Source organism: Panicum virgatum, chromosome 6N, assembly GCF_016808335.1.
Source record: "Panicum virgatum strain AP13 chromosome 6N, P.virgatum_v5, whole genome shotgun sequence".
Classification (NCBI taxonomy): Eukaryota; Viridiplantae; Streptophyta; class Magnoliopsida; order Poales; family Poaceae; genus Panicum; species Panicum virgatum.
Genome location: NC_053150.1, coordinates 9,049,610 through 9,329,657, shown reverse-complemented (window position 1 = coordinate 9,329,657; position 280,048 = coordinate 9,049,610). Strand labels below are relative to the sequence as shown.

At 48.2% G+C, this 280,048-nt stretch overlaps 19 protein-coding genes, 5 long non-coding RNA genes, 2 other non-coding genes and 1 pseudogene across 55 annotated transcripts; 13 read left to right on the top strand and 14 right to left on the bottom strand.

Moving 5' to 3' along the window:
• The first annotated feature begins 12,586 nt into the window (after positions 1–12,586).
• On the top strand, positions 12,587–14,736 carry LOC120677411. Its single transcript, XM_039958570.1, has 3 exons — positions 12,587–13,522; positions 13,629–13,714; positions 14,369–14,736. The coding sequence occupies exons 1-3, from the start codon at positions 13,269–13,271 to the stop codon at positions 14,392–14,394; spliced, it is 366 nt and encodes a 121-aa protein (XP_039814504.1). The 5' UTR covers positions 12,587–13,268; the 3' UTR covers positions 14,395–14,736.
• Positions 14,737–16,587: 1,851 nt separating this feature from the next.
• On the bottom strand, positions 16,588–19,601 carry LOC120677410. 2 transcript variants are annotated; one of them, XR_005676317.1, is made up of 4 exons: positions 19,355–19,601; positions 17,660–17,738; positions 17,181–17,293; positions 16,588–17,098 (listed from the first exon to the last, which is right to left on the bottom strand). It is a non-coding gene; the product is annotated as an uncharacterized LOC120677410 (long non-coding RNA). The 2 variants fall into 2 exon arrangements; XR_005676316.1 differs by lacking the exons at positions 17,660–17,738; positions 19,355–19,601 and having other exon boundaries at positions 17,181–17,594.
• A 2,228-nt stretch (positions 19,602–21,829) lies between these two features.
• On the top strand, positions 21,830–22,997 carry LOC120677409. 3 transcript variants are annotated; one of them, XM_039958568.1, is made up of 3 exons: positions 21,830–21,920; positions 22,128–22,525; positions 22,624–22,997. In XM_039958568.1, exon 2 carries the CDS (start codon positions 22,151–22,153, stop codon positions 22,520–22,522), a length of 372 nt encoding a protein of 123 aa, XP_039814502.1. In that variant the 5' UTR covers positions 21,830–21,920; positions 22,128–22,150; the 3' UTR covers positions 22,523–22,525; positions 22,624–22,997. The 3 variants fall into 3 exon arrangements, with proteins under 3 accessions (XP_039814502.1, XP_039814501.1, XP_039814500.1); XM_039958567.1 differs by having other exon boundaries at positions 22,118–22,525; XM_039958566.1 differs by having other exon boundaries at positions 21,836–22,525.
• Positions 22,998–58,031: 35,034 nt separating this feature from the next.
• On the bottom strand, positions 58,032–58,166 carry LOC120680340. The gene has a single exon (XR_005677610.1). It is a non-coding gene; the product is annotated as a small nucleolar RNA Z247 (small nucleolar RNA).
• A 14,991-nt stretch (positions 58,167–73,157) lies between these two features.
• LOC120677408 lies at positions 73,158–74,065 on the top strand. The gene has a single exon (XM_039958565.1). It carries the CDS (start codon positions 73,413–73,415, stop codon positions 73,764–73,766), a length of 354 nt encoding a protein of 117 aa, XP_039814499.1. The 5' UTR covers positions 73,158–73,412; the 3' UTR covers positions 73,767–74,065.
• A 2,540-nt stretch (positions 74,066–76,605) lies between these two features.
• Positions 76,606–78,946, bottom strand: LOC120677407 (glutathione S-transferase T3-like). The gene is made up of 3 exons (XM_039958564.1): positions 78,806–78,946; positions 77,525–77,970; positions 76,606–77,440 (listed from the first exon to the last, which is right to left on the bottom strand). The coding sequence occupies exons 2-3, from the start codon at positions 77,960–77,962 to the stop codon at positions 76,931–76,933; spliced, it is 948 nt and encodes a 315-aa protein (XP_039814498.1). The 5' UTR covers positions 77,963–77,970; positions 78,806–78,946; the 3' UTR covers positions 76,606–76,930.
• Positions 78,947–88,620: 9,674 nt separating this feature from the next.
• On the top strand, positions 88,621–89,149 carry LOC120677687. Its single transcript, XM_039958859.1, has one exon. It carries the CDS (start codon positions 88,664–88,666, stop codon positions 89,063–89,065), a length of 402 nt encoding a protein of 133 aa, XP_039814793.1. The 5' UTR covers positions 88,621–88,663; the 3' UTR covers positions 89,066–89,149.
• A 921-nt stretch (positions 89,150–90,070) lies between these two features.
• Positions 90,071–93,689, top strand: LOC120679029 (cinnamoyl-CoA reductase 1-like). 3 transcript variants are annotated; one of them, XR_005676931.1, is made up of 7 exons: positions 90,114–90,412; positions 90,546–90,895; positions 91,131–91,183; positions 91,385–91,570; positions 91,978–92,140; positions 92,597–92,786; positions 93,230–93,650. XR_005676931.1 is itself a non-coding variant. In XM_039960519.1 (6 exons), the coding sequence occupies exons 1-6, from the start codon at positions 90,155–90,157 to the stop codon at positions 93,360–93,362; spliced, it is 1,002 nt and encodes a 333-aa protein (XP_039816453.1). In that variant the 5' UTR covers positions 90,071–90,154; the 3' UTR covers positions 93,363–93,689. The 3 variants fall into 3 exon arrangements, 2 of the variants coding, with proteins under 2 accessions (XP_039816453.1, XP_039816452.1); XM_039960519.1 differs by lacking the exon at positions 91,131–91,183 and having other exon boundaries at positions 90,071–90,314; positions 90,726–90,895; positions 93,230–93,689; XM_039960518.1 differs by lacking the exons at positions 91,131–91,183; positions 92,597–92,786; positions 93,230–93,650 and adding an exon at positions 92,252–92,590 and having other exon boundaries at positions 90,096–90,314; positions 90,726–90,895.
• Positions 93,690–94,003: 314 nt separating this feature from the next.
• LOC120679031 lies at positions 94,004–98,057 on the top strand. The gene is made up of 2 exons (XR_005676932.1): positions 94,004–94,313; positions 97,635–98,057. It is a non-coding gene; the product is annotated as an uncharacterized LOC120679031 (long non-coding RNA).
• LOC120679030 lies at positions 94,308–98,046 on the top strand (annotated as a pseudogene).
• Positions 98,058–110,767: 12,710 nt separating the features above from the next.
• On the bottom strand, positions 110,768–113,630 carry LOC120677543. The gene is made up of 2 exons (XR_005676357.1): positions 112,550–113,630; positions 110,768–111,047 (listed from the first exon to the last, which is right to left on the bottom strand). It is a non-coding gene; the product is annotated as an uncharacterized LOC120677543 (long non-coding RNA).
• Positions 113,631–115,417: 1,787 nt separating this feature from the next.
• On the bottom strand, positions 115,418–119,776 carry LOC120679422 (zinc finger BED domain-containing protein RICESLEEPER 2-like). Its single transcript, XM_039961006.1, has 3 exons — positions 119,584–119,776; positions 116,708–118,836; positions 115,418–116,074 (listed from the first exon to the last, which is right to left on the bottom strand). The coding sequence occupies exon 2, from the start codon at positions 118,746–118,748 to the stop codon at positions 116,712–116,714; it is 2,037 nt and encodes a 678-aa protein (XP_039816940.1). The 5' UTR covers positions 118,749–118,836; positions 119,584–119,776; the 3' UTR covers positions 115,418–116,074; positions 116,708–116,711.
• A 456-nt stretch (positions 119,777–120,232) lies between these two features.
• LOC120678432 (zinc finger BED domain-containing protein RICESLEEPER 1-like) lies at positions 120,233–124,906 on the bottom strand. Its single transcript, XM_039959618.1, has 4 exons — positions 124,717–124,906; positions 124,007–124,303; positions 121,184–123,292; positions 120,233–120,595 (listed from the first exon to the last, which is right to left on the bottom strand). The coding sequence occupies exons 2-3, from the start codon at positions 124,299–124,301 to the stop codon at positions 121,188–121,190; spliced, it is 2,400 nt and encodes a 799-aa protein (XP_039815552.1). The 5' UTR covers positions 124,302–124,303; positions 124,717–124,906; the 3' UTR covers positions 120,233–120,595; positions 121,184–121,187.
• An 811-nt stretch (positions 124,907–125,717) lies between these two features.
• On the bottom strand, positions 125,718–134,206 carry LOC120680212 (serine/arginine repetitive matrix protein 1-like). Of its 2 annotated transcripts, XM_039961822.1 has the most exons (7): positions 133,752–134,206; positions 133,540–133,635; positions 133,369–133,417; positions 133,125–133,258; positions 126,236–126,289; positions 125,914–126,079; positions 125,718–125,872 (listed from the first exon to the last, which is right to left on the bottom strand). In XM_039961822.1, exons 1-4 carry the CDS (start codon positions 134,154–134,156, stop codon positions 133,164–133,166), a joined length of 645 nt encoding a protein of 214 aa, XP_039817756.1. In that variant the 5' UTR covers positions 134,157–134,206; the 3' UTR covers positions 125,718–125,872; positions 125,914–126,079; positions 126,236–126,289; positions 133,125–133,163. The 2 variants fall into 2 exon arrangements, with proteins under 2 accessions (XP_039817756.1, XP_039817755.1); XM_039961821.1 differs by having other exon boundaries at positions 125,718–126,079.
• Positions 134,207–135,011: 805 nt separating this feature from the next.
• LOC120678662 (histone-lysine N-methyltransferase ATXR3-like) lies at positions 135,012–146,358 on the bottom strand. 3 transcript variants are annotated; one of them, XR_005676689.1, is made up of 21 exons: positions 146,052–146,358; positions 143,915–145,925; positions 143,106–143,162; positions 141,614–142,795; positions 141,041–141,411; positions 140,406–140,951; positions 140,211–140,311; positions 139,326–140,124; positions 139,029–139,232; positions 138,852–138,923; positions 138,655–138,765; positions 138,449–138,549; positions 137,659–137,699; positions 137,399–137,494; positions 137,112–137,279; positions 136,897–137,022; positions 136,724–136,777; positions 136,372–136,619; positions 136,168–136,276; positions 135,775–136,074; positions 135,012–135,527 (listed from the first exon to the last, which is right to left on the bottom strand). XR_005676689.1 is itself a non-coding variant. In XM_039959924.1 (21 exons), exons 2-21 carry the CDS (start codon positions 145,803–145,805, stop codon positions 135,363–135,365), a joined length of 6,801 nt encoding a protein of 2,266 aa, XP_039815858.1. In that variant the 5' UTR covers positions 145,806–145,925; positions 146,052–146,358; the 3' UTR covers positions 135,012–135,362. The 3 variants fall into 3 exon arrangements, 2 of the variants coding, with proteins under 2 accessions (XP_039815858.1, XP_039815857.1); XM_039959924.1 differs by having other exon boundaries at positions 137,659–137,758; XM_039959923.1 differs by having other exon boundaries at positions 137,659–137,758; positions 141,041–141,408; positions 146,052–146,303.
• A 4,379-nt stretch (positions 146,359–150,737) lies between these two features.
• On the top strand, positions 150,738–154,417 carry LOC120677534 (mRNA cap guanine-N7 methyltransferase 1). The gene is made up of 13 exons (XM_039958686.1): positions 150,738–150,982; positions 151,113–151,258; positions 151,380–151,448; positions 151,529–151,600; positions 151,913–152,011; positions 152,451–152,507; positions 152,883–153,021; positions 153,127–153,191; positions 153,277–153,327; positions 153,588–153,650; positions 153,766–153,889; positions 153,973–154,034; positions 154,116–154,417. The coding sequence occupies exons 1-13, from the start codon at positions 150,913–150,915 to the stop codon at positions 154,206–154,208; spliced, it is 1,110 nt and encodes a 369-aa protein (XP_039814620.1). The 5' UTR covers positions 150,738–150,912; the 3' UTR covers positions 154,209–154,417.
• Positions 154,418–154,818: 401 nt separating this feature from the next.
• Positions 154,819–155,039, top strand: LOC120680355. The gene has a single exon (XR_005677624.1). It is a non-coding gene; the product is annotated as a small nucleolar RNA U3 (small nucleolar RNA).
• Positions 155,040–155,280: 241 nt separating this feature from the next.
• On the bottom strand, positions 155,281–157,565 carry LOC120677535. Its single transcript, XM_039958689.1, has 4 exons — positions 157,129–157,565; positions 156,390–156,534; positions 155,875–155,968; positions 155,281–155,779 (listed from the first exon to the last, which is right to left on the bottom strand). The coding sequence occupies exons 1-4, from the start codon at positions 157,485–157,487 to the stop codon at positions 155,466–155,468; spliced, it is 912 nt and encodes a 303-aa protein (XP_039814623.1). The 5' UTR covers positions 157,488–157,565; the 3' UTR covers positions 155,281–155,465.
• A 7,558-nt stretch (positions 157,566–165,123) lies between these two features.
• Positions 165,124–167,882, top strand: LOC120677533 (transcription factor bHLH112-like). Of its 2 annotated transcripts, XM_039958684.1 has the most exons (7): positions 165,126–165,760; positions 165,894–166,320; positions 166,522–166,641; positions 166,828–166,893; positions 167,078–167,143; positions 167,264–167,314; positions 167,440–167,882. In XM_039958684.1, the coding sequence occupies exons 1-7, from the start codon at positions 165,417–165,419 to the stop codon at positions 167,584–167,586; spliced, it is 1,221 nt and encodes a 406-aa protein (XP_039814618.1). In that variant the 5' UTR covers positions 165,126–165,416; the 3' UTR covers positions 167,587–167,882. The 2 variants fall into 2 exon arrangements, with proteins under 2 accessions (XP_039814619.1, XP_039814618.1); XM_039958685.1 differs by lacking the exons at positions 167,078–167,143; positions 167,264–167,314 and having other exon boundaries at positions 165,124–165,760.
• A 3,200-nt stretch (positions 167,883–171,082) lies between these two features.
• On the bottom strand, positions 171,083–176,411 carry LOC120679634 (G-type lectin S-receptor-like serine/threonine-protein kinase At4g27290). Of its 6 annotated transcripts, none has more exons than XM_039961270.1 (9): positions 176,215–176,411; positions 173,393–176,140; positions 173,063–173,164; positions 172,757–172,938; positions 172,457–172,664; positions 172,125–172,362; positions 171,864–172,014; positions 171,516–171,770; positions 171,083–171,340 (listed from the first exon to the last, which is right to left on the bottom strand). In XM_039961270.1, exons 2-9 carry the CDS (start codon positions 174,741–174,743, stop codon positions 171,311–171,313), a joined length of 2,517 nt encoding a protein of 838 aa, XP_039817204.1. In that variant the 5' UTR covers positions 174,744–176,140; positions 176,215–176,411; the 3' UTR covers positions 171,083–171,310. The 6 variants fall into 6 exon arrangements, 5 of the variants coding, with proteins under 5 accessions (XP_039817204.1, XP_039817203.1, XP_039817205.1 ...); XM_039961269.1 differs by having other exon boundaries at positions 171,083–171,770; positions 173,393–175,121; positions 175,871–176,140; XM_039961271.1 differs by having other exon boundaries at positions 171,083–171,770; positions 173,393–174,636; positions 175,871–176,140.
• Positions 176,412–189,283: 12,872 nt separating this feature from the next.
• Positions 189,284–191,584, top strand: LOC120679911. The gene is made up of 3 exons (XM_039961568.1): positions 189,284–190,005; positions 190,188–190,414; positions 191,198–191,584. The coding sequence occupies exons 1-3, from the start codon at positions 189,472–189,474 to the stop codon at positions 191,205–191,207; spliced, it is 771 nt and encodes a 256-aa protein (XP_039817502.1). The 5' UTR covers positions 189,284–189,471; the 3' UTR covers positions 191,208–191,584.
• Positions 191,585–196,206: 4,622 nt separating this feature from the next.
• LOC120680098 lies at positions 196,207–203,408 on the bottom strand. Its single transcript, XR_005677465.1, has 2 exons — positions 203,075–203,408; positions 196,207–196,538 (listed from the first exon to the last, which is right to left on the bottom strand). It is a non-coding gene; the product is annotated as an uncharacterized LOC120680098 (long non-coding RNA).
• Positions 203,409–216,766: 13,358 nt separating this feature from the next.
• LOC120677891 lies at positions 216,767–217,898 on the bottom strand. Its single transcript, XM_039959083.1, has 2 exons — positions 217,777–217,898; positions 216,767–217,677 (listed from the first exon to the last, which is right to left on the bottom strand). The coding sequence occupies exon 2, from the start codon at positions 217,667–217,669 to the stop codon at positions 216,767–216,769; it is 903 nt and encodes a 300-aa protein (XP_039815017.1). The 5' UTR covers positions 217,670–217,677; positions 217,777–217,898.
• Positions 217,899–229,351: 11,453 nt separating this feature from the next.
• On the top strand, positions 229,352–239,619 carry LOC120679481 (zinc finger BED domain-containing protein RICESLEEPER 2-like). Of its 8 annotated transcripts, none has more exons than XM_039961079.1 (7): positions 229,352–229,528; positions 230,032–230,136; positions 230,269–232,396; positions 232,751–232,812; positions 237,035–237,320; positions 238,276–238,469; positions 238,846–239,619. In XM_039961079.1, exon 3 carries the CDS (start codon positions 231,469–231,471, stop codon positions 232,390–232,392), a length of 924 nt encoding a protein of 307 aa, XP_039817013.1. In that variant the 5' UTR covers positions 229,352–229,528; positions 230,032–230,136; positions 230,269–231,468; the 3' UTR covers positions 232,393–232,396; positions 232,751–232,812; positions 237,035–237,320; positions 238,276–238,469; positions 238,846–239,619. The 8 variants fall into 8 exon arrangements, with proteins under 8 accessions (XP_039817013.1, XP_039817015.1, XP_039817016.1 ...); XM_039961081.1 differs by having other exon boundaries at positions 230,032–230,159; XM_039961082.1 differs by lacking the exon at positions 230,032–230,136 and having other exon boundaries at positions 237,095–237,320.
• Positions 239,620–243,728: 4,109 nt separating this feature from the next.
• On the top strand, positions 243,729–254,684 carry LOC120678337 (diacylglycerol kinase 5-like). 7 transcript variants are annotated; one of them, XM_039959462.1, is made up of 13 exons: positions 243,729–243,925; positions 250,554–250,776; positions 250,888–251,010; positions 251,112–251,240; positions 251,571–251,656; positions 252,032–252,155; positions 252,302–252,350; positions 252,686–252,768; positions 252,906–252,973; positions 253,357–253,434; positions 253,613–253,700; positions 253,793–253,909; positions 254,061–254,684. In XM_039959462.1, exons 2-13 carry the CDS (start codon positions 250,555–250,557, stop codon positions 254,394–254,396), a joined length of 1,503 nt encoding a protein of 500 aa, XP_039815396.1. In that variant the 5' UTR covers positions 243,729–243,925; position 250,554; the 3' UTR covers positions 254,397–254,684. The 7 variants fall into 7 exon arrangements, with proteins under 7 accessions (XP_039815396.1, XP_039815394.1, XP_039815395.1 ...); XM_039959460.1 differs by lacking the exon at positions 243,729–243,925 and adding an exon at positions 249,754–249,992; XM_039959461.1 differs by lacking the exon at positions 243,729–243,925 and adding an exon at positions 249,754–249,992 and having other exon boundaries at positions 250,540–250,776.
• LOC120678338 lies at positions 244,596–249,243 on the bottom strand. Of its 2 annotated transcripts, XR_005676478.1 has the most exons (4): positions 248,602–249,183; positions 248,435–248,481; positions 245,761–246,093; positions 244,596–245,645 (listed from the first exon to the last, which is right to left on the bottom strand). It is a non-coding gene; the product is annotated as an uncharacterized LOC120678338 (long non-coding RNA). The 2 variants fall into 2 exon arrangements; XR_005676477.1 differs by having other exon boundaries at positions 244,596–246,093; positions 248,602–249,243.
• Positions 254,685–257,133: 2,449 nt separating the features above from the next.
• Positions 257,134–276,373, bottom strand: LOC120679353. 2 transcript variants are annotated; one of them, XM_039960923.1, is made up of 5 exons: positions 275,980–276,373; positions 274,915–275,361; positions 273,147–274,713; positions 259,851–260,012; positions 257,134–257,469 (listed from the first exon to the last, which is right to left on the bottom strand). In XM_039960923.1, the coding sequence occupies exons 2-5, from the start codon at positions 275,284–275,286 to the stop codon at positions 257,318–257,320; spliced, it is 2,253 nt and encodes a 750-aa protein (XP_039816857.1). In that variant the 5' UTR covers positions 275,287–275,361; positions 275,980–276,373; the 3' UTR covers positions 257,134–257,317. The 2 variants fall into 2 exon arrangements, with proteins under 2 accessions (XP_039816857.1, XP_039816856.1); XM_039960922.1 differs by having other exon boundaries at positions 274,915–276,373.
• Positions 276,374–280,048: the final 3,675 nt, after the last annotated feature.

The following is a 280,048-nucleotide window of genomic DNA, read 5'->3' as shown; positions in this document are numbered from 1 at the left end:
CGCTCATGAAATGGGTATCCTTGGTATGTCCGAAGAGCCAACAACAAGCAAGTCAATTGCTCTCAAAACCAAGGCCAACAAATCCCGCAAGCTCAAGATGGTCAAGCAAGAATCTAGCTCAAGCAATGAAGAAGAAGATCATCATGAGAGCTCATCCGATAATGAAGAAGATGGGGAACTTGCTCTCATGATGAGAAAGTTCACACGCTTGAGCGACAAGATAAACAAGAAGGGTTACAACTTTGACCCCAAAAGAAGGATGTTCCGGTATAGGGAAGATGTCAAGTACAAAACATGCTATAATTGTGGGGAAAAAGGACACATCTCTCCCAATTGCCCCAAGCCGGACAAGAGAAAGAAGGACAACAAAGGCAAACATCGCCATGATTCAAGCGATGATGAAGAGGATGAGAATAAAAACAAGAACAAGAAGCTTGGGAAGAAGAAGAGCCATGACAAAAAGACCAAGCTCTTCCCAAAGAAGAAAGGGTACACCAAGAGAAGCTTCTTGGTGGAAAAACAACAGTGGGTGACCGATGTCTCATCAAGCGAAGATTCAAGTGATGAAGAAGACATAGTCATCATCGCCCTCACAAATGAAGAACCATCGCTACCTCCACCTCCAATGTGCCTCATGGCCAAAGGTAACTCTAAGGTATGTGAGAGTGAAGATGATAGTGATGATGAGCTTGATCCTAATGAGTTTGCTAACCTCATTAATGAGTATACATCCGTTATCAAGAGGGAAAAGGGCAAAGTCAAGGTTCTTGAGAGCACTCATGCCAAGTTAGAGCTTGCCCACTCCGATTTGCTTGGCAAGTACAATGACTTGCTCAAAAAGCACAATGAGTCACTTGTACTTGCTAAGCAAGTTGAAGAAAGCCACAAAAAGCTTAAACAAGAGCATAGGGAGTTGGCTCACAAGTATCAAGAACTTGAATTTGCCTATGAAGCAATTGACCCAAGTCTTGAGAACTTTGCTCATGAAACTATTGAGAATGTCAATGCTTCTACTTCATGTGATGACCTACTCATTAATGCAAATGCCACTAATATTTTGCCCGAGCTTGCACCTTCTAGGGAAAAGGAATTGATGGATCAAGTGGCAAGCCTCAAGAGTAGTGTGGAGAAGCTCTCAAGAGGAGAATACATCCATAAGGAGATTATTTTCAACAATGCCCGTGACTATGGCAAGAGAGGTCTTGGTTCATTTCCGGAGCCAAACATAGCTACTACTCCTTCTCCGGAGATCAAGATTAGCTTCATCAAGGAAGTTGGTTCATATTGCCAACATTGCCAAGTCACCGGGCACCACACTAGGGAGTGCACTTTACCATCACGTCCTCTTCCTAATTTTCCCAAGAATTACTCATCAATGTTTCAAAATAACCATTTTCTCTTGAGTAAAGTGAAGGGCAAGGTGAAGGCCAAATTCATTGGCAAACTCACTAAGGAGTCAAAGAAGAAGCTCTCCAATCAACTTTGGGTCCCAAAAGCTCTTGTCACACATGTGCAAGGCCCAAAGCTTGTTTGGGTTCCTAAAACTCAAAAGTGAATTCTCATGTGTGTAGGTGAACTACAAAGCCGGTGGAAAACATTGGGTACTTGATAGCGGTTGCTCTCAACACATGACCGGCAATGATAGCATGTTCACCTCTCTTGAAGACCCCGGCGATCATGAACATGTCACCTATGGTGAGAACTCAAGGGGAAAAGTTTTAGGTTTGGGTAGAATAGCAATTTCTAAAGATTTATCTATTTCTAATGTTTTGTTTGTAGAAGCACTTAGTTTTAATCTTATTTCAATTGCTCAATTGTGTGATCTTGGACTAACGTGTGCCTTTGACAAGAATGGTGTTGTAGTAACTCATGAAAAAAACAAGTCATTGGTATTCACGGGGTTTAGGCATGGCAACATTTACTTGGTGGATTTCTCTTCAAAGCAAACAAGCACCATGACATGCCTCTTCACCAAGTCTTCTCTTGGATGGCTTTGGCATAGAAGAATTGCTCATATTGGCATGAGCAACCTCAAGAAAGCCCACAAGAGAGGGATGATCACCGGCTTGAAGGATGTCACATTTGACAAGAACAAATTATGCAAAGCATGTCAAGCCGGGAAGCAAGTAGCAACACATCATCCCATCAAGACGATGTTGTCTACCTCCAAGCCGCTCGAGCTTCTACACATGGATCTCTTTGGTCCAACTACATACAAGAGCCTTGGTGGTAACCTCTATTGCCTAGTAATTGTTGATGATTTTTCACGTTACACTTGGGTTATGTTTCTAGGCGATAAGGGTGAAACTCCGGAAATCTTCAAGACATTTGCAAGAAGAGCTCAAAGGGAGTACAACTCCCCAATTGTGAAGATCCGGAGTGACAACGGCACCGAGTTCAAAAATATGAAGATTGAAGAATGGTGCGATGAAGAGGGCATTAAGCATGAGTTCTCCGCTACCTACACGCCTCAACAAAATGGAGTGGTGGAAACAAAGAACAAGACACTCATCACCCTAGCAAGAGCAATGTTGGATGATTATGGCACGTCCGAGAAGTTTTGGGCGGAAGCAATCAACACGGCGTGTCATGCATCCAACCGAGTGTATCCTCACCGACTCCTCAAGAAAACTCCATATGAGCTCATCACCGGGAGGAAATCAAATATATCATACTTTCGAGTCTTTGGTTGCAAATGCTTCATCTGTAAGAAGACAAGGCTCGGTAAGTTTGAGAGTAGATGTGATGAAGGTTTCTTTCTTGGTTATGCATCAAACTCCAAAGCATATAGAGTATTCAATCAAACCTCCGGGTTAGTTGAAGAAACATGTGATGTGGAGTTTGATGAATCTAATGGCTCCCAAGAGGAGGTTGTTGGCTATGAAAATGTAGGTGATGAAGAGATTGATGAAGCTTTGAAAAATATGTCCATTGGGGATATCAAGCCGGAAGAGGAGCATGAAGGCAATGATCAAGGGGGAGAACCTTTCTCATCTACACCAAGCACCTCCACGGCACCGCAAGCGGATAAAGATCAAGAAAAAGATGATCCACTACCTCAAGAAGATGTGCCAACGCCAACACCCCAAGTCCAAGAATAAGAAGAGCAAAGTGTTCCACCACAAGCACAAGTCACCCATGATCCACCCCAACAAGCATCCACGCAAATACCGCTAGTGAAGCATGGTCGCATCTCCAAGGATCATCCAATTGGTCAAATCATTGGTAGTCCTTCAAAGGGAGTAAGAACTCGCTCTAAGCATGCTTCATTTTGCGAATATCACTCGTTTGTTTCTTGTATTGAACCCACTAGAATAGAGGAAGCGCTTGAGGACTCGGATTGGGTGATGGCCATGCAAGAAGAATTGAACAACTTCACCCGCAATGAAGTTTGGGTCCTCGAAGCTCCTCCAAAAGACAAGAACATCATCGGCACCAAGTGGGTCTTTCGAAACAAGCAAGATGAACATGGGGTGGTGATACGCAACAAAGCAAGACTTGTGGCAAAAGGGTTTTCTCAAGTCGAAGGTTTAGATTTTGGTGAAACTTTTGCTTCGGTCGCAAGACTTGAAGCTATCCGTATCCTTCTTGCTTACTCTTCACATCATAACATTAAGTTATATCAAATGGATGTGAAAAGTGCATTCTTAAATGGCGTTATTAACGAACTTGTTTATGTTGAGCAACCTCCCGGGTTTGAAGATCCGAGGAATCCTAACCATGTTTATAGGTTGCACAAGGCACTCTATGGGCTCAAACAAGCTCCAAGGGCTTGGTATGAGAGGCTTCGTGACTTCCTAATCATGCAAGGCTTCAAGATCGGGAGGGTGGACACCACGTTGTTCACAAAAGACGTCAACGGGGATCTTTTCATTTGTCAAATTTATGTTGACGATATTATCTTTGGCTCAACTAATGATTTACTAAGCCATGAGTTTGCTACCATGATGTCTAGGGAATTCGAGATGTCCATGATTGGCGAATTGACCTTCTTCCTTGGTTTTCAAGTCAAACAAATGAAGGAAGGGACATTCATCCATCAAGAAAAGTATACTAAAGATATCTTGAAGAAGTTCAAGATGGATGAGTGCAAGCCAATCAAGACACCCATGGCAACTAATGGGCATCTCGACTTGGATGTGGACGGTAAACCGATTGATCAATCCCTCTATCGTTCTATGATAGGGTCTTTGCTTTATCTTACCGCATCTAGACCCGATATAATGTTTAGTGTGTGCTTGTGTGCCCGCTTTCAAGCTAATCCAAAGGAATCACACCTTTCGGCTGTGAATAGGATCCTTCGGTATCTCAAGCACACCCCTAGCATAGGCTTGTGGTACCCCAAAGGCGCTAGCTTAGATCTCTTGGGATACTCGGATTCGGATTTTGCCGGAAGCCGTGTGGATCGCAAGAGTACCTCCGGGGGTTGCCACTTGCTTGGGCGTTCTCTAGTTTCTTGGTCAAGTAAGAAGCAAAATTCCGTGGCTTTGTCCACCGCGGAAGCGGAATATATAGCGGCCGGTGCATGTTGTGCCCAAATCCTATATATGAAGCAAACCCTTTTGGACTTTGGTGTGAAACTAAATAGGATCCCACTCCTTTGTGACAATGAAAGTGCCGTAAAAATTGCCAAGAATCTGGTTCAACACTCTCGCACAAAGCACATTGATATTCGCCATCACTTCTTGCGTGATCACGAAGCCAAGGGGGACATTTCCCTTCAAGGTGTGAGATCCGAGGAGCAATTGGCGGATATATTCACAAAACCTTTAGACGAGAGTACCTTTGTTAGGCTAAGGAATGAGCTTAATGTGTTAGATGCGGCAAACGTCATGTAAGTTGCCATGACATATAGAAAAATGCATACATATAGGACACTTGTCTAACCATGGTAAGATAGTGATGAGCAAGGGTTTAGCTAGAGGTGGTGGTCCACTTGTTTTCCTCTAGACTTGTAGAAAGGCTCATCATGAAGAAGCTTCCCGTGGGTTCAAACTTGACAAGTAGAATTTAAATTCTTGCTATGCATTACTTGTCATATAGATGTGCACTTCATGTTTACCTTACTTTCGCATGTGGTTGTAGCTTGCATTATCATTGCATGCGTAAGGGTCACAAAGGAGATCACTTGATGAAAATGAGACTTGTTTCATATACAAGATCTTAATTCATGAAAAGTGAAAAGAGCAAAGTGTTAGGTGCGTTATTGCCTAGTGAGCAATGTCATGATGAGTTTGAAGCTTTCTATCTTCAATATTCCTATGACATGGCTCATACATTTTATTTGGCGCTTTGTCTCTCTTGCGGCTTTTCCTTGTGTTTGAAAAAAAAATTATTTAAGCTAGTGTGCTATCCTATTTATTTTGAGGGGTAAAGTCGCCTATGCAAGTCCATTAACTTGAGTTTATTTGAATCTTATAAGTTTATTGGACTAGGCATAGAAGAGTGAGCTGAGTGAGGGGTTTTCGGCTTCACCGGTTAAACCGACGCTCAATGGATTTATACCCATCGGTTTAACCGGCGTTACTAAAGTTGGGTCTCAGCTCAGGTAGTTTCAGGCGTTTAACCGACGTATACAAAAGTCAGAGCATCGGATCAACCGGTGATCATAAACACATATCAGACCAAGCAATCAACCGGTGTTAGCAGCGTTCAACCGATGAGTACAAAATTTAAATCATCGGTTCAACCGGCGTTCAGTTTCAGATCTGCAGGAGTCTCGGGTGAACTGCACCGACGCAATCAACCGGCGCTCAAACCCTAGGCGTCGGATCGACCGGCGTTAAGAAAATCCGCGGGGTCCACCTGTCGTATATCTATCTTGCCCCCGCGCCGCCGGCTTCACTTCTTCTTGTTTCTTTCCCGACTCCACACCGCCGCCGCCTGATCCGCCTCTCCCTCGCCGCCGCCTCGCACCCGAGTCAAGCCGCTGCCACTCATCCACGCCACCGCAGCCGCCCGTTCCACGCCGCCGCCATCGCCCGCTCCACTTGCCGCCGGCCCGAGCCACCGCCGTGCGCCCTCATCGCAGCACCGCCCGCGTGCGCCGCCCACCTGCGCCGCCCGCGCGCGCCGCCCCCCACGCGCTCAGAGCCGCAGCTCCCACATGTCGAGCAACCTACGCAGCCGCGCCGCCTTCGCTTTCTCACGCCGCAGCCACCACCGCTTCACGCACGCAAACTGTTCGAGGGTTTGCCCGCGCCGCTTTTCGCACCGCTCGCGCGCCTCGTTCTTGCCTTCGCCAGTAGAGATGGGTCGCGAGAAGAGGAAGGGAAAGGAAGTTGTGGTCGAGAAGCCCGCTCGCAAACGGACTCGTGCAGAGAAGGAGGCCGAGAGGGCCGAGATGGTGGCCAAGGCCGCCGAGGAGCAGGCGTCAGGCCGTGCTCGCCCGTTCGCGATCAGGGATCCGCCAGCCAGGGGCAGGGCCAGAGGCCGAGGTATGGGCAGAGTCAGAGGTGCCAGGGCCACCAGAGCCGCGACAGCAGCAGCAGCGACAGATTTAGATGGTTCTGACTCAGAGGCAGCACAGTCAGAGGGGCAGAGTTCTCCACAGCAGTCGTCTGAGGGAGGTTCCCCGCCAGCGATAGAGCGTCGCACTGGACCGAGGACTCGGGGAGGACACCAGCCACAGGAGCCCCGCAGGTCCGCAGCAGCAGCAGCAGCAGCTCGCAGAGCCGAGGCCCTAGAGGCCGAGCGCACAGTGTTCCGTATGGACACTGTTGTGCGTCTGGAGCCAGGTGTGATGCTCCAGAACTTGACCCGAGCCAATGCGGCCAAGGTCAAGAGGCTCAGGTGGAGTGTTGAGGAGGAGGTCTGGTTCCCAGTGACCCGAGACAGCAGAGTCGACAGGAGGTTCTGGACTCTGCTACAGGCCAGCTTCTACGAGACTTTCCAGCGGAGGGGCCACCGGATCTTCCCGCACAGGGTTCTTGACTGGGTCTCACTAAGGACAGCCGCAGGGGGAGCAGACGTGAGAGCACACTTCGCTCACTTCAGAGGACTGCCCAGGCTGCTAGGGATGGAGCAGAACCGTTATATCGAGGACTGGGTCAGAGTGTTCTATGCCACAGCTTGGATAGCACCCGAGCGCAGAGCCGTGCACTTCATGTTTGGAGGGCAGGTTTTTGGTTTGTCGAGGGCGACCATTGCTGGTATACTTGGAGTTGACCTGGTCGACGTCTCGCTGTACGAGAGGGTTTACGGGGACTCAGATCCACCCCGCAGGGCGATGGTTGGCGGGATTGCTCCTTCTCACGAGGCGATCTCTTAGTGCTTCCGCCAGCCGTTCCCAGCCTCTTACGCCAGAGTGCCAAGCCTGCTGACTCCAGAGGCATACGCTGTTCACATGGCACTCCGGAGGACTCTGTTACCGAGGAGTGGCTACCCAGAGGGGTTCACAGGTTTGCAGCAGCTCTTGCTCCTACACATCCTCACTCACGAGCCATTTGATATAGTTGACTTTATTCTGGCTGAGATCGAGGATGTGATCACTGATGGGATGGGTGTGGTGCGACAGTTTCCTTATGGGCACTTGATCAGTTACATATGCTCTATGATAGTGCCAGCAGAGTCACCCATCAGCGCCCCTTACCGTCACGACGAGGCTCCCAGGTTCCCTGTCTACCGACCCACAGCTCCACAGGACAGGAGGAGGGGCAGACACGCAGATAGAGCTGCGATGGCTCGACTGTCACCAGAGGTACAGGCACGAGTGGCAGAGGAGGATGAGGCACTCCTGGCAGCGGAGGCACAGCTTCCCGGGGGAGATTATGAGATTCACTGGTCTGAGCTTGAGTCAGACTCCTCTGAGGACGTAGAGTACTTTCCTCCAGCTGCCCCAGCCAGTCACGACCAGGAGGCAGGAGGTTCCGGAGAGCCAGCTCCTCCGACTTCAGCAGCTGCTACAATCTCTGAGTCCCAGGTAACTCAGCCGTCCGAGCTCACTGCACTACTATAGCAGCTTGTGACTCAGCAGAGGGAGGACCGACTTGCTCAGGAGGAGGCCAGGAGAGCCCATGAGGCTCAGATTGCGGCTATTCAGAGAGAGGCAGCCCGAGAGCGTGCAGCGACAGAGGAGCGTTTTGTCGGCCTCATTGACAGAGTTTCACAGAGGACAGACGCTCAGTTCCAGCAGATCCAGCAGGGCATGATGGCGATGTTCGGGATGATCTCCCAGCTTTACTCTCACACCGGACTCGCCCCACAGCAGCAGCAGCCCGGACTTCAGGGTGTTGGAGCACCTCAGCTTGCAGTCACACCAGCTCCTCCTCCTCCAGCCCCTACTGCAGCTCCAGCTACTACAGCGACACAGGAGACCACGTTCTCGATGTCCGCACTCTTTGGGTCTGCCGGTCGTCCGCTCTTTTCACCACTGCCCGCGACCACACTCTTTCAGGACTCACCGTCAGCGGTTCAGTCGGTCGCCCTCCCTACCTCACCTCAGGCAGCACCTTCAGGGGGAGGAGCAGTAGAGGAGTCCCTGCTTCCACAGTCGACGCAGCCGGCAGCCTCAGCGGTCACTTCTTCAGATGTTGATACTTCTTCTGCTGGCCCGGTTACGACTTCTACGGATCCTCTACCAGGCAGTGCCAGCACGAGAGCCTCCACGACAGTCACTCCCCCAGTGAGCTCAGACCCAGACCAGCAGCTTCTGTCTGTCACCGAGGGTGAGGGTTCTCCGTCCGACGACGACGACGACGACGACCCGGACCGCTTCCTCGCCGTACCACGACAGCACGACCCGTAGCTCGCCTTTTTGGTGCTTTGATGCCAAAGGGGGAGAGGTATTAGGGGGAGCCTCAGAGTTAGGGGGAGGGTAGAGCTAGAGAGAGCTCGTAGTTATCAGGATTTTGATTCTTTATATCTCATTTGGTGTTAGTTCATGGATATGTGCATTTGTCGCTTGAGTATGCCGTGCTTTGAGACATATCTATGGATTTCGTTTGAGCCGTTGAGCTCTTTGGTCCTTCTTCGAGTTTGCTTGTGTTTATCCTATTTTTATCTTTCTCGCTCTCTCGTTTTTTTTATGTTTGTGTTGTCATCAATCACCAAAAAGGGGGAGATTGTAAGCATCTAGGCCCTCAAGGTATGTTTCGGTGATTAATGACAACCATTATTGTGACTAATGAGTTTGTGCAGCTTAATAGATCATTATCGCTCATTTGGTCATATGTCAAAAGAGGCCCCTCAATTTCATTATTCAAAAAGGCGATCTCGGTATTCAACTCAATTATATGTCAAGACTAAGGATCTTTCTAGTCCTAAGTGTCATAAGGTTGAGAAGGACACTTAGGTTAGTATAGGTTTTATAGTTTTGTAGTGATCGCACTATTAAGAGGGGTTAAGGCTAAGTAACTTGAGCATGGACATGGTCATTTGAAAATGGATGCACACTATGGTCACTCAGGTTTCTAGAAGTTCAAATAAGTGGTTCTCAACTTATATCTCAAGAATATTTGAATTTCATTCAAGACTCAAATCAGAAAAGACAAAATCAGAAAAAGTCTATACACCGATTTAACCGACGATCTCAATTTTCTATACGTCGGTTAAACAAAGTCAGCAGAGTCTGGACAATTCAATACACCGGTTAAACCGACGTGTTTGAAATTAACGTCGGTGCATTAGTCCAGAGTTGGTTTTTCCGGGGCATTTCAAGTTCTATACACCGGTTAAACCGACGACATTTAATCAAGACGTCGGTGCAATTGACCAGTGAGATGGTTTTTTCCAAGGACTTCAGAAGTTGTACTCACCGGTTAAACCGACGATAGGTTTGAGTTAACGTCGGTGCAGTTGTCCAGAGACTTGGTTTTTCAGTTGATCAGTGGACAACTACACTCACCGGTTAAACCGATGATACGTCGGTTAATCTGCCCAAGTTGTAACGGCTAGTTTTCAGAAGGGGCAGTTTACATTCATCGGTTAAACCGACGATGACTATTGGAGGTACGTCGGATTAACCGGCGCTACGCAGTTTTCTGGCAGCTTTTCTCCAACGGCTCTATTCGTGTGAGCTGCCTATATATACCCCTCCAATGGGTCATTTTGCAACTCTTGATACCAGGCAACATCCATTCACTCAATACTATAGTCAAGAGCCACCTTGAGCTTCATCATTCATATATTTGTTCATTCAATCAATCAAGAAGCAAGATTAAGGACTTGAGTAGAGAGAAGCTTGTGTGCATCCGTTCTTGGTGATCGGTTCTTGCTCAAGTGAAGGCCTTAGCTTGTTACTCTTGGTGATTGGCATCACCTAGGCGATCTTGGTGATCGAGGTGTTTCTCGCGGAGCTTGCCAAGGATTGTGGGAGCCCGGAGAAGAAGATTGTACGTGGCTTGAGCTCCACCACGTCGGGATGGTGAACGAAGACTCTTAGTGAGCGCCCAAGTCTCGGTGACATGGGAGGTGACAAGACTCTTAGTGAGTGTCACAACGTGGATTAGGGGCGTGTGCCAACACATCGACACCACGGGAAAAAATCCGGTTGTCTCTTGCACTCTCTTTCATTTCAAGCACTTACTTTCATGCATTCTTTCATGTGCTTGACCTTAGAGATCATAGCTTAGCTCTACCTTGCTTAGTTTCATATCTTTGATAGCTTGTGTAGTTTGCTTTGTTTAGCCGGTTGGTGAATTGAGCCTTACTAGCATTGCATAGGTTAAGGTTGTTTTATCTATCTTAGAAATTTGAAAAAGGCCCAATTCACCCCCCCTCTTGGTCCATCGATCCTTACACCGACCGTGCTGGCGGATCTGCTCGGTGCACCATCTCTCCATCTCCACGCGGCTCTGCTCCACGGCACGGCCAGCCTTCCCAGCGTCTGGCTCAACTGGCGGCGCGTCTTGCCTCTTCCTCTCCCCACCAATAATTTGGACTGCCACTAAATGCTATTATTATGATGCATGCATCCAACTTGAAAATCACATTGTCTTCAGTCACCGTGTTCGGCTGGTGGGTAGGCCTCCAGCGCTACAGTAATTCCCTCTCACACTACTCCAGCTCCAGCCTCCAGCCACCAGCCAGGTAACAGTGTTTTTCTCTCACACCACTCCAGCTCCAGCCTCCAGCTCCAGCCTCCAGCTCCAGCCTGCCGAACGCGGTGAGTGTTGTCGAGCATGTAAAAACCTTTTTCGCTCATGCACCATGTATTGATGTGCCAAACAAAGCATCCAAATTGCGAACCAATGATTGCAGATATTATTTCTTATGTATAATAGAATGGTTTTCATATTGTCTTCTCTTCTAATTGGCACAGTGGTAGAGTGCTGCCTGTAACTCCACACAGGTGCTCAGCCTACGAAATGCAAGGGGATTTTCATATTATTTTGGTACGTTTTCATATACACCACATACTTATCTCTGAACCAAGTCAACAATGATCCTGCCTGCATACCACATACTTATCTCTGTTCTCTGAACCAAGTAACAATTGCTATATAAATGTTGTCTTTAGTAACAGCTATTTTTGCCTTTCCTATGATTGGATGCTACTTATTTGTTGGTGCTATATTTCCGTACTTCTACAATGGAAGCTGTTATGAAAAATATCCTATTTTAGCTTCTAACTGTACGATATTACTTTGTTTTTCATTTATATTTTTAGAGTGCAGTGAAACTTTTTAGTTGACGAAGTAACTGTATGTGCCCTTCATTCTGAATTTTTATGATCTCTATTCCATACATACATTTATTATTTTCAAACTGAACTCAATTCTAAACATGCGAAACAGACCATCTTGATTGGCCGAGTCATTATTCTGGGTTCTGACATGCTCAACTTCACATAGCCCTTCTTTGACACTGAAGTTTGTATTTTGGATGTAAAGTTACGATGTAAAGTAATATGTATTCCTGCAATATTAGAATTCATCTACAATTATTACATATATATATAGTCCTGGGCTCATCAGGGAGCTCTAGCCACACGTGCTAGACAGTTCAACCGCACCGGCTCCCCGAACCAAACCTCTGCCACCAATCTGCCATTGGGCCCAGGCCCAGCCCATTTGCCGGCCCACCAGCCCACATGATATAAGCACACCCCCACCACCTAAACCCTAGCGCCCTCCCCCCCCCCCCCCCCCCCTGCCGCTCCAGGCCCGGCGGCCGCGACGAGGCGCCCCACCGCCCCTCGCGGCGGAGGCGAGTCCCATGGCGGCAGCGCTCCCCATCCTCGACGACATCCCTCCCGAGGCGGCGATCCCGGTGGCCCCCTTCCCGGCAGCGTGCTGCGAGCCCGTGGCGAAGGCGGACCCGCGGCGCGGACGGCGGACCCGTGACGGCGGCGGTGGGAGTGGGTGGCGGCGGCAGCATCCCCGACGCCGTGGGGGGGACGGCTTCATCCGCGACATCGAAAGCATCAGCGGCCCCCGGCGACGACGGGTGCGCGAAGGCCCCCGGCGACGACGGGAGCGCGGAGGCCCCCGGCGAGCGCGCGGGCGGCGAAGGCCTGGGAGTGGCCTAGGAGCGGCGGGCCCCCGCCTCCCTCCCCCCTCCCACGGTGCGGCGGCGCGCTAGCCACGGCGGGCGCGTGCGGCGGCCCCTGCCTCCCTCCCCCCTCCCACGGCGCAGCGCCCCGGCTCCCACATCCCGGCGGCGGCGGCGCTTCCCTCCACGGCAGCGGCACGGCGGCCCCCGGCTCCCGGATCTCGGCTGCAGTGGTGCTCCCCTCTGCGACGTCAGCGCACTCCTCGCGGTGGCTGCGGCCCAGCGAGGAGGCTCCGGATCTCGCAGCGGCGGCGGGCCCTGGATCCAGCGGCGTGGCAGTTCCCTTCCCGGCAGTGTCGGATGCAGGATTGGAGGCAATGGGGCTGAAACAATAGAGATGTTGAGTGTGAAGATTTAATGGTGATTTGGAGGTCTTGCTATAGTGTTTTACGTGTAATTAGGGGAGCTTAGGGGGGCTTGAGCCCCCCTAGCCCCCCTCCTGTATCCGCCCCTGCTTCCCGGGCAGCGTGCAGCTGTCCGGCCACCCTCACTCGGCGGCGTGGCGTCCCCCACCCCGGTGGTGCGCCTCCCATCCGGTGACCGGCGGCATCCGAGCGCGAGGATGGCGGAGCAGGGCCAGCGACGCCGAGCCGCCACCCCGAGGCGGCGGGCTGGACAGGGCGCGGCCTTCGCGGCGGCTCGGGGAGCTCCTGTGTGCAGCGAGGGCAGACACCGGCGGCGGGGTGTTGGGTGGTCGAGGATCTCGGGGTGGGCGACCCTGCTCTGCCCTTGGTGACTCGGAGACACAAGCGCCCGCCTTCAGAACAAATTCAAGAATGGGGGCCTCCAACTCCCGTTGTCACCAACTGGGACCGCTGCACAAGCGCCCGCGGCATCCGGCGACTGCTCTGACGATGACGATTTCATCCAACCAATCAAGAAGCGCAAAGTCCCGCAGGAATTCGAAGCATCTCACGCGGCTCGACCATCCTCGGCGCAGAGGTCGCGCTCCTCGGCGCGATTTGCAGCTCGGCATCAACCTCGACGCACTACTGCCGTCAGGAAAGCGCATGCAGCGAAGAAACCTGAGGTAAGAGTATACGACAACTATCTATCAAATATTCAATTTTCTTTTGTCCCAATCCGAGGAGCATCAATCGTTTTGCACGCAATCTGAGTGCATGACATTCTTGCAGTTGCCCAAGGAAGCAGAGCAGTGCCGTCCAGTGGAGAAGGCCTCCCCAGCGCCAAATAAGGCCGAGAGAAAGATCAGCAAAAGACCGTGAGTCGTTCTGGCTTTCCAGTCTAACCGATAGCACCTAAGATTATTATATACGACGATGTGTCAAAACGGCTATATGATATATGTTGATATGTAGTGTAGGCCCTCATATCAATGTTTTATACGAGTTATATGACATTTTTTTTTAGATGTGTTTTAATCTAGGGTTAATTTATTTTAGACCATTTTGCGTCAGATAGATCAATTTTCACCACCTTTTTTTTTTGACATGCTACAAAGTGTGAACTTTTTTGCACTGAAGTTGGGTTCTATGATCCAACCTATACTCAAATATGCCACTCTGAAGTTGGTTCTCACTGAATATGTGTACTTTTAGTCTTCTGAACATTCTCACTGCTCCCTCAATTAGGGTACCCCTATATTATGTGTGCTATATGATATATAGGATGCTGTCATATGATATTGTTGATATATGATGGTGATATATGATGTTAATATATGATGTTTCTACCTTTTTTTTACCCTCATTATGCAAAATGCTATATGATGTTGATATATGTTCTATAGCATAGGTTTTTTGATAGATTAAGTTTCTACCTTTTACCCTTACTATGCAAAACCCTAATGTTTTGTTATAGATATTCGGTACGGGCAATTTGCTGCACTGATAGACCAATTTGCTGACATCAACAGGAGCGGCGATGGCGGCGCGGTGCTGAACGGTCCCCGGTCTAGCGCAGTGGCGAGGGGTCCCGGGCTGTGCGTGGCGGTGACGGGCCCTCGGTCGGGACTGGCTGCGCAATGGGAGCTCGCGGTCTAGCACGGCGGCACGCGGCCTTCCTGCCGGACACAGAGGCGCGTGCGAGGGGTTCTCGGCGTTCGCCCCCCCCCCCCCCCCCCCCCCCCCCCGCGACGGCGGAGTCCGACTCTGCATCCGGCTGGCACCGATGTTTTCAAGTCTTATGCGTTCTATGTTTAGATGTACAGGATTCTATGCTATGATTTGTACGTGCTACATTCAAATTTCTGAGAAGAAAAATGTGAACCTATGACTTGCATCACTTCCTTATATGACCTACAGGGCTGCCATATATGACCTGCCTCATATGATCTGTATAGCCACCTATGACATATATTGCTGCTTTTTGTGACCTGCATTTTTATGACTTTTCTATGATCTACCATGGCTATTATATGACAGAGTACATAATGCTCTATGATTACTTCTAGAGTTAGCAAGAGAGGCTACGTAAAATTGAACCCATAAAATTATTTGTGGATGTAAAGTCTATGAATATAGAGTTCTATGACTATAAATATGTGGTTCTATGATGCCTAGATTCAAATTTAGAGGTTTTTAAAAAAAAATTAGCACTGCCATTGTATATGCTGTCAGCACTCAGGAGTGGAGCTCAGTAAAGGCGAAACTGGGCTCCAGCCCCTGCTTGTCCAAAGTAATTTTTCTAATGTCCCATTAACGCATAGCCTCTTGTGTATTATTGTCCATTCAAAATCCACAGCCACGTGCTGCAATTTGCGCCCCCCCCCCCCCCCCCCCCCCCCCCCCCCCCCCCCCCCCCCGCTGTTGGGTCCACGTTCCACCACTGTCAGCACTGCTGTTTGATCTATATGGTTGCCTTCTATGACATGTTTTATATGACCTATATTGCTACCTCCTATGACATGTGCATTATTGCTATATATCCACCCCGTTCGGCTGGTGGACAGCCTCCAGCCTCTACAGTATTTCCCTCTCACACAACTCCAGCCTCCAGCCACCAGCCAGGCAACAGTATTTTTCTCTCACACAACTCCAGCTCCAGCCTCCAGCTCCAGCCTGCCGAACAGGGTGTATCATAGCGCTATATATGATGTGTTTCACCGCTATATATGACCTGCGCCAATAAGATTCAAATTTTAAATTTGTAGCAAAAGGTGCACGGGTCGTCGTTTTTACGATATGTATCACTGCCTTCTATGACCTATATTACGGCCTCCTATGATATGTATATCGTATAAAACTGCCCTTTATGACCTATACCGTTGTCTCCAGGACACGATGCTGAAATTTTACATGACTATAACTATGGGATTATATGATGTCTAAATTCAAAATTCAAATTTTTTTCAAAAAAATATTCAAAAATGGATCTCATATGATGCAAAAAAAACGCCAGTAATATAGTGGTGAAATCCGTTTACGAATTGGATATCCTAGTGAAAAATTATTGCGGAAAACTGTGCGGAAAAAATCACCTTCTCTCTTCCTCCTCTCACCTGACAGCAGGCAGGGGTTTGGGCTGGGGCTACTGGTGGGGGCACGGGGCTAGCGCAGCGCTTAGGGGTGGGCGCGCGGGCTGACGCGCGCGGGGTGGGGAGGGGCTGGCTGGGACTTCCTGGTGAGCCCAGGGCTCTCTTTAGCTTTATATATATATATATATATATATATATATATATATATATATATATATATATATATATATATATATATATATATATAAAATGCATTAGAGTGTATTTTGTATAGAGAATGTATCCACCCTCTCAGTTGCAACTACTGTGACTATTCTAGTTGCAGCTGGATTGTGTCCAATTGCAACGGTTTACGTCCAGTTGCAAACCGGGTTAGTCCGAGTTGCAACTAAATCTGTCCGAGTTACAACCGGTTTGTGTCCAGTTGTAATTAGTTCCGTCTAGTTGCAGTTGGTCTATTTTTTATGTTGCAATTGATGTAGTCTCTCAGTTGCAATTGCAGGATATAAATGCATTTTGTATACAGAATACATCTTGTTGCAGCGTTCACTAACTAGACTAGTAAGCAGCCTGTGCTAACGCCACGGATAAATTTTAAATATACAAAAAAAACAATGATCCATAGTCCAAAATGAGAAATATATGTTTCACACAAAAAATATGTAACATAGTTATTATGTTGAGGGTAAAGTCCATTTTTCTAAGGATATGTAACATTTGGCAAGACATATCTATAGTTGACTTCAGTCACAGTGCTACATAATTCTTATATATAACAACAAAGTATGAATATATAATTTACGGTTCAAGGCAATATCTGGATAAGTAATAACAGCAGGCTTATCATGGTCAAACAGCAAGATCTACTCACTTCTCGGCAAGCTCTGAAAATGTCAAACAGGTTAGCAAAGAGAATAAATAGCAAGGACAGAAGGGGGAACAAATACCTAGCATCGTTCAATCAGTTTCTGAAACAAACTACTTCTCTGGACATGAACACCAAAAATGTATATGCATTACCTGGACTTAACTGCATCAATCAGATCCAATTATCTGGCCGCACAGCTGGTTCTTGATCCAAACTATAAAGAAAGCATTGTGGATTACCAGAATTTGCCCCTGAGTAACCCCATGCATCACTTGATTCACCTGCGTAGGATCCTCCGACTGCTGCGGATCCAACATACCGAAAATCACCCGTAAAATCCAGAACAAAAAGGATCCCTGTGTCTGTAAACCAAAGGAAATTTACCTAATCAACTGTAGGATTTAAGACAAAAATTCCCATCAATTCTCCCAACACACATTGGCAGCCATCACATCTGGATCTTGCTTTGCATCTGATGGAAGAACATTTACCATGATCTAAAGAAGCAGGCTGAGATTTAGTAAATAAGATGAGTTAAGTAGAAAGTAATGGCAAATAAGAGGAAATGATGCACCTGGATCTTAAATTAAAGAAAAATAAATTTCACTATATTATTCTAACTCCATTATTTAATATTGCAGGTCACCATTTAACAAATCAGAGGAAGAACCGAAATGACCATAGCTATATCATAACATGTTCATTGATTGCAGAAAGAACAAGATATCTAGATCAGTCATTTTTTTCAGATAAGATCAGTCATGATCATGCATTCTTAGAGTAGCACTTTAAACCTGCAAGTTTCTGCTGCTTAACCAATTTATTTTCAGATCATTTTAGCATATGAGAAATGATGCCATAACTTGTTTCCATCTTCATCCAACACAATCTTGAATGAGTCAGACGCCATTTGCAACTCACCCTTGGCCACACAGAGTTGACCTGCAGAGTAACATCAATAAATCAGGATTCTGAAATAATTTGTAATCATCCAAAATGAAGTAGTATGCTGAAAAATGCATTGAAGGTACTTCTAATCATGGTGCTGGGCATACATGCTCAAAGGTAAATACATTTAACCAAATTAATTACACTCTCCGATCCAAAATAAAATACATGAAATTTTAGAGTTGTGCGCAAGGATTATTAGAGTGAATCAAATGGCCCTGCTGCTCTCGCTCAGACTCCAATCCCTGAATCTTGTACAGAACGAAAGGAGAAAGAAGAAATAATTGATTGAAAAAAAATCGAATAGAGAAAGGAGAAGGGATCTCCACTCTCAGTCAGCTTACATCTGACGATTCCAAGACCTCGAATGCTTCTCACGCAAATCACAAGTCAGTACCAGTAATCCCACATGGAAATCATGGTGTACATTGCACTCACGGGCAATGTACATTTCAGGTTTCAGAGGCCTGACCACCTACGCCACAGCGACGGGCTGCAGGGTTGGCCACGGCGGAGGCCTGAGCGTCCGCGCCCAAGGAGCCAACCAGGGGGGCCGCGGGGCCGGCCGCGGCTGCGACTCCGGCCGCTAAGGAAGGAGCGCCGCGGACGCTCCCTGCGCCGCCATCAAAAGCTGGCGAGACAATCCAACCATAGGAAGAACTTTTCCCATGGATAAGGAAGAAGAAGGGGGCGGGAGAGGTAGAGGGGAACCGGATCCACCAAATCCGACCATCTCCGGCGAGCTGGAGGTGGGCGCCAGAGCTAGGGAGCTTGCCAATGTAGGGACTGGTGGGGCCCCCTGCTCATCGTCGTGTTGCCAGTGGCCCCGCCCGGAGGCAGATCTGCGCATCGGCGGTCGCGTCGTAGCAACGCCGCCGGCCCCCGGAACCGGCCGCCGCCCGCCGTGCTCTCGCCTCGTCGGTCGCCGGATTCGGAGGGGAGAGAGAGGGGGAGACGCGAGAGGAGAGGGATGGAGAGAGGAGTGGAGACAGAGAGAGGAGAGGGAGGAGAAGGCACGGCTGGGAGACCCGCCTCGCCACCGTGCGCCCCTCTCCGGCCGCCTCCTCGCCGCCGTACGCCCCTCTCCGGCCACCGACCCACGACCTCCGCCAGCCGTGCCGACAGCTCCCCGGCGCGTGCGGGAGGCACGCGTTTGGGCCGCCGGCAGGGCTCCCCAGGCCGCGCGCGCGACCTCCCGACGCGTGCGTGCGAGAGGCGGGGCGCGGCCGAGCAGAGCGAGGCGGGCGTCCCGGCGGGCGCAAGCGGAGCGGAGCGAGCTGAGCGGGCGGTGGAAGTGGCTGTGCGCCGCCCGCGCCTCCTCGAGCCGCGCCGCCACTCGCTGACCCGCTCGAGGGAGAGGGGGGCAAGGAACGCCCGCCAGGGGTCCCGAGCGAGAACGCAGGCCGCCCATGGGCGAGCGGCAGCACCCCCAAACGGGAGCGGCCAGATCCGGCCCGAGCCACCCCGGATCCGGCGAGAGCGAGGCCGGATCCGGCGAGGGCGAGCCCGGAGCCAGCCCCGGCGGCCGGCAGCGAACGCCGTCAAGCAAGTCAAGATTTGGGGGTCGGGGAAGGAAGCGAGGGAAGAAGAAAGCGTTGGAGTCCGGCCACCTGCATTGCGCCGCGTCGCTCAGCCGCCGCGTCGGGACGCGCCGGTGCCGGCTCCCCGCCTCGCGCGGAGCCGGGGCGTGCAGCCGCGTCGGCGCTGCTTTCCCCGTCTCCGCCGCGCCGGGCCGCGCCGCTTCCCCCGCCTCCGCCGTGCCAGGAAGCGCTGCCCCGCTCGCCGGAGCGGCGACCCGTGCCGCGGCCGTCGCGTCGTCAGACCCGCCTCCGGCGCCAGCAGGAGAGAGAGACAGAGGCGGGGTCCGCGTTAGCCGCGCGGGAGGCGGGGGTTTCGCGTCCGCCGCGCGGGGGCGGATGTGAGATGCGAGTGAACCAAAGTGGAATGAAAATTCGGGTCCGTTGAGTCTGGCGGATCCTTACATTTCCGACCGTTGATCGCGTTGAAGCCTCCCTGGAAGACATCTGAGCCTTTGATTTTGATGGCGTTGGAATTCTGGGTGGATAATTTGGGGTGTACCAGGCAAAACTCATCTCTGTGGGGGGCAAAATCGTGGGTGGCCCTAGCTAAATTCAATCCATCCCTTATAGGATGGACTTGCAACTAGGTTGTAACTAGTTGAAACCAGTAGCAATTGTGCAAAAACAAAGTTCTAAGTGGTCGCAACTAGTGCTAACTACGCTACAGCTAAGTTGCAATTGTAATGTAGCTATGATAGCAACTCATAGTATCGTGATGTTGCAATTACATACTTGAAAAAAAAGTTCATGAAATATAGTCTTCATATATTTCGTTTTGTTAAGCACATTTATTCCAACGACTTAATGCAAATAGATCTAAAATCGGAGCTACGGTTCAAGAGATATTGTATTTTTTTATCCAAATCAATAAAAAATTCTCTGCATGTCGCTTCCTGGTGGGTGGAGGGATTGAGCTGTGGTTGGTTGGCGAGTCCGGCGAAGGGTCTCTGCATTTGTTATATATATATATATAGACACACACGGTAGCGCTATTCTACACCCTAGGTGTACAACAACCCAACCAGCTAACCCAAAGCAATCCGGCTCCGCCCCTCGACCTGACCTATCCCTCACATGTCCAGCTTCTGTTTCGCGAGCACAACGCTCGTGGCGAGTGCGAGGCTTCTCTGGTTTGGCGGCGGGTGGGCCAGCGAGGGCCGAGGCTGCGGCGGCGCTAGCGGTGTCGGGGGCGGGAACCGACGCGAGCGCGAGATGTGAGCTGCGCGGAGCGCGGCGAGCGGCGAGTGCGAACAGTCGAGGCGCGCTGGGAGTTGCGGGGCGGCTTGCACAGGGAGTAGCGGCACGGGCTCGCGAGGAGTGGCGGCGCGGCCTGCATAGGGAGCAGCGGCGCGGGCTCGGGAGGAGCGGCGGCGGCGTGGGAGCAGCCGCGGCTGCCTCGCCTGCAGGGGTGCTGCAGCGCAGAGGAGGCGGCCACACTGGTCGGCGCAGGCGTGCGGCATGGGGAGCGAGCACGCACAGCACAAGGGTGCGGCGGCGGCGGGGTGCATGGGCCAGCTATGGAGGCCGCGCGCGGCGAGCTGCGGTGGCCAACACGCGTTGACTGCGGGGCAAGTGAAGAACGGATGTTTTTCGCGTCCAGCAAACGAGTCTGGCGTTGACCTCTCCTTTTTTTGACGCCTCTCATCGAGTACAGCTATAGTATCTGTTCATATATGCACGTACGCACCATTCTACACACGTACACCATACTCACACCATACGTGTACAATCAGATCTATAACTACACACAGATACGAAGACCGCGTCCTTCTAGAGATCACCAGAAACCTCCAAAGCTCTATAGGCGACGGGCATATCACAGTCCCTTTGTAGCTCCACGCGTGAGAGACAACTGAGATTATTTAAGATACTGTACACTATATGGCACGCGAGTCGCGATTACATGAATCGAACCCGCGCCCGGCCGCTCGCACACCTGGCGAGCGGGGGCTGCTAGTTGGGCCCCGCGTGTCTCTCTCTGTCTAATCACCGCGGAGACTGCTCGCATGGCCCATCGGTAGGCAGCCCATGGGCCCCGGATAGCTATGATATGCTACGACCACCCGCCACTGGCCACGTGCCCGAGTTGAGTTGCCGCGGTTCTGTACTCATTCACAAAGAGGAAATCTAACACACCCCAGGTCGTTTCCCGCTGCTCCGGATGCAGACTGCTGCCTGACGCAAGGCTCGCCTGGGTGCTCTCCTCTTTTGGTTCACAAAGAGGAAATCTAACACACCCCAGGTCGTTTCCCGCTGCTCCGGATGCAGACTGCTGCCTGACGCAAGGCTCGCCTGGGTGCTCTCCTCTTTTGGTTCACAAAGAGGAAATCTAACACACCCCAGGTCGTTTCCCGCTGCTCCGGATGCAGACTGCTGCCTGACGCAAGGCTCGCCTGGGTGCTCTCTTTTGGTTCAAAACAGGGGTAGAAACGCTTTCGCCCCACTATAAATACCTCCGGCCCTCATCCATCCCCGGCATCTCTATTCGCTGCAGATCCAGCTAGGCAGCTATACAGAGCTTCTGCCTCCTCTCGCTGCAACGCTTCCGTCAGTCCTTCTCTGCTGAGGACCTAAGCATCACACCGCCGAGAGATCGGTAATGTTCCTTAATCCTTCCCCGATTCCATTCCAGCCCTGCTCTAATTTTTGGCCGGAAATTAACTGGGTTTTTCTGCGGCAAAAATCCTTTCATAACACTACTGTATTAATATTACTCTGTGCATGACATCCTCGTTCTCTGATCCTCGCCCACTTGAAGAATTGTGCTTTTGCCTTATGCTGATATGCCCCCAGAAAAAAACAGGGGACGTCGCCGCCGAGAGCACCATGAGCATCAGGGCGATGGCCACCACCGGCCTCACCGTCGCGCTGTTCGCTGCCAGCGTCGGCATCACCTCCGGCGGCGCATTCGGCTCGCTCCTCAGCTTCGCGGGGGTGCTCGCCGGCGCCAGCATCATCACCGCCGGCGTCGTGATGGCCAACGACGGCCCAGCCGCACCAGCCGGCCCCGCGACATGCGACGGCGCGCGCTCTCTCGCGGCGTTCGTGCGTCGCCACCTCGCCGTCGTGGGGCTCGCCGTGGCTTCCTCTGCGGTCACGGCGATCTCCGGCGAGGCAGGCCCGGCGCTCTGCTCCGGCATGTTCGCTCTGCTCCTGCTCGCGCTCTCCCTCATCACCTACGGAGTTCTCGGCGATTAGCTGGTTCGATATTAATTTCTTGGAATCTTTGGTGCACCACGCCGTTGCCACCGACTCCGCTGCCAGTGCTTTTCTTCCTGACTGAATCCTGATTTCTGCAGGTAAATATCACCAAGTAAAGAACCATGCACCACATCATTCCTCTCTATTGTTGCCGAATCAAGCTTGTTCATGAGTCCTAGTTTCAGGTTTCTTTTGTTTTTCTGCATGTTAGTTTTGTGCACGAGCCCGTGGTGTGTACGTGTGCCATGCATCTTTGTTTGTAGTCCAGTCCCGAGCTTATCTCGCGCTGGTTCAGTTGTTGGAGTCGTGGGCTCGCTCCCGTCGCGCACTGGACGCGTTCCGTGGTCAAGGCAGGCGTGGGATGGCGCGTCTGTTGCGGGTCGTGGCGAGGCCGGCGGGAGCGTCGCCCGCTCGTTGTAAGCTCTGAATAAATGGATCAATAGAGTCAGAAAAACGCTGCAACATTTTGGCAGCCCAACTTCTAGGTCTTCGCGTGTGTTCCGGTGTGCATTCGAGTGTATGTCGCCGGTGATCGCCGGAGTTTCGGCTAACAATTGGCATCAGAGCCCAGTAGGTCGGGACCTGCTGCGCCGTGATGTCGTCCCCGAAGCCCCAAGGCCGCTCGCTGGCGGCGGCGGGCAAGATCAGTTCGTCGGGGAGCGGCAAGATGCCGCCGCGCTCGCCGAAAGGGACGTCACTGCGGCGCTCTCCTCCGCCAAGCCGTTCGCCACCACGCCGCTCGCGCACCTGTGACGCACGTCCGCGACGGGAGGTTGTCGTCGAGCGCGTAATCCGCGAGACTGGCGGCGCGGGCAACTGGCCGCAGCTGACCAAGACGAACTACGATTCGTGGTCACTGCTTATGAAGTTGAAGCTGCAGGCGTGCCATCTCTGGGAAGTTGTCGAGGTCGGCGGCGCCGAGTTCCACGACGACCGCACCGCACTGGAGGCAATCTGCGGCGCCGTCTCGCCGGAGATGGTGCCCACGCTCGCGACCAAGGCGACGGCCAAGGCTGCGTGGGAGTCGATCCGAACGATGCAGATCGGGGATGAACGTGTGCGGAAGTCTATGGCCCAGAACCTGCGCGCGGAGTACGAACAAATTGCCTTCCACGACAGTGAGTCGATGAAGGATTTTGCTCTTCGCTTGACAAACATGGTGCAGCGGCCGCCACGGATATACATCGCGCAGGCTACGATATACTGATCCATCGACGAAGCATGCGCGTGGGCCGAAATAAACAATTAGCCCACTAATTAATTTAGTGCATGCAGCGGCAGCCTGCAGCTTTTAGCCCACGGTTGAAAAATGTGCGCATGCAAGTTTGCCCGATGTGGTGGGTGGAAACCGACAAGTCTATAGTATATTTTCTCTTGTCATTTCTCTTCCTTGCTAATGCTAAGTTGAATATTTTCCATCTTATTTCTATTTCTCTATTTTTCTTTCCTTCCAATTGTTATTTTTCTTTCTTTTTTTTATTCATTGTATTTATATTTTTTTATTATTCCTCTATTGCTTTCTATTCTTAAACCTTATATATAAAATTGTTCGACCTTGTTAACTTATTTGTTCGTGATATTTATTTTTTATTATTTACCATATACAATTAGATGTTCGCGATGTTTAATATTTTTGTTCGTTGTACATAATTATTTGTTCGTTATGTTTGATTTTTTGTTCGTAAAAATGAGTACTTGTTCATGCTGTTAAAATATTTGTTCCTAATAGATGAAACTAATTATTTAATATTATTAAAAAATAATTTTATAAAATAGCATGTAAACATAGGCAAGTGTGGTTTTATTTTGAAGATCTTGTCATAAGAAAAATAGTGATGCAATTTAAATTTAATTTAGATGCTCAATTTAATAGTTATAACTTTTTTAGTTTCGAATTTACATGCATGTGGATGATGTCAGCTGTCTATTCCTGCATGCATGCACGAATTCTCTTTTCTATTTAACTGGCAACATGCATGCTAACAGGCCTACTATAGGCCCAAAATCACATGCGCGCTCGCATGAATTCAAAATAGTACCCCTTTCTTCGGGTGATGGTTGGCCAAACCATCACCTTAAGCGATGCCTAATCGCTCCCGTGCAGCGGCTGTCCATTCTCGGCGACCCGGAGCCGGAGGCCAGGTTGTGGCCAAGTATATGCGTGTCGCACGACCGAGATACAGGCAGCTCGTCGTTTACATCGAGAGGCTCCTCGACATCGGCACACTCTCCATCGAGAAGGTGACTGGGCGCCTCAAGGCGGTGACCGACGATGAGCCGGCACCGGTGCGTGCGGACAGGAAGCTCTTTACCTCACAGAGGAGCAGTGGATGGCGCGTCTGCGGGAGCAGGACGGCAGCGCCTCAAGGCGGTGACCGACCATGCGCGCGCAGGCGCCACAGCAGCGGCGCAAGCAAGAAGGAGGGCAGGCGCAAACATCGGGACGGACCAGTGCCGGCGGTGCGGCAAAACTGGGCAATGGGCCCGAGATTTCCCGACGAAGCCCAAACGAGAAGAAGCCCAAACTCCTCGCTCCTCATCTTCGCGGGGGTGCTCGCCGGCGCCAGCATCATCGCCGCCGGCGTCGTGGTGGCCGACGACGGCCTAGACACACCCGCCGGCCCGGCAACGTGCGACGGCGTGCGCGCTTTCGCGGCGTTCCTGCGTCGCCACCTCGCCGTCGTGGGGCTCGTCGTAGCTTCGTCTGCGGTCACGGCGGTCTCCGGCGAGGCAGGCCCGGCGCTCTGCTTCGGCATGTTTGCTCTGCTCCTGCTCGCGCTCTCCATCATCACCATCGGAGTTCTTGGCCAATAGCTGGTTCGGTATCTCTTAAACCTAGTACAATTGCTTGATGTAGTGTATCTCTCAATTCTCTTGTGCGATTGCTGGAGAGTCTTTAATTATGTGGGAAAAATTCAATTTTCACCATCGAACTATCGTAAAAATCTGATTTTCAACCTTCAACTATAAAATCGAACAATATAAGCCATCCAACTGTCAAAACCTGATAAATTTGGCCCATAGGGTGATTTTGAAGGTGGTTTTGTATTTTATAAAAAAATTAAATAAATCTAATTAGATCTAAAAAATAAAAAAATAATTCACTTTAAATCAGAAAAATATGAAACTAGTACCAAATTTTTTCTAAAAATATAACCTATCTATTATTGCTTCATTTGAATCTTAATTATTAAAAATAATAGACATAACTGCAAGCAACCAAATATTAGGAACATTAAAAAATTAGATATGAATAGCTCACAAGTCATATTGATAGGTTTCATTTTTAGAAAATTTTTGATACCTATTTCATAATTTTTAATTTAAAAAGAATTACTTATAATTTTTTATGTAAAATTGAATATTTTTAATTCTCACAAAATGGAAAACGACCTACAAAACCACCTCAGGAGCCAAATTTGCCCCGTTTTGACAGTTGGATGGCCTATGTTGTCCGGTTTCGTAGTTGAAGATTGAAAATCGGACTTTTTACGATAGTTGGAGGGTATAAACCGGACTTTTTCCTAATTATTTCATGTGTCGTGTGAGCTCACTTGTCACTATTGCTTGCTGCATGCTACTTACTAGATAATGCAAGAGTGTAATCAGTGTTTGTCCTTTGCTCTGGCTACATGCCCGCATCTGTCATACATTGGGCTTGGCCCAAAATCGGATAGTATGTATAAATAATGAAACTCTACTGTGTAGTGATTGTTACATGGGTTTGGTCCCTAAATAATTGGGGTACAAAATGTTGGTGAAAAAAAATTCAATAATAAACGTGCTTTCCATGTTTTTCTAATCGAAAGTGGGGCGGGGCGTTGGTGCGTCCGTGATCTAGAACGCTTACAAAAGGTGCCAGCGCGTGTTCCCTATAAAACCGAGGGCCCCAACCCGGAAGTCCGAACAAGTATTTGCCTTCTCACGGAGAGAAATGAAAGACGGTAAGCTAGCTAAATGATAAGGTAGAGGAGAGAGAAAAAAAGTAGATTGTAAGCTTAGACCATTCCCAACTCTTCTACTGGGATGATTTTCATAGCATTAATGAGAATATTACATAAGCAATTTGGTGACATGACAAATGAGCTAATGAAGAAAAAGATAGACATAATTTCTCATGCAAGACATCATATCCACACAAGAATCAAGAAAGGGAGAAGAGTGATTGGATGAGGCAAGAAGAAAGAAGAGAGAGAGGATTGGATGTGATTTATTTTCTTCATTTAATATGGAAACTATGCATTGGAGAGGTAGTGTCTATGAATAGTTTATTACTCTTTTTTTTAGACACCATCTATAGACATTATGGATTGGGGATGACCTTATACACCGCAGGCTGGAGCTGGAGTGGTGTGAGAGAAAAACATTGTTACCTGGTTGGTGGCTGGAGGCTAGTGCTGGAGCAATCTGAGAGAGAATTACTGTAAGGCTGGAGGCTCTATCCACCAGCCGAACACGGTGATAGCAAGCTCAGGCACAGGAATTGAGAAATTTTGTGAGAGAGACAAATGAATCATGTATTAATAGTGGAGAGCTAAATCATTATATAAATAAGCTAAGAGATGAGCTGCAAAGATTTTTGCGGTCAACAATAGGCTAAATCATTAGCTTTGCTCTGAGTAAAGAATATCATCGAAATCCACTCCATGTGTCCATGCCAGTTGTCCACCAAGCATCCGCGTCACGTTCTTGCGGTAGCAATTGCGTTATTCTGGCACAGGGCACAACTAATTCTTGCCATAGATTTGTTATAAATCGGTCACGTTGTTATGGACATCGCTGGGATGTAAGCCAGGGAATAAATTAAATCCATCTGGGATGTAATCAACACATTCAAATTTTTATACTTTTTAGCCCGGCTCAGTAGCGTCGCCCCCACGAGGTCGCAAGTTCGAATCCCAGGTGGGACGAATTTCCGCCTCGTGGGTAAAAAAATCTCCTCGCTGTGCTCGCCGCAAGGTTTGGCCCTCTCGGGCATGGGCCGGGGTTCGGGGGGGTTTTCCGCGGCCGGAAGAAGTCATGTTGCTTCCTCCTAATGAAAAACGGTGGGGGTCCGTTCACCCCCGGCCGTGTTTTTTTTATCAGTCCGTATTTGGAGTGGAGTTTTGAAAATGGTGTAGCTATATATATACATTTGCCTTGAAAGTAGTTTCAAAGTACTCTAGTTTTGTGTCACGTTTTAGATATATTTCGCTAATTTCCTCGCAAAAAATTATGTTTCACTGATGATTGTTCTTTATGACTGGCGGGTGTAATTGATTCTAAGTAATTTAGTATAGCTAGTCCACATGAATTTGGCGGCAACATTACTTGCTTCTAAGAGTAGAATTTGCACCACACACAAAAGAGTTTGTTAACTAACAAGATTACGTCGTACAATATGTCTGGGAATTGATTATGACAAGTTGATCGACGCTGGTGATTCAACCACTCCGTAGCAGTACGTTCTCCACCAAGCAACAGCGACCAATATATCCTTTTGGCAGGAATTGCATTCGTCAGACGCAGACAGCAACAGACGTGGGCGAACTCAAATTCTTGCGGTGGAATACGTGGGCAGCATCAGGCATGGGCGAACGCCGGCTGAAAAGTTTCTTGCTGTGGAACCTAGACAACAACAGATATGGGCGAACGTCATATGGAGAAGTGTGTGTGCGTGTTTGTGAATATCTGCATGTGTATTGTTTTTTTTAAAAAAAACTTTATTAACCAATGTTCAAGATTAGTCCTCGATCGAAACTTCCTATGGATATGGATCTATCCGTTCCCTAAGCTAGATTACATGTCACAAAACAGATAGTCTAGCTTCTTGAACCACGGAGGAAGAAAGGTCTAACTGCTGTCGTCGCAGAACGGAACGAGACACCACCACCACCACCACCACCACCACCATCACCACTTCACAGTGGTCAATGGACCCTGCACGCCATAGACGAGAGACGAGAGAACGAGTGTTCCTTCCTGTTCCCTATAAAACCAAGGCCCAACGGCAAGGCAAACCCACCCGCGGCCATCGCCTGGCGTTCCCGGCCGGCTCTCTCCCGCTCCAGCTGCTGCCCATCCCAGCTTCCCGCGGTCTTCTCCGCCCCCTTCATCGCTCGCTCATCTCTCTGCTGCAGGATCCAGGCGCCCCATTCCGCAAGCGCCGATAATGAGCGCTCGCGGCGGCAGCAGGGCGATGGACACCGGCCTGATCATCGTACTGCTCGCCGTCAGCGCCGGCTTCAACTTCGGCGGCGGCAGCGCCGGCGGCCTCGGCCTGCTCCTCAGCTTCGCGGGGGTTCTCGCCAGCGCCAACATCATCGCCGCCGGCGTCCGATGGCCGACGACGACGACCCAGCCGCACCCGTCGGCCCCGCGGCGTTCGACGGTGCGCGTGCTCCCGCGGCGTTCCAGCGTCGCCACCTCGCCGTCGTGGGGCTCGTCGTAGCTTCCTCTGCGGTCACGGCGGTCTCTGGCGAGGCAGGCCCGGCGCTCTGTTTCGGCATGTGTTGCTCTGCTCCTGCTTGCGCTCTCCCTGATCACCGTCGGAGTTCTTGGCGAATAGCTGGCTCGACATTAATTTCTTGGTGCACCACATCGTACGTGCCTCTCTTAGACCTAGTACTATTTGCTTGATGCCTCTCTCCACTCCACTGTGTCTCTGTGCTTGCCGGAGATCGTGTGAGCTCACTACTGCTGCCTAAGGATGCTAGACCGGTTGGTCAAAGCACTCCGGCGGCACCCCCGCAGCCCGGGTTTGAGCCCTCGTAGGCGCACCCGTGGCGGAGTTTTCCGGAATTTCCTGTGCAGGGTAAAAAAACCCCTCGCTGTGCTCGGCCCGCAAGGGTCATGACCCAAGTGGGCATGAGCGGGGGTTCAGGTGGTTTTCTTGGTCGGGCGCCAAAAGGCTTCCTCTTAACGAAGAACGGGTGTGGACTGTTCCCCCTCCCGGCCGAGTTTTTGTGAGATCACTATTGCTTGCTGTATATGCTACTAGATAATGCAGGACTGTAAGTCATCGTCGTCGTCGTCTTCTTCTTCTTTTTGATACTCGGACTGTAAGTGTTTGTGTTTTCGCTGGCCATGTAAGCATACACTCCGTTTTTCTTTTTTGGAATAATGATGCAAGGCAATACTGTCTATGAGGATTTCAACTAATGCAATCATGTGTACAATTTTATGAAGCTTCCTCTTAATGAAATAGGTGGGGGCGTCTTCCCTCTCCGGTCGCGTTTTTTTTTTTTTTTTTTTTTTTGTAAACATCGTGTTTCGAGTATCTGTTTGTGTCGACCAGGGACACACCAGAAGGAGAAGGTGTACTTTTCTTAGCGGAGTGTCAAATCAGCGTCGCCCATCGAGTATCTGTGTTGGCTTTTGCTACGGTACACCAATTACCTCATAGGAGGTAAGAATTCAAATAAATCTAAACCGTTGATTATTAGGAGAGATGAAAATAATTAACTAACGAAAAAATAGAAACAAACCGGATATTCTAATTAACACCATCCTTGTCCGTGGATTTAGCACGGACCTGCATGCATGTGTGCATGTATACATGCATGATAAAATCTAACTCCCCCATTTATAGTTAGGATTATTGCTAGTTTGTTACATGTTGATAGCTGCGTAGTATGAGTAGGAAAATTAGTTACTCGCCTCGATCGTGCATGGGACAAGCCAACGTTCATATATATGCATGCAGCCGCGCGCCATGGAAATTTAGCCGAGATTTTATTTTTATTTTTTTGCAAGTTTACACATGCCACGTTAGATCATGTTACGGAAATTATAGCAGGTTAGGGTTACATATATATTTTTTCAAAGATATCACGTGTATAGAAGGTTAGGAAAATTTCCATGGCACATTGATCACGTCTTAATCCCTCCCATATGCATGTTACGTCTGGTATGTATTCATGTCATATTTCAAAAATAAAACGTTGCACATGTCAGGATCCTACACGTGTGCATGTAAGGATCTATCAGTTAGGCATTATTAATGTACGCATCCACGTTTTGGCTAATTGCAAAATATTTTGACTAGCTAATAGATCTAATTGCAAGATATTTTGACTCACACGAGAATTATTTGTTGTATGAATCATTCCTAGGATAATGAATTCAAAAATTACGAAATAAATGTTACAGCTCATATATGTCACGTTATGAAAAACATGTTACAACTCGCCCATGTCATGTTAGGAAAAAAAAGATGTTACAACTGACCCATCTCATATGTATTATAAGATCTACTAGATATTTAGATGACAAGACATGTCATTTTTTTTCTAACAAATCCATGTCACAAGATATATTGGCAAATGTCCCGTGACGAGATGGCAAAAGAATTACATGGGTATGTGATGACGTGCATAGAGGGATATATAAAAAATTCTTTCTTGTCTCAATTTAATGGCCGGCACATCATGCAGAAAAAAACAGAAATTTGATTGGCAAATATCACCTAATGGCAAAAAAAAACGTTACATGCAATTTGCTGGGTATGTCACGTGTTTGGAGCGGATAAATAATGTTTCTTGGCTCAATTTAATGGCCGGTACAGCACATGGAAAAAAACAGAAATTTGAGATCTCAACTAATCATGCATGCAACTTAGATCTAATCCTCTATTTTGTGATCTAAAATATATAAAATAAACATTAAAACTATTACCTCTTAAGAGGTAATATGTCATTAGATCAACGGTCCACAGTTATTTCGGAGTACCGTAGCAAAGCCCATCTGTGTTTGGCCATCCAGTTCTATCCATCTGCAGTGACTAAATTGTGAGTACCATTCGAAGCGATATCCAAGTTCAGTGCTGTAGACTTCGAGGTACGTGATTGAAATAGAAATGAATGAAAAGTAAAAAAGTAAAAGAAATCACCTGCCAACTCAGGTTCATGCTAGGATGACCGTATGCATCGGTTGATGCATGAGGTTGCAAAGGCTTTCGTTTGTCTTTATGAAAAAATTTCATGTTAGGATCTCCAAAAATCCAAATCAAATCCAACTTTTAATTTGCCATTTTGGCGAAGGCCAGATTGCTATTAGTCCTATCATGTAGTATGCTAAACTAGCCGTCAAAAATTCATAATCACACCTTCCAAAAGATTCTTTTTCGTCCCGTTGAGGAGGAGATTGAGAAAAATTACCAGAGAGGAGGGCCCAAGAAGAAAAAGGTCCCACAGGTCACATCACAACCCGCCAAACCCCCCGTCCCGATCTCTCCCTCCGCCGTTGACCGCCCACCACGGCGCCAAAACGGCAGCGAAGTTAATGCGGTGAGAAAACTCATTTTCTGTTAAAAACCAATAATTTAAAAAAATTATTTAGCTAATACTCCCTCTGTTCCACAAAAAGTGTACTTTTAGCATTCAAATTTTGTCCCACAAAAAGTGTAGTTTTAGATTGTAACGAGACTTATCTAATTAAAGTAATACTAAGTACTAATAAAGCATTGTATAGTAAAACATATAGAACCAATCAAATATTTAGTAGATATTACTTTTCTAGTTCCAATGCATATGCATTCATTGAGGATCCAGAAAATGAAATAAATAACACGGTTTTCAATCACAATTGGTAGAAGTAGTTAGGGTTAACAAATTTATTTCTTTGGATGAGTAATGTGTTTCAAATTTTTTTAAACTACACTCTTTATGGGACGGAGGGAGTATGTATTTGCTTGGTCAAAATGGAAAATAAAATGTTTACCAAGTTATACATTTCATGCACCAAAGTCCAAAACACATGAATAAAAATGAAATATTTTCCTTGTGTATATCAGATCTAAATAAAACCCAGAAACTTTATTTGGCATTTTTTGGACCCATAAATTATTTTTTACATAATTAAAAACAGAGCATCTCCAAGAGTTTCTAATATTTTCTCCTCAAAATTTATTGTTTGCCAACTCCTCAAATAGGTATGGGTAGATAAAAAAAGAGTCCATCTCCAATAGTTTTTTTATTTTTACTCCAAAAAAATGAGAAGTTGTGGCACCACAAGGATAATTTCATGAGAAACTTTCATGGCTGGCGGACAGGAGCTCCTTGCATGTCAGATTGCTGATGATTTAAGGCACGAGAGGGCTTAGAATTTGGGAGAAAAGAAAGAGGACGACGAGGGGATTCTATTTTACCTCTAACTTGCGCCAGTGATGCATTATGTATTAAAAAAAAGCAACAGCCGCATGAGGCCTTCCATGGCCTACGGTGGGTGCTGTGGTGAAAAAAAGGGCAGGCTGCAGCAGGACGCAGCAAGGCCAGTGCGGCAGCTGTGCGCGGCCTCCTCCGCATTAATGGGTATCTGGCCGGCGGTGGGTGCCCTGGCGGCCCGGAAGAAGACGGGGTGACGAAAAAGGCCGCTGGGAAGGACCCATCGGGAGGTCGGAGGGGTGCCTATTTTTAGGCACAAGAGAGGTTGATTTGTCAATTGTTAGAAGATGGAGAAATTAGAATGAAGAATTATTGGAGAGTTATTTTTTTCTAAAAAAATAATGATGGAGAAAAAAAATTGGGAATTCTTGGAGATACTCAACAGCCCATTTATAAAAGAGAAATAAAAGAAATAAATAAAAATAGCCGAAGAAACGGCGGGGCTCGCATCGCATCGCATCGCTTCACGGCTTCATGCATTCACGTGTTTCTTCCGGGCCCACACCACAATGCCACCGGCGTGGGGCCCACCACAACTCCGGATTGCTTTCGGTTCCGCCGCGTCAACAAGTGAAGAGGACCAAGTGCGACGTCACGCAAACAGAGCCTCCAGGTAGGCGCGGCAGGTGTTCGGCCGGGGTGGCCATGGTCGACGTGCACTGTGCCGGCCGCCGTGGTCATCAGCCATCGTGCCCGAGCTGCCTCGGCGTGCCTGGCGGGCCATGTTGCCGGAACTGTCGTGCACCGGGCCGAGGCCGCCGCGGGCCACGCCGCCGACGAGCAAGCTCCTCACCGCGCGGGCCGGCCACGCTTTTCCGGCTGATTTTATCCTGACCGGATCGACCGAGGCTGGCATTCAAGGTGCAAAAAATCTGTGCCAGTCTGGAACTGCTGCTGCATGCCACCAGTGGCGAAGTCAGAAATCACGGCAGGAGGGGTTGCTTCTCCTTCTTCCTCCTCTAGCCCCTCCCTTCCTTCTTCCTTCTCAAATTTGTAGGAGGAGTTTATGAGAAGCTTCATGGAAATCACAGCGGTAGGGGGCTTGAGCCCCTCCCGCCCCACCGCTGCCTCCGCCGCTGCATGCCACAATGAGATGATTGAACACACATGGCAGGCACATCCTTTTGTTCTCTTTCGTTTTCCAGGTAACCGGGAGCTGGAAGCGCTGTCAAGACCCGTAGCTAGCCACAGTATACCAGCGATCGGTGAACCTGCAGATTGCTGCTGCGTGTCCAGTGTGATTTGCTGCACGAAGCACCAGCACGCCTGTGTTCCTTTTTCAGCACAAGTACTGCTCCGAGTACAAGGAATGCGCAGGGGGGCAGTGGCCAGGGGCGCAGGGCTGACCTGAGCTGCTAGTTTGGCTTGGGCTTGGACCAGAGAGAGAGAGAACGCCTGTGCACGGCCCGGCCCGACAGCAGCTAATTCACAGGGCCGTCTCGCAGTTCCTGGATGGCCCGTTTTCCGTAAGAGGCAGGCTAGTGAGCATACGGCGGTTTTTTCTTTTTTATATTTAAAAAAAATTAGAATTTCAAAAATATATGTCTGTTTTGGAAAATTTCAAAAATATACCCCGTCGCCCTCCCATAGGGCGACAGGCCCAAAGTGTAATTTTTTTTTCAAATTCGCAATGAGGTCCCTGGAAAAAAAAAAGCCCTGTCGCCCCCCCAACGGGCGACAGGGGCCTGTCACCCGTTGGGGGGGCGACAGGCCCCCCCCCCCGCCGTATGCCACCATTCCCTTTGTGATTTGAGCCTAAAAATTCAAAAAAAAAAAAACCAGCCCTAGCCGCCATTATGAAAAAAAACTGGAGTGGTTGCCGTGTTTTCACATCTTTTTGAAATTGTGGAAGTGCACTGCTATTGGGTCACATATGTCTGGGCAAAGAATGCGATATTTGGGAATTCCGTGATCGCCGTGCTGAGCAGTGGCAACTTGTGATCTCGTACTCGCAGCTAGATACACTATAGTTCCTATTTTGAGCTATTCGAACGTGTAGTCGTCCTCATCGTCGGCGGGATCTCGGCCGCTAACTCCTACCGCACCTAACTTGTCCTTCATTAAATCACGGAAAAAAATCGCAAGAACTTCTCTTATTTAACGAGCATTATGGAACCCCCAAACATAACAAGTTCACATCAATAGTATCTATAGAAACAAATGACAAGTAAACTAGCACAATCATAAACATCGGATACAAATAAGAGGTCCATAACTATCTCATTACAAATAAATATCAGATATATCTAACCACCCCTAGGGCGTCGGACCCTCTTAGCCCTCTGCTGGGCACGGGCATGGCCCTCGGAGTAGGTGAGAACATCCGGAGACCTCACCTGTCGCTCAGGACGCGCAAGGGGCTGCGGTGTCTGCTGCTGAGAGATCCCAAGTGGTGCTCCTCCTAGCTGTGAATACCCCAAGACATCGGGGTCACCTTGCGCGGCAGGCTCTTCTGGAGACAAGCTGTCGAAGTCGTCTAAGGTGAAGGTCTCGTTATCTGGTCGAAAGGAGGAAGAAGAAGGTCCGGCGCCCGCATCGGGATAGAATCCTGCGCAAAAAATGTGGATGTTAGCGTACGCTCGTATATTTTGTCATGACATGTAGAAACCGAAATACGAAACATAAACTAACCTGTGTAGGCCGGTATCTGTGGCCCCGGTACCATCCCTGGATACGGTCCGCCAACTGGTGCTGTCCCTCTAAACATTCCAGTATGGCCGAACGCAGTAGCTGGATCGTATCCTGTATGTGATATTAGTAAATATGTAAGAACACTTGATGTAATTTTAAAGAGATATGTACGTTACCTGCACTTGGGAAGAACTGCGACGTCGGCCCGTGCACGGTCGACGGACACGGGAACGACGACGAGGCCTGAGACGACCCGTGGCTGTCTTTGTACTGCACACGGGTTCCGAAGTTGTGCGCTACCTGACGCAACTGATCACGCTGCCTCGACCATGCCTCTGTCTGCTCAAACTGGGTCATTGGGGATCCGGCACGTACCCTCGTCAAGTAAGTCGAGCAGTCCGTCTCCATCATGTTGCAAAGACGAAGCTGCATCAATTCAGTAAAGGTACAGTTAGAAACACATGAATTATCTTATGAATATGATTATATATATATATATATATATATATATATATATATATATATATATATGATCAAGAGACTCACCGCGCCAGCTAGTGCCTCCACGTGGTGCCGGGCATAGCCATCCTGAGGCCTCGCCTGGTGTGGCTGAGGGTGAGTGTCAACAAAAACCAGACGAGCCCGAGTCCGGGGTAAGTACCAGGTGAGGTAAGGCCTAAAAGAGCTATCTGTGTGTGGTCCTGTTGGATGGACCAAGTGCTCGTCTGCCTGTTCCCATTGGTCCACCCACGGCTGGATCTTGGTGAGCCAATCATCAGAGCACGACAAGCCACTCCTTGACAACCTACAAAGTGGACCACGAAGAATCGTTAGATTCGACACGAATGTATGAGCCAAGTTCATTCATAATTACCTGTGGTCCTAGCGACTGACACGCTCCAACGCGGTGGGCACCAGAAACTCCTGGCGCTGCCCAAACTGTCTCCTGACTCTCCAGGGGCAATATGCCTCAACCGCGATGTCATAAACCAGGACGGCGGAAGTAAGCCACAGGCTCGCATTCGCGGAGCAGTGCGAAGACAGGCCTGCTGGTGCACGGGTAGCCACAGCCTCTGGGCTGTAAGGCTCCCAGACAACGTCCTCGGGCATCAGCATGTCGAGCTCCGAAACAAACTCAGGATATGCGCGTCTAACCCGCGCATGTGCCCAGGACCTCTGCATTCCGAATAAGTAAAATTTAAAGTACGCTAATACATCATGTAACAATGAATAACAAAATTAGGTTTGTTGCGAACATACCTGACGCCAGATCCAGATAGTTCCCATAGTGGGCCTCTCGTCCTCCTCGTCGCCGTACATGCCCCCGTGGTAAGGCTCGTGGCTGACCAAGGGGCGACCAACGGCTAGCCTCTCGTACGACCAAAGCTGTAGCAGTAGTGGGCACCCTGACAGGATAGCGTTCCCATGTGTCTTCATGCACCCATCGCAGAGTCCACGGTAAGTGGCTGCAAGTACCGCCTCACCCCAGCTGTAGGGCGGTACGTCCTCGTCCCCATCCGCAATCTCCCGTGCATACGGAAGGAGAATCCTATCGACCGAGTTGCCATGAGTGTTGTTGAACATGATGTAACCAAACAACCAAAGTAGGTACGCCTCCAGCGATCTGGTCACACTGTACTCGTCGGCATCCGCAGCCAACAAGGCAGGCTGCATAAACAATTAAGATTAATGGTTTCAACTGGCAATGGAACATGTGAATTGTAACAATTAAATTTATATATGCAATGAATACGTACTGTAAACTGTAGGAACCAGATCTTCGAAGGACCAGATGCTCGCGGGTGCGGGTTGATCGGACCTGCTTCGTCCACGCGATCAACCAGGGCAAAACGGGCCTCCAGCTCATCCTTCCACGAGGCCGCCACCACACGCGGACCTACAGCCTCCCCGACGATAGGGAGGCCGAGGAGGTAGGCCACGTCCTGCAGCGTAGGAGTCATCTCCCCACACGGGAGGTGGAACGTGTGTGTCTCCGGCCTCCATCTGTCAACGAGCGCCGTCAGGAGGGATCGGTCGAGCTGAATAGGCCCAACCTCGACAAGACGGCTCAGAGTCAGTAGGCCGGCCTCACGTAACCTGCAAAAAAACAAAAAATGTCGAAACAAAGGAATACCGACGAATACAAAAGTGATAAATAATAATATTTCATTACATACCGGTCACACCAATCGTGGTGTATAGAGATCGCCTCGCCGGGTGGACGAGGACGTAGCACCTCTAGGGCTCGGTGCTCAACAGCTGCAAAGTAAGACCTGTGGCTCGAGTCGATCACTGGGTCTAGCAAGGAGTCCATCTCCATACCTGCATTCAAAAATATATGAGAACACATAGGTAAATATATTTTTCATACAAATTGGACACATAAATACAATAATACTTCATTACATACCTGCCATATTTCATTACTACATATTACAAATAATGAAATACAATTGTGGATCATGACACCGAATGCCTTCCACGAGCAATTCTCGCCGATGCTCGTCTGAACGTAGGAGGTGCTCCATCTCTGGGATTTCCGGAAGGACCGACGTCAGCACCATCGTGAAGTGCATTCTGAGGACACTTCTTGTAGTTGTGACTCAATGCTCCACATTGGCTGCAACGCTTTTGTGCCTTGCTTGCTTCCGACTCGTCCATACCATTCCGAATACGACGTGTCTGACGGCGGCCTTTGCCTTTCTTAGTGGCTGGATCAGGAATAAACATCTTATTCTCATTATCCTGAGTGAAAGGCCCCACAATTCCAATCCCGTATACCTCATGTCCCCATGTGGATACAGCTGCTTCCTTGCTAAAGTACGGTGAAACAAATAGTCCTGGCTCTAACGCAGACTCTGCACATGCCACAATGAGATGGGAGCATGGCATATGCAATAACTTAGGCTTCATGCAGGAGCAGAAGGCTTTGCCATCAACTGTAATCAAACTCTCCTGTACCACCCTATCTCTACGGATACCACGGCCACTTCTATCCTTGCATAGAACCTCAAATCTATGCTACATTGTACCTGTGGATATGACGCGGTGCAGTTTGGCCTTTTCAATCTTCTCTTGCATATATTGTGTCACTCTTTTGCAAAACTGAATTTGGGGGTTGTTGATGTTTATGCTTGCAGCCGTGTAACGCTCTCTGAAATACTTCATGCACCCATACATGATGAACTCAACAATTCCCACAAGTGGAAAGGCACGACAAAAACGCATAACCATATTGAAACACTCTGCATTGTTCGTTGTCTGAATACCATACCGTATTCCATTGGTATCATAAAGGAATGACCATTTCTCCTTAGGTGCACCTCGAATCCAGTGTGAAAATGGCTTCTCAATTGAATCCCTAGCCTCTGCAGCCTGACTCGTGCCTGCTCCTGATGCCCTTACCTTCACTAGCTCTGCAGTCAACTGATCAAGCATCTGCCATAATGCATTGAATTTTCTCTGTTGATTTTGGGTGCACAACCTCTTAAACAGGTTCTTAAGATCCTTGTTCTTGAAGTGTTCATAGAAGTTTGCACCCATATGCCTAATGCACCACCTGTTTTGGACATCAAGCCATAATGGAGGCGTTGTCGCAGTTCCACATTGCAATTTCAGTATTGATTGCAGGATACCTGCATGCCTATCACTAATAAGGCACACATCTGGACGTGCAGCAACAACATGAATCTTCACTCGTTCAAGGAACCAATACCAACTGTCTATGTTCTCATTCTCAACAAATGCAAATGCGAGCAGAACAATTTGGTTGTTGCAATCTACACCGATTGCGGTGAGTATCTGACCTTTATACCTTCCAGTCAAAAATGTGCCATCAATGCAGATCACCGGAAGACAAAACTGAAATGCTCTAACACAAGCACCTATGCAAAAGAAGGCTCGTTGCATAATTCTTTGTCCCCTAGTCACAGCTGGTACAAGGTATGTGTCATAAAAGCTTCCAGGATTTCTAGCAGCAACCTGGGATAACATACGAGGTACGTTATCATATGATGCCTCGTATGTGCCGAACCGCATCTTGAACACCCTTTGTTTAGCCCGCCATGCCTTCAAATAACTGATGGTGTACTGGTAAGTTTGCTCAATGTGTCGAACAATCATTTTTGCCTCATAATTTAGGTTGTCCATAATAAACCCATACATTTGCTTTGCAACAAAGTCGCATGATATATTGCGATGCGAGGGAAGAACTTCTGACAGCAAACAAGTGTGCTCTGTGACAATGGAACATTTCCAGTTTGACTTCCATTTTCCCTTGAATGCATGTACTCGCCATGGACATCCAGCATTCACACACTTCACCTCATATTCTTTACTGCCAGACTTTACGACTCTGAATTCTCGTTTCAATGAGATTGCCCATAGTCTCACAGCATCTTTTACGGCTTCAATGTTTGGATATGTTGCACCTTGCACTACCTCGTTCCCTCTGTACTCCCACTCCTGATTTCGTATATCTTCTGCGACATGACTGCCAAAACCATGCTCTTTCCACTCTTTTGGCAATGAGTACTGCTCGTCATCAGATGAGTCCTCATATTCTTCCATTTCTATTGCGGTTTGGTCTTCTGCCTCCATCTCGTCCACAATGCTATGTATCCTCTCTCCCTCATCAGCAAGGCCCTGTGGTCCCATGTTTTGGTTCTCTGTCTCTTCTGACTCATCTTGCTCAACATAATTGGTCTCTCTTTGAATACTCGGAGTTCCTTGATCTGCACAATGTTGAATTTCATTTTCTGTCTTCTCCCGGATTTGAACAAGAATGGCCAGAGGCCACCAACGCTCTAGAGCTGCTTGCATGTACTTCTGCCAGTCATCAATGCTGTGTATCATCATCAATTCCCATAATTCACTTTCTACCTCCCAATTAACAAGAGACTGGACAGTGATCACATGTGTCAACGGATCAACATGGAACCCACGCTGCAGCCACTTACATATGGAACCAAAACTCCTTTCCAGAGGTTTATTTATGCCGCTAGATGTGCGCTTAAAGGCAGAAAGATCTACTCCATTTGGCCCATACATAACATTGTATTCACCATAAAATACTTGAAACTGCATCTTGCTCGACATATCTGTATATCACATAATACTTATCGAGTTATACTCTTTACTTCACTACCTTATTCAATAATCCGTAAAAACTAAGTATGAAATTCAACTACAACGTATAAGTATTCATAACTACGTGATTACACTCAAATTTTATACTGCATATGCCAAATTCTATTCTAAATCATAATTAATTTATAAACACATTTCTAATAGTACTGCAATTGTAATAATAAATGCGTGAACTAATTTTCTAAACTAATTTACTACTACGTAACTACAAACTAAAGTATCATTGAACTCCTACTTAAATGGTTCTACTATAGCACTAATTAAATTAAATTACTTACCCCTACTTAAATTACTCATATTTAAATACGTAGTACTTAAATGAAAAAATATATAATCTAAATGTACTAACCTGCAGATAACAAGTGCTGAATCCGACAGGGCTTCGCCGCTTTCCTTCTCCTCACTCCTCTCGTTTTTTCTGGATTTTTGGTGGAATTTTCGGGCTCAAATGAGGAGGGAAGGGGAGGGCTGGAGCTTTTATAGGGGGGATACCCCGGCCGCCCGCGGGGGGGGGGGGGGGGGGGGCGACAGGCCTCCTGCCGCGCCGTTGGCTGGGCCCAGCGGCGGTCGCCCGTGGGCTGGGCGACAGGCCCCTGTCGCCCGTTGGGGGGGCGATAGGGCCTTTTTTTTCCCAGGGACCTCATTGCGAATTTGAAAAAAAAATTTACACTTTGGGCCTGTCGCCCTATGGGAGGGCGACCGGGGTATATTTTTGAAATTTTCCAAAACGGACATATATTTTTGAAATTCTAATTTTTTTTAAATATAAAAAAGAAAAAACCGCGAGCATACGTAGGGAGAGGCAGGCGCCCGTTTTCCGTGGGTCGGCTCGTGAGGTGGAAGCGCGCGTGTGCCCGTTGCCAGTTCCTGCGCGCCGGGACTCAGATTTCCGATGATCGTTTTCGAAATTTTATCGACTTTTAAAGTTAAACAAAAATAAAAATAATTATTGAAAAAATAAAAACAAAAATGATAAAAAAATATAAAAATAAAAGCAAAAGTGATTTGAGCATCTTCCGATCATTTTCGAGAAATATCGTATTTTTGCGGTATTCTATCGTATTTTACCGATAAAAATACCATATTCACGTACAATACCAGCACACCCTGCTATCTATATTTTTAGAATGTCATATCTATATTTTTAGAGAGTCATGACTTATTTATCCTAACCCTAAATCACAACCTAACGATGTGAATTCATGGGACTATGGATAGTTTCATGGATGATGGGATTAATGTCTAAAATTTTAATATTATGAAATGAGATACATGTCATGGATGGACTGGACTGACACTTGGACTAATATCTTAATAGTACTTGTGTATGAAGTATGTCAAATCATATAGTTAATGTTGTGCTCTATGGTTTGACATATTTATGGTTTTTCAAAATATCGTTTCGATGGGTTTCGATCATTTTCGATGTGTCCTCGACCGTATATTTCTGTTTCCGAAATTATCGCATTACCGACGCCATTTTCATTTCCGATAATATCATATCGTTTTCATTTTTGATAAAAAAAAATGAAAGTAAAAGTGGTGTAACCTTTTACCAATCATTTCCGACCGTTTTCATCCAGGCTAGCAGGCGATGTTCGCTACTGGGTGCTGCCTAAGGATGGATCTAGACATCCGAATTTTTAGAACAAATTTGATATTTTAAAATAGATATGCTTAAAATTTTATGCTAATGTTTTTTTTATATTATCAAGCATATTATTACACATAAGAATAAAATTTTGTATAGATTTTTTTATGTATTATTTGCTCCCTACAATTAAAAAGGTGAAAAAATATTCGAATCCGTATCCGATCCGTATTCAAATTTTTATATCTATTATTTGAGAATATATATGATAAATTTAAGATTTAGTTTTTATGAATCTTTATAAGATCAATGTTAAATAAAGGCTATGAATTTACATAGTAAATTCTATATCTTATTTGTCCATAATCGAAGAAAAATGACCAAAAATCTGACATTCGAATAAACATCTGAATCCATCCGCGTGCGTGCTATACGGACTCGCAGGTGACGACTGCGTTTCTACCTTTTATGGCACGCCAAGCAGCCGGCTTAAAATTTCACCATCATTTCCGGAAACTTTATTTTTTTTTGCGAGAAAGAATGTAGCATATATTAAAAGAAATGCAGAACAGTACATCCTTCTTTTACAACAGGGACCCTGAGGAAGTAAAAAATTACAACCAAGACCCTACTGGTCATCTTCCTTCTCTGGACATGGATACGAAGCTCCTCCGGTCGCCGATCTGCACAAACGACGCGACGAACCACCAACCTTGCCCATCCAGATTGATAATCGGACTCCAGACATTGGAAAGTTGCAAGAGATGCTCGGGTAGAGAACTCAGCTGTCGGATTCATCGATCTTGTCCTTCCTCTCGCCGGTACGCCCCCAATCGCATCCAAATACAGCACCAGCAACTCCGTCAAGGAGAACCACCGCAACATCCAAATCAGAGAAGATGAAGGAAGGAGAGGACAACCGAATAGTCGGAATCTCCAACGGATCCTCACCACCACGGAATCGCCCACAGCAACAAGCAGCGGTAGGAAAAGAAACCGCACAAGATTTGTGGTTGCCTCTTTCAATCGACCCAAGCCAACCGAAAGAAACAACAACAACTCGCCGGCAAGCCAAAAGAACGGGTCCACAGACCTCAGGGAAACTTCACCGAGGAAGGAAGAAGCACCACCTTGAATCCCCGGGAAGAGCTTTATTTTCCACCGGAGCCGCGCTGACGCCGCCGCTCCAGGAACCCCAAGCTCCGCCGCCGTCGCCGACGACGAGCACACAGTAGAGCTAGATACTAACCTACCTACTCTATACAGATCCGCGCGTCGAGTTCCCGGGTCCCTTCCATCTCCAGAGCTAAAGGGGCCACCGGAGGCGGAAGGGCCCGGCGAACTCGCCGCCGGAAACATGTGTCGCCTTCCTTTCGCCCTGGTGAACTGTAGACGCGAGAGGATAAGGACGCAAGCTTTGCAGGCACTTATCATTTCCGGAAACTTTAGAACTCAAGTATTACCAACTTTTATGCTATATGTACAAAACTTTTAAATTGATTTAAAAAAACTTTTGACTCATATGTCCAAAACTGCCTACATTTCTAACTTTCATTTCACATATTCAAATTTCACATATTGAAAATTGAGAAACTTACTAGCCCTGTATACAAAAATTTCCTACGTCCCCAACTTTCAATTGACATATCCAAAACTTAACACTCAAATTTCTAATACTTAAAACCCACTTATACAAAACTTTGAAATCGTATACACAAAACTTTCTATTCAAAACTTTGTACATCAAATTCATAAACTTTTGCATCATTAGTAAAAAAAATTTATAAAAAATAAACTCTGAAAGTTGCCCTTTTAAGCATTTGGTACCTATATCGTCCCTCCATTCGCCAGGCTGCAGCCCACTGCGTCCTTGGCCGGCCGGAACCAAATCCAGTTGCGTGGCTCATAAAAATAACCCAACGTGCGTTCGCCCAATAAAGAATTTTTGCTTGTCGAACAGGCACCGAGAAGGCAGAAAACGACTTCGATCGTCTTGCGGGACGCGACGCGTCCAATAAAAACGAGCCTGGCGTTGACTTCACCTGGGTGCTCCTCTCTCCTTTTTCTTTTCCTTTTTGAAAACTGAAACAAACAAACAACCTCCTGCTATTCTATAAATACTTCCATCCCCGGCATCTCTCTTCGCTGCAGATCCAGCTACACATACATAGCTTCTTCCTCCTCTCGCTGCAACGCTTCCGTGCCTCGCTGCTCACTTCCGTCAGTCCTCCGTGCCCCTGCCGCATCGACCTCGCTGCTGAGAGATCGGTAATGTTCCTTCCCCGATTCCATTCCAGGCCGGCTCTAATTTTGGCCGCAAATTAACCGGGTTTTTCTGCGGAAAAATCTTAATTGTATGTAGTTGGATATTAGGTGACGATCTATTCCGCACTAACCTAAGGGCTCGTTCGGAAGCATGAAACCCGGTCGGGTTCTCTGTCCTTTCCACAGGGAGGATGCCCACGTGGTGTATTTCCACGGACCAACTAATATGCGCATTTATGTGCTCAAAAAAAAAACTAATATGCGCATTTGCAAACCAGTTTCAAACAGCTTCAAACAGCCCCAGGGATTTACTTGCCCTCGTGGGATTGGCGCCCAGGGAACTGAGCGGACAGAAAAATCCCCGCCTGAGGCTATCCGCACCGCGCCCCTGTATCCGCGCCTGAACTGGAAATACCACGGTCGAACTGCTGCATCGCGCCCCTGTATCCGCACCTCAAAAGCACCGTTCGCTACAGTGCACCTCCAATCCTAGCGGTGGCCAGACGGAACGCTATCCCGCCACACCCCGCTGCCGTGTGGGCCGCTTCCCGCCGCTACGAGCTGCCAGCCCCGCTCAGCTGTTGATTTGGGGATGCAAATAAAAGCCAGCGGGGGCAGCGTTTCCTTCTTACCGATCTGTATATCTACCCAGACATGTGGGCCATACCCCCTTTACAGGTTGATTTAGCATTGGAGCGGTGCGCCTGAGGTTGCCTTCCCTGGGCCCATGGTCGAGAGGCCCACCACGTCGCTCTCGTCGTCTGACCACGCTACCTGCAATTGGCTGAGCAGCGCTCGCGCGCCCGATATAGACCCTGTTTGTTTCCGCTTTTTTGAACCTCGCTTTTCTGAACCTCGCTTTTCTGAGAAGCAAGATTCTGAGATAATCCAGCTGTCTGGAGAATCGGCTGTCTGGATAAGCTGGGTGTTTGACAATCCTGATTATTTTCAGTCGATTCTCTGAGTTGAATGGTAAAATATCTGAAATACCCCTGAAACTGATGATATCTTATTTTTTACTACAGACTAGCAGAATTCAATAATTCTTATATTTTTTAAGTATCTTGACAACATAATTATATTACAATTAGATCAAATATAGGTTAATGTCAAAAAATTATCAAAAGATAGACCAGCACTAATTTCTAAATTCCAAATACATTATTCCGGATACAATAATATCAAATTACTTGAGGAAAAAAGATAGAAAAAACAATGCCTAAGACCAACAAAAATCGCGCACAGAAGGGAGAGGCAGGCGGCGTTGCATGGGGGGCAGGGGCGTCGGCTCAGATCCGGTGGCGTCAGAGGGTAGGGGTGTCGGCGGCGTCGACGGTTGGAGATGTGGCAGGGGCGTCGACGTTGGCGGCGGGAAGGGGAAGAGGCGGCGGCGTCGGCGGTTGGAGAGGACAGGGGCGAGCACGGCGCGGGCAGGCTGGCCTCCGGTGGCCTGTCTTGTTGATGTACTACTGGTATTTGCGATCTGGACAACATCACCTCCCTTCTCCCTTTCTCCCCAGTTTGCGTTCCAACCACTTGTCTGTTTCCAATCTAAAAATCGTGCTAGTAGTAGTGCCCAAGAAACTTATCCCGGCAATAGGTGACACGATCGATGAGACGATGACCCAGTTCAACCAACGCTTCCAGTGATCTTGATTTGGACTATACCATCATTGGTTGTTTGCTTCCCAGTGCCTCTGTTTTGTTGCATTCCCCAACTGCTGGCGCGCCGCCCATCATCTAGTAAACAACGCGTAAGCACTGTTCTTTGTTTTTAAGGGTGTTACTCAGAGGAATAGCTGTGAATCTTTAATCCGTCAACTGAGTAACTATCAACAACTTGTATTAATCCGCGCGTGAACTGTGGAATTCAGAACCGTGCCGTCGTTGTTTTTTTAGATAAGGAGGCGGCTAAAATACGGCCAGCATAAAAACAAATATCCGTACGGCTTGTCTATTTTTAGTAAAAAACTCGAACCGTCAGCTTTCCCACCCCACATCTAGGGCCCACCATTAATGACCTCCCCCACCGATCGCCCAGCACACTGCCTACAGAAAATTGCCCAGACGTTGACGTTGGCCAACACCCCGCCATCGCCCACCGCCATAGACCCAAAGAAAAACATAAAAGAAAAAAGTAGAACTGCTCCTCTGAAGAGGAGACGATGGCCACATCAACAGGATATTGTGTCAGGCAAAAAAGTGTGCAGAAAAAAGACTTTGGAGATGGGATGATAGCCGAAGAACAAACAAAAGAGATGTGTGCGCATCTACAAAAGAGATGTGTGCGCATCTATACAGGCCAAATTTTTTTACAAAACCTGCTACAAATTTAGGGTTCCCTGACTTGTAGAAATAGATCTAGAACACATTATTGCTGTATCTACGAGAGATAAACTGCAGTTGCCATCTTGTGAGCTATACATATTGAAGAATGATCTGCTTGATCCTGTACAAAAAAATCTTTGCCTTCCACGTTGCTTGTCTCCCCATCCCCCCTCCTCCCCTTTTATCAAGATCTAGAAAAAAAAGTGTTGATCAGATGCAGCAAGTCAGTTTTTATTCAGGCAGTAATGTTGAGAAAATTGCTTAGACAAAATGCTCAGTTATGCTTTCCTGTGAACACATTATTGCCATTGCCCCAAGTTAGTGGTATTCTAGTAGCAATATTTAGAAATTGCGTAGACAAAGAACTCTACTGTGCCTTTTATGTGAACACATTATTGCCCAATAAAAAATGCCAAAGTTAATTTTTATTCGGGCAGTAATGTTGAGAAATTGCTTAGACAAGGTGCTCAGTTATGCTTTCCTGTGAACGCAAGCATTGCCCAAGTTAAATTGTATTCTGGTAGTAATGTTTAAAAATTGCTTAGACAAAGTACTCTAATATGCCTTTATGTGCACACATTATTGCCCGATAAAAAATGCCAAGTTGGTTTTATTCTAGAAGTCATGTTTACAAAATACTCAGGCAAAAATTGTTTGTTATGCCTTTATTTAAACACATCATAGGCTCACCACACAAAAATCTGCTTAAAAAACAATGTTCCTTAAACTGAAAACATCATCACTCTGATTCACCTGATTTTGTTTATGAAGGAAGCACACATTACTACATGGCATATTTTGATTATGAAAAGATTGTGTGGCTTGCAGGAACAATGGATTTGAATGAGCTGCCCCCTGAATTTGATTATGATTTCCCAGATAAAATTGGTACAAATCCTTCCTATTGCACTCAGCTTGCCTTTGGTGTTGCATGGTCACGATGCGATGAGCGGGGCCAGAGCCACCAAAGCCATAATGATGTTGGTGCCACACTGGATGCTAGTAGTAGCACCCAAAACACAAATGTTTATTCTGTTAACAATCAAGAACCTAGTGTTGTGGCTGGTGATACTGTGCAAGATGTCGTAGAAGAGGGGCTAGCAGATATTGTAGAAGATGCAGTGCAAGATAAGATTTGGTTAACACCTCCAGTACTGTACATGGGGCAGATCTTTGGCACCATATAGGAGGCTCGAGAGTTCTACATTCCTATGCAAAAAGGGTTGGGTTTTATATCCGTACAAGCACTACATGCTATTGTTCCTATTACTAGACCTAAATAAAATGAGTTCAGTATCCTATTGCAAATACATATTAAACGAAATGTTGTTGTTCCTGTTACTAGCGGTATGCAGAATCCGCATGTAACCTTCCGCAGAAAAAATACTTATTGTAACATTTATTATTGCCTATCTGAAACAATATTATTGTCTATTTCCTATATATTATTGCCTAATAAAGAACCAGTGATATCATAAAAAATATAAGATCTAGCACAAATATTGCCACAATAAGAGGAAAAGAAAGCCTATAATTGAGGGTGGAAACACAATGTATCATTTTGGTTAAATATATGTGCTTCTAGATCAAAATCATATAACGAGTGCAGATCTCAGCTTAGTATATCCAGTTCAGATTAAGATTAGCACAAAACATTAGAAACACATTTGCCAAATCAGTGACCCATTCAAGTAACATATGCTTTTGCTTCACCTAACTAAAATTTTTTTCTAAAAAAAGCAATTATGTAACTAAAATGGAACAATAGCTTTGCTCAGCAGAAATTGTACTTTACCTCAACATGCTTGACTTAGTGTACTTGCAGAAATTAAAATTGATTCAATAAGCAAAATGGAGAACCCTGAAAAACATAGAAAATGCATATCAAATTGAATTAATTGCTTGTTGATTTAGCACAGGTTGCCTACGAAAAAATTCATAGGGTCACCACTATGACCTTGAGTGTACGAGGACAATGCTTTTCCCAATTCAGAACAGAGCCTTTGATCCTAATTTAGATAGTACTTTGCTTAAGTAGTAATAGCTAATGTCTTTTACTTGATAGTGTTTTTACCAAATTGAGATAGTACTTTGCCTAATTAATAGTAGATTATTGCCTATGTAAGATAAGATTATTGCCTATATACAACAAAAAGTATTGTTTAGTATAATGGTGTGGTTAGAAATTGTGCAACCAATCCCCAGCCCTTTGAATGCTTGTTTATATCATAAAAAACAGTCATAAGCATTTCGATTAATGTTCAGTAGGCATTTTTACCATATCAGTTAAGTATTTAAGAAGTATAATATCCTCTATTTCCATGCGTTAGTCAATCTGAACACAGAAGTATGAAGCCAACACCATGTGAAAATTCTATTATAGTGGACCTAAACAAGCGGCATAATAATAATAGACACACATTACGATAAGACCTTCTGAATGCACGAAATGAGCTAATCGCATTAAAGGGGAGCATAACCTCACCGTGAAGCTTCATGTTGAGGACGCGCTGCCACGGCGGTGCCACTAGCATATGGAGTTTCACACCGAGCTGGGTCCCCACCTAAGCTCCTCGACCTCGAACCCCGACGCAGTGTGGGTGGCGGCTCCTGGGCCTCACCGCGGCAGGGGACGGCTCCTGCTCCTTCGTGGGCACGGGGGTGGACTCAAAGGTGCGGATTGGTACACGGAGCGGTGGCGGTAGGATCGATGCGGCGCGCAGCGGAGGGGGAAGAATAGTGGAAGCAGGCAAAGCGGCGTTGTTGGGAGGGGAGAGCACGAGGAGGGTGGTGGCGCAGAGGTTGGAGGAGTGGCACTACGACGCCGTCCCGGAGCACGAGAAGCCTTGCATTGCTAGGCACGAGAGGCCTACTCCATGGCCCCTTCCCCTTCCCCTAGCCCCGCCCCCATCCCCTGACCCCCACCCCGGACCAATTCGGCCGCGTGGCGTGCGACGGCGGCGGATGCGAGGAGGACCCGCATGGGCGGCAGAATCGTCCCGCGCCAGCGGTGAACAGCCCGCCCCCAGCTGGATCTGGGCGCGCTGGAGGTCGCGGTGAGGGTGGAGGGAGGCCGATGCCGGGATGCGCTAACGAGATGCGAGATGGGGAACAAAGTGAGAGAAGGAGGGGGAAAGGAGGACGGGCGGCGGAGCAGTGGGTTTGTAGATGGAGGCGGCTGTGCAGACAGACTAACGTACGGCCAGCTAGATTAAAGTCATTACCTTTAGATAAAGGATGAAACATCCGGCCTCTATGTCCAAAGACGTACACAGCCCAATTATTACAGAGAGTTCCAATCACAAAAGAGCAAAACTAGTCTAGCAAGCTCCAAAGCAATCATCTCTATGTTCTTGCTCAACGAGGATAGCGTGGTCTTAGCTTGCTCATCACGCTGCAGCTGCGACAAGAAACGTAACCAGTACGTTCCCCTGAAGATGACATGCAAAATCGAGTTAACTTTGATTTTGTTAAAAATAATATCATTTCTACAGCGCCAAAAAGCCCAGCAGACAGTAGCGACCCCAACCCAAATCAAATTTCTAATATTTTTATTCTGATTAAAAAGCTAGGAACCAAACATATGGCGAATAGAAATAGGTTGAGATAAACTAGTAGCAAAAAAGATGACCCTCCAAACCATTCTCGCATAGGTACAATTCAGAAAGAGATGTTTGATAGTCTCATTACTGTTACATCCACAACACTTTTTGACTCCTTTTCCAATTTTTCTTAGCGAGATTATCCTTTATTAAAACCACACCCCTTTATAAATACCAAAGAAATATCTTAATCTTAAGAGGAATCATTAGTTTCCGGATCATCTTGTGCCGACGTTGTTGGTTTCTCCAAACCAACAAGTCACGATTTGTGGAATGATGGAATCGGATTCGCGCGTCACCGTTCCGGTTTCTCCCTATTTAAGCCCTTGCCAACCCACCGAGACAACCGCAAGCGAATCCAGATCCCAAACAAAGTTCGCTCAAAGCAGGCTGAAAGCGATCGGGTGCTCTAGACTAAGAGGGGGAGGAGATGAATTAAGCACTCTAAAACCCTTAACCTATGGCTCCAACTAGTTTGCGCAAAACTTAAACTAAAACAAGCTATCTAGATGTGCAACTACAGTTCATCTTAGTGTAAAACCCTCATTCTAAAAGAGTTTTGCAACCTATAGCCAATCCTAACAAGATACTACACTAAGAAAGTATAGGCACACAAGTTGCAATATGAAATGCGGAAGCTTAAAGGGAGGGATGAGAGGAAGCGAACTCTCGACACGAGGATTTATCCCATGGTTCGGATTGCCACAAAGGCGCCCCTACGTCCACGTTGTTGAAGCACTCACGAAGAGTATCGCTTCATGGCAATCAAGTCTCTTCCGTAAACACAATCACGGTCACCTTGATCCCGATCTTCACTAAGGGAGATTGCCCACGAAGGAGGGGTCTCCGTCCCCCCGCACAAAGTTGTCGACGCCGCTCCACACCAAGCCGGAGGGTCGTTGACGTGCCGGCGAGCCACCAATGCTCCAAGGAGGCCGGCGCACCGAGATACAAGTTTGGTTCACTCTAGAACCGCAGCACAAGGATTTTAACCTTGCTTGATCACTCACTCAAGAGCTAACCTAGCACTAACATTTACAAAGCTTGTGCTAAGGATTAAGGATTTGATCTCTATGCTCTTTGATTGCTTGGAGGTGTTCTTGGATGTGTGTGTGACGTCTTGGGACTCTAGCAAACTCAAAATAGCCGGGGTGAGGCGTATATATAGGCCACCAAGTCTTGTAGCCGTTACTCCAACGGTCAGCAGAAAACAACATACCATCAGATGAACCGATGCCTCTGCATGGGGTGGCGTCGGTTCATCCGGTCTCTCTCAGACCTGAAGTAGCCATTGAGCTTCTGATGCACAGTCTGCAGCACCATCGATTTAACCGATGACTGTGTGTCGGTTAAACCGGTCACTTACAACACTCAACTAACCATTGGACCACTTTCTCTTCTGCTGACGTCATTACACCGGTGCTATGATTCGATGCACCACCGGTTCAACCGGTGCTGAAGGCGTGGCTCCTGCGCGCTTGACATCGTCTCTGGAACATAGTACATTGAATGCACCGATGCCTATCTTGGTGCCATCGGTTCAACCGGTAACCTAGCTATCTTGACTTGGTCTTCGCTTGATCTTCATTTGGTGCTCCGACTTGCACCAACGCCAAGGCGTCGGATCTTCCGATAACCATCGGATGCACCGATGCTATAGGCATCGGTTATTCTGGTGCTACTGATTTCAGTAGAACTCGTCCAATTCATCGTTTCTTTGAGTTCTTTTTTCATGTTTTGCTTTGTATGGCCTTTTTACTTCATCCCTGAGATCTAGAAATGTTCACTTAACAAAAACATTAGTCTCATTGATTGCGTTGTCATTCGATCACCAAAATCACTCGAAATGACATAAATAATGCCATATTCGTTACACAGACCCTGAGGATCGAAGCTGCCGTGCTGCAACAAGAGATGGCTTCCGAGCTCGCCCTTCCTAGCGAGGCTGCCGCGGCAGCAGCCGAGCCCACGACCGTTGGCATCGTGCGCTGGGCGACCGACCTTGGGTTCCTCGCCGCCGTGGTCGCAGTCGCCGCGGCGCTCACCTGCATCCCGGGAGCGGGAGGCTCCAGCGTCCTCGGGGCCACGCTCCTCCTCCTGTTTGTCCTCGCCGTTGCCGGGGTGAGTCTGATCACGGCAGGCCTCTGCCCGACGGCCAGCGCGGCCGCGGCCCGGGCCCTGCTCGCCGCGGCGCAGTCCGCGCTCGCTGGAACTGCCGCCTTCGCTCGTCGGAACGTCCACGTCCTCGCAGTCTCCGCCACGTCCTCGGCCGGCGCAGGGATCCTCGCCAGCGCTGCGCAACCGGTGCTCTGCTTCGTCTGCTTTGCCCTGTTCCTCCTCAGCATCTTCCTCGCCACGGCCGGCCTGGCGAGCGGCACCGGCTGATCGACGACGGCGCTGTGTGGGTGTGGCCATTGACGCTTTCCGCCGTCGACCTCAACTGGTTATTTTCATGAATGTAATTATATAAATAAATCAGCCCGGGAAGAACCTCACGCGTGATGCGTCTCGCCATGATCATCGTCCTGCCTCTTGGACTTCGAAGTTGAGCTGCTCAAGCGTCGAGGATTACTGCTTCTGTGTAATTTGGTCGTCGGCTATGGGTTGTTTGATTTGACAGAGTGTCAGAGTGGATTTCTTTGGGAAAAAAAGGTTTAGGGAGTCACTTCAATTTCAATTCTGGGCTTTCTAGCCCAAACTTCAGGAACTTTTTTTTTCAAAACTAACCTAACCCTACTCAAATTAGCCATGAGTAAAGTATTTGTAATCGTTTGGCTGAATACTCGCAATTGTTTTCAACATGAGTAAAGTGCTTGCCTCGACTCAACAAGCACCAAGTGCAGGCAGAAGACGCCGTGCTTCACACAAATCACAGTTACCAACACAAGTAGTACAGAACAGAACCCGCCATTTCTTTACGATCTTCACGTGATAGAGACATCCAATCCATTTCTTTAGCGACCGATGGATGATGTGCCACTGGTTGTCGCTGCTGCGGTTTGGTCTTTCTTCTTCTTCTTCTGCTTCTAGAAACACTGTTACAGAGTTGTGGCAGTGGCAGCTTGAAATGGTATAGTTCTTTCAACATTCTTTTTCGGAGAAGAGAATTTTTAGCAACACCCTGGATGTTTAGAGAGGACAAAATGGATGGTGGTTTCTACCCGATCGTAGTCAAGAACTAAACGGCGAACAAGTGGACCATCGCGACAAATTGATAAAACCATCGAGAGCATCTTTTATTCTCTTTGCTCACTGGTAGACTTTTGAGACGACAATTCCAAGCAACCCTGACACCGGAACACCACTGACGAACAACACGAAAACAGAACAAGCAGCGACTCCAGAACACATGCCGGATTATTCTCCACCGATCAGCATCGCTCTCTCTCCGCTTCGGCTACGCACGGAGCACGTGCAGGGTAACCAGACACAGGCCGCCCAACAGGCAACCGCCGGGGAGTCCGGGCCGCCGGCGAGCCCGGTGACAGCCGCGGAGGCGGCGCCGATCCCGACGAGCGGGAGGAGGCGCCCGGCCAGCGTGCCAGGATTCTCGCTCACCGCACCGACGCCGTCGCTGAGGCGGAGCAGGCCGGTAACAAGCACCTCCCCGCGCCGGCCGACGAACGTGCCGGTGCCGGTGCGGACCTCGGCTCCCAGCTGGCCCGCGCCAGCAGCCACGGCGCCATCGGTGGACGTGGGTCCCGGCGCCGCCGGCTTCGCCTCCGTGATCCATGCTCGCTCACCGTCTACCATTCGGACAATGCGGCCAGTCACCGGAGCGAGCGGAGGGGCTCCCGACCGGCTCCAGTTGCTCAGAGCTGTGCTTGGGGAGCGAATGGATTGCCCCGCCGCGCCAGGGCAAGGTTAGCGACCGAAGGAAGCAAGCAAGTGATGGCGAACGTGCAGGTTGAAAGATTTGTTGGAAACGTGGTTGCTAAACTCAGCACACCACGGGTTGCATGTTAATATAGGAAGGGGCGGCAAGACTCCCGAGATTACAAGAGAAGTTGTATTCGGTTTGGCCAGGATACATCTTGAACCAAGCTAACTCTGTCTATAACTAACCGAAACAACTCTTCAGTTTACATAAGACATAATATCTCTTATTCTAACACCCTCTCTCAATCTAAGCCTTCTACTCTCTTGAGATTTAGATTGCAAATAAAGTCTTCAAACTTCTTAACAGGAAGAGCCTTCGTGAAACCATCTGCAAGCTGATCATGAGTGGAGACAAGCCTAACTTGAAGTTGCTTGTTGACAACCCTCTCTCTTACAAAATGGAAATCAATCTCTATGTGTTTAGCTCTTGCATGAAACACTGGATTGGCTGACAAATAAGTAGCTCCCAAGTTATCACACCACAAACAGGGAGGTTGTTGCAGCTTAATATCAAGCTCGGCCATTAAGGATGCTAACCATATCAGCTCAGCAGTAGCATTTGCCATAGATTTGTATTCAGCTTCAGTACTAGATCTCGATACTGTAGCCTGCTTTCTAGCACTCCAGGAAATCAGATTGGCACCAAGAAAAATTGCAAAGCCACCTGTAGACCTACGGTCATCTACACTACCAGCCCAATCAGCATCAGAAAATCCACTTAGTGTCATAGAATAAGACTTCTGTATATGCAAGCCTAAACCAGCCGAATACTTGACATATCTAAGAATCCTTTTGACAGCTGTCCAATATGTAGTAGTAGGTGCATGAAGGAATTGGCAAACCTTGTTTACAGCGTAAGAAATATCAGGACGAGTGAGAATCAAGTACTGTCAAGCCCCAACTATGCTTCTGTAGCGTGTGCTATCTTCAGTACTTAAGGCTTCTCCTTCATAGCAAGATAGCTTTTCAGAAGATGACAACGGAGTAGATGAAGGTTTGCACGTTGTCATGCCTACTCTGGCCAATATATCTTGCGCATACTTTTCTTGGGATAGAATAATGCCATCATTGCACTTCGTAACTCCAATGCCTAGAAAATAATGAAGATCACCAAGATCCTTAAGTGCAAACTCCTTCTTGAGATCCCGAAGTAGTGTCGTTATTGCTTCTGGAGAGGAACTCGTGACAATAATATCATCAACATAAATAAGCATAAATATTGTCACATGACCCTTTGTGTAGATGAAGAGAGATGCATCAGACTTAGCAGTCTTGAAGCCAAGATCAATTAACTTTGAGCTTAACCTTGAGTACCATGCACGAGGAGCTTGTTTGAGACCATAAATAGCCTTATCCAACTTACAAACAAAGCTGGGTGATTTAGTGTTTTCAAACCCAGGTGGTTGTCTCATGTAAACCTCTTCTTCCAGAACACCATGTAAAAATGCATTCTGTACATCTAGTTGCCTCAAACACCAGCCTCTTGACACTGCAATAGATAACACAAGTCGTATAGTAGCAATTTTCACCACAGCACTGAAGGTGTCCTCATAATCAATTCCATACTGTTGTTTAAATCCCTTTGCTACCAACCTTGCTTTGTATCTATCTATACTTCCATCTGCCTTCTTTTTGATCTTGTAAACCCACTTGCAGTCAATGATATTTGTTCCTTGCTTTTGTGGGACAAGACGCCAAGTTCCATTACGGAGTAAAGCATCGTACTCATCTTGCATAGCCTTTTTCCACGTAGGATCTTCTAGTGCCTCTTGCAACGAATCAGGTTCTCCAGTGGAGCTAAACATCCCGTATCTTATGATGCCATCAAAGAATTTCTTGGGTTTTGTGATTCCACTTTGGAGTCTTGTACGATGCCGTGCAGGAACACTTGGTTCAGGAGAGTTTGATGCGGACACATCTGACTCAACATTGGACTCGTGCCCAGCAGCTTCCGGTGAGGCTGCCGGAGCCGTCGACGAGGTCGCCGGCAAGGATGCTGTCGGCGTTGCCGGCGCTGGCGCTGCCGCTGTTAACTCGCTCGGCCCGGTCGCTGTTTCCCCACGCGGTGAGCTAGGAGTGTCCGATCTGCCTGCGCCAGAATTCACCCAGAACTCATCTGCAGCAACTGGATCTCCGTGTGGCAGACTGTTTTTGGGAAGGCAAGACAGCATGTGGATCCAAATTTTCTGCAGATTCCTGTGAAGCACCACTAGAGCCAGACCCATTAGCAGCATCGATAATATTTGGACGCACACAACTTACATCCCCAGAAGTTTTAATAAGATGATCAGGAAGAAGAACAATTTCTTTCCTTAATTGTGCTCCGGCATTTTTATGAAGATGAGCAAAAGGAAAACAAGTTTCATCAAAGATTACATCCCTAGAGATATAAATTCTACCAGTAGAAATATCAAGGCACTTAAAACCTTTATGTAGAGCACTATAGCCAAGAAAAGCACAGCGAATAGATCGATAGGAAAGTTTGCGGGCATTGTAGGGGCGCAAGTTTGGCCAACATGGACACCCAAAAATTCGAAGAGAGCTATAGTTTGGTTCTTCATGGAGGAGCCGAGCTACTGGAGTTTCATAAGCAATCACCTTACTAGGTAAGATGTTTATGAGATAGGTTGCCGTGAGAAAAGCTTGGTCCCAATATTTGAGAGGCATTGAGGCGTTGGCAAGGAGAGCAAGGCCAACTTCAACAATGTGTCGATGCTTCCTTTCAGCCGCACCATTTTGTTGATGGGCATGAGGACATGACACTCGGTGAGCAATGCCAATACGTTGGAAAAAGGAATTTAGTTTTTCGTACTCGCCACCCCAATCGCTTTGAATAGCAACAATTTTCTTGTTGAATTTTCTTTCTACCAGATTTTGGACGTCCTGAAAAACCTGAAAGACATCAGATTTCTTGCGTAGGAGATATATCTAGGTATATTTGCTATAGTTATCTATGAAACTGACATAGTAGGTATGCCGACCAATAGAAAGAGGGGCGGGTCCCCAAACATAAGAAAAAATTAATTCAAGAGGAGAATTTGATATACTATTGGACTTGGCATAAGGAAGTTGATGGCTCTTGGCCAACTGACATGAATCACAAACAGACTCTGGATTTGAATCACTAACACAAGGTAAATTATTTTTACTAAGGACTCTTTCTACGATAGGGATGGCTGGATGACCTATCCGACTATGCCACCTAGATGTAGATGGCTTGTGGACTCCATAGACTTGCTTGCCCGTGGCTCCTTCATCAGAAGAACTCGGCACTAGAGGATAAAGACCGCCCTTGCATCTACCTCGATGAAGGGTTTTCTTCGTTTCCTGATCCTTGATAAGAAAGAAATTTGGATGAAATTCAAGGAAGACATCATTATCACGAGCTAGTTTATGAACTGATACAAGATTCTTACTAGCACTAGGGACATGAAGAATGTTTTTCAGATGCAAATCTTTAAGAGGGGTATGTAAAGTTGTATGCCCAATATTACTGATTTTCATACCTGCTCCACTTGCTGTATGAACTTGGTCACCGCCGGTGTATTTGTCACGAACTAAGAGCTTCTCTAGTTCACTAGTCACATGATCTGAAGCTCCACTGTCCGCATACCAGTTTGTGTTGTAGCCATGTCCTGCAGTAGCAGCTCCTGCTGTCCTGTTGTTTGGCTGATCATCTTCATCATCATCATAACGGTACCAACAACTAGGAGCTTCATGGCCAACCTTCTTACAGATCTGGCACTTGATTTTTGTGTTCTTCTTTGGTGGAGCAGTACTGTTGCTGGTGCTCTGACCTGCACGACCTCCACGTCCTCGACCGCGATTGCCACGGCCACGATTTCCACTGCCACGTCCACGAGCAGCAGCATTTGCAGAGGACTGGTATTGGCCACCATCTTGGTACATCTCCATCCGGAGATCATAGGACAGAAGTTGCGAGTAGAGATCGTTCAACGAGATTGGCTCAACACGACCAAGCATAGATGATACAAATGGGTTGTAATCATAATCAAGGCCGTTTAGAATATGAGAGACTACCTCATCATCATTTTTTTCTCGAAAACACAAGAGAGCTGCGCCTCAATATATTAAGAAGAAGAAAGGAGGAAAAAAGAGCCTCCAGTACACCAAGCTACAGATTGGAGGGTCTGTAGCCACCCTTAACAAAGCTAGCTAAAACTCGCTCTAAGATAAAAGCTAAAAGCTTGACCAGCTTGACCAAACCCTGACCAGCAACACATCCAACTAAGAAACAGGAGGGGCAAGAGCGAGAAGATGGGACACTCCTCGAGCCCCTGCCAAGGCCCACTGCCGCACTTCTTCTTTGAAGGCTGAGACGATGGTAGCCAAGTTGGGGGTGCCGCCATCAAAAACACAGTGGTTGCGATGGATCCATAGTGAGCAAGCTCCTAGAATAATGATGGAATTGAGCCCTTTTTTAACTTGGCCTGTTACCTTGTCACTTGAGTTAGCTCACCAATCATCAAAACATGAATCATTCGGCTGAGGAGCAAGGACGTCTAAGCCAAAGAGTTGCAGAATGTTGAACCAGAATTGTCTTGATAAAACACAAGAGATCATTAGGTGGTCAATTGTTTCCTAAGCCTGATCACAAAGAGGACAAGTTGCAGGGTGAGGGAGACCTCTTCTTGCAAGGCGGTCTACGGTCCAGCACCTATTATGAGCCACTATCCACATGAAAAATTTACATTTTCCAGGGGCCCAACTCCTCCAGATTCTTTCCCAAGGTCTAAACCCAGTGGCCCCAATGAAAAGTGCTTCATATTCTGATTTTGTCGAGTATTGGCCTGAAGCTGAAAATTGCCAAATGTGTACGTCCTCTACATCCGGCTGTAGTTGAAAGTTTGAAAGGAGATCCCACAGCTGTAAGTATTCAGTCAAGACCTGTAGAGTTAGTGCCACTTTTATATCAGTAATCCAACTTCTGTCAGAGAGCGCTGCATGAACTGTTCTCTTTCTTGCTCTCGGTGCAACTGAACTTAATAAGTGTGGCAATGCTTGCGCAAGGCTTTGGCCCAGCAGCCATCTATCAGTCCAGAAAGAGGTGTTTTTGCCATTTCCAACTTCTGTTACAATGGCTATAGAGAGGAATGCTTTGACCTGCGATGGAGCTTGGATGGAGAAAAATGCCCATGGCTTCCCCGGCTCAGTTTTTTGCAGCCACAACCATCTTATTCTCAATGCCCAACTCAAGTTCTGAAGATTTGAAATGCCAAGTCCCCCCAGATTGGGAGGTCTGGTGACTTTTGGCCATGCAAGTAGGCAATGTCCCCCCTAGCATCCTTTCTTCCTCTCCACAAGAACCCTCTTCTAATTTTATCGATTGCCTTTAAGGCCCATTGGGGAAGGTCCAGTGCCATTACTAAGTAAATCAGCATGGAGGTGAGTACAGATTGCACCAACACTTTTCTTCCAGCTTTCGTAAGCAGATCAGCTTTCCAGCCTGGCAGCCGGTCTCCAATTTTTTCAATGATGGGCTGAATTTGTGCCTTAGTTAGCTTGAGGGGAGAGAGGGGTACCCCAAGATACTTGCAAGGGAATTCTGAAATCTGACAAGGTAGGTGTTCTTGCAACACCAATTTATCCTCCTCGGTGCACTGTATAGGCAAAACATTGCTTTTTTGTACATTGGTTTTGAGTCCAGAAGCCTCTCCAAAAAGCTGCAAAATATCCAAGGTGATTTCAATATCGCCGGCAGAGGGTCGTAGAAAGATGACCACATCATCCGCATATAGTGAGATCCAGTGCTGCAAGGCTCTTCTCGCAAGAGGCTGTAGTAGCTGTTCATCCGAAGCTTTTGTTATCAAGTGGCTCAAAACATCCATAACCAGGATGAAGAGCATAGGGGACAAAGGATCGCCTTGCCGTAGACCCCGCTGATGTACAATTCTTTCTCCTGGTGAACCATTCAGCAAAATTTGGGTGGAGGAGGAGGCGAGCAGTCCACTGATCATATCACACCAGATGGGTCCAAAACCCAAATTTCTCATAACTTCCAAGAGAAAAGGCCACGACACGGAGTCGAAAGCTTTGGTGATGTCCAGTTTCATAAGAATTCGAGCTTGTTTTTGCTGATGTAGGAACTTGGTGGTGTGCTGCACCAACATAAAGTTATCTAGGATGAACCACCCTTTTATGAAAGCACTCTGATTGGAAGAAACCAGCTTGTCCAGTTTACTAGCTAATCTATTAGCGAGAATTTTGGTGACAAGTTTGGCGAAGGAATGTACCAGACTTATGGGTCTATAATCCTTAATGCAAGAGGCGTCCTCTTTCTTTGGCAGTAACGTGATATAAGCTGAATTGACTGCCTCAAAATGGGCGAACTTTCTGCTCCAAACTGCTGAGACGGCTGCCATAATCTCCACTTTAATTATCTGCCAGCACTCTTTATAGAATTTTCCTGTAAATCCGTCGGGACCTGGCGCTTTATCGGAAGGTAAGGCTTTGATAGTCCTCCACACTTCTTCTTCATGAAAAGGTGCATCCAGTTCCGATAAATCAATATTCGGCCTGCTCATTTCAGCCAAATTCACAGTCACCTCTCGCTCAGGGCTTTCCCCAGCAGATTACTGTAGAAATCAAATATATTTTGCTCTTTCTCTTCATGTTTGGTGAGAACTGTCCCATCATCCTTCAGGAGTTTACTAATAAAATTCTTCCGTTTCCGATGACGAGCATGTGAGTGAAAGAGGGCTGTGTTAGCATCGCCTTCGCTGAGCCAAGTGATACGAGAGCGACTTCGGGCTATGGTGCGCTGCAACGATGAGAGAGCCAGACAATGATGTTTGAGTTTGTTCTGCAACCAAAGTTCAAGTCTGGAGAGAGATCGGTGGTCCTGTGCAATTTCCAGTTGGTGGAGTACTTCCCTTGCTAGTGCAAGCCGTGAGTTAACATGTCCAACTGTTTTCTGACTCCAACTCTGAAGATGCCTCACTGTTGCTCTGAGTTTCCTTGCTAATGTATCAAAAGGACAATGAGAAGTTGGTTCAGAGGCCCAAGCCGACGCCACCACCTCTTGGAAGCCCTCAAGTTTGGTCCAAAAAGATTCAAAGTGAAATCTAGCCTTACCAAGCTGTATGTCATGCAGTCCTAGCAAGAGAGGGCAGTGATCTGAACCATCTGTGGCACAGCTCTGGAGGAGACAGTTGGGGAAGAGCTGCTCCCAATCCAACGAACAGAGAACTCTGTCCAATCTTACAAGGGTTGGAGAGTCTTGCTGGTTGGACCACGTGTATTTTCGACCAGCCAGAGGTAAATCTTTCAACTCTAGGTCATTGATCCAGCGACGAAACCTTCCCATCATTGCATTGTTGATAATCCTAGTATTTTTATCCTCTGAACTTTTTATAAGGTTAAAATCCCCTAGTACCAGCCATGGCCCGGGGCATGCAGCTTTCACTTCTCTGAGTTCTTGCAAAAAAACTGATTTTATTATTATCTCCCTGAGGGCCATATACACAAGTGAGCCACCAGTTCTGCAGATTAGGGGAGGAAAACTGGATGGAGACACTATGATCATCAAAACGAGTGGCATTGGCGGGGCCAAGCCCATGGTGCCAAGCAACTAGAATTCCACCACTTGCACCAATAGCTGGCAGTTCAACCCAAAAGGAAAAATCCGAGCCCAGCATGGATAGCATGGTACCACGCGGGATATCTGACATTTTCGTGTCTTGTATACAGATTATATCCGCTCGACACGATGTTGTCAATGTTCTTACTGCATCCTGCCTTGCTCTTGAGTTCAAACCCCGGACGTTCCAGCAAATGATGTTGGATGGGTACATCTTGCACAGGGGTAAATCGACCGCAGTTGTGAACTTCAGCAAGCAGCAGCTCCTGAGGTTTCCTCCCCCTCAGGTGTTGTCCAACCAAACAATGCACACATGGCTCGGACTTGTGCATCAGGAAGTGACGACGCTTGGGTGAACAGCAAGCCGTACTTCTCTAAACTTTCTCGATCGATGCCGCCAGTATCACTGATTAGGCCCAAAGCTCTCATCACCTTCTTCTTGGTTCTTGTGGGCGTGCTTCCCCCCGGTGTTTCTGGCGCCATACCAGCGATGAGGCGGCTTCGCCGTGGGGCAGTCGACGCGCAAGCACGGGGGTGCAGCTTTGCAGTCCGCGGAGTGGGAAGGATCATTGTCGTCTTTTTCGAGATTTTAGCCATGAAACGCTTCCTCTGACTTGAGTTCGGCAAGCTGCATAAACTAGGAGTAGCTTCAACCTGACCAGCTTCAGGATCAGCAGTAGCAGAAGGTCGTTGTTGCTGGCGCCGGGAATAAGTCTTGGAGAGACCAGGGACCAAAGCAGAAGGGCGCTGCAACATCAGCCTCCGTGTGGTTGGTTCAGGTTCAGGTTCCACCAGTTCGGTCTCATCCATCCCAGCACCAGGCGCCGGAGTGGCATGCTCAGGCGGCGAGCTGTGCGTCAGGGGCCAAGCCGCCTCCATGCTCGGCGACCAGGCGTTGGATTCAGAGTTCGGCAACTCAATTGGAACCGGTGGTGGGCTGGTTGGGGGAAAGGCCTCCACATTAGGAAGTCCCGTAAGACACCTAGGCCCATTTGTTTCAGCAGTAACCAGACCCAGCCCAGGAATGGTAGAGGCCCCCAGAGTGTCCTCGAGTGGGCTGTCCTCCGGGAGACAGGGGCCCACTACCAGCGCACGCTCGTGCTCCACACAGGCGGGGGTGGTGTTAAGCTGAGCGTGCGTGAGAATTTTTTAAATTTTTATATTATTTTTTTCCGATTTATCAAAAATATATACCAAAATTTTTTTTTGCAAAAATGTCATCCTGCCGCCAGTTCATCCAGCGGAAAGGCAGGTACCGCCGGATGAACCGGCGGTATGGTTACAGTGCCGCTGGAAGTCGCTACAGTAACCATACCGCCGGTTCATCCGGCGGTACCTGCCTTCCGCCGGATGAATAATATATAAATTTAAAAAACTCTAGCATTGGGCTGCCATCAACCGTGTCCACGACGATCGAGGGAGCCGATCCGCCATCAACCACCGTCTCCTCGGTGCTCACGAACAGCACAGCGCCATCAAAGGCCTCCATAGCGCCGTCATCCGGGGCCAACTCCTCGGTGCTCACGCGCAGCGCAGCTGATTTTTCCTCGGCAATCGTATCAGCCGCACCACCATCAAAGACCTCCACCACGGTGCCTGCGTCGGGCGCGGCACGATCAAGATCAGACTCCTCGATGCCCGATTGCGCATTGACCACGGCCCCAAACGCGGTGGGCGCCACGTGGTTGGCTGCTGCAGGTAGTGGACCAAGCCGCTCATGCACGGGAACGCGAGGAGGGGCGCGGAAGTCAGCGGCGAACGGTGCAGCCCAGCCGCCGGAGGGATGGAGCGGGAACGAGACTGGTGGCTCCGCCGTCTTCTGCGACCCGGGCGATCATCGTCGGCCGGCGGGGGAGGCGGAGCCCCTTGTCCAGCCGGCTGGTCGTACGGCGTGACAGAGATGGAGATAGGGTAGCGCAGGGTACGCTTCGCCGCCGGACCACCAGACGCCACCGGGGGCTCGATGATCTCCAATTCCATAGACGGAGGGAACTGGGCAGGATCAGAGCACCACGCCGCCACCCGAAATGTGTCGCGACTTGTCACAGTGTCCGGGTGGGAGCCACTGATCCAGCAGAACTCGTCGAGCAGGAGTTTCGCCGTCGAGAGCTCCCAGGCAATGGGCGGGGATCCCTTGAATGTCCACCTCCACCACCACCGGGAGAGTCGCCACCGAGGAGTTGAAGAAACGAGTCCACTTCATGATATGTAGACGTAGAGATGAAGTGACCATAGCCCGGCCGTCGTTGTAGTTCCTCTCCACCAGCTCAGAACTCGGCAAGATCAAGAGAAAACGCGCTGGCCCGAAGGGACGTAGGTCCAGCACCGATTCCTCGACCTCAAACCGGTGAGCAATGGTGGCAACAATGGAGTCGGCCGCACCGTCAAGCACAAAGACGATCAGCGCGTGAGCAAGATCATCCTCACGCTGAGAAATGCCGGCCGACCAGTCCAGAATGCACCGTGGTAATGGACGTGGCACGGTCTCGAGCGGTGCACTGTCGATGGTTGCGACCTGGGGATCAGGAGAGCCGTCCGACTCCCCGCCGGCTGTCCCATGGGACGTCGCCTTCCCACCGACACCATGGCCGCGCCCAGCGTGGGTGCGACGCCGCCGCTTCCTTCCGCCAGCTGCCGCGGCAGTGGGACCAGCCTGCATGCTGGCCAGAGCCGTCATCGGTGTGGACCGAGCAACAGGCCTCCACACCTGAGGTCGAGGACGAGGCGCTGCTGCCGATGTAGCCTGGGAGATCGTAGCTGGTGCAGACCCGGAGGGCGCAGCAGCCGGCTTGGTCTGGGGGGGTGCAGTAGCCGGCGAGGGTGTGGTAGAGACCGAGCGCCAGACCAGATTGGAGCTCGTCGAAGGGGCCGCGTGCCGTTCTGGGCAGATGTAACTCCGGTGACCGACAGCCCGGCACCGGAAACACCGAACACCGGATCGGCAATCAGCCGCGCGATGTTGTGCCGAGAAGCAATTGAAGCATCTTCCCCGTAGGTCCGCCGGAACACACCGCCCAAGACGCCTCTGCTGGCGTAGCAGCTCCTTCCGCGTGCGACGGCTCACCACCGGGTGCCATCCGTCAGCGTCAGGACCAGGTAGACGCCGGGGGGAGGGGCATGCAGGCGAACTCCCAGACTAGGAGCCGCGCCGACGGAAGATGCCGGGATAGAGGTGGGGGGAAGTGTCGCCTCCGGTTCCGGTTGCGTACCCTGTGCAGCGAGGCTTGCTAGCAGCACGTCCTTGAAGGAAGGCGGAGAAACACCACCGCCAGATTTGCCTGTCGGTGGGGTGTCCCGGGACCACCGCAGTCCCTTGCCGCGGCCGGGTGGGCCGCCGGAGTCGGGGTGATCACCGGCGGGGAGCTGGTAGAAGGGGTGGCCGCCGGAGTCGGGAAGATCACCGGCGGGAGGCTGGTGGAAGGGGAGGGGGTGCCGGGGAGAGGAGGTGGTGAGGTGGGAGCGGGAGGCAAGAGGGTTGCCATTTTTCCATTAAGGTCAGTCTCAATTGAAGTTTTTTTTTACTACCTCATCATCATGAACCGGCTTCCCAGCAGCAGCAAGTTCATCCTTGATTTTGCGCATCTTGTTGAAGTAGGCTTCGGTGGACATGCCACCCTTCTTGATGTTGGCGAGCTGCATGCGTAGATTGGTCACACGCGCCCTGGATTGTGCTGAGAATATTGTCTCTAGCGACTCCCATGCTTCAGCAGATGAAGTCACGGTTGCTACAGATGCGAGAACTTCCTTGGTAATGGAGTTCAGCAAGTAGCTAAGAAGCTGTTGGTCCTTGACGATCCAAGAGTCATACTCAGGGTTTGGAACCTGCTGCTTCTTGTCGTCCTCCACGGTCTTTGGTGGTTGAGGAATTTTTCCATCAAGAATCCCCATGAGCTGAGCACCACGAACGGCGGGGAGGAACTGAGCTTTCCATAGGACGAAGTTATCTCGAGTTAGCTTCTCGGAGACAGTTGAGCCGAGTTGAATCGACGACGACGTTGACGAGGAAGCCATGGTCGAGTTGTAGATGTATCTAGGAAGAAGATGCTCTGATTACCATGAAAGATTTGTTGGAAACGTGGTTGCTAAACTCAGCACACCACGGGTTGCATATTAATATAGGAAGGGGCAGCAAGACTCCCGAGATTACAAGAGAAGTTGTATTGGTTTGGTCAGGATACATCTTGAACCAAGCTAACTCTATAACTAACCGAAACAACTCTTCAGTTTACATAAGACATAATATCTCTTATTCTAACACAGGTCTCGCTGGAAGTCAGGAAGGTGACAGGACGGCGCCAAGCCCGGCCCGACCCGGAGGCCGCCGGACCGCGGGCGCTGCCGCCGAGCCTTCTTTGTTGACCCTCATGCACCCCGGGCCGGTCCTGTGGAGCCCGACCCAGCGACCCGGCGAGCGTATATCCTAGGCGTTTCAGCCTTTCAGGTCATCCTTGTCGCTGTCGCTCTGGCCTCACAACGAAGCAACCGACCAATGCTAGCTGCCCATGGGATCTTGTAATAAAGTAGTACATGGAATATGTAACAAACAATAAGTCCGTCCTGTGCTTGTATGGATAAGTACTACTAGAATCCTGCAACTGCAAGTGCTTGAGGCCTTGAATAAACTCTGCTGGTGCCTCGATCAGTTTCCCTCTTTTAAAACATGAATGTATGTTTTTATTTTAGAAAACAGGCTTTGTTGTGTTGCGCCAGGCCTCTGAATTCGACACAACACCACGGACTTGAAGTCCTACTCCACTAACCAAACAAGGCTAACAAAAAGGCCATGTTCGGAGTCGAGTATTCCAGCTTGTGTTTCACCTCGGCCATTCTTCACGCCGGCCATTGTTTCTTCGGGAACTGCCATATTTTTTGAAATAAATATATTTTTTTTGAAATAACAAACTAGCATTCTGTATTCGAATATTCTCTGCTCATCTCATCCGGCTCCAGCAGTCCATGCCGTACTCTTGAATCTTGATTGCAGCAACCATTCCCTCGGTGGCTCTATCCCCTGGATCCACGGCGGCGGCGACATCAGGGAGTGACGGCGCCGGATGAGACGACCGCGGCTCCTACGGCTGTTTGAACAGTTTGCTCACTGACCGATGTGCCCCTTGTCTGGCGGTGGAGGGAGCGACGCCACAGGCCGGTCCAAGAGTCCAGGCGACCGGTCGTCCCCCGCTGGTGACGCATCGCCCGCCGACGTTTGATTGGTTGCTTTTAATCTGACGCCCACGAGAGTAGTAATTAATTGTATGTATGAGTACTTGTACCTAGAGAACCCATTATCAATTTTAATTTGCACACGTACTCGTCGAACAAACAAATCTGTGCCCCAAGAAGTAACATTCCCTTGCCTGTCTATTCTACAGTACATTGGAGGCCCGCTGCTGCATATCGGACCCACCGCCACCGGGGCTCGCAGCGCTTCACGGCTTCGTCATGCATTCACGTGTTTCTTCTGGGCCCACACCACAAAGCCACCGGCGTGGACTGGAGCCCACCACAACTCCGGATTGCTTTCGGTTCCGCCGCGTCAACAAGTAAAGAGGAACAATTACCGAAAAAAAAAATGTAAAGAGGAACAAGTGCGCCGTGACGCAAACGTAGCCTCCAGGTAGGCGTGGGGGTGGAGACAGGGGTCTGGCCCCGTCCCCAAATTTATATTAGAAATTTAAATTTCAATTAAATTTTTATATAAATTTATATGGTTGGCTCCCTCTAATAATGAAAAAATCAACTTTCTGACTCCGCCCCTGGTAGGCGCCGCAGGTGTTCGGCCGGGGTGGCCATGGTCGACGTGCACTGTGCCGCCCGACGTGGTCAGCCATCATGCCCGAGCTGCGTACTCCCTTGGCGTGCCTGGCGGGCCATGTCGCCGGAGCTGTCGTGCACCGGGCGTACTCCAAAAAAATCATTTTCAAGAGAAATTGTCGTCAATCCATTGAGCCTTTCTTGTTTCATAGTACTGCGTGTGTAGGACTTTAGCAATTTCAAAAGTATAGAACAAAGCTATTAAACTAAATTAGTAAAGAGAATCACGAACTACATCTACATCAGTACATCACCAACGTTATGTTCGAAGGGCAGGGGCGTCGCAACCAACCAGCTGCTCGCCAGCACCTCCGTCTGACCGTCTCTGTGTTACCTCGCCGGCTGGCACCGCAAAGGGATGCGCGATCGACCGTCGACGGCAACTCGCGGCAGGCGGCACGACAGGAGGCAGCAGCGATTTGCGGCCGGCGCGGCGTCGAGGGAAGACAAATCGTCGCGGCGTCCGTTGATTTGCTTCTTACGTTACTGCCTTCCTGGCCTTGGCTTTTTGGGCTATGGGCTTTAGGTAAATTAGCATGTTGACTAGTGATTACTGGGCTTAATTTTGGTGGCCCCTCAAAATGGGCGGCCCGGTGCTGGTGCGCCGGTTGCACCGCCCATTCGACGGGCCTGGTATGGCAGGTGGGGGGCATCTACGTATCGCGCGCGAGGGTGGGAGCTGAACTGTCGCAGAAGGGGGTGCGGCTGCCGGCGAGCTAGGGGAGAACAAAGGGAAGGTGGTGGAGCGGAAGCCGACGAGCTAGGGGTGGCCGGCGAGGGGTGGGTGGTGGGCGGGCGGCGCGGCGAGGGGTGGCTTGCGAAGGGTGGTTGACGAGGGGTGGCCGGCGAGGGGTGGGTGCTGGGCGGGCGGCGTGGCAAGGGGTGGCCGGCGAGGGGTGGGTGGTGGGCGGACGGCGCGGCATGGCGGCGAGAGGACCAGGGTTGGAGGACGAGGAGGCGGTGCAGAGGATGCGGGCGCGGGTTGGACCGCCGGAGAAGATGAACAGAGCTTCTGCGATAGGATCCGAGAAAATCGCGCGCGTTAAGAATCGATGCCCCCGGTGACGATTGCGTTTTCACCTTCTATGGCACGCGAACCAAGCAACCGGCTTAAAATTTCATCATTTCCGGAAACTTTAGAACTCAAATATTACCAACTTTTAAGATACAGAATTCCTAAATGTTACTCGGGTAACTGTCCAATGTCTTCTACACCCAACCCGACGCAGCGCACTCTGTTCGGCTGCAATCAGACAACAGTGTTTTTCTCTTACACCAAACCAGCACCAGCCACCAGCCAACCAAAAATACTTTTTTCTCATAACAAATCAGCACCAGCCACCAACCACAGCCAACCGAACAGAGCCTAGTCCGAATACAGCCCAACAGGACTTCTCCCCGGTCAGTCCCGTCGCTGTTTTGTTTGTCCATTATCTCGTTCTGGGGTCTGATTAGGATTACACTACCTGCCCTCGTTCGATAGCAAATACACGGCGTCTGGATTACCAGTCAGTTTGCGCGCATTTGGGAGTGGGAGAATAATTAAGTTGCGCGCAACTTCGTGTTTGTGGGATCAGGGATGCACACGACCAGGTACAGCGACGGTCCAGCTGGTATGACACTTGCCTCGACTAGCTGCTCATGCATGCCTTGCCTGCAAGTAACGCCCTCCAAGTGCGAGTATGTGTCATGTTATTGTTTATGTCGTTTTGGCTCTAAATGTGTATTGTTATTTTCTGAATTGGTGTTGTTCTGGATGGTGGTGTGATGAGAAGCTCCCCTTTGTTAAGTCAATTATTACGACCTTCGATTCAGTTTTGTACTTTTAATTTGTGCTGTACTTTTGTGCATGTTCAATTTGATATTCTGCTGCAAGAGAACCCATTTAAATGTCATTGATTAGTATGAGATTGGTCATCTGTATCTTGTTTTTTATAAGGATTATCTTAATCACTGTTATTTGTTTTTGTTCAAATAGATGGGCATGAAAAGAAATTTTCATGTGGTTAATGGATCAGTTGCCGCATACATTGCTAATCCCATTGGCACCTAGATATCTTTCAATTTTCTGAGCCCCTGGATGTAATGGTGGTTTTCAATCTTTAATTTGTTCCTTTTAAAATTCTTATATCTTTAAATTTCTGATAAGTTTTGTCTTTGTAGGATGTAATTTTTTTAGATCAGATCAAACTAATTGAATATTTGTACTGTTTTGTAAGACTAAAGTATGTTTTATTTTTTTCATATCTATCCCCATGTGTTTGTCATCCCCGTCAGGTTATTTTCAGAACATGACAGCAACGAACAGAGCCGTGTCAATTTTTCTTTTCCCCTATCAACTTTTTTTGATTGATGCAACGTAGGTTTTCACTCAATTTTTCTGTTCCTCATCCACACACAAAAAAACCGACTGCTTTTAGCTGTCCTACTACCCAAATCCTGACATCCTACTACTACTACGTGGCAACAAATCATTGCTTTAGAAAATTGAGTGAGACAAAACAAAAAATCACTCGAATGTTACGGAGTCAGTCCTAAGATATATGTACAAAACTTTTCAGTCAGTTTTAAGTTGAATGATAAAATTAAACCATATTTTCACTAGCCATATTTCACTAGTAAAAAGAGAGTAAGATAAGGAGATCCTTTATCTCCCATCCTGTTTAATTTTGTTAGTGATTGCTGGGTAAGAATGGTCACACAAGCTCAAAAAGATGATTTGATAGTAGGTCTGGCTGATAACCTCGTACCTAAAGGGGTAGCTATTTTGCAATACGGACGATACCATTATCCGTTTGAATGATGATATAGAAATTGCTAGAACCATGAAATTTCCGTGGGCTCGTTGCTTGTATGTCCCCGCGTCGCCCCCGCGTTGGGCGACTCGGGCGGACACCCCGCCCCCCCTCGCCGCCGCCCCCATCCCCATCCCCCCTTCGTCGCGCTGCCGCCGGAGCTGGCTGCCGGAAGCCTGCGTGGCCGGCGGCGGAGCAGTCTTCCCCTTCCCTTTGCCTGGCGGGTGCGGCCGCTGCAGATGCTGGGGGAGGCCGCCGTCGGGCGGGCGGTGGCAGTGCCGGCAGCCCCGGCGAGGCCAGTTCCGGTGCCCACGGTGCCGGATCCGGTGGCCGCGGAGCCGGATTTGCCGGCGGAGGCGCAGCAGGCGTCGGCTCCGGCAAGCCAGCGTGGAGCGCGAGGAGGTCGGCTGGGGCTGTGCTGGCGCAGGGGCGGCCCTGGAAGGTGCTGCGCAGCGTGGGTGCAGGCCTAGGCTGCGTCGCCGACGGTGCGGGCACGGGCGCGTGCGGGCGGTGCCGGCTAGGTGGGGGGCCTGCGCTAGAGCAGGGGCGCAGGGGGTTCGTGCTGCGGCCGCGTACAGAGTCGGTCGCCGTAGACGAGGTGGCAGCGCACGCGCCTGGCGAGACGCCGCAGCGGGGGGGGGGGGGCTCCCTGCTTTGCTTGGTCGGGAGTTGGGCAAGCTCAGGCGAAAGCCATATCGGATCTGCCAGCAAGATGATGGCGACGCCCTTGAGCGCCGTTTACCTTCTTGAAGGCGTTGTCATGGTGTCTTCCCACTCCGGCTAGCTGTAGGGGTGCGTCGGCTACGCCGTGGTGGTGTGGCTAGTGGCAGTTTGCTTCGATAATTGCCGACGATGTCATGGTGGCTTGGCCTGCAGTAACCAAGTAGGGCGGCCGTGGCGCCATGGTGGCTTGCCTGCTGGCTCCCGCCTGCTTCCTATGCTGCTGGTTGTTGAGTTTGGCTGGAGGCATTGACCACAATAGGAGAGCTCATGTCGAGGACCCAATCCAACCGAGCGGAGTTTTTCTGTTGAGGCTCGTGTCGATGCCCCAATCCGACCGGGAGGTGATAGCCCAACGCCGAGATGTGGCGTTGGTTGTGATGGCTCGTGTCGACGTCTCAATTCGACCGGTCAGTTTTCGTGGAGGCTCGGATCGATATCCCAATCCGACCGGGCGGAGTCGTTGTGGCTCGTATCGATGTCCCAATCCGACCAGCCAAAGTTGAGTTGAGTATGTGTTGAGGTCCCAATCCAATCTGCTCATGGTGTTTTTTTCTATTTGTTGTTTTGTCCGATCCAAACTTTATCTTCTTTTTTAATATAATCGGCAGCTCTTCTGTCTTATTCGTTAAAAAAAATTCCGTGGCCCGGTTCGATCGTGAAGTGGAAACGCGGGTGTGCCCGTTGCCCGTCCGTACGCGCAGCAGGTTGCGGTGGCGGCGTACTTGAGCATTCATCACCGCCTTCCCAAGTTGAGCATTCAGGCCACTTTGCTGACGCAACCCCAGCAGATTCCGACGGGCACGGCAGTGGCTAGTGGCAGGCAACGAGCCTGGCGTCAGCAGAAAGTCGTTTTGCTGCTCCTGATGCAGACTGCTGCTGACGCCAGTTGAGCATTCAGGTCGTTTCCCGCTGCTCCGGATGCAGACTGCTGCCTGACGCAAGGCTCGCCTGGGTGCTCCCCTCTCTACTATAAATACCTCCGGCCCTCTTCCATCCCCGGCATCTCTCTTCGCTGCAGATCCAACTATACAGTGCTTCTGCCTCCTCTCGCTGCAACGCTTCCGTCAGTCCTTCGCTGCTGAGGACCTAAGCATCACACCGCCGAGAGATCGGTAATGTTCCTTCCCCGATTCCAGCCCGGCTCTAATTTTGGCCGCCAATTAAGCGGGTTTTTCTGTGCGGAAAGATCGAATTTTTTGAGTGTGTGACCCAAAGCTGTGCCGGCCGGTTGGTCTATGTTGCGACTTGCGATCCAGAGCGCCGGTAATATTACTCTGTTCGGCTAGCCTGCTTTCATGTTATTTTGACTTATTCTCTTTCACAGAACACTATTGAATCTCGGTGCTGCTAGCGTCCGGACGTCCGATCTATTGGACGCTCCGACGAAACATTGAAAATTAACATGTGCAACATTAGAGATTACTATTTGTAACATGAAAAACATGATATGTAAAAATGGCTGTGTCATTCGACTCATGACAGAAAATTCCCGCTGCAATATGAACACTATGTTTCATGCAACATTTTTTTTAGAAAAAGGATTACAAATCCAGCCTCTATGTCCAGGGGCATACACACCCATTATTACAACGTTTGCAAAAACAGAAAATGGCATACTAGTCTCTAGAAAGACAAAGAACTACTGCAAGTGATAGACATACTTTCACCATCCTTTAACTAAATCAAGAGCTACTACCTCAATTAGTCTGCTCAAGCCGGAGAGTGCGTTCTTAGCGTGCTTCTCGCGCTGCAACTGCGCCCAAAAACGTAACCAGTACGTTCCTCTTAAGATGACCTGCAAAATCGAGTTAACTTTGATTTTGTTAAAAATAATATCATTGCGACATCTCCAAATCGCCCAGTATACAGCAGCAACCCCCACCCAGATGAAATTCCTAATCTTTTTAGATTGATTAGACAACCAAGAATTAAACATATAACGAATTGATCTAGGTGGCGTTAAACCTGTAGCCTAAAAGATAATCCTCCAAACCATTTTTGCATAAGGACAGTCCAGAAAAAGATATTTTATAGTCTCATTACTATTACATCCGCAATATTTTTAACTTTCTGTCCAGTTCTTCTTAGCAAGATTATTCTTAACAACATGCATTGTGGAATATGTAGAAACAATAGTTGCAACATTGATCTTTAACTATTGCAACATATGTCGGAGTGTTTTATTTTTTCAAAATTCCGGACTTCCGTAGGGTAGCATTACCGATTGAATCTTTTCGTAACACTACTGTATTACTCTGCACGTGACATCCTCGTTCTCCGATTCTCGCAACTTGAAAAATTGTGATTTTGCCTTATGCTCCGAGAAAAAACAGGGGACGTCGCCGCCAAGAGCGAGCATCATCAGGGCGATGGCCACCGGCTTCATCGTCGCGTTGTTCGCTGCCAGCGTCGGCATCATTTCCGGCGGCACGTTCGGCTCGCTCCTCAGCCTCGCGGGGGTGCTCGCCGGCGCCAGCATCATCGCGGCCGGCGTCGTGATGGCCGACGACGACCGAGCCACACCCGCCGGCCCCGCGGCGGTCGACGGTGCGCGCGCCCTCGCAGCGTTCCTGCGTCGCCACCTCGCCGTCGTGGGGCTCGCCATGGCCTCCGCTGCCGTGACGGCGGTCTCCGGCGAGGCAGGCCCGGCGCTCTGCTTCGGCATGTTTGCTCTGCTCCTGCTCGCGCTCTCCCTGATCACCATCGGAGTTCTTGGCCAATAGCTGGTTCGGTATTTCTTGGTGCACGTGCACCACGCCGCCTCCGCTGCGCTGCCACTGCCCTTGCCTGCGTGCCTTACTTCCTGGACTGGGCAGGCAAATTAAATATCATCAAAGTAAAGAACACCACATCATTCCTCTCTTAAACCTAGTACAATTGCTTGATGTACTGTATCTCTCAATTCCCCTGTGTGCTTGCTGTCTGCTACTAACAAGATAATGCGAGAGTATAATAAGTGTTTGTCTTTCCTCTGGCCATGTAAGCATACTCTCTCCTTTTCTTTTTCTGAATGATGGTTCAAGACAACACTGTGTATGAGCAATTGAGCAATTGATCAAATGCAGTCATGTGTATAACTAGATGAGCATCGTGATGGATCGAGTATCTGTTTGCAGATACAATAGATTTATTTGTTCGAGGAAATGCTACTGAACTGAACACTATTACACGTTGTTATAGGGCCGCTAGGAGTACTTCGTGTTACACTGTATAGTGTGGCTTGCTGCAGAGAGCAATTGCGAAATTTCAGTGATTCGGTCCCAGCTCAGGGCCGCTGCATGTGTGCTGCTCCGCCTCCGTCCAGCCAAGCAAATTGCAAAATGCTCGTAGCAGTTTCATGTTTCCCAAGAGCAACTCCAGTGGAGTGACTAAATTTGAGTGACCAAAACTCATTTTAGTCACCCACTTTCCAAATTTAGTCACTCAAAATATAATCTCTACTCCAGCAGCACCGACTAAATAGACTAAAAAATAGTAGACCTTACTTTTGATAGCCTAAGAACATCTCCAACCAAACTCTTATTTTTGGCCCCCTATTTCTCCCATATGAGGACCTCTCATCCAGTTTCTCTCTCCTACTTCAAAATGTACTCCAACAAACCCCTCATATTTGCCCCCTTACTTTCAACTCTCTCATATTTTATTGACATGGACCAACTACCATGAGTATAGTTTTACATAAACATTTTTTGATCATATTTTGCAGGAAATAGTATTTTGCAACAGTTATATTTTCAGCGGTCGGATTTGTTGCAACGGTCATATTTCGAATGGTTATATTTGAAACGGATTTTTTTGCAACGGTCATATTTACAACGGCTATTTTGCAACGGTCATATTTCAAACGGTCATAATTCCAACGGCTATATTTTTCAGCTCGCTATATATATGCATGTCCACCCTTCTGGTTCCCACACCAAGTCATTCTTCCCTCCCCTACTGAAATGAGTTCTTTGTCTCGCTTGGACTCCTCCTCCTCGTCGTCAGATGACGATGACGAACTCATCCTTTCAGCATTACACATAGCACACACAATACAAAGCTAGAAATGTTCCAAGATGGGGCGGTTCTGTGGTTGGTCGAGAGTATATTCATCGCGACAGAGTAGGCGGCGCATGGAGGTTGTACAATGACTATTTTTCAGAGAATCCGACCTATGGTCCGAATTTCTTTCGCCGCAGGTTTGCATTCAATCCTCCAATTTGGTTTCGAAATTCTCAGTTTATTCTTTTCTTGTGTTTTCTTATTCGTATTTCTTTCCTCAGGTTTAGAATGGGTCGTTATCTCTTTATGCGCATAGTGCAAGCTGTAGAGCAACATGATGACTATTTTGTTCAAAAAAGAGAGGGGAATGGACGCCTTGGGTTATCATGTTTGCAGAAGATTTGTGCAGCATACATGATGATAAGTTATGGAGTACCTGCAGATTTTATGGATCAATATATTCGCATTGGTGAAAGCACTGTCGTAGAGAGTCTTAGAAGGTTTGTTAGATCTATTATCGAGGTCTTCGGAGATGAGTACTTGAGATCTCCAAACGAGCATGACACAGCTAGATTACTTGCAATCGGTGAGAGTAGAGGCTTTCCCGGAATGCTTGGGAGCATAGATTGCATGCATTGGGAGTGGAAAAATTGCCCAACAGCATGGCAAGGGCAATATACAGGTCATGTTCATAAGCCCACCATCATTCTCGAAGCCGTTGCTTCTCAAGATTTATGGATTTGGCATGCTTTCTTTGGTTTGCCAGGGTCCCACAATGATATCAATGTTCTTCACCGTTCACATCTTTTTGCAAAGCTAGCTGAGGGTGAAGCCCCACAAGTTAACTATACAATCAATTGTCATAGTTATACAATGGGTTATTATCTTGCAGATGGCATCTATCCTAAATGGGCAACATTTGTGAAGAGCATGAAGTCTCCACTTGGGAATAAGAAGAAATATTTTTGTCAAGCACAAGAAGCCGTTAGAAAGGACGTAGAACGGGCTTTTGGAGTTCTACAATCTCGTTTTGCTATTGTTCGTGGACCAGCTCGTTTTTGGGATAAAGAAACCCTTAGAGAGATCATGACAGCTTGTATCATAATGCATAACATGATCGTTGAAGATGAGCGAGATGGAAATGAAGACTTCCGCTATGATGGTGTTGGGCAGCTTGTTAGACCTTCACTGAGTGAAGAACGTAATCGCACACATGAATTCCATGAGTTCATGCAAGCTCATCATGCTATACGAAATGTGCAAACTCACTCTCAACTTCGAGAAGATCTAATCGAACACCTCTGGCAACGTCATGGAGACATGTATTAATTATTTATTACATATGGTTGTATCTCCCTTATGTATGTAACTATATCTCCCTTATGTATGTAACTCGTGTATTTGGTACTATCTTATGATATGTACTCAGTTTATGTACTCAATTTTGGTACTCTCGCATGATAGTCCACACATGACAGAAATAACACTACTTAGTCTAGATAGTCCATACACGACCAGCATAAGATAGACTAATAGTTCATACATGACATAGTCTAGATAGTCCATACACGACCAGCATAAGATAGACTAATAGTTCATACATGACATAGTCTAGATAGTCCATACACGACCAGCATAAGATAGACTAATAGTTCATACATGACAGGAATAACACTACTTCAACTAGATAGTCCATATCATCTTGCAGTCTGACATATTGCATGACAATCTCAATTGGAGCCACCGCCACCAAAGCGTTGAGCAATGATCAAATCCTGCATTTTTTCATAGTAGAGGCGCTGTCGGTCACTCATACCAGTAAGGTCCATTTTCATTATTTTATCATCTTCTATCCTTTTTTTTAGTTCTAGCTCTTTTCGCTGCAAATCACTCCTTTCCTTCTCTACTTCCATTTTTTTTCTTCTATCCTTTTCCTTAGTTCTAGCTCTTCTCGCTGCAGATCACACCTTTCCTTCTCTGCATCCATTTTAACTTGAAGCCTTTTCATCTCTATTGCAATTCTGTCATCATTGCGCTCCTTTTTTTTCAACTCTTTCAGCTCTTCAACCTCTTTCTTCTTAACCCACAAATTCTCCATTGCATCCATGTAAAGATTTTCTCCAGGAGACATGGGATTTTTACCTTTGCGTTGCCGCTCTTTCTCCTTCTTTCTACCATCTGGCCTTGCATTGGTAGCATCTGTAGACTGACTGGCACCCTCCTCTTGAGCAGCAACACCACTCGCATTGGCTGCAGGAGTAGAGGTTCTAGGACTTGAATTGGAGGATGTCTTTTGTTTCTTATTAGCACATGCCTCATGCCATTTCTGTTCATGCTTCAAGATATTCCAACAATGCAGCAAAGTGAATGATTTCTCTTCCTCTTTTTTGAATACATCACAAGCTTGCAGTACCTACACAAGTGGTACATGTGTTAGAAATTATACAGAGCCCATATTTATTTTCAGCCAATCGAAAGATTCTAAACAAATTTATACCTTATCTTGCTCTGTCGTTCCGCTTTGGGCCCTTCTTTGAACTTGACCATACCATCCACAGAATTTGTTGACCATCTCTAGGATAATACCCCAACGGTGAGTGAGAGAATTGCAGTTGCGGTCACTATCAAATTCCTTGTGCAAATGATAGTAGTCATGAATTCTTTCCCAATAGGTGGCACGAGGCTGGTCAATGCCTTGAACTGCATCCATGCTAATTTCTAGCCATGCTGCCACTAACAAATTGTCCTCTTGAACACTAAAATTTCTGGTTCTCTTCTTGTTACCTTTCAACACAGGACTAGCTTCCACCTCAACAACTGCTTCCTCCACCACCATCTGGTCCTCTTGTGGACTTGGAAATTGGGTTCCATCCCACTCTAGATCAGCACTGCTGCCCACTCCATTTTGGTCCAACAGGTTCGAGAAGAAATCCATGTCCCTTCCTGCATTGCAAACACATGATGCATTAATCAAGTTGGAAGACCATCCTTTTCAGCATTGCAAACACATCATGTACGAATCAAATTACAAGAGCACATCCATCTAAATTTAATAATGCCCAATCGGTTGGATGGATAGCTGCATGCTGGTCCGATTAATTAATTTGGGTCCCAGCCCAGCACTAGAATCCAAATGCATAATTATGGAGAAGCTCAAAAACACTAGAATCCAGCTGCATGGTCGCCTCTCCATGCTCTCAGCGGAGTCCAGGGCAGCGCAGCCTGCATCCAAGTTATGGCGGCAGAGGCCAGAGGGAGCAGCAGCTCAGGCCTCAAGCAATGGCGCAAGGGGCAAATAGAAGAATTAGGCAGGCCGGCCGTCAAAAGGAATTCGGCAGCCACGCCCCGCGCCACCCAGACCCTCCACACTCTCTGTCCCGTCTTTTCTAAAGAAAAAAGCAAGCAATAACAGCGTGGGGAGAGAGTAGGCGGCGCTTGAATTCCGTTCGCAGCGCACCCATGCCGCATCTCGCGGAACCGGCCGGCAACGAACCCAATCAAGAAGCACGGCAATCAGGAAACCGCGCACGGCCCTCCCCCATCTCGATTTCACCGAGGGCGAGCAGATCTGCGCGTGGGGCAACACAGACGTGCAGATCTGCGCGTGCCGTGCACATACGAGCTCTTGGCCCTCTCGTCCAGCGCGGGAATGGCCCCCAGTGGCGCCGGCGGAGGTCCGCCCCCTCTGTCCCTCTCCCTAAAATCTACATCCATGGCCTGATGCTACGGCGCCAAAGCAGCAAGATGGGGGCACACGAGGAAGGGGGAGAACTCGTACCTGGCGGGAGAGCTCCGCGCCGGCGCGGGAGGCGGAGCTGTTGCGGAAGTTGCCGGATGAGAGAGCTCCTTTCTCTTTCCTATATCTGGGAGGACGTCGGGGGAAATGAGGGCTCTCTCATCCGTCGGGGGTCGGATGAGAGTTTCGTTGGAGCCGTTTTTTTGCTTTGGACCCTCAAAAGTAGAATGAGAGAGCATATGAGGTCTTGGTTGGAGATGCTCTAAGTAGAGGGTGACCAAATTGAGGGGGTGGGAGAGGAAATTTAGTCACCCCCTCATTTTAGTCACCCAAATAGAGGCCCTGCTGGAGATGGAAATTTGAGAAAAATGACTAAAAATATGGGTTTAGTCACCCAAATAAAGGCCCTGCTGGAGTTGCTCTAACGCAGATAGATTCAGAATAACTGTTGCTTCTTTTTTCGATCACTAATTTAGGCATGGAACGGAACCCACCATAAACATACAGAAAGCGCTCTAACGAACTGCCTCTCCGGGCTTTATGTGCTATAAAAAAGATGGGCTGCTAATTCGGCCACATCTTTCATACATATGGTCTGGCCCAAAATCGGATAGTATATATGCATATAATGAAACTGTATTGTGTACCCATTGTCACATGGGTTTGTTCCCTAAATAATTGGGGTTCAAAATGTCGGAGAAAAACAATAGACTTGATAAAAATGGGCTAGGCCCAACAGAAATCGGCCCCCATGAATACGTTTACTTGGCCAGGCCGCAAATCTCTACGCACGAATCCCACGCTCAAAACCCGGCGATTCCGATTCCGATTATATCATGTCGCCTCGTTAAGGCCTTGATCGGTTGTTTTGGAATGGACCCCGGCCGGAAAGGATATGTAGAACAAAGATTTATGATAGATACACCGCGGGCCGTGCGGCAGGTAGCGGCGGCGGGCGACAGCGCAGATGGGATCGGTGGGCCTGTTCCTTTTTTGTTTTTTTTTTCAGTTCGATTTTCAAGGATGGGCGGGCAATCGTCTCTAAAAATGCTTCACTTTCAGAGGCAGTTGCTCAGAGACGATTGTCTCTGCCCGCCTCTGAAAATGGTTTTCAACTGCCTCTGAAAAGAATATCGTAGTAGTGTGTTTGCCATTGTATTTCAGCAGCATTTCAATACGAATATGAACACAAATGGACAGAATTTGGATAGTATCATGACACATAAAATTAAGTTTTTTTTTGCGCAAATGATGTCTGTATTATACGGTAAGAAAAACATCCATGAAGACGTACAAATACAGACGCCTCCGTAGAGGATATGCAGGATACAAAGGCTGCAACCAAACTACACAGAGGACCCTAGAAAAACAACAAAACACAAGTAGGTCCCTTGGATCCCCTGTGCTCACCGGAAGTGCCGCCGCCTTCACCAAACCGTCGACCAGTCGATCGCCGGAGCACGAAGGTGGAAGCACAGAACCCAAGCCGAAGAAGCTTCCCTCGCGCAAAGGCTTCAAATGGAACCGATACCTGATAGTCGTTGTGGTTCGCAGTCGGGGATGAACCCCGCGCTTCTCCGGCACCGGAGCCGACTAGTCAGCTCCGGCCCGCCTATCTTCCTGCTGCTCTGCATCCAGTCCTCCCCATCCCCCACAGTGTGGGGGGGTGCAGACCTGCGAAAGGCAGGTCCCACGGCCCCAAAACCGTCGCCGCCGTCGAGCCATCGACGACCCATGTCCGGCCGCAAACGGTAGAGGAACCTCCACGCCGGAAAGCCGACGACGCTGCCACCGCCGCCGCCCCAGATCCGGCATGGAGGTAAGGATTTGGTCCACCTCCAATCTTCACAAGTGACTCCAAAGCTTGGTGACTCCACAAAATCTAGCCATCGGCCGCCAGCTTGTGAAAGAGAGGAGAGGACAACGGATCTGCCGCCGCCGGCCAAACGGCCAACGACCGGAAGAAGTACCTCATGCTGTCATCACCCATGGAGACGGGGAAGCCGCCATCGTTGAACGAGGAAGGAACGCCGCCCTCACCACAACCATGGCGTCACACACCGGAGATGAAGCAACAGAGGAGCACCTGGCTTATACTGCCGCCGACGAAGCAGGGGAAGAAGAAGGCGAAGAAGACCGTCGCGAAGGACCCATCACCTTCACTTTCAACCCCCGATCTACCGCAGCACAAGAGCAAAAGACGCCACCATGGAGACAGGAGCGCCGTCACCGTCACCGCGACCGGCCAGAGGCGACGCCGCCCGCACCACTGGAACACCGAAGCACCTGACTACCTAGAACTACTAGCCTAGCAAGGGCTAACTGTACAGCACGCGGGCGGATCCGGCTTCCCCGCCCTCTCCGGTGCCGTTGAGGCTGCCAGAGAGGGGGGGAGCGGGCAGATCGAGGCCGGGCCGAGGGAGCGCTCCTTTCGCCGCTCTCTCCTGTAGCAGGGAAAGGGGAAAGAAACGCAAAGCCTGCATATATACAGATATATAGATAGATAGCATCCCATCGTACATATCCAAAAATTTTACCCTGCATCCATATTTTTGGTCTCCCATCAGGCAAATTGAAGAAGGATCGAACCCTAACAACAACATTCAAACTCATCTGATTTGACCTACAAATTAGAGCAATTGAAATTAAATTAGCATTATTATCTAAATCTTGAGGTTAATTCAACCCATAATTGACCAATACATTGTCAAAACTCACAATTTCGTATCTGGTCACCAAATCCATGGATCTGGATTCCGGCTCCATGGCTCGCCTCCCCTGCATAGCGACCCCTATATGGGCGCTTCTAGTTGCCGCCGCCCCTCCGAGCGCCTCTCCTGTGCGCACCCCCAGCCGTGCCCGCCCTCCATGTGCCTCCAGTCGCCGCCCCTCCGGGCGCCTCCCCTGCGCGCAAAGTAAGCACCCCCACCTCCAATCCTCTCCCCTCTTTCCCTCTCACTCAAGAAAACATCAACTCGCACGTGTGGATTGACACGGCGGCTGTCCATGAGTCCCGACTTGCTCGCTGACTGACCCGGACGCGACAACGACGTGCAGGGCGTAGGCCATAGGGTGGCCGCCACTGTGCGCATACTGGCGCAACATGCTGCGTGACGAGGCCAAGCTCGTCAAGGTGGCCGTGGACGGTGTGCCGTACCTGCACAAGGTGGACTTGGCGGCGCACAACGGCTACGCGGCGCTACTCCACGCGCTGCGCAGCATGTGTCGCCTCCTGCCTCGGTACCTGCGCCACTTGGAGGCTCGTCGACGCTAGTCGCGCCCGCCCCTCCACGCGGCTCCAGCCGTCGTCGCCCCTCTGGGCGCCTCCCTTGCGCGCGTGGGTCGCCGCCACCACCACCCCTCCACACGCCTCCAGCCGCCGCACACGTGTGGTCACCGCTGCTAGTCGTGCCCACCCCTGCGCGCTCCCTGCCGCGCGCCCTCCTGCACGCCCGCTCCTACGTGGCTGGGGGCCTCGCTAGGGTTCAAGATTGAGCAAGGCTTCGGAATGGGAGGGCGAGGTAAGGGGATTGAAGAGATAAGGGTTAGTTTTCTCTTTTCACCCTATTATGAAGTGTTTTCTTATTCTTTAAGTTCATGAAATCTTGGCTGCAGCTAACATAGTGAATTCTAGGGGTAAACAGAGGCTTCGTGGTGAAATAATAGTGGTAAAAACGCAATGTGAAAGAAAGTGGGGGTAAAATTACAATTGGGGTCTAAAACAGGAGCAAGAATGCAATAATCCCGAAAATATGTGCCTTTGCCAAAAGACAGTCAACCATTGTAATTTGCCACAGAACACTGAAGCCTATTGTTTATTCAGATTAAATGTAAAGGAGCGCGAAATGAACAAATTACCCCCGCTGCCAACAGCCGAATCGGCAATCCATCCCCATCGAATCCCTTCGCTAGACCGCATCACGCATCCACGCCTGCTAGCGAGGGACCAACGGCGGCAATCCTGCCAGTGTCCTGCTCCGGCGCACATGGGCACCTGCCAGCCACCCGCCCGCCTGCTGCTGCACCGTCTTGTTCCGCCCCGCACCGCCTACTGCTCCGCACCGCCTGCTTGCTGCTACGCCTTGGTCGTGGGTATGGCTGGGCAAAATACCCGAAACCCGAAGTCCGAACCCGAAAAACCCGAGCCCGAACCCGAAAAACCCGAACCCGAAAAACCCGAACCCCAATTCGGGTTCTAACCCACGGTACCCGAAATTATTACGGGTAGTTCGGGTATTGGGCTACGGTACCCGAATTACCCGAACTACCCGAAATCAGCCCAGCCCATAGATGTGTTTTTACTCATTGTATGAAATCAGCCCAGCCCAGCCCAGCCCATCAATCCTCTCAACCCTAACCCCCACCTCGGCGCCGCCCCGCCCCCACCCCCTAGTACGCCCGCGCCGCCGCCGCCCCCAGGCCTCCAGTACGCCCCACCCCGCCTCCATCCACCGGCCCCGCCTCCGTCGAGCTCCGTCGGCCCCGCGCCCCCGCCGGCGACCTCGTCTGTTGGCTCCGCCTTGCCCCCGTCGCGCTGCCCTGCTTGCGGACCGCGAGCTCCGCCAACCCCGCGCCTCGCCGGCGACCTCACCCGTCGGCTCCTCCTCAGCCCCGCCGCGCTCCCTTGCCCACGGATTGCGAGCTCCGCTGGCCCCGCGCCCCCACCGGCGACCTCGTCCGCTGGCTCCGCCTCGCCCCCGCCGCGTTCTCCTGCTCGCGGACCGCGAGCTCCGCCGGTCCCGCGCCCCGCCGTGTTCCCCTGCTCGCGGACCTCGAGCTTCGCCGGACTTGCGCCCCGCCGGTGATCTCGTCCGCCGGTTCCGCCTCGCTGTTCCCTGCTCGCCGGTCAAGAGGCGGGACGGCAGCGGCGGCGCGGGGGGAGGTGGCCGTGCGCCTCCCTGCTCGGGCTGCCGGAGGGAGATGGGTGGGGGAGGGCCCAGTGGTCAGCGGGAGGACCTCGGGTATATCGGGTATACCCGAACCCGAACCCGAAATTGCGGGTACCCGAATTGTCGGGTAGTGATTTTTCAGAGTTAAAATCGGGTAGCATTTTCTACTACCCGAATTTTGTATTACCCGAATTACCCGACCCGAAAAATTCGGGTAACCCGAATGCCCAGTCATAGTCGTGGGCGGCCAGCGCGGCATGCGGGGCGCCTTGCGGTGCGTGAGCTTGAGCGCGTGGAGGCCGCTCGCGGTGCGACCTAGCAGCCTCTCAAGAATGCAATCGATGGCCAGCTCGCGCAGGTCGATCATCGACTGCTCACCAAAGGCAGCTGCACTCTGCTCCAAGAAGCGATTGGCAAGCTTATCGAGGATTAGCTTGGTGTCGGGATTTATGGAGCTTTAGTGGCACTGGAACCAAGTGAAGTGATTGTGGATGGATTGGTGCTCAAGGATCGGACGAATCCCCACAAATTGAGCCGGTCAGGACTGCAATTACAAGGAATTGAGTCTCTCCAAAGAAAAACTCCAGAACAAACCAAATCTGATGCGAGCTAGCGTCTATTCATCGCACGTGCGACTAGAAACCATATTAGTGCACAGGTCCGTCGGAGATAAAAAAATATTCTAGAGACATAAATTGTTTTAGAACAATTTCTGAATGTAAGATCTCCTGTAACTCTGTTTTGTTCGATGTAAGTAAATAGTGTGCATAAGAAAACACTTGATAAAGCCGGGCCGCCGGAACTAGCATTCTGTATTTTAATATTCGGAAATGCTACCGTCCGGCCGTCCGAAAAATCAAACGCTGCTCTTGATCCCACCGTCCAGGCTTCCACCATCGAGACATCCTCATCCATTTTGCTGCTGTTTTGGGCCCACCATTGACCGCTTAGAAAAATCATAATCGGATGACCGCTCCTAGCCTCTCACCATCCTTTGCGCAGCCGGCGGCCCGCTGCCGTCCGCTCCCCCGCACCGGCTGCCGGAGGAGCTCTGTAACACCTTTGGTGTTTAAAAACATTTAGCAAAGTCACTAACTATGTCGTCCTGCATACTAACCAATTTAAATTAAAAACCATGCATTCTTGTATGTATACATGCATGTATGTATGAGTATGTGGGCAAGAGTAGAATAGTTCTATAAACTTTCATAATCAAATATACAAGTTTAGCCAAATGCATCCACACGTTCATGTTGATCTGGTCTGGAAAAAAAATGAATCAAAGGTTTTGATCAAAAATTAAATTTAAACATAAAATGATAAATAGTTCAAGTTTGAGTGGTTTTAAAATAAATAGAGCTCAAATTAACTTTTGCCTAAAACAAAAGTTGTAGTCTTTGCAATTTCCTACAACTTTCGTGTTGAAAGTTTTTCGAGTTTCCGCACAAAATTTTGAGAAAATCGTGAGTAAAAAACGTTGACCTCTCTTCTCTCTCTACCTCTCCCTTTCTCTCTCCCTCTCTTTCCCCTGCTCCTGGCCACGGCCTGCAGAGCAGAGCAGCTATGCTGCCGCTGCCGCTGCTGCACCGTCGCTGCGCCACCACCTCCTGCCACCACACTGAGACCCCAGCCCGGCCATGAGTGCCTCTGCACCGCCGCGCACGCGCCTAAGTCCCGACGGCCGCTTGGCGACAACCACGCAGCGCCGCCCGCCATTGACCCAAGAGTGGAGCAGAGTGGCACAACGGCCGCTCGCTCGCTGCGCTCCAGTCATGGCCTTCCATGATGAGCACGCAACTCGCCCCGTCCCGTCGCCGCTGCGGCGCCCCAACCCTCCTCGCTACGCCCCTGACCCGGCCATTACAAAATTATTTGACTTGCAGGTGTATGGACATATTGATGTTGCTAGGCGGAAAGGGCTACTATGCTGCTATGTTGACAACCAAGTGCAATTTTGAATTCTGATAGACCCAATATGTATCGTCTTTTGGATAGTTCACTGCAGATTTAAGTTATGTCATTAATGTACTCTATTTATAAATTGTGTTTGTGTTTTGTCTCAAATCCTGTGGCCATGATAGGACTCATTTTTTAATATTACGGGGGATAACTACATAATGGTCCGTAGTGGGAAAAATATAAGTTGCTTGTTTGCACCACTTTAATTTATGAGTTTGAATATGGGTTAGTGCTTTAAACCATATCGGTTAAATGAAAACCGTAACCTGCTTGGTATGGACTCGTGATGAATGTTTACTGTTCTAACCTTCATTTTTTTTATATTCTCCTACATTTCCTAACTTGCATTTTGGATCATGATTGCGTAGAATATTAGGAGTTTCACTAATATTAAATTGCAATGCCTATAAGCAGGCCAATTTGTCTTGGTTGAGCCCAATTTGTCTGCAAATTGTATCACATATCAATACATGACCATGGTGTGCAAGCCCAGCTGACATGTGCAGCTACCTTTAATACGTCCTCCGCCTGGAAAAAGGGGCAAACTGAGGAGATACCTGCGCTGACTCGCTTGCGAATGATGTGAGTTGCGGAACATAGGATTATAGAAATTCCTCCATCAAACATCTAGACCTGAACATGATTAAAAATGCCGGTGACTTCCTTGCTGATGCACGGGCAGGAAGAAAGGTCGGATCGCTGCCGTCACAGAAAGAGACACACTGCACATTGACCTTGCACGCCACAGACATACGAGAGAGCTCATGGCCCTTCGTGTTCCCTATAAAACCAAGGCCCAAACCCCCCTCAATGGCAACCCCACCAATGGCCATCGCCGGCCTGCTCTCCCTGATCCGCTCCAGCTCCTGCCCCGGCCTCGATTCCAGCTGCTTCCCCGTTGTCTGGTCGGCCCTCTTCGCTCATCTCCTGCTGCAGGATACAGCGCCAGGCACGTGCGTAATAAACTAATAATAACCTTGCATTGGGGTTTCCCATCAGTGTCTAGTGAAATTGTCCAGTTCTTGCCAGCATGCGTGCGCTGATACGCGTCGTGCCCGTTGCTGCATGCTCTGATTCACAGGGACGGGACGGGCGCCGCGACAACGCCGATGAGCGCTCGGGGCGGCGGCAAGGCGACGGCCACCGGCCGGATCGTCCTATTGCTCGCTGTCAGCGCTGGCATCAACTTCAGCGGTGGTGGCGGCGGCGGATTTGGCCTGCTCCTCAGCTTCGCGGGGGTTCTCGCCGGCGCCAACATCATCGCCGGCGGCGTCCGGATGGCCGACGACCCAGCACCACCCACCGGCCCCGCGGTGTTCGCCGGCGCACGTGCGCCCGCGCGACGCAAGCTCGCCGTGCTGGGGATGATCCTGGCATCGTCTGCCGCCATGGCGGTCGCGGGCGAGGCACGCCCGGCGCTCTGCTTCGGCACGCTTGCTCTGCTTCTGCTTGCGCTCTCCCTGACCACCATCGAGGTTCTTGGCGAATAGCTGGATCGATACTAAGTTCTTGGAATCTTGGTGCACCACGTCGTTGCCACAGACTCCGCTGCCAGTGCCTTACTTCCTGATTTCTCCAGGTAAATGTCACCAAGTGAAAAAACACCACATCATTCCTCTCTTAAACCTGGTAATATTGCTTGATGTATCTATCTATCCACCATACTGTGTGCTTCAGCGCTTGCCGCAGATCGTGTGAGCTAACTGTTGCTTGCTGCATATGCTACTAGATAATGCAAGACTGCAAGTGTTTCTGTTTTCTTTTTTTTGGTGCTTAAATTGTAAGTGGACTGTAAGTGTTCTGTTTTTTTTGGTACTTAAATTGTAAGTGTTTGATTTTTCTTTGGCCATGTTGTTGGAAATTTGTGATCTCAGAATAACAACCTAGATCTGCATGACAAATAAATTCCACAAATTAGAGATAACATACCAAATATATTCATGTACCTAAGATCCTGTTTATAATTAATTAATTCTATCACATGTAAGCATACTCTCTTTTTCCTTTTTGAATGATGATGCAAGAAAGCATTTGATCAAATGCAATCATGCGTATAACTTGATGAACATCGTGGTTCGAGTATCTGTTTGCACATGCAATAGATTTGTTTGAGGAAATAAACTGAACATCTATAAGACTGTTACCTGGCAGGTCCAGCGTCGACCAAGAACACACTACAAGAAAATATTGTTAATTAACATCTATCATATATATATATATATATATTTCAGTGTTAGAAAAAGTCACCATATTCATCGAGAGGGTCTAGATTTTTTTCACGCTAATCTTAAAAAGAGGAGAATTTGCACCATTAGATTTTATGAAGATCTAATTGCCTAGGTTAACCTAGAGAGTTCACGTCCGACAAAAGAAGTAAGAAATTGCAAGGTTAATTAGAGAAAGATCTAACTGTCTAGGGTAGTCTAAAGAGTCCACGTTTGATCAGCAGCGATTAATCGCAATTCCAAATCGTGCAAAATGCCACTAAAAAGAATCGATCGCGGAGAAAGACACGGGCGCCAAGTCGGGCGATTCGGCGGCCTTTACGTCCCCGTCGTATCTACTACGGGAGTACAGAGACGTTCGTATACAAAGCTTTTCCCTTCTAGTAATCTAGTAGTATGCACATGGAGATCCTAGGGTTTCAGAGGTGACAGCCAGTTCCCCCCAGTGCTTGGAGGCCGTAGCATACGAGCTGCCGGGTCAAGGCCTCAACAAGAAAGCCATGTGACAACTAGATCTGGTCGTACCAGGTCAGACTGCTCTCCGACCAATCAGGAGCCGCCAGGTACCCACCCGTTCACCGGCAACTGCCTGGACACGCACGACTGGTGCCGGTAACAAAGTAGCACGGACACCTGGCGCCCTCCGGTTGGCCGGAACCTACTCCCTCCTCGGTTATAAAAGAGACCGGGCAACGGCCGCTCTTGCTCATCGGCTGCTGATCGCTCTCCACTCCAGCCTTCGCGACTGATAAAGCGCGCCATGCTCGTTGCTTTCCTGCTCTGATTACCAGGGTCGGGATCTGAGCCGCGCAGCGCAAGCTCCGATAATGAGCGCTCGTGGCGGAGGCGGCGGCGGCAGCATGGCGATGACCGCCGGCCTGATCATCGTACTGCTCGCTGTCAGCGCTGCTGGCTTCAACTTCGGCGGCGGCGGCTTTGGCCTGCTCCTCAGCTTCGCGGGGGTTCTCGCCGGCGCCAGCATCATCGCCGCCGGCGTCCGGATGGCCGACGACGACCCAGCCGCACCCGTCGGCCCCGCGGCGTTCGACGGTACTGCACGTGCTCTCGCGGCGTTCCTGCGTCGCCACCTCGCCGTCGTGGGGCTCGTTGTAGCTTCCTCCGCGGTCACGGCGGTCTCCGGCGAGGCAGGCGCCGTGCTCTGCTTCGGCATGTTTGCTCTGCTCCTGCTTGCGCTCTCCATCATCGCCATCGGCGTTCTTGGCGAATAGCTGGCTCGATATCAATTTCTTGGTGCAGCACGGCGTTTGCCACCACCTCCGCTGCTCAATGTTATACCAGTTCATGTTAGTTGATGATGGAGTCGTGTTTCCGATTGCAACTTGATGGTTGATTCTCTCTCTGTTGTGCTGTATCAGTCAGATGCATGGACTTGTGTTCATCTGACATCACACGCGCATACAGTATAATTCCTAACTAGGGAAAGGCAAAGGACCGAGAACTTGCCCCCCTTTCGTGTTTGAACGACAGAACGAGTGCTTGGCCATCCAGTTCTATCCATGTCATGTGCACTGACTAAGGTTCTGCTTGGATCAAGTGCTAACAGGTGAAAATTCTAAACTTCAGCACTAATATATCCAAAAAAGAGTGCTAATAGGGTGAGCTAAAGCTTAACAAAGAGCTAAAAACTTTAGCAAAGATATAAGTGCTAATAGGCGCTAAAGTTTAGCACTCAACTTTAGCTTCTCTAAATAGGTCACTGACTTAGAAATTGAGGAGGAAAGAACAAAATAAACAAGTAACCAACTCAGGTTCATATTTCGTTCTTTTTTTTTTGTTGCGTATACACTTAGGTTCATGCTAGGATAGCCGTATGTATCGGTTCATGCAAGAGATTTTGGAACGCTTTCGTTTGTCTTTAGGAAAAAGTTTCATGTTAGGATCTCCAATCATCCAAATCAAATCCAACTTTTAATTTTCCATTATGGCGAAGGCTAAATTGTTATTAGTCCTATGATTCTCTACATAACCAAATCTGCCCCATGGACTCGATCACCTCATTCGTCCATGTCATCTTTCTTCGATCATCGTTGGATTTCAATCTGGCGTCCAAATAAGCAAAAACAGTAACTACGGCAGCCATAAAAAATTTAGAATTACATCTTCCGTATTTTTTTTCATCCCGTTGAAGAGGAGGAGAGGAGACAGATAAAAAAATTACCAGAAGCGGGCCCGACAAGAAAAAGGTCTCACAAGTCACAATCTCTCCCTCTGCCGTTGAGTCGTTGACCGACGGATAAGCTACTGAGCCAACGAGCCAAGCAATGAGCTGAGTTGAGCAGGGGAAACCGAGCGCGAGCATGGAGGCGACGGCGGCTGCGGCGGCGGCACCAGCAGCGGCGGCGGAGGAGAGGAGCACGGTGTGCGTGACCGGGGCGGGGGGCTTCGTGGCCTCGTGGCTCGTCAAGCTCCTCCTCTCCACCGCCCGCTACGCCGTCCGCGGCACCGTGCGCGATCCCAGTATGTCCAGCGATCCCCGCTAGCCTCTTGCTCCGATTCCCCGCCTCCCAGAGCCTGAAGCTGCCACGCGATCGAATCGAAGCGGCTAAATAGGAGATGTAATTTTCATTTTCTCGGGTTCCTTCCTCGTGCCCCCAACCCTGAACTTCTCTGAATATTCAGATCCTGCCTCTGATGCTCCAAAAGTGATCTTGATCACCGTTAACAAGGAATGCGTTTTTTTGTTTTCAGATATTCAATAGATCTCCACGAAATTCGTCTCTACTGCATCACAGGAACTAGTGCATGATCCTCTTGCCATTGCAGTTCACGAGAAAGTTCTTGGTGCATACCTGAATGCTTGTTAGGATAGGAGCAAGAGGATCGTAACAGATTATAATGGTGATGACGTCTGGTGCTACTGCACTTTAGGTGACGGCAAAAATGCTCATCTCTTGGCGCTGGAAGGTGCCGGCGAGAGGCTGCAGTTGGTCAAGGCTGACATGCTGGACTATAGCAGCGTCGCATCGGCGGTCGTTGGTTGTGAGGGTGTATTCCATGTTGCCAGCCCTGTTCCCTCTGGCCAATCCTCCAACCCTGAGGTGATTTTGCTCAAAAGAATCGGTCACTTTTTTTCTTAATTTTTCAGGTTACTAAATGGGCTGTCTATTGCTACTTTTGTTCACTTTTAGAACAAGGGGCACAAGTAGTTGAACACATTGATTCAATAGGATGGAAAAAGGACGCTATTGATGATATCTGCATACTACTCTATGCATCTGCATATTCATGTCCTCATGGATGATATTTTCTCAAATATTTCTTTTTTTACTGTAGGAGATTTGCTGGGTTCATTAGTTGTCAGCACATAAATTTGACATATAGCACTGGTGATCATTCTCTCAATGTTTCCAAGTTTTTGTTACTTTCTGATAACAGAGGACATTATCTGACTTTTCCTCTTTGCAACTGTAGCATCGCTGAAGACATTATCTGATTTTTTTTTTACCTTTTTACAATTACAAACAGTGCTTATCATGTTCTATACTTCTATTCCTTTAGAGTTGATTTACCGCAATCATCTTGTGCAGGCAGATGTTATAGCTCCTGCTGTAACTGGCACACTGAATGTGCTGAAAGCTTGCAAGGAGGCAGAAGTGAAGCGAGTCGTCGTGGTGTCTTCAGTTTCTGCTGTATTCAATAATCCAAACTGGCCTAAGGACAAGGCCTTTACTGAGGACAGCTGGTCCAATGAGGAGTATTGCAGAAAGAATGAGGTATATATCATAGCAAATCCTTTAAATTGCAAAGCATTTTAGGTGCTAATGTTCCTAGGGCAGAGCATGTTTTCTGTTCAGGTCTGAAACAACATAATGAATAGGAAATACAGACACCTGTTGCAGTTAACGTTTTACTTGAAAATTACAATATACTGGCCAACTAATATATTATCACAGGACCATCCATTATGCCCTTTGTTAGTGTTGACATTCGGCCTTCATGCATTTCATATTTCATTTGGAGTTTTCTTTTCCAAAATATGAAGCTATCGTCATTGTTTTGTTTAGCATTTTGATAATGTAAAGTTCTTTGTTAAACCACATGGACTATTGCTTTTAATGGGATAGGTAATATTCATGTCCTCAATCACGCATAATAAATCATCTGTGTTTTGTGCTTGCAGGAATGGTATTTCCTTTCTAAAACACTGGCAGAGCATGAGGCTTTTGCTTATGCAGCAAAAACTGGGCTGGACATTGTCACTATTTGCCCATCATTGGTAATTGGACCGTTGATGCAACATACAGTAAATACAAGTGTTAAAGTCTTCCTCAGTTATATCAAAGGTGAAGAGCATTAATTTATTACCAGTCGAGTCTCTTTTATTTGCATTGAGCAGTATAATGATAATGATGGTTAAGCTCACTCACATTTTTCTTTCCTTTTGGAAATGCTAGGTAGAAGCATTGCCTTTCACCTAAATACAAAGATATGTCTTTTTTATTTCATCTACAGCGTTTCAAGATTTATTGGCATCCTAGGATGGGGACAAAGGAAACCAGTCCACAGTAACAATACCATTACTGAGCATATAGATTTTCTATTTGAGCAGGAGTGCAGAAAAAATAATACTAATGTATGTCTCTGTTGCTTGTTTCCACTAGAAAGCAATAGTGCATATCAAGCTATCCCCATATCTTTACCACAATTTCCCCCCAAGATCAAGCACCCTTATTTAGTGTATATATTTGTGTACGAGTTGAAGTGTTCTGTCTTTGTAAGTTGACGCTGGTTTTATGCAGGAGACCAGGAGACAGTTCAAAATGGATTCAAGAATCTAGTGGATGTTCGTGATGTCGCTGACGCCCTTCTGTTGGCTTATGAAAACCCGCTGGCATCTGGACGGTACCTCTGCAATTCATCGCCAATAAGAGTCTCTGATATTGTAAATATATTAAAGACCTCATTTCCAACATATATTTATCCCAAAAAGTAAGCCCCTTCCTCAGCAAACAATTTTTTTTCTCTGGCATGATGTGTGATTTCTGATTTTACTCTCTGCACCGATGGAATTATCTAAGACACAAAACGTGAATATCTAGAGTTAAGTTGGTGAAAAATGAAATTGTCCCCAGCTTTTTCTCTTAAAACTTCAGCACTGTTCTAATTGGCCACGTAATAGTGCTATAAGTCTACCATTACTTCATGGAAACGTTACTAGTGCATCATCCACGCTGTTTAGCAGGTATTATGCAGTTTGAAACTTTGCAAAAGTGTCGAGTTTTCCACCAGATTACTGAATGCATGTTCACCATGTTCTTCCTTCCCTAATTCCCTTCTTTTTTGCTCACTGAAACTTTTCTTTGGATCTGAAAGAAAGTTGCTGAAATTTTGGTACAAATTATCCTTCACCATTGCAATACAATGGCTTGCAGGTTCGTGGAAATTGAAGGCGGCAACACATATGACACTGAGAAGCTCCAGAAGCTAGGGTGGACCTACAGGCCTATGGAGGAAACCCTCCGGGACAGCATCGAATGCTACCAACGTTTGGGCATCCTTAACTGAACATCCATCCAGCTGGGTCACCTTTGCCAGGTTTGGCTGCTGGTACTAGCAAACTGTTTGTCTGAACATGTAAAAAGTGAAGCAGCATAAGCATGCGACGGAACCGAACCAGTTAGGGCACCATGTGAGGTAGTACGGAGGTTAAGATTAAGATTCAGAGCACCATCGTTTCAATGTTGTCTCTTGGCTTTTGGGCTGACGAACATGTATTATACTACAGGTATCCCTTGTTATGTGTTGTAAATTGAACTGCCAATTCAGAGTTTTCAGGAACAAATTCAAGTGGCAGATCTGTTTCTTGCCCAAAATATACATGCACTTCCTGATTGCTGAGTAGGGATGGCAACGGGGCCCGATCCCCAATCCCCGATGGGGATTTCATCCATTAGGGGATAGGGTGCTTTGTTCCCCGCGGGGGGCTTAACGGTCCAAAAGTGATCCCCGTCGGGTGGAGCGGGGGCGGGAACGTTCCCCGGCTCCCCATCAAGACCCGTTAAAAGTCTGAGACAATGTCGAGAATACCAGTCTGGTCCAGTTTGGCCCATGGAGCAGCCCACTTCCACCCTTATCCATTCACAACCACAGGACGTGCTTGCTGTCTGGCTCCCGTTGCCTCATCCTCTCTCCCCCGTTGCCTTATCGTCTATCTGAGACTCGGACTCTCCCAGCATCTCGTCTCTCTCCCTGTGTTGGTCGCCGAGCCATCCTCTCTATCCCGGCACCGGTTGCCAACGCCTCGCGCCTGCTCCCGCGAGGCCGCGACGCACAACACGTTGACTCCGTGGCCTCTTCCTCTCTCCCAGTCCTAGCATCGGCCGCCGCCGCTGCGAATCTCACCCTCTCCAAGTTGCCGGACGGCCGGACGCCAATGTTGTGCGCCTACGCCGCGTGCTGACGCGCGCCAGCGCCGCTTGCCGACGCCGCGCCCCGCACGCCCGTCGCCGCTCCACGGTGAGATGGCAGCTGCGGGACCCGCCGTGATGCCCTTTCTTCCTCCTCAATCCTCTGTGGTTCTTCGTGGTTTTATCGGGCACATAATCCCTCGTCGGGTACATAATTCCCGCTCGGGGACGTGGACGGGGGCAAATCCTTCCCCGCGAGCGGAGACGGGGATGGGAACGGGAAGATTTTCCTCCACCGGGGAGTAGAATGTTCTGTAGATCCCCGGCGGGGATGGCCCCGTTGCCATCCCTGTTGCTGACATGGGCTGTATCTGTATGATCAGCGATCAGCCACAATATAGTTGATGATACTTATGTGCCCACAAACTTGCCATCTGAAAGAGCCTTCACTTGAGAGCGGCGGAATGTTGTTCTCTTTTGTTTTTTGAACTGACGAGTTTCTTTTTCTTTCCTTGGAGAATGTGAAAATAATTTTTGGTGTTCAAAGCTTCCATGACTTAAGGCTGCCTCACTAAATGATATGCGTACATGAAAATAAGAAAATAGCCGAAATACTCAAATCGGACGGAAGGAACCTGGCTACGGACAAAAACCCTCAACTGTATGTGTCAGGGATTTGCTCTTTCCTGCTTTCCCTCAACTGGGCATTGCCTCGTGTGGATCTGCTGTTTGGTAGAGCGGAGCGGGATGTCATCGAGGCACCTGAATCGCCCAGCCGCCTCGGCTGCGTGCAGCAGCTCGCGCCGGCGGCGGAAGATCGCTGATGCCGCCGCCCAGGATTCATCTCCGTGGGCGTCTCTTCACGAGGATTTGGTCAGCCTAATCGGGTGGCGAGTGCTCGCCGGCGATCTGCGGGACTACGTCCGCTTCCGCGCGGCGTGCCCCCACTGGCGGTCCAGCACCGCCTGCCCGCGGGGCCGCGGCATCGCCGACCCGCGCTTCCACCCGCGGCGGTGGATGCTGTTCCCCGAGGGCCACGGCCTCCACCCGGGCCACGGCAAGCTCCGCGGGCACGTCCGCTTCTTCAACCTCTCGACCGGCGCCTTCGTCCGCGCCCGGCTCCCGCTCTTCAGCGACCACTGCATCCTCGACTCCGTCGACGGCGTCCTCCTGCTGCAGAGGGACCACGACACCGCCATCCGTCTCCTCCACCCTTTCACCGGCGACGTCGCGGAGTTCCCGCCGCTGGAGACCCTCCTGCCGCATGTGGAACCATGGTTGCTGGGAAACAAGTGGGGTTATCTCAGAGATATCCATGCTGCCTGCATCAGCGTGGGTGCAGATGGAGTCGTCAAGGTGATGATGTCCCTAGTCCCTACCCGGCATGAAGAACTTCAGCTTTGCTACCTCTGGGGATCGGCAATGAGGATCTCAAGCATAGTCACAGGATTCGGGGTCGATGTCTCGTCCCACGACCCGGGAACACCGTTCCGATTCGTGGGTCAGGATCGAAGAGGGTCAGTGTTCCATTCAAGGTTGGATCATGTCCCGATTTGAAAGGGATCGTAGCCCCATTGCTAGCAGATTTAATTGGGATAAGGAGGTTAAGGACAGTGGATTCGTGTGGCTTTTGTTAAAGAATGAGTTGAGTACATGTAGCATGGTCTAATTGTACTCTTCTATACGTTTCTTATATGCTTGTGCAGATTAGTTTCTTCATTAGCAGCACATATATAGTTTTTGTTTTTATAAAGACACATCGACCCAAATATATCGATCCCGATGAATCAGGGTCTCGTTCCACATAATAATTTATCGTTCCATAGAGGTATACCCCCTTCGTACCACAATTTTATAAAGTGACGACCCTCGACCCGTTCCTCAACCCGGTCGACCCAGGAACTTTGTGACTATGATCTCAAGCTGGTGGCGCGACACGTCCTGGTGTGCTCCATTGCCGTTCCAAGGAAAGATCTACATGTTGCATCGTCCTGAATGTAGCCGTGATGAACCAGAGGTCTTACAGGTCGACCCACCCCAGCAGGAAGATATGACATCGTTGCCGCAACCCAAGTTGATTGCCAAATGCCCAGCAAGAACAGAATTTGCTCCCCCTTTGTATGATCTGGTAGAATGCAACTCTGAGATTTTGGTGATCGCCTCAAGACTTGTCGAGGATGAGGAGCAATATTCAGGTTACAGATTGCAATATTCAGTTTACAGATTAGCTGATCTGATGCTGGAAAGGACTGTCCCGCTGGCATGCATCGGTGGCAGCACCCTCTTCCTTTCTAGGAGGAGGAGTCTGCATGTCAGCTCTGAGGCGTTTCCTACCATTGTGGCTGACACCATTGTTTTTTACCATCCAAGGAAAAATTGTCTTGCTCAATACCATCTCAATAGTGGCACATTATCGGCAGCAGATGGATGTACACCAGGGATTGCTTTTCTAAGTCCTTGCAGCATCATTTAACCATATCTTCACTTGCTGCTTTCGTAATTACTGGAACAAAGGACAGATAATCCGCCATGGGAACGGGAATCAGTGGAGGGTGAAGAGAAAGTGGCGAAAGGGGGCGTAAACAGCTCATGTACCTTAACTTGGTGGATTGGTGGTGGTGCCTGCTACAGCTTTGTTTTTATAATATGGGATTCTTATTTTTTTGACATAAGTATGTTTTTACCCTTGCGCAAGAACATAGCTGCTACCTGGATGGTGTTTTATATTTAGCCAGGCAATAATTTCCATTCAAAAAGCTAATTCAACTTCTCTAGTTGCCCTGTTATCACGAGTTTAGGTTTTAATCCAAGGCCACAAACCGTAGCCGCTGTCTGCTTCCGCCCCATGTGCCCCTGGGGAGATCTATCTCTATGATCTCTGACGTGGGCTGCGCTGCCCGTACCTAGGGTTCACGCTGCTGGTTGAGTTGATCGGGCTCCCTAGAGTCTTTTTCTTGATCCTTGATCAATTTTTTTTTCTCTCGCTGGTCAATTGATCAGCATCTCTATTTTGTTTTTCCGATCTAAGATAATGGTTTGTGATTTCTGATTTTACTCTCTACACATATGGAATTAGCAAAGACATAAAACGTGAATATCTAGAGTTAACTTGGTGAAAAATGAAACTGTCCCCAGTTTTTTTCCCTTAAAACTTCAGCACTATTCTAATCGGCCACATAATAGTGCTATAAGTCTTACCATTACTTCATGGAAACTTTACTAGTGCATCATCCACGCTGTTTAGCAGGTATTATGCAGTTTGGAACTTTGCCAAACTACCGAATTTTCCACCAGATCACGGAATGCATGTTCACCATGTTCTTCCTTCCCTTCTGTTTTACTCACTGAACCTTTTCTTTTGATCTGAAAGAAAGTTAGTCACTAAAATTTGGGTGCAAATTATCCGCCATTGCAATGCAATGGCTTGCAGCTTCCTGGAACTTGAAGGCGGCAACACATATGACAATGACACGGAGAAGCTTCGGAAGCTACAGGCCTACGGAGGAAACCCTCCGGAACAGCATCGAATGCCACCGACGTTTGGGCATCCTGAACTGAGCATCCATCCAGCTGGGTCACCTTGCTAGGTTTGGCTGCTGGTACTAGCAAACTGTTTGTCTGAACATGTAAAAGGTGAAGCAGAATAAGCTTGTGACGGTACCGAACCAGTTAGGGCACCATGTGAGGTAGTAGAGTTTAAGATTCAGAGCACCATCGTTTCAGAGTTGTGCGTGGGCTTTCGGGCTGCAAGGCATGCATTATTCTACGGGGTGTTACTTGTTACGTGTTGTAAATTTGCGAGTGCAGAATTGAAATTCCGATTCAGAGTTTTCGAGAACAAATTCAAGTGTCAGATCAGTTTCTTGCCCAAGTATACATGCACTTCCTGATTGCTGACATGGGCTGTATGGTCAGCAGTCAGCCACAATATAGTTGATGATACTTATTTTTTTTCGAGAATACGCAGGAGGGCTGCGTATCATTTCACTAAGAAGAAAAGATTGTTCAAAGTTTACAACACGGGCCAAAAAGGGGCGCACGCACACCTCAACCGAAACTAGAAGAGGACTATACGGCCGTAGATTACAACCGAGAGCACCCTGTGCTAAGAGACCTAGCTACCGTTGACATTTGTACCCGTGAGCGACCGATGTGGCTAGCCGATAGCAGCGAGCTTAGTCGCCCCAGCCCGAATCCAGCTACCTCCCTCGGCGAGAATGTCGTTCAGCAGCTAGCCTGGTGTTCGCTCAAGATTGTTGAACACCCTAGCGTTCCGCTCCTTCCACACCAGCCAAGAGACGAGCATTACAGCTGTGTCTTGCCCCTTCTTTTGATCATGTGACAAGTCTTGGCGTAGCAGGAGCCACCATTGTAGGAGGCTTAGATCGGCAGAAGGCGGAGGGCTCTGGTAGTCGATCACAAGCAGCAGGGCATACCAAACTTGCCTGGTGAAGCTGCAATTGCAGAGTAGATGGTCGGCTGTCTCGTCTTCCTGATCGCATAGACGGCAAGTTGTGTCCGTAGTTAGCCCCCGGTGACGCCTGCGGTCTGCTGTCCAGATGCGGCCTTTGACTGCCAGCCAAGTAAAAAATTTTACTTTCAATGGCGCCCAAGCCTTCCAAATTGGCCTAGCTCCCTCAAACTGAGCGCTTCCGAGGAAGAAAGCTTGGTAAGCTGACCGTGCAGAATAGGTGGCATCTGAGGTCCATTTCCATTTGATAGTATCCTCAATGCCCTGCCTTAGCTGCACACCCTCAGCAGCTTCCCAGAGGATTAAGTATTCATAGAGAGCTTGGACAGTCAACGTGCCTGTGATGTCCTGAATCCATCTCTTGTCTAGCAGTGCAGCGGCAACCGTTCTAGTGTTCCGCATCCTCGGTTTGATCAGCTTGCAGAGTTCCGGTGCGATTAGGCAAGGTGAGTTGTGTCCGAGCCAATGATCCGACCAAAATAAACTCAAGTTGCCATCCCCCAGCTCGATCACAATGGAGGCGTTGAACATCGCCTGTAGCACAGAATCCTTTCCAAAGTCCACTTCCAAATTCTTCCAAGGTCTGTTAGCATCCGTGCGCCTAAGCCACATCCACCTTAGGCGCAAAGCAAATGCTGCTAAACGAAGGTCCACCACTCCCAACCCTCCGACCTCTGTCGGCTGACAAACAAAGGACCAAGCCACCAAGCATTGACCCCATTAGCTTTCTCTTTGCCAGACCAAAGAAAGCCACGCCTCCTCTTGTCAATTTCCTGGAACACCCAGTCAGGCACCTTGAGGGAGACTAGGGTGTGCACACAAGCAGCAGACATTGTGACTTTCACCAAGGTTAACCTTCCGGCTTTATTCAACAGTGAGGCCTTCCAAGTTGGAATGTAGGAAGCCACACGGTCGACCAGAGGCTGTAGGTGTGCTTTGCGCAGACATCTTACCGTAAGCGGTAGCCCGAGGTATTTAACTGGGAAATCAGAGATCTCAGCTAGAAACAGCTGTGCGGCGAGCGTGATCTCACTGTCGCTGCAGGCGATTGGCGCGATGAGGCTTTTCTGCAGATTTGTGTGCAGACCAGAAGCATCACCAAACAACGCCAGGATCTCTTTGGTGGTGATCATGTCCTGGGCCGCTGGATTCACGAAGAGGACAACATCGTTGGCGTACAGAGAGCACTGATGCTGGATGACCTGGCTAGCTGGTGGTGACAGAACGCCGAGTGAAGCAGCCCGTTGAAAGAGACGTTGGAGCATTTCCATCACAAGTATGAATAACATCGGCGACAACGGGTCCCCTTGACGAAGGCCTCTCGCATTGCAGATCAGGTTACCTGGATCGCCGTTAAGGAGTACCCTAGTTGATGCCGTGGAAACAAGTGAGGCGATCCAATCTCTCCACCGTATGCCAAAGCCCAAAGCTTCTAGGACTTGTAGTAGGAACGGCCAAGATACAGTATCGAATGCCTTGGAGATGTCTAGCTTAAGTAGTGCTGGTTTTCTCTTCCTGTGCAGCAGCCTCACAGCTTGTTCTACGAACTTGAAATTGTCATGAATTGAGCGCTTCTTGATGAATGCACTTTGGTTCACCCCTACCAGATTATCCAGCTCCGGTCCTAGGCGGTTAGCCAAGCATTTGGCGACCAATTTGCCAAAACTGTGTATCAGGCTGATGGGCCGGTAATCCCCTGGTCTTTTCGGATCCTGGCATTTGGGTAAAAGCGTGATAAGCGCTCCATTCAGGTGCTGCAGCTGTGTACGGTTGGTGAGGTAGAAGGCTCCAAATGCAGCTAGGATATCCGTTTTGATGATCGGCCAAGCTGATTTGTAGAATTCGGCCGTGAAGCCATCCGGTCCCGGCGACTTGTCAGCCGGCAGAGCTTTGATCGTAGCCTAGACCTCCTCATCCGAGAAAGGATACTCCAGGTGTTGGAGGTAGGCTGCCTGAACACCGAGTGCTTGGAGGTCGATGGTCGAGCTCCGTTCTGGCGCCGCGCCAAGAATTGCAGAGAAGTGCTGATGCAGCAAGTTTGCTTTTTCATCATGGGCCAGAGCCAAGCTGGTGCCGTCTTCAAGCTTGGAAATGAATTTCCTCTTTGTTCTGTAGCCCGAATGCAGGTGAAAGAACTTAGTGTTTGCGTCCCCCTCCCTGAGGTAAGTGATCCTAGATCGCAGTCTCGCGATAGTCTGTTCGAGAGAGGCGAGACCAAGGCACTTGCATTTCATCTCCTTCCGAAGTTGGTGCTCCTCAGGAGAAAGCTGCCGCCGGTCCTGCGCACGGTCAAACTGGAACACCACTTCTTTGGCGACGAGTAATTGGAGTTTGATTTGCCCAATGCGTCGTTGACTCCAGCTTTGGAGTTCCCGGGCTGTGTTCTTCAGTAGTTCGTCAACCCTGTGGAAGGGGTCTGTGATGCTGTCGGGGCACCTCCAGCCACGCTCAACCGCCTCCAAATACCCCGGGATCTTGAGCCAGAAATTCTCGAAATGAAATCGGCGCTTGTTGTTGAAGGCGGCATTCAACGTGAGGTGGAGCGGACAATGATCGGACATGTCCGAGGAAAGCGCCTGCAGGAAGCACGCCGGGTACAGTAGTTCCCAGTCCACCGTCACCAAAACACGGTCCAGCTTCTCAAGTGTCGCGTTCTCTCTCTCGTTACTCCACGTGAAGTAACGGCCGTGAAGTGGCACGTCTTTCAGCTCCATCTCGTCGACGAACCTATGGAACCGGCCCATGTTGCGGCGATTAAGGTTCAAATTGCTATCTGAATGAAATTTCAGGTTAACCTTCAGTTCAGCGCGGCAGAATGTTGTTCCCTTTTGTTTTTTGAACTGAAGAGCTTTTTTTTCCCTTTCCTTGGAGAAGGCTAGCTGAAAAGAATTTTTGATCTTCAAAACTTCCATGACTTAAGGGTGCCTCACTAAATGATAGTTGATACACGTGCGTACATGAAAATAAGAAAATAGCCGAAATACTCACACTTGCAAGATGCCCGATACAGCAAGACAAACCTTTGTTGGTTTCATGTACTAGGTGGCTGGTCATATGTATGCAGACGCAGGACTTTGGTTGCCTACAGTTTAGTGGCCAATAGGTTAAGAGAACTGGGACTTACTGTGCAAATTTTTTTTACAGTGTCGTCCCAATTCCCACATTGACTTGGAGAGCCCACTTGTAACTTTCATCCACGGAGATAACAGAACAGGTAACATTCCCATAGGCTGGCAAAATGCTACCAGTACAAAACACAGATTAATAACATCGACAAATAGACCAGCGAAATAACTTCAGACCAGGTTAAGACTGGATCATTGGCAAGGCGCATGTCGGAACCAGAGTCCATGTCCTAATTCAGGAAATGCATGTAAATACGAAACACCTAGAACGAAGGGTGCCTGACTAATACATACACATATGGCGAAATAGCAGAAATATTCAGACATGCTAGCACCTGCAAGTTGTCTAACGCCACAAAACAAATGGGCAACGTGGCCCCTCCAGCATCACCCAGTACTTGTAGGTTAGAAGCACCATGAGTATCTACTTCCTGAGTGCTTGTAATCTTCTACTGATAATGAAGCACGGTTAGTGTTGGTAGTTGACCGCAGCATGACAAGTAGCCTGCAAAGTTATTCATGGGAACTGACCCCCAAGAGAGCCCAGGCACGCTGGTGAACATATCTCAATCAATGCAATGCAATACAAAAGAGTTGCTTTATTTTACTCTCCATATTTTCACTATAGCCATAATCCGAAGATGTCATAACACAATGTTTCTTGAATAAACAAAAACATTGGAAATTATTTCATTTGTGTACAGCATAAAATAAATCATGAATACACCATGATGCATATAATATAATCATTCATATCTATCATGATAGAAAACAGTTCCAATCATTATTGGTATCGGAGAGCAAACCGTTTGGATATGAGTTACTGCAAATCCTATTGATCCACTCCTGTTTGCTTTCAGAAACTATTGACAAAGAAAGAATGAATGCTATGACTCTCTAATCACTACTAGTCATCTAGCTAATAAATATAAACCAGTCATGAGAGGTGGCAATCCAATTGTTAACCTTGCAGTTTTCATCGAGAATCAAAATACACATGCTTACTTTTAGGAATTGGTATAAGCAACTAAGTAAACAAGAGAACAATGCAAGTGAAGTTTTACCATTCTACTTAATCCAACCCCAGATACATACAAGAGCCTCAGTTGCTTTGATATTCAATTTGATCCATTGCTTATTAATCACTGGTCCCTCACTGCTTAATGCTGCCTCACATTGAACAGCAGAACCAGGCTTTGCCAGGATGTCACGTGCCATAACAGAGAGGATTGTATACTTTGTAGCATTACTCATCCACCAGTTCAAAATATCAAAATCATCATCCCTCGGAACAAGACCATCATCAAGGTAGTTGGTAAGTTCTGTCGATACCTGGCTCCTTATCTGCGCATTAATATGCTCATCCCAATCTTCTAATGAATAACTGTAAAATCCACCCACTTGAACATCAGGAGTTTCACAATTTGATGTGTTGACACTTGGCTTACTTAGAGAACTGCAATACTCAAGAAAAAACTATGGATCGTACATGATATGGCAGATACATACTTTGCTGCTTTGCTCCCGAAAGCTCGTTTCAGACGGAACTCGATAAAAGCAAATTTGAATCTGGGATAAAAAACAACAGGTACTGACAACCACACATATGAATTTTGCCAGAACACATCAAAAGGTTTCTGCATCTCCCAGACCATGCTAGAAAGTTCAGTATAATCAGTAGATGCTTGTTCTTCCAAAGTTGCCCTAACCATCCATAGCTCATTGAAGTACATATTTGCTGTCGGACAAACAGTACCATATGTTACTTCAACAGCTTGATAAAAAGTCCTCAGTATCTTGCAAATAGACTCAACAGTGTTAGTGTCTTCTGCAGGTAACAACTCTTTTAGAGGGAAAAGCCTTCTTGAAATCCAAAAGAACTTCAAGCCCAAAATAAATTTTGTGCCACCATTTTGCATCTTCCCCGAGGCACTTCAATTTCATATTTGCAACAACTATAAGTTGCTGCTTAGCCAGCGATGAGGACATATGTGCCTGGATAAACCTCTCTAGTATATCACCAGCAAGATTAAGCATGGGCTGCCCTTTCGAAACAATGCTGTTAAGCACATCATCCAGACAAGCCGTATTGTATAGCTCACCACCAATAGGAAGGCATTTCCTTTGGATCAAAAAGCCCTTCAGCTCTGAGGTACGCACATCGTCTCTAATTTCAGCGACAGATGTCAAGCTCAAAAGCTTCTGATCAAGATTCCAATCTCTTATAGCTTCCCACTTTCTTTGGAAGGGGAAGGAACAAGCTAATGGTGGATGTTGCCTAGTTTCTTGGGAAAAGGTCATGCAGCCTCTTGGCCTTGGAAGTTTAGGGATTGTTAACCTGGAAATCATGGCATGGGCATTACAAGCAAGATGGCAGTGGCAAAAGAAAACTCGAGTTAACCGACCTTGGAATGATCTTGAACTCCCCTCGCATCCTAACTCTCTGGCTTTGTTTGCTATGGCTGTCAAGACAGAGCTAGGGAATGGAAATAATACTCTCTTTTGGATAGATAAATGGATACATGGCTGTTCTGTAGAGAATCTAGCCCCTGAGAGCAATATGGCTAGGGAATAATAGATTGATTAGGGTGCAAAGCACAGGTATGAGTACATATAGGCAATGATGCCACGATATATGGAAGTAACCGATCAGGGGAATCCTTGCCTATCCTAATCAACACTAGGGGGGCGCACCTGGACAGTGCGGCGCCCCAACCCTAAAGGCCACAAGGGCCGGCTAACCAAAGGCCCATGGCCTAGCTATACATGTCTCGCTAACACGCCCCCGCAGTCTGATCGTCGGCAGCACGAACGTTCAGACTGAACCTGAACTCGGTGAACACGGAAGACGGAAGCCCCTTGGTGAAGATGTCGGCGTACTGTGACGAAGTAGGAACATGCATGACGCAGACATCACCAACAGCAACACGCTCCCGCACGAAGTGAAGATCGATCTCAATATGCTTGGTGCTTTGATGCTGGACATGGTTGGAGGACATGTAGACAGTGCTGATGTTGTCACAATAAACCAACGAGGCGCGCTGAGGAGCAGCATGGAGCTCAAGGAGAAGCTGACGCAACCAAGTGGCTTCGGCGACACCATTGGCCACTGCACGATACTCAGCTTCAGCACTGGATCTGGAGACCGTATTCTGTCGCTTCGACGACCAAGAAACCAGGTTGTCCCCCAGAAAAACCGCATAACCCGATGTGGATTTGCGTGTATCCGGACAACCTGCCCAATCAGCATCACAGTATACTGTTAACTCACTCTGCGAAGACGGACGAAGAAGAAGCCCCAGGTGTAGAGTCCCCTTGACATAGCGAAGGATACGCTTCAAGGAAGCAAGGTGTGGCTCGCGAGGATCATCCATGTGCAAGCAAACCTGCTGAACTGCATAGGCGATATCCGGCCTGGTGAAGGTAAGGTACTGAAGAGCACCAGCGAGACTCCAGAAATTTGAGGCATCCTGAACAGGTGGACCATCAGCCGCCAGCTTGGGGTTGGTGTCCACTGGGGTAGAGCACGGCTTGCAGTCAGCCATACCAGCACGATCCAGAATGTCCAACATGTACTGCCGCTGGGAGAGGAGAAAGCCGGAGCCAGAACGCTGAACATGCATCCCCAGAAAATGATGAAGCTCACCGAGATCCTTCATGCTGAACTCCTGCTGCAGAGCCTGAATAGTCCGCTGAAGGAGAGCTGGTGAAGAGGCGGTGAGGACGATGTCATCAACATAGAGAAGCAAGTATATGGTGTCAGGACCACGGTGGTAGACAAACAGCAAGGTATCTGACTTGGCTTCAATGAATCCCAGACTGAGCAGATATATGGCGAAGCGACTATACCACGCGCGAGGAGCCTGCTTCAACCCATATAGTGATCTGTTGAGCCGACAGACGAAGTCAGGGTGAGCAGAGTCCTCAAACCCAGCTGGCTGCGCACAGTATACTGTCTCGGACAGGGTGCCATGGAGGAATGCATTCTTGACGTCGAGCTAATGAATGGGCCAACGTCGAGAGAGCGCCAGAGATAGCACAGTACGGACAGTAGCAGGCTTGACCACAAGACTGAAAGTCTCATCAAATCCCACGCCGGGATGCTGAGTGAACCCGCGAAGAACCCAGCGGGCCTATCTCTCCAAAGAACCATCAGCCTGGAGTTTATGCTTGAAGATCCACTTGCCGGTGACCACATTGGCCCGCGGCGGCCGGGGAACCAGATCCCACGTGTGGTTCCTCAGAAGCGCAGCATGTTCCTCCTCCATTGCAGCCCGCCAATTAGGATCGGCGAGGGCGCTACGGAAGGTCTTCGGGATCGGTGACAAGGGGGCTGCAGTGAATAGTGCAGGCTGTCGGAAGCCGAGCTTCGCACGAGTGACCATGCGATGCTCGTTGACGACGGGGCCACCGGCACGGCTCCCTTAGGCAGGGGAGGAGCGCCGACGGCAGGCGGTGGTGGTGGCGCAGCCCTGGCACGGCGTGTGTAAACACGGGCATAGGGTTGCACCGGCGCCAGGGGACGAGTGCCCTGGGCACCGCCCGAAGGCCCGGTGGAGCCGGGCGCTGGAGAGACGACAACAGGAGCTGGGCTTCGGGGGGCGAAGCCGGGCGGGACTGTCGGGGCCGCACATGGCAGTGCGGGAGAAGAAGCTCCAGGGGCCGCACGTGGCAGTGCGGGAGAGGGCGCCTGGAAGTCGTCCGCACATGGATGTGCGGGAGGGGGGCCGCTGGTACCTGCAGGCAGAAGGCGCTGAGACGGTCCAATGGGAACCGGCGCAGCATTAGTGAACTCATCCAAAAACTCAAAGTCTGCCGCGGTAGGAGAAGGGGTCTCCCGAGAGAAAGGAAATGTGGCCTCGTCAAATGTGACGTGACGGGAGATGATAACCCGATTGGAAACAGTGTCAAGGCAGCGGTATCCTTTATGGTGGGGAGAGTAGCCAAGAAAGACGCACAAGGTGGAGCGGGGTGCGAGCTTATGGTTAGCGGTGGCGGGCAGGTTTGGATAGCAAACGCACCCAAAGACGCGAAGGTGGTCGTAGGACGGCAGTTTGCCATGGAGAGCAAAGTGCGGTGTAACGTAACGAACTGAAGCGTCTTGGTGGGTAGGATGTTGAGAAGATATGTAGCAGTGGCGAGAGCTTCGACCCAGTAGGAAGGAGGCATGCTGGCCTGGAACAAAAGAGAGCGTATAATATTGTTGGTGGAACGAATTATGCGCTCAGCTTTACCATTTTGGGCCGAAGTGTATGAGCATGACATGCGAAGGTGAACGCTGTGGGTAAGGAAGAAAGTTCGGGCGCTGGAGTTATCAAACTCCTGGCCGTTGTCGCACTGAACAGCCTTGATGTGTGCGCCGAATTGGGTTGCTACATAGACAAAGAAGTTAGCAAGTGTAGGGAATGTGTCAGATTTCATACGTAGGGGAAACGTCCACAAATGATGCGAACAATCATCCAATATGACCAAGTAATACTTGTAACCAGAGACACTAATGACAGGTGATGTCCAAAGATCACAATGTATAAGGTCAAAATTGCTAGATGCACGAGAGGATGACGTATGAAAAGGAAGACGAACATGTCGTCCTAACTGACAGGCATGACACAATGAGTTGCTACTGTCTTTATTACAAAAAGGTAGGATAGATGTAAGCTTGGACAAAGCTTGATGACCAGGATGCCCGAGACGCCGATGCCAAAGCAAGGAGGTGGGGCTGCCGAGAAGAGCTGTGGCTGCAGGACGACACAACGGATAGAGGGGCCCCGAGCTATTGCACCTGGCGAGAATTCTCCGGGTTTGAAGGTCCTTCACAGAGCAACCAGTGGGATCAAACTCAATAGAACAATTATTGTCAGAGGTAAACTGGCGCACAGATATAAGGTTCTTAATAAGGTTCGGAGAAACAAGAACATTATTAAGTAAAAACGAACCAGGAAGCTGTGTGGAGCCAGTGGCAGTGACGGGTAAAAGGGAACCGTTACCGACAATAATGGACGAAGGAGAAGGATACCGCGAGAAGGAAGTATGTGAAAGAGCACTGGGATCAGAAGTCATATGAGATGTGGCACCTGAGTCGAAGTACCAATCGGTGGCAGGAGGCTGCTGAAGGCTCACGGTGCTGAAGGAGGACGCCAAGGACTGCTGATCCCAGGAGGAGGGGGCGCCCGAGGGGTACTGAAACCCTGGAGGTGCCCAGGCCTGCTGGGCCTGCGCCTGCTGGGCCTGGAGCGGTGCCTGCGCCTGAGCCTGCTGCTGGGCGTGCTGCTGCATGGCGTATGCCTACGCCTGGGCATGCGCCTGGGCCAGCAGCGCCTGCTGCTGTGGTGCACCGGCGGGGAGAGGCAGAGGGGCCAGAGGGGGGGCGCGGGCCGGGCCACATCTGAATGGACCCGGCCCACGGGTTGTGCAGCGAAGGCCAGGGTGCGGTGGAAGCACCCGAGCCGGCGCCCTTTGCTGTCCCGGAAGGAGTGGTCGTGCCGCCCGTGGCGGGCGGTTTGCCGGAAGACTTGCCGCCACGTTGCTTGCCGCGCCGCTGCTTCGACTTGGAGGAGGCGCCCCCGGAGCCAGACCCGCCCCCCGAGGGAGGGCGCTGGTCAGATGCCCGACCGCCACCCGAGGAGGGGGTGGTGCTGGAAGGTCTCGCTGCGGTCGCGAGGAGGGCGGTGGGGGGCGCCGCTGCCTTGTGCGCCATGGTCATCTCCTCGAGGGTCAGCTCGGTGACAACGTCCTTGAACAGCGGGAACGGCCGACCGCGGTGAAGATGACGACCGATGTCGCTGAACCGGTCGTTGAGGCCGTGGATGACGTTCAAGACCAACGTGCGATCGGAGACGGACTCGCCAAGGGCGGCGAGGCCATCCGCCATGGTCTTGAAGTGACGGCAGTAGTCGGTGATGGAGAGCTCCCCCTGGACGAAGTTCCGGAACTGGTAGTCGAGGTGGAGGGCGCGCGTCTCCCGGTTCCCCAGGAATTGGGTTTCCAGGGCGAGCCAGACGTCGCGAGCCGTGGCGTCACGCTCCGTCACGGTCTCGGCGAGATCGGTGGAGATGGTGCCGGAGATCCACGACTTGACGACGCAGTCCATGCGCACCCAGTCGGGGAAGTTCGGTGCCGGCATGTCATGGAGCACATGGTCCTCGAGGGAGTACTTCCCGACGGCGAGGAGGAACTGATCCCTCCAGCGGTTGTAGTTGCCGGTGGCGAGGTCGAGGACGGAGTGGACGAGGCTATGGATGTTCTGGACACCCACAGCCTGGGCGTGCAGATTAATCACGGCGGCGGCTTCGTGTTGAAGTATGGCGCTGTGGAGATCGTTGCCGCCGGTGCTGGAGGCAGTGGACTGCCCGTCCGGCTCCTGGGCGTCGTCATCGTCGGCGGCGGCGGCTTTGCGGGCCGTAGCGGCGCGGTGCAGAGCCGCGCGTTGACGCGTGGCTAGGGCATCGATCTCCTTGGCGGCGTTGGCCGCCTCTTTCTCGGCCGCGGTGGCCTGGCCAGGGCCTCGTCGCGAGCGGCCTGGCGCTTCTTGCGCTCGGCCTCGGCGGCGGCGGCGGCCTTGGGGGAGAAGGGAGGAGTCCCAGCCATGAGATTGACGGCGCAGGCGAGGCAGGGGATGCCGCGTGGCGGAGGAGTCTGCACGTGCCGGGGGTGGCGGCGCGGCAGGGGAGTCTGCACGCGCCGGGAAGGGGCGGCGCAGCAGGGTAGGTTGCGCGCGCCGGGTAGGGGCGCCGCCGGGGAAAGGCGGCGCTAGGGAGCGGAAGCAAATTCAGGTGAAACCTGAACTCTTGATACCATGAGAGCAATATGGCTAGGGAATAATAGATTGATTAGGATGCAAAGCACAGGTATGAGTACATATAGGCAAGGATGCCACGATATATGGAAGTAACCGATCAGGGGAATCCTTGCCTATCCTAATCAACACTAGGGGACACACCTGGACAGTGCGGCGCCCCAACCCTAAAGGCCACAAGGGCCAGCTAACCAAAGGCCCATGGCCTAGCTATACATGTCTCGCTAACAGCCCCATTGGTCTTTGCAGGTGTACCACTGAGAGTCCGTAAAAGGCAAACGGTGGCTGAAGCATTGACCAACAATGGATGGGTTTCGGTAATTCGTGGAGGCCTCTCTTGGATTGGCATCAGGCAATTTCTGTATTTATGGGACTGTGTTCAGGGCTTCGAACTAACCGAGCATGAAGATAGGCATATTTGGAACTTGGAGGCTGGGGGATGCTATTCCTCTAAGTCTGCATATCGGGCCTTTTTCGTGGGATCAGTTACGTTTGAGCCTTGGAGAAGGCTGTGGAAATCCTGGGCTCCAAATAAATGCAAGGTTTTTCTTTGGTTGGCCATTCGCAATAGGTGTTGGACAGCGGACAGGCTTGCCAGAAGAGGACTGCCTCATCCAGATCGGTGGCCTTTATGTGATCAGGAGGATGAGACAATCCAGCATCTGTTAGTCTCATGTGTGGTTGCAAGACAGGTCTGGTTCAATCTCTTAGGACCTCTAAATCTTGGTGATTGTGTACCCAATCAGAGCGAACGCAACTTCGCTAATTGGTGGCGCAAAGTGCTGAAGAAGGTGAAAAAAGAATTCAAGAAAGGAGTTAACTCTCTAATAATCTTGGGTGCTTGGCTGATTTGGAAGCACAGGAATGCCTGCGTTTTTGAGGGAGTGACTCCGTCAGTTATTTCCATCATGAGAGATCTCAGAGATGAACACAGCCTCTGGTGCTTGGCCGGTGCTAATAAGCTGCAAGGCCTAGGATTGGCCGGTGTCATCTAATGGTCTTTATAGAGGCTTTTGGGTCATGCTATTTTTCTGTTTCTTAGGCTAGTTGTTTGTGAGATGTTGATACCCCACTCTCATAATTAGTCCCCGTATGGGAGATGGGTTTTGTATGGGGACTTTTTTCTTCTCTCTAATGCAATGAAGCGCAGTTCTGCTTTTTCGAAAAAAAAATTTATATAGCTTCCCACATGACATTAAATGGCCCACTATCAGAATCTAGGGCACAATCCTCCTTAAAATGTATCATTCTATCTAAATTAGTACGTGATGATTGAAATATACCAAATTTGATTATTCTCTTTTCAATTTTACAGCCAGAATCAATAAAATGCACTGCCAAACAGAGATACTTCACTGAGGCCTCAGATCCATGAGGAGTCCACAAACATGCTGATAGCGAAACCCGATGGGATGAAAGAGCAATTTTCTTCTTAAGGTCAGCCTTTCTTTCCTGAAACAAAATAGTTGAAAACTCCTCAATATCAGTGCATGAAGCCATGTTAAATCCTGGATTGAGGCTCTTTACAAAACATCTCATTTCTTCATGCTCAACAATTGACAGGGGATATCCATGTAAAATAATCATTCTAGTTAGCTCCTGATATGATTATTCTTGTTCAAATTTCGTGTTAACATCCGGAGTAGCCTGAGCTGTTGAGGCATTTTGTTCTGTAGGGTCCATTCGCTTTGCTGTGAAGCTAGAATGTCTTGGTCCACAGGGGTCCTATCACCAGAGCTTGCCTTGTGGAACTTGCTAACCTTTCCATTGGCCAAGGAGACCTCATTTTGGAGCCTAGACTTTGAGGTTCTTACGCTGGACAGGAATAACACACTAGGCTCTTCCTGACTCCTTCGTGAATTGGACGAAGGATTTGCGGAATTATTCTTGCGCTCCCTTGCCTTATGATTACTTACGCTAGTTCCACCTCTTTTCATACAAGACTCAGTATGCCGTCTCAAATGGCTTCTACCTTTATCTGCACTTAGTTGCTTGTGGCAATGGACACAGTCTGCCGATTGGATTTTCCATTCAACATAGACTGGTGTAAAATTCTTCCATACCTCTGAAACTAACTTTTTGCTCTCACTATGAGTCTTGGATACTAAGTCTATATCATCAAGTGAATCTGGAGAAATACTGTCCAGCGGATGCGGATCTATTTCATTCAGAACTATGCATACAGTTTGAATAACTCAGTCAGAGTATGCACAAAACACACAGTTTATGTAAAGAAAATGTCAGCTACTCAGATTACACCTAAATTTACAAATACAAACCGGCTAGAGCTGTATTTTCTTATCTAAATGTGGGATTAGAAGTACTTTTGATCAACCAGATACCTAAGATTCCTATTATTAGATTGTATGAATGAGATACTATCATAATTTATAAACTTAAGGAGAATTGCTTTTGTCAAGATAATGGGAGCTATCACGCTCATGATGTTACATAATTGACCTTCTTAAATGAATGTTCACAAAGTTATGAAAAAAAAAGGAAAGAATGGTTATCTTATCTCAATTAGTAAAACTAAATATGCATAGGAAAACTTGTAAAATGTTTAAGCATATTTAATGTCTTTATACTCCCTTATGTATCTACACATGATACTCAAAGGGCCTAATAATATGGAATGGAGGGAGTATGAAATTATTGATGAGTATTCCTCCAATATGTAGTTCATATTTTAATGAGAAAATGATGGAGCCAATGGAATGTTAGAAACCTCTAATAAAAATTCTGTGCAAAATTTGTAATGAATAGATGCACACAAATGCCAAATCTAATGCAAATTTTAATACAGGGAATGAGAACACGCACAACCCTTTGATGAAAGAAAGTACCAATGGTGTGGCCAATTCTACTGGAGGGAATGGTAAAACAGGTGTGAGCACCCAAGGTGGATCATGTCCCAAAGTTCAGGTGTCTACAATAATGAATGTAGAACTTACCTCAATAAGTGGGGAGAAAACATGCAGCCCTCTAGTCAAAGAACCTGGCCTCCAGGTGTCTAGAGTAATGGATGTACTACATCCAAACGTGGGGAGGAGATAGATACTGCTGGTGGTCTGTTGTCATCCATTGTAAACACATCCTCACGAATAGCTAAGTCAACAAAAGTTTAGATATTCTGCAGAAGAAAATGTTTTGTTAGGAGTCCTTTTTCTTTTCTAATATGAATGACCATGAAGATTTAATGTTTCCTTATAAATTTACTCTGAAATTTACACCTCATTTTACATATCACAGGTAAACACCCCCGAAGCAAAGATGAACCCAACATTGTTAAGAATCCAACGATTATTAAAGAAATCAAATGACACTTGCCAACAAAAAAGTTATGGCTATAGTTCCAGCTACTCTATAATTTTTATAAATGATAAAACTTAGGTACTTACATGACACAAATATTAGTCTTAGAGAAAGGTACACCTCGACTCCAGATTCTCAAGTACACAACTGAATCATGGCTCTACACCTGAAAGCCAAGTCCATATAGTGGCATGATAAAGAGAGCATATATCAATGATGAAGGGCAAAGGCATGCAAGGCGTAAACTCAACCTAGATGAAGAAATTGACGATTCAAAAATAACAACGAGTGCCCATATTTTGAGGGCCCTCACTAGGGTGAAGCATACTAACATGGATGAGGATACAAGTTCAAAAACACAAATAGATGCCCATATTTTGAGGGCCCTCATTATGGTGAAATATACTAACATGGATGAGAATACAATAACACTTATCCTTTGATAGACAAAGTTCATCACTTCATGAAGAATGTGCGCTCTATTATTGCTAAGGAGAAGGAGAATGTGCAGTCTATTACTGGTAAGGATGTCATCTTTATGTCCACAAACAGAATAATCCATTTGCTTAATTTATTACTTCTATATGGTGAGTAGATAACCAGTTGTCTAGGATGAAGATAGCGTTTAGGATGAATATGCGAACCATTCAGGGTTATTCTAGACTACAGGTTAACTACTCACCATAGAGAAGGAATAAATTAAGGAGATGGATTATTCTGTTTGTGAAAATAAAGATGGCATCCTTACCAGTAATAGGCTGCACATTCTCCTTCTCCTTAGCAATAATAAAGCAAACTTTGTCTATCAAAAAATTAAATGTTATTGTATCCTTATCCATGTTAGTATATTTCACCCTATTGAGGACCCTCAAAGTATAGGCATCCATTGGTGTTTCTGAACTTGTATCCTCATCCATGTTAGTATGTTTCACCCTACTGAAGGCCCTCAAAGTGTGAGCACCCGTTGGTGTTTTTGAACCGTCGGGTTCTTCATCTACGTTGAGTTTACACTTTGCATGCTTTTGCCCTCCATCATTGATACATGATCTCTTTATCATGCCACTATATGGACTTGGCTTCCAGGTGTAGAGCCATAGTTCAGTTGTGTCCTTGAGAACTTAGAGTCGATGTGTATCCTTCTCTAAGCCTGATATTTGTGTTATGTAAGTACCTAAATATTACCATTTATAAAAATTATAGAGTAGGTGAAACTATAGTTATAACTTTTTTGTTGGCGGATGTCATTTTGCTTGTGTCACCAGGTGGCGGCCATAAACTAGCTGCCATACGACATGGAAAAGCAGAGGTAGAAGCAGTGTGAAACCAGGTGGAGGTTCAGGCCTATGGAGGAAACACTCCGTGCCACTGGCCGTGTTTGGTTAAATTTCATGGAATTTTTTTTCATATTTGACCAATAATTTAGAGTATTAAATGAAGTCTAATTACAAAACCATCTTCACAACCCCCGTGTAAATCGCGAGACGAATCTAATGAGGCCTTTGACCGCGCGATTAGAGGATGGTTACTGTAGCATCACTGTAGCAAGTCATCAATTAATTGCCGCCGTTAGATTCGCCTCGAAAAGTTACACCCATCCCTGAAAAGGTTTTGCAAATAGACTTTATTTAGTACTTCATGCATACGAGATTCTCGAAAAACGTGCGCGAAAAATTTTCTCTAGTAACCAAACACAGCCAGTATGCTATGCTGCCGAGCATTGGGCATCCTGTAATTGAGCATCCATCCAGCAGGTACACCTTTTCTTTCATATAAACAGTGAAAAATAATAAGCTGTTGACTGAACCGGTTAGTGAATCATGTGAGGTATGAGGTTGAGCACAATGGAAAATTGAGCCACCGTGTCAGCTCAGAGCTCCTGAAAACAATTGAAGTGGTAGATGAGTGCAATGTTGTGTTGTACTGACTAGACTATCACCTTGATTAGAAAAAAAAAAAGTACGGTCAAAGAAACACATTGGACACCATAAACACAAGTCCAAAAGAATTAAGTTAGTACTTCTGTATCCACAAACTTGTCAACTAATCTTTCAGGTTATCCTTCATACAAAGGGAGTGGTGTTGATCGTCTTTTGTTGGACACAGAATGAATCCTGTTTCATCAGGAAAGAACATTCCTTTGTTTCTTCTCTAATTTCATCTTAATAGAATGCTCTTCTACTGCTACTAATAAGAAATTAAATTGGAGCATGACTCAATGTTTTGCAGTGGCATTTTGGTCCCTTGGATCAACAAGGCCGCCTTCAGTTAGCTGCATATTGGTTCAACCAGGCCCCTTTCTTGATCACCATCTTGACTATGTTTCAGCAATCAGTTTATATGGTTTTGATTTATTGAGAAACCAAAACAAGTAAGTAAAATAAGGAAAGAGAACCTAAATAACCGAAATGTTGAAAACCGATATAATATAGGCTAACATAATACCTCAATTTTAAGAACAAAATAATAATGGATAACCAGTACAACGAAAAAAGTTGGCTAAATCAGTATGTTGTAGGTTTCAGTTTTTGATTTTTGCATAATGGTTAACCGGTATAATGGTTAACCTATGACAATAGTACTCTTCAGCAAGGGTAACAGCAGCAAAGAGACAAGATGACAAAATTCCAAAAACAGCCCAAACTCCATCAGTTCCCTCCTCTCTCTCCACATTTTTTTCCCAATTTGGACTGGGATTGCACTTGACGTGGACCTGCTTTAATGGTGGGCCGAATGGAGTTCCACCAATATGACGGTTTCAAGTACCAATACCATCCCATCCACCACAATAGGCAGACCAAATGAGGCAGCAGGCATCATCAACAGATAGACCAGCAAATGCCTTTCTATGACCTTCACAAAGAACTTACTACCAGGTTAGGACAGTGCATCATTGGCACTGTGCACACAATCTGCAACTGAGGCTGAAATCCTAATATTAGAGATGCATAGGCACGCATTTACATACAATCCATCGCTGGCATGGTGCCTTGGCTAATCATACACATCTAGATATTCAGACATACATGCAGCAGCAAGATGTCGGATACAGAAAGCAAAATGGGTGATGTAGTCCTTGCAATATATAGCATCCTGAATTCCTAGTTTAGAAGCACCGTGGATGCAACTACTGCTTGTAAGCTTTGGCTGATCAAAACACAATTAGCCTGCAAAATTATTGACAACAACCTCCCATATCAGAACATCACCCCCAGAGAGTGCTGACTAAACATTACTCCCAAAATTGAATGAAGCCAGAATATTTCAATCCAATACAGCACAAAACAAAAAATCATCTTTTTATTACTCATATTTGCAGTCTAGCCCTGATGCAACCATGTTGTAATGCAAAAATCCTCAATTAACATGAAGAATACATATTACCTCATGGATGTACAACTGAAACATGTCATGGGTAAAATTCATCAAGGTAACAAAAACCTCCCTTGCAAGTAAACTATGTGCATATTACTTATACCTCATCAAAGTACAAGATACTAAATGCATGCGCATTAGAGTTAATACATATCCTATTCATACATTGCTGTTTATTTTCTGCAACTGTGTACAACGAAAGAATGGATGCTTTGGACCAATGACAGTCCAATTGTCACGAGTCACAAACAACATGTAACAATGCACGTGTCAGAGATAGCATTCAAATTGTGTGCTGTCAAATCATATTGAGAATTAAGATGCACAATATAAGCACTCATCCAGTAACAATAAAATATTCATCCTTAAAAATATGAAATAAGCTACTAAGGAAACCAATAAAACAACCAAAATGAAGGTATTACCATTCTATTTAATCCAATCTCGGATGCATACGAGAGCCTCGATCGTATTGATATTTAATGTGCTCCATTGCTTATGAATCACAGGTCCCTCATTGCTTAACGCTGCCTCGCAATGAACAGCAGAAGCAGGGATTGCCAGGATGTCACGTGCCATAATCGAGAGGATTGGATACTTTGTAGAATTACTCATCCACCAGTTGAGAATATCAAAATCATCTTTCCTCGGAACAACACCATCTTCGAGGTAGTTGTTAAGTTCTGTGAAAACTTGGCCCCTTCTCTGTGCACTAACATAATCATCCCAAACTTTCAATGAATCCTTGTAAAATCCACCCACCTGAACATCACAAGAGTCACAATTTGAATGGACGGCACTTGGCTCATCTACAGCAGTGCAGTATTCCAGAAACAGCTCACGTATGATAGATACATGCTTTGCTGCATCAGTGCCAAAAGCTTGTTTCAGGCGGAATTCGATAAAAGCAAGTTTGAATCTGGGATCAAGTACAGCAGGTGCTGACAACCATACATATGAATTCTGCCAATACTCGTCGAATGCTTCTTGCATCTTCCAAACCATGCTAGCAAGTTCAGTATGACCAGTAGATGCTTCTTCTTCCAAAGTTGTCCTAATTATCCATAGTTCATTGAAGTAAATATTTGCCGTGGGACAAACAGGACCAGAAAGTACTTCAACAGCATGGCAAAAAGCCCTCAAAATGTTGCAAACTGATTCAACAGTTTTAGTATCTTTTGCAGATAACAATTCTTCAGAGGGAAAAGCCTTCTTGAAATGCACAAGAACTTCAAGCCCAAAGTAAATTTTGTGCCACCGTTTCACATCTTCATGGGGACATTTCAATGTCATACTTGTCATAACTTCCATCAGTTGCTGCTGACTCGGAGATGAGGACATATGTGCCTGAATAAATTTCTCTAGGATGTCACTAACAACATGCAGCAATGGTTGTTCTTCTGAAACAATACTGTTGAGCACATCATCAACACAAGCAATATTATACAGTTTAACTCCAATAGGAAGGCATCTCCTTTGGTTAAGAAAGTCCTTCAGCTTTGAAAATCGCTCATTGCTTCTAATGTCACCAACAGATGTCAAGCTTAAAAGCTTCTGATCAAGATTCCAATCTCTTATAGCTTCCGATATGAGATCAAATGGCCCGCTTTCAGAATCTAGTACAGGAGCCTCCTTAAAATGTATCATCTGATCCAAATTAGTGGTTGAGGTCCGAAACGCACCAAATTTGATGATTCTCCTTTGAAGTTTCCAGTCTGAATCAACAAAATGCACTGACAAGCAGAGATACTTCACTGAGGACTCAGATCCATGAGGAGTACACAAACTTGCTGATAAGGAAACCCGATGGGATTGAGTGATCTTTTGATGTAGATCAGCCTTTAATTTCTGGAACAAAATAGCTGAATATTCTTCTACATCAATGCTTGAAGCCATGTTAAATTCTGGATTGAGGCTCTTTGCAAAACTTCTCATTTCTTCATGCTCGACAATGGACAGCGGATGGCCATGCAAAATAATCATTTTAGAAAGCTCTTGAAAAGATGCTTCTTGGTCAAATTTTCTGCTCATACTGTGCAGAGTCTGAGCTGATGACGTATTCCTGTCCTTCTTGGGGTCCATTCTTTTTTGTGCTGGTGAAGCTGAAACGCATCGGTCCATAGGGGTTCTATCACCAGAACTGCACTTGAGGAACTTACTGTTGCTGCCATATTCTGAAAACTGAACCTCAACATTAATCAACACAGGTGATAGCTCATCTTGATTTATACGGGTTCTACTTCTACCTCGTGCTGAACAAGTCCGAATATGCCGTTTCAAGTAACTTAATTTTCTATGTGCATTGAATCGCACATGGCAATTGACACATTCAGCAGCCATGATTTTCGTTCTCCCATCAGCCCCATCAGCATATAGTGGTATAAAATTCTTCCATACCTCTGATGACGGTCTCTGAATCACTCCATTTACAAAAAGAGGCTTGCACTTGTCCCACTTACATGCCATTGATTCTTTTTTTCTGAATCTGAAGGAACCATAAGAAGCTACCCCTGCTTGTATATCGTCACTGTCTTGTCATCCATGTGATCCATAACTGCAGACAACAATACGTGAATATGACACAATAAACTTTCCTAGATGAGGCGTGGCTTAACTGCAATCCAACTGTACAAACACCAATCTAAACAAATGAGCAAGAACAACCTTTTACAGAAAGCTGGACATACCAGGCAACCTCACATGCAGATAGAAACCCCAACAAGAAGAGAAAGGAGCAGAATTTACACAAGCAAACAATAGGCGGAGACGTTGAGCATACGAACAAGAACCTTCTAAGTGAAGCGCAGACTGCGGTAAGTCCTGATCCAACCTTGCCTTTTTCTTTTCTGAAATTGGTGGGTTTTCACCCACCCAGGTTTGCCCAAGATTCAATTTTCGAAAATTCCTTTCAGAGTTCAGACCTCCTGGATTTGTAAAAGACTAGCTTTTCTACAAAATTCCTCCGCCGTGCTGGTCCAGGGAATCAATGCCGTTACCTCTTGGAGTCTTGGTCACCAACTAAACCTATAATGCTAACTCGGCGTGCTTCGGTTTCTTGCAACCCCACTAGTTGAGACAACTGAAGGCAGCTAAACTCTCGCATTCCCCGCGGTGTTTCAGCTCTCTAAGCTCCCAGCTCACTAAAAGACACAAACTTTCCGAACAAAAAGAAATTCCGAACCACTAAAAAGATTTCGGTTCTTGAACACGAGCAATGCTCGATCAGCCGAGGAGCTCGTTCTCCTGAAACTTCAGAAAAGGATATCAAAACAAGCGCACTGTGAAGAATCGCATCGCTTACCGATTACTGCTCCTCGGAAACTCGAAGCGAAGAGAAAATCATCGGGGAATGGACGCCGGGGTAGCTGCAGCACTCGAAGTAGTCGAAGGAGTGGGAACCTGTCGGCTGACTGTAGTCAGTGTTGGGTAGAGGAGTGGGGAGATCGATTGAGTTAGGTCATGGGGAGGTGGTCTGGTCGGCTGACTAGGAGCCCGACCCAGTTCTTGATCTTTTTTTTTTTTGAGGGAGAAACCCAGTTCTTGATCTGGGCGCGAGTGACCTCTGTTGGGCTATGGTCTGTGGGCCATTACGTGTGTGGTGTGGGAAATGGATCCTATCCAGACTGGTTGAGGTCCAGAGGAGCCCGACGACCCAGTTTGTGATCTGGGCTTAGATGGGCTCGGGATGCGTTACCAGGCCTTCAGCGCAGGAAAAATGGCTTAGACGGTTCGGATCAACACATTTTCTAGTTTCTACCTGATTCTATTCACGATTAATCCAATGTTATACGATCCACATTGATTATGATCAGAAGACAGGAATTATTTACATGATCCAAACTTCTCAGCCTGAGCATTGGTAGGCAGAGGAAGCAGGCATGCAGCAACATGACTGCCTCAAATTCAGATTTTTTTTTTGGCAAGGAAAAAACACAACCAGAACACTGTGATAACATGAACAGAATATCAAATGAGTTGCCAGGTTAAAACAGCAGCACATCATTCGCATTTTACAAATAATCTGTACCAGAATCCTGCCAGCAATGCGTAATACATGTGAACACACCCAGATTGTCAGAAGCTCTTGTTTTGTAGCTTCTGCATTACACACAAATATACAAGTATACCAGTATCTGCAAGATGTCCCAATGTCCGATACAGCAGGGCAATGGCCAGTGCACTCTTTTGCGATGTCATCCTAGGTTATGAACTGCTTGTAATTTCTTCTGATAACAAAAAAAGGAAGCATGATTATCAGCTTATTGGTAGTTAGCAGTAGATGATACATGGGCTGTACAAGGAACCGCTACCCCCTGGAGAGAGTTCCACGTCAATAAACTGTCAAATATTTCTATTCAGCAATACAAGAAATTTATTTTTTCCCCTCTATTACTCATATTTGCATTATTGGCATGATGCTAAGTTCAAAATACAAAGTTGTTAGGGGTACTTGTATATTTTCTAAGGTCAGAGAGTGCATTCTCATCAAAACAGAAATTTAGTATCCGTACTTTTAGATGAGATTTGAGAGCAAACCATTTTTCTGCAAGCTACTGCAGATCTTACTGATGTACTGGTGTTTATGTTTCTGTAATTATCTAGTGATGCAGTTTCAATATTGTTAGTTTAGAGCAAAACATTTTTTTAGTTAAGGCAGATCCTATTGATTTACTGATGTTTTTCTAGTACTATCTAGTAAGAAAAAAATGGATGTTGTGATGGTCCTATACTTGTGTTGCTAATAAAACATAATAAAGTGGGTGTAAATTGGAATGCTCCAACAGTACGCTATGAAAATTTATCGAGAATTAACATGCCAAATATAAACAAAATTCCAATAAAAAGGTACTTAGAAAACTGAAATAAGGAAACTAACAGAACAACAAAAGCGAAAATCTTACCTTCCTATTTAATCCAATCTCGAGTACATACAAGTGCCTCAATTGTGTTGATATTTAATGTGCTCCATTGCTTATGAATCGTATCTCCCTCACCGTTCAATGCAGCCTCGCAATTAACAGCAGAAGCTGGCACTGCCAGGACATCACGAGCCATTATTGAGAGGGTTGGGTACTTTGTAGAATTATTCATCCACCAGTTTAGAATATCGAAATCATCCTTCCTCGGAACAAGACCATCTTCAAGGTAGTTGTCAAGTTCTGTCAATAGTTGCCTCCTTGTCTGTGCATTAAGATGCTCATCCCAATCTTCCAATGAATCACTATCAAATCCATCAAATTCAACAATACGAGCTTCATGAGTTGATGTGTCAGCCCCTGACTTTTCTAGAGGACCACAATATTCATGGAACAGCTCTCTTATTGCATCACGCACGACAGATACATACTTCTCTGCATCAGTACCAAAAGCTCGCTTTAGACGGAACTCAATAAAAGTAATTTTGAATCTCGGATCAAGAACAATGGGTATTGACAGCCACACATATGAATTTTGCCAATACTCATTGAACGCTTCTTGCATCACCCAAACCATGTTAGCAAGTTCAGTGTGATCAGCAGATGCTTCTTCTTGCAAAGTTGTTCTAACTTTCCATAGTTCATTGAAGTATATATTTGCTGTGGGGCAAACAGGACCAGAAATTACTTCAACTGCACGATAAAAAGCCCTCAGTATCCTGCAAACAGATTCCATAGTTTTATTATCTTCTGCATATAACAATTCTTCTGAGGGAAATGCCTTCTTGAAATGCAGAAAAACTTCAAGCCTGAAGTAAATTTTATGCCACCATTTTGCATCCTCTTGTGGGCACTTCAATCCCATATGTGCAACAACTTCTAAAAGTTGCTGCCGAGTCAGCGACGAGGACATATGTGCCTGAATAAATTTCTCTAGTATGTTACCAACATGATGAAGCACTGGTTGCCCTTTCGAAACAATGCTGTTAAGAGCATCATCCACACAAGCAACATTGTACAGCTCACCTCTAATAGGAAGGCATTTCCTTTGGATGAGCAACTCGATCAGCTTTGAGGTACCCTCATCGCCTCTAATTGCACTGACAGAGGTCAAGCTGAAATGCTTCTGCTCAAGATTCCAATCTCTTATAGCTTCCTGTATGACATTAAATGGTCCACTATCTGAATCCAGTACGCAGGCCTCCTTAAAATGTATCATCCTTTCTAAACTAGTAGGTGATGACCAAAACACACCAAATTTGATGATTTTCCTTTTAAGTTTCCATTCAGAATCAATAAAATGTGCTGCCAAACAGAGATACTTCACTGAGGCCTCAGCTCCATCAGGAGCCCACACACTTGCTGATAAGGAAACCCGATGAGATAAAAGAGCAATTTTTTCCTTTAGATCAGTCTTTTCTTTCTGAAATAAAAGAGTTAAATACTCTTCTATATCAATGCTTGAAGCCATGTTAAATGCAGGGTTCAGGCTCTTTGCAAACCTTCTCATTTCTTCATGTTCCACAATTGACAAGGGATAGCCATGTGAAATAATCAATTTAGTTAGCTCTTGATACGATGCTTCTTGGTCAAATTTCCTGCGTATACCTGCAGCAGTCTGACCTGATGTGGTATTGTGTTCTGTGGAATTCATCTCATCCATTGCTGGCAAAGCTAGAACATGACGTTCCACTGGGCTTCTATCACCAGGACTGCCCTTGAGGAACTTACTAGCATACTCTGCAATCTGAACCTTACCATTTGTCAAGGCTGGAGAAAGCTCATCTTGAAGCCTAGATTTAAAACTTGGTACACTGGACTGGAACAACACACCCTTCTGATGATTTATGCTGTTTCCACTTCTTGCTGGACAAGTCTGAGTATGTCGGTTCAAATGACTTCTACCTTTATCTGCACTGAGTCGCTTGTGGCAATGGACACAGTCAGCACCCTGGACTCTCCCTTCAACATAGAATGGTATAAAATCCTTCCATACCTTTGACCTGAATTTGCTATTCTCACTACGGGTCACCAAGTTTATCTCATCAAGTGAATCTGGAAGAATTTTGTCCAGTGGATCTACTTCATTCACCACTATAGGTATAGAGTATGAACAGTTCAGTCAAAATATGCACAAAATATGACAACAACAACAACAACAACAAAGCCTTTTTTCCCAAGCAAGTTGGGGTAGCCTTTTTTCCCATGCACAAAATATGAAAGACATACAATTTTCTAGAAACTGGAGCATAGCTTCATACAGCATACAAACTAGCAAGCAACGAAATTTATGAGAAAGCAAAATAACAGATCAACGAGCTGTACAGAATCTATTGTATGCGCCTCCGTTTCGCAATGTTTCTTTTTTAAGTCCACCATGCAAACAGACTAGGGAGACATACACTAACCAAATACCCTTAACAACACTAATGTAGGGGGTAGAGAATTAAATGTCAAAAAATGTAACAAAATTCTTGATCCGTCAAATGGTAATCATCAACGAAATGACAGTTCCCATGATGAACGAACAAACATTGTAAAACAAACAAGTGCAGAGAGTAATACAAACTAATGATAAAGGCCTAAAAGCTCCCACACTAGTTAAAAAATGCTGAGAAAAGTACTATAAACTTCCACAAAAATGATAACATCTGACTCTCAATCTGGCACATCTTACCAAATACATAAATGCAGCTTACAAAATACATAAGAATACAGAAAACTGTTATGAAGAGTCAACAGTTGTATTAGTTGCATGGGATAAAATTTGGCGTCTCCCTTAAGAGCTAGTCAGTAGCTAAAGCATACCGTAAGGCAAGTTGGCATCCTGTTGCAGCAGGCTCGGACCGAACCCATCTTTTGCTCGGCAAATTTTCTGGTGTCGCCACAAATGGCTTGTTCCGTTGGACTGCCCATCAGCACCTCTGCAACTCATGTGAATATGGCAGTATAGGCATTCGGCGCTCTGAATCGCTCCATCAACAACGATGGGCCTGTACTCATCCCAGATCTTAGACCTCTTCTTTCTCAATCTGGTGCCGGTGCCATCAGAGGCCGCCCCTACTTTTGTTTCATCACTGTCATGCTCATCCAAGTGATCCATTTCTGCAGATAACAACGAAACATTATTCACTTTGTTGATGGCACGTGGTTAAGCTGCAGAATGGATAAACACCCAGAAAGGTTCTTAACAACACGCAGCGATGACAAAAAAAAAAACATCTACAGGAAGGCATAGTTGAAATTGCCGCAACTCAGACAGACATATACTACAAAAGGTAACACACGGTGTCCTCTAAGTGACCAAGTCACTCCAACTCTCCAACCTCCCAACTTCTTCAAAGACTGAAAGCCTTACAACAGAGCCGGCGCGCATGAACTCGAAGCACCGATCTCCTGAGCTACAAACAACAAAGCAGTGATCCTCCTCGGGTGCTAGCAACAGCACCCCGGCGGCCGGCGACGCATTTGTTCTCCGGAGCTGCGCCGAATGAAACAGCAGGTATTCGATCACTTACTGCTGCTGCTGCGGGAAGGTCGAAAAATCCCCGGCGAAATGGGCGCCGGAACCGACTGTGGTCGTCGAATTGGAGTGGATTCGGCGGATCGAGGCGCGCGATCCGGCGGGGACGGCGAGCAGGGAGAGGAGGTGGGGATTCGGGTAGGGCTAGGGTTGGACCTGGATGGTGGGTTGGTGGGTGGGTGGGTAATGAGCTCGTTGGGAGCCCGACCCAGTTCAACATCTGGGCTCAAGTGAGATCTGGATGGGCTCTGGGCCTTCTCAGGACGTAGAGAGAAAAGCAACATGGGCCATATCCGTTTCTACTTTCTAGCCCACCTTTGTTCGTTTGGTCGTATCGAAGCCAGTGGGCCGGGAAGAAAGAAATGTCGTGGCCACACATTGCGGTCCAAAATTGTTAAACTGTTTGGGATATTTGAAGTTTGCAACCCCTAAAAAATGAAGATTGCAGCACTTAATTTTTTTGGTTAAATTTAAAAAACTTATTTTTGTGGGAAGATGATGTCCTTCCATAGTTTTCATCATTCACCAAAAGAAGAGAAGTGTTTGCAAGAAATAAATAAATAAATAAATTGGCTGGTATTCAACTTCAGGCAACTTCATTGGAAGGCAGCGGCACCTGACAGATGTAGAGAACCCAGAACATCAGAGCAGAATGATAACCCCGTCCCAGCTGAGAACAGGCGATTCTTTTTTTAAAAAAAATAAAATAAAAGCAGGGGCACTGCTAATTCATTTGAGGACAGGCGATTCAGACAACTGAGTGCAAATCAACTGACAGGCACAAATTGAAATTACTCCTGCATAGAACAGACAAGAGCCGCGTTTTAGGTGTGAATCTTGTGATACGATCCTTCAGGCAATCAGGCGTCAATGCAGAAGAATCCATATTTCAGGTCTTAGATGTTCTGATCCTGGAAGTGGAAGCTACACACGCAGTACCACCTATCCTTCCAGGGATCAGCATACCGATTGTTGATTTTTCGACATATCCGAAAATGAAGATGCAGCAAACAATTATTTGATGTACAAGCAAAGAATTGTTAGATGTTACAATGGGAACTCAAACATCTTAGCAGAAGGTGGTCTCGTCCCTACTGAGAACAGCGATTCATGAACATTCTTCAGACGACATCTGACCCAACCCTTCAAGCCTTCGAGGTTCACATCCTAGGAGCTACACCGACAATAGAACCTTACAGGATGCACAAGACACGTAGCAAATCAGAAGCAAGTTCCAGGGATCGGAAGCCCGAGTATCGATTTTTTGACATATCTAAAACTGAGACCGTAGCATAAGAACTATCTGCGTCATGCAAGTATGCTACTGTTATGTACAGATGTGCGTGTCCCTTCTGTAAGGCTGTCCACAATGGCAAGAGCAATAGCAAATTTGCTCTTACCTCGTTTCCCACGCCCTCTCTGTCTACAGTGCCAAACAGTGCCAAACAGTACATCTACAGTGCCAAACAGTAGATTTACTCCTCCATTTCCTCCTATCGCTGTGGACGGTCTAATGCCGAAGAATTCAACAGCTGAGCCCAGTTGATGCAGATAACGGCGCCCCGTGCCTGATCAAGAAAAAAACAGACAAGAATCAGCTAGGTAAGGACTGACTACTATGTATAACTAATGACGGGAATTGTTGATGTATTCCTCCAACCCTAGATGGGTGGGTATATATAGAACTTATACATGGGCCTCTAGATGGGCCACTATACACATGGGCTCAATATACTCCAACACCCCCCGCAGTCTGAACTACCGGCACAGCGGTGTTCAAGACTGGACAACAAGAAAGCTAACACCCCCCACAGTCTGAACAACCGACGCAGCGGTGTTCAAGACTGGACAACATGAGAGTACAAGTAGAGCACAAAAGGGCTAAGACCCCCCCCCCCCCCCCCCCGCAACCACAACTAGCCACCGGCTACGTTGAGGCTGGATCGAAACTCCGAGAAGGTCGACGAGGGCAGCCCCTTCGTGAAGATGTCAGCAAACTGGGAGGTAGTCGGGACATGGAGTACCCGAACATCGCCGATGGCGACTCTGTCGCGCACGAAGTGTAGGTCGATCTCCACATGCTTCGTCCGCTGATGCTGGACAGGGTTGGTGGAGAGATACACGGCACTGACGTTGTCGCAGTAGACGAGCGTGCTCTTGGCGAGCGGGCTGTGGAGCTCCGCCAAGAGCTGTCGCAGTCAGGACGCCTCTGCCACGCCGTTAGCGACAGCCCGGTACTCCGCCTCGGCACTGGAGCGGGAGACAACCGGCTGCCGCTTGGACGACCAGGAGACCAGGTTGCCGCCCAGGAAGACGGCGTAGCCAGAGGTGGAGCGACGAGTGTCCGGGCAGCCAGCCCAGTCAGCGTCGGTGTAGACCACCAGCTCAGCAGTGGACGAGCGGTGAAGTACCAGGCCGAGGTCCACAGTGCCACGGACGTACCGGAGGAGACGCTTCAGCGCAGCAAGGTGTGACTCCCGGGGATCATGCATGTGGAGACAGATCTGCTGAACAGCGTAGGTGAGGTCCGGCCTGGTGAAGGTGAGGTACTGCAAAGCGCCGGCCAGACTCCGGTAGGCTGTAGGGTCAGCCACCGGATCACCCAGATCAGCAGACAGCTTCGCCTGAGTGTCGACTGGAGTGGAGCAGGGCTTGCAATCAGTCATCCCAGCCCGCTCCAGAATATCGAGGGCGTACTGCCGCTGGTGCAGAAGAAGACCAGACGAGCGAGGCTCAACAGTGACGCCCAAGAAGTGGTGGAGCTGACCAAGATCCTTCATAGCGAACTCCTGCTGCAAAGAGGAAATGACACTCTGAAGCAACTGCTGACTGGAAGCTGTGAGCACAATGTCATCGACATATAGCAGCAGATATGCCGTCTCATCCCCACGGCGGTAGATGAAGAGAGACGTGTCAGACTTGGCCTCGGTGAATCCCAATGTCATCAAGAACGTGGCGAACCGAGAGTACCAAACCCGAGGAGCCTGCTTCAGTCCATAGAGAGACTTGTTGAGTCGGCAGACCATATCCGGACGACTCGAGTCCACAAATCCCGCTGGCTGAGAGCAGTAAACAGTCTCTGACAAGGTGCCGTGAAGAAATGCATTCTTCACGTCCAACTGGTGCACAGGCCAAGTGCGCGAGAGCGCAAGTGAGAGGACTGTGCGCACCGTAGCGGGCTTCACGACCGGGCTGAAAGTCTCATCATAGTCCACACCAGGCCGCTGAGTGAACCCCCGGAGAACCCAGCGAGCCTTGTAGCGCTCCAGTGTGCCGTCAGCCCGACGCTTATGCGTCCAGATCCACTTGCCAGTCACCACATTGCAACCAGACAGACGCGGCACGAGATCCCACGTCTGGTTGGCAAGAAGAGCCGCATATTCCTCTTCCATCGCGCGACGCCAGTGAGGATCCGCCAAGGCGTCGCGGACCGAGGAGGGTACCGGAGAGACCCGCGGCTCTCCCTCGGTGGCGGAGAGAGTCGCGGCCTGGGACGCCATCCGCCGAGTCACCATGGGATGGATATGCCGAGAATCCCGATGGATGACCGGTGGGTGGTACACCTCCGGCTCGGCTCGAGAGGAAGCCGGAGCTGGCGGCGGCGGCGACGGCTCTGGTGTCGGCGTCGCAGGAGCCTCCGGAGCAGGAGGCGGCGCCGGTGTCGACGCCGAACGACGCTGGTACACCTGCACCGGCTCAGCGTACCGCTGTGGCGCCGGGTTCGGCGCCGGACGACGCCGGTACACCTGCACCGGCTGAGCGTACCGCTCAGGTGTAGTGGAAGGCACCGGGGCCGCGCGTGGCGCAGCGGGAGACACCGGGTCCGTGCGCGGCACGACCGTAGGTCCGGGGGCCGTGCGTGGCGCGACCGCGGGCACCGGGGCCGCACGCGGCGCAGCAGGGATCACCGGAAGTGGTGTCGGTGCGCCGGGAAAACCTGCAGGAAAAGGACAGACAGGTAACGGTGGCTGAACCACCGGGTCAGTCGGAAACAGAGACGCGAGCTCAGGATCAGAAGAAGGTGTGGAGGAGGTGGAATAGGGGAAATCCGACTCGTCGAAGACGACGTGTCGGGAGATCAGAACGCGGCGAGAGGTGAGGTCAAAGCATCGGTACCCCTTGTGGTCAGGGGAGTACCCAAGAAACACACAACGAGTCGAGCGGGGCGCTAGCTTGTGAGAAGCGGTGGCGGAGGTGTTAGGGTAACATGCACACCCGAAGACCCGAAGGTGGTCGTAGCGAGGAGGGGTACCGAAGAGAGCGTGGTGTGGAGTGGGAGCAGGAGAAGCAGTGGACGGAAGGCGGTTGAGCAGGTAGGTGGCGGTGTGGAGGCTCTCAGCCCAGAAGCGCGGGGGGAGAGAAGCCTGGATCAGAAGGGTGCGCACGACGTCGTTCGTCGTGCGAATCATCCGCTCAGCCTTGCCGTTCTGAGGAGAGATATACGGACAAGACTTACGCAGCTGAACACCCCGAGATAGGAAGAAAGACCGGGAGGTGGAGTTATCGAACTCCTGCCCGTTGTCACACTGGACGGCCTTAACGGTGAGGCCGAACTGAGTGGACACCCAGGCAACGAAGTGGAGGAGGGTGGGGAAGGTCTCAAACTTAGCGCGCAAAGGGAAAGTCCAAGAGTAATGAGAGAAATCATCAACAATGACCAGATAATATCTATAGCCAGACATGCTGAGAACAGGATATGTCCACAGGTCACAGTGAATGAGATCAAAAGCATGCGCAGCATGCGAAGAAGAAACAGAAAATGGAAGTCTCACATGACGACCTAACTGGCACGCATGACAGAGGTGCTCAACAGGAGCCCTAGTACATGGAACATCGGTACTACGGCGGAGCTGAGCCAAAACGTCGCGGCCGGGGTGACCAAGCCGGCGGTGCCAGGTGGTGGAAGAAGGCGTCACGGCAAAAGCAGAAGACGAAGAAGCCGAAGGCGAGGCAGCGGAAGCAGGAAGCCGAAGAGTGTAAAGGGGCCCCGGGCTGTCACATCGGAGAAGTGGACGCCGGGAAGCCGAATCCTTCACTGTAAGACCAGAAGAGTCAAATTCGATAGAACAGGAGTTGTCAGCAGTAAACTGGCGAATAGAAAGAAGGTTGTGAACCATTTGAGGAGCAACAAGAACATGAGGAAGACGAGGAGCAGAACCCACGGCGGTGACAGGAAGGCAAGACCCATCACCAACCATGATAGAAGAAGGACAAGAAGGATGTGGGGGTCGGACAGAAGAGAGGATACCAGCATCGGGAGTGGTGTGGAACGAGGCGCCCGAGTCGGCGATCCACTCGGTGTTGGTCGGCGGCGTCAGTCCCATGGTGCTGAAGGACTGCGCCAGAGCGGCCTGGTCCCACCCCCCAGGCCAGGTCGGCTGCTGGCTGGGCTGAGCGGGCGGGGTCCAGGAAGGCGCGAAGAGTGGAGCAGCGCCAGTGAACATGGCCGCCGGCTGGAGCTGAGGACGAGGCCCCCCTCCCGGACCCTGAAATGGCCAGGGCGTACCTCCAGCAGCAGGGGCGGGAGCGGGAGCCGGAGCCGGTGTCGGCGCGCCGCCCCGACGGCCCCCACCGGTACCGATGTTGCCAGAAGCAGGGCCACCAGTACCACCACCACCACCCCGTCGCCGGCGACGTCCACGCCCCCCCCCCCTCCTCCGGTCTGCCCAACGGGAGGAGGAACAGTGGAGGAGGTCGGTGGAGTAGCAACAAGCGCGGCGGGGGTGGGCGAGGACGATCCGGGCGCGAGACCCCTGGTGATCTCCTCGAGGGCGAGGTCGTCCCGGACCTGCAGGAAGGTGGGGAAGGGCCTCTGGCGGGCGATCCAGCCCTTCAGGTGGTCGTAGGTGCTGCTCAGTCCCCGTAGGACATTGAGCACCAAGACCTGATCGGACACCGGATCCCCGAGGTCGTGAAGAGCATCGGCCATGCTCTTCATCCGCCGGCAGTACTCACCGACGGAGAGGTCCCCCTGCACGAAGGTGCGGAAGGTGGCGTCGAGCTGAAGAGCGCGGTACTCGGCGTTGCCGAGGAACTGCCCCTCGAGCGCCACCCAGGCCTGCCGCGCGGTGCCGCCGTGTGTCCTGACGAGGTCCTGAAGATCCAGGGAGATGGTCCCGAAGATCCAGGACAGGGCGACGCTGTCGAGGCGCAGCCACATCATGTCCCACGCCTCGATCGGCGAGTCGACGAGGACGTGGTCGTCGAGGGCGTAGCGGCGGAGGGTGAGGAGGACCTGGTCCCGCCAGCGGCCGTAGGAGGAGGACGCGGGGTCGAGGAGGACGGAGACCAAAGCCCTGATGTTCTGGACGCCGGCGGCCTGGAGGTGGAGCTGGGCGACCATGGGGTCGGTCGTGTCGTACCGGGCTCCAGATCCAGCAGGCGGGGCACGGCGGGAGGAGGAGCTGCCGGGCTCGGGGTCGACGGGCAACTGGCCGGAGGAGATGTGGAGAAAGCGCTCCGCCTCGGCGATTCGGAGGGCGAGGGCGTCGGCCGTGGCACGCTCGCGCTCCCAGGCGAGGGCAGCCACGCGGACCCGCTCCTGGGCCGCCGAAGCCTCTGACTTGGTAGCTAGGAGGGCCGCGGCGAGAGCGGCGTCGGCCTGCTGCCCACGAAGTGCGGCGGCGGCGAGCGGCGCATCCTCGGGCGGCATACCGAGCCCGGGCCACGCGGGGGAAGCCTCAGGAAGGACGGCGTCGACGGCGAGCTGCTTGCCGGCCGCGACAGTGGCGCGATGGGCGGCGGCGGTGGCTGCTGCAACGGCCGCGGCGGCCCCAGCGGGCGCCAGCATCCCAGGGGGCGCTGGCAGAGGCCCAGGCAGCAGCCCAGGTGGCTCCAGCAGCTGCGGTAGCTGCCCGGGCGGCGCCTGGGGCAGGGTCCCAGGAGGGTGCGCGCCTCCCGCGCCCTCCGCATCCTCGACGCCTGCTCCTGCAGCCCCCACGCCCACACCACCAGCAGCGGCGGCGGCGGGGTCGAGCAGGGGCGCAGGGGCCACCAGGGCGGCGGCGGCCACAGCAGGAGTCCCGCCGGCGGCGAATCCAGGCGGAGGAGACGTCCTGGCGGCGGATCCGGGTGGAGCAGAGGCGCTGGCGGCGGATCCGGGTGGAGCAGAGTACCAGGTGGCGACGGATCGGGTCGCGGCGGCACCTGCAGAGGACGGAGCGATCGGCCATGCGCTTGCAGAGGACGGAGCGCCAGCAGTAGAGGACGAGGAGGTGAGGGGAGGGAAGGAGAAGAGAGGAGGGGGAGGAGGAGCCGGCGGCCGGCGGCCGGCCATGCTGGCCGGCGGCGGCGGCGCAACAGGGAGTCGGCTCCCTGGCGGCTGGAACAGAGGAGTGGTGGGAAACCTAATCTACTGATACCATAATGACGGGAATTGTTGATGTATTCCTCCAACCCTAGATAGGTGGGTATATATAGAACTTATACATGGGCCTCTAGATGGGCCACTATACACATGGGCTCAATATACTCCAACAATAACAAGAAAGTCGACGAGAAGCTGACTAGGGAACTGCAACAGTGAAAGGCATTTCCATAATTGTTCAGTTCTGATAAAATTGGCAATGAGGGGGGACAAGGTACATAGCAACATTTCTCATACCCATTTGTTAGAAAATTTGATTTGGAAAACAGAACTTCCCAACCAAAACAGTTCCACCATCATTAGCATAATGATATCTCCAAGAAATTTTAGATGGGGAAATTGTATTCATAAGTACAGTTACAACATTAGTAGTTCAGGGCTCAGGACAAGGCTTCTGGCTTTATACAGTATTACTATGTTGAAATAATTCACAGTACAACATTTTTTTTTGCAGGTACACAGTACAACTAATATATTCAGTAAAAGACATTGCTCTGATTTATGAAATTACAGCACAGGAGTTCAGATTCAGAAAAAAAATGAACATGCCTCAAACTAAAATATAGAAAATTCTCCCTGTCCACATGGATACTAAGTTCCTCACCTCCCACTTGACCAAATTCTTACTGGAAGATTAAGTCAGAGAACTTCTATTTGAGAGACTAGCTAGTAGTAGTTATTTTTCCTGAACCGAAATTCTTATTGGTGTTCAAGCCAACATCATACTCTGTTTTGGATCATAAACCGTTACAGCGCATGGTATGTGAACCAGCAGCGCTTACTGCATATAAGTAGCTATAGATAGTTGGTAACCGATATTGATTCCTCAAGCATACAAACAACAAAATTATAGTGTCAGGACATCACAACAGTATCCCAGAAAGACAATCTAGCACCAGACATGCTCAAAAGGAGGCGAATGCAATTATGCAAATAGTAACCATGTATCCCTTCTACATACTGTTCCTTTCGACACTCGACAGTCATGGAAATATCAGATGTATGGAAGTGTAACAACATGTGGACAAATGATTTACCTACTCAGTGAGCGTATGACCACAAGCATGAACTGCCGACTAAGCGAGTGTAGCCGGGATGTTGTAGCGACTGCGCAAGCCATCAATAGCCCTCTCCGCTGACTTTGCCATCTCAGCGACGGTCACCTTGCACACTTGCCATGCACCATCAACAAAATCAGAACTCAACAGGTCGATGAGAAACACACGTAATAGAATCAACATTCAGAGAGAGAGAGAGTTTTTTTTTCTGTCTCCAAAGTACCACGAGACGTAGATGCCTGCACCTCAGCCACGAACTTCTTGTACGAGTTCTGCGGTTCACAGAAAACATCAGAAATTCAGAATTGGGACCAGCAAGTGACCGATGGTGGCGGTGCTACTGCTAACTACGACTACGACAAACAGTAGATGAAGCGGACGAGATCGGAGGTACCTTCACCACCTCGGAGCGCTCGGCGATCTTGTCGGCCACCTTCTTGTGCTCCTTGTCCGCCTCCTCCGCCAGCTGCAGGCAGCCATGCGTCTGCATCTGAACACGCAGGCAGCAGCAGGTGAAATTGAAACCGCATCATGCATCTGACAAACTCAATGGTAATTGGTAAGCGACGAGGGGGGAGTGCGAACGGGGAGCCGGGGGCCACCCACCTTGACGCGCTTGGAGAGGCGGGAGTGGGATGCCTCGAGGTCCCGGACGGATTCGCCGTGGAGCGCGTCGAGGCGGCGCTTGAGGGAGTCGAGGTGGGAAGCGGCGAGGCTCCGCAGGTCGGCGATCGTGGACAGGGCAGCGTGGGCGGCGAGCGGGGAGGCCGCCGCGGGGGAGGCGAGCGGGGAGCCCCTGGTCCTGGGCTTCGGCGGCGAGCGCGAGGGCGAGAGGAAGCTGAGGTCGGCGGCGGGCGACGGCGGCGTGCCGCCGGCGGACGGCGAGGAGCCGCCGGAGAGCAGGGAGGCGGGGCTGGGCGTCGCCTTGGGCTTCGGTGCGGCCCTGGCCCTGGCCCTGGGCCTCGGCCTCGGCTTCGGCTTGGGGGCGGCCGCCGCTCTCGCCTTCCTCATGGCTGCCGCTGCCGGCGTCGGCGTGGGTGGGAGAAGGAATTTGAAATTTGAACTGGCTGTGGTGGAAGAGAAGAGAGAGGGGCCCGGCTTTATTATATATGTTAAAAATACACAAGCGGCCACGGGAGCACGTCACTGACTCGTGGGGCCCGGAAAACAGAGAGAGCCACCCGAGGAGGTCTAAATGGAACCGGTTCCTCTGCAGTACTACAAAAGGACTCGGTGCCACTGACCTGCGGGCCCATGGTTTAAGGGGGCCACATGTCAGTGGGAGAGTCTCTTTGCAGTACTGCAGAGAGGAGACTCATCCGGTCTAAATAGGGAGCAAGGGCGAGAGCTCGGACGAGCGTCGCAGGACGAGAAGTTAGGTTTTCCGTCCGTCGAGGGGAGAGAGATGGAGGGGACGACGGATCTCGCGTCACGGTTTGCTCGGCTGCTGGGACAGCTAGCTGTTCATGAGGTTTTCATGAAATTTGTGGCAGCAGCTTTGATAATCTGGAGCTTTTAAGGAAAATTTGTGTGCGAAATACTGTATATATGCGTCCAAGAGGCCACTCGGCTTCTTCGACTTCCAATCAAACATGAAACAACAACGTTCTATTCCCCAAAGTGGGAGCACAAATGAGAAGTTAGGATCTAGGAGTACAATTTTATTTGACACTGCCGATCTATATGTTTGCACTCTCACTTTCTGCACAACACAAAGTGGGAGCAAATCCCATCACCATCTGTATAAAATGATAAGACAACTGACACCTGCAACAGAACTCATCAACAGTTTCATCCGCATATATCATTTCTTGTAAAACCCCTAAGCCCCTAAAATTTAGTTGACTAAAACAGAAACAGCCCAACTGATCCGCAGAAATGCTCCACACTAGCTACATTCTGTAGTACATTACTAAATTCAAGATTGCAATTGTTCTGCATTTACATGAAACAAAGGAGGGACCAATCCTATGGGGGAAAATTCACTACATTAATCAATGACGGTTCTATCAGTTACTAACAGAATACATCTCTACAAGGAAGCTAGGGGGAGGGGAATGTACAGATGGGGGTGGTGAGGTTGTTACCCTGCTATCTAAAGCTAAACTCCCCATGATCAGGTAGGAAGGTGTGAGTTGGAAAAAGAATCCTGTAGACTAAAATCTCCAAAAGGGAGAAACAACCAAATGACATCTTCTCTGCCTACATTCCTTTTTACTAGCCTAGGAAAACGTTTGGTCTCGTCTTGAGCCAATGCACCATCTCCTTATCGAGCGGGGAATTATTCAACACGGCGTCCATCATAGGACTACCAAAGAATCTCGGGTCACTCTTGAACACCCATATTCTGTCCTTCGGCCATGGTCTCTGAGCCTGCTTTTCCTGTAACCAACCGTCCAAATTTTCATTATACACAAGATAAAATGAAACTACAACAGTCAAAGGAAAACTTTTCCTAATTCCTAGAATGATGTCACTTTTCACATTTCACACTTTTGAGAGAATGGGATCAATGTGATGCAATGAAATGAAATGAAATACGCATGCTATATCATAGATGAGATAAATTTTTTAATCCATGTGCGTAACTGTCACCCAGAGTACCCATAATGTGCCAAGTAGTACTTACCATACGTGATAACATGAATCTCACAGTCCTGTTGCCATAAACTCGCTCTTGTCCTGGCTTTGCAGACTTCACATAGAAGGACGAGACATCTGGTAAAGACAAGCAACCTTTTCTAGCTCTTGTCAATCTAGATTCAGGTTCTGAATTCTGGCTATACCAATAGATAAGCTGGGCTAGGCAGTAATCTTCTGGGTATGTCTTGCAGTACTCCTGGAAGCCTGGTCCCAGTTTATCAGCATATTTGGGACCTAAGTCAAGCGGACTGATATGAACTGGTGGAGATTTTACAGTCTTGTATTCCTGCAAGCAATCATACTTGAGTCAGCTCTAAAGAATAGTGCAAAATCACAACTATCGTTTTCACAATATAGAAAGGTGTAAGCTTTCACTTACCCGTACTCTGAAAAAACACTTAGTATAAGCATACATGTGAATCATATCTGCGGCAGCATCATGACGGCACTTGTAAGTGCATGAAAGAGTACGCAACTCATCACGCAACCTGTAAAAGTAGGATCAGATTCCATAAGAAATTGAAGGGGGGAGGGGGTAGTCATAGTGCAAATACAAGGAACACTGGTCAGGTTCCAAATTTACCATAGGAGAGAATTCCGGATGCCTCCCTCGACATCTTCAGAGTCTGAAGGGTCATGAGCACGAATTTTGGCCTTGAGATCACTAAGTACCTCCTCTTCAACATGAGGTTCCATCGACTGAAGGAGTTCAGCAACTATTGAACAGTCCCCTTTCCAGATGGCAGATACTAGATTTTTTCCAGTCAACCTTACTAGAGGAGGAGGAGCATTCTTTGGGTCCCCAAATATGCATCTCATAACATATCTCACCTGAGGATTTAGTAGATAAGTCAATAAGGATACAGCGAATGATACAATATGAATGCCAGTTAGTTATCACCGAACAAGCTCAAGATAAAACAAAAAATATTCACCTTGTCAAGTGTATGCACTATTTGCTGTAATCTTGAATTTAAAACTCCCTCTGCCTGAGAGTAACAATAGAATTAGGTTAAACTCACTCAAGTCAACAACAACAAAGCAACTCACTCAAGTCAGAAAGGGGAAAAACAATTAGGAGGCCTGACCAAGCCATCAGCTAATTTACCTGAACCTCAGCATCATTCTTTTCAGAATCCATGTTTATCTCTATGAGGAATTGGCGCTTCTCCTCCACATTGTGCTTCAAGATCTCATCAGGAAGTTTCTGTCTCTCAAGGTATATAAACCGCACCTTTTACAACAAAACATGATATGAGGACCAAGCTAAAATGATTGCAATATCAGAACAGAAACTGAACAAAAGACAGCTATTCCAATTACCAGGTGAGCCGTGTAAGCAACAAGCCATCCAGGTAAACCAGCAAGCAAACAGGTACCAAGACCAGCTCTACCCAAGTCGAATAAGTCTTGTTGGGAGACAGAATTTGCTTCACAAGCCTGTAGCAGCAGGCTATGCCGATCGAGCACACCATGGAATTCCATTAACACCTGATTCATGATGACATCAGCAGATGTGAGGATGTCAAAATGATGCAAATGATCCATTAGTATTGGCACTACAAGCATTCCTTCCAAAACTATCCACCAGAATGGTTCCAAAAGTTTACCTTCTCAAAAGCTCCTTCACCAGAAAAATTTAAATAGCTGCCCCGGCATACTTGACTTCCACAAAGGCAGATCGAAGCTTCGTGTTCTTCTTTGCTCTAGCAAAATAAGTATGTAAACATAAGACACTGCAGTTTAAGACATAATTTCATAAAGGAATCATTCCTTCTTAATGCTATGAGTGTAAAGATATAAAGGAACCAGAAACAGTTCTACTGCATGTTTGAGAAAAAAGATATAAAGGAACCAGAAATGTGCTCACCTCAGTTACAGAGTTGTAATCAAATGTGATTTCCTCGCCTTCTGCAATTGGTCGAAGAGTGTAAACTCCAATCATATATTTACCATCGACAGCTGTCACTCTGGGTTTTTTTTTATTTAGAAACATAAATCGGTGCATATTAGTCTAAGAGAAAGAAAAAAGGTCCAAACATTGCGGACATGTAAACATGCTAGCACATACATGTATTCAAATTATCAACTGTACGAGTATCGGTTTGATTAGCATAGAAATAACGAAGCAACAGGTTACTGAACTTGTCTAAGTAACTTGATAAACTGAAACTCAGAATAGCACTGCGATCCATCAAATAGAATGAAGCTGGATATGCGAGAACTGGGACATTATATTGCTCAATGCTCTAATTCCAGGTCCATGTATAACAAAATATTAAATATTATTATCGAATGCAAAGAATATTGAAAAGAGTATCGAATAATCTAACAGCCCACAGCAGAAATCTACAAAAAAGATATAGAGTAACAACAGAGCAATAGCATACAACATTATATGGCAAGAACATTTCAAGTGCAAATTTGTAGGTGAAGTTGAATGCTACATTTATCAACATTGTTGACTTAACAGGCACACTTGCATAGCCTTCATGTCAACTTTCGCATTATCAAATATATCAAAAGCAGAACAATCAAAGAATATTATATAACCACAGAAGCAGGGAAACAGGTAATATTCACAAGTTACAGATCTTAAGCTTAAGTGGGAAACAGGTAATATTCACAAGTTACAGATCTTAAGCTTAAGAGGAGCTCACTTTGCTTCACAGTTCGGGTTGCAGGAGTGGCAGATCCTACTTGCATAGTTGGCCTTGTGCATTGCATCAACAAAAACCAAGTCATATCCATCTCGGTCTCCCTTTCATCACATCAAAAGTAGATGGTTAATAAGATGGAAAACCCATGAATTGGAATAATGTAGGATATGGGATAGATCTCATTATAACCAGAGGCTGAGCATTACCTTTGGCCTTTCTAACATAATGTTGTAAAACTCAGGAGCTTGATCTTCACTGTTGTTTTGTATATGCTTGATACCATCTTGCTTTTCATACCATCTCCAAGAAGGGTAAACCTGCAATGTTTACAAATTGACATATCCATGGCTATAATATTGCCTCTCGTTAGGTGGAACAGATTAATATAAAAAATAAAGCATACCTCCCCAAAGAACTCAACAACAAAATCATCTTCACCAAATCCACCTTTTTTGTTACAAACAACACCAAGACCCTGGAAAAGATGCAGCAAACATGTCGAAAAGACTAGAACATTAGTAAAGGCCTTAGGCAAGAAAATGACACTGCATTTATGGGTAAACTATTGCTGAAGGCGTACCTTTCTATAAGCAACACAGTTCTGATCAGGACGATTCCTCATGGCCTTCAGCATTCCCAAGCACATCTTCGAAGTTCGTCTGTCACCACGTTCCTCTGCAGACCTTTGGATTTCTTCGATGACAGGCCTGAGATTGTAAGTCATAGGGGTATTTCCCGAACCAGTGAAATGCCTAACTTGCTTATTCAACGTGTTCAGAAGCAACTGCATTCAGAATATTTTGGATAAGTTAAAGGCTTGAGATAAGAGATAGGAACAGAAGGAAAGGGGGAGGAACTGTAATCTAGCGCCAATTACCTCCTCAATAAAGATATGCTTGTCAATAGGTGACAAGTCAAGATCAGCAGGCATAATGTCACACAGTAGATTGTGTGTGTATGGGTCTATGCCATATACTTCTTGCTCAAGAATTTCATCTCCTGGTACTTTTCTAGGCTGATAATCCTTAACCTCTGGAAGCTCCAAGTTTTCAGTGCCATTCTTCTGCGAGAGCAACTTCTCAGAATAGTCATCAGGTAAAGCAACCCGCATTTTTCGTCGTACTTCCTCCTCATCTGCTACGATAAGGTACTCCTCGGTAACTTCATACTTCCTAGTAACTGGAGGAACAAGGCTGGCTTTTGTCATGCGACCACCCAATATACGATCATCAGACACAGATTCGCTGGGTTCAAGTAACTTTAGACTATTTCCCTTTAAATCCCATGCTCCGGAATGTACATCAACGTCACTCTCGGTATCAGAAACAGTAGTTTCGCTCTCGGTTTCATCACCTTCAGAGTAGCCATCATCATCGTCAGATGTTTCACTACCAGAGTCGACATTCTTTTTCTTTAATTTAGATAGGCTTCTTTTGATTTCACGGTCAAATGCACGAGATGGATCTGCTCCAACAGCTACCGAATTTGCTCCCCTCATTTTGTTTTGTTTCTTTTTGAGTTTTGTGTCAGACAAATACTGACTAATATCCAGGCTGTCCTGGGCTGCTGCTCCATTTCTCTCAGAAATGAACCTTGGGTTCCCTAGCCTCTTGGCTAGCTGTATGAAGGAGACGACAATTTGCTTTATATCTCCCGAATCATTCCCATCTTTGTATCTGGGGTAGGATAGGAAATGTTAGAAAATGCAACGATTTCATAACCTTCTAGAGATCCTTAATTAGGTTAGACCAAGTCATTTTACCTCAATGCATCTTGGCACATAGAACGGATGTCATGCTTGATGGTATGAAAGCCATGGCGAGCATAATACCCATTTTTCAGCCTAACTTCGATCTTAGCAACCTGTAAAATAAAACAGGTATGGGTGAGGAGTATTAGTACATCTTATTAGACTGTCAGAAGACTCATTCAAATAATTAAAAAATGGACATGGTACCTTTGGAATAAAAAATTCAAATCTGTTACTCTTCATGATTTCTCTGAGTCTGTTTATGACAAATTCTTGCATCTTCCTGTAGCTGTTCTCAGCCTGCCTCTGCATCAAACGCCTCATTTGTGCATCTCTTGACAAAACGGCAGAGGACTTTCTAGCATCGAGCAATTTTGATCGCTTGTAGAAACCTTGTCCAAATGAAAGATTAGCATTCCCTCTATTTGAAATATCAGCAAAATAACCATCAAGCTCATCAGAACCGTCCAGCTGATTAGTAAAGTTCCTTGAAACTTTCGATGGGTAGTTGTTCCCATCACTTATCTGCTTCATGGTTTTCATTTTCTGGTGTGACTCCTCAGAACTCAATGAGCTCCTGATCCATTTTACATGCTGAAATTTATTTTTTAGATCCCATAGGTGACTGCAACCTTGGATGTGCACAAAAGATATGTGCGGAAGCTGCTCAAGTACTTTGCCAAGGGCATGGGAGCTAAGATTCGAACACCCAGTTAAAACAAGAGTCCTAATATTTTGCTTCTCATAACCAGCCTGAAATGGAGAGAAATGATTTTGAGTCCAAGGTTAGAAGATGACAGAAGTAATTTCTCAGAGGTCAAACAGATGGCCGAAATACATACCATAATATCACAAAAGACAGAATCAGTGCAAAGAGCGCCAACAGAAGACAGATCAATGAATCTACACATGTTCCTGTAATACTTGGCAGCAGCATTCCAGCTCCTGCAGGTAGCTGCAGAAGAAATAAGTGACTTCACATCTGCCCTCATAAAATGGAAGATTCTTGCTAACACACGGCCATTTAGGAGACCCCAACTTCCATTTTCTGTGCTAGGATTCACAGAATCATCATCAACAGAAGTAGATCCAGCACATAACTCTTCAAAACAAATATCCTCCTTCCGACTGGCAAGAATGTCATCCGACAAGTGAATATCTTCATCACTTTGGTCAGGCAGCAACTTTGCCCTTTTTGCAGACCCACCATCTTCTGCAACGCCCCGAAAGAAAAAGAAAGGTTATGGATGTCCATAAAAGATGTTCAGTGTTTAACTTGAAGGATTAAATCAGCATGCAATAGTGGACAATATTTAAGGTTCAAGACTCCAAATTCATTAACATAAGCTGAAAGTCAAAATTGAAGGGCAGAAAGTAATTTACAAGATATGTTGTCTAAGACATGACCACAATACCTGGCAGGAAATTCCTAGATGCTGAATTGTGAGAAAAATATGCTTCAAACTCCTTTTTGGGCTGCTTTGCTGAAATCCAAGGATCCAAGACCTCGTTTATAGCTAAAGTAAGTTCCCTGCTCTTGAAATATTTCATGACTAGTTCATGCAATTTACCACGTGTGTAACCCACAAACTGGGGGTGCAACTCATGGAAGCAACCTGATCCTTGATTCACACCAACATTATATTGATCTGACTGCATATGAGCAGCGGCAGTATTTGAACTTTGTGCCACGCTAGGAACAGAGCAGAGAGGTTTTAAATCCTTAAGTACAGGAAACCATGTGTTATCAATCTTACGGAATACACTGCTCCGTTCAACAATAGTGCCCTTTTTAGCTAATTCTTGCAATTCGGAGTAAGAAAATGGACCATGCTCATGCCCAGTGCCATCAAGGTAGTACCAGTCACCCCGATTAACTGACAATTCATCAGCAGTACATACACGGTCCTTTGGAATGTTTGGAACAGACTTGGATTTGTGCAAACCTTGGGAATGGTCATGATGCTTCTTGAAATGCGATGAACCTTCATGGACAGAACTTCTCTCAGTCCCAATTGAATGGGAGCGTGAAGATCTAGACAGTGGCCGATCAGCTCCTCTGGGTTTTGTACGGGGTTCAACAGACGATTGGTCTTTAACAACACGAGAATTTATCCTAACCACTGGAAGCATCATCCCCTTCACTCCCCTAGGAGGTTGTCTGCTCTGACCTGGCCTCCCAGACACAGCACTTTTACAGGTGTCACTGGCACTGTCAGTTTCCTCTTCTGTCGATGAGAATGCCCACAATGGTAGGTCGTGCTTTTTAGCACGTACAGGGTAGTATAGCTCATCCTTGCAGTGCCAGCGAGGATCCTCATGGCTACCTTTTGGCATTTGACACAGAGGATAGCCCTCATTGAGAACAAGTTTTTTCCTGAATGGATTATCTTGGCTCAATTCATCATTTCTCTTCCAGTCACCACCTTTGCACGACCATCTCCCAGAAAACCATTCACTAGATTCAACATGATGGTGAAAGTTGTTCTTCTCCACAGAAACCAGGCCGTAAGTGTCTGTTGGTCTGTTGTCTAGGAATTCTGTGCCTCTATTGATCCCATCATCTCCTTCAGGATGTATTTGGAATCTTCTAAAATCTGACATTATAATAAAAAATCAAACATGTCAGCAATAATAGAACAAAGGTCATCAAAGAACTATATGGTCGACTGGTGGTATCATGACAAAACTACAAGGGAATAATTTCCGTAGTTTTTTGGGGAATGGTTTTCAATAAATTGGCAGAAGAAATACTAGGTTCAACAGCAAATGATTAAACATGACCAGAGTTAGCATCTTAAAGTTGGACACAATCTAAAGTTATGTTAAACATATAGCCATTTCCAGAAATTAGATGAGAAAAAGTGCAGATGCTAAGGCCAAATGAAAATTAAACTGATTCTGTACCTTCAGGTCGACTCCATCTTTCCCAATCAGCAGGTTTAAAATTTGCACCTAAAAGCTCTGCAATTTCCAAATGGCAAAAAGCACCAGCATCAGTATAACCATGAGGTGCTCCAGGGATTTAGTAGCTGGGGGAGAACAATACCAAAATCCAGAAAGGTACAGTGCAATTTACTCAAATCAACCAAGTACAAAAACAATAGAACTTGTTATTTGCATTTAAACCCTCTAAAAAGTGTGAATTGTGCAATCAAACATACAAACCAACTTTTTTTTAGTAAAGGCCAGATCAAAAATCTCTTCAAAACATGAATAGATCTGGTACAAGTATACAAAAATTCAAATATAAAGCTTCTGAAGGGCAGTTGTGGAAATAGCCACTTTTATGGCCATCAGATCAAAAAAAAAAGTTCATGGGGGTGCATATGCAAAACAGAAGAAGCAACTAAATTCTGAGAAAATCCAAGGTCGAGGCCATTAGATACTGCAACAGAAAACTGTAACCAAAACAAGACTAAGAATACAAGTAGTAGGCCCAAACGGCCCAAACCCAGGTGAATGGACGTCATAAAACATCTTATCAGCTCAACATCTGACACGCTGGGGAGGCAAACCTCCCCGCCGAAAAACAAATAGCCCCATAAAAAAAGCAAGTAGCAAGAGCCCCGAAATAGAAGCGACTCCAAAAGGAACCCCAAAACAACAGAGAAACCCCCCTCACCCCCAAAAAAAAAGTCCAGCACAGCCCACTGACGTCAGCAGAAACATTTGAATCATAGGTTCAAATAGCAAAGAAAGCTTTTATTTTTTACCTCCAATGATCTCGAGCTCCTGGCCAGGTACTAAAATTGATCCATCCATCAGTGCTTCAACTCTATCATCAATGTAGAAATCTTCACTATGTTCTCCCCAAGTTTCCTCCATTTGTTTATCCTCAGCACCTGATGCCAAGTTAGAAGCCGCCTCCAGAGCTTCATCAAGCAAATTTCCTGGAGCTTCTGGTGGGCTAACCAGCTGTGTTGAAGCATCTGAATATAAAGAGGGGAAGTCGGATGGGACCAGTGGTGAAGCTGCATTCTCAACAGTCACCCATCGATTGCTATCAGCATGTTTTATCAGATGATCAGAAAGAAGATATCCATCTTCCACCCGTTTCTTCAAGTCAGCAAGCTTGGAAGGTCCTTGCTCAATACCAAAGTGATCAAGATAAAACCACCTCCCTATATCACAAATTGGTTCAGAGGGTTCAGGTGCCGCACTAGTGTGAGGTGGGGTGTCGCAGATATCCATGTCTTCTATCATATCTTCTGCAAGAACTCCATTTGGCTCCGGTTCTGGCAGTGGAGGCAAAGGAGGTGGTACGACAGGTGGCAGAGGTGGAGGTGGCGGCGGTGGAGGCGGTGGTGGTGGTGGTAGTGGCGGTGGCGGTGGCAGCTCAGTGCAATGAGTGCTCTCAGTTTCCTTTTCTTTGGAGATTTTCTCCTCGGTCTTCCCATTGCTACCACTCTTGGTCTTTGAAGATTGCTTCGTTGATTTGCTTCTGTGCTGTGGTTTTTCTGAGCTGCTGCAATTTCTGTTCTTCTTGATTGTTTCATGGCTGTCAGTAGCCCGAGAACGTTCAGAAGGCGATCTGTCATGACGAAATGGGCTACGGTCTCTGAAATTCTCATGCTGAGCCCTCCCACGAGGGGGATTATCAACACGACTTGGCGTGTTATCCCTGAAGTGGGGCTGACGAGCTCTATGACGAGGTGAAATATATGGACTTCGGTCTCTGCTATCGTAATGACGAGCACGCTCTCGATGTGGAGAGCGCTCCAAGCGGCTCGGGCTCCTGTCGTACCTGTCATGACGGAATCGATCATGAGGAAAACGGCCCAAGATGCCTGGGCTCCTCTCGTGCCTATCATGCCGGTCCCGTGTTAGCGGTGAGACCTCACGATTTCTTCCAGACAAATGTCTCCCAGCAGACGAACTCCTCCCTTCTTCCTTCCTGCGATTTTTTGACCCTGATTGGTCAAAGGTGTCAGCTAGGTGCTTGTGATTAATGCTTTGAGGCTCTGCCGGCCGGCTCTTCCTGGCACTGCCAGTGCTGCTGCTCTCTGGCTTAATTTCACCAGGCTCTTCATCAGAGTCTCGCAAGGAGCCTTTCTGGACAGATGAACTTGGCCTCCTGCCATTATCATCACCTCGTTGGGACTTGCTATCCCGCCTTTTTTCAGGCAGTGCAATCTCCCCTGGCTCCGCCTCATCCTTACTCGACTTCCTGGCGGTGGCGCTGGCGCTCTTCCCAGAAGACCTGTCCTTCCTCTGCCGCTGCTGCACCAACTCCCCCTTCTCAACCTCCCCGTTCCTACTTGCCTTCTTCAATGGCACCGCTTGCTTGGTACTGACAATCTCCCCAGGCTCCACTTCTGCAGCAGCCGTCGAGGCCGTCAGCAGCTTCCGCCACTTCTTAGGTGGCATGCTCCTCTCGGGCAGCCCGTTGGTCTCAGGCTCCCCATTGAGCAGCTCCCCCTCCTCCAGGTCGGCAGCTGACGCCGGCTGCTGGCTCTTCCGGTGCTGATGGTGATGGTGCTGGTGGCTGTGGCCTTTCTCCCCCTTATCCGGCATCGCTTCTCCCGCCCCTCCTCTCCTCACGAGGGCGCTGGCACCGAAGCCCTCGACTGCACGGACGGCGCACGCGACTCCCCCATCTCCCATGGAAAACCTAGGTGGCTGCCGGGGGCTGCCGTCCGCCACGCTGTGACCCACGGCCGCGCTTCAGAACCCTTGCTCCCCGGGGCTCTCCACGCTCATATCCGTCGCCGGCGCCGCAAAACCCTAATCACAGAGCAGCAGCACGTCAGCCAAGGGGGGGCGGAATCAAGCAGCAGCAATGGGAGCGGGCGCGAATTGGCGCGGGGGGGACCGGGCCGGATCGAAGCGGCCGCGGATCGGGGCGCGTACCTGCGGGGAATTGACGCGCGGCGCCTCAGATCGGGAGATCCGCGGCGGCGGAGGCTCGGTCGCCGGCGGCGAGCTCCCACGACCCCGCGCGCGGCGCCGGGAGCTCCCGTGATTGGGGGCGGGCTCTCCACGCCCGCCTCGCGCTCGCGCGTCGTCGCCTTCGCGGGAGGGCGCGGGCGCGCTCGCTATCGCCTGGGTTTGTGGGTGTTGGCTTTGGGGGCTAATGCCTCGTTTGTTCGTAAAGCCTCCTCCGCGGCTTCGCTCTTATGGGAACGAAGAAGGGGACGCAGCGCAGTCGGTCTATCCCTCTCCCGCAGGAAGGGAGCGCCCTTTTACAGGCCAACGATTTTCCGGATTGCACCAGTGGTTCCCGTCGTATTTGCAAACTGGTCCGTACTCCCTGGTATGCTTGTTTATGCCAATCCTAAGTAGCTTCTGAGGATCTAGCGGAGGTTTTGCAGAGTATTTCAATAATGGGCATGATGTTTTTGGAATAAATCGGTGTACATGCGGTATAATTTGTATGGTTCACCAGGTGGCACCTACTCCCTCCGTCCAAAAAAAAAAAAGATTATCCTAGGAATTTTAGGATAAATTAACAAGAAGTTAAAATGACAATATTTGCTCATGTTTATTACCTATATTTTAGTTGATTCTTGCGTGCACGTGCATTTTCTAAATAGGGTAAGCTGATTTGGTTTTGGAACAAATTAAATTCTAGAGTGACTTATTTTATAGGATGGAGGGAGTAATCTAATTTGTTTTATCTGTGGATTTGGCAATTTTTTAGAAGCAAAATAAGATTTGGTGGATATTGATTGTGGCATTACTATTCATAAGATGATCAATGAGGTGGCTAATTTGCTGTGAATTTATTTGGCACTTTAGAAAAGTCGCGAAAGTATTGCAGGTCAAAGTTTGGAGTGACTAATTGGCGGCGATTTTACTTTGCGTGAATACTGACATTTTTGGGAAGGCACATGAGTTAATACGGTATGATATGTTAATGAGTTGGCTAATTTGTCATGAATAGATTCGGAGTTTCTAGGATTTGGTTAATGTTATGGAATTTGAAGCTAATTTCCAAATAAAGTCAATTGGTACTTTGCTCTTTTGTAGTCTTCAAGTTGGTTAATGTTATGGGAGGCATCTTGTGGGATTGTTACAATCTGATTGGTAGATTATAGAAGTTGGGTTAAAAGTTAGGGTGTTAGGATAAGATTGTGAAAGTTGGATTCAACGATCTTAGGGTGGATCCCAACTTGGCCTTAAACTATTGTCAATTTGTTGGTAGATTTAGTAGTTTGATGTACAACACAATATAAAATTTGAACGAAAAATTATTGTGGAATTATCTCTTTATTAGAAAAATAGGAGAAGTTAATATGTTACGAGTAGGGATTTCTATACTCAAGGTGAGATAAGGTTACTAGTTGTTAAATAATGTGAGAGGTAGCCTCGTTTACAACAAAATTTCAAGCAACTATATCAAAATATAGTTGTATTTCTAATGAGGACCTTAATTTTTTCGTGTTATATTCTAACTTTACCTTTTGTGTGGTGTGGAAGTTTGGAGTACTTAGATCATTTTCAAATGCTCCTCATGGTAAGTATATCTCCTTCTATGGAACAGATATGATAGTTTTGGAATACACATATTGAAGCATCATTGGCATGGTCAAAGGTCGCCTAGTAACTTGCTTCATTGCTAGTAGAAAAGAAATATGTTATTGTGATATCATACGGTTGCTAAATAATCAAAGAGCGTACCTCTAAAAAAAATCCAAACTAGTATATTCCACCAAATTGGATTGTACTTCATGGAATATTTGTTGTGTAATTGTGTTGGCTATATGATTAAAATACACATATGAACCCTCAACTTACCATTCATCTTTTAAGGTTTCTAGGTTTGATTCAATAAGATTGGTAATCAATAAATCATTGTGATATTATCTACTTCATCTACTAACTACTGAGTGATGAGAATGTTTGCGAAAAGTGAATGTAATTATAGTAAGAATATATAATATTGACTAGACTAGTGGGATGGAATGTATAAAGGGAAAAGGCACCTATGCGCACATAGTTAATTAGAGAAAATAGGTGACTACGAATTCGTAGTTAATTATCGAACTTGTCATTTCCTTCAACCTACCATATTATTACGCGACTCCACAACAAATAAATAAAATAAAAAATGATGTATTGGATTTGTTTTTGCAATGTTTTTGAAGTATTAGCTCTTTATAGACCATATTATGTCTTTAGCGTCATATTTCAATTTTTATTATTGTACTAATTATAAACTAAATGATAAATTAGCTTTATTCTTTAATTAACGTATGTACATGTCTCATTTTTCAATTATGGTGCAATAGTTCCCTATGCATATGTATTGTATGGACCTTTTGTTTGCATGTTCTTTAACTCTTTGAGTGCATCTCTTGGTAATAAGGTATTTCTTGCTTGAGCGTGTGCAAATCATTAAGCACAAACCTAGTAACATAGGGATATGATGGTTTTGCACAAAAATTTACGCTAAAAGCTTTATGCTAGCATATCGAACAAATGAGATGAAAACACAACTGCTAGCCGGTGATGAATTACTTCAATCTTGACATGAACGAAGGACATCCTTGCGCAGATTCTAAAATTACGCTCTTAACGTATCTCGTACCAAGTACAATCTATAAACCTTTGCAACACCCTTTTGCACATGATTGTTGTGCTAGACGTGAAATTTTTAAATACGCCCGATGCACAACAATTTCTTATCCCTTTTATCCCTCATGGCATGGTTAATAAAATATTAAAATAAGCTTTTAAATGTCAATAGGGATCACATTCTAAAATTAACCCGCACTACGATAGCTACACACTCCTGGTCTTCTGCACAACACCCCGGATTTTAGAGCATGTTTGGCAGAGCTCCACTTCAGAAACTCCAATAACTCCACCAACATGTCGTGCCAAACGCATCCAGCTCCAGCAACTCCAACTCCGGAAAAAACCTAGAGTATGTTTTTCTTAGAGATCCTCAAGGGGTGCTCCAAAAACATCAGTTTCACACCTACTCGTGGAGTTGGGAGTCATTTATCCACCATTGCCACTGACTACACAACATATCCCTTCGTTTCTATTTTTCTAGGCCCCACCCAACCTTCTTCCTCACCACCACACTACTACAGAAATCTTTTTCAGAGGTGGTTGAAAATGATTTACAGAGGCGGGTACACCTAACCGTCTCTAACAAATCGTCAGCGTAAATAAAGCATTAACAGAGGCGATTTCTTGCCCACCTTTATTAATAGAATAGAAAAAACAAAAAAAATGCAAAAGCCCCCTGAGCCCATCACGAGCCCAACGAGCCCATCGCGTCGGCGATGCTGTGTCTGCACCGCCGCTGCCCCGCCTTTGCCGCGAGCCCGCCGGATCCGGGCTCCCTGCGCCGTTGGAGGAGCTCGGCCGCCGCTCGTCGGGGCCACCAGATGCGACCTCCCTGCACGGCGACCCGATCTGCAGCCCACCTCGCCGAATGGAGCCCCCTCCCCCCCCCCACGCGCGAGCAGGGCCCGGCGGCGCGAGCAGGGGCGTCAAGCGGAGCCCCCCCACACCCCCGCACGACCAGGGCACGGCGGTGCCAGTGGCGCCGAGCGGATCCCCTCCCACGCGCGACCAGGGGCGGCGCGCCCAGAGATGGACATGGGAATGAGAGAGAGAGTGACGGGAGGAAAGGGGAAGGGACGGGAGAGAGAGGCTGCCGCGCGGTTGGGAGAGAGGGAGTGAGGGGAGTGAGAAAAACCCTAACTGCTGTATTTTTATTTGGAGCCATTTATCGGGGCGAGTCGGGTTTGAGTGGCTTGGCTTTTTAACTAAGGCGGGTTTCTTACAAGTAACTTCCTCTGAAAATAGGGGTATTAACAGAGGCGGTCACTTTAATGTTGACCACCTCTGTTAATATATTTTGAGAGGCGGTTTCTTTAACCGCCTCAGTTAATAAGAAATGACCGTTTCTGTTAATGTTGGGCATTAACCGAGGTAGTTATTTTCTTTGTCCGCCTCAGAAGGCTTTTCAAAAGGCCTCTATTAATGTTTTTTTATAGTAGTGCCACCATGCCTTCCTTCCATTGCCGACACCATGCCTGCCTCCCGTCTCCATCCCTGCTTGCCTCCCGCCGCCGCCCCTGCCTCCGGTCGCCGCCGCGCCGCGCCTGCCTCCGGTCGCCGCCGCGCCGCGCCTGCCTCCGGTCGCCGCCGCGCCGCGCCTGCCTCCGGTCGCCGCCGCGCCGCGCCTGCCTCCGGTCGCCGCCACGCCGCGCGCTACCTCCGGGAGCCGCCGCGCCGCCTCCGTTCGCTGCACCGTGCGTGCCTCCGGCCGCCGCCACGCAACGCGTGCCTCTATCCCCCCTGCCGCTGCTAGTGTAGAGAGGAAGACGAGGGGAGAATAGAGAGTGATATGTGGATCACTTCATAAAGATTAAAATAGATTATTCATAATATATCTGCCGATTTTTGGAGTTGGAGCATTTATTAAATAAAATATGTATAATAATTTCATATTTTTGTGGAGTCAGTGGATTGGAACTGTAAAAAAAAGTGAAGTTGCTGCTATGAACCTATTTTTGTGAAGCTCGAGTGCTCCCATACTTGACGTCACCGACCAACCCAAACCAGCCAGACCCCCGGGCCACAATTCCGGGCCAGGCCCCACGACTCTCCCTCCTCGGTTCCTCTCTCTCTCTCCACCCAATTCGAGCACAAGCAGACTCGGAGACGCCACACCGGATCGAATCGAAGCTGAAACCCTCCCTCCCTACCCAATTCGAGCCGCCGGAGAAGCTTCCGTCGGGGCGGCGGCATGAACAAGCGGCCCCGCGACGACCCGTCCTCCTCCTTCGCCTCCGCGCCCAAGCGCCCCTACGGCGCAGGTACTCCCCGCGCGGGCCTTGTCCCCCTCCCTCCATCCCTCCGCCCCGCCGGGGCGCCGGCCCGGGGCGGGGCGGGGGCCGCCGCGGTCGGGTCGGGTGGCTAACTAGGATTCGGGGGTTTGCGTGGCAGGCAGCGGGTATGGCGCGCAGCAGGGCTACTCGGAGGAGCGGAGCAGCGCGCGGCGGGTGGCGGACCACTACAGCGCGCGCTCCAACCAGACGCTCGAGGAGCGCGAGAACAGCCCCATCATCCACCTCAAGAAGCTCAACAACTGGGTGGGTCTCGATTCCAAGTTTCCGCCCTGGATTCCTCGATAAAATGAGGAGCCCGTGATGTTCGATACATACTGGCATGTGCTAATCGAGGACCGTTGAATCTCTGTGTGTGTGGGAGCAGATAAAGAGTGTTCTGATCCAGCTATACACACGCCCAGGCGACTGCGTGCTCGATCTTGCTTGCGGGAAGGTAAGTGGCGCATCGCGGTTACTCTGTACTACAAAGAGCGGTGGTAGCGTTAACGCACGCTGATCTGTTCTGTAACGCAGGGAGGTGATTTGATAAAGTGGGACAAAGCCAAGGTTGGCTATTATGTGGGGGTTGATATTGCCGAAGGCTCGGTTAGTTTCAATCACAGACATTTATGCTATATGTGCAATACACTACAACTAATCCATGAATTGCATCCTTGTGTTTTCAGTTAAAATTTTATATCCTTGATACCTGGTAAATTCTATTGAGCATGATGGGCCTCCGAAGTTTATTTCGTTTTGGTGCTCTCTTATGCTTTTACATTTCTCTGCCTCCTGTAGGTCACAAAAAGGGATCGATAGATTTGACACTTCCTGTTATAGACTCATTTTATTTGCAACATACTTTGATGTATTTACATCACTTCTGAACATTTATATATAATTCTCTTACACTTTCAGATAAAGGATTGCATGACTCGCTACAATGGTGATACAGATCAACAGCGCAGGAAGAAGTTCAGTTTTCCTGCGCGACTTATTTGCACTGATTGTTATGAGGTAAAATAGAGTGGAAAAAAGCTACGTGTTGGATGGTTCACTTTTGCAGTCACAAACCCACTAACAGAATGAACATGTTGCAAGCATAGAGCTGCAGGCTATTCTGAACAGTTGCTTATAGTTGTAATGGCAAATCATATGCAAACATAGACCATTGCATACAACACTTCTGAACTTATTCATACTCTTCATATTGCCTTATATCATTGTATATCACTAAGCTGAATAGTGTACCTCATAGTTTCGTTACCTTTTTTATTTTCTCCTCATGCTTATGAGGGCAGACCTACTGTAGGTTCATGAGAGTCCACTTCAATTTCTTATGTTTTTTTATGAGGCTCAAGTGAAAGAAAATCGGCCCGCCACACATTGCTTATTAAGATGAAAATGAGAATGAAGTACCTGACTTATCAATTTCTTTTCTTTCTTCCTTCCTTAGGCTCGTCTTGATGAGTATTTATATGAGGATGCCCCATTTGACATATGTAGCTGTCAGGTGAGTGTTCTTTCTTTGTGCTTCTAGTCCTTGAGCTTTCAATTGTCCACTGTATTTGTTGAACCTTAAATCTGAATGGCCATGGATGCGTTCATAATAGACAGTTGTTGGTTAGATAATTTTCAAGAAGAATATGGTTCAACATTTAATATCATTGCTTTGCACAACAAACAAAATGTGACTATGATGTTCATAAAAGAAAATGAGTCTATGGTGACTAAATTTCTTTTAATTGGTAATTCATCATCAAATATTTGAAACTCTAAGTAGAAGTTGACTAATTAAGTTCTATAAAGAGCTTTCTTGATGTCGGAACAAGGAATTCTCTTTGACCGTACAAGCTCCATTATTAATGACCCTTTCTCTATATTTCAGTTCGCTTTACATTATTCATGGTCAACTGAAGCACGCGCTAGACAAGCCTTGGCAAATGTGTCTGCATTGCTTCGCCCTGGAGGCATTTTTATTGGGACAATGCCTGATGCTAACGTCATTATCAAAAGGCTTCGAGAATGTATGTTGCTGTAAACAAACCAACATCTTATATTGGTTAACTTTTATCACACTGTACTTGCTGTAAGCTGTGTGATAAGTATATAAACTCTTCTGCTATGCTCAGCTGAAGGGTTGGAATTTGGGAACAGTGTTTATTGGATTAGCTTTAGTGAAGAGTATGCTGAGAAGGTAACGTCGGCTACATTTTATTAACATTTTTCCTTTTTTTTTGGTTTAGAAACTGATGCATTTGATTGTTTTGATGATGGTATAGAAATTCCCTGCATCCAGGCCTTTTGGTATCAAGTACAAGTTTCACTTAGAGGTAACACTGGGACTAGTTTTTCCTTAATTTATGCCTCATTCCTGTTAGTTGAATATGATTATAAAGGGTCATTAATCTTGGCACTAGTTTCTCTTAGTTTTTTGAACTTAAATATGGATAGGGTAGCTTGAGTATATGCTCAAGTAGTTTCTGGTGCATCTTTAGTATTTTCCCAGATTGACTCCCCTTGCAGTTTCTTTTGTATTGATAGATTCTGAATAAAAAGATGTGCTCCAATAAAATTCTTCTGCAACATGCAGGATGCTGTCGATTGTCCAGAATGGGTTGTTCCATTCCATCTCTTCAAATTACTGGCAGAAGAGGTATTGAATTGTTTCTCTTCCATGCTGCCTTCTGCAACATGCAGGATGATGTCGATTGTCCAGGCTTGGAGGTTGTTACATATTGGCCGACATATTGTTTCTCAATGTCTTGCAGTATGATCTCGAGCTGGTTCTGATGAAGAACTTCCATGAATTTGTACACGAGTACTTGCAAAAGCCAGAGTTTACTGAACTGATGCGGAGGCTAGGTGCCCTTGGTGATGGAAGGCATGACCAAAGTAATTTCTCTGAAACTTGTAGAATGGTTACCCCTGAACGCCAACAGTTTTGCCCTACCTTAACACTAAAATGTAAATTGCAGGTACACTGTCCCAGGATGAGTGGGAAGTCTCATATCTCTATCTTGCTTTTGTCCTGCGGAAGGTATCACAGCACTCATTATTCCCAATTCTGTTAACATCTGAACTGCACACCCAATTTGGTAACATATTCTATTTTTCACAGCGAGGGCAACCGCCTAGCCAACGGAGATCCAGCAATGCAAACAGAGGCAAGATGTTCCTCAATGAGGGCGATATCGAGTTCCTCGGGATATAGTCAAGTGTACCAATATAGAGCTTACTAACAGCTTACCGATTCTATGCTCCACATAGCATAAAAGAAAGTTGTAACTTTAGTGGCTCACCTGTTTGTTCCTCCAATTTGTATCTGTTGTATAACTCCACAAACTTAAATGTATAAACCAAGGACTCATAATGCAGTTTTGCAGCAATGAATTAATGAATAATAATAGGATTCATAACTCATCATCAGCTCCGATTTTTTTTAAAGTGCACTTACAAAATTGACTTGTATGCGCACATTTTGTCGTCTTGAACTTTCTTTGCTGGCGTTATGAACATGGCTTCTGTAAGGTTGCTGATACTTCGCTGATGGCTGAATCATCCATGCATGAAGTGACTATTTGAATGGTCAGCTCGGTTGATCCAAGGCGATAAGCCGATAACTTAAACGGCGTCAGGCGGCTTCCCGAATGGGCTGATGGGCTTACGCTCTATGTGTCTCAAATTCATTGGGCCCTCGCGAGACGACTACTCCAGCAGTAGTTCAGCTACTGACTTCAGCGCTTGAGCTGAATATTAGTACCGCCTCGGCAGTTTGTGCAGAGCAAGTACAACATATAATGCTGATGGTAGACTTAACAAGCACGACCTTACTTGAACAGGATCTGTTCTATAGGCTCGTACCGCTTCATCCTTTACCAAAAAGGAGGCAAGCTCTCAAGTCTGGTTGATGAGATGGACCTCTGGGCCAGAGCGTGATTAACGGCTAGGATGCTCCGGTCGGTGCCATCCTCCAGCTGTAGAGGAGATCGTTCCTGCTGGGCCTGTCCCTTGTCAGGGTGGCTCAGAGGTTGTCTGACAGACTTTTACCTTTTTTTATTTTTGTCATTTTTATCCTATTAAGCTGCTTGCCAAAACACACTTCAGAAAGTTCCGCTGCCAAATGACAGTCCTTCACTACCATACAGAATTCATTTTTATCCTATTAAGCTGCTTGCCAAAACACACTTCAGAAAGTTCCGCTGCCAAATGACATTCCTTCACTACCATACAGAATTCATTTTTATCCTATTAAGCTGCTTGCCAAAACACACTTCAGAAATTTCTTTACCCAGTACTAAGAGACATCATCAACATTTCACAAGCTTGTTATAGCATAGATAGTCTTTTATTGTACTGTCTCCACAACTCATGATACCAAGCACACACAAGCTATATATTACATTAGTAGTTCTTGACGAAGTAATTTTCGACAGATTTGAAGTCTGGTAGGTCCCAGGAGAGGCCCTCATCATGCCCTCTTGAACAGAACTACTAGGATGACTGCTATGGTTAGAGCCATGAAGGAACCGCCAACAGCCATCTCTCCTACAGAAGGCCCCTTCTCAGCTGATGAGCCTGCCCCAGCCTGGGCCCCCGTCGGGTGACCGAACAAGTCCTGGAAGAAGTGGGTAATATTATCGATGACATCCATCACTGTCTTCTTTGCGTTGTCCACAAAGTCTGCGAAAGGTGAAGCGGCGGATGCATTTTCTGAGGCAGCATCTTCAAACTTCTCAGGTGATTCTCCGGTGGCAACTTCCTCAGGGAATGTCTGAACTAGAGCTGCGACACAGGAGAAGACAAAGAATGGTCATACATGTTGTAGAGATGATGATTACGATGTAGTAACTCTGGCTAAGGAATTATGAGGTACATACTTGTCTGGTGAGTCTTGTAAAATTCCATAACCTTCTCATTCTTCAATACAGCATCCCAGACATTTCTATCTGATGCAAGGGAGGCGACAACACTCTAGAGATCAAAGAGTCAATGCAAATCAGTTTTAGTGAGATTAGCAGAACAGAAGATATCAGAACGGATCAATCTAAGTGATTCATGACCGTAGCATTGTATAACAGATCAACTAATATAAACCATTCATACAGGCTATCCTGCTTATTGAAACTTTGTAACTGCAAAACAAAGACTACACATAAACTGTCTGATGCAGACTAATCACAAGCAGCAAACAAACATGTATCAATGAGTTTCTTCCAAGTTCATAGCTATAGAAGATACAGTAACACAACAAATCAGTCTAAGCAGTAAACTCGGTGGCATTTTATCAAGGGCAATGTGTGCAGTGACTTCCTCTGAAAGTGAAACCTATTAGAGTGCCAAATAATTGATTTTGTGCTGTCTATTTACATGGGTCAATACTAGTATCACAAACCTGAGCCTCAGGGCTTGATTTCAGCAGTGTAAATGCCTGGACTACATGTCCGGGCATAGAAGGAATTATTGCATCCGTTGCCAGCTTATTGATCTCTTTATCCTGTTCCTTAACAACCTCGACTGGCGACTCATTGAAATAAGCCCTGGAAAAAAAATTTATGCAGACTGGGTCAATACATCCGAATTAAATGCTACACAAAAAGTATGACTACAGTCTAAAGATTCAACAGAGTTGAAAGCCATAGTCGCATTGAAGACATCAAGACAGAGAATGGTACAGGCGCCTCAAAGCAACACACCATCATATTTGAGGCCTTGAGGAGTATGTTAGATGGACAAGGATGATAAAAAATGAGTATGCCTCATGTAAGTAAATGGCTAGTAATTTTTTTTGCATCAACTATACAGCTTGAGTGGGCGCCTAAATACCCAAAACTGGATTCATCTTGCAGTTGCAAATCAGTCTCTTGTGCTGCAGTGATGTCTACGGTTCATATCACTAGCTGGGGAATCGAATCCGAATCCCAACACCCCACCCTAAAAGACGAACCAGACACTTCCCAAATTCCATGAAAGGGAACCATTTCGGCCAAGCAGGTCAGGACGACCAGATAGCAAAGAATTCCTCCATCTAATAGAACAGATCGAAATCCTGATAACCAATTAATTCCCAAAAAAAAAACCCTGAGCTTTCCGATCAATTCGACAAATTCACTACCCAATACGCGACCTCTCACCTCTCTATGGCGTCCCTGAGTTCCGTGGTGGCCTCCTCGGCCTCCTCCCTCGACGGCGGCGCGAAGACCAGCCTGGGCTTCGCGGCCGCCTCCCTCTCCGCCACCGCGACGGCCGCCGCGTCGTCCCTCCAGTCCGCGAACTCCCAGTCGTCCACCTCCCAGGACGCCGCCCACTGCGCCGCCGCGGGGGGCGCCTCGGCGCCCCCGGCGGAGACCAGCGGCGCGGCCTCGGCGCCCGCGGGGGCCGTGGCGAAGGCCGGCGCGGCGTGGCGGAACCGGCCGCCCTTGGCCGCCGCCGCCGCGGCGGCGCCCCCCGCGATGCCGACCTTCGCGGCGGTGCGCATGACTCCTCCCCCCATGGCGATGGCGTTCCTTCCCCACCCCTCGGTCGCGTCTCCCCTCCGCCTAGCTCCTTCCCCCCTCCCCGTTGGGTGTTTTGTGGCAATACTATGTGTGGGACAAATTGCAAAAGAATCCTTGGAATTGTATGGTAGCGGAGATAAGGGCTCCTGCTGCAGCGAAAAGGTACTTGGAGAGGGTAGATTTGGGACGATAAGACTCCGTCAGGGTGTTTTGTGGGAATGTTTTGGGGAAAAGATGCTGCTCCCGTGTGGATGGAAGGCAGGTAAGGAGGGCGATTTGGATTTTTTGTGGAAGGTGATAAGAGCGCAGTTGACTTCGATGCTAAGTTATCCGGACGCAGATAGATGGACGGTGGCTGACATGTGGGGTCCTTCTCCTTCTGTCAATTTGGCTCGTATATCGTATCCACAGACCCAGCCTCTGCGGCACAGCAATTACCCTAACTTTACTTCCCTTTTGTGCTAATCTTCAAGTTCTGGCAACAATTACTTGTGGTACGTGTATATTAGCTGTCCTTGATTTTTTTCAATGGCTATTTTAAAAATTGTCACTTGTCAGGCTGGTCTAAGGTAGACGCAGCCACTTGTCTCGTGACCGCTGACATTTTTTTTAAAAAGATGACTGGTGACATTGAGAGGCGGAATTGGACCATCCAAACATCGGCATGGTTCGCGCGTTAGGATCTTAGCACGTCTCTTTTAGTCTCCATATGAAAAATCAAATGAAATATATTTGTAAAATTTTTTTTAGGGATAAGTGTAATTTTTCGCGACGAATCTAACGACGATAATTAATCGATGATTTGCTACAGTGATGTTACAGTAACCATTCTCTGATCGCGCGGTCAAAAGTCTCATTAGATTCTTCAGGATTACTAGCGCGGGGGTTCTGAAGTTGGTTTTGTAAACTGGATTTGTTTGATATCATAATTAATGATCAAACTGTCACTATTTAATAACGCGCTGCAAACCAAACAGGGCCATCGTCACCAGTCTCATGGACACCCATTTGCGATCACTAGAATGGGCCTGGAGACCTAAAGAAGGTGGAATGCCCCACTCTTAGTTTAGTTGAACCAAGCAAGGCACCAGTAGAAGATTAGCGCCACCTCGGGTGCTTAGAAGGCGCTGACTCTGTTTATAATCAAGAAAGGCCTGACTGTGTGACCAATAGTGAACAAGTAGCGCCTGCTATTCTTCGGATTTCCGTTCGGACCCCTCTGACGACACCATCTGCTTCAGTTTTGCCCCATGGTCGACTGCTTATATGGGCCCGTGTCGCCAAACAATGCAAGGAGGAACTCGATCATGGGTAGTTGGGCCTCGTGACGAGCCCAAACCCAACTTTGTGCCGATGGGCCATACACGAACGCCGGCTCCGAGAAAGGAAAGGGTCGCCAATCATCATCATATCTTCCGTCAACGCTCTCATCCAAGCGGCAACTGTTTTTGGTAGGTAAAAGCATGAGGGACAACTCCACCCAATTTTTCATTTGTTGAAACCATGTCACTCTGTTTGATTTATTAAGAGCATTTCCAAGAGCTCTTGTATTTTGTTTTCTAAATATAAAATTTGTAGACTCTTAGCAAAAATAGAAAAACACATAATTATATGAGTAGTCCAAGAGACTAGGTAAAGTGGGATAACTATATTCAAAACTGGGTCCACATCATCCAATTTGGTCAGCCCTTCCGATTCCACCGCAGTCGATCTGTTCTATTCCACCGCCACCCCTTGACTCGCGCCGTCGCCCTTGGACGACGTAGTGCCGCTGCCCCTGGACGTGGTTCCAGCGCCGCCCCTGGACATGAGTGCCGCTGCTCCTTGAAGCTGCATCGCCAGGACGTGAGTGCCGCTAGCTGCCCCCCTGAAGTTGCACCATGTGGACATGGAGGCCAAGACCATCGGCAACGGTGCCTGGCCGGACGTGGATGATCGGCACCATGTGGACGTGGCCGCTAGCTGCCCCTAAAGTTGGATGACGGCGGCTCCCAGACTGGGGAACAAGGTAGCGTCGATTTGGTCAAGGGCAAGGGCCGCCGCAAGGGTTGGGAAGGCGCCGGCGGCAGAGGGTGGGGAGCACAGCAGGGCTCGGATGGCGTGCGAAAGGAAGAGGACAGCAGGTGCAGGGGCGGGCAAAATCCGTGTGGGAACAAGGGCAGTGCGCGCCGGAGCGGCCAAATCCGCGCGAGAATGGTGCGGGAGGGCTAGATGCCGAGCGCTCGGCGCTGTGCATCTTTGCCCAGCGGTGCCCCCGGTATACAAAATCAAGATAGAAGATAAGGAAGATAGAGTTTCTGTTGGATGGAGTTTTTTTTTGTCTCTTTTTTCTTTTTTAGCCAATTTATCCTAGATACAAGAGTTCTTGGAGATGCTCTAACAGCACTATACTATACTAATCTAAAAAAACAGCACCATATGTACAAACAAAGTTAACTACAAGCAGAGCTTTTTTCAACCCCCCCCCCCCCCCTCCCTCCCCGCACACACACATAAAAGAAGGGTTCATTTCCATGTTTTGGTGTTGAACATCTAGTTTTAGGTTGCTTTATTTATTGTTCCTTTAATTTATATCAAATATATGCTTCCTTGGTCTTTGTACAATGATGACCACATGATCATGATTACATACTGAAATCGGACGAAATATTAACCAGAGATACGTCTCATTCGTATGGTATGCTTATAGAACAAAAATCTACAAACCACTAGATCGAGATGCCTGTCCGCATGCCTCCATAGACTAGGAACAAAACAAATTCTAAAGACGAGTACGACTGAATTTTCGTCAAGAAACTCCGAGAAGTTGACCTCTCATCACGCGTTGACTTGAGTACTAGTACTAGTAGGTGTAGAAAGGTACCACGGATTGACAGCACTAGAGTCCAAAAAGGAATTAATCAAGCACGTCAACGTTTCTTCCAGCCGGGCGGGCAGCTGTCATGCATGATGAACACAGCAAAACCAAAAGACGGTGATATAAATCAAAAGGTTGGATCCGCGTGCTGACCAATGCTGCTAGTCCACGGGGCAATAATGGCCAACCAAGTCGTCGGCTTGACACTCTCCTAGATTGCGTCGTGTCAACGTTGGACGGACCTACCAGCGCGCTCTCTCTCTCTCTCTCCCTCCCTCCTCTTTTTGTTTTTTTTTGCGAGACCTTTTTGCATTATGAGGTTTATTGGTGCATGCATCCTTCTCTCCCACTTTAATTTGTTGCATCCGTATATCTAGGAAAGCCAAAATAACTAATCATTTAGAATGGAGGAGTGCATGTTATTTGAAAACACCAAAACATAAAATAATTGGCTAAACTTTAGGCGATCGGGGACAAAGAGGGCAACACGATGCATGTAATTGAAGAGGAGAACCGGGCCTAACCAAATTAACTTCAACCTCCAATAGCCATTCATGAATTTGGACCTCTTGATCAAAATAAGAGACTGCAAACTTTAGAAAGAAAAGAAGGGACTCAATCGTTGCTTTGACAAAACAAAAGGAAGAAAGTCTCAAATGGGTTTTATCCTATGGTTCATGTATCCAGAGGCGGGCCTACGTTGAGCCCAGCAAGAGCACAAGCACTAGTACGTAAACCTTGATTTTTTTTCGCCCACCACTCATTAACTAACATAGCGGTAAAGTTTAAAAGTCATGAGTATATTATTAGTAGGCCTCACTTAATGTTCTGTTTTGATGGGGGTAGAATTAAGTATCTTACCCTTTTGACCAAAGTTTAGGTGAATTAGTATTTCTTTGGCAGCAAAAGTTTTTATGCGAATTATGAATTTGCCCTCAAGTGTAGACTAGTGTATAGCCAGTTAGGTTGGCTTGCCATGGCATCGTGGCTGCTGGATGGGAAGACGATGTCTGGTGCACGCATGCATTGGCATTGCAGGACGCGTAGCACGCGTGTGACTTGTGAGAGCGCTGCTCGCTTTCCGCGGGCACGCGCGTGCGAGACGACCCCTGGGCGGGGCCTGCGGCCGTGACGCGACGCATCTCGCCCACCTGGGCCCCGGAAGAGTAGGCTAGCTGCTCGTCAGCGTGACGTCACCCGGCCTAAGTCTCTCCCTCACTCCGGACTCCGGTCTCCCTTGCTCTCCTGCGTTGCGCACGGCATGTACGTTGCTACACTCACCTTTTTCTTCAGGAGTTTCCTGTTGAGCACATAGGCTGTGTTTAGTTCCGCGAAAATTTCTCAAAATTTTTTACTAACGCACATCACATCGAATTTTACGATACATGCATAAAGTATTAAATATAATTAAAAAATATAACTAATTGCACAGTTTGGTTGTAAATGACGAGACGAATCTTTTGAGACTAATTACTCCATAGTTGGACAATAATTACCAAATAAAATCGAAACGTGCTACAACAACTTTTTCGCGAACTAAACACACCCACACTCGAGTGCCGAACTGCCGATGAGAACATGCCCCTATATCCCTCTTCAGCTCGCTCTACTCCCACATGTCCTGTAGCTGCTGCGGCTCGCCTCCCCTCACCATCGCCGACCTCTGCCGGAAGGCGTGGCCCCGCACCTCTGGTCCAACTCCGGTCAACGAAGTGCATTTGCAGGTGCAGAATATGGAGTAGTATTTATGTTCGGAGTTTGCAGGAAAGCAAAGCACACATGTGGTGATTTAGACGATGTAGGCCTAGTGGGATACTACAAAGTGTCTATTAATTCTCGAGTTCGGTATACCAAGGGACCAGCTGAGATTAATCAGCACTGCAATTCTTTTTTTTTGAGGCAGGGTGTTTCATCCAATACTCATCAACATTATTACAATAAGACACCACAACAAAATGGTGGGGCTATAGACCGCCACTCACCCACCATACTCGCACTAAAACACCTATTTGGCCAGCTCATGAGCCACGATTACACCTAGTTACACCTAAACACACAGCAGAAAATCAGAAAAAGCTTCAAACTCAATCCCAACGTATATGAAGATTCGAATAGGAGGTCGCAAAGGCAAACACTCAGCAAGCTGGCCGAGAAACTGTGCCCATAGAACAACGACCAACATTCCTGCAGGCGAAAACGAGCCGAAACTTCCTCATCTTTCCTGCTCCATATTTCACCGAAGCCGGTGGCCGCGACCCAGCAGAAGTCCACAGCTGCCGCATCATGCAGCAACCAGGACAGAAGCCCCACAAAGGGGAAGTCTGTAGTCGTCGCCCGAAGAGAGGATAACCCGGAAGAAAGAGGGGCCCATCCGAACGCAAATCGAATGCCCCAGCCAAGCCACGCCGGAGGATTCAAGCAAAAGACCTTACCTGAATCCTCGCTGGGGCACAAAATTCTCACAGCGCTGCCACCAGGCGCAACCGGCAGCAGGAGGAGCACCCATCTCACGAGGCAGCTGGAGAGACGGCGCACGCTAGATCCACCACGGAGAAACAAAATCCTCACCACGCAGGCGGCGCCGATGAGGAAGACAAGCTCCCAGGGCAACCCGGCCACCATGGAGCAATTATTTAGCGCCTATAGCTAACCCAAGACTAAGCTAAGCTAACCCTAGGCCTAAACTATACAGCCTCCGACGGATCCAACTTCCCCTCCCTCACCAGCGCCGACGAGGACGCCGGAGAGGAAGGGGAAGCGTGGAATCGCCGTCGGAGCCGAGAGAATCGCCGGTCGCCCCTTCTCTGAACTGTAGCGTGGGGAAGGAAGGGTCGAGCGGAAAAAGCGACTTTCACTGAAAACAGCTAGCTTCCACCACTGCAATTCTCAAATGGCTAGGCTGCGCATTGGATCATGACTGTGGGAAGAGCCGGTGCTTCAGAAGCAATCAATGGGTCGTGGAAACTGCCGCCACTGTGGATGATAACTGATGTCATAATTGAAACTGAAGTGTTAGTGGAATGCATAAATAGAAGGTCATAGCTAGTGGATGATGATGTGGATAGTTTGCCTGTTGAGAGAAGTAGAGTTAAATTCATTTTAGTGGGGATTACTTATATAAGAGTTATAGATTAGCATTGTGTCTTTGATAGCAGATTAAATTTATTGTCAATATTGTTCCTACAAAAAAATATTTAATCAGCTGTACTACCATTGTGATGTGTAACACATTTGGATGCCACCCTGTCAAAGTTTGTATTATTTAATATTAGAATGAGATTGTGATTTGGATAAAAACTAGCTCGACCATAATAGGGTATGACTGGGAAGATAGACCTGAAGTGAGTGGGCCGATTATGGATATAGCAATTGAACAACTCTTTTTGGTGGTACATGGTGCCAATGATATATAGGACCCCTTGGATGTGCGATGGATATGGAAGGATAAAGGTACACGGTTTTCCTAAAAAAAAGGTACACGGTTTATCATAATTGTGTGGTACACTGTACACGTTCAGAGACTTGACAATGAGAAAGTCATCACTGATATAGTTGAGATAGATTCATGAGAGGTAGTATGGCCATATAAGAGGTTTTTTTTGCCTCCTGTTATTGAGGTTACCTTCTTAGAAATTGCCATGGTAGAGTAAAGCGCACATGCAGGGAGAAATGGTTTGCTTGGCTGCTATATGGCCGTGGAATAAAACAAATATTTTTTAGTAGCGCTCGCTTGTGGTTTCTATTTCCTATAGCCTCTATATATTGTTTGGGAAATACCTATACTATTGAATTAGTTTTTACAACTGGTAGTCTAAACGGTCGATTAGCCCATTTATACACCATTTAAACATTACACTATGGTACACGATTTCTGTTTAATCGGTTGGTTTGACCGTTTAAACAGCTGTTTTGCCCGTTTAAACACCCATTTAGCCCAATAATGGACTAAACATTAGGTGACCGTCTGTTTAGCATTTAGGATAATATTGGTTTCTACACCGTGAAAATATTTACTAACGTACATGTGGCTGGTTATTAATTTGCTCAAAAAGAATTGCACAACTGTCAGGATTAATCTAACTTTAAGTTATGCAGTAATTGTGTATGATCGCTCCGTTAGTGGGGTTAAAACCCTATCTAGGTTGGAGATATTCAACTCTAGGGAAAGAATACATGATCAAGTCCATAGGCACATAGATACGATGGAGGGTAGGGTTATTACATGCCTGATCTCTCCGGAGGTAAGTAGCTAGCTAGGGTTACACCTCTCCGTTAGATTAGATTAGAGAGGACCACAGCACACATGCAAACATCTAATAGCGTTAGGTGCAATACTACTATCACTGCCTCCAATATAATTCACCATCATGCATGCAGATCCTTTAATTTCTCTCGTTCATATTCAATAAGGAATTGAATGCATGCAGATCATTATATTTACCATGCATATCATTATTATATTCCATACACGTGGATCGGATCGAATGCCTGCTGGGTTCCCATGAGAGACCGATCAGTGATGATCAACTGATGATCATAACACTCAGCGCCGCGCCACACACACAGCATGTGATAATGCATGGTCGCCTTCTGATATCATTCAGAAAATAAAACCCTGAATTTCTCCTCCTCCTTGATCTTTTCTCCGATTGTCGCCGTCGTCGTCTTCTTCTTCCACTTTAATTCCGACGGTTTTTATGAAACCATATGTCGCGCCAAACCATTATTTCGCATTGCACTCAACTTCTGAATATAATCCATTCGATTAGTTAGACACTTCAATCCCTACTTGCCCACCAGTCCACCACACCACGTAGCTGTCTAGCTAGCCGCGCACTACCACAGGCCGGCCACACACTCATTGCTCGCCACCACCACTCTAGCATCGCATGCCCGGCGCCGCCCTCTCTTCCACAGCTATCTAGCTAGCTCTATCTACACATACCTAACAACAAAACTGCCAAGAATTCAGCCATAGGAAGATCAATCCCAATCCCAATCCCAATTCCCATATAACAGAGGCCATGACGATCTGACCCGATCTTTGTTTGTAGCTATAGATAGACGTATGGCGGATCACCAGGAGATGATCCATCCAGCTGCGGCTGCCGCCGCGGGCGGAGCGAGCCACGGACACGGCGGCGGGGACTGGTGGAGCACGGCGGTGTCGTGCTCGCCGGACCAGCTGCCCGGGTTCGGCGCCGGCTTGTCCCCTGCTGCGGCGGCTGACGGCAGCAACAGGTCGAGGTCTGGCAACACAGCCTCCTCGGAATCGCCGGGGTCCCACTCACTCGCCACCGGCGGCAGCTCCATAACCTTCCAAGACCCTGCCGGCGGCGTCGCAGATCCGTCCGCCGTCGTGCCGCAGACGGCGACCGGTCTTGCCGGCGGCTGGAACCAGCCTTACTACTTGTAAGACGAAATTCTACTCTTGCATCATGTCTTCTTCTTTTTGTTTGTTTATATTTAAGAAAGAAAATCAAGCTAAGTACTTCTCTGATCGATTTGTGATCATATGTATGTCTGAAATTCTGATGATAATTAGGGATGGATCTGGTTTCCATGGCTACATGAGCTCATCAAGAGGCGATCAGGTTCAGCTCGGCCTGAGGAGCCCCTCATCGAGTAATAACAGCCTGATGCTACAAGACCCCCATGACCCCAACCACCAGTTCCTGTCCAACCTTGGACTGGAGCTGCTCTCGTCGCCAACGCCGACCTCACCGTCCGGCGGTTTCCGGTCCTCGTCGCTGCTGAGAAGCCTCACGGAGCCGGCGGCGGCGGCGAAGCCGTCGCCGGGGTTCCAGCAGTATCAGCAGCAGACGATGAACCAGGCGCCCAGCAGCATCAGGGAGGCTCTGCAGTTCACTAACAGCACGCCGTTCTGGAACCCTTCCGCCGGGTTTGCGGCGGAAGGGACTGCCTCCGGACCACCGTCGGGGCAATCTAGGCCGGCAAGTCTTGCAGCCAAGGTTCACATACATAGCAAATAAAGAGTGTTACATACATCGACGATTGCACTTTTCCTAACTTTCAGTTGTCTGAAAACTTCTATCTTTTTGTCAGTTTCACGCAGCTTTGACAATTTACAGCATGCCTGAAAATTCCCAATTCCTTTCTAAGTCCTGATCGAGCTGTAGTAGCCTTTAATTTGATATCGTATATACATGCAGAGTACGCTAGAAGGTGCCGGGGACTCTAGCTCCATCATCACGAAGAAGGCGAACACCGATCCAACGCCGCTCAAGAAAGCGAGAACAGGGACACCATCATCACCACTGCCGACCTTCAAGGTATTTGAACTGTTCGTCTTTGAAATGACTTTGGAAATCTAGCATTTTTTCCTCTGAATTTCTTTGAAATCCTTGTGCTCCAAAATAAGCCGGCCGGAATGATAATGAAGTGAATATGGATTTCTCTTTCATAAAGTAGTATTCAGGTACGTTCCAGCTCCACACTGAATTTTGTATATGTCTCAGGTGAGGAAAGAGAAGCTAGGTGACAGAATCACAGCACTTCAGCAACTAGTCTCCCCTTTTGGAAAGGTGAGTGATCAAGGTCTTAATTTGGTTAATGGTCCTGCACTTACACGCACTACATATTATTCTGGAAGCTGAAACTTCAGAGTCCAATATACCCAAGTCTCACTGCAAAGACCCACCCCTTTTTAACAAATTCTCTTTGCAAAAAAAACAATGATGGATCAACCTCGGCGTGCGTGCTGCGCAGACTGATACGGCATCGGTGCTCCATGAGACCATCGAGTACATCAGGTTCCTGCATCAGCAAGTTGGTGTAAGTGCGCACGCATCGATATAGCTGCAGCTCTGATCGTCCTTTAATCATATACATACAGAAACTTTGATCTACCAACTTGCATTTTGCTCATACTTCAATGGACCCTTGTATACGCAGTCACTCAGTGCTCCTTACCTAAAGAACAGGCAGCAAGTGCCCCATTTGAAGGTACTGATGGATGATGATACTGTACACATGCACAGCCATTTGTGTGTGTGTGTGTGTGTGTGTGTGTCACATTCTGGATGCTTGTGAATTAACATATATGCAACCATGTGCCTTCCTTCGGTCAGGTCTCGAGGGACGGCGGAGAGGCGGCAGCGGCGAAGGGGGACCTCACCGGCCGAGGGCTGTGCCTGGTACCTATATCAAGCACCTTCGCAGTGGCCAGCGAGACCCCGGTCGACTTCTGGTCACCATTTGGTGCAGCCTTCCGGTAGCAGACATCGTATATATATATGATGATGGTCCAGGAACTCTTACTGATCCTAACTCACAATTACTAGTGAGCATATCTACATTACTGAAGTATGATATATGTATACGTGTATATGTAGCTGAATCTTTGGAATGGGCCCTTGAAGACTTGGATCCATTCTTCAGGTTCATCAGAGAATAAGGTGTCAGATACATCTAACTTCGCAATGTGTAACTGATCATTTGTTATCTTCTGAACTAGACGTATAGTCCGCGCATTTGCGCGGCTAGTATTGAAAATTCAAAAATTTGCATGTCATTGTATCCTCACTTAAAGATTATATTATCTTTTACCATATATCACCCTATTCATTATCATAAATTATGTCTTATTGTTGGTTAAAACAATTGAAATATGATATACCTATAATAACAATTTGATTTGTTGAGCTTTAATAATATTATGCATATAATTATTCTTATTTTCATATTTTTATTGATTGTTGTTAGCTTTAGTTTTTATTAATAGTATATGTTTGTAACTGATACATAGCTAAATGGTATTTTATATTTAATTTTTCATAATGGCATTGGTGGATGATTTTTATTTAGGCATAGGGGTATTTTAGGCTAATTTTTATTATAATGGCAGTGGTGGGTAATTTTATTTTTCTATTTTTCTCCGATTAACGTGAGAATTTTTAAGCCTTGAGAGCGAACGTGGAGGTTCCGTTTGTTGGCCAAATAATAAGATAATAGATAATTAGGTGGCACAGAGTCAAGTAATATATGGGCTTCTATCCTTATTCTATTTTTTTAAATATAATTTATTAAGTCATGGTTCAAATATAGTGGATTAATAGGAAGGGCATTCGGTTTAAACTGACAATTCGGATCGTTTTTTCTGTCTTGGAAATTTTGGTTTTCTAAAATCAATAACCGACCACTCCAGAAAACCAAAAACGTAACCAACTTCCGGTTCAGTTTTTCGGTGGAACCGAACAGAACCTAAGCTCATTTCGGACATCCTTGGTGTGCCGCGCTGCCTCTTGGTGGTGCTCTTGCTTGCTCGCCTAGTCGCCTGGCCCGACGCTTGCTCACTATGCGTGCCAACACTAGCTCATCACGCCTGCAAATTAAACCGGTCGTTACTACTACCATTTATTGTTACCATTCGTTTTTTCAACTGGTTGTCTGGTTCAGTTTGGTGTAATCCCAAACCAATCCTGAAACTGACCACCAAGTTTGATAAAGAAAAATGCAAACCAAAACCAAACTGAAAAAGCCGAACAACTAACAATTTGGTTCGGTTCTGTTCGGTCATAGATTTTCGGTTAAAAATTGCTCACTCTTATGGATTGATGTGTCCATATGAAATGCCAACAATATCAAATTACTCTCTTCATTCCAAATATAAAGTTGTTGTAGACATGAATAAGCAAATGGGTGTGTAACATAAATGACCACGCTTCCTTGATGTATCTGACACCTAGGCATTCAACTGGAGTTGTTGTGGAAGTCATGGAGGACATAAATTTTAGCAAAAGAAGTAATTTACTGATCCGATATTAGTAGGATCAAAATAGGTAAAAAAATGCCTAAAAAAATAGCCCCAAGTTGTGTAGAACTATTTATTTGATGCATTGGCGTATAGCGAGGATTGGATAAAATAGGAGTGCAAAAGCATAATATATATTTACTACTTGCTCTAGTGCAAAATAGGAATGACAACAGGATGGACACAATACCTGTGGGGCAGCAGAGCTATTATAGCCTATGCCCACGTGCCTTATAAATCACCCACCATGTATAAGCCCTCCATAATGAAAAATGTGCACATGAACAACACTAGCTAAAAAAATCATCCATCATAAGTAAGAAATACCACCCACACCCATCCAAAGACACCACGTACCTATGGGCATGTCAATATACCCACGAGCATGTAAACATGAAGTCACTATAAGGAATTTGGTAATACACAGATGTTCACTATGTAAGGCCAGCTCCCGTGTTGTTCCAAATCGAATCGTAGTTTGAAAATACCGAAGCGTTTGTTGCTATATCAACATTTATGTAATGTACCGGTCAGCGAAACCGTTCTCCAAAATCATCTATGGGTCGTTCATACATAGTTCAGGGGTTTATAGACAAACCTCATTGTGGGGGTCATGTAGTAGGCTTATATTCATTCATACTTACTAGATCAGAGCAAATTCGCACGGATTTTACTGCATGCAAAGAAGATCCCAGATTCCATAGCATTCGCATCACAAAAGATAGCATCCACAATCATCATTGCGCCCTTAATGGGCTCTGTCATCATCCATCAACAATCATCATTGGGCCGAATGTGTCACACCCGCCTCGTATTTGAGGAGAGCGATCGATTTTTCCAACAAAGCATCTAGAGCAAGTCTGCAACTGGCATCAGGGCAGTGGGCCTGCCATATTCAGCAGCGATCTTGTAACACACCGGCGATGTTTGACAGCGAAGGCACACGACCACCGCCCCTCTTGTGGCGCACAGGCTCTTGATGCAAAAATGCCAGGTGTATCTTGTTCTCATCTATTCATGTAGAGTTCGTAGCAACAATATTCAGCCTTCAACAGCTGAGAAGATCGACCTTAATTTCACAAAAAAAATATGTATAAATTTCAAGCATGTACTAGAGGTATTTAGGTTGAAAATATATAAAAAGGACAAGACAAGAAAAAAAAGGATCTTCATATATTTACAGTGTTCTGTAAACACCACGAGTAATAAGATGAGTTCAATTTGGTGGCTATTGGGATTAATTGGACGTGTAAGAATTTCGAATGGACAATGTGTCCGAAGTTCTAAAATTAACACTGTAGCTGCCACTAGAGCTTGCTCAAGATCTAAATATATTTATTTAGACGTGCAACTAAGGTATTGTTTGCACCCTTTTATATAATTTTGAGCTAAAAATATATAAAGATCAAATTGGATTGTAAAGAGACCACTGGACCGTGATCCATTACTAGTTTACTACCCCTAGCTCTAATACTATATATAATCAGTTAATATAAGGCGTGCATCGTGTTCCCAACCGTTGGAATAATGCATGGCAAAGGCACAGCGCACACCCATATCACAGCTCAAACATGAGTAGCAAAGAAAACCTGGCACCAGAATCTCTGGCCTGGGAATGCAGGTTCAGGTCCAAGCTCAAAAATGGCAACTGCTACTTTCTGTTTCCAGAACACTGATGAGTAATCAAGCAACGGCTAAAACTGTCTACGGCTATTTATAGTTCGAAACGGAGCCAACCAGATAATGAGATAACGTGCTTCGATGGAGATGCTGAGCAAAATTAGTTCCGTCATGATGATGGCTTAGGAAACGTAGTTTGCACTGGCTGGCATCTGGGGCGACCTAACAGTGCACACGTCATGGAGAAAGAACCATAATCCATGGAGATGGGAGTCCCATGCGTGCACTCCTCATCCCTTGCGCACATGACTTCAGCACCGTTAGCACCAGCAGCAATATTCTTTCAGTTCCATGATCACAATTCCGCTTCATTACTGGAACAATCAACAAGTCCATACTACAATCTGATGGCGAGTTTTTGCCTAGATGGTAGTAGTTCGGTACAGCGAAGAACAGAAATGACAATATATTGGATGGATAGATCAGAACAAACAGGCTGAGTAGATAGAGAAACTATGAACGTATATGTGGCACCAAGATATGCAGAGTTCCTCCGATCACATCCACGCCTATGTCTCCATTGCTGAGCTGCTCGATCCCTGGACAAGTTGTTCAATTGCAGCTAATAAGTGAGAGCTGTCCATGATGCCATGAATTACCTTTGTTGAAAAGATATCGGTTTCTGTTCTATATGGGGGGTCTTTGAATTTTGTGGAGGACATAAGTGAGGAGCCTTTAGCGCCCTTCCAGCGCTCCGAGGCTCATGTCACTTACATAACTTTCTCCTGCTTCACCAGTTCTGTAGTTCCTCCTTGCAATGCAGAGAGGCTCACTAGGCTGTGGGAGCTCAATGTCATTATTATCCAAGCTTGACACCACCCATGGCATAAGCGGACGAGCATTCGGGTCATCTTGCACCAACAGGAGACCGATGTGGATGCATCGTAGAACTTCATCTAGTGAACAGCTCTCAGCAATGGATGAGTCCACCAAATCACGCAAGTTTCCATCCTTCCATAAGCCCCATGCCTAAGTCAATCGATCAGCATGTAATCATGTGTTAAATACATCAAGTGCTGAATTTCACGAGTAAAATAATTTTTGGGACTTAAAAACACTTACATGAGCTATAAGGTTCGGTGCACCTGTGACTGGGCCAGCCGCACTGATCTTCAAGCCACTCACAACCTCCAATAGCAACACACCGAAGCTGTAGACATCGGATTTGAGAGAAATGGTGCCTTCCAGTGCATATTCAGGCGACATGTAACCACTGTTCACTCCATAATATCAGAAGAAGCATACAGTTTTATCTTAAATATAGTTCAAGAACAATGGTATGACGGTTGCTTAGAAATTAACTCTGTGAAAGAAATCACTCACTAAGTTCCCACGACTCTATTGGTGTTTGATTGTTGTTCGTCGATACCAAAGATCCTAGCTGTACCAAAATCAGATATCTTGGGCCTCATTTCAGCATCCAACAATACATTGCCTGCCTTGAGATCTCTATGAATTATTGTCAGACTTGAATCTTGGTGAAGATATAGAATGCCTCTAGCTATGCCTTTGATTATCTCAAATCTTGTGGGCCAGTCAAGCAATGATTTTCTTGCAGCATCTGTAAGGATAGACGAAGCATCCTATCAGTTGTGTATATTTCTTTGGTTAATGGTTGAGCACTTGAGCTTTCACAATAAGTGAGCAGAACATACTGAAAAGGAAGGCATCCAAACTATTGTTAGGAAGGTATTCATAAATCAGTAGTTTCTCATCTTTATCATTGCAGCACCCTAGAAGTTTAACTAAGTTTCTGTGTTGCAACTTGGTAATCAGAGCTGCTTCATTTTTGAACTCCACTACCCCTTGACCAGAACCTTTACAGAGCCTTTTCACTGCAATGTCCTTATCTCCCAATGTTCCCTAAATAATTTTTTTTAAAAAAATCTTGAATGAGACAAGTTAGAAATCCAATTGCAATTGACAACTGAAACTACAAGCACAAGCTTCCTCACCTTGTAAACAGTGCCAAATCCTCCTCTTCCAAGTATGGCTGAATCAGAAAAATTCTGTGTTGCGGTGGCAACTTCCCTGAAGCTAATCAATGGCAAATCTATTTTTCTATCAGCAAGTTCATGAGTACTCCCCCTGTCTCCTAGCATCAGCATAGTACAGATTTCATTCCTGCCTTGTTTTCCTAACAGAAATGTATATAATGTCTCTTCAGTTTTCATTCAATTAGAGAAAACAGAAAGGGAAAAATAATGATAGATACATTGGAGGGGGGGGGGGGCAGAGAGAGAGAGTGAGCGCATGTGTACCTCTAAAGCAGCAGATCCAAACGACCACTATGCAAATGAGTGCCAGCAAAGCTGCCAGAACTGGCAGTACAATTTCAAGGATGTTGGTTGTTAGCATGGTACCTGCAAAGATTATAATCATGGACAATCAACAAACTTCACCCATCTCACACACTACTAGATATGTCAAGTGTTTTTCACGCTGACCCTACTTTAGTCTGATACTTCACAAATATAGGTCCTTTGTTCTCCAGTTTCAATAGGACCATCTTTATTATGAAAGTATGAATTCGAGGAATTCAAACACCTGCCTACTAAGGTAAGCAGACAAATAAAAGCAAGAAATCATACCGCTTATCTTTTTGGTCCGAATATATAGGTTCTCCCCTCCTTCGCTGCACTTCTCCATATCAATCAAAATCCCAGTCCATATCAGGCACCTCGTGTCATCCCCATCAATTGCCTTGGTGCTCATGTTGGCATAAGCATATGCCACGCAGGAGCAGTTGCTATGGCATTCCTCTGTGCATTCATCAAAACTTTTGTTTCCGATAAAGAGGAAATGGTCAGGGACCTTCATGCCTGGCAAGGTCAAGAAATCATCTCCACCGCTACACCTTAGTGCCTTCTTCCAGTGACATCCCTCCAAAAATCTGCCATTGATCCAGGCTTCTTCATCATTCGGCTCGAAACCATCAAGACACTTGCATGTCGGGGTAGTTTCACTGTTGTCACAGTAGCCGTATGGACCACAGTATGCATATAAATTGCACTCATGTGCAGGCTGTGTGTACAGGGTTGTCCATGCCGACATGTTGCTGTGCCAGCTTAGTATATTTGCCTTGCCTGTGTAGCTTATCACCATCCTAATCAACAAAGACACAGAGTCGATCGGGGTACCAAAGGACATGTACACCTCGTCATCATCTCTGCGATGTACTGCCATGTAAATTGTAGGATGGAGGTTCTCCATGTAGCTCCCAAGAAGGAAGTAGCTAGTCCACACTGGGCTTCGATGGTGTGGCCTTGTGCTGTTCCAGATGAAGCGCTGCAGGAAGCTATTGGGATCTGCGCCATAGGAGAAGGGTCCAGGGGATGGATCCTGTGGGCCTTTCCAGGAAATAAGGTGTTGTACCTGATGCACCTTGTGGCTGATCCTGAGGTTCATACCAGGAAGGAGGGTATCAGCCGGGTGGTCGAAGCTCTGCCATAGGATGGTATTGTTGCCCATAGACCGGAGAATGAAGTTTCCAGTGTTTTCTAGTGTGGCTTTTGCAGAGATGGTTGTGGCAGGTGGAGACCTGATGATGATGTTGTTGTTTGACCTCCAAAGGATGCGGCCATTGCCCTCAGACATGACAATGTTTGAGCTACTGGTCAAGGCGAGCATTGCGGAGGAAAGATTAGTAATCGGCACAACACGGTTGGCAACCCAGACGACAGTACGCTGCGGGATGTTGCTGTACCATATGCCAACATAATAATGTTTTTTTGTGGAATTGGACGGGGAGAAGAAGCCCAGGGTGAAGGTGCCATCGTCAGACACAAGAGTGTTGCCTGGTGTGAGCGGTTTGCCAGGGACAAGGTGGTCATCACTGGATGCACACAGATGCATTGAGCTGAATGAACAAGAAAGAAACAAAAGGGTGGCACAGATGGGGGAAATGGAATGCATTGGCACCCTCGACCTCATACTTGCCATGGAAAATGATTAGGGGATCATGGAGGTGAGGATATAAAAGCAAACAGAGGGCAAGGTTGTCTGTACAGTTGGACTCTAAGAAGCAAAAGAGTGGTTGAGTTCTTCCAAAATTAGCAGCCATACCAAACGATAGTGTTTTTTCTGGAAACGCTAACCATGCGGGCATTATTTTATTTGTTATTGATCCCCTTTATTTCAAACTATTGATTAATCAAAGAATGATTGGGATTGCAAGTTCCACACTAGATAACAAATGACAAGCCACTCCTCGTAGGGGTCACTTCAAAATTTTCTCTCATAAATTTGTGAATGGGAAAGCCTTCCATATCTCTCTAAATTTTCTTCCCGGAAGTAAATCTAGGAGCCAATATTCCTGTACTGAATTCAGAGTGGCCAGATCCTTTTAGAATTAATAAACACTCCTAGTTTGTAAGATTCAGGATGCCAGATCGACTATGCATTTGCATCATAGGATTGAAAGGGAAATGGACGTATAGCAGTACCTAATAAGCATGAATGTATGACTGTACAGCTGAACAAGTAAATGGGAAAACACAAATTGCTTAATCATTTTTCATAGATTCAAATGACATGAATGAATTTCATGGAGGAGATCAGGAGAACCAAACTATTGATGCTGCAATGCAAGATGGCAACCAGAGCTGCATAACCGCCTTCATGAACTCACTTGGGCCTTTTAAGCAAGGATCTGCAGAGCTTCACGGCCATGCCTAGTTGCACAAGAGTCCCCCCGACAATAAAGTGAACATACTACCGAATCATTGCCACTGTGAGCAAGATTGATGATAAAATACCATTACGCTGACCTATGTTGTCTCTTGTTTGAGACAGTTGATACAAGATCAGAGGGCAGGCAGTTCAAACTTCATACAGTAAATAACATCAAGGTTTGCAGAATTTCAAAGTAATAATTTGGCAATAACTTTCGACATTGAGTTTGAAACATACGAAAAAAAAGGGTAAACTTCTGCCCCTTTTTTTGCGAAACACAATTCACACGCAGAAAACTCTAACGTACAGAAGTACAAAATGGAAGATTTCAACACCTACAGTCCAACCGGAATGACCTTCCAATTGTAAACTGAGAGATGAGGAGAGGGACGAACCTCAGTTCCGAAGCTTCAATTCACACGCAAGGATATACTGAATTGCATAAGAATGTTCACTCAAAGCTTCACATATCCGATAGACATTGGAAGCAACCCTTTTCGAGGATGCACAGGATAATCCTGGTACCATGTCCATAGATCCCACCATTTCGAAAAGAGAGGGGGATGCGCTGATGCAGCCACACGCCCTACTCCCTCCTCACGGCGTGCGGTTTCTGCAGCAACAGCTGTGAGCAGGGGGTGCGCCGTGAGCGCCCGGACCTCGACCTGGAAATACTGGCTCATTTCAGAGACAGAGAAGAGGGGAGGAATGGAGCCGGAGAAGGGAGCGAAGAAGTAACCGAGGCTCCGGGGCGGCGGGGCGATCCGCGTCGACGGAGATGGAGACGCGACAGGGCCACGGCACGGCCATGGTGACGCTGGTCAAGCGGCCGGCTGGCGACGGCCGACGGACGGCGGAGGAGCCGGCGGGCGGCGGCGCCACCGCGCAAGGTATTTGCTGTTGGGCCGTCGGGATGGCTGGGGGCCCTGTCTTTTTTTTTGAAGGGTGGCTGGGGGGGGGGGGGGGGCTGTCGAAAGAAGATGGCCCGTGAACAGCTCAATTTCCACGGGCTGGGCTATGTTGAGCAACTTTTATTCCAATGCTCCCGTATAAGAAAAGAAAGAGAAATTGGTGTTTTTCACTCCTAATTTGCACTGATTATAATACCCTCGTTTACTTTATGATTTAGGTCTTGATCTGAGCCTTTCCTGGTCTGCTGGACCCAACACAAGTATTCATCTTTTCCGATTTGAAAAAGTGTTGCCGAAAGCTTACTACCCTGGCGGCGGGAGGCGAGGGCGCAACAGGGGCGCTCCCGATCTGTTTGCCCGTCACGGTAGTGACGGGTGTGATGTTTTTTTTAAAAATTGATCTGGTGCCTGATGTCTTCTTGATCCGGGCCACAGATACAGGGTAAAAATTTTCCAGCACAAAAATTTTTACGAGGTTAATATTGGAATTTAATGGTAATGACACAAAAAGGATGAAAAATTGTAAATTATGTCATAGAAGGAATTTACTAATTTCCAATAGCATATAGAAAATGAGCTATATTTTCCAATAGCATACATGAAATTATCTTTGTACACGAATCTTGCACCAAAAGAGGTGCAACTAGCATGGCCACGACGTGGGTGTTTTCCGGCCGTCGGATTGGCCGGACGGCCCAGATCATGCAAGTTCAGACTATTTGTGAAAAAGTCCTCAAACTTTAGATAAAGCATCCCACTGTCCAACCTTCCCATTTAGGAAAATTTGCAAATAAAATCTCAAATTTTCACTGAATCAACCCACCATTTTGGTCCTCTCTTAGCAATTTTTAGAAACATCCTCGCATTTCAATTAAATCAAACCACAACTCATTCCATTCATTACTCTACACGAGCAATAATATACGCATAATTTGAACACCAAAACGTGTTGGAATCAAAAGTTGTTCAATATAAAACTTGATCTGAAATTCAAACACTACAACTTTATTATAGATCAAATTTTAAAATTCCAAACACTTTTGCAATTTGTTTGCAATAATGCTTACATACGGCCCCGGTGTACCTATAATTTGAATGCCAAAATATCTTAAAATTTAAAAATTAGTTAGTACAAAAGAATTTCAAAATTTACATCTTTACTATATAGCAAAATTTTAAATTTGAAACGCTTCTAAAACAATTTGAATAAAATATCGCTCAAAATTTCAATATCTAAAGCTTTGCTACACAACAATATTGTAAATTCAAAGCATTTCGTAATTCGTTCAACATAATATCTTATTTTGCTAAAAATATTATTGTACCATTCTCTATGGCCTCTCATGCGATCTCTACTATAACGTGGCATATTTTAATATAACCACTGCTTCCTTTAAAAACATCGTGTCTATTAATTGCCTCATGATTTCGCGAATCATTAAGGATCCGACTAGTTGTGCTCCGCACTCCCTAATAAATTAGGGAACCCCTTCTTTCACCATAATAAATACAACAACAAATATCAGACCTCCATTTTGATATCTAAAAAAATAAATACTTAAATAATAACATCACAACAATAGAATGCCTCAATTATACCAAGTACAATAGCAGGCTGCAGACCATGATGCTTATGTGAATAACTGAACGATAGATTTATCTTAACAATATTGATTAAAAAATTGTATATTTGTCTATACAAAATAACTACTGGACGTATGAACTAAAGTGCACATCAAACGCCGGATATGGACCCCATACGGCGAAGCCGGGACACTGCTGCCCATATCCTAACACCCTTGCATTTCCGAATTGGAGAAACTATTTTGATCTCATTATATTAGTACAAGAAAAGAAAAAGTTGCTCCATGTTTTTCTATTCATCCTTGGGGGCTGCGCGTCTCCGTCACGGTTGGTCAAGCAAGCAAGGCGAGAGAAGAAAACAAGTGGTGGCGGCGCGGCGCGTTGTTTTGGTCAGGGTCGGTGAATCTTTTTCGGGCCTGCTCTCGCCGGCGGGCCCACCGGCGCGGCATGGGGGGAGCAATCCGGTCCATGTGGCCTCCACACCGGGCCGGGCCCATCAGTCCACAGCCACAAGCTTTGCTTCCCGCCGCATCTCTTTCTTTATCATCTCTCACTTCACTGGAGCAACTGCGACAGCGTCTCTCTCACTCGTCGTGTGGCCAAGCTTTGCTTCCCCACCTTTGGCGTCACTGTCCTCGTTTTTTCTAAACATTATTAATCCCCAATTATGCATAATCTTTAGCTTTTTTGTAAATAGTTTGTGGTTGCACATCTAGTCACATATATATATATATATATATATATATATGTAAGTTTGTTTAAGGTTGCTAACTACATGTTGATTACTCCATCATGGCAGCATGGCCAGCCCCGATTTGGATGGATCATGTCGATCCAAATCCAAATCCAAATCTCCAGCCCGGACAGATGGATATGGATGGATGGATGGATAAAGATGGGCATGGATTTCCATGTAACTATCTCATCTCTCTGTCGAATTGTCACCGTGCTGGCGCCTGGCGTGCTGCTAATTGGAGAGATTGGAACGTACTGATTAGTCACAGTCACGCTCAAACTGTGTTGCTGCCTGCTTGCTGGTGGAGCCAGCAAATGCACGAAAAAGGAAAACATGGTTTTTCCTGGCCAAGGAAATTGAGGTGAGCTAAAGAATTCGCCAGATAGAAAATATTAAAATAGCTGGTTTTTTCGGGAAACAGTGCTCCACTCCATCATTTTTTTCCATCATGTTTGGCTATACTCCACTCTACCAATTCACATGGGCCCAAATTGTCATAGACACCGAGCTGTCGGTATAAATATCACAGATACCTACCTGAGGATAAGGGATTAGCAGTTAAGCCGCTCGGCTAGACTAATTGGCAGTCGCAGCGGAACCGGCCGATCCGACCCACGTGGGAGGACTCCACCCCGCCCGACCGAAGGAGGGGACTCCGCCTCGCCCGACCTAGGAAAGGGGTCCCACTTCGTCAGGTAACCGGTCGGATGAGGAGGACGCGCCCGACCTGGGGGAAGGGCCCACCATGACCCGCGCTGCGCGGGACTGACAGCGGCGTGGGCGGATAGACGACCAGGTGCACGCTGACACGGCGTGGGCTAACACAGTGTACAATAGAACGCCCCTTTCCGTCGTGGCCTACAACAACTTGGACCATTGTATAGGGGCGTGTTGCGCCTTGACTAAGGCACCGCCACATCTCCCGCTCCGCAAACGCGCGGTGAGACGGACCCGGCAGCGGAGGAGGAGGGCGGCGGCGACGATAGGGCCAGGCGGGCACACGATGACAAGAGCGGCGGAGGACACACACACTCTCTCTATTGTAGTACGTCCTTCTCTTTGACGTATAAAGAGGGGAGGACATGCTCATGTGCAAGGGATCGGACTCCCGAGAGATCAGACTCCAGATCGACTCATCTCAAGAAATCACACACGCACACTCTCGCGGCCGGGAGAGGCAGGCAGGAGCTCCGGGCAGCTCCCACCGGCGACTGCCCCAACTAGACGAGGGCGCATAGATTAACCAGAACACCCTTGAGCGATAGACATTCTCCTCTCGTCGATCTTAGAGACTTGAGACAGTCATCCTCTCTCGCCCGTTTGTATCCCCCTACTACAAACAAGTGCAAGGTACACGAGCAGCATGAACTGAACGTAGGGTATTACTCTCCTGAGCGGCCCGAACCAGTATAAATCCTTATGTCTTTATGCATACCATCCGCCTCTAAATGCGCATCCATGAGAATGACTAGCCGGTGGTAAAAAAACATCGATCCGAGCCTTCTTCTTGTGCGTGTGTGATGCAGCCTATCCTTATGCTTGGTGGCGCCCACGAGCTCGGCGACGGCCGACCGCGAGACATGTGGCGGCAGCACCCGTGGGCTCGACGTCGGTCGGCCACAAGACGGTGGCGGCGTCCTCGAGGCAGGCGGCGACGCCTGCAAGGGATGCGGCACGGAGGGGATCTCGATGGAGAGGGACGCGGTGGAGGGATCTCCATCGTGAGCACCGTGAGATCTCTATCTAGTTGGGTACCGACGGCAGCCTGTGAGAGCACCCATGGCATGGGAGGGGAAGGAGGTGCTGCGGCCGGCAAGGGAGGGGAAGGAGGTGCTGCGGCCGGCAAGGGAGGGGAAGGAGGCATGGCGAGCGTTGGTGTGGGAGCGAAGGAGGTGGAGGCGGCCAGGTTGAGCACCGATCGTAGAGGATCTCCAGTGGCAAACGGGGGCGGCGGCGTCGGGGAGGATCCTTCGGCGGCGACGTGGGCATGGTGAGAGGGAAGGTCGCGTGTGGGAGCCTAGTGGTGTTCGAAGGCCGGTTGACCGATGATGAGAATAGATCGAACCATTTTTACCCACTTATCAGTGGCATGATGGGTAAATAACTCCAACTCCACCAGCTCCAAGATTTGGTGGAGTACCTCTTGAGGTGCTCCACAAAAAAGGCGGAGTGGAGCTACTTTTTTGTGAAGTGGAGTGGAGTAAGATGATTTGTTTGGACAATATTTGTTGGAGTGGAGCTGATTTTGGTGAATTGGAGAACTGCCAAACAGACCCTTAAATAGCTGTTTTGTATTACACTTTCTCTGTTCTAAATGTATGCTCTTTTGTTTTTTTTATTTATAGTATGCTATGCACCTAAATGCATAACACTACTGGAAACTGGTGTGTAGTTAAAACTCGAAACATTTAAGAGTTTTGTTTGGTTTGAATGGAATTGAAGAGGATTCTCTCTCTCAAACTTCTCTAATCCTCCTTCAATCCCCTTGAGGAAAGGATTAATCAAACAAGCTCTAAATTGTTGCTTATTAGACGAGGTGCTTCACCGAAAAAAAGCAGTGTTACTTCACCGGAAACAAGATCTAAAACAAGCTCTAAAAACAGTGTTTTAATGTGTGCTAACAACCTGTTAGTGCTTAGTTATGATCACTGTTCACATGACAGAAACTAAGTAACTTCTATACCAATATGTTACAAATGTGATAAGATTCTCTCCTTAAAAAGTCTATTGCACACAATAAACACCTTGGACTGTACACAAAACCCTTTTTTTATTTTTTTTTAAGAATCATGCAAGAACTTAAGTAGGCACCCGTGCCGACCGCATCCACAGTTTTGCAGTAAAAAACATTTTGTACAAAAAAAGACACAACCATGTTTGCTCATGATTAGGGGTGGTAAAGGGCCCAATATTTTGAACTAGAAAATCTAAGAATCGGGCCCTAAAAGGGCCGGGCTCTAAACATATGTATTTTTGAACTAAAAATTTTAAGGATTTTATTGGGATGTGAAGAGACCATTAGAACCATGGCCCATTACCACCCCTACTCATGATCAGTTGGTGGCAGCCAGCTGCGGTGCGGTTACCTCGGCGGGGAACAGGTGAGAACGGAACGGAGGCCGAACCCAAAGCCGAACGGGGACGCGGGGACCAGCCCGTGGGCCCACGCTTAGCGAAGGCGCGCGGCGCCCGGCTTCCAAGGCCAGCGTGCGGCCGGGCAGTGGGGCACGTGGCCCGCGAGCCCCGAGGCGATCACCCCACAGCCACCAGTGCCACGCCATCGCCAAGCCCGTCGTCGCACCGCCACTAGTTCTGGCCACCGCCCGATGCGGATCCGACGGCCGGCCTTGGGTTGGTTAGTTCGCCCACCACCGTGTGGCCACCGGCAATTGGGAATGTTCGTAGTCTTGCCCTTGTTTGATTTTGCAACAAAATTAGTATGTACGTTTTTCGAAAAGAAAATCTCGTATGCATAAAGTACTAAATGAAATCTATTTATAAATTTTTTTAGGGATGAGTATAATTTTTTCGGCGAATCTAAATCTAATGACGGTAATTAAGCGATGATTTGCTACAGTGATGCTACAGTAACATCCTCTAATCACGCGGTCAAAGGCTTTATTAGATTCTTCAGGGTCACTAGCGCGGGGGTTCTGAAGTTGGTTTTGTAAACTGGCTTTGTTTGACACCATAATTAGCGGTCAAAGTATCACCATTCACTGGCACGCTACAAAACTAGCGCGAACCAAACAGGGCCCTTAGTACTTTACGAAACCAACGTCGCAGAGCAGACTGTCGTGCAGAGAATTAATAAAAAGTACGAATAATAATGTGTACTCCCTATGTTTTAAAATAAATATATTCTTTTTGAAAAAGTCAGACACAATACTCATTCTAAGAAATGACTTTATTATCTCTAATTACTTCCAGCAATTATGTTGGAAAACCGTATTATTTATTTGGTTTTCTGGATCCTCAATGAATACATATGCATTGGAATTAGAAAAATACTAACATCTACTAAGTATTTAATTGGCTCTATGTATTTGCTTTATACAATATTTTCTTATTACTTTATATTGTTTTAATAATGGATCTCATTACAAGCTAAAATAATATTTTTTGTAGGACAAAATTTGAATGCTAAAACAACTTATTTTGACCGAGGGACTATACTACTAGCACATGGTGCTTCTTTAGTTTTTTTCCTTTTTTTTTAAAAAAAAGAGGTTTTATTTCGGTCCACTTGTTCCTTAGAGCTGATGCTTGATGTTGTCTTGGACCTTTTCTTGTATCCCCTTCTTTCTCGTTGAGCTGCGTACAAGCTATGTCATTGCTCAGAGCCCTTTAAACAAAGTTGCATCTTTCTATCTTCATTCACAAAGGCCGTGGTGCAAAAGGATATGAATATTTGTAGCTTTTGCATGTAGTTCAACTGATATCTGTCGTTTTCAGGAGCCAAAGTTGACCACGTTAAAATCGACACAATAGCCAGTGTGAGGAACAGAGATATTCTTTGTGATGACTATATATACGCCTCAGTATATTTCCCTCGGATCTAATGATCTAAATTTCCAAACTATCTTGTAACACCCAGGAAAACTGCGGACGGTCCGCCGGAATAACACCCAGATATTTAGCTGGATGTGGGCCCAGTCGTCATCTCCTCCTTCGTCCTTCCCACCTCGACCAGAGACGAGCGGAGCTCGTCCGCTCGCGCCGCCGTCGCCTCCTTCCGTCGATTTCCCTCCTCCAGCCACCATACTTCGATTCCTCGCGCGAGCACCTTCCCTAGCACCTCCTCCACCTTCCCCAACCCCCAGCCCAGCTTCTCTCGGCCGGAATCGCCCCGCCACCACCGGTCACCATTGGAGCCGCTTGAAGCTTTGCTCCACCGTCGATCCGCTTCTCCGGTCATCCTCCGCTCAAACCGACCGCGGGAATGGAATCGTGGTGAGTCACTTGTGCCCCCTGGCCTCTTTCTCCCTCCCGTTGTGTGCCACCGGCGCCGGTGAATGGCTGCCGCCGCCGCCGCTGTGCCTGCTGCCGTCTGTCGCGCGGTGTCAAAAGATGTGAACTGCGGACGGTCCGCCTAGGAGGGCCGGACAGTCCGCTGGTCAAGTAGAAGTTGTCCAGAGACGATGTTGTCTCTGGAGGGTTTCGTAGGGTTGACCTACGGACGGTCCGCTATTGGAGAGCGGACAGTCCGCCGTAAAGTCTAGGATTTTGTCCAGAGACGTTGTCGTCTCTGGTGGCTTCGCAGGGTTGAACTGCGGACGGTCCGCCAAGGGGGGCCGGACGGTCTGCCGTTAGGATTAGAAATTCGTTCAGAGACATCGTTGTCTCTGGTGGACTGGCGTAGGTGTGTTGCGGACAGTACGCTAAGGGTGAGCGGATAGTTCGCAGTATAGATTTGAAATTTGACCAGAGAAGTAGTCGGTTCTGGGGGGATTGCAGAAGTGTGTTGCGGACAGTCCGCTACTGAGGCGCGGACAGTCCGCCAGTCAGTCTAGAAATTCTCAAGAGATGATGGAGGTTCTGGTGGGTCTGCGAAGTTAAACTGCGGACGGTCCGCCCTTCGGTGGCGGACAGTCCGCAGGATATTTTATTTTGGGTATAGCGATTGTGTAGTTTGGGTTGCACTCAATCATTTCATATGCATTCGTATAGCATCCGCAGCTGAGGGTGCCGTATTTGAGGTTATTGCGGCACCGCAGGAGACAGGAGTAGCCGGAGCAAGCCCAGGAGGAGAGGCGTGAGAACCCGGCCCAAGGCCCGTCTGACCCCAGCTTTGAGCAGCAGCCCGAAGGCAAGCCCCGGTGCACGTCCTATTAATTTAAATTATGGCACCTATATATGTATTTATTACTTGTGCACTATGTTTAGGAGTTGTTTGAAACCCTAGTTACATGAACCCTAGGTTTCCTTGAGTTATACTAGTATGTATAGGAAGATAGAGTTGCTATTCTAGATAGGGTTCGGTAGAAGTCGAGTAACTTTTGGTTACTCGCGAGATATAGGATAGTTTTATGATTCCATATATGAGTTACTAATCTTGGGATGAAAGTCTTGGAATGAAAGAAAGAATAGAATCTGAGACCGGGCGGGAGAGGTGTAGTTCCGCCTGTGTCGGTCAAGGACTGAGCCGTTGTTGGCCCTGTTGATCACTTTTGAAATGTACTAACCGCATGCCGGGAGTAGGAGGTAGTCGAAACCGGTAAGCCGAGTACTGCCTTGTTTCGAAAGTACATGACTCCATCTCACCTCCTGGGGTAGTCGAGTAGTCGCAGAGAAATGGGGATGCATGTATTACTTTTGGTGGTCTCATGTTGAGCTCGACTGACCATATGATGGTGGGGCGGTCCTGTAGTTCGAGGCGGGAAGGGGAATGGTTGGCTCGTATAGTCCGACAGGGCAAATGCATGCCGTGTTGGTTAGGTCCATCTTGCAAGGTTAAATCGAATCAATTCGCCGTCAGTCGCTCTCGGACATGGGCACCTTGATCACCGAGTCACATCGTAGCAATATGAGTTGGAACATGGAGTCTATTATATATGTTGGTTCTATTTTGAATTGTAATTAATGTTCTACCATGTTTGTTCTAGATGGCCATGCAAACATTAGAGTATGATTAATCCATATAGAATCTGGAGAAAAAATATTGAAATTAAGGATCCACTTTTAGATGTTTTTCTACAAAATAAACCACCAGCCAAAAGCTTTGTATGTCTAGATATGTGGGCTAAGTATACCCAATAGTCGGGTAAGTCTTGCTGAGTATTAGTTGCTCAGGGCTTTTATTGAAATGTTATTTCAGGGCACACAGACGTAGACTTTGTCCCTGCTGCGTTAAGTTCATCCGCTGGGACGCAGAGGGATGGGAGGTTGTGGATCCAGACGCTTAGTTAGGGACCTCCCTAGGGTACACTTGTGGTAGTTGTAGGTCTTTTTCCTCTGTTCGAACCCGAATTTCAGTAATGTAAAGTTTGTAAATTATGTATTTATTCAAACTTGGTTTGAAAAATTTATAGTAGAATCTTGTGTATATTGCTGTATTTTCAAATATGTGTCGTGCTTGTACCATATGCGCTCAACTTCGAGTGAGACTATCGGTGTTGTTTCGATCGGGACGTGGGTTGAGAAAGGATCGCCAAATTAAGCCGTTAAGCTAATGCGCCCGATGTGTTCAAATGACGGCCATTACGCTTAATTGAGAGTTTTAATTTGGTGGTTCCGTCACATATCTGATCTTGGATCAAATGGTCCATCTCCAGAAGGACAAGTGCTGTCATGGAATATATATCCTGTGGCAACTGACTTTACATATAATACCCTTAACAATCTGAATTACATGGTGGATTTTTAGAGTTTCAATAATCTATTACGAATTGTTGATCCATAAGAGTTTTATAACTTATCCCTATATTTGCAAACAAAGGGCCAAGGTTAGTAGAGTGAATATGTATATTTTTAATACTCCTTCCACCACTAGTAAGACATGTTTCTTTGAATCTTCAATAAACATTATTTACTAACATTCTGATAAAGACAAATAAAGTTGTACTAGATGTGCTAGGGCAAGTTCCATCTCAAGAATCTAGTTAACCAATGGAAATAAGTAAAGCAAACTGAGCATTTAGGTTGCAAACCTTATAGCCCCTTAATTTTCTTAAAATAAAAAGTCCCTTCCTCGATAGGTCTTCTCTTGTTTGTTTACACTTAATGAAACCCGTATAGTTTCCATTTAAACTTGAGTCAACTTTCATTTGCACATAAATTATAAACCCAAATATTAATACGAGTGTTCGTGGATTATAGTGAAAGCTTTCATCCCATACTCCTAGGTCATATATTGGGTACAATCACAAGGAAAAGCATGGCAAACATTTAGTATCCATGACTATGTACGGCCCCATAAAATAGAGCAGCTTCCTCGTTGCTGTCCACAGCTTTCAGCAAAACTAGATCAGGGTCTTGTTTGTTTCTCTAGATACAAAATTCAAGATCATGGAATCTTGCCATTTAGGAGTATTAAATAAAATCTATTTGCAAAACTTTTTCACAGATGAGTGTAATTTGGCGCGACAAATCTAACGAGCCTAATTAAGCCATGATTTACTACAGTGGTGCTACAGTAACCTTTCACTAATCATGGATTAATATATCTCGTTAGAATTATCTTGCAAAGTAGCCCTAAAATTCTGCAATTAGTTTTATGATTAGACTTTATTTAATATTTTAAATGCCAAAATTCTTTGATCTAAAATCTAGATCTAAAAGAACCAAACAGGGCTCAGGAGGATCATGCAAATCAGAAAAAGATTGCATAATACAATTCGAAACCCAAGGGGGCATCACTTGAGCCTGGCGTCCTAGGACTATAGATTATTCAGAATTGCTATATGTACTTGCAAAAATTTACAACAAAAGAATAGTTGAGGAAACACTCGCCCTTCTCAATTTAAACTGCGAATATTTAGGCCATGCAAGGAAAGAACTCAATGGAGCAACATTGCAAAGAAGTTTTTATAAAATTTTACCCATACACAAAAAATTGTTGTATGTTATTAGGTCAAATAACTCATGGTTATGTTAGACTCTAAAGTTTTTTCCCTTTCAAAATTCACAAATATGTTTTTTACAATATGCCGAATACACTCTTGCAGTTTGCAAATTGAGCACTACAAATGTTGTAGATTTGAAGCATATGTCACCGCAGAACCATGGAACAGGTGTTGTTGGAACCAAAAGAGGGTGACAAAGGTGTTAAGCCTTTTCAGAAAATTAAAAAACAAACAGAGATGTTAAGCTCCAATGGGTAGTATCTTGTGTACGCCTAGCAGCGCTATTTGGAAATTTGTAGCGAGTTTGGCTTTAGAGAGAGAAAGCGAGAGGAAAGAGAGATTGGTAGAGGAGCCAGAGAGAAAGGAACAAAAATATCTGAGGGTAGCAGCCTACCAGTGTGAGGTGGGGGAAACGAGGAATACGAGGAAAGCAGCGGATGGATCCGGACGCTTCACGTGGGCCGATCCACTTCAGGGTGTTGTTGGTGAAAAAGTTTAGTTATAAATACTGTAGTATGTTTCGTTGTTATTTGACAATTAATATTTAATTATAATTTAATTAATATTATTAGGTTCATCTCGTATGAATTAGTTAGACTGTGTAATTAGTTATTTTTTCAATTATATTTAATATTCTATATATGTGTTCGAAAATTTAATATGATGAATACTATAGAGAAAAATTTGAGAACCAAACACTGCCTCAGCAGTTTTTGAGCTTGTGGCCCTCGCTCTCTCTTCTTCTTCCTGGCCAGACTACCCTCCGCCCCTTCCCAGCCTCACATTCTCCTTCGTGGCTTTATTCCTATCAATACGTCTATTTCTTCCCAAAAATTCTTTTTTCCCAGTCTACATTTCCTCTCGGCCACGACAGTCTAGAAAGCATATTGGTACAAATTAGGTGTGGGGGTGTGAAATTTCAATAGGTTATCATTCTTGCCACCAATTTTGAGATGTCATGATTAGTGATCTTGATGCATTTCTTTTTCAAAGCATAAGTTTAAGTATTCCAAAAGACTTTCCACATGTTCATAAAAATAAACTCCGATCCACACTTGCGTGTTAAATTTATATTTTGCATACATAGAAAATATCTTATATTAGTACATATAATAAAATATCCCATGTTTTTTATTCCTCCCTTCTATTTGGGATGTCGCTATTAGTGACCTCAATGTAGATGCCTTCATAACTATTTGTTGGCCTTCTACGGTCTCAGCCGCTGCTAACAATCACTTTCATCGTCCTATATTCATTTCAAACCAGATAACACAAATCTTATTCTTCATCTTTGGCGATCATGTTACTGAAAGAAAGATTCACTTTTCTAGACAATATTTGGATCCCGAGAGAACAAATATGCCATTTTGACTTCTAATTCTGCATTTGAGCCATGGACAAATTAAAGATTTAGTTCTAAGTCTAGAAGCTTAAAACACTATTACAATATGCCTATGGTTTAAGAGCCACAAATGATACCATGAGCATAATAAGTTGATTCTTTTCTTAGTTGAATTAATCACTTGATTTATATGACTATCAATTTGATTAATATTATTCCCCCTAAAAAATCATGTCACATTATTGAGTTACATTCCTCTTAAAACAAAATATAAAAGTATATGATATTGCAACCCGCATCCTGTAGTCACTGTACAAAAATAGCATGTCTAGAAAAAATAAAAAACATTTTAATATAACATTAGATGTAATAAATCAAATAATATATAATATGGAGCCTACTTGTACTCAAAAATTTTGAGATAAGACATTCATAACCTATGCGATTATATTGCGTGTTACCTCCTCAAAATTTTCCCAAATTTAAAACTACAAAACCACCGGTGATAGATAACCCATGGCCAATAGCTGCTGAGCTGTAACCCGGAGAGTGAGGGAGCAAAAAAAAAAAGGCGTGGAATGTCCAGGTGGAGGCTCCCGCGGCCAGTAGTGGGAGCGAAGCGCATCCGCAGAGGATCCTCGGTTAGAGGCTCAAAACCTCTCGCACCCAACCAAACTCCAGCCTCACATCACACCCTCTACTCCCTCCTTCCGTTTACTCGTTCCTCTCCTCACAGCAACACACCACAGAAATCTCTCTCTAGCCTCTCTCTCTACGCTCCGAGAAAGAGGAAACAACGGAGGGGGAAAGAAAGAAGGGTAGTCCTCTGACGGCGAGGCGATCTCCAAGGGCGAGGATCATGGCGGCGGCCGGGGAAGGCGGCAAGGAGAAGGGCCCCGGGGGCGCGTGCGAGCTCTGCGGCGCGGCGGCGCGGGTGTACTGCGGCGCCGACGAGGCCACGCTCTGCTGGGGCTGCGACGCGCAGGTGCACGGCGCCAACTTCCTCGTGGCGCGCCACGCGCGCGCGCTCCTGTGCCGGGGCTGCGCGCGCCCCACGCCGTGGCGCGCCGCGGGGCCGCGCCTGGGGTCCACGGCCTCCCTCTGCGACCGGTGCGTCCGCCGCGGCCCGGGGGCCGCGGGCGCCGGCGGCGCTGGGGCCGACGAGGAGATGGGCGGCGGCCGCGGGGGCGGGGACGAGGAGGATGGCGAGGACGAGGTGGTCGTCGAGGACGACGACGACGACGAGGACGAGGAGGAGGAAGGGGAGGGGGAGAACCAGGTCGTGCCGTGGACGGAGGAGGCCGACGCCACGCCGCCGCCCGTCGCCAGCTCCACGTCCAGCAGCAGCCGGGAGGCCGCCACCAACGGCGCGAATGCTGCCGAGTGCGCAAAGGTGCCGCCTTTATCTCCTCTGCCCCCTCTTCCCCTGCTCCGCCATTTTGGTCGGACTCAAAGATGCGATTTTTCGGCGATGGGTGCGGTTTCCTCGCGAATTGCTGTAGGAAAGACCGGCCATTTCTTTCAATTCATAAACGGCCAGTCATTCTGATGCAATTGTCGCCGTGTCTTTTCCAGGAGGACGTGCCGTGCTCGACGTCGCAGCCAGGCTTGTGCCACTACTCGTCGCCAACGCGCCACGGCGGCCAGAGCGACGAGGCCACCTCCTCCCGGAACGGCGGCCGGTTCCTTGCCTCCCGGCACAGGAAGAGATCACCCTCTGATTTCCTCGGCTCAGGGTCGGCGCAGTCGGGGAGTGGCACGCCGACCAGGAATTGCTCCAACGCGGGCATTGGCCGAAATGGGTGAGTTTGCAAACCTCTTGATCTGAAAGTTCCATGGCATATGCTCAATGAACACTATTATGAACTGCGAGTACCATTCACTGTACTACAAAAATGGAAAAGTCTGGACTTGCGAACATGGATGCAATTATGCATCTTCACAAGCATGATGTGAAGTACAGCGTCATTAAAAAAAGAAAAGAAAATGGCAGATCAATGTTTTATTTTTTTTCAAATAACTTGTAAGTAGCATGACCAGGGAAGAACGAATAAAAAGAAATGTAAGGTGAGCGAATTGATGCAAAGTTTGTACCAAAAGGTTGATAACTACCTATGGGTTCTACGGTCATGAAGTTTCTACTGGCGAAAGGGGTTGCCTACATCATAATGAGAAAGCTTTGCTTGTCTTGTTGAGCGCCATCATATGATGCTTGGAGTGATCTGCAATCCCAGTAGTGCTCTAGCTGATGGGTAGCAAACTTAGCTTTTAGATTATAAAGCATTACATTTCCACTTTTTTGTGGTCTATTTTGAGTGAGTGGCATGAAGATGGCAGGCGAGCTTGTGAGGTGCCAAGTGTCAATTTATGTCACTTATCACACTCCAAGTGCTAAGGTGTTAGTGTTTTAGCATTTGAGACTTGAATGATATTTTGTTGTTCCTAGGATGGCATATGCTATGATTGGTAGTTTGTAAATATTGAGTCACCTTTTGGAAAAAAATTTCTTTGATGACACAATATGGGTTCTGTTTCGTGATTACAATCGAAGTTGCTCATGATAGATTTCTGTTTTGTTATTGCAGATTTACTTGAGGCGGGCAATTTGCGATGATGGTGTAGATGTTGATGCTAACTGCATTAGAATGCCACTTTTGGTGTATCCAAGCATTTGGTGAGGATTGGATCACGACGAGATCAAGCTTCCACCGAGGCATACATCTTTTTCGGTCATCAACTTGCACACTTGAGTTGTCAGGGCAGCCGTCCCAGAACCATGATAGTATTCCCTAAATGGCGACGGCTCGCTGGAGATTGTATATGTTCCCAGTATTCATGTGTTTAATTCCTTCCTCCATTTCTGTTCGTAGATGATGTGTGTTCGCTAACCTAAGGAAAATGATATAGGCTCGCATTTGCTGTGACATTCTTGGATGGTCCACAGTCTGAATGCTTCCTTTTGTGCCCAACTACCTGCTTCTGGTTCATACACAATGTTTGATCAAAATTGGTACCTCTTGTGGTCTTGTGGCTGCAGTGACAGCAGAGAATCGCATGATGCACTGTTGCTCACCTTGCAATGTGCAATTTGGGCAAGTGGCACCGTGGCCTTGAATTCTTAATAGCCCATTCACATGGGATTAGGATATGATTCTTCTGCGGATGCAAAGCTATCTGGTCAAATTAGTGTTCGTAAATGGGAAAATATCCAGCCTGGTAGGAGGAACGGAGAAGTAACCCCATCTGAAAGCATGCAGAGGTTGAGGTTGATCTGATCTGAGCTCATCAGGTCACTGACAGCAACCTGCAGATTTTGATACTGCCATAAGCCTTCCTGCCTGCTTAGGCGTCCTGATCTTTTGATCCCCAGGGTCGTTATCGTCATCACTCACCAGTCGCCGCGAAAAAAAAAAGCCTGAAAATGAAAGGAGCGACGCGCCATTGATGTACGCATGCTTTGCTTTGTGGGGTGAAAGAAAGTTGCAGAGAACTGAAGCGTTTGTATTCTATTCTGCTGGCGTTTAGCATGGCTAGGAGCATCGTGCAAGCCACATGCCTGCAGCTTGCTTGGAGATGGTGAAACACTTGGGCAATAGATTAGTGGCCAAGTGTAGTAATTAGGAGCTGAAGAACATGCACAGGGAAGGGATCAAGGAGCCTCCTTGACCCGGATCTTTTTAAAAAGACCCTTAAGTTTAGTTTGCCAAGAAGATACACAATAAGCTATTCCATCCCATGGGCTATGGCTACTAGATCCGAGGTATATATTCTCCCGTTGGGAAAATTGCCAGTAACTACATGTCAATGACATGTAGGACCAAGGCTCCACTTCTTTTTTTTCTTTGTTTCAAAAAAAGAAGTGGAGCCTTGGTCCTACATGTCATTGACACGCTCGGAGTTGTTTTACTTTTATCCAAAAAAAAACCCTGCTAGCCTGCTCCTACATGTCATTGGCATGCTCGGAGTTCGTTTTACTTTTACCAAAAAAAAAATGCTAGCCTGGCCCTACATGGCATTGGCACGCCCAGAAGTATTCTTCCAAAAACGCCTACTCGTGGCACTTGCGCAAAAGGAGCAAATATCGTCTTCCTTTTATGATTCTTTATTCTAGGAGAATTTATTTGCAGAAGCTTGTGATCACATAGCCGCCAGCCGCGCTGGAGCGAGCATTTGCAATGCTGAAGGGGACAGAAGAAAGGTAGGATGAGCATGGCCATGGAATGCAGGGGAGGGAATAATTGCTGTAGCACCTTTAGGCTTTACTAGGAAGCGCTCAGTCCTGGGAAGTGATCCTAAAGAGATGCATGTCACCCAAGCGATCGGAAAAGATCTCTGCACAAGAGAACATGCAAAGCCAGGCCACAAGTTATGTACTCTGGTCATGTACCTCTGAAAATGGGCCAGCAGAGCATCAAATAGTCCCAACCTAGCTAGGAGGCCGCACCACAACTCCACAAGTCATCAGCGTCCATTCCGCTCCTACCTCCAAGTTGGTCGGGACAGGTTCGGTCTACTTCGATCCGCATTTTTTTTAAAGATTCAAATGACGATTTACGCAAATATAAGATCTAAGTCACCTTAAAAAAAGTAAATCTTAAAAAAACCCTCAGATGCCTGTCGAGATAGTCTGCCCAAATCGATTTCCGTTGTACCCCTAGAAAAAAGAACCCCCCCTCAAAAAAAAAACGAATTCCATTGTAGAGACCACTTCGACGGGGAATACAAGTGCGGCACGCCCCCGCGTCGGGCGACTCGGGCGGACGCCCCAGCCACCCGCCGCCGCAGGCCCCTTCCCCTTCCCCCTTGCTGCGCCGCCGCTGGAGCTGGCCGCCGGAAGCCCGCGCGGCCCGCGAGGAGGGCGGCGGCAGGGCAGCCCTTCTCCTCCCCTCCCCTGGCAGCCGCGGCCGCAAGAGGTGGGGGGAGCTCGCCGCCGGACGGGCGGGGGCGGTGCTGGCGGCTCCGACGAGGCCGGATCCGGTGGCCGCGAAGGAGCGCGAGGAGGCGCGGTGCCCTACGCCGGGGCCAGCGCTAGGGCTGGCCGGGTGCGGGGTCCGTTGGGGGCGCTGGAGCTCCGGATCTGACCTCCCATGGCCTAGCGGCCGGACCGGCGGCGATGGCTGCAGGTGCTTGGGCTGCCGGCGGCGGTCGGCGTCGGCCTCGACGTGCGGAGGTGTCACGCGAGCAGTGGGGGCAGGTCCGGCCCCATGTGCGGCCTGGTCGGAGGGGGTGGCGGTCGACGTAGCTGTGCGGTTGCCGCGTGCAGCTGGCACGTCGTTGCCCTCTAATGAGGCCTTCATGGGGCGGCGGGACAGCAGCGTTTGAACGTGTTGGACGGCAAGGGGTCCGGTTTCTTGGCCCGACATTGGTGCTAGTGGGGTCTTGGACGAAAGTATTTGGTGACGGTGACGCCATTGGGCGCCGCTTTCCCTACTGGGGGCGTCGTGTATCCCCCTAGTGTCGACGTCCATGGGTGAAAACCTGGTCCATTGTGGATGTGCGACGGTGGCGGCGTTGTTGTCGCTCCCTTGTTGAAGGCGTCGTATTTGGACTTGGTCGTGGCTTCTCCTGAGTGGATGCTTGTTTCTCGGCGTCCGGTCGACGCGTGGAGGTGGGTTTTGCAATGTGAAGTCAGAGCTGCTGCGTAGGGGACGCGGCTCGGCAACGATGACGCATGGCAACCTCCCCCCTCCGTCGTAGTCTAGGTCTCTGCTGGGGTCTTCATCCGCTCGGGTGAGGCATGGGTTATGACCGGAAGTCGGAGCTGCTCTTCACAATTGAGCTTGGCAACGATAACCGGTTGTGGCCGCTTGCTTTGGATCCATCGGTGTGCGGTTCGTGGGTGTTCTGCCACGGGAAGTCGGAGCTGCTGGCGGCTTTGCTTCCATGCTCGGCAACGATGACCTATGGCAACATGTCGTGTTTGTGCTCAACCGCCTCGCATGGGTTGGTTAGCCTTCGGAAGTTCTTTGGCTTCCTGTTGTGCTAACCTTTCTTGTAAATATCTTTTCTATCGTCTTAATTGAGGGACGGAGCTCCTACCTTTTGTTTCAAAAAAAAGACCACTTCGACCGCGCCACTCTACGTCAAAAGACTACCGCATTGCCCTCCACCTAATCCCTTGTTTTTTCCCCTCGTTGTCCGTGAGGCAACTCACGCACATGCATTGAGGCTATTAGCACTCATCATACTCTAAAATCATCCTCTATAAGAAATATTCTTGCTTGGTCATCGAGATTTTTCCCTCTATCTCGATTTCTCCTGCGCTCATCATACTTTATATCTCCAACTCTATATCTCAGTCATCAACATTTTGTACTTAAATCCACCCTACCCACTCCTTCTACAGAGGCTGACGAGTGGGACCCGCACAAACCTTCTCTCTCCCGGTTGGCGGTGGCGCGGCAGCCGAGCTCGCCGCCGACACCGCCCTCCCTCCTCGCTTGAACCGCCACGTCCATGGCCGGCTCGAGGCGGAGGCCCGCGCGGCTGCGGAGGCGGAGCACGGCGGCGTCCACTTGCTCTCCGGCGGTAGTGCCTCCCTCCCCGACAATCCCCGGCTGGCCTCTCCCTTCCTTTCTCTCCGCGATGGCGCTCCGGGCGGCAACAGCAGAGCGGTTCCACGCCACGCCCGCGTTTAGCGGGATCCCAGAAACCCGCTCGATCTAGCATAGATGGGATGATCCGCTGCTATATCGTAGCCCATAGCGGACTGCGGTGCAGATAATTTTCCGCTATAACGGTCCTCCAGGAACCTTTAGAGTTCCCCAGTGTGAGCAGTCTGAGCCCTCCCTCCGCCACTGCCGAAGCAGCTTGTTGGAAGGCTGATGACAAGGCGGCGGCGAGGCCTTCTCCGACCCAATGTGGGTTTTACCGTCACCCACTCATAAGTGATATTAGGCTGTTCGCAGTCGTGTTACTCTATTTCTCTTCTCTAAAAAAAATATTCTTGCCTAGTCATCGAGATTTTCTCCTCTATCTCCATTTCTCCTGCACTTGTTTATACTCTATATCTTCCTCTATATCCAAGTCATCAATATTTTTTACTCAAACTAAGTCTATGCCCGTGTGTTGCTACGGTGAGCAAACTATTTCAAGCAGCACAATACAAGGTAGATAACACATAAGGTCTGATTGATTGGTTGGCCGCATATGAGCTAACCAGGCTCCTGGGGTGCAAGGCCCCAGTGATTGGTTACCTGGTCTAGGTAGCCGCCCTGCATCGCGGGATGCAAAAGGGCACCCCGAGCCAGGCTGCCCAGATACGCTTGAAACCATCGTTTCCTCGGAGCCGACGACGCGCGCCCAGATGCATCTCATTGCCTATAAACAATTGAATACTCAATGATGACATGCAACCAAACACCATCGTTCAAGAACTTGGCCGAGCTCGGAAGGGAACCAATCATAACCCTCGTGCCAAGACCAAGATGTAAAATCTGTGGTGAGTAATGCTAGGAGTGGAAGGGCTGGCTTCGCAATGGTCCTTAAAGCGGCGTCAGTTGCGGCGGACCTCCAGAATGCAAACCTCTATTGTTCTTCTAATGGACCTCCAGAATGCATTTTGCTGATGGCGTAGATGCAAAGGACAAACACATAATAAAGCTGCAGAAAGCTAATATTTTGTGAATAGGCTGTGCCTTCATATAGTCAGAAAAGTTCGTGCCATACTACATTCATTTGAGGCATGCATGGAACATGTCACAGCAGTCACCGTCAAACTGAGTTAGCATGCATTTGCTTCCTCCCTCCCCACATTGGTACACATCGTGTTAAAGGATGCAATGATAGACCACCAATTTGCTCTGGGACTGAAACAAACAAGCATCATCCAACTTACCAGTCCGGTTAGAAATTCCATCAAACATCTTGGGGGGTGGGGGACTGGGTCCAGGACCCAGACCAGTCCATCTTATTAAGTCCAATATTCTGAAAAACAAAACCACGTCCAAATCATTGCAAGAGATGAGGAAGCACATAAACGGATGCATGAATAGAATCCAGGTCAAATGCGGAAAGAAGAAAGGATAGAAAAAGAGACCTCGAGCAAACCAAAGTAAATGCGTCAAGAACAGCCAGGTACCTGAATCTAGCAAGCATGAATGCCGTCGATGTCCTAAACCCTAGCAGTTTTTCGCGTCCTGGCCGCGCTCGCCTCCTGGCACACGTGCAGCAGGTCCGCGTACAGGACCACCTCCCCGTCCCAGAGTTGCCGCTTGAGCGCGTCCTCGATCGGCGGCGCAAGACGAGCGACGATGTTTAGGGTTTGGATGAGGATTGCGAGGGCGGGGGCGGGGCGGGGCGATTGGGATTTCGCGGCTGTTGCGGACTACCGCTGGAGCGACGAAAACGTCGATCGGATGGCTGCTGATTGCTCACGGCAGACTGAGGGGAGGGGGGTGACGACGGGTGTGCTGCGTTTTTTGCGGGGCGCCGATCGCAGCGAAGAGACCATCGATCGGACGGTAAAGAATCGCGCGCGGCAGACTGACGAAGGGGAGGCGCGAGGGTCGCACCACGGACGAGTCGCCCATTCAGACTTTTTAGGAGTAGAGATCTAATTTACCCACCCTTTCTACAGTCACTGACGAGTGGGACTCACCCCTATCCACTCCATCCCCCCACGTCCACCTCTCTCCTCCCCTGCTTCTCCTCCGCCGGAGGGCGGCCAGATCTCCCTCTCTTGTGCCGGTCCTTCCCGGCGGCCCTCCCTGCGCCGGACCTTCCCAGCGGCCGAGCTCGCCGCCGCCGCCCACGCTCCTCACCTCCACGGCCGAGCTCGCCACCGCCGCCGTGCTCCCTCCTCGCTCGAGCCGTCGCGTCCATGGCCAGCTTGAGATGGAGGCCCGCGCCCGACCTTCCCCGGCGGTTGACCCCTCCGCGGCCAGGGCAGCGGGTCCCTGCGTTGCTGCTCCCGCACGCACGGCGGTGGCACGACGCGGAGGAGGCCGATGGCGCACGGCGGCTCTCGGAGCGGAGGAGGCTGGCAGTGTGGCAGTGTCGCGGCAGCTTGCGGCTCGGAGGAGGTGGGCGGCACACGGCGCGGACGACGGCGCGCGGAGGCACGGCACGACGCTGACTGTGGGGCGGCGCGGGTGTGGACGACACGGTGGGGCGGCATGGGTGTGGACGACACGGCGGGGCGGGATGGCGGCGCGCGGCATAGACGACGAGGCGAAGCGGTAGCGGCCCGGCCTCTCTCTTTGTCTCTCCTGCGCGGGCATGGCGGGCCAGGTCCTCCCTGCCAGTGACCCTCCCCGCGTCAGCCCTCTCTCCGGTGGCCGAGCCTCCTCCCTACCGGCGGACCTCCTCCCCATCCCGCGCCGGTCGTTGTCCTTCCCGATGGCCCTCCCTGTGCTGGTCGTCGTCCTTCCCAGGGCTGGCCCTCCTCCTTGGTGACGGGCCTTCTCCCCGCCTCATCCCTCTACCTGGTAGCGGAGGAGCTCCAACTCGTGCCCGATGGCCGCGGCGGAGCCGGCGAGGCGGGGCGGGCGACGATCGTCCGCGCCTGGGTGGAGTTCTTGCCCGCCGACTCCATCGGCAACTGGGCGGACCTCCGGAAAGTTTTCATCGAGAACTTTCAGGGTACGTACGTCCGACCTGGTAATTCTTGGGACCTCAAGAATTGCAAGCAGGAGCCTGGCGAGTCCCTGCGCGACTACATCCGGCGCTTCTCCAAGCAATGCAACTCGTTCCCCGGCGTCGTCGACGCCGACGTCATCAGTGCGTTCCTCGGCGGGACGAGCTGCAAAACCCTGGTTCACAAACTGGGGTGCCCGAAGCCGCGCACTACTCACGAGCTTTTGGACATCGCCACCAACCACGCCTCTGGCGAGGAGGCGGTTGGAGCCGTCTTTGTGCGGGACCAGCCCACGGCAAAGGCGAAACGAGACAACCCCGGCGGGCCCTCCGTGGGCCGCAACGGGAGGAAAAACAAGAAGAACCGCCGACGAAGTCGCGGCGACCGACCGCTAAGATAAGGGCCCTCCCAGGAACAATCACTTTGACCAGCTCCTGGAAAAGTCGTGCACCAACCACGGCTATCCGGTGAGCAACAAGTTCAAGGATTGTGACATGATGAAGCGCCTTGTTCGCAGGACGGCCAAGTCCGACGGCGACGGCCGCGACAAGCCGCCCGACGCCGACCAAGACAAGGAGAAGCCGGTGGAGGGGTCGTTCCCTAAGGTGGACCGGTGCCTCGTCATCATCGGTGGCCTGGAGGACAACTGTTCCAAGCGCCAGCAGAAGATGCGGCTTCGTGAGGTATGCGTCGCCACGAGCGCCGTCCCCAAGAAGCTGAAATGGGCATCCACGCCCATCATCTTCGATCAATACGACCACCCGGCCAGCATCCCTTGACCGGGAAGCTACCTGCTCGTCGTCGACCCCGTCGTCAGCAACATGCACCTGTCCAAGGTGCTGATGGACGGGGGCAGCAGCCTCAACATCCTGTACATCAACACACTGGAGGCCATGGGGATCTCGCGGGCTTTCCTGCGGGCCTCTCTATTACCCTTCTATGGCATCCTGCCAGGTATGAAGGCATACCCGGTCCGCAACTTCGACCTGCCGGTCACGTTCGGTAGCAGAACCAACTACCGCACCGAGACCCTCACGTTCAAGGTGGTAGACTGGAAGGGGGCGTATCACGCCATCCTCGGGCGCCTCGCCTATGCCAAGTTCATGGAGGTGCCCAACTACACATACCTCAAGCTCAAGTAGCCGAGCCCGAACGGAGTCATCACCGTGAGCGGCTCCTTCGAGCAGGCCTACGCCAGCAGCCGCGAGCACTTCGACCTCGTCACCACCGCCGCGAACTCGGCGGAGCTCAGCCAGTTCCGCGCCACCACCGCCGAGTGCCGCCTTGACCCTGACAAGCCCAGCCAGGCACCGACTTTCGTCTCGACCGAGGAGACCAAGTCGGTCGTGGTCGACGACGCCGACCCGTCCAAGACGGTCCGGGCCGGCTCCCAGCTGTCGGCCAAATAGGAACGCGCGTTCGTCGACTTCCTCCGCGCCAACAAGGACACCTTTGCCTGAAAGCCGTCCGACATGTCGGGCATCCCAAGGGAGGTCGCCGAGCACGAGCTCCGCATTTTGCCGGGATCCAAGACCGTCCAGCAACGACTACGCCGCTTCGACAACGAGAGGCGTAGGGCCATAGGGGATGAAATAGCTAAACTGTTAGCTGCCGGCTTCATAAAGGAAGTCTACCACTCCGAGTGGCTCTCTAACCCAGTCCTTATAAAGAAGAAAAGTGGTCAATGGAGGATGTGTGTCGACTACACTAGCCTGGACAAAGCATGCCCCAAAGATCCTTTTCCTTTGCCTAGAATAGATCAGATAATCGATTCCACCTCCGGATGCGAGATCTTATCTTTTCTAGACGCTTACTCGGGTTATCAACAGATAGCGATGAAGGAATCCGACTAGCTCGCGACATCCTTCATCACACTGTTCGGCTCGTACTGCTACGTCTCTATGCTGTTCTGACTTAAGAATGCAGGCGCAACATACCAATGATGCATGCAGGCCTGCTTCTCCGACCAGATCAGTCCGCCGACCGACCCCGATCGAGCGGATCCGCATTGGGCAACGGTCGCGGCCTACATTGACGACATCGTCGTCAAGACGCCGCGCGTGGACGACCTAGTCGCTACCCTGAGCACCACGTTCGCAAACCTCAAGAGGTTCAACATCAAATTGAACCCCGAGAAGTGCACGTTCGGGTACCCAAGGGCAAACTCCTCGGGTAAATGGTGTCCGAGCGTGGCATCGAAGCCAACCGCGACAAAATCGCGGCCATTACCAACATGGGTCCTATCCGCGGCGTTAAGGGAGTCCAGAGGTTAACTAGGTGCCTAGCAGCCCTCAGTCGGTTCATTGCTCGAATGGGCGAGCGAGGTCTGCTGCTGTACAAGCTCCTCAAGAAGTCTGATACCTTTGTCTGGACGGAAGAGGCACAGGCGGCCCTCGACCGCCTCAAAACCCTCCTATCCTCTGCCCCGGTGCTCATCGCGCCGGATCCTTGCGAACCCCTTCTGCTTTACCTAGCAGCCGCCAACCATGTGGTCAGCGTCGCTTTGGTGGTAGAAAGAGAGGAGCCGGGACGCACCCTTAAAGTCCAACGGCCCGTGTACTTTGTCAGCGAGGTACTAACCGACACCAAGTCGCGGTACCCACAAACGCAAAAACTTCTCTATGCCATCGTCATGGCGACCAAGAAGCTGCAACACTACTTCACCGAGCACGAGGTGTCGGTCGTCACCTCATTCCCACTCGGCAAGGTGGTCCGCAACCGCGACGACGTGGGGCGGATCTCCAAGTGGGCGGTCGAGCTAATGGGCTACGACGTCAAGTTCGTGTCGCTCACGACGATAAAGTCTCAGGCCCTGGCCGACTTCATCGTCGAGTGGACAGAAGTCCAAGCATCGACCCAGAAATCTCCCATGAGTACTGGACCCTCTTCTTCGATGGGTCGGTCATGGGACCTGGCATGGGGGCCGGAGTCGTCTTGGTCTCCCCAGAGGGAGGCAAGTTCTGGTACGCAGTCCGCCTCTATTTCCCCGCGTCCAACAACGTCGCCGAATATGAGGCGCTGATCAGCGGCCTTCGTATAGCCATCGACATTGGGGCAACTCGCCTCTACGTCTACGGCGACTCGAAGCTGGTAGTCGACCAAGTCATGAAGAACTCTAACTACGAGAGCCCCCTCATGGACGCGTACTGCCAGGAAGTCCGCAAGCTGGAAGGGAAGTTCTGGAGTTTGGAGCTGCACCACATCCCGCGAAAACAAAATCCCGACGCAGATGCTCTCGCAAAGATGGCCGCCGAACGCAAGCCGGTGCCCAGCGGTGTTTTTGTCAATGACTTGAACACGCCATCGGCACGAGAGAAGCCGCCGGTCGCAGACAAGACCCAAGCAGAGGAATCAGACACGTGGAGAAAACAGAGTACGCGCCCACCGACCCAGCCCCCGACCAAACACCCGGGCCCATGGTGCCTGGTCACCAGCCAGCCCGACCCGAGCCAAGCAGAAAACACAGACTGGAGAGCCGACCTTTTGGCTTACCTCCTCCAGGAAGTCCTCCCTGAGGAACGCAATGCAGCTCGCCGGATTGCCCGACGAGCCAAGACATTCGCCGTAATTGACGGCGAACTCTACAAATGCAGCCCCTCAGAAACAAGCATTCTCATGAAGTGCATCCCCATTGCCCAAGGCAAGGAACTTCTTCTTGAGATACACGCCGGGATCTATGGACACCACGCTGCACCATGCTCCCTGGTTGGAAAAGCTTTCTGACAAGGTTTCTACTGGCCAACCGCACTGCGCAACGCGGAGAAAATCGTCCGCGCATGCAAGGGCTGCCAGTTTTACGCAAAACAAACCCACCTGCCAGCCCAAGCCCTTCAGACCATTTCCATTACGTGGCCATTTGCCGTGTGGGGTCTAGACATGGTTTTGTTTTAGGGTTTAGAGTAATGGGAATGGTCTGACGTAATGGCCACCCAGCGCTCGCCCTCGGCGGCTGCGGCGAGTAGCGGCCCTTTTTTTCTTTTTGTTTTGATTTTTGGATGCAAATGTTTTTGACCAAAGTTTTTTTATTTTATACTCAAAAGTTTTTCCTTCAAAAAAATTTCAACTTTTTTCTCAAAACTCTCATTCAAAATTGTCTCATCAAAGTTTCCCGTTCTCTCTAATATTTTCTTAAAAAATTTCTCTAAAAATTTTTGTTGAAAAAGAAAAAAATACTAAAGAAGAAAGGAAAATTGGTCGGAGGATCGACTGTAGAAAGTTCTCTCTGCAGTCGACCCTAAATTCGCTAGATCCGCTCGCGCACCATGGTGTAGTGAGGTGGAGTGCAGGTGGCACGGTGCCGCGCTGGTGACATCGTGACACTGGGCCTGAAGGACCGGACAGGCAACCAGACGGGGTGAATGGGAGCCGATAAAAATTCTCCAAGAGAACAAGGCCTATATCTCGAATTCAACTTGACACACCTCTCTTCTAACTGCCAAAGCGACACACGCCAACAAGTGACGAGTTCACTCTAGAAACGGATAGGAAAAGCTCGACACAAAGCGGAAGCAAGCGAAAATCAATTTACTCGAGCAAGCCATGATACAGCGGAAACAATCGATTAATCAAAATGCCAAAAGCTTGACGCAAAGCGGAAGCCAAAGTATAGAGATTTACTTGAGCAAAGCTATCACCAAAAATACACTTGACAAAGGGTACGAAAATATTCAACAATTAGCGCATCTCAAAATCAAGTGAAAGCAAAACTTAATCAAGAAGCTAATTAAGAGTCTCAGCAAAAAGATTAGATCAGACCAATATAAATGAGCACTCTTAATTAAGCTTGTAAAGACTAATAAAGATTAGCAAGAACAAGAATAAAACTAATCTAGGCACTAATCAGAAACAAGCGCAAGTCAAAGTGCTCATCTTGATGGAGAAAAACCTTGTGCAGCATTTTCACGAATACTTGGTGGGCATCACTGAAGTTCATCGCAGATCACCGGAGTTCCACCAACAGATTTCTCACATACGTACTTGCTTGATGAATACCTGCACACAATCAAGAACAAAGCATACACATGCACAAAAGTGACAGAGGCCCTGTTGAATTTCGCTTGTGCTTGACGTCGGCTTGCTGCGCTGAATTTCTGCTTGCCGCTGCTTGCTGTGTGCCTGCCTGGGCCGCGTGCGCTAGCTGCCTGGGCACCCTGCTCTTGCCCTGCACTGCAGCGCGCCCCGGCCAACTGGGCACCGCCGCCAGGAGCAGGGCTGGCTGCCCGAGCCAGGAGCAGGGCTGGCTGCCCGAGCGCGCCCAGCTCCTGCTGCGCGCAAGTGTGTGCGCCCCTGAGCCCGCCTGCGGCACAGAGCAGGCTACCTTGCCGCCCTGTCGCGCAAGCTGGCCGCGGCCGCTGGCCTGCGCCGCCTACTGCCTGATCCGCCGGCCGATCTGAAAAACAAAGACAAAGGAAAACACCAAATCGCCGGCCAAAACGATACGGGAAAAACAAATCCACCGCAGGGTAAAAGAGAGGGAATAAAATCCAAAAGCCCGAAGGGCACTAGGAGGTAGGAGCCTCCCTTACCAAATCCATCTCCAATCTTTGCAAGATCTCAAAGTGAAAGAAAATGAGACAAGAGATGATGCTAGCTCTCCATCCCTTCTTATTACATTCGATTGTCCAAAAGACTAAACTACTCCTACTCTATTACTACTAGAGATAACTCGCCCAGGGGCATTTTTGTCCATCATCCACTCGGAGCATCGGACGGACACGGTGCCTTCACGACTTCGCTTTGCCTCTACGCAAGCTTCGCGATCCCGCCACCTGCCCTCCGACCTCCTCGACGCGTGTCACCGCCGTCCTTGACAGCCCGGCCGCCAAGTCTTCTCGAGCCTCCGCTCAACTTGCTCGACCGCCGTCTTGACCTGGTCAACACGGTCACCCATGTACTATTGCGCTTGTCGATGACCCCGGGTGTCAGCCACCGCAGGTAGCCACCCGGCCTCCTGGTCCCTCGATCATGCCCAGCATCCGCCCTTCACCACAGCCGTCAACCGCCATGCCGCATCGCTCCGGATCGCACATGACTCCGCCTGGCTCCCCAGGTCCATCGGCGCGGACCCGCATGACCTTCACCTCGCCGTCGCTACCGCCTCCGTGCTCCACACCTGCGCATCACAAACCAAGAGACATGCCCCCGGTTTTGAGGCCCAAACCGGAAAACCCTCGAAACGCCCCATTGGACGTGTCACACCCCGACCGGGCGTGACTAACCGATCTCGACGCGTGTTTCTCATCCAAATTCTCCGCCTTGACTTGGGATCCCCGCCGTCTCGATCACCTCATCGTCTTGACTCTTCATGCACGGTGTGGACCGCACATAGACTCCGCACGGTCTCTAGGCCCCTCGGCCCTGAGCTGGTGCTCGCCTTCACCAAAGCTGTTGGCAGTCATGCCGCATCCCTCTGGACCCGCATCCCTCCGGACCGCATCTCTTTGGACCGCACATTGACTCCACCTAGCTCTCGAGGTCCCTCAGCCGACACCACCACTCGCCTTCACCTTTCTTGCCGCCGCAAGCCATGCTGCATCCTACACCTGCAATCCGCAGCCAAGAGACAACACGAACACATTTGTTCCACCGCCACCTTTCGCCACTGGGTTAGTCATAATCATGCATACCGGAAAAGTAGACATGCTTATGCACCAACCAACCCACCGAAAGCGCATGTGTTGAACAATTACTCATCACCAAAAACTGACCAGGGGTCCGCAATGGGGTGTGATATGGTGCGGCTGGCTCCTCTCAGCTCCTTTTGGAGGCATTGTCATAAGGCCCCAAGCTCTTGTAGTTCTATTGATTGAAAAATCTGGGGTTGGTCTTGCGGCCAGCGATACGGCATGTCTCCTTGGAGCCTGGGAGGCGAGGTCCGCACCGGCACTGTAACAACCCACGTAATAATTACTTTGATTAGGATTAACTGAGAGATTGATATAATCATTACCACTAATTGTGCAATCATCCACACACAGACCAAGCCGTGTCCAAGTTCGCCACGAACGCCGCCCGCTAACGCCGTACGCGACGCGCGTCCCCGCCCATGCCGCACTGCCTCCTTCGCCATCCTCATCCAAGCTGCGAGCGCCCTCTCCTTCCTCTCCCTTTCTTCTTCCTCGAGCAGAGCTTGAACGAGCTCGAGTAGCTCGCGTTCCGCCGGCCAAATCCCTGGCCTCCGCTCCATCCTCTTCAAATCACTCGCACCCGAAGCTCCCTCACCTCCCTAGCTCCCTCCCCAGCCCCTTGGAACTGAGCTCCGACCGCCGTATAGCCGGGAATCGCGGATCCTCTGGCCACCGGCCATCCATGGCCATCGAGCCCCACCTCAACGTCGAACTCCATCATCCGGCCACCGTTTTCCTCGTCCAGCGGCTCAAATCGAAGCTAGGTGAGGCACTAATGCTCATGCTCTCCTCGTTCCAGCGCGTTCCGCGAGTTTCCGCGCTCGTTCCCGAGCCATGCCGCCGCCGGCATGCTGCTGCTCGCCGCAAGCCGCGCGCACGCGCCTCTGTGCCGCGCCGCCGAGCGCCCACACTTCGTCCGGCCCTGCTGAACCCTCCCATGGCTGCCCCGTCGCCAGCCACTCACCGGAGCGCCGCCACACGCCGTCGCGCGACCGCCGCCGTGCGCTGCTCCCGTGGACAGCACGCTTCCGGCCGCCCTCCGCCGCGCTAAGACCACCCCAAGGTAGCCCGAGACCTCCTCTCGCTCCTCCCCCACCTAGCTCTCGCCGCCGGTGAGCGAGCTCGCCGGAACCGAGCTCCCTGGGCCTCCTCTGTTCCAAAAATCGCGGCTGGGGACCCCAGGCAACAATAGAGAGAAGTGCAGGGGCCTTTTTGCGAAGTCCATGACTCAGGTGAATAGTGCTGCGAAGGGTTGTTTTGCAATAATTGGCTGAAACTTTGAAAAATCATAGTAAATCATAGACAAATCAGAAAAATGTAAACTAAAATTTGTTTGATTCCTTGTCCTAAGATCTACAACTTTCCTTACAGGTTGATCTTCATTTTCTAAATATTTTTTGCTCTAGTTTAAATGTTAGTTTAAGTGGTTGCAAGCTTTGAAAATGCATAGTAAATAGTAGAAAAATGGTAAAAATGTAAAACCAGTTGGATTAGCTTTCATTTGGCATGTAGAACTTAGGAAAAATATTTAACCTGCTGTTTGTTTAAGTTTTTCATGATGTATTGATTTAATCATGGTTAATGCTTGTTTACGCTTGTCTATTTAATATATGCAGTTTCGGATGTTGAAAAATTATAAAATTTATGCAGTAGCTTATTCTCTGCATGCTTAGTTCACTGTAAAAATTTCATATCCGGAAGCTATGCACATGTGTGTAAATCTATTTTTGTTCAGTTTGTCTTGTTGAGGATAAAATAAATACTTTATGTTATCAAAAAATGTTGGTTAATTATTTTTACACTCCTTCTCAGTAGCATATCATGTTGGTAAAAATTGGTTACAAGTTTAAAGTTGTAAGTCATGTTTCTGCTTTTGATTAGTTGCTAGCCATAGCTTTCCTATTATACTTGTTGCTAGGCAATCTTTTTCTGCAAGTTTAATTTCAATAATTTATATTGATCTTGCATAATTGAAGTTAATTCCTAAGATCAGATTGTGGGTTACTTTCATGTCACTTGGTCTTATGTGCTTTTTAGTTGAATAAAAATCTCTAGTTACCCGTCTTGCTCTGTGTATTTGCTTTGTCGTTCTAAGCAAGTTTAGTAATACTTTTTGAAGGAAACACTTCAAGCTAAAATAAGTTGAATGAATTCTTGTATTGCAGCCCCAACCCATTTGACTTGTGAGCTCGTTTGTTATGTTTACTCGGTAAATAATTGTCCAGTCATATCTTTTCTATTAGTCGCATTGCATTGCATCATGTGTTGTTTTTCTTATATTCATGCACTTGTATCATTGCATATCATTTAGGTACTCTAGATATACAATGCGTGGATGTGAGGCACGTACTGACGGAACCGAACCACAAGACGGTGAATGGTGGATATATCTAGAAGATGGATGGATGGATCCCAATGTGCATGACCGAAGGCAGATGCTCGCCAAGCGAGTATCATCTAACTAACACTGACTTAGTGTTAATCCCAGGCAAGCCCCGGAGCATAACCTATTATTTTAACTTATGAAATGTTATATATATATTTACTTGATTATGCATTAAGTTTCTAGGCGTTGGATGAGACCCTAGTTGCATGATTCCTAGGTTCCATTGGTCGGAATACTAGTATGTGTTGTCGTTATCCTTGCCATGCTAAAAATAGGATCCGATAGAAGTCGAGTAATTTCTGTTACTCGCGAGATATAGGATGTCTCGTTATTTTGAGTATATGGGATATTGGAATAGGTTGGAGAAGGAAAAGAAAATGGAGGCCGGGCGGGGAAAGGCTAGCCCGTCTGTGTCGATTAAGGACCGTTCGTTGTCTGGCCCTGTGATCGAGTTTGAATTGTACTAACTGCATGCCGGGAGTAGGAGGTAGTCGAAACCGGTAAGCCTAGTACTTCCTTGTTTCGAAAGTACAGAACTTCTACCCACCCCTTAGGGCAGTCGAGTGTCCGCGGAGAATTGGGACGCATATGTTTACTTTTGGTGGTCTCTCGTAGGACTCGGTTGACTATATGCAGGTGGGGCGGTTCTGTAGTTCGAGGCAGGGAGGGGAATGGTTGGTTTGTATTGTCCGACGGGGCAAATACGTGCCGTGTTGGTTAGGTCCACCTTGCAAGGTTAAATCGGGTCGATTCGCCGTCAGTCGCTCTCGGATATGAGCACCTTGATCGCAGCACCGCATCGTAGTAATGTGATGGAATATTAACGTATATGTTGAAGGAAATGTTAAGATTACTAATTGATCTTCTATTATGATTGTTCTAGAAAGGGGTTCTTCAAATATCTAGAGGATATTAATTTATATAGAATGTGAGCTAAAATATTGAAAGTAAGGACCCACTCTTAAATGCATGTCCGCAAAACAACCCACAGCCAAAAAGTCTTATGTCTAGGTATGTGGGCTAAGTATACCCAATAGTCGGGTAAGTCTTGCTGAGTATTAGTATACTCAGGGTTTGTTGTTTACCCTGTTTCAGGTATAGAAGCTGACCAGGATTCGCATCAGTGGGCTCGATGTGACGTCCTCACGTATTCATAGTTATCGTTTTGTTTTATTGGTTCTCAATCAAATTTCCTTCGATCAGGTCATATTCTCTTCCGCTGCTGTCATTTATTTTATGTAAATTCTAAATTTAAAGTTGTTTTATAAATATTTATGTTATTATTTATTTTTGTGAAAATATATTATGCTGGTACCGTCTGTGCTCGCCGTCGCGCGAGACTTCTGGTGTGTTTCGATCGGCCTGTGGGTTGGAAACAGGCTGTCAGGTTACACTTAATTAAGTTAATGCGCCTGATGCGTTCAAATGATGACAATTACACTTAATTAAACCATTTAACTTGGCGGTTCTATCACAGGCACCGGCACGTTCGACCGCTTGCTCCGCCTACACGACGGCGTCGGCGTGGTGTGCGAGAACCCTGGCCCGCTGGCCAGACGCCTGCTCCCGCTCGTCGGGATCGGTGCCGCCTCCGCGGTTGCCACCGGGCTCGCCGGCGGCCCGGACTCCCCGGCGGTTGCCTTCGACCTCTTCCTGCTGCTCTTGGGCGGCCTGTGTCTGGTTACCCTGCACGTGCTCCGTGCGTAGCCGTGCCCGGCGATGAGCAAAACGAAACCCGAAGCAGCCAGATATCGATGGGGGTACAATAATTTGATTTGGAGCTGCGCTTAGATTTGGTGGAGAATAATCCGGCATGTTTTGCCTATGGTCCTTGTCTTGTGGAGTCGCTGTTTTTTTTTATGTGCGTGCGTGCGTGTGTGTTGTTCATCAGTGTTCCGGCGTCAGGGTTGCTTGGATTTGTTCGGTCGTCTCAAATTCTACCGGCGGCGAGCAGAGTGTTCATCAGTGTTCCACTTGTCATCCGGTTACTTGTCGATACACGATCCAGTAAAGTACAGCCATTTTGTCCTCTGTAAACATCCGGGTCTATTGCTAAAAATTCCTTTTTTCTGAAAAAGAACATTGCACAAAATATATCCCATTTCTAGCTGCCATTGACACAACTCTATATTCTGTAACAGCGTTTCTAGAAGAAGAAAAAGACCTAACCGCATCGACAGCAGCGTAACCGTCTAACCGATGGCACATCATCGGCCGCTAAAGAAATGGAATGGATGTCGCAATCACGTGAAGATCGTAAAGAAATGGCGGGTTTTGTACTTGTGTTGGCAACTGTGTCTTGTGCCTGCACGTAGCAGAACCAGAAAAAGATTATGGTACTAGGTGGTTGTTGAGTTGATGCCAGTACTTTACTCATGGAAACAATTATGAGTATTCAGCCAAACGCAAACGATTACAAGTACACTACTCATGGCTAATTTGGATAGGGTATTTTTTGACAAGCAAATCCCTGAAATTGGGCCAGAATTGAACTGACTCCCTAAACCTTTTTTTCCAAAGAAATCCACTCTGACACTGTCAAATCAAACAACCCGGCAATGACATAGCCGACGACCAAATTACACAGAAGCAGTAATCCTCGACGCTTGAGCAGTTCAACTGTGAAGTCCAAGAGGCAGGACGATGATCATGGCGAGACGCATCACGCGTGAGGTTCTTCCCGGGCTGATTTATTTATATAATTATATTCCTGAAAATAACCAGTTGAGGTCGATGGCGGGCGGAAAGCGTCGATGGCCACACAGCGGCGGGCCGGCGGCGTCAGCCGGTGCCGCTCGCCAGGCCGGCCGTGGCGAGAGAGATGCTGAGGAGGAACAGGGCAAAGCAGACGAAGCAGAGCACCGGTTGCGCAGCGCTGGCGAGGATCCCCGTGGCGGCCGACGACGCGGCGGAGACTGCGACGACGGGGACGTTCCGACGAGCGAAGGCGGACGTTCCGGTGAGAGCGGGCTGCGCCGCGGCGAGCAGGGCCCGGGCCGCGGCCGCGCTGGCCGTCGGGCTGAGGCCCGCGGCGATCAGACTCACCCCGGCAACGGCGAGGACGAACAGGAGGAGGAGGACCGTGGCCCCGAGGACGCTGGTGCCTCCCGCTCCCGGGATGCAGGTGAGCGCCGCGGCGACTGCGACCACGGTGGCGAGGAAACCAAGGTCGGTCACCCGGTGCGTGCCGCCGCCGATGATGTGTCCCATGTCAGTTCCGGCACCACCGGCGTTGACGCCGCTGAGGCCGAGGAGAACGGCCACATTGGCCTCCGTCACGCCGCCGTCGTCGTCGAGGGTGCGGCGACGGTCGGCATCGACGTGCCTCCTGGGCGCAAAGACGCGGTCGGCCAAGTGCGGCCGCGTGACGGCGACGCGGGGCGCGTTGAGCAGCAGGGACTCCAGCAAGTGCCCTTGCTCAAGTTCGTACAGCTCGTCGACATGGAGCTTGGAGTGGTAGTAGTCCGCCATGGCGACTGCACTGGAGGCTTGTTGGTCGAGCTTTGCTTGAGGCTTCGTCGTTGGGGTTTCCGCGGTGGTCCGCCGGGTTTAAATAGACGGTCGGCCACAGGGCTAATGGTCTGTGGGATCGAGCCGAGGCGTACGCGTGGCGTCGTGCCAAGGTGCGGCCACAACAACGATGACGAAAACTTGTGGTCCTCCGCTAGGACTTTGGGGACTTCGGGTTTCCGATTCTTCGGTTGATTTCTGCTGGTCCAATTTCGGTTGATTTCGGCTGATTCAATAGTATTCGGTGAGAGAGAATAAATTAAAATAAGCCAGAATAACCGGAAAGTAGATAAGCCGAACAGAGGGCGGATAAGCCGCACAGAGGGCGCCCTCTGTCCGGCTGGTCTGATTTCGGTTAATTTCGGCTGATTCAACAGTGTTCTGTGGGAGAGAATAAGTCAAAATAAGCCGGAATAAATCAAAAGCAAATAAACCATTTTCGGCTTATTCCAGCTTATTTTATTGGGTTCATTTTGTTATTCATGTTTTCTCCAATATAATATTACTACTTCCTCTCTTCCAAACTATTTAGTCTGTCGGTACCCTGCGACTAGGTACCCACTTCTACTGTGTCAAGACAACACGCGCGTAGTTATCCGTAACTACGCTCTAAGGGCCTGAGCGGCCGGACCCCTGCGGTCCGACTCTGTCTCACCGGGCCAACGGCCTCGGACCTACTCTACCGAGCGGGAACAGGTCCGGTGACGCCACGTGTCCCAGAGATGGAAACGCTCAGGGCCTTCAGCCGTGGATCCGGACCCCCACAGTCGGGTCCGGGACCTCCACGTGCCATCCGGACCCCCACAAGCCCTCGGCTCGGCGCTCCACTCGGGAAGGGTCCGGTGGCACCACATGTCTCACAGGCGCGGACGCGGGCACAAGCCTTCCAAGGGAAGCTCCCTCACCCACCCGCACTTAATGCGGGAGGTTGAGGCGTGCTCAGCCGCCGCAGGGCACGGGACAGCTTTTGTCAGACTGCACTGTAGGTCGCGAATTACCAAGGTGAGACAGTGGAGTAGCAGGCGCCGCCCACACCTCCACATTATCCAGAGGCAGCAGCTAGCCACTCTATCATCACACCTACGCCGTCGGCGCACAGTCTGCATAACAGGCTAAGCCGCCTACGCCGCAAGCTATCCTACAGGGCGCCGCTCCGATAAGACGAGGCGTTGCTCCGACAAGACAGGGCGAACACCCAACGAGCGGAAGATCGAGGCCGGTCTGAACGCCCACGCGGGCAAAGCAGAGAATCCCAGGATATACTATTCCAGACTATTTTGCTAGGGCCACTTGTCGGGGCCTAGCAGCCTTGTACTTGACTCCCTTGGACTATAGAAGGGAAGAGCATACGTAGTACAGGGGACCTCTCCTGTCTCCTCACGCTGGACTTGGGCACTCGCTCTCCTCTCCAGACTGAGGTTTTCCTCTAGCAATACAGGACACAGTGGACGTAGGGTATTACGCTCCGGCGGCCCGAACCACTCTAAATCCGTGTGTGTTTCTTGCATTCTTGCATTAGATCAGGCAGATCCTCTAGCGTCCTCCGAGTTCTCTCAACCTCAGGGTTAGGCTACGCCACCCGGCTGGTGATTTCCACCGACATAGTCGTTTTTGGCTTTTCTAAATGCATAATTTTTGCAATGCATCTAGATAAGAGTATATCATATCTAGGTGCATAGCAAAATCAATATATATAGAAAAGCCAAAACAACTAATAATTTGAGAAGGAAGTAGTAGAACAGATGGATTATTAGATTGGACCTGCCATTTGTTAGATCTTAAAGTTAGAAGAAGGAATAGGTCTTAAAGTTAGAAGAAGAAATAGGGAGATCTGATTGGTGAAAGACAAAGTGGAAAAGTGGAAAGTCATCGAAATGGAAAAGGCAACATCAACGGTGAAACCAATATGTTCTTTATTTTATTTGATTGATTGGTGAAAAGAAACAATAGGATGCCAGCAACCCTTAGAACTCTTAGCAACACGCAGGAAAAATGTTGGTCAAGATCGACGAGATAGAATTTACAAATGCACGATATTTGATTGGTAGCAACCGTTTGGTTCGGTAGAACCCCATTTACAAATGCACGATATTTGATTGGTAGGATTGATTGCTCCCGTCACTTATTACCGGGATAAGTTTAGTTTTTCTTTGAGCGCAGGGACAAGTTTAGTTTCTGGGTACCAGTAGCAAGTTTTTTGGACTGGAAATATAATAGACAAGTGGTCCGAACGCAAACCGGGAAGAAAGGGAAAAGGGAGGTGACGACCCACGCCGTGGCGGACTGCATCTGTTATCGGTGCACGCCAAGAACTGAGGTGCGCTGAGGACTTAAATCTATCCGTAGTTTTTGAAAGTTGTCATTGGAATTTAAAATTATGATCAATTTTATAATATCGGTCCTCAACTATATGATATCAATATATATATTAGGCTGTCAAAAATCCTAAACCCATCCTGGCTGTCAAAATTTTTAAATCACGATCAATTTTATAATATCGCTCCTTAATTATATGCTATCAGCAAATATTTTAGGCTGTCGAAAAAACCACGTTCTAAAATTTATCACAAACCCTAAACCCGTCCTGGATATGATGGTATGGTTAACGGTTGCTCGGAACTCCGACACCCCCGCAGAACCCCCGGAATCATGTGGTGGGCCGGAATCCCCGCCTGCGCAGCCTCAACTCGCATGTCTGCATTTCTTGAAGAAAAACTCGCAGGTCTTGCCGGCCGGACCGCCGCTGGCAGCGCGGCGTCAGGGTTGCTTGGATTTGTCGTCTCCGAGCCTACCGGTGAGCAAACAGAATGGAAGATGGTCTCGATTGTCCTATCAGTTTGTCGTTATGTTCCACTTGTTCTCCGTTTATGTAAACAGTGTTTCCAGAACTAAGGGAAGCAGAAAACAGCTAATCGCATCAGCTAAATAAATGGAATGGATGTCGCAATCATGTGAAGGATCGTAAAGAAATAGTGGGTTTTGTTTGGTTCGGGACATTCTTTTGTAAAGGCAGCCCTTTACCATTCCTTCCGAGTCGTAACGCGACCAATAGCTTTTCGCTGTCTCCTCAGCTCAAGCCATGCCATCCAAATCGTAAAATAAATTCAAGATCGTGTTCGTTCGGTTTTCCATCTGTACAGCTTCTTTACAGAAAATTCCTTATATGCCAACATAAAAGTTATAACAATCTCTTCTACGCCATCTAAAATTGGACGTTCCTTTCATTGCCATCAATTCTAATTTTTAATTGAAAAAATCTAAAACACGACCAGTCATGCGGCAGCGTGAGCGCGCGACTGCGCTCCCGCCCGTCTCTGACCTTTCTTGCCTCGGCGGCCCAGCAACATGATATGGCAGACCATCCAATGCTTTTGGTCTGTAGCATGTCCGAGGAGAAAAGAGAAAATAGATCTTTTGTACGAAGCTATCTAAAAAATATTTTATCTGCTTCATATCATATCTGTTTCGAGAACCGAATACACCGTTGTGTTCTACGCAATGAGACGAACAGAACAAGACCCCACTTGCATATATTTTGATAATATTTTGCACTAGTAGCAACTTATGTGATGACCCGCTCTCTTTCTATAGCAACTTATGTATATATCGGTTTACTGTGGTGATAACTTATGTGTATAGCAACTTTCGTTTTATGTCAAGTCATGTGTATGAGTATATGATAGATTTTATTTATAGTAATTTATCTTATATATGTAGCAACTCATGTGTATAATAGATTTTATTTTTGACAACTTTTGTTTTACATGTGCGGCAACTTTTATTTTTATGACAATTTGTAAATAAACATATGTGGACGACAACTTACATCTTTTTTACTACTCATGTGTACGACATCTTGTGCTTGTGACAACTATGACAAATTCTATTTTTATGACAACTTATATTTATAACAAATTATATTTTGTGGTAAGTTTGTTTCTATGACAACTTATAATTATAAATATATATATTTATAGCAATATTTATCTTATATGTGTATCAACTTGTATTTTATATGTATGACAACTCATATTCATAATATACTCTATTTTATAAATATTTTTTACTATTTATGTGCATGAAATATTATTTTACAAATATTTTTTTATATAAATTATCAGTGTGACAACTTCCTCTTTTTTACTATTTATGTGTATGGTATGTTATTTTTTGTGGTAATTTATACATATGATAGATTTTGTTTGTAACAACTTAAACTTATAACAGGTCAGCTTTTTTGGCAACTTTATTTTTATGACAATAAATAAAATATTTTTTAGTAACTTTTATATTATATGTGTAGCAACTCATTTGTATGAAATCTTTTGTTTTTGTAGCAACCTATGTATATAACAAATACCAACTTGCTAACAGCGCAAAATATTTTCAAAATATATACAAGTGGGATCTAGATTTATTCGACTCGTAGAGTAGAATACAATGGCACAATTGGTATTCGAAAATTATATAGAACGAAGGAGATAAAATATTTTTTATGTAAAAAGTTCATGCTAAAAGTAACCTAGCTAGCTGTACATGGGAGAAGGAAGCAAAATAGAAAGGAGGTGGGTTCGCGCGCTCCGGATCCGGGCGACGAGTCGCGCCAGGGTTCACATTACCGCTACAGTGATTCCGGGATTCGTTTTTGACCAAAAAATTTGACTTTTAGATTTTTGAATTTTGAATCCGGGAAGCCAAAAATCCGGACCGGGAAATGCGTCCCGGACAGTTCCGGGAACGGGAAATTTTCCCGGAAACCGGACTTCCCGTCCGGGATTGTGAACCCTGAGTCGCGCTATATCCTGGTTATTTTTAATTCCTTATATGCCATTTTCGTCATTGTGTCACTCGAATCCCACCGTCACACCGTTAAAGTTTTTCCATTATTCCCATGTACCCCTCCGCCTATTCGCGGCCTTTGGAGGACGAGGCACGCCCGGGCCCCGGCGAGCCTGGGAGGGCGCGGCCTGGGCGGAGCCCGGTCGGGCGAGCAGGTGCGCGGCCCCAGGCTCGCGCTGCCTGGTTCAGCGGCGCAGCGTCAGTGTGGCCGATGGAACTTGCCTGCTAGAGGACGCGCCGCAGCTCCGGCACTGCCCGTGCTCGACTCGCCGGACCTCAATTCGTCCGAACAGGACCTTGACTTGCCGGAGCTCGATTTGCTCAAACAGGACATCGATTCGACCGAACGGGACCTCGATTCGCCAGAGCTCGAGGTCACAACGGGGGAAGAGATTGCCTGCGCTGCCGGGGCGGCGAAGCTTCCTCGCGCGTCCGCCAACAGAGCTCCCTGTGCGGGGTCGGGGGCGGAGCTCACGGCTCCGGCTCGCATGGCGGCGGCGGAGTTCGCGGCTCCCGCCCGCGCTGGAGCGCTCGTACGCCGTCAGCGGCGGAGCTCGCGGGTCACGGCTCCCACTCGCATGGCGTCCACGCTTGCCATGACGGAGCACGCGGCTCTCGCCCGCATGTTGCCGAGGAGAAGAGATCCGGAGGTAAGAGGCGGGGTGACCGCTCACCGCGAGAAGGAATACATGGAAGGGATGAGAGAAGAAAAATAGCCCAGGGATAGTATTGTCTTTTGACCCGAGTGACGGGAATGGCGTGTAAGAGATTGAAAATTAGAATTAATGGCACTGAAGGAACCTCTAATTTTTTATGGCACAGAAGAGATTGCTATAGCTTTCAATGGCACACAACGGTCCTATGGTAGTGACTCAAGACTACCCCACAGTTGCTCTGCCTTATATATCGTGCTCTCCCAACATAAATTTTCGATGTGAAACAAATCTAACAATCTCCTCTAAATATAGTCCAGCCAAATTATAAATCTTTGCAGACAAATATCCCCTCAACTCATATGCCTCCGACAAGCTAAGATGCAAACCATGTATATACCCTATTTCTTTAAAAAAAATTATTAAGCACTGCATAGGTTGACCTATTGGGAGAGAAACAAAGATCACGCAAGCTCTTCCTGCCTCGATTATTCATGCCCAAAGGCTTTGGAAACCATCAGCAACTCAGCATCAACGACGAGCAGCTCAGCGTCCAAAGCTCGTCAGCGAGCACAGCTCGCTACGCCGATGGTAACTAGAAACATGGTGACCAGGAACAGAACAAAGCTAACGAAGCAGAGTGCCCGGTCACCAGCGCTGAGGATGACTCCTGTCGCCGCCGACGAGGCAGCCGCGACCCCAAGCACGGCGAGGTTCCGACGGACAAAGGCGGACGCCTTGCTGAACCCGCCGGAGTGCACGGTGCAGTTGAGAGTCTCGGTCAGGAAGACACCGGCGGTGACCAGGTTCACTCCGGCCATGGCGAGCGCCCACGCGAGGAGGAGGAAGGCGAGGGACAGGGTCAGGCCGCCGGTGCCTGCTGCTGCCGCAGCAGCTGGGACCGGGAAGTAGGCGACCGCCGCGCCGACCGCGACCACGGCAGCGAGGACGCCGGCGGCCGTCGCCCGGCGCGACCCGCCGGTGTCGGCGCCTCCAGCGCCGCCGCGGAGGCGGCGGTGGAGGAACAGGTTGGCCTCCTTCCCGACGCCGTACTCGGCGAGGGTGCGGCGGCCGTCGCCGAGTTCCCTCCCGGCGAAGACGAGGCGCTGGTCCGCCGGCGCGACGCGCTCCCTCGCCTGGACCCTGGCCTTCACCGCGTCGACAGTGTCCGACGGGCTCACGTCCAGGGCCAGGCTCCTCCCGGCCAGGGTCCTCACGAAGACCTGCATGCCGCCGCCGGTTCTACGGCGAAGAAACCGGCCGCTGTACCATGGTCCATCCGGAGAGGCGCCTCGACCGCCGCCCCCAAGCCGCCTGCCCTTGCCCTTGCCGTCGCCGGCGAAGGCGAACCAGCGCTGCTCGCGCGGGACGCCCAACTTGCCGTCAAGCTTGGCCTTGCCGGCGCCGGCACCGGCACCGGCGGTGGCGGCGTACGACGATTCCAGCTCGCACGTGATGGTGCCCATCTCCGATTCTGCGCCGGATCCGAAAGAGATCGCAAGAAAAATAGTCGACCATCAATCGTCTAACTGAATCAGCAAGATGATAATTACAGTGAGTTAGTGACATAAACCTTAATATTTTTCAGCGGCAAGGCACTAATTAAGGCAGGTAGGATTGTGCTATGAGTATCTCCGTCCTTCCTCCAAAGTTTTGGTGGTGGTGATGAGATGAGATGAGATGCATCCCGATGAATGGTGCATTGTGCTTATATAGCCATCGATTCTCCAAGGTGACATGGGCACGATCCCTAGGTTGCAGCACGTCCGGTCGTTAACTCCTCGCTGCACTAGGAATCACGGCCGTCCATCATTTTGATAAACGGTGAACCTATCCTGTGACAATTTGCTGGAAGCTTCGTAGAAGCTTGCAGGAAGCTTCGTAACGTCGCTTTCTGCCGCTCTCCCCCCCTTGAATTTTTCAATTCTAACGAAAGAAAAAAAACGGCCAGGTTTGCACTTAAGATGTTTTTATCATAGTACAGTATTCTTGGATAAAACGATTGTTTGTGGTGTAATTTTCTGTGTAATTAAGGCCAGCCTGGTTGCCGGTCAAAGTTCATAGACAAGTGGCGAAGGTTAGGAGTCAAAAAAGTGAGGGCGCCATCGCACCACAGCACAAGAGCACAAAACTTGGTGCATGATTTATGCTGATCCGCTTTTACAGATGCATGGATTTTCATCGAATTTATACGTCTGTACTTTTCCAACAATGCAAGGAGGGGCATTATTCGTGATTTTAGTGATTGTGTGATAACATAATTAATAGGACTAGTAAGTTAGTAAAATCATATTTGTAGAATTTATAGATCGCATGAATAAAATTTAACGTGTCCAATTCGCCGTCGAGACACCCAAAATATAACGAAATGACCGCCGCGACGAATTGGGTGTCAGCAGGAATGATAGCACCGGTTAAACCGATGGCCTTGGATGTGAGAGCGTCGGTGCATTGGATAATGCAAGTGAAGGCTAAGTAAAGAAATCCTTTCGGACCGGTTAAACCGACGGTCAAGGACCGGTTAAACCGACGGTCAAGAAACAAGTGTCGGTGCATTGTCCGTAGTATTATCCAGAGAGCATGTCAAGCGATCAGGAGCAAAGTCTTCAGCACCGGTTGAACTGACGGTGCGTCAGTACAAGGCGTCGGTGCAATGATGTCAGCAGAAGAAGACAGGCGCAACGGCAATCCAGCAGGCCTGTTGTGACCGGTTAAACAGGTACCCTGTCAGCGGTTTAAATGACGGTTGATGAAGTTAGCAGCATCTCATGTCAGAAGTTCAATGGCTAGTTTCAAGTCATCAGTAAACGGTTGAACCGACGGTCCATCACCGATTGAACAGACGCTGTTCGCAGAAAAGCCCCAATGATTAGTAACAGCTATTTCGAGTTGGTGGCCTATTTAAGGGCCTCACCCCGAGCATTTCAAGGTTATTGGAGTCCAGAGGAACCCCCTACACACCAGAGTAATGTCTCCAAGCCATCTAAGAGCATATTGATCAAACACTTAGATTTAGCACAAGTTTTGTCAGTTAGAGTGCTAGGGTAGCTCAAAATTGAGTGAGAGAGCAAGGTGCTATACCTTGTCTGCTGTGTTTGAGAGCTGCTCAAACTTGTATCTCGGTATGCCGGCCCCTTGGAGTTTTGGTGGCGCGCCAGCTACGTCTTTGACCCTCTGACTTGGCATGGAGCGGTGTTAACGGCTTTGTGCAGGGGACGTGGAGACCTCCATCCTTTGTGGAGAAGCTCCTTAGTGAAAAACGGAATCAAGACGACCGTTATGACTTGGCATAGCCTTGGTGGCGAGTCAAGAAGAGTCTCGAAAAAGACTTATTGCCGAGAAGTGATATTTTTGATTGAGTGCTTCAATAACGTGGAGTAGGAGTGACTTTGTGCCCAACCGTACTATGGGATAAATCTCGCGTCAAGAGTTTGCTTCCTTTCATCTATATTTAAGTTTCCGCATTTAATATTGCAACTTGTGTGCTTTTACATTTTTAGTGTAGTTCAAGCTAGAATTGGCTATAGGTTAAAAAACTATTTTGGGATGAGGGTTTCACACTAGAAGAACCGTAGTTACATATCTAGATAGCTTATTTTATTTTAAATTTTTGTGCAAACTAGTTCGCTACTACAGAAATGACATTTCATCCTTACATTTGTCCCGGCCAGTTTTAGACCTGGGACTAATATGGATATTAGTCCTGGTTCCAACGGCCAGAGGGCGAAAGAGGTCTTTAGTCCTAGTTGGTGGTACCAACCTGGACCGAAGGGCACTCTACAGGTTATTACGAAAGTAAGACATCTCATATAGAATTACATGCGTTGCGTAGGTGAGATCATAAGAAAGTTGTGGGTGAGGTAAGAGATCTTGAGTGCAATTACCGCAGGGCGCAAAATTTATTTTATGTCACGGGAACTGTTGGCTAGTATCATCTGTGTCCAGCGTGACAGGGACCGGCGGGCCCGATTCAATGACGACAGCAAAGTGCGCGGACGAAACTTGTTCCGGAAGGACCCTCGCGCGCGGGTTGTTGTCCATGGACTAGCTCGACCTCCGCGATGACGAGTGCGGCAAGTTCTGACTTTTTTCACATTCCGACCTGGCCTGGTGTTATGAATAGAGTAGTGGCGATGGCAATCCAATAATATAGCTAGCTAGCAATCTAAATCAAACTTTCGCGGGCAGCAGAACATATAGGTTTATTTGCAAATAATTGTCAAGTTATATCCATATGTAGCACAAATATCTATATATCTAGTGAACATACTACTAACTCGAAATTACACTGTTTAAGACATACTACAGTTGCGCGAACAGCTCAGCCGGTAACGTTTCTTGTGGTGGAACCTGCCCACCAGGATTCGAGTCCTTGACTCAGCACTGGTGCTTATATTTACAGCATTTAGGCTATCCGCACCGGCGTACTGGACCGCTCCCTCCGGTATACCTTTAGCGTAAAAAGGCCTGCAGCAGCATCCTAGGAGCCATCCGCTAAACAAGCGGATGCTCCCGGTTCCGCTACTGCGAGCGGAAGCAGAGGAGCCCGCTATCGACTCGGACCCGCGCGCCATTCCAACCACCGAGATGGCGAGAGAGAAAAGGGGAAGGAAGACCGTGACCGGTGGCCGGGCCCCTACTTCTCCGCGGGGAGGACGGCGCCGTGGCCATGGCGTGCCCCTGCTCGCCTCCACTCCAGTCCACATGCTGCCACCAAAGACGACAGGGACTGCAGGGTGCACTGGCTTGGGCAACTCGGGCTGGGCATTGGTTCTAACCGAACCGATCGGTTCGGTTCTTCGGTTCCTGCACAAATTCGGTTCTCAGAAAATAGGGACCGATCGGTTCTTTTCAGAAGTGGGAACCGAGAAAATTCGGTTTCGGTTCTTTCGGTTCGGTTCCGGTTATAACCGAATTAACCGAGTCACCTCAACATGGGCTCACGAAATCAAAAAAAAAAACAGTCCTCAGACGACCAGAGCCGCCGTTCGCCTCCTCGCCCGTTGCTGGCGCCACCACCAGTCCACCACCGCCCTCGTGCAAGCACTGGCCGCCGCCCGCCGGAGTGGCCGCCGGGGTGACCGCCGCCGCCCTCACCCGGCCTGCTGGATCCGCGCGCGGCGCGCGGAGACCGCTGTTGTCATCAATGCGCCGTCTTCGTCGATTCGTGGCCGCACACCGTCAATCCACCGCCCTCACGCCCTTCCGCAGCTGCGCGCCGTCGATCCGCCCCGGCCCCGCGCCGAGGATCCGCCGCCGCCACGCCCTCCCGCGGGACACGGCCGCGCGCCGAGCCGCCGAGGATCCGCCACCGCCGCGCCTTCTCGTGGCCGCGCGCTACCGCCGTCGCTCCGCCGGGTGGAAGGGAGGGCCGCGCGCCGAGGATCCGCCGCCGCCACGCCCTCCCGCGGGACGCGGCCGCGCGCCGAGCCGCCGAGGATCCACCACCGCCGCGCCTTCTCGTGGCCGCGCGCTACCGCCGTCGCTCCGCTGGGCCTGGGGTGGCCGCCGCAGCCACGCACGCGCGGATCCGCGCCCTTGCCGGGGTGGCCGACGGCGGGGGGCCGTCGCCGCCGCCGCGCACGCGCTAGCTGGCGGAGTGGCCGTCGCCGCCGCCGCGCACACGCTGCCACCGCTGCCCTCACCATGTCTGGATCTCGAGCGCCGGGGAGGAGGGAGCGCTGTGCCGCCGGGGAGAGATGGGAGCTAGGACTGGGGCCGCGCGTCGCCGCCATCATGCTGCCTCCGCGGCCATGCTCTGCCGCCGCCGTCTAGCTAGTGCCTCTGCGGCCTCGCGCGCGCCGGGAGTTGGACAGCGGCGAGCGGTCGTGCGCTGGCCGGCGGTGAGAGCTTGCGAGCTGCCGAGAGCCCGAGGGCGCGGAGGGGGCAGGGGGCCAGGGCAGCGGGGTGGATAGGGGCAGGGCGCAGGCGGCGCGATGGGGGAATGGGGAGGGGGCGCTTGGACTCTGGGAGGGGGAGGAAGGTGCGTGGGTGACTGCTAGGGTAGGCTTACATGGGCCGGTCTTCTATTGGGCATACACTTAATGAGCTGCAATATATTAGTTCGGTTCTTTTTCGGTTAACCGGCTTGGGAACCGAACCGAACCGAGAACTTCGGTTCCTGAGAATCAGGAACCGAAATGGAACCGAAATTCTCGGTTTCGGTTCGGTTCGGCTTCGGTTCTCGGTTTTTTTCGGATCGGTCCTCGGTTCTCGGTTTTTCTTGCCCAGGACTATGGGCAACCGCATCAGCGGACATCGATTTTTGTATGGATTCTTTTTTATTTTTCTTCTAGTAGGTAAAGCACTAAAGCAGCGGCAGCAACTAGTAGGGATTTACTGGCAAATTTCCTCTCCGGCCTATTTGCTCTCTACCATGGGAGCAAGCAACTCTTTGCTCCCTGGATGCATGTATTAGGAGGTAGAGATAATATAATTCAAGTAAGACGTGAGTACTACAAAGTAGCAGCACCTTATGTGGGAGCAACTCTTGCTCTCCTATTTTTTCTTTCTTTTTTTTAACAAATCAGTTTTTGAAAACTGACTTCGTTGGCGTTGCAAATACCAGAAGGAAAAATTGAATTCGCTGGCGTTGCAAATACTAGAAGGAAAAAGAACTCAAAGTAAAGAAAAGAGTAAAATATGTAGACGGTCCTCGAACTTGTCTCAAAGGTGTTATCTAGGTCCCTAAACTCTTAAAATAGGGTCTCTAAACTCTTAAAATGCATTTTTAGATCTCTAAACTTGTCCGGAGGTATCATTCGAATCCCTAAACTCTTAAGATGCATCTTTAGACCCTCAAATTTGTCTTAATATGTCATTTTAGTCTCTAAACTATCAAGGTGAATTTTCATATCCCTAAAAATTGCCTTAATTAATTGTATTCAAAATGGATTGTTATTAAACTATTTTTTAGCCAATTCAATTATAAATCTTACCACTAAGACCATTTTAATTATGAATTAGATGCTTATTAGTCATACATCATGAGTTAATCTAGATTATTTGATATCATCGGTGGGTATTATAGTTTCCTCATTTAATAAGGAGATATCAATGCTGATTTCGAATATTTTCTACTAACTATTTATATTTTGCATACGCTTCGTATAAATTTATTAAGATAATTTGTTCCTATTCTCAATAAAAATCAAAATAGCAACTTTATTAAATTTAATGTAGCTAAATAATTTTTCATTTACTTAAAGTAGCAAACAACATTCATACTAAATTAAAAATAGCATCTTGAGAGTTTAGGGACCCGCGTAACACCCTGGGACAAGTTTATGGATCTAAATGCATTTTGAGAGATTAGGAACCTATATGACACCTTGGAACAAGTTTAACGATTGAGAATGCATTTTAAGAGTTTAGAGACCTAGATGATACACCAGAACAAGACCTAGATGATACACCAGAACAAGTTTAGGGACCGTCAGTGTACTTTACTTAAAAAAATAAAGAGGAGATCTCCTATTTCTTAAAGGCACCTGAAATATTGTATCTTACCCATCTAATAATGTCATTTTGTTTCCTAGATTAAAAGGTATTGATAAAAAATAGCATTGTGACAAAAATGGCATAGACACGGTACGCACTTTGTCCTTATGGAGAAACTTTGTATTTTGAATTTAGCATCACGAGTAATAGAGGTAAAAAATAAATCGCTTGTATTGTGCTGAATAGAAATATTTGTCAGTTTATTGGCATGAAACGCTCTCCAGGGGGTAGTGGTTCCTTGTGCAGCCCATGTATCATCTACTGCTAACTACCAATAAGCTGATAATCATGTGTAAGGATCGGGTGCTCTAGCCTAAGAGGGGGAGGGGGTGAATTAGGCACTCTAAAAATTTAGACCTATGTCTCCAACTAGTTTGCACAAAACTTAAACTAAAACAAGCTATCTAGATGTGCAACTATGGTTGTTCTAGTGTGAAACCCCTATCCCAAAAGAATTTAGCAACCCATAGCCTTTCCTATTCAAGAAACTACTCTGTGAAAGTAAAGGCATACAAATTGCTAGTATGAAATACGGAAGCTTAATGAGCAGGATAGGAGATAGCAAACTCTTGACGCGGGTGTTTATCCCGTGGTTCGGTTAGCCACAAAGTCACACCTACATCCACATTGTTGTAGCACTCACTAAGAGTATTGATACTCGGCCACCAAGTCTCTTCCGTGAACACAATCACGGTCACCTTGGCCCCGGGTTCCACTAAGGAGCTTCTCCACAAATGATGGGGGTCTCCACGTCCCCCGCACAAAGATGTCGTCGCCGCTCCACACCAAGTCGGAGGGTCGATGACGTTGCCGGCGAGCTTCACGCTCCAAGGTGCCGGCGCACCAAGCTCTTGTTTTGGTTCACTAGAGAACCACAGTACAAAGGCTCAAGGCCTTGCAATCTCACTCACTAAGAGCTAATCCTTTACACAACACTCTTAAAGTGTGCTAAGGGCTAAGGATATGATCTTGATGCTTTGGTATGGCTTGTAGATATTCTTGGATGTGTGTGGGATGTCCAGCAACTCCAGCAAGCTTCAAATGGCCAGGGTGAGGCATATATATAGGCCACCAAGTCTTGTAGCCGTTGCTTCAACGGTCAGCAGAAAATCTGCGTATCACCGGAAGAACCGATGCCTCTGGCAGGGGTAGCATCGGTTCATCTGGTCACTCTAAGACACGAAGCAGCCGTTGAACTTCTGACTGCTGCTACAGTGACCACCGGTTGAACCGATGCTTGCCCGTCGGTTAAACCGGTCACTCACAGCCTTCTTCTCTTCTGCTGACGTCAATGCACCGACGCAATACTCAGATGCACCGTCGGTTGAACCGGTGCGGAAGAATCTTCTCCTGGGCTCTTGACATCATCTCTGGAACATAGGACGCCCAATGCACCGATGCCCCTTTTTGACCCGTCGGTTCATCCGGTGCCCATAAGCTGACTTGGCTTTGATTCCCTTCTGCCATGGCGTCGGTTCTTCCGACAACCATCGGATGCACCGATGCCCTTGGCGTCGGTTCTTCCGGTGCTTCAGACCGAAGAGCTTTCAGGGCGCTGCCCTGAGACCCACGAGGGACGGCTCCCCCTCGACCCCCGTCCGCTAACCGAGTAGCGGAACCCCCGTAGGGGCGGCCCTTCGGGCCTTGCTACGCCTATCTTCTCTTTCTTTTTGTCATCACTTGAACCTAAAAGTCTGAGAATGGTCATCTTAACAATCATATTAGTCCAAGTATTGTGTTGTCATTCGATCACCAAAATCACTCGAAATGGTATAAATGGTGCCATGTTCGTTACATCATGCTTCCTTTTTTTGTTATCAGCAGAAATTACAAGCAGTTCATAACCTAGGATGACATCGCAAAAGAGTGCATTGGCCATTGCCCTGCTGTATTGGACATTCGAACATCTTGCAGATACTGGTATACTTGTATATTTGCGTGTAATGCAGAAGCTACAAAACAAGAGCTTCTGGGAATCTGGGTGTTCACATGTATTACGCATTGTTGCCTAGGATTGTGGTGCAGATTATTTGTACAGTGCAAATGACGTGCTGCTGTTTTAACATGGCTACTCATTTGATATTCTGTTCATCATCGCAGTGTTCTGGTTGTTGTTTTTCCCTTGCCAAAAAAAAAATCCGAATTTGAGGCAGTCATGTTGCTGATTGCCTGCTTCCTCTGCCTACCAATGCTCAGGCTGAGAAGTTTGGACGGATGATAATCGATGTGGATCGTATAACATTGGATTAATCGTGAATAGAATCAGGTAGAAAATGTGTTGATCCGAACCGTCTAAGCCATTTTTCCTGCGCTGAAGGCCTGGTAACGCATCCCGAGCCCATCTAAGCCCAGATCACAAACTGGGTCGTCGGGCTCCTCTGGACCTCACCCAGTCTGGACAGGGTCCATTTCCCACACCACACCAGAACTTTTTTCTTTTTTATATTTAAAAAAAATCAAAATTTCAAAAATATATGTCCGTTTTGAAATATTTCAAAACTACCCCCGGTCGCCCTATGAGGGGGCAACAGGCCCTAAATGTATTTTTTTTCTTCAAATTTGCAACGAGGTTCATGGCAAAAAAAAAAAGCAAGGGGGCCTGTCGCCCCCCCAACGGGCGACAGGGCCCTGTCGCCCACCAGAGGGGCGACCGCCTCTCAGCTACACCTTCCTAAGCGAGCAACGGAAATTTCGAAGTCGCAACAAGAGCTTGCTGATTGGCTGGTTAGTAACGTTGTTTCTACTAGTAGCGTGCGTTAGTTTCTTTCCTGTGACAACGTACCGACACTGTGCGTTAGTACTAGCGCTGCTGCTGTGTGCGTTAGTACTAGCGCTGCTGCTGTGTGCAGTGTACTAGCTAGTAGGAGTCGGTGTGGTGTTTATTGCATTTGTTGTAGTACACTGTTCGTCAAAGCTGATGGAGTATTGGAGTAGTACTATTGATAGGCAGATGGCTGATAATTACACGGTGCCGTACTGGTAGAGTATGGATATACAATAACTACTGCTGGAATAAAAAGGGCTTGCCTTTCAACTTCCTATGAGCTGCATTTCATTGATCTCGCCCGTGTTCAGTTCCAAAATTCAAAATTCCAAAAAAAAATTCGGCACCTGCATGGAGATTTAAATCTAGACGAAATAAAAAACACATTGCGACTGCTGTCTGTAAATGGCGAGACGAATCTAATGAACCTAATTAGGCTGTAATCAGACGCTAAATTGCTATAGTAATGCTACAGTAACACCCTCTAATGACGGATTAATTATGCTCGTTAGATTCGTCTCGCGATTTACAGACGAGTTCTGTAATTATTTTTGTGATTAATCTATGTTTAGTACTTCAAATGTAGAAAGATGTCTTTTCAAAAATTTTACGACGCGCAACCAAACGAGGCCGTCCATGTTTTCTGTATACCAATGTGTCGGTACGTTGTCACAGGAAAGAAACTAACGCACGCTACTAGTAGAAACAACGTTACTAACCAGCCAATCAGCAAGCTCTTGTTGCGACTTCGAAATTTCAGTTGCTCGCTTAGGCAGTTGCTCGCTTAGGAAGGTGTACAGTGTGCTGAGAGGCGGTCGCCCCTCTGGTGGGCGACAGGGCCCTGTCGCCCCTGGGGTGGGCGACAGGACCCTGTCGCCCGTTGGGGGGGCGACAGGCACTTTTTTTTTGTCATGAACCTCGTTGCAAATTTGAAGAAAAAAAAATTACACTTAGAGCCTGTCGCCCCCCATAGGGCGACCGGGGGTAGTTTTGAAATATTTCAAAACGGACATATATTTTTGAAATTTTGATTTTTTTTAAATATAAAAAGAAAAAAATCCGATAAAGAACTGGGTCGGGCTCGTAGTGAGCCCACCACACCACCGCGTTTTTTTCATTTCTATATTTAAAAATAAAAAAAAATCAAAAATATATATTCGTTTCGAAAAATTTCAAAAATAGGTGCTTGTGGGGGGGGGGGGGGCGACAGGGCCAGTCGCCCTCTGGCTTAGCGACAAAACCTATCTGTAATTTTTTTATTTACAGATAGGTCCCTGGGAGCGGTACAGGTGCAATAGGGGGCCAGTCGCCCTCGCAACAGGCGACAGGGGCGTGTGTCGTTTCAGGCCTCGTCAGAGAAAGCCAGAGCGGAATCCGAGGCTGGTGGGTGTTACCGTCACTGTCATACTGTCACCCGTCACCAGATTGACACAAAAGAACCTGCTCCTGGACGAGAAAAATGTGCGACTGGATTGGATGCAAAATTTAAAATTTTAAAACTATTAATTGTGTGTGGAGTATTAAATCTAGATCAAATAAAAAACTAAAAAATTAATTGTATAGTTTGCTTATAAATTAAGCGATGAATCTAGTTAAGTTATAATTAGTCACTAAATTGCTATAGTAATTACTATACTAAACATGTGCTAATAATAGATTAATTAATCTTAAAAAATTTATCTCGTAGTTTATCGACAAATTTTGTAATTAGTTTTGTGATTAGTCTATGTTTAATACATTAAATGTGAAAAGATTTTTTTAAAATTTTTTTACGGGCTGCATCTAAATAAGAACCTAAAGGACGTGGTGTAGTTGGAGCCAGGAGCAGTCTGCTGATGTGGCCGTTGCTACTGGTAATAGCCTACCGTTAGCCTCCGATGGTTTTTATTTTGGCCTTGTTTAAGTTTTTAAAATAGAATTTTTTTATATTTAAAATATTAAATATAGACTAATTATAAAACTAATTACAGAACTCGTCTGTAAACTACGAGATGAATTTGTTAAGACTAATTAATCCATCATTAGTATATATTTACTGTAGTAATTTATTATTTAATCACGGACTAATTAGGATCAAAAGATCCGTCTCACATACAAGCAATTTGTGAAAATCAACTTTTTTCGTCTACATTTAATACACTATGCATTTATCTAATATTGATGTGATTGATGTGTAAAATTTTTTAGGGGGAGCTAAACAGAGGTAAAAAAAGTATGTTGCCGTCCAGATAGGCAGGTGCAGTTATGCAGATTTTATTTTATTTGTTCTCTTTTCTGCCAATTCCACGCACTTTTTTGTTATAATCGTGTTATACTTAAACCAGAAAAATTATATCGTAAACGCTACAAATTTTTTTTCGCACGAGTCGTGTCGTGGTTGATACGAGGCTAATTTGGTTAAGATCAGCTAGCAGCCAAGAACAAGGACTCGGGCGCTGCAAGCCTCTGCTGCCCTCTTTCCATTTCACTTCAGCCGCTTGGGCGCTTCACGCCATCCACTTTTTTTTCTCGGACGCTTGTACCCCTGGTCCCTGCCCGCCGCAGCCGCGTGTCCCGACACGCCCGCCCACCCTACAGCCACAGTCCATGGACCTGTCATGTGGGCCACCCGGGCCCACGGCTGACCCACAGGCCCCGTCCCCACCCTTTCCCACCAAAATCTCCCGCCACCCCCACCCCCTCCCGCCAAAACCAATCGACAGTCGCCCCTGTCACACATGTTCCGCCAGTACCGCTCCCAGAGATCCACCTATAAATAAAAAAATTTATAGATAGGTCCTGTCGTCCGGTTAGAGAACGACAGGACATTTATTTTTAAAAAATTTCGAAACAGATATGTATTTTTTATTTTTTTATTTTTAAATATAGAAATGAAAAAACGCCCACACCACCTCCATGCCCTAACTCAATCGATCCCCGCTCCGCCCCCCGCACTGACTGCAGTCCCCTCTCCTTCGTCGCTCCCCCTTTCTTCGAAAGACTTCGAGTGCTGCAGCTGGCCCGCGCATCCATGCCTTCGATGATTTTCTCTTCGCTTCGAGTTCCCGAGGAGCAATAATCGGTAAGGGATGCCATTCTTTCCAGCGCGGTTGTTTTGGTATCTTTTTTCTGAAGTTTTCGGAGAACGAGCTCCTCGGCTGATCGAGCGTTGCTCGTGTTCAAGAACCGAAATTTTTTTTAGTGGTTCGGAATTCTTTTTGTTCGGAAATTTTGGGTCTTTTAGTGAGCTGGGAGATTAGCGAGCTGAAATACCGCGGGAATGAGAGACTTTAGCTGCCTTAAGTTGTCTGCACTAGGAAGGTTGCAAGAAACCGAAGCACGCCGAGTTAGGATTATAGGTTTAGTTGGTGACCAAGAGGTAACGGCATTGATTCCCTGACCCAGCACGATGGGGGAATTAGTAGAAAAGGTAGTCTTTTACAAATCCTTGAGGTCTGAATTCTGAAAGGGATTTTGGAAAATTGAGTCTTGGGCAAACCTGGGTGGGTGAAAACCCACCAATTTCAGAAAAGAAACAGGCAAGGTTGGACCAAGACTTACCGCAGTCTGCACTTCACTTATCAGGTTCTTGTTCATGTTATGATCAACGTCTCCATCTATTGTTTGCTTGTGCAAATTCTACTCCTTTCACCTCTTGTTGGGGGTTCTATCTGCATGTGAGGTTGCCTGGTATGTCCAGCTTTCTGTAAAAGGTTGTTCTTGCTCATTTGTTTAGATTGGTGTTTATACAGTCGGATTGCAGTTAAGCCACGCCTCATCTAGGAAGTTCATTGTGTCATATTCACGTATTGTTGTCTGCAGTTATGGATCAAATGGATGAGCAAGACAGTGACGATATACAGGCAGGGGTAGCTTCTTGTGGTTCCTTCAGATTCAGAAAAAAAGGAATCTATGGCATGGAAGTATGACAAGTGCAAGCCTCTTTTTGTAAATGGAGTGATTCAGAGACCGTCATCAGAGGTATAGAAGGATTTTATACCACTATGTGCTGACGGGAGAATGGAAATCATGGCTGCTGAATGTGTCAATTGCCATGTGCGGCTCAATGCAAATAAAACCACAAAGTTCTTGAACCGGCATATTCAGACTTGTGCAGCGCGAGGTAGAAGTAGAACCAGCATAAATCAAGATGAGCTATCACCTGTCTTGACAAATGTTGAGATTCAGTTTTCGGAATATGGCAGCAAGTTCCTCAAGTGCAGTTCTGGTGATAGAACCCCTGTGGACCGATGCGTTTCAGCTTCGCCAGCACAAAAAAGAGTGGACCCCAAGAAGGACAGGAATACGTTATCAGCTCAGACTCTGCACAGTATGAGCAGAAAATTTGACCAAGAAGCATCTTTTCAAGAGCTTTCTAAAATGATTATTTTGCATGGCCATCCGCTGTCCATTGTCGAGCATGAAGAAATGAGAAGTTTTGCAAAGAGCCTCAATCCAGAATTTAATATGGCTTCAAGCATTGGTGTAGAAGAGTATTCAACTATTTTGTTCCAGAAATTAAAGGCTGATCTACATCAAAAGATCGCTCAATCCCATCGGGTTTCCTTATCAGCAAGTTCGTGTACTCCTCATGGATCTGAGTCCTCAGTGAAGTATCTCTGCTTGTCAGTGCATTTTGTTGATTCAGACTGGAAACTTCAAAGGAGAATCATCAAATTTGGTGCGTTTCGGACCTCAACCACTAATTTGGATCGGATGATACATCTTAAGGAGGCTCCTGTATTAGATTCTGAAAGCGGGCCATTTAATCTCATATCGGAAGCTATAAGAGATTGGAATCTTGAGCAGAAGCTTTTAAGCTTGACATCTGTTGGTGACATTAGAAGCAATGAGCGATTTACAAAGCTGTAGGACTTTCTTAACCAAAGGAAATGCCTTCCTATTGGAATTAAACTGTACAATATTGCTTGTGTTAATGATGTGCTCAACAGTATTGTTTCAGAAGAACAACCATTGCTGAATGTTGTTGATGACATCCTAGGGAAATTTATTCAGGCACATATGTCTTCATCTCTGAGTCAGCAGCAACTGATAGAAGTTATGACAAGTATGACATTGAAATGTCCCCATGAAGATGTGAAAGGGTGGCACAAAATTTACTTTGGGCTTGAAGTTCTTGTGCATTTCAAGAAGGCTTTTCCCTCTGAAGAATTGTTATCTGCAAAAGATACTAAAACTGTTGAATCAGTTTGCAACATTTTGAGGGCTTTTTGCCATGCTGTTGAAGTACTTTCTGGTCCTGTTTGTCCCACGGCAAATATTTACTTCAATGAACTATGGATAATTAGGACAACTTTGGAAGAAGAATCATCTACTGATCATACTGAACTTGCTAGCATGGTTTGGGAGATGCAAGAAGCATTCGACGAGTATTGGCAGAATTCATATGTGTGGTTGTCAGCACCTGCTGTACTTGATCCCAGATTCAAAATTGCTTTTATCGAATTCCGCCTGAAACAAGCTTTTGGCACTGATGCAGCAAAGCATGTATCTATCGTACATGATACAATCTGGGAGCTGTTTCTGGAATATTGCACTGCTGTAGATGAGCCGAGTGTCGTCCAGTCAAATTGTAACTCTTGTGATGTTCAGGTGGGTGGATTTTACAAGGATTCATTGAAAGATTGGGATGAGCATGTTAGTGCACAGACAAGGGGCCAAGTTTTGAAAGAACTTAACAACTACCTTGAAGATGGCGTTGTTCCAAGAAAGGATGATTTTGATATTCTCAACTGGTGGATGAGTAATTCTACAAAGTGTCCAATCCTCTCGATTATGGCTCGTGACATCCTGGCAATCCCTGCTTCTGCTGTTCATTGCGAGGCAGTGTTAAGCAATGAGGGACCTGTGATTCATAAGCAATGGAGCACATTAAATATCAAAACGATTGAGGCTCTCATATGCATCCGAGATTGGATTAAATAGAATGGTAATACCTTCATTTTGGTTGTTTTATTGGTTTCCTTAGTAGCTTATTTCATTTTTTTAAGGATGAATATTTTTGTGTTACTGGATGAGTGCTTATATTGTGCATCTTAATTCTTAATATGATTTGACAGCACACAATTTGAATGCTATCTCTGACACGTGCATTATTATATGTTGTTTGTGACTCGCGACAATTGGAGTGTCATTGGTCGAAAGCATCCATTCTTTCATTGTACACAGTCGCAGAAATTAAACAGCAATGTATAAATAGGATATGTATTAACTCTAATGCACATGCATTTGGTATCTTGTACTTTGATGAGGTATAAGTAATATGCACATAGTTCACTTGCAGGGGAGGTTTTTGTTACCTTGATGAATTTTACCCATGACATGTTTCAGTTGTACATCCATGAGGTAATATGTATTCTTCATGTTAATTGAGGATTTTTGTATTACAACAAGGTTGCATCAGGGCTAGAATGCAAATATGAGTAATAAAAAGATGATCTTTTGTTTTGTGCTGAATTGGATTGAAATATTCTGGCTCCATTCAGTTTTGGGAATAATGTTTAGTCAGCACTCTCTGGGGGTGATGTTCTGATCTGGGAGGTTGTCGTCAATAATTTTGCAGGCTAGTTGTGCTTTGATCAGCCAAAGCTTACAAGCAGTAGTTGTATCCACGCTGCTTCTAAACTAGGAATTCAGGATGCTATATATTGCAAGGACTACATCGCCCATTTTGCTTTCTGTATCAGACATCTTGCTGCTGCATGTATGTCTGAATATCTAGATGTGTATAATTAGCCAAGGCACCATGCCTTTCAGCGATGGATTGCACGTAAATGCGTGTCTCCGCATCTCTAATATTAGGATTTCGGCCTCAGTTGCAGATTGTGTGCACAGTGACAATGATGCACTGTCCTAACCTGGTAGTAAGTTCTTTGTGAAGGTCATAGAAAGGCATTTGCTGGTCTATCTGTTGATGATGCCTGCTGCCTCTTTTGGTCTGCTTATTGTGGTGGATGGGATGGTATTTGTACTTGTAACCGTCATATTGGTGGAACTCCATTCGGCCCACCATTAAAGCAGTCCACATCTAGTGCAATCCCAGTCCAAATTGGGAAAAAATGTGGAGGGGAGAGAGGAGGGAACCGATGGAGTTTGGGCTGTTTTTGGAATTTTGTCATCTTGTCTCTTTGCCGCTGTTTCCCTTGCTGAAGAGTACTATTGTCATAGGGGCTGGCAAAATATGCAAAAATCAAAAACTGAAACCTAAAACATGCTGATTTAGTCGACTTTTTCCATTGAACCGGTTAACCATTATTATTTTGTTCTTAAAATTGAGGTATTACGTTAGTGTTCTTAAAATTGAGGTATTACGTTAACCTATATTATATCGGTATTCAACATTTCGGTTATTTAGGTTCGCTTTCCTTATTTTACTTACTTATTTTGGTTTCTCAATAAATCAAAACCATATAAACTGATTGCCGAAACATAGTCAAGTTGGTGATCAAGAAAGAGGCCTGGTTGAACCAAATATGCATGTCGTGGGATTTTTAGGGTACCCACGGCCGGATGGCGGAGCGCACCCGCCTATTCCCGGTGAGGGAGGACTCGGGGAAGTGCCAGGCGGTTAGGCTAATCTAAGACGGAGGCAAGCACACATGAACTCACGATCTAGAGTGGTTCAGGCCGCCGGAGCGTAATACCCTACATCCACTGGGAGAAGTATTGTTCTTGGTTGTGTATCAACCTATCCTCTGCCGGGGCTTGGCCTTTTCTCAGCTTTTTCCCCCTTCTAGCGGGCGCCCTCCCTTTTATAGATCAAGGGGTGTGGATACATTGGTCGTTGAGGCCCCGACAAGTGGGTCCAACGTGACTATGTAGCATATTGCGCAGAGTACTTAAATGTCTACAGTAGTTGTGAATTTTTTCTCTGATATCCTTCCATGCCCTGCTGGCGCTCTGCCTCAGGGAGGTCTTCTCTTGTCCTGTCAGCTAGGTGCCCGTTGGGGAAACGTAGCTAGCGGCGTGGCCTGTTGAGGCTATTATGTAGGCGTCATAATGGGTGAAGCCGAGCCGTCGTGTCCATCTGTCATGGCAGACTGACAGGCGCGGCGTGGGCGGCACCAGCGGCTCCACTACACGTCTTGGTAATACCCGATCAATAGTGTCCCCTGGTCAAAGACTCGCCTCGGCCTCTGCTATATCAATGCGGACGTTCACCTACCACAATGAATGTAGTGGTAGGTGATCCTTAGTATTGAGACCAAGCGGCCTTACATACGTGTCTGTGCTTGCAGACACGTGGCAGCTCCGGACCCCCCCGAGGCGGGGTGTCAACCCCTTCCCTTAGTGAGGGGTCCGGTTACTATACCGGGGGTCCGGGACCCCATGGGGGGTCCGGGACTCCGCGGGGGTCCGGGCCTCCACGAGAGGTCCGGAGCCCCCGGCTGTTCGGGCTGAGCGCATGCTTCTTCCGGAACACATGATGCTCCCAGACCTTTCCCAGCCGGGGGACGGGTCTGGGGCCGTTGTCGGGTGAACAGGGCTCCGGACCGCAGGGGTCCGGCTGTTTGATCGTAGTCAAGGATAACCACAAGACTCTTGCCTAGACACCGTAAGAGGGGGTACCCCAGTTCTGGGGTACCGACAATGCAGCTAATTGATGACGGCCTTGTTGATTCAAGGGACCAAAATGCCACTGCAAAACATTGAGTCATGCTCCAGACCTTTCTTAGTAGCAGAAGTCTAGAAGAGCATTCTTTTAAGCTGAAATTAGAGAAGAAACAAAGGAATGTTCTTTCATGACGAAACAGGATTCATTCTGTGTCACAGAAGATGATCAACACAACTTCCTTTCTATGAAGGATAACCTGAAAGATTAGTTCAAATGACAAGTTTGTGGGTACAGAAGTACTAACTTAATTCTTCTGGACTTCTGTTTATGGTGTCCAGTGTGTTTCTTTGACCGTACTTTTTTTTCTAATCAAGGTGATAGTCTAGTCAGTACAACACTTCACAACATTGCACTGATCTACCACTTCAATTGTTTTCAGAAGCTCTGAGTTGACACGGTGGCTCAATTTTCCATTGTGCTCAATCTCATATCTCACATGATTCACTAACTGGTTCAGTCAACAGCTTATTATTTTTCACTGTTTATATGAGGGAAAAGGTGTACCTGCTGGATGGATGCTCAATTACAGGATGCCCAATGCTCGGCAGCATAGCATACTGTCACGGAGTGTTTCCTCCATAGGCCTGAACCTCCACCTGGTTTCGCACTACTTCTACCTCTACTTTTCCATGTCGTATGCCAGCTGTTTTTTTTTCAGAGGACATTGCCTGCTAATGAAGCGGGGTATGCCCATGCCAAAACGTGGGCATACCAATTTTTTTACTAAAACAACCTTAGCAATTTTAGAATAACATTTGGTTAGGTGGGCAATTTTTTGGATTCCACCAATAAAAAGGGCGTACCCAGTGCCGTAGGCTTCCCGCACTGCGCGGGGTCTGGGGAAGGGTTGTTTTAAGCGCCAAGCCTTTCCTGCACAAATGTGCAGAGGCTGGGGCTTGAACCCGGGACCTTCGGGTTACAAACAGTAGGCTCTACTGCTGCACTAGGCCCGCTCTTCTTAGGATTCCACCAATCAAGTGCTAAATTATAGGCTTGCTCAAACGTTGGTTGGATAAATTTTGATACCCAACTAATCAGGCTCTACAGTACTTTTTTGATATAAGACAATCTGTTTGGGAGAGTAATGAATGGATTTTACGAAAATCCCATACCTGAATGTGGGCCCATCTTCTTATTTCCCTCCCTAGGTCTGATGGCATTTAGCCCATACAGAACCCAAGTAAGGCCCGACGAATCCATCCAGCGTCCCCTCGAGCTCCCCGTCCAACCCACAAACCCATCCAGATCCATGCCCTAACCCACCCCGAATCCCCTTCCCCTTGTGTTCCTCGCTCTGCTCGGTGCTCGCCATTCCGAGTAGCTGGAGTGCCCCAGCAAGTCTACTCGTCTATTTCTCCGATGATTTCCCTTCTCTGAGTTCTCGGCGAGCATTAGCTAGTAAGTGATGCAATCCTACTCGTTCTTGTTTCTTTTATTACGTTTTGGTTTCGACGAATCCTTCACCGAGTGTTGTTACTTGTTCGTGGTTGGCTAGTAGTGAGAATGCGATATGTTAGCTGCCTTTGGTTGTCTGCGTGACTGCAGTTGCATGAAATCGAATTATATCAGCATTATGGGGTTGGTAAGCAAAAGGTCATGGAATCGATGCCCAGAGCCAGTACGGTGAGTTGAGTTTTTTTTTGATAGGCATGGTGAGGGGATTAGGAGTGGGGGGGGGGGGGGGGGGGGGGTCATTAACAAACCCTAGGTCTATGACAAAACAAATCCAATTCGAAAAACCAAAAGTAATGTTGGATCGAAGTATCGGACTCATGGTGATCAATGTCACAGCCAAAGTCTTCACCTTTTGTTCATTTATGCAAAATGCCGCTTCTAGTTGGTTTTCCATCTGTAGGTGACCCTGGTTGCCTGATATGTCTACGTTTCTGTAGAGATTATTGCTTTCTTTTGCATGGTGTGAACTGTGTGTCTTTTTGGTTTGTATTTATCCAGTCTGGAGTTTACCGTTGCACCAGGACAGTCACTTATAACATATTGTTGTGAGCATGATAGTGATGATATGGAAGCAGGGGTACTACCTTCTGATGGTTATTCAAGATTCCGAAATAAGAAATCATCTAAGATTTGGGACATGTACAAGCCTGTCGCCGTGAATGCCGCTCCTGCCATGCTAACTGTAGTTACAAAGGTGGCCACTTGTGGAGACACCACAAAAGTTGTAAAGCCAAGGAGGCTCTGGGTCCAAGCCAGCAGCAACAGAATGCGGACCTTCGATTCGGTATGCTCTAGTTACTGTGTAGCCCCTAAGCAAGAGGCCAAATTTTATCTAAACTGCCTAGAACTGCAGAGTGTAGACCCTGCATGATTTTTTTAATACATTCATTGTTTTATTAAGGCTCACAAGATTCAGGATGTTATGTGGAAATTTCGAGTATTTTTTCTTTATTCGCAATCAGTATGGGAACTTCTAGACCTATTGTCATTGATTTAATTACTCCCTTTGTTTAGCAATATCTGTTCATTTGTCAAGTGGAGCATCATCTCAAAATGATTCAAGGAATTAAGAATTTAATTATTACAATGTTTCAACTGTCCATCCTAATTCAAGCTGTGAGAGAGATTTGTCAAGGAGTCTTTTTTCTAGTCATCTTAAAGTCCTTTTCGTTTCCATATGTTGCCCTCATGGGTCCATATGTATTTTGTAAGCTGCATTTATGTATTTGGTAAGATGTGCCAGATTGATAATCATATGTCATTTTTGTGGAACTTTATAGTACTTTTCTCAGCATTCTTAACTAGTGTGGGAGATTTTAGGCCTTCATCATTAGTTTGCATTACTCTCTGCACCTGTCTGTTTAACAACGTTTGTTCGTTCATCATGGGAACTGTCATTTCATGATGATTACCATTTGAAGGATCAAGAATTTTGTTATATTTTTTGACATTTAATTCTCTACCCCCTACATTAGTGTTGTTAAGGGTATTTGGTTAGTGTATGTCTCCCTTATCTGTTTGCATGGTGGACTTAAAAAAGAAACATTGCAAAACGGAGGTGCATACAATAGATTCTATACAGCTCTTTGATCAGTTATTTTGCTTTCTCATAAATTTCGTTGTTTGCTAGTTTGTACTAGTTTGTATGCTGTATGAAGCTATGCTCCAGTTTCTAGAAAATTATGTCTTTCATATTTTGTGCATATTCTGACTGAACTGTTCATACTCAATACATATAGTGGTGGATGAAGTAGATCCAGTGGACAAAATGCTTCCAGATTCACTTGATGAGATAAACTTGGTGACCCGTAGTGAGAACCGCACTTTAGGCACCATGTTGAGGGCTGTTTTGAAGAAGAATTTGAAAATATGGGAAGAATGTTTACCTCATGTGGAATTTGCATACAATCGGGCAATACATTCTATCACCAAGGTAAGTCAGTGTATGGTTTCAACCCCCGTGCTCCTATTGATATTTTACCTTTGCCTACTAGTGAAAGGATTCCTAGTGATGCAAAAGAAGGTGCTGATTTTATTTTGCAAATGCATGAAACAACTAAGCACAATAGTGAAAAGATGAATGAAAAGTATAGAATTGCTGGTAGTAAAGGTAGAAAGGAAGTTAATCCTGAAACCGGATGATTTAGTTTGGTTGCATCTGAGAAAGGATAGATTTCCAAATTTGAGAAAGTCTAAGTTGATGTCTAGAGTTGATGTTCCTTTCAAAATAATTAAGAAGATTAATGATAATGCATATAAACTTGAGTTGCCTCCTGAGTTCGGGGTTAGTCCTACCTTTAACATTTCAGATTTGAGGCCTTACTTGGGAGAAGAAGATACGCTAGAGTCGAGGACGACTCCGATTCAAGAGGGGCAGGATGATGAGGACATCACTCCTTCAGATGCATACAACACTCCTCCGCTGGACATTCAAAGTCCAATCACTAGAGCTCGTGCACGATAATTGAATTTAGAGGTGAGCTCGTTCCAAAGCACTTTATTTTATGATTTTGAGAATAGTTTGCTACCTAATGATTACATTATGATTAGGAACCAAGGGGAGGACCAGGAGATGCATGGAGAAGGGCTTGGAGGCGTGGAGGACTTGCGAGGGAGTACAAGTCGAGGTGGAGGCCCAAACCAAGTCGACTTCGAGTTCACCTCAGAGTCCAGGAGCAGTCTGCCTTAAATTGGATGCCCAGGCCACATACTGAGTCCGATTTCGACGATCCACGTATGGTTGGAAACATAATTTCATAGAGCTTCCAATGGAACCGGTCCCACATTCAAATGATGTCTGAGTCAACAGTAATTGTCGAAACAAGATGGCGTCCAGAATCTGCTCCGGCGCTGTGTCGCTGTATTTTGGCCTTTGGGCCGTGTGTCATCGTTGAGCCTATTAGGGGCGCGTCCAGGGGTCGATCATGACCCTAACCTCTATAAGTCAGTAGCCGTCACCAAAGTTAGGGTTTGGATTTTGCTTAGATTATTCTATCAACAGTTTCGCCGTTCATCGGTTTGTGAGACCCCAACTCGTGAGATTCATCATTCATCTGCAAATTGGTTTTATTCTTTCCTGTTCTTGCTTGTGTTCTTCAATTTGCAGGCAGAGATTAGCCTTCTTGGCGAGGGTCGACCGTGTATCACTGGTCGATAACTAGAGGAGACATGTTGCGATTGCGGGGTTCGGAACGCGTTGTTCGGAAGCCGGATCGATTTGTGTAGCGACTCCGCCAAATCGAGAGTTATGAGAACCTTTTAGAAGATCGGGAACCCTAGTCCCCATCACAGTGAGGACGCTCCATCGTTCGGAAAGAATCGCCCAGTTTTAGGAAATTTTACCGGACCATGGGGCGGCCGCGACACGGGCCTTAACGGCGCCGCGCTGCCACCATGGCACGGGGGGCCTGAGGGCGGCGCGGCTTCACTATAAAACAACATGATTACGGGGTAGCCGTGTCCACAAACAGGCAAAGACCGGCTCGGGGGAGACGCACCCACAGGCCATGTCTCGTCGAACTGGCGGTGGACAGTGGGGTGGAGCCCACCTCTGCTACCACCGTCGCATCACAATCACCCCGAGGACGCTCCGAGCTGCGGTCCGGGGTGCGGCTGAAGGTAAGGCCCCGGAGATCGGGGTATGTGAGCACAAAGTTTACCCCAGGGTTTCGGTGATCGCCCCGAGATGCGTCAGTGAGGACCAGATTTGCAGACTCCACTTGCAGAACGACGCCCCCTTGCAGCGGCATCACCGAGGGCTCGTCAGTCCCCTGCCCTGTAAGGGACACGTTTTGCCATCTATAGCTCCGTAGTCCCCTGTCTTCGGTGGCAGGAGCAAGAAAGCCGTAAGGAGGGGGGAGTCGATAGATCGAGAAGGCGAGAGCCGAGAGGCACCGGGAACGGCCGGAGAGCAGCGTGAGTATGAGGAGAAGCGCCGCCCCGTGGCAGCTGCATCTGGGGCGACATGTGTCTATATATATATATATATACACACACACACACATACACACGGACGAAGCGGATGGAAGGATAGGAGACAGGTAGCGCGGTGGGATTGGAAGACGGCGGCTACGGGTGCGACGACGAGAGCGAGAGCGACATGGTGTGCCTGGTAGAGCGTGTGAGGGAAGTGTGCTCCAAAAAGAAAGATAGGTGGACCCTAGAACAGTCGAACTACGTGGGCCTGGGCCCCACCACCTAGAGATCTGGCGGCTTGGTGGGCCCCACGCCGGTGGCATTGTAGTGTGGGCCCTAGAAGAAACACGTGAATGCATGAAGCCGTGAAGAGCAGAGGCAAATGAAAGGGCAATGTTTTCCGAGTATACGTATGCAAATTATAATTGATAATTGGCTGTACTTCTTTCGTTTTAAATTGTAAGTTACTTCAATTTTTTTGAAGAGTCAAACTATTTTTATATTTGACTAAAATTATAGGAAAGATTACAAAGATCTATAGCACCAAATAGAAATACTATGAAAGTATATTTAATGAAGAATCTAATGATACTTATTTGGTATCATAAATATTAATACTTTATTATACAAATTTGGTTAAATTTGAAATATTTTGGCTCTCCAAGAATATTGGAATGACTTATAATTTGAGACGAAGTAGTACACAAGTATACATACAATTAATTATTCCCGTGGGCGTCAGATTAAAAACAATCAGTCAATCAATCGGGCGAAATTTGGACATTTGCTGACGGCTTGAGCGGTGGCGTCAGCGGGCGATGCGTCACGGCGGGGGAGGACCGGTCGCCTGGACTCTTGGACCGGCCCGGGCCGCATCGGTCAATCGGCAAACTTTTCAAACAGCCGTAGGAGGAGCCGTGGTCTCATCCGGCGCCGCCAATCTCTGATGCCGCCGCCGCCATGGTTTCAGGGGATAGAGTAGTTTGGGGCCGAGCGAATGGTTGCCGCGATCAAGATTCAAGAGTACGACACATGGGCTGCTGGAGCTGGATGAGATAGATGAGCAGAGAACATTCGAATACAGAATGCTAGTTCATTATTTCAAAAAAATATTTATTTAAAAAAGATGGCAGTTTCTGAAGAAACAATGGCTGGCGTGAAGAATGGCTGAGGTGAAACACAAGCTGGAATAATTGACTCCGAACATGGCCTGGCCTTCTTGTTAGCCTTGTTTGGTTAGTGCAATAGGGCGGACTACAAATCCATGGTATTGTGTCGAATTCAGAGGTCTGGCGCAACAAAGCCTGTTTTCTAAAATAACAACATCCATTCATGTTTTGAAGAGGAAACTGGGGCACCAGCAGGGAGTTTATTCAAGGCTTCAAGCACTTGCAGGATTCTAGTACTTTTCCATACAAGCACAGGACTTACTTATTAATGTTTGTTACATATTCCATGTACTACTTTATTACAAGATCCCATGATGGGCAGCCAGCATTGGTCGATTGCTTCCTTCTGAGGCCAGAGCGACAGCGACGAGGATGACCTGAAACGCCTAGGAAATTCGCCCGCCGGCCGGGTCGCCGGGACACGCGGGTCGGGCTCCGCCTCCTCAGGACCGGCCCGGGGTGCATGCAGGTCAACAAGGAGAAGAAGGTTCGGGGCGGCGCCCGCGATCCGGCCTCCGGGAGTCCGGGTCGGGCCGGGCTCGGCGCCGGCCTGTCGCCTTCCTCCGATCCTGCGCGCGTTCGCCATCACCTGCTTCCTTCGGTCGCTATATAACCTTGGCCAGGCGCGGCGGCGGGGCAATCCACTCGTTCCCCAAGCACAGCTCTGAGCAATCGAAGCCGGTCGGGAGCACCTGCGCTCGCTCCGCTGGCCGGCCGCATTGTCCGAAAGGGAGACGAGGAGCGAGCATGGATCACGGAGGCGAGGCGGCAAGGCCGGCGGCAGCGGCGCCCACGTCCACCCACGTCGCCGTAGCTGCTGGCGCGGGCCAGCTGGGACTTGGAGGCACGTTGTTGAGAGTATCCCCTCCTTGTTTGTGTAGGTTGCTCTGGCGCACAAGGTGACTCTTCACCGTTGATGCGTGGAGACCTTATTGGTTGTTGTAGACTTGTAGTGGTGGTGGTCTGTTTTGTTAGTCGTTTTGTTCTGTTTTGTGAGAGTTTTTCCTTCTTGGTATTGTGGTGTTGTTTACTGGCTGTTTGTAAGTTGTTTTGACTTTTCTAAATCCATGAACTTTACTATCTAGACATAATATATATATGTAGAAATATATAGCAAAAACTCTGAATCTAGAAAAGCCAAAATGACTAATAATTTGGGACGGAAGAAGTATTACACAAACATGCCGGCAAAATCTTGGCGATTGCATTAAAGAAAAAGAAACCACCAATCCATAGCAAGCTGAGCCCAGTGCAATTAATCTAGAAAAAAAAAAATGCAGCAGCCTCATGGTTTGGGTAGTGCTGATTTGGTCTTGCCATTCTCTGAACTTTTATTCTATAATATGAAGTTTATGCTCACTGTACCAAGCCTATACATGCAACCTCTGCCTTCAAATATAGATCACTTGAAGTGCAAAAAGAGCAAGCTTTTAACACAAGATTGCATCAAGCTCCAAACACAAGGACGTACGCCCGCCCTGCACACAATTCTGGAAGAGTGTCTTCACCGTACCAGTGCCCCCTTTTGACGTGTTGAGGATTTTATCTTTTCTGGTTCAGCTAGTGGAAACTTGAAAAACCGAACACATCACTGCCCCGGACCGAAGAGAGATGGGGTAACTTTCTCATGAAAAATAATCTCTCGCTGAAATCTACGACCTTTTTTGCAAAATGTGAATGAATAAAGGGCGTATCTAGTGCCGTGAGCTTCCCGCACTCCATGGGTTTTGGAGAAGAGTTGTTTTAAGCACCAAACCTTCCCGCACAAATGTAAATGTGCAGAGGCTGGGGCTCGAACCCAGAACATTCTGGTTATTACAGAAGACGATAGGATCTACTGCTACTAGACCCGCCCTTCGCAAAATGTGAATGAATATTCCGAAAAAAATGTGAATGAATATTCCAAAAAAAATGCTGATCAATGATAATCATCCTCCAAATTATCCCAGAACATGACCGATGCATATTCTGATAATCATCAAAATAATTTGCAAATATATGCATTTCATTCGTATGCTTGAGTGCTTCCACAACTCAAGTGAAAAAAAAGGAAGTCAAAGGCTTAAAATGGCAAACATGCGAGAGCCCAGGACAATGACGATGAAGGGAGTGGCTGTCTGACTGCCTCTTGTCCTCCTCCCCTCACCACTCACACGCCTGTTGCCACCATCCCATTCCCATCCTTCCATCAGTTCCCCCCAAAAAATAAACTTCGGATCAGCCAAATTTCATCCTCTTGCGGTCCAAGCTCACCGAGGCAGGCAGCGGCAACGCGAGGTTCTTTGCCCGAATCTCAGAATCCCAGGTAACAATTCAAGGCGCCTGAAAAGTTCTTAGCAATTAGTATTTTTTGCACGGCATCTTGGTTTGAGGATTCTCGAGGCATGAGCTGTTGGTGAATTCGATCTTGGATCCGTGATAACCGTTTCCTGATGAGGTGATGTAACAATGATGTGTGGCTGTTTGATAGCTCAGTCTTTTTTCTTTTTCTAGTTTTGATTCTGCTGAATCAGGGGCAAAGCCAGCCACCCGACTCACCGATGTAGCACCTTTTCCTACCGGTGTCATCAACCTTGAATGCAGTGTTTGAATGCAGTGGTTGAACAGTATTTTACACTGAGTTTTCTAAAATCTATTGTTGTCAACGGACAACGGCATCAAGCTGTAACTCGGCTCCTGTGCTGAGTGCAATGTTCTAGGGATTTGAATTTAGTTTGGAAAATCTAAAAAAAGAATTTAGTTTGAATTTTTTCCTTTGGCGTGGGTTCAGTTAAATGATATTTCCTTTGCTTGGAAACTAACATTGACTCGTGACAAAGATACTATAATAAGGTTGTGTATAGTGGCAGGCACAAAGCTATTTTTATAGGTTTGCGAAACATTCTATCTTTTATCATAACTAGGTCTGTGCCCGTGCGTTGCTACGGGTGATAAAAAAAAAATCAAATTCATTCACAAGCAATGCATGCAAGATCTCAAAATGAAATGAAAAAATGTCATCAAGCGTCAATGCAATAACATGATATGGTCATTATACAAGCAAGAAAGAACCATGTCTAACAAAATGTTTTAAAAGGAATAAAGAGGGCATCTATGAAGTTAAAAAAAAAACTCTAAAAAGTCATAGCTCGCAGCAGCTTAGAAATAAAAAACCTTAAAATATTCAACTTTCCGCTTCACCTTGAAATTTTCTATGCAACAGGTGGAGTGTGAAAACTAACCTAAATCTCTTTCCAAAGATTTTTTACATGCACTCCCAAATCAGCAATAAAGAAATGAAATCATCTTAACATTAGAGGGCTCCTGCTAAAGCCGATTCGCTCCAGGCTGCTCCTCTGCTAACTTCGTCGGTACACCTTGCAATTAATAGATAGCACTCTGAATTAAAGTAATGTGCATACACATTGTATATGAAATCAATCTGTTCAACTCTGAAACTGAACAATATCACACTGGACATAGCTCACAAGTCACAAAACGCTACCAGAAAGCACAAATCACTAAGTGATCATGGCTTGCTTTGTTAATTCAGAATAACATGAATAGTGCAATTTTTTATTCGATATCATAGATACAGCTGTGCTTCTTTAGAACAGTAACATGTGCAAACAGCACTATATTATCAATGTGATCATAGCTTTCCTAATTTAGAAGAACAAGTTAATCTCTCGTTCACTCACAATATTTAAGTTATGTCATGGCTTCAGAGGATGATTCATTCAGCTCTTGTAAAAACACTACTACTGACCTTGGCATGGAATGGGATATGACAGCCTTGGCAACGTGCTCGGAATTGAACCAAACATATGCACAGGTTAGATATTCTGAAACTATCACCCCTCAGTCCCTCAATCAACAAATGTTCTATGACATTCCTTAGTCCTTAAAGCATGGGGCATGCGCTAAAGAGAGAAATAAAAGAAGGAAATAATCTCACCCATCCCCTCCAGTTTGACATGCATTAGCATTGAAGCTCACTTGGTCAGTTTTACCTTCTAGTGAGGATGAGCACCAATGCAACAGTACTGGAGACAACATGTGACAGATGCAAATCAATAAAATAAAAAATATGGAAGTGACCTTAGGGTCCATGTGAATAATCTAGCTGCAGAGTATAAGAGAGGACTGGTAGTTTGGTACCTGGGAAAAGAAGTGCAGGTCTCAGGGTCCATGAAAGTCTTTTGCAGGCGTAACGGATATGACGTGGTGCTCACGACACAAACCGGCACCATGCTATATCACGACGAGGGTATCACCTTGTCCCAAAGAGTGTCCTCCGTCAGTAATGTTGCTGCTCTCTATCTCTAACTGAGCACATTGCCTCAGTCAATAGACTCCCACTGGAAGCAAATTATGATACAATTATGATGACTCCATGAGGGCAGCTTCCCATCAGCAGCAGTATTTATTTCGTCATTGACGTGTCATATATTTAAGAACGGCTGTAGTATTGAGCTAAAAAAACTCGTACATCTATAAAAAGGGAAAATTAATTAAAATAAGAATAAATAAAAACAAATTCCACTGAAAAAATCAGAGAAACAAAGCCAAGTTTCTGTATCCTCACACGACACTGATCTAGCAACAGAAATTGATGTATGCAAAACTTATATTCTGATTGATGTATGCAAAATTTACTAAATTAGGAAGAAAAATTATTCTAGGACTGATGTAGCACAAATAATAGCTTAGAGAAGAAATCTTCAAAAAAGAAGTGCCTAATTCTTTTAAGTAAATAGAATAAGCCGATAAGTGCAAGCAGACTACAAGTGCAGCAAATCAGTTTAGTAGGAATTGGGCATTTAATAGCAAAACTGCTTTTGGCATATTCTAATAATGATTCTCCAATATACATGCCATGATTTTAGAAGGGATTCGGAAGTAAGCATTTGATATGATTAACATCAAAGGGAGAACAACTCCCATCAGCCACCATACCTTGCCAGATAAAGCTTCACTGGTCCAACCGTCCAGTAGAGATTTATGGTGATGCATGAGCCCAACAGTACTGGCAGTACCACACTATGCTAAAATGTCTTTGAAAATATTTTAACAAATGGGGCAGAACAGTGATTGACAAGAAACACGTAAACAACAGGCATCCAAATGTCCTAGCCAGTACTGACAAATTGGCAGTGACCATCACCTAACTGTTCATGCATTGGTCATTTACTACAATGTTTGGCATATTGGGCTCTTGAAAGACATGAACTGACTGAATAGTTACACTAATCAAGTGTAGAAGTGATAGACAAATCAGGCATCCTAGATGAGAGTCTGGCAAATAGGCTCATAGTTGAGAGTCTGGCAAATAGGCTCATAGTTGAGAGTCTGGCAAACAGGCTTGTATAATTATATTAATCAAGTGCTGAAGTTCTCGACAAATTAGGAATCCTATGACTTACCATGTGATGATTGGAAACATACAACCCCGCCTCCCTCCCTCCCCCTGTGTCGCTCTCGTTGGCGACACGGGGGGCACCTCGCGCCGCCGCCCAACAGCCCGCCCCGGGCCGTCTCCGGTGGCCGCCGCCGCCGCCGGCAACCGTCCGGGCGGCGGCGGCGGCGGTCCGTGGCCGTGCCGAAGTCGGCCGCGCCGCCCCCCACGTCTTCTTCTTTCTCTCCCGCGTCCTTCCTCCGCCCGCCTTACAACCTCACCGTTCCTCACCGCCGCCGGCCGCCGGGGCCGGATCCGGCCTCCTCCTCGCCGGATCCGGGCCTCCCACGGCCGGATCTGGGCGCGCCACCGCCGCCGCCGCTTCGGGTGGGGGGTGCGCTGCGCGCCGCCGCCCTTGGGCCCCTGCCCGCTCATCCTCGGGTGGCGGGGGGCCTTTGGCCGCGCCGCTGCCACCTCGGGTGGCCAGTGGCCCTTGGCCGCGTCGCCGCCGCCGCATCGGTGACCGGGGGCCCCTGGCCGCGTCGCCGCCGGCCATCTCGCCACTGCCTCATGTGGTCGGGGTTGCTGGCCGCGCCTCTGCCGCCTTGCGTGGCCGCGCCGCTGTTCGCCCTGGGCAGGTGCCGCCCTCGTCGAGGGCTGGTGGCAGGCCGCTGGCCTCCAGTTTAGGGTGCTGGCCTTCTGCTGTCATCGGCTTTGGGTTGGGTTTGGGGGAAGGCGAAAGCCTTAGTCCGCTTGCGGGCTGGTGACGGCGACGCCGAGGGCGTCGCTTACTTTGTTGAAGGCGTCACTTTTTCCTCTATACCCTCCTCTTCGGTGTGCTTCCAGGTGAAAACCTAGACCATGTTGGTCGGACGACGACTGCGCCTTTTGCGTCGCTTCCTCCCTGGAGGCGTTGTCTTGGAAGCTCTTGCCAGTGATGGTCGCCTGCTCTTGTCGGAGAGGATCCACTTCTGCACCTGTCTTTTCTTAGTTTCTTCTACATCGCCCAAGCTGCATGGGTCATTGGTTGGCGGATGCTTTGCCGCCCCTCTATTGGCAGATACTTTGCCACTGTGCTGCTCTGGCGGATGCTTTGCCGCCGTCGTTGTTGGTTGGAGTTCACTTTCAGGCGGATACTTTGCCGCCGTTGTTGGTTGGTCGGGTGGATGCTTTGCCACCTTATTTGCGTTGTTGACCTTCGTGTCTTTGGCGATGTTTCTTTTAGCAGGTTCAGTTATGTGGTTTTGGATAGGTTTGTGAGTCTGGGTCTGTCTCCTCCTCTGTTGTTTTTGCTGTTCTCGTTTATGGTTATGGTCGTCCGCCATTTGCTTGGTGGTACTCTGTATCGCCTTAATAGCATCTACCTATTAAGGTTTGTAATGACCGTATTGCTTTCCTCTTAATGAAATACGTGCTCAGGCAAGTTCGCGAAAAAACCATGTGATGATTGGAATCATGCTATTAGCAGAGATGAATCGAACGCCCTGCAGGGAAGGGAAAAAAAACGATCGATCAGCAGTGTCGAGGCTGCCGAGTTGAACAATAACAGCTAGCTTGAGCAAAGTGTTCGGTTTCTGAAATCTGCAGTGTTAGATTTGAATTACCAAATTGAAATCACGGCTATCTCTAGCTTGCGGCCATTGGCCCGCCAAGGCGCACCAGCCGCTTCGCCTCGGCGGTGGTGAGGCCCTGCCACTACCGGCATATGTCAGCCGCCGGGAGCAGCAGTAGCTGACCGTCGTTGCTTGCTTGTTGTCCATTGCGGGAGATCCACGTGCCCGGTCGCATTGACTTGAAGGCCTTCACGGCATGCTCGCACGGGGACGGGAGGCTGCGGCCACGGCTCGGGGAGCGCAGGGCACCAAGATCCACGCGGGCCTTGCCCTCCTACCGCAGCTGCTGACCCCGTAGGCCGTCGTGATCCGCTGGCCGTGCGCTCATGCCGCCAAAACTTGGCCCCGCGGAGGTTGGGAGGGATAGCAGGAAGGGGGTGGCGCGAGGGGACGGCGGTGGCCGCGCGAGGGGAGGGTGTCGAGAGGGGGTGGGGATGGCTGGACGACGCGAGGGCGGCGGCGCGGATCGGCTCGTTGGCTGCGCCGCTGCGGCATCGCGAGGGGAGGGCGGAGACGGCACGAGGGGGAGAGCAGCGGGGCTGTAGCGAGAGGCAGGGCACGCGTAGGCCTGCGTTGTGGGAGGCGGGTCAGACCAGGGGTTGGACGTCTCAGATCGTACAGGAGATGATCGGATGGATAGAAGCATCGCACGGCAGAGCCACCCAGCAAGGGGGTTCGGATCGCACCAAACTTTTTTTTTCTCCCAATCGTTTTTTTAGTAATAAAATAAAATAATAAGTAGAGAAGAGATAGAAACTATATCCCATTCGAGATGTAAGATTTCAATTTAGGAAATTAATGATATCATAAACAATACTTTTAACAAGTTCACGAGGATGCAAAAATGATTACAAAAGGGGTAAGGAGCCTAGAAGTGACTTCTACCACGTCAAGATAAACAAAATGCATTTGAGGTGAAAAGATATGTTTGTCGTAAAGCTTAGGACCTCTTTCAGTATCACCATTAGTAAGTAGCTGGGATGAATGTTGTCAGAGGTAAAAAATCGGTTTCCTAAACAAATGTAAGAAATTGACTCTAATTCTCAAGCCAAACCATTTTTCTACCTTGAAAAATTCTAACATTCCTCTAGAAAAAACCAAAAAAGGTTCCTATAAACGGTGAAAAAAACACCCTTGATGTCGCGGATCTCTCCTCGCGTCTCTCCGTTCTTCCTTTAACCTTTTCATCCTCTTTTCCCCCCGTTGACTCCCTCACCCACCCTGCCCCCTGGCGCTCTCTTGCTGGCCTTTCTTTCCTGGCAGCGACGACTGGGCGTTTGGGCGAGACATCCTACGCGAGGTTTTCGTCGGCTCAGCCCCGGCGGCAAGTATATCCACCAGGGACGCCCTTCCGTTCCATTTCGTCCTCTTCCCTTCCCGCTGTGCGAAATCGATCTCCCCAAACCTTGTGTAAGCTAAATTTATTCTTTTTCTTTGGCGGGTGAAATCTAGTTTTATTCGGATCTGACCCAATTATAAGTATATAGATAGATGTATTACTATATATCCACTAAATTCGATTCTTGGCAAAATATTTTGTGGGGTGTGTGCGTATGTATGTACACCCATGTCCTATACTGGATCCACCCCTGGTTGCGTATCTATACTGTAAATGATAGATTGGTACATTCAAAACTATTGCAAGATTCTTGCATATAAGTAATGATGCATAATATTACAACTCTTTTTTTTTGAAGAAAATAATATTACAACTCTAAATCTTGTTTGAGGAGGAAAATTGTAAGGGTAGAGAATCACGAGTGACCGCAGATTCCGTTTCATTCCCCATTTCTTGTAATCTTGATGTGCTCCAAATCTAGTCACGAGTATTGTAGATTGGTGATGCTAAAATATCAGTGCTGTTCATGCTTGTAACACCTGCATCCTATTTGGGAGGGTGAGCCCGTTAAAATTGTTAAAATTGCGCAGAACATATTTTGCAGGATGGAAGGGGAGGCAGACATCGTGGTTGGTTCTTGTTCTAAGCCATGTGGGCCCTTGGAGGAATACTGCATTCCAGATTACATTCTGAAGCCGGATTGCCAACAAGTGATGGTCAATCATGCTCCTTCCTGTCCTGTAGTAGTGTTCATCAACTCAAGGTCTGGCGGCCAACTTGGAAGTAGTCTGATCAAAGCATACCGTGAGCTCCTCAATGAAGCACAGGTACCTGTTCTGCCCTTTTGTAAATACTGGAGCATGGAAATGCACTTTTCATCTGTCCATAGTAGCATTGTGGATGTGGCACTGTTGTGAGACCTGCTCAGTTATTTTCAGGTTTTTGACCTCTCAGAAGAGGCTCCAGATAAGGTGTTGCACCGTTTATATGTCAACCTTGAAAGACTCAAGATGGAAGGAGACATTCTTGCTGTTCAAATTTGGAGGAGGCTGAGGCTAATTGTGAGTGTTGGCACTTTCAGAATTCGGATTATATTATACAGAGATGACTGTCTCTTTTTATTTGCCATTTTAATTTTCTTGACTGAATGTAATTCAACTAGGTTGCAGGCGGTGATGGTACAGCTAGCTGGCTGCTTGGGGTGGTCAGTGACCTTAAGCTTGCTCACCCACCTCCAGTCGCGACTGTGCCTCTGGGAACAGGAAACAACCTTCCCTTTTCATTTGGATGGGTAAGTGGTCAGCAACTGTTCTGATAAAATGTATTTATCTTATGTTTTTGTGTCTCATATGTTCCACACAAAAGGGGAAAGGGAGGCTATTTATATACTTTCTCATCCATGATGAAAGTAGCATAAAGAAAAAAAGGTGATTCACCTAAGGTCTATGCTGCTGTGAGTGTAGAAGATTTTGGAAAGTTGATTCACTTTTTTGGGTTCTAGAAGGTCATGCAAGTACAATTTTATTGATGGACTGCCTCTTTTTTCTCACCTGAACTTTAGCTTGCAACCTTGCATGCATGTAAGAAAAGATCATAATTTGTGTTGAATTCAATGTTACAGGGAAAGAAGAATCCTTCTACGGACCAAGAGGCTGTAAAATCATTCCTTGGGCTAGTAAAGCATGCAAAAGAAATTAATATTGATAGGTACTGCCTGAAATATAGAGTTCATTATTATTTTTTAACTTATATAATGCTTGTCACGAGGATGAAAATATTGCTGAATGTCTAATAATCTTCTGTTTGAGCTTGTCTAGCCCACATTCTTGTGGAAGTCTGTAGGAAACTATTTTTCTTAACAATGAAAAATGCAGCCCTCCTGTGTGTTTGCAGAAAAACATAAGCTTGTCTAATATGTGATGCAATAATGCAGCATGCTTCTATCCTATATTTATCTAAGAAAATTGCATTTAAAAATAATTAGCTCATCATGTTGATGCCCTTCCTCAGTTTAAATCATTCTTATTCTTCTCTATTCCATGCCTAGGCAGGTTCAATTTAATGCACACTTTGATATTTCAGTTGGCACATCATTTTGAGAATGCGAGTTCCAAAAGAAGGTCCATGCGATCCTATTGCTCCATTAGAGTTGCCTCACTCGTTGCATGCATTTCACCGTGTCTCAAGTGGTGACTCTATGAATATGGTAAGATGTCCTTTGGTGTTGCTATTCTTTTTGTTATGGGATTATACTTGTTTAAGATAATGTGTATGCATCATTACAGTCAAAGACATTTGGTTACTGGATTTAGTTTAATTTAAAGCTTCCTTGATGATTCTTCTTTACTTCAGGAAGGTTACCACACATTCCGTGGAGGATTTTGGAATTATTTTAGCATGGGTAAGGCTTTGTTGTTAATCTCCTCTGTATATTACTGAAATGAGGGGAATACCATTTTATACTTTAAACTATGCAATTGTGCAATTGTATTTTTATCTTGATCTGCGATGCTGGGTGCTAGTTCATGATACTAAGGATAGTGATTATACTGACCCACTAAGGAAGCTACTGCAGATCTATTGCCATTAATGATTAATGTGATGGCAACTCACCATTTTCTGGTTTTTTTAAATCCATATTTCTCACCGAATCCTTTTAAGAACATAAAAGGCAAAGAATCCAGACTCCATTCAGTCAACAGTCAATCATGACAAGCATGATTTCACATGTTGCAGGGATGGATGCAGAAGTGTCTTATGCATTTCATTCTGAAAGGAAGAGGAATCCAGAGAAGTTCAGGAACCAGCTGACAAATCAGGTAATTTTTATTTTTCATATGCTCGAGGGCTCAGTTTCTTTACTAATTTTCTCTCTGTTGATTAAATCAAATGCCCAGCCAATATTATTTAAGTTATGCTGAACCTTTTGAATTGTCAATGTATATCATTTATACAGGGTACGTATGCTAAGCTTGGACTTAAACAAGGATGGTTTTGCGCTTCTCTAAGTCAACCATCGTCAAGGTAAAGTTCACTAATTTATCATAATTCCATATCAAAGAAACATCTGCTATGTTGCAATGCTTGTGTGATACTTGCCGTCCAGGACTAATGGAGCCTCTTTTCTTGATCATGTTTAGTGTTACATATGAAATTAGACTGCAGAAGGAGCATGTGAAGGGGAGGGTGGTGTTCTTTGTTCTTTAACTGTACTAGCTATTCATTTTATTTTATTTTTCATTGCTCCAAATCACTCCCATCTTTTGCAATTTGAATTTGTAATCTGGGAGGCTATAGCTTCAGTGATAATACTAAACATATACTTTTCTGTCACTCTGTGTGCATCTTTGAGGTTTTCCTTCCTCTCCTTTTGTGGATAAATAATAGGCTAAATGCTTTATTTCCAGGAACCTTGCTCAACTTGCAAAGGTAAAGGTCATGAAAAGACCTGGTAGCCAGTGGGAGGAACTTCAGGTTCATCACAGGTAACTTTTGATGCCTTTTACTTTAATCAGAACACTGTTTACCAAAGCTTCTTGCGGTTCACTTGCGAATATTCTCCTTTTCTGTTCCGTTTGTTGTGCCTTACAAAATACTACTTGGGTATCTGTATTGCTCTAAGGCAGCAGATGGGTTTGTAACCTGCATTTGTGACTCCTGCAGCATTCGGTCAATTGTCTGTCTGAACCTTCCTAGTTTTTCTGGAGGACTGAATCCTTGGGGCGTGCCTGGCACAAGGAGAGCAGCAGATGTGGGTTCCTGTTTCTTAATTTCTGTCAATTGATCATGCATGAACTGTAAACCATGGTCATTAGTTTACAAGTTTGTCGTGGCAATGTGCAGAGGGAGTTTACTGCACCTTTTGTTGATGATGGACTCATTGAAGTTGTTGGCTTCCGTGACGCCTGGCATGGGCTGGTCCTGTTGGCCCCTAATGGACATGGTACTCGCATTGCCCAGGTGTGAATTGCTTCTGCTACCTCTTTCTTGTCCATCTTACATATCAGAAACACAAACTGAAAACAGGATGTGATTACCATTTTGGTTGTTTGGTACACTGCCATAGATTGACCTTGCTATCTAAATCTAGTATCAACATCCTGCTTGGCAGGCCCATAGAGTCCGTTTCGAGTTCCACAAAGGCGCGGCGGACCACACGTTCATGAGGGTCGACGGAGAGCCGTGGAAGCAGCCCCTCCCGAAGGACGATGACACCGTCGTCGTGGAGATCTCCCACCTCAGGCAGGTCACCATGCTGGCAAACGAGCCCTGCAGGTCCAAGAGCGTCAACGACCTGTCGTTACCATCGCCGGCCCACGACAGCCATGGCGACGACAAGGATGCCGCGGAGGAGGACGAAGACGAGTGGGAGGATGGCAGGAGGAAGTTTGGGGCCGCGGATACCTTCAAGCTCCCTGACGAGATCGACATTGCTCATCTCAGTTGAGCTTGGCTTCTGCATTGGCGTGTGCATTCTGATCATAGGAATTGATTTGCTATCTGATTGCCTCAGCCCTATATAAGTGGATCCAATGTATATTGCAGAAACACACGAACATTTTCGATTTTTTTTTCCATTCAAGAATACAGCGTTTGCTTTTTGTTAAAAAGTGACTCAAATATTTAATGTAGATATATTGGTACTATATGTAATCATTCAAGCATTGTTGTATCATTTTGATGTAACCTCAATGTAACGCTACTTGAAAAATAAAAATATATTTTGGAAAAGAAATGTAACCTTTCAGCATACAAGGACACTAGTACGCACGTACGGTGGCTATAAATCCGACACCTCCGAGCCCCGAATGCCTGAGACCAAGAGGCAAAGGCAACAGCCAGGGCTTGGCGTGGCAGAGAGCAGTGACCGAGGCCAGATCCGGCGACCGGCGGCGCCCTCGCCCAGTCGCCCCAGCAAGCCAGGCAGCCAGCAAGATCCTTCACGCCACGGCGCATTAGAGAGGTGACTTTGATGCAAGTAGTGCCACATTGGTGCGGCAACAACATAATGCCGTGCTCGCTGCCTAAAGAACTTTAAACTGGCAGGTGCAGATTTGGTTGTATAGAATTGATGCGAAGGAATATATAACTAAACAATATCGGTGCTGACAGATTATAGTGCCACTATGAACTGCAGTTATGGTGGACTACACAATAAGTAGTTTGTTAATTGTATTAAGTGTTGGCAACATTATTCCATTCCTTGCAAAAGGTGACAATGAGTTTCTATTGATGTGCTTGCTACCGGAGGTGGTGGTTTCTATTGAATTCATCTTATACCATGTACATAGTAGAGGTTGTTGAGGAAGAACATGGTGAGTCCTTTCAAAGTTTACATCTGCGGAATGTGGAAGATGGTACTACTTGGGTTCTAATAAATGTATATGGACCAGTCCAAGATGATAGAAAGGTTATCTTCCTACAAGAGCTGTTGGATAGAATTAAGAGAACTCAGTTACCTCTGATAGTTAGGTGGGACTTTAATCTAATTCGGAAACTCGAGGATAAGTCCTCAGGTAATGTGGATCATCGTTTTATGGACGTTTTCAATGATATGGTGGAGGAAGCAGAACTTCGGGAACTGAGAAGAGGTGGCAGTAGATACACTTGGACAAATAAGCAGGTGAACCCTGTTCAAAGTGTTCTGGACAGAGTTTTTGTAAACAATTCTTGGGAAGACTTGTTTCCATTGGTGAGAGTTCAAACACTTCTGAGAATTGGATCAGACCATAATCTATTGCTGGTGGACACTTGCCCCCCCCCCCCCCCCCGAAGTAAGACAGACTCATTATTTTCGTTTTGAACCTGCCTGGCTACTACAAGAAGAGTTTACTCCTTGGGTGGTGGCCAAATGGCCAGAGAGATTCAAACAGAACTGCTTAGATCATTGGCATGTGCTTTCATCAAAATTGAGAAGAGTGATGAAGGGATGGGGAGCTAATTTTGAGAGTGCCAGGAAAAAACATAGATAGGAGTTACTTTTGGAAATTAAGAGTCTTGATGATAAGTCAGAAAGGACACATTTGCTTGAAGAAGAGTGGAGAAGGAGATATTAGTTGGAAAGTGAGCTCCAAGAAATCTATACTGCAGAAGAGATATATTGGCAGAAACGTGGAGGTGAGAGATGGATTCTACATGGAGATTCTAATACTTCCTTCTTTCACAAATGTGCAAATGGCAGAAAAAGAAAACCCACAATTACTTCACTTGAAGATGGTGAGAGGATTATTTCAGATCTTGAAGAGCTTAAAACTTACATTACAACTTTCTACAAAAAAATTGTTTGGTCAGGAGGAAACAGCTGATATACATTTGACAGAAGAAATTTGGAAATTTGGAGCCACCAAGAAAAAGTTTCTACAACAGAAAATGAGAGACTAACTCAAGAGTTCACCTTAGAAGAGGTTGATGCAGCTCTGAAACAGATCAAAAATGGCACAGCGCCAGGTCCTGATGGCCTTTCTATTGAATTCTTTAAACACTTCTGGTCGCAGTTGAGACTTCTTATTCACACGATGCTGTGTGACCTCCACAATGGCTCACTGGATCTTTGGAGATTGAATTATGGGGCGATTGTCTTGATTCCAAAACTGAAATTACCCAATAACATCAAACAGTTTCGACCAATCTGCCTTCTGAATTTGGTTTACAAGATTATCACTAAAGTGTTGACCTTGAGGCTGACTGAAGTTGTAGATAGAGTTATTAGTAAAAACCAAACTGCTTTTATTACAGGGAGATCTATCTTGGATGGGGTGGTGATCGTCCAGGAGGTGGTACATGAGCTGAAGAGGACAAAACAAGAAGGGATTATTATGAAATTGGACTTTGAGAAAGCATATGATAGAGTTAGCTGGCATTTCCTGGAAGAGGTCCTGACTAAAAAAGGTTTCTCACAAAAATGGGTGAGTTGGATGATGAAAGCATTTAAAGGGGGCAGAGTTGCAATTCATGTGAATGGAGAAAGAGGGGTCTTTTTTAGAAGCTACAAAGGCCTGAGACAGGGTGACCCCTTATCTCCTCTGCTTTTTAACCTAGTAGGGGATGCTTTCTCAGCAATGCTCAATCTGGCCTGTAGGAGAGGGGACTTGGAAGGGTTGGTCCCACATCTAGTAGAGAATGGCATTACCCACTTACAATATGCAGATGATATAGTGATCTTTGTTAGAAACACCCAGCCTACCTTAAGAAATCTGAAGTTTATTCTCTATTGTTTTGAGTCAATGTCAGGGATGAAAATTAATTATGAGAAGAGTGAGGCCTTTGTGGTAGGAATTGCAGATAATGAACATATCAGGATTGCAGAGTTTTTTGGTTGCAAAGTGGGGGCATGGCCTATGACTTACCTTGGAATGCCAGTTAATGACATTAAGATAACCAAGGCCTAGTTAAAATTTGTGGTTGACAAAGCAAGAAGACGTCTTGGGTCTTGGAAAGGTGATACTTTGGCCTCTGGTGGGAAGACAGTCTTGCTGAACTCATGCCTATCCAGTACACCGATGTATACAATGGGTGTTTACCTGCTTTATGAGGGGAATTACCAAGCTTTAGACTCAATCAGAAATAAATTCTTCTGGCAAGGTACAAACAAGAAAAGAAAATATCATATGGTAAAGTGGGAAGCCCTGATCAGACCAAAAGAATTTGGAGGTGTTGGTTTCCTAGACATCAGAGTTATGAACATTTGCTTGCTGGTTAAGTGGATTGAGAGATTAGAGAAGAGAGATGATAGCATCTGTATCCAGCTGCTGTGTAGGAATTACTTGGGGGACAAAAGTATTTTTCAGCTGACTCGCAGTGTTGGGTCACAATTCTGGAAAGGGATCTTGTCAGTTAGACAGTGGTGTCAATGGGGAAGGATAATGCATGTTCACAGCGGGAGACAAACCAGATTTTGGCTAGATCTCTGGATTGGAGACTGCCCACTGAGTGTAGAGTTTCATCAACTTTTCTCTTACTGCAGACATCCTCGAAGTGTGCAAATTGAATTATGACGATCCTTGAATGACGCAGAAATGGCTGAGTGGGCATGGTTGGTAGAGTTAGTGAATCAGATTAACCTTACAGATGGGAGAGATGTGATGCATTGGATCTTAGAGCAGCGAGGCAAATACACGACTAGATCGCTTTACAAGGCAATAACCTTTGGTGGAGTGAAAGATCTGGTGCTGATGAAAATTTGGAGATGCCATATCCCCCTGAAAATCAAGTTCTTTCTCTGGATGGCCTTTAACGATAGAATACAAGCTGCAGTTCAACTAAAAAAGAAAAAGTGGTCGGGCCCGGAGGAGTGTAAATTGTGTGGAGAGCGGGAAGCTGTCGATCATATTCTGTTTCTGTGCCCTGTGGCGACCTTTGTGTGGACGCTTATCAAAGAGATTTGCGGCCTGTATTGTGCCCCAACTTCTTGTGGAGAGTTAGCTGACTCTCTGTTACACTTGAGAGTGTTAAAATTCGGTTCTATCTTTCTTTTTCTTTGTGCAGGTGCTTTGTGGGCGATCTGGAAGGCGAGGAACGCGCTGGTTTTTGAAGATAAACTCATGAAGAACCCTACGGAGCTAATCCACAAGACTCGTGCTCATCTGCTAAACTGGAAAACTCTTCTGAGACAGAGGGATCGAGCTTCTTTGGATGATCTGCTGCAGATCTTACTGGGCGCGTGTGTTTAGACTTGCCTCAGTAGTTGGTGTTCTGCTTTCTGTGTTGGCTGAGTAGAGTTTAGCTCTCGTTCTCTAGCTTATGTGTTGAGATCTTCCGAGCTTAGGGCTCTGTTTAGTTTCTGTACTCTAAATGCTTGCTGGTAACCCCAGTTGTGCGACCAAATGTTGAACGCTTGCTACGCTTTCAATAAAGCTGGGCGTAATGCCTTTGGTCGAAAAAAAATACCATGTATATAGTTAGTCATTTTTTATTACCTTATGGTTAAATGGTAGGGCGCGCATTGCACGCCAAACGTTCTAGTTAGCTTTAATGTTAACTGCCAATTGGAGGTGAGACATGCACCCCAGATGTCTGCTCTGGATGGCTGATTGCCAAAGCGAGATAACCATGTATCTGATTGCAGCACGAAATAATAATTATAGTGATGATCATGGGTAGAATGGTTGGTGTGCACCCAGTTCAGTGCAAATATTTAATAATTTGTAATTGTTTCAGCACCTGCTTTGTAATTTGATCTTTTGAGAGTAAATAAGTGAACCCAAACTATTTAGACAGTCACACATGGTGCTCGTCTTATGGTCTTTTCATTATTTTATCTCTTTTTTATTGACTCATTGCATTGCAGGGTCTGACATAATTATTATTGTTATGTTATACAACTATGATCTGTCGTATGCATTTGCTTTGTGAAACATTTGAAATTTGAGAAACAATTTCTGGTTTCAGGTTGCTACTTCGCACTTCTTATTGAAATGGAAGAGCTGGTTTTGCTATGTTTGGGAACTCATGAAGCTGTTTGATAAATGCATATCAAAAATACTTCCTCTATGTGTTAAGAAATATCTTAGCTGCATCACAGAAAAAAAAACCATTTAAAAGTGGGTTATGTGAATTTGGATCACGTGGTGTACTTTGTTAAATTTAAAAACTTTTATATGTATGATTGCGTGTAGATACCAATAAATGCTCTATTTATATTATAACATTATTTTTAAGCACCCGTAGCAACGCACGGGTTCAAACCTAGTGAAACAAATTGATGAGGCAAGGAATGTTACGTGTGCACCGCAGTCAGGCGTGCGTGAATCGTGATGCAGGTGAACTTCAGTACAGAACAGACATTACAAGACTTCTATTAAGGAACCATCATGCCGAGAAGATAAACAAGGGTGCAGATATTGCTCTTACGGTGAGACCACTATCTCGACGGCAGGGGCAGAGGTAGGGTCAACGCATTCACCTTGTGAAGCCGATGTAGTAGCAGAGTTCCCTTCTTGCTTTAGTGTCCCATCGGCTTCAGAAGCTGCTGCTGGAGTGGCGGCGTTCTCTTCTTCCTTCACAGGAACCATGCCTTGTGCAGTCGATGCGTCAGTAGCTTGGTTACTTGCAGCTTCTTGTATTCTTTGTGTCGTGGTGCTGCAACCACGGCCGGGTGGCGGAAGGCACCCGCCCTAGCTCAGAGGGTGTGTACTCGGGGGTTAGCTAGTCCCAGATGGATCTCACTCAAGAACACGATGAACACAGCAAGATTTAGAGTGGTTCGGGCCGCCGGAGCGTAATACCCTACGTCCACTGTGTGTTGTATTGCCTTCCCACGAGAGTGAGCGAGCTCACTAGGGCTGGTGTGTGCGGAGAGCTTGAAGTCTGTAGTGCGCAGCGAGCGCCTCCCTTTTATATCTCAAGGGAGGCGCGTACATGGCTGTTGGGTCCCCGACAAGTGGGCCCAATGGTGTAGTATAAATTAACATACTGTTCATACATCATGGCGTCGCAGGCAGCGGGGATCTCTCTCCTGGAATCCCTTGCCTGCTCCTGGTGTCCCTCGTTCATCATGTCCAAGCGCCGTCTTGTCGGGACGATGCCAGACGTAGCTAGTGCCGTCGCCTGCCACGTAGCTGAACGGCTGTGTAGGGAGCGGCGTAGGCGGCATGATGGAAAAGTGCCGTGCCGTCGTATCCATTTAATGCTACAGATGGGCTCTGCGCGGGCGCGGCACTGGCGGCCGCACTGTGCACCTTGGTAATACGCGGTGCACAGTGAGGCCTGACAAAGGCTGTCCCGCGTGCCGCGGCGACAGAGCACGCCTCAACCATTCGCATTAAATGCGGTGGGTGGGCGAGTCTCCTTGCGGAGGACTCGCGCACGAGCCCGTGCCTCCGAGGCACGTGGCGGCTCTGGACCCCCACACGGTAAAGGGGGGGGGGGGGGTCCGGATGGCGCAGGAGGTCCCGGACCCCTATGGGGGGGGGGTCCGAGGCCTCGGCTGTCAGCTCGGAGCTTCCCTTCCTTAGAGACACGTGGCGTCTCCGGACCCATCCCCAGGCGGGGAACGGGTCTGGCGCCGTTGGCCTGGTGAGGAAAGAGCCTGACCAGTGGGGCCTGGCTACTCCGTCCTTACGCGTAGTTACGGATAACTACGCGGGTCATGCCTTGCTGCAGTAAGAGTGGGTATCCCTGCTACAGGGTACCGACAGTGGCCCCCAGGCCCACCTTGGGGGAGGCACGAACCCGCAGGTGGGGCCACTACTGCGATTTGGCTCTGCATAGCTTGAAGCTTCTTGCTGCAGAGGTCTTGACCGGCTTTGACCATCCATCGGATTGTCCGCTGCCTCATCACATCGCAACGGCTTATTGACTCGTGGCCCCCACGCACAGTGGTACACCTAGTCACGTGCGCGACGCTCGGCATTCTTGCGGCCGGAGTAAACGGATCATTTACTACCGGTGCAGTTCCCGAAAAGCTCGGCCACGCCAGCGCTTAATACGCGCACGTCAGCTCGGCTTCCGCCTCGCTCCGCGCGCGCGCGGCCGTTGGTTCAGATCCCGTCTTTTCGCACCCTTGTTGGTTACCCGCTCACCCCGACAGGTGGGCCTGGGCCCCCATGTCATGGACTGGGCGGTTAACACCAGGCGCGGGCGTCGCTTGGGTTCCGGCGACGGTTCCGGGGTGCGCCGGTTGAGTCAGGCTTTATAATGGGGTGAACCGCATTCCGCGGTTACTTTCCTGCATTCGCCTTCTTCCTTCCAACCTTTGCGCCCCTTTGCCTTCGAGCTTCCCTTGCCCCTTTCTCCCCCGCGCAGGCTGCTACTCACTCCACCGAGAGATGGCGTCCCTTGTTCATCCCCACCGCTACCAGACCGAGGGAGAGTTGAACACAGTGCGCCGTCTGCTGGGATGGAGTGCTCAGGAGACCGGCTGGGGGGTGCGAGCAGGCTCGGTTCCCCTTGGCAACCTCCGCGCCGGGGAGTTTGTGCTATTCATCTCGCACATCTCCACCGGCATGGGACTGCCGATTTCCTCGTTCCTGCTGCTGCTGCTGGAAGACTTCGGCCTCCAACTTCAGCATCTGACGCCGCACTCCCTCCTCCTGACGTCCATCTTTGTGCACTTATGCGAGATGTTCGTGGGAGTGCGGCCCTGCGTCATCCTCTTCCGCTACTTCTTCATTCTGGTGAGGTCCGGAAGGAGCAAGGACGAGGTGGGGGGTACTACTTCCAGGTGAGGAGTGACCTGGCATCTCCTTACATTCCCGGCCTTGCTGGCGGAAAGTGGGAGGAGTGGCGCAGGGATTGGGTGATCGCCACCACCGAAGCCAACGAGCGCCTCGCCCTGCCGACCGAGGGGCCCGCCTCCGACAAGGCATCCTGGAGGGCCAAGCCGTCGCTGCAGCCGGAGTTCGACTCCGTGCTGGACAAGATCAGGTTGCTGGCGGAGAGCGGCCTCACCTCGTGGCATGTGCTCGGAGACTTCGTGAAGCGCCGGATCGCTCCCCTGAAGCAGCGGCCGCGTCCTGCGTGGAACTTCACCGGCCTCAACGACTGCAGCAGGACCCAACGCGGAGAGGGGAGCGACCTGACCCAGGAGGCCTTGGAGGTTCTGGTGCGGAACGTGACGGGGGACGCCTTCATCCCGGAGAACCTGATCCTCCCGTAGAGCATAGTCCCCCTCTGCGAGGACCCCGCGAGGGTGGCGGTGCTGGCAACCCTGCCGACTCTGGACGACGGGGGACTGGCCCCACGCCAGACCGGAGGCGACGCGAACCGTGGGCTCTGGATCCCTGGCGCGTCCGGGGATCAGGCTACGCTGAGCGCTGCGGGGTCCGGCGCCACCACGAAGGGGAAGCAGGCCGCGGCTAGCATCGTGGCCGCAGCCGGTTCCAGCCGGGCACAGAGCAGCTCCGGTGCATCGTCGGGAGAAGCAGGCCGGCGCAGGCTACTCAGGGGCGACGGGACCCTGGTCTCAGAGCCCGCCACGAAGCGCCAGAGGTCTTCTGAGGGCGCGGGCCAGGGTAGCTCCCGGGCTGCCGGCCCCCACGCCTCCTCTGGGGCAGCCGCACCACCACCATCGCCGCCGAGGAATTCCTCCCACCGGCAGCAACAGCAGCAGCAGCAAGAGCAGCGGCAACAGGCACGAGGGCGGCAACAGCAGCAACAGGTGCAACCCCGGGTCGCGCCCGTGCTGCAGCCACGGGGACAGCAGCAGTAGGAACAGGCCCGGGTTGCGCCTGCATCGTAGCTGCAGGGGCAGCAGCAGCAACAGCAGCAGCCGCAGGAGAAGAGGCCGGGGCTCCGAGGACGCTGGGTGCCCGGTACTTCTGGGTTAGTGTTATCCTGCTTTCTTCCTTTACGCCGGTGCTCTACTTTTTTCCTGAAGGCTTCTCCGCTTTGTTACCAGGGCTCCTCGCCCCAGCGGTTTCTCTACCATCGCCGGCTCGTCGGCTGGTGCCCAGGCGGCCACGGCCTCGGTGTTGACAGCAACGGCGACAGCGGGTGCGGGACCCTCAGGTACAGCGACCTATGCCAGCCCAGTGGTGTGTGACGTGGAGCTGACAGGCGTGTCATTTCCAGGCTCAGCAGCGCACAATGCCCTGGTGGTGGAGGCACATGCGGCAGAGGCAGCAGACACAGCGGCGGTGGAAATGCCGGTGCTGGGTGCAGCCGCATCTGACGCGGCGACGGCGGAAACGCCGGTGTTGGGTGCTGCCGTACCCGACGCAGCGATGGCTGAGGCCCAGGCGCTGGGGGCATCCGCACCCGACGCCGCGGCGGCTGAGATGCCGGCTCTGGGCGCAGCCGCACCCGACGCGGCGGCGGCGGAGGCGCCGGCGCTGGGCGCAGCCGCACCCGACGCGGCGGTGGCGGAGGCGGCGCCGGTGCTGGGCGCAGCCGCATCCGACGCGGCGGCGGCGGAGGCGGAGACAAGTGCTGCAGCAGAAGCCCCCACCTCCAGCTCCGGTCCTGTTGCAGAGGAGGAGTTGGAGGTGGTCTTTGGCAGGCGGCTCCTGCAGCTCCAACTCCCGGAGGAGGATGTGACTCCCCTCCCCCAGGTGATGTTTCAGGTCCGGCGGTCGATCGAAGAGGCAACCTGCTTCGCCGAGACGGCCTTCCGGCGGGAGTGGTCTGCCCTGGAGAGCGAGCGCCAGCACCTCTCCGACTGGCACACCCGCCTGGAAGCGCATACGAAGGCTGAAGCCTCCCGCGCTGCAGAAACTCGGTCAAAGCTCAAGGCGGACCAAGAGGCCTACCGAGCCAACCTTAAGAAGGTGTTTGACCGGGAGTTCGCAGTGTCGAACCGAGAGAAATCCCTGGCGCAGCGGGAGCAGGATTTCACTCTAGAGGTTGTTGGCTTCGCGGCTCAGCGGTCCGACCTCGAGGCCCACCTCGCGGCTCGACAGTCCGAGCTGGAGACTCGCAGCGAGGACCTCGAGGTCCGGAGGCAGGAGCTCGACGTCTTCTCTGCGACTCTGCAGGGATGGCGTGAACAACTGCAGGAGAGAGCCCGCCAGCTGACTGCCGACGAGGCGGTTTTGGAGGAGGGCCGGAAATCCCTCGCCAAGCGGGAGGCCCACGCCACCGGCATAGATAAGGAACTCGGGCGCCAGCGAGACTCGCTCAAGAAGTTGAAGGACCGGGCGGAGGAGAGGGAGGCCGAGCTCGAGGAGAGGTCCCGCGGGCTCGAGGAAAGTTCCCGCGAGGTGGAGGTGGCCAAAGCGGCTCTGGACACCCGGGTGCGAGAGGTGGTCCGGAAGCATCAGGAGGACCAGCGCACGGGAGCCCAGCGGATCGCTGACTGGGCGACCGAAGCGAGCCTCGCACTGGTGCCATTTGGGATGAGCCCAATCCAGGTGGCGGAGCCGCCAGCTTCGATAGCTGACGCCCTCCCAGTGCTGAGCTCTGCTTCGGATAGGCTCCAGCGCCTGGGGCCGGTCCTTGCTGGACAGCTCGAAACCGAGGGCCGCGAGCTGATCCGGATGGTGGCGGAGCACATCCTGACCTGCCTCCGGAGCCACGACCTGACCATCTCGTTGGCGCCCGTGGTCGATGGCCCTGTAGTGGAGACGGAGGCCGCCGCTCGGGACAGCGTGCAGGAGGTCGTTGACTTCGTCGCCGCCTACTTCAAGCGAGAGCCTGCGGACCCTTAGGCTGGGGATTGTATCTTTTTTCTTTTTGCACTATGTAACAAACATTGTATTAGCTGAAATTTTTGAAATAGAAGAAACTTCAACTTAGCTGTTTGTCAGTTGTTGATTTGCGGTATGCAGCACCCCGGCGCCCTGGCCCCCTGGCGGATAGGTGCAGTTGCTTGGACCTGTCTGCCACCTGAGCCGTAGAAGATACTCCGGACCTCGTTGGGCATAGGGCTGCATAGTTTGTGAGACGAGCAAGCACCTTGTTCCCTGTGTAGCATACAGAACTACAGAGAAAAGAATCAAGCTCACTTATACAATAGCAATGATACTGCAACTTAGCTGCTTGACGCATGCAGAATCCGTTCGTGATGTGTGGGACAAAGCGGATGCTCCGGGCCCCCTGGGAGATAGACTCAGTTGTTTTGAGTCTGTCTACCATTGAGACTGGACCTTGATCTGCATGAAGGCTTTGAAGCAGATGCTAGGACCCCCTGGTAGGTAGGCTCGATGGTTTGAGGCTGGCTACCACCAGTCAGGACTTAACCTGTGTACCACTTCAAAATTACAGCTTAGTAGTAGGCCCGCGGGACTCATCCCTGACCAGTGCCAGGCTAGTACAAGGTCCGGGGCTCTAGATGCGCAGGTCCAGGTTGCTCAGCGCTTGTTACAGAGTGGTGGAGTGTGTAGGCTTAGGGTACGGGACCAGGCTAAGGCGCTACACAGGGCTCCGGACCATTCCAGGAAACAGCACGATCTTCCCGGACCTGGCTTCATCATCCCAGGCCTCTCGCAGCAGTGGCAAGGTCACTTTGTTGTACTCGATCTTTTGAGATATAGGACTGGACATGCCGTGTTGGACTTAGGAAACCAACTCTTGAGCTGGAACGGGGTCCGGGCCCTTAATTACCCGACTCCAGGTACTAGGGTACTCGTTACAGGGTGGTGGAGTGTGTAGGCTTTTGGGTACAGAACCAGCTAAGCGGCTACACAGGACTCCGGACCACCCCAGGAAACAAGCACCCGCTCTCCAGAGTAGGTCCCTAAGGGTCTGGACTCCTCTCCAGCAGCAAGAGGGTCCGGATGCAGATGCTCTATGTTCCATGGGTTGGGCAGCGGCACTCCATCTTCTGTGGCGAGGCGAGCGCATCCGGGCCGGCATACCTCTGTAACCCTGAAGGGCCCCTCCCAGCTGGGGGAAAGTTTGTGGAGCCCTGCTCGGCTCAGGATCCGTCTGAGGACGAGGTCGCCAGCCCGGAGCTCCCTGCCGTGCATGAACCGTTGATGATAGCGCCAGAGCGCCTGGTTGTAGCGTGCATTTCGGATTGCTGCTCGCCACCTTCGCTCATCAACAAAGTCCACGTCGTCGCGCCGCAGCTGTTCCTGCATGGATTCGTCAAAGGCCTGGACCCGTGGTGAGCCCAGGTGAATTTCTGGGGGAAGGCATGCTTCAGCCCCGTAGACCAGGAAGAACGGAGTCTCCCCGGTGGCTCGGCTGGGTGTGGTCCGATTGCCCCATAGCATGCATGGAAGCTCGTCAACCCATTTGGCACCATGCTTCTTCAAGCAGTTGTAGGTGCGGGTCTTGAGTCCCCTGAGGATCTCTGCATTCGCTCTCTCAACTTGTCCATTGCTGCGAGGATGTGCTACGGACGCAAAGCATAGCTGGATGCCAATGTCCTCACAGTACTCTTGGAAGAGTCTGCTTTTGAATTGGGTCCCGTTATCCGTGATGATGCGGCTTGGGACGCCAAATCTGCATACAATGGACCTGAGGAAGGCGACTGCTGATTTCTTAGTGATATTCACCACAGGGGTAACTTCCGGCCACTTGGTGAACTTGTCGATGGCGACATAGAGGAACCGGTACCCGCCAACAGCCCGGGGGAATGGCCCCAGGATATCCACACCCCACACAGCGAATGGCCATGAGGGCGGAATCATCTGCAGAGCTTGAGCCGGGGTGTGTATTTGCTTTGCATGGAATTGGCATGCTTTGCAGGACCTTACCAGCTCAGCCGCATCCTGGAGTGCTGTTGGCCAGTAGAAGCCATGCCGAAAGGCCTTGCCAACAAGCGTGCGAGAGGAGGAATGACTTCCGCACTCGCCTCCATGGATCTCCGCGAGCAACTCGCGGCCCTCTCCCTGGAAAATGCACCGCATGAGGACACCGTTGGCGCCATGGCGGTAGAGATCCCCTTCTACCACCGCGTAACGTTTAGCCAATCGGACTATGCGCTCAGCGGACACATCGTCATCAGGGAGGATGTTATCTTTCAGGTAGTCCCGGATCTCGGAGATCCATGCATCGGGAGCTCCCTGAGTAGGTGGGTGTGGCTCTGCGAGGTCACCAGGATCCTCAACAGGGCACACGGCCCAGGTTGGGCACCACAGGTGGAGTGCTGCCGGGACCGCTGGCTTTGAGGTGCTAGCTTGATCCCCTTCACCCAGCTCGGCAGGCTGGGCGGTAGGTCTCAGCAGCCGTCTTTCGAAGACACCCTCGGGCACGGGTGCCCAGGTAGATGCTCTCGCAGAGAGATCATCTGCTGCTGAGTTGTGCTCGCGGGGAACGTGTTGTACTTCCAAGGCGTCGAAGTCCTTCTCGAGCTTCCTCACGTGTATGAGGTATGCCGCGAGCTGGGGATTGTTGCAGTTGCAATCCCCTCGGACCTGCTTGATGATTAGCTGGGAGTCCCCCTTCACCAGGAGCTGCCGGACCCCCAATGAGAGGGCTTGCGTCAGGCCAAAGATCAGAGCTTCGTACTCCGCCATGTTGTTGGTGGCCTTGAACTCAAGGTGCACCATGTACTTCAGCTGATCTCCGTTTGGGTCGATGAGGACCACACCAGCTCCGGCCCACTTTTCGCGGGCGGACCCGTCGAAGAAGAGTGTCCAGTGGGGCTCGGTGAAGACTGGTGCCCTGATTTCCGGCTCCGGGGGTCCAGCGTTGACGACCGGACCCCCAGGATTGCTTGGGGAAGGAGTCCACTCCGCTATGAAATCGGCCAGGATCTGGCTCTTGGCTGCATGACGTGGCTGGAAGTCCAGTTGGAACTCGGACAGCTCTGCCGCCCACTTGGCGATATTGCCTGTGGCGTTGGAGTTGTGCAGGATCGCTCTTAACGGGTAAGAGGTCACTACGACAACTCGGTGTGCCTGAAAGTAGTGGCGCAGTTTCCTGGACGCAATAAGCATTGCATAGATAAGCTTATGCGTCTCAAGATACCTGGCCTTTGCCTCGTGGAGGACTTCACTGACGTAGTAAACTGGCTTTTGGACGGTCCGGACCCTGGTTACCGGGTCTGGCTCGCCCTTATCCACCACATCATGTCCTTGGGCCCCCAGCGGCTCTGGGTTCCCACTGGCACAAGGCTCGTCCGGACCCCCTTGTGCGGGGTCCGGGGCTTCAGGCAGAGGTGAGGCTGACGGGCCCCCGTGTCCGGGGTCCGGCTCACCATCTTTGGCCGGGGAGACCCTGGTGTCCCCCTGGCGAGCTTGCTCCGTCCTTTCGGCGACCAGCACCATGCTGACTGCCTCCGCAGACGCAGCAAGATACAGAAACAACGGCTTACCGGGCTCTGGAGCCACCAATACTGGCAGCGAGGTGAGGTGCTGCTTCAGCTCCTGGAAGGCCTGTTCAGCCTCTTCGGTCCAAGAAAATGGACCGGACCTCCTCAATAGTTTGAAGAAGGGGAGGGCCCTCTCAGCTAGCCTCGATATGAAGCGGCTAAGAGCAGCGAGAGATCCAGTGAGCTTCTGGACATCCTTGATGCGGCCAGGAGGCCTCATCGCTTCGATCGCCTTGATCTTGGCTGGGTTTGCCTCGATGCCTCGATGTGAGACCAGAAAACCCAGCAGCTTCCCTGCTGAGACGCCGAAGATGCACTTCTCGGGATTCAGCTTCGTGCGCGTGGCGTGGAGCCGGTCGAAGACGAGGGACAGGTCCTCCACTAGTGTTGACCCCACCTTAGTCTTGACCACAATGTCATCGACATAAACCTCAACAATATCTCTAATTAGATTACAGAAGGTTTTGTTCATAGCTCGTACAAACGTGGGTAAGGCATTCTTTAGACCATACGGCATGACAATGTAGCAATAAAGCCCATCTACTGTTACAAAGGCAGTATGCTTCCTATCCTCTCTAGACATCTGAATCTGGTGGAAACCAGAGTATGCATCTAGGAAAGACAAAAGGTCACACCCGGAGGTGGAGTCCACGATCTGATCGATACGCGGAAGAGGATAGGGGTCTCTAGGACATGCCTTGTTGAGGCTGGTGTAGTCGATGCACATCCGAAGCTTCCCGTTGGCCTTTGGGACGACGACCGGATTGGCCAACCACTCGGGGTGGTGGACCTCCTCGATGAAGCCGGCGTGTAGGAGCTTGTGGACTTCTTCGCGGATGAAGTTTTGTCGCTCCACGGACTGCTTCCGAGGCTTCTGGTGCACCGGCGTGGCGTCGGGGTAGATCCTCAGATTGTGCTCGATCACTTCCCTGGGGATCCCGGGCATCTGTGACGGTTCCCAGGCGAACACGTCGACATTTGCCCGGAGGAAAGCGATGAGCGCGTCTTCCTATTTCTCCTCCAGGTTCCCCGCGATGCGGGTGGTCCTGGTGGAGTCCGCTCCAATCTGCACTGTCTTCACGGGAACATGGTCCGGATCGGACGGTTGGACCTTGGGAGCCTTTGCAGGCGCCTTGGGTTGCGAGGTGGACGGATCCTCCTCGGAACGTGCAGCCTCTGCCGCCAGAGCATGCAGTCTCTCAACTGCAGCGACGGCAGCGGTGCGATCGCCCTGCACGGTTAGGACTCCGGCAGGGGAAGGCATCTTCAAGACCAAATACCCATAATGAGCAATGGCCATGAAGCGGTAGAGCGCCGGCCGGCCAATGATGGCGTTGAACGGGAGGTTTACTTCCGCAACATCGAACAGAACGCTCTCTGTGCGGAAGTTCTCCTCGGTCCCGAATGTGACCGGCAATGTGATGCTCCCCAGAGGGATCACCGGGTGTGGGCCCACTCCAGAGAATGGGCGAGAGGGAGTCAGCTTGGACTCCGGGATCTGCAGCTGCTTGAACGCTGCATAGCTGATGACATTGAGGCCAGCCCCACCGTCAATCAGCACGTGATAGAGCCTTACGTTGGATATGACGGGAGCGGTGACTAGAGGTAGTACACCAGCTCCGGCCATATTCTCCGGGCAGTCGGATGGCCCGAAAGAGATGGTGGTGTTCATCCACCTCTAGTGCGGCGCCGCCTTCGGGACCCCCGGCTTCACCGAGAGGACCTCCCGGCGAAGGGTCTTCACGTCCCGTCGGGAGACAAGCTCCCAGCTTCCGCCGTACATTACGTACAGCTTCTTGCGGCGGTCGCCGTTGTCGGAATCGGAGTCGTCGTCGTGGTAGACGCCCTTCAGCTCTCGAGCGGGGGATTGGTACCCCAGCTCCTTCTCCCCGGCGGCGGCCCCGCTGTCGGAGGCCTTCTCCTTGCCGGCCCGCTAGCGAGGAGGAGGTGAGCCATCTTTGGAGGACTGCTCACGCCGCCCACTGACCCGCTTCGCGAGCTTCTGGATCTCGCGGCAGTCAGCGGTGCTGTGGCGAGCGGTGGGATGCACTGGGCATGAACCTCCGCTCCCACCTTGCGGGCGAGGGCGTTTGCCATGTGCATTTTGGCCCCCAGCCGCTGCTGCCGCAGCCGGCGCCACCGCTGGCGCTGCCGCTGCAACGACTGGTCCGCCAGATTGCGGTTCCCCGCGATTCCGGTTCTTGTTCTTCTTCTTGCCACCGCCCTGAGTGGTAGCACTGGAGCCGCCAGCCTTGGCGTCTCCGCCTTGGGGGGGCTGAGTGCCATGCACGACCCTCAGCGGCCCTGGCACACTTGTGTGCCAGGGAGAAAAGCGTAGTGACGCTTTCCACCTCGTGCGTCGCTAGCTTCTCGAGCATCTTCTCGTCACGTACCCCCTGGCGGAAAGCAGTGATAATAGATGCATCTGAGATACGAGGAATGGTACCCCGTACCTTGGTGAAGCGCGAGATGAAGGCCCGGAGCGTTTCTCCGGGTTTTTGCCTCACGGCGTGGAGGTGTGCCTCCACACCATGCTGCTGGTACGCACTGGCGAAGTTCGCTGTGAACCTCGCACAGAGCTCTTCCCAGGACTGGATCGTCCCAGGTGTGAGGTTCATGAGCCAGGTCCGGGCTGGCCCAGACAAGGCTACATGAAAGTAGCTTGCCATGACGACGCCGTTACCAACAGCCGCTGTGATGGCAGTAACGTACACCTGCAGGAACTCCGACGGGTTAGTGGTACCGTCGTACTTTTCCGGCAGGTGGGGGCGGAACTTGGATGGCTATGCCACTGCTCGGAGGTGGTCCGCCAGCGCAGCGCAGCCCACCCCAGCAACTGGTGTGCCTGGCTGTATCCGGGCGTTCACCGGGGGCTTGGGTGCCACCACGTCCAAGTCGGCGTTGAGGTTACGGCCCTCAATGTTAAGACGGCGCTCTCGCGCCCTCTCAACGGAGACGCGGGCATCCTCTCCCGCGCGCCGGTGGTTGAGTTCCGCCCGCAGGTCTTCTGTTCGTGCACCCCTCACGGTAGGGGAACGCACGGACGCCGACGCACCGCCCTGACGCTGGTGGTAAGGTACCATCGCGTTGCCAGGCGGAGGTCGTTGTCCAGTCCTTGCAGAACTAGGGGAGGCCTGAGCCAGGTGGAGGAGACGGTCAACGTCGTCCCGCCACTGCTTCAGGGCGTCTGGCGAGGCTGCCTCAGCTGGGGGGTTGCGAAGCATCTCCCTAGCCGCTGCCAGCGCTCCGCCGCTCGCAGCTTGTGAGGGGGCCCTTGATGGGCGCCCTGACTCTTACCGGCGAGCAGCGCGCGCTGCCGCCGACGGTGGCTGCTCCGCAGGCACAGTTGCCCCTGGAGCAGGAACACGAGGGGCGTGTGGCGTGGAGGACGCCACACCCTCTGTCATCTCTACGTCGTCCACACGAACCATGGGGACGAAGAGGAGATGAACTGCGACCAACTAAAGCCCCTACCTGGCGCGCCAAATGTCGTGGTGCTGCAACCACGGCCGGGTGGCGGAAGGCACCCGCCCTAGCCCAGAGGGTGTGTACTCGGGGGTTAGCTAGTCCCAGATGGATCTCACTCAAGAACACGATGAACACAGCAAGATTTAGAGTGGTTCGGGCCGCCGGAGCGTAATACCCTACGTCCACTGTGTGTTGTATTGCCTTCCCACGAGAGTGAGCGAGCTCACTAGGGCTGGTGTGTGCGGAGAGCTTGAAGTCTGTAGTGCGCAGCGAGCGCCTCCCTTTTATATCTCAAGGGAGGCGCGTACAAGGCTGTTGGGTCTCCGACAAGTGGGCCCAACGGTGTAGTATAAATTAACGTACTGTTCATACATCATGGCGTCGCAGGCAGCGGGAATCTCTCTCCTGGAATCCCTTGCCTGCTCCTGGTGTCCCTCGTTCATCATGTACAGGCGCCGTCTTGTCGGGACGATGCCAGACGTAGCTAGTGGCGTCGCCTGCCACGTAGCTGAACGGCTGTGTAGGGAGCGGCGTAGGCGGCATGATGGAAAAGTGCCGTGCCGTCGTATCCATTTAATGCTGCAGACGGGCTCTGCGCGGGCGCGGCACAGGCGGCCGCACTGTGCACCTTGGTAATACGCGGTGCACAGTGAGGCCTGACAAAGGCTGTCCCGCGTGCCGCGGCGACAGAGCATGCCTCAACCATTCGCATTAAATGCGGTGGGTGGGCGAGTCTCCTTGCGGAGGACTCGCGCACGAGCCCGCGCCCGTGCCTCCGGGGCACGTGGCGGCTCTGGACCCCCACACGGTAAAGGACGGTAAAGGGGGGTCCGGATGGCGCAGGAGGTCCCGGACCCCTATGGGGGGGTCCGAGGCCTCGGCTGTCAGCTCGGAGCTTCCCTTCCTTAGAGACACGTGGCGTCTCCGGACCCATCCCCAGGCGGGGAACGGGTCCGGGGCCGTTGGCCTGGTGAGGAAAGAGCCTGACCGGTGGGGCCTGGCTACTCCGTCCTTACGCGTAGTTACGGATAACTACGCGGGTCCTGCCTTGCTGCAGTAAGAGTGGGTATCCCTGCTACAGGGTACCGACACTTTGCATTGCAATTTTCACTCTCTCCTCTTTCGGAAGCCGAAGCTGCACCCTCTGCTGCCTCTCTGCAAATGTCTCCAATCCTACGTGCGACATCAGGAGCCAGATGAAGGAGAGGTACTCCCCGCCTGAGCCAAGGCTTTTGGCGTGCAGGAAACCCCTGCATCTACCAGCAGAAAAGCAGATCATCTCCACCCACACAGCTTCTATCACCTCCCACATCCTCTGCTCATCTCCTAATCGCATCAGCTCTTGAGAAAGAACCCAGGCGTCATGAATAAAGCCTTCTCTGGAACTGGAACTTGAAGCAACCTTATCAGTTATCTTCTGTGCAAGTTCCTTCTCGTCCCCTAGAGGCAGATCTTCACCATGCAGGAGGTCCTCTATTTCTTTGTAGGCAGCTGTGAACAGGTTCGTTCTGCTGCCAGGCATTAACATATCTGGGTTAGCAAACAGTAGATGCATCATGTAGTTGGAGATTTCTCTGCCCCGGCTAGCACATTCTTGATCAGGAGACGCACCCTTACTATGAAAGCAAAAATCGGTTGCCACGTGCCACAGAAGGATGCTTTCATCAAATGGCTTCTCTATGCTCTCACTGATGAGTTGCCCACATCCCTTCTCCTTTAGTGTCCAATGGCCCCTGCTGTCGCTGAATGCCCTGTAACTCTCAGCATCCAATATGTAATACAGCCATCCATCTTTGACATGACCACAAACTAAGTTTGTAATGGCTCTAGCTGAGCTGCAGGTACACCAGTATTTGTTAAGAAAGTTTTTCAGCTGTAAGCATCCCATGATGCTCATCAACCAGGTGTGCCTCTTGTTGCGGGCAAAGAATCTGACAAGACTATGCTGGTGAACCGTTTCAGGCCAGCCCCAACTAAATTTTGATGAAAGTCTGATGAGTGAGAAGATCTCTATGAAAAATGTGATGTACAATAGTACATATGTGACAATAACATCGCTGCCCCTATAAACCTTTTTATGGCTACTGTGAAAGAGACCAATGGCCACGATTGGCAGTATGATACTAGACACCCGTGTGCAATAAGCACAATAGTAATAAGACTTGTAAACTGATTTGGTACTCAAATCCTTCATGTAAACAAGATCAAAGAGAATCGAGAGCCCATCCCTTAGTGCCATGTAAGCTCGTTCATCAGGGAGCGACCAGAAGGAGTTCAAGTTAGCTAAACGGTCTGAATAGGGATACATGACATCTGTAAAAAGCTTATCAGGCACTACACGGAGGCGTTTCTTTTTGAAGAATCTTGGGCGAGGTTTCACGTGATACTCTAATTCTGCAGGAATTTTGTTGCGCTTAACAGAATCCCTGGCTTTTTGTACGTATTCTTCAAGCTCGAGTTCTCTGTTTGTGGATGTAGTCCTGCTATTGTCGGGAAACCAAGAGCTAACTAGGCCATCAAAGCTAGCACATTTGAGAGCCAAGGGCTTCTCAAAACATTTGAAAACCCCAGGAACGAAAACCAGGATTGCTGTCGCAAGTAACCTCATATCAGACGAGGGAGACCATGACTTACAGAACACATAGATAGCCACTGTGACCTGATGAGGTAAGAGCCAAGTGGAGCCCCAAAAAACATATCAGAGCTATATACATTTGTACGGATGATGTTTACACAAATAATGCGAAAACAAAAATGAAAATTATGGCACAACTATTTTAACTATATGAATTAGTTAATGCATAGCACAAAACCAAACCCCTATGACGGATTTATTATGATATTGGAGTCGGAGCCTGACCTGGGATATTGTTGTCAAAACGTGCCGTTTCCAAAGTTCGTTGTCTTCAATGTTGTATGCCGTAATGGTAACCTGTCCTCCAAGGTGCATTAGCAGAACGGATGTCCATAACACCTCTAGGTCATGACTAGTACTAACCGCAGAACTGTGCTGCAGCTTCCTTTGGCGGTTGAAAAGCGTTGCGAGGGCGTATATTGCCAAAGCATCACTGCCTAGGTATGACAACCAGATGGAAAATCTGAATAGAGGCCGAATATGTGACTTACGAGCACTGGCAAATGCTGCAAGGAAGCACAGGATGCAGAGGCTGCCCAAGACAAGGATGCGCAGCTGCCACTCTTCCCACAACCGCACCACACTTGAGAGGCCCATTCACTATTTCACTCTCTTTGTTCCTATAGCAGGGGGTGTGCACGTGCGCTGGTTGATGTTTATAGCTAAACACATCTGGTATGTTAAGAAAAGGACATGGTTAGCTTTCTGAAACAAAGTGGTACTGAACCAAATGGCTCAAGCTAGCATCGATCCCAAGTTAAGGTCACTGGGACAGGGCAGGCCGCAGGAATCCTCTGATCAAAGGACCAGGCAAGGGAGGGCAGGAATCCTCTGATCCAAGGACCAGGCAAGGGATGGAACATGGAATATCATCACTGTCACGCAAAGAGCTTTGCTATTTGCCCAAGGGTTCAAAGTTGTGGTAGTTCATGTGTTGAGATATCCTTCCACATGAAGGATGATTTGGAGCCCAACAAATTGAGCAAAAAGCCCATAAGCAGGGCCGGGTGTAGGATTTAGGAGGTGGGTATTCAAAATTCAAATGGTGTAAAAAAAAATTGACAGCCCGAAGTAAATATTAATAGCACATAATTGAGTACCGACAACATAAATTGGTCATAACTTGAAATTGTTCAACATATAGATAACAGATTTACTAAATGATCAACCTATCAAAGTGGGAACATCTGAAATTGTTCATTGTGATACTACATTGTGGTGAACTTTTCATTAATTTCGAAAATTCCAATTACAATTTTCAGCAAAAAAAAAGGACGAATTTTGAGTAACATTATGTTAAGGGCTCGGTTGCCCTTGCCGGCTTGCCCCTTTCTTGAATGCTTGGGCGGTTGCGCCTGCTGCGGTGCGGTGCTGCTGCTGCCGAGCGGCCGAGGCCGAGCTGCCGGCCAGCGGCCAGCCGTTGCTCGCGGCCACTCCGGGCTCCGGCCCTCCGAGGCTGCGCCTCGCCGTGCCTGCCCTCGCCGCCGGCCGCCGTGCCGCGCGCCGCCGCGTAGGGTTTGGGGAATTGGGAGCCGGAGGGCAGGCCGGCAGGGGCGACTCGGGGCATCGGGAGAACCTCCTCTGCAGTCTCTGCAGAGTGCCACCGTCCCTGCATACGGGCCCTGGCGCCCGTCGGGTCCACGCGTCGATCACCATTGGGGGAGGGCGGACAGGGGGCGAGGGCAGACCAGGGTTTTAAATTTCGGCGAAATTTCGCCGAAATTCGGCGAAAAATTTCGTTTTCGCTAATTACCGGGAAAAAAATTTCGGTATTTTTTGGAAAATTTCGTTTGAAAATTCAAAATTCAAAAAATTTCGGCCAAAAGTCGCCGAAATTTCGTTTCCGCTAAACACCGGGATTTGCAACGAAAACGAAATGGTTAACCCTGGGGCAGGCCTCATGCCTGGGCCGTTGGTGCGGAGGTGGGTGGGTGTCGCAGTCACATTTTTATCGCAGTGCGTACATCTGGAGAGAGGTTTAAAAGAAAGATTTGAAGTAAATACATTTATAATTTTTTCATTACACAGCACAACTTGATACACACAAGGCACGCACACTGATCCTCTATAAACACATGTACATAATTCCTACCTTTATAAGTATTTTCAAAGACTAAGCCGGCAAATTCTCGAAATTGATGAAATCACCACAAGCGTCTCGCTATCAACAGGAACGTCGCCTACTACTAAAAGCACAACGTCGTTAAATTCTGAAATATTCGCTCCCATAGGGAGTTGAATCCAAGACCTCAGGTGCTCTGAGGATTTTGTAACCACCAGGCTATAGACTCTTTCGCATAAATTTCTAATTTTTAGCTGAAATATCTAAATTAAATTTGGGTTGCATCATTAAATTCTTACTGTGAAATCTTCGAAATAAATTCTATTCAACTATATTTAAATAAATTTTAATGTGGAATACTTTTCTAAAGGGAAACGATTTATTAAGCAGTTAGAATATTTTTTAAGCTGGAACAATTGTTCATGTGAAATATTTTTTCCTGAAGGGAACAATTTTATTAACAAACTGGAATATTCTTTTTAAGCTGGAATAATTGTTCGTGCTTCACACAAAAATATTCTAGAAATAAAATTTATCTAAATATGGCTCTGGTTGGATCCTTTAGTTTTAGGACTAATTTTAGTCCCTGGATTAAAAACTTTAGTCCCCTCATGTTTGGAATCAGGGATTAAAAGAAACTAAAGGTCATTAAATAAATAGTACAACAGATCATATAAGCAACATAAAATTTGTGGAGGTGGGCTGTTCGTTTTTATTTTAAGCAACATAACGATAAAACTGAAATTTGATTTGAATAATTAATTTGTAAACTATTCTTTTTATTTTAATGTACATTTGCACGAGACTCAATCACTCTGTTCTTTTTTTTTTGACTAACTCAATCACTCTGTTCGGCTGCACTAGTTTACAACCGGCTGGGCTGATTCACAGGCTCGCTCCAGCCATTCGGCTGCCCCATTAGCAGCAGACAATCAGGCGCATGGCGTGTTGCTGCCGTGAGCTGTGCTGGCTGCTGCACCGTGCTGCCGTTCGACTGCCGCAACAGCAGCCAAAAAGGCACTACATGCGCGCGCAAACATTTTTGTTGGGTCTGGCATGCACGAATCATCCTTCTGGACTGCTGCATACGCGTGGCAGACCTTCATTGGGTCTTCTGCGACAGATCAACAACCACCTACACACGTGACCTGTAATATTTCTGGAGGTGGGCTGTTCGTTTTTCGAGCCTGTTATGCTATTTATTTTTTATATATTTTTATATGACACAATGACTAAGAGAGTCACCAAGTGTTCTTATCAATCTCATAAATATAATATAGATTTTTTGTTGGTTCTCCAATGTTTTAACTGAGAACTCCTTGTTTCTAGTACTATTTATTGCCACAACACATGCTAATAGCAAATATAGCTATCATTTTTTAACATTTGAAGTTTTGAAATACAGCTATAAAAAATGGATGGAGGGAGCTATCAAAAATGGATGATGAGAGTACATGAGAAATATTATATATAATTTTTTTACTAAAAATAATAGTGGGTTCGTCTCCACCCATAAAGTCAGCGCTTATGCACCATTAATTTGTTGTTTGATTCAACAGTTGAGATCACTTTAAGAGAAAGTAAAAAGCACATGGTTAGCTTTCCGAATCAAAGCGGTACTGAAACCAAATGGCTTAAGCTAGCATCGATCCGAAGTTAAGGTCACTAGGACAGGGCAGGAATCCTCTGATCCAAGGACCAGTGGACCACACAAGAGAGAATGTATCCGGTGCTCCCAGCATCTCCCATGCTCCTTCGCTCCATCACGGGGTAACGGATGGATAATAAGGCGGTGGAAGAATAAATGAGTGCTATTCTGTATGCAGCCTCCATCAATAAGAATTGGAGTGCATTTTAGTCCAAACTTCAAACTTTTATCACCGTCTTCTTCCCCAATCGATTTGTTTCTCAACCGACTAAATGGAAGCCCCTCAAGAAGCTACCGCTATGTTTAAATCCCAAAATTGTACACCAAAAATATCTCATCGAATGTTTAGACACATGTATGGAGTATTAAATAAAATTTATTTACAGAACTTTTTGCACGCATGAGTTGTAAATCGCGAGATGGATCTAATGGACCTACTTAATCCATGGTATGCAATTGTGATGCTACAGTAAGTATCTGCTAATTATGAATTAATTATGGATTAATTAGGCTTATTAGATTCGTCTCGCGATTACAATCCATCCGTGCAAAAAGTTTTGCAAATAGATTTTATTTAATATTCTAAAATAGCAAGATTGTGTTTCAAAATTTTTACCCTAAAGATTTAAACACGGCCTACGTAATTCACAACCAAATTTGTTCTCAGCCTGCGGTTCCGAGAGGAATTGTTGCTACTGTAATGCCATGCAGAGCCAACACATGACGCTGCAGCGGCGCCGGCCTGGCGGACCGGCAACCGAGATTGGCGGCGGTCCCGAGGCAAAAGAATGTACTGGCTATAAGCGGGTTAATTCATGATTTGCAATAGAGTAACCATCCATTAATCATAGATTAATATACCTCATTAGATTCGTCTCGCGAATTACAACCCATAAGTACAAAAAATTTTATAAACAAATTTTATTTAATACCCTTATATGGTAAGATTCTCTTTTCAAAATAATTTTGAGAGAAACTAAACACAATCGGAGAGCTAACCAAACCAAAGATGTGCTGTGTGCACGATCATTATGCCTTTTACACTATTGATTTTTTATCCAGTTGTTATCTAATTATTTGCTAGGAGCTTTCAGCCTCAAGAAGGCCAATCTACAATTAGTACCAGGGGCGGAGGCAGCGGTGGGGCGGGAGGGGCTCAAGCCCCCCCTACCGATGTAATCTCCATGAAGCCCCCCTAGGCCCCTCCTACAAATTTGAGAAGGAAGAAGAAGGAGGGGAGGGGCTAGAGGAGGAAGAAGGGGAAGCAGCCCCTCCTGCCGTGATTCCTGGCTCCGCCACTGATTAGTACCGATCAAATAATATGAGGCAGCAATCCTTGAAAAGCTAATTCAGCTAACTGCTATCGCTAAGAGACAGACTAAAGCACCTGCTCCTAATATCTCTTAACCTCTGGACATAATCCGTAACAGGTTTGCCTGACCGCCGCCAGGTCTGTGAGCTTCATCTCATGTACTCATGCGAAAAAGTACTTGTGGAACTGTTTCTCCAGATCAGCCTATGTAATGATGAATTTGTAGGTAAGGAGGAGAATCATACAATGGCCAATCCAGATAGCGAGAGTGGGAACAGATGAATCTTCAAAGCAACGGCTTCTCCACATTGGATCAGGACTTGGCTGATGTGCTCAA

Bases quoted from the DNA above. Each gene is read 5' to 3' on its own strand.
- LOC120677411 (XM_039958570.1), top strand. From the start codon at position 13,269: ATGGGGGCCTCCAACTCCCGTTGTCACCAACTGGGACCGCTGCACAAG. The intron at 13,523-13,628 runs GTAAGAGTATAC...ACATTCTTGCAG, and splicing joins ATGCAGCGAAGAAACCTGAG to TTGCCCAAGGAAGCAGAGCA. The intron at 13,715-14,368 runs GTGAGTCGTTCT...TGACATCAACAG, and splicing joins AGAAAGATCAGCAAAAGACC to GAGCGGCGATGGCGGCGCGG.
- LOC120677409 (XM_039958566.1), top strand. From the start codon at position 22,046: ATGACATCCTCGTTCTCTGATCCTCGCCCACTTGAAGAATTGTGCTTT.
- LOC120677408 (XM_039958565.1), top strand. From the start codon at position 73,413: ATGGCCACCGGCTTCATCGTCGCGTTGTTCGCTGCCAGCGTCGGCATC.
- LOC120677407 (XM_039958564.1), bottom strand. From the start codon at position 77,962: ATGGATTTCTTCTCGAACCTGTTGGACCAAAATGGAGTGGGCAGCAGT. The intron at 77,441-77,524 runs GTATAAATTTGT...CCACTTGTGTAG, and splicing joins GAACGACAGAGCAAGATAAG to GTACTGCAAGCTTGTGATGT.
- LOC120677687 (XM_039958859.1), top strand. From the start codon at position 88,664: ATGAGCGCTCGTGGCGGAGGCGGCGGCGGCAGCATGGCGATGACCGCC.
- LOC120679029 (XM_039960518.1), top strand. From the start codon at position 90,155: ATGGAGGCGACGGCGGCTGCGGCGGCGGCACCAGCAGCGGCGGCGGAG. The intron at 90,315-90,725 runs GTATGTCCAGCG...ACTGCACTTTAG, and splicing joins CGGCACCGTGCGCGATCCCA to GTGACGGCAAAAATGCTCAT. The intron at 90,896-91,384 runs GTGATTTTGCTC...CATCTTGTGCAG, and splicing joins GCCAATCCTCCAACCCTGAG to GCAGATGTTATAGCTCCTGC.
- LOC120679422 (XM_039961006.1), bottom strand. From the start codon at position 118,748: ATGGCATGTAAGTGGGACAAGTGCAAGCCTCTTTTTGTAAATGGAGTG.
- LOC120678432 (XM_039959618.1), bottom strand. From the start codon at position 124,301: ATGGATCACTTGGATGAGCATGACAGTGATGAAACAAAAGTAGGGGCG. The intron at 123,293-124,006 runs GTATGCTTTAGC...CTATACCTATAG, and splicing joins GGATGCCAACTTGCCTTACG to TGGTGAATGAAGTAGATCCA.
- LOC120680212 (XM_039961821.1), bottom strand. From the start codon at position 134,156: ATGAGGAAGGCGAGAGCGGCGGCCGCCCCCAAGCCGAAGCCGAGGCCG. The intron at 133,636-133,751 runs GTGGGTGGCCCC...CTGCGTGTTCAG, and splicing joins GCCTCTCCAAGCGCGTCAAG to ATGCAGACGCATGGCTGCCT. The intron at 133,418-133,539 runs GTACCTCCGATC...TGTGAACCGCAG, and splicing joins AGCGCTCCGAGGTGGTGAAG to AACTCGTACAAGAAGTTCGT.
- LOC120678662 (XM_039959924.1), bottom strand. From the start codon at position 145,805: ATGGGAGATGGGGGAGTCGCGTGCGCCGTCCGTGCAGTCGAGGGCTTC. The intron at 138,924-139,028 runs GTACGCCTTCAG...CATCTTTTCCAG, and splicing joins ACTGTGTTGCTTATAGAAAG to GGTCTTGGTGTTGTTTGTAA. The intron at 136,778-136,896 runs GTAAATTAGCTG...TGTTACTCTCAG, and splicing joins AGAATGATGCTGAGGTTCAG to GCAGAGGGAGTTTTAAATTC.
- LOC120677534 (XM_039958686.1), top strand. From the start codon at position 150,913: ATGAACAAGCGGCCCCGCGACGACCCGTCCTCCTCCTTCGCCTCCGCG. The intron at 152,012-152,450 runs GTAAAATAGAGT...TTCCTTCCTTAG, and splicing joins TTTGCACTGATTGTTATGAG to GCTCGTCTTGATGAGTATTT. The intron at 153,651-153,765 runs GTATTGAATTGT...AATGTCTTGCAG, and splicing joins TCAAATTACTGGCAGAAGAG to TATGATCTCGAGCTGGTTCT.
- LOC120677535 (XM_039958689.1), bottom strand. From the start codon at position 157,487: ATGGGGGGAGGAGTCATGCGCACCGCCGCGAAGGTCGGCATCGCGGGG. The intron at 156,535-157,128 runs GTGAGAGGTCGC...TTTTTTTTCCAG, and splicing joins CTCAGGGACGCCATAGAGAG to GGCTTATTTCAATGAGTCGC. The intron at 155,780-155,874 runs GTATGTACCTCA...CCTGTGTCGCAG, and splicing joins TTACAAGACTCACCAGACAA to CTCTAGTTCAGACATTCCCT.
- LOC120677533 (XM_039958684.1), top strand. From the start codon at position 165,417: ATGGCGGATCACCAGGAGATGATCCATCCAGCTGCGGCTGCCGCCGCG. The intron at 165,761-165,893 runs GTAAGACGAAAT...GATGATAATTAG, and splicing joins TGGAACCAGCCTTACTACTT to GGATGGATCTGGTTTCCATG. The intron at 167,315-167,439 runs GTACTGATGGAT...TCCTTCGGTCAG, and splicing joins AGCAAGTGCCCCATTTGAAG to GTCTCGAGGGACGGCGGAGA.
- LOC120679634 (XM_039961269.1), bottom strand. From the start codon at position 174,743: ATGGCAAGTATGAGGTCGAGGGTGCCAATGCATTCCATTTCCCCCATC. The intron at 172,665-172,756 runs GTGAGGAAGCTT...AAAATTATTTAG, and splicing joins GATTTGGCACTGTTTACAAG to GGAACATTGGGAGATAAGGA. The intron at 172,015-172,124 runs GTGAGTGATTTC...TGGAGTGAACAG, and splicing joins AATAGAGTCGTGGGAACTTA to TGGTTACATGTCGCCTGAAT.
- LOC120679911 (XM_039961568.1), top strand. From the start codon at position 189,472: ATGGCGGCGGCCGGGGAAGGCGGCAAGGAGAAGGGCCCCGGGGGCGCG. The intron at 190,006-190,187 runs GTGCCGCCTTTA...TGTCTTTTCCAG, and splicing joins ATGCTGCCGAGTGCGCAAAG to GAGGACGTGCCGTGCTCGAC.
- LOC120677891 (XM_039959083.1), bottom strand. From the start codon at position 217,669: ATGGGCACCATCACGTGCGAGCTGGAATCGTCGTACGCCGCCACCGCC.
- LOC120679481 (XM_039961086.1), top strand. From the start codon at position 231,469: ATGTCTTCATCTCTGAGTCAGCAGCAACTGATAGAAGTTATGACAAGT.
- LOC120678337 (XM_039959462.1), top strand. From the start codon at position 250,555: ATGGAAGGGGAGGCAGACATCGTGGTTGGTTCTTGTTCTAAGCCATGT. The intron at 251,241-251,570 runs GTAAGTGGTCAG...TCAATGTTACAG, and splicing joins TTCCCTTTTCATTTGGATGG to GGAAAGAAGAATCCTTCTAC. The intron at 252,974-253,356 runs GTAAAGTTCACT...CTTTATTTCCAG, and splicing joins CTAAGTCAACCATCGTCAAG to GAACCTTGCTCAACTTGCAA.
- LOC120679353 (XM_039960922.1), bottom strand. From the start codon at position 275,286: ATGGGCCTCTCAAGTGTGGTGCGGTTGTGGGAAGAGTGGCAGCTGCGC. The intron at 274,714-274,914 runs GTCAGGCTCCGA...TTACCTCATCAG, and splicing joins TTTTGACAACAATATCCCAG to GTCACAGTGGCTATCTATGT. The intron at 257,470-259,850 runs GTGAATGCGTTG...CTCATAAAGCAG, and splicing joins TACTACATCGGCTTCACAAG to GTAAACACCCATTGTATACA.